Source organism: Mixophyes fleayi, chromosome 1 (genome assembly GCF_038048845.1).
Source record: "Mixophyes fleayi isolate aMixFle1 chromosome 1, aMixFle1.hap1, whole genome shotgun sequence".
NCBI classification, from domain to species: domain Eukaryota; kingdom Metazoa; phylum Chordata; class Amphibia; order Anura; family Limnodynastidae; genus Mixophyes; species Mixophyes fleayi.
In genome coordinates, this window is record NC_134402.1 from 73,664,189 (window position 1) to 73,952,546 (window position 288,358).

The following is a 288,358-nucleotide window of genomic DNA, read 5'->3' on the forward strand; positions in this document are numbered from 1 at the left end:
CAAAGGGCACTTACAACTACCTACGACTTGAAACGCGGAACAGGGCAGGGAAGGGGCGGACGAACGTAGGGAATGTTCAGTAAGGGCGCAGACGTAGATGCGGCTGGTACAAGTCCTTTCTTTCTCTTCCGTACGTGGTATTTAGCTATATCACTTGCATCAGTTACAGGCAAGTGCAAAACTACATGTATGCCTGCAACTAGATGGCAAAGAACATTTATATGGCAGTAATAGATAATATAAAAATGTATTATATGTATAGTACACATTGAGAACATCCTGATTTATGTATTTACTGTAAAAAAAAATAATAATTGAGACATGTTTTAACAAATATTTTTACTAATGCTTTATTTTAATTATTTTGCATGTGTACTGATGGGCCTTTGTATTGCACATGCGCATGTGTGTGTATCCTACGCTCTGTTCTCTCTGTCTACTTAATGCAAGTAACATCTAGGCACTTATTCCCAGACTCAAATGAAAGAATATTGAGTTCCGCTTGCATTTGAATACGGTCGGAACCAGGCTCAAGTTCTGGTCTTATGTTTTTAAACACAGATGCGTCATATCATGAATTGAGCCCATGGCGTTTGCTAGAATAATACATGAAGACTGGGAAGGATAAACAGTACATTATTACACCAAAGTGGTTCTATAGTTGAATTATTATCCTGTCTGCCTGTGAGCTACAGTTCTTTCATCGTACTGTAACTTATCACAGGAACTGACCGTACTGTAACTTATCACAGGAACTGACCGGGCAGCTGGATGTTGGTCAAAAAAAAAATGGATGCACATCTCTCATACAGTAGTTCAAATGGAGAAGATCCTGTTGACTCTTGTACTTCCCAATATACAATAGTGAATAAGGTTAAGAGACACTCTCCACACTGTTGCCATAGGCACTGTAATACTTGGTACTTAAATATGAGGTCCCTGGTACAAAAAATGAAAACTTATTCTTGAAAATAATAGTTCTAAGGTATTGGATACTGCTGAGGAATCAATTTTTAATGCCAACACTTCAACATATTGAGTGTCATAATCCACTGTAGTTAGTACCTCTGCTTATGAGATTGCTGGGAGGCCCCTTTACATTAAGAGCCATTCCCTGAAAAGGTTCCCCCATCTATTAGCATAGTATGGAGCATGTCGTCCACCCTCTGGCAATTCATATGTCCAACAATACCTAGTTAACTCTTCAGATTTTCCTGGACCATTTTGAGACAATTGGCTCCAGGTTCTGATAATTCCCTGTTGTCCAGCTAATGTTATCTTATGACCGACGTGTAATATGCGGCACTAGCGTGTTATTAAATATGGGTTGTCTGTTGGTTTCCCAGGGTATGTCAGCAATGGGTTCTACAGTTCAATGTAACAGCCCCTCTTCCATAATTACAGTCTCTCTCAGTTGCCCTTCCCATTAACTTAACTACTCTAAACTAGGGTCATATTTGCTATATAATATAAATGCACTCTGCTTGATCAAGTCAGCTTAGTTACTTAACCTGTTGTCTTTCACTTAGGATCTTACCTGACTAGCACCAGGTTACCGTGTTGGTTTATTGGTACAATATAATAGATATAAAATGTAACTTATTTCTGTATAGACTCCAAAAAATACAATAAGCACAACAATGAAGGTTGCTTAAATGTACACCTTTCATGTCTGAATTCAGTGCCTTAGCTTACTGACTAATCTTAACACACATCTTTATACCAGTTTTTGCACAGTCTTGGTTATTATTTATTTTATTATTAAGTTATTTATATATCGCCTACACATTATGCAACACTTTACAGAGAATAGTAACCATTCACATCAGTCCCTGCACCTAGTGGAACTTATCTATATTGGTAGAAGTGGCGTTATGGAAAATGGAATGGGAATGTAAGTGAATGGAATGTGATAGCTTTACAATGAAGGCGATTTTTATTGATGAAAACCAACTGAATACAATGGAACAACCATAATCAACTCATATTACAACAAATGTCCACCTATTTACTAATTGGATACCGCCTTAAAAATTTCAATAGCAATATTTAAACAAAAAAAACTGTTACTTAAGAGTTCATAACTGTTGGGGGAACCAGTGACCAGAAAGATGGTCCTATTTGCCAGTCTCTCTGAGCTTCCCTTAACTGCCCTATCGTAGATAAGCATGTAATCTGCATCCAAATATTTCAGATGGTCATAGACTTCATGCCTAGTTTGCCTGACCTTAATGCTATTCACATTACTGGAGATCACTCGTAAAGAAAAATCTGCCATTATAGCAAGAGACAAAAAGAGCAGCAAAGAAAAAATAAGTCTCATCATTATAAGTCAGAGTCAGAGCCACCTTGCCGACCTCCCGTTTCCATATCGGACTCTACTTGCCCCTTCTCAGCAACAGACCTTCTTTTAGTTAGTGGGTCATCTTCTGACTCTACATCACATTCCCGTGCTACTCTTTGCATCTCCTGCTCCAATTCTAATGCATCCAACCACCAGGCATCAGTATCCGACTCAGATAACAGCTCATATCTATTGGAAGTAACTGTTACTTCTATACCTGCTCTTCCCTGAACCTTTTTCTTTTTCCCTGGTTTTTGAACAAGACTCCATTCACCTTCAGGGTTACGAGAGGATTTATCTTTTTTCCTCCTCCTAACCCTATACCCTTACTCTCTTCACAAAGACACTGTTGTAGAAGAAGATGGTTCCACTGGCTGTGGCTCATCTTGAACCACCATTTCTGTTGGCCACTTTCTGGCTGGTGACGCTCTTGCCCTATATCAGCCATCTCAAGCTGAACTTCCTGCTGTGTTACTATTGACCCTGACAATAATGACTCCTCTTCCAAAGCCTCTGCTTCTACCACCAAACCCTCATCTGGAAAATCCTTACAAATGTTATGCCAGGCATCTGGACAATCCTTATGGGGATGGCCAATTCTTCCACATAAATTGCATCTAACATTCACACAGGTATCACTTACATGGCCAACCTCACTGCACAGATTATACTTAAGGATTGTGCAAACATTGGCCACATGACCAGACTTCACACATTCAAAACATGTCCTGGGCTGACCTGCATAAAAACATACCCCTCTTTCACGTCCAATAAAGAAAGAATTTGGCAGATAGTGGGTTACATGGTTATACTGCCGCAGTTTTACCAACACCCTCCAACCACCAGTCCAGACACCATCAGTATCTTTATTCTTTGTTAGATCTGACACTAGATCACAATGCCTCCTGAGCCAGATCACAATGTCCTGGGGAGGCACTGCTTCATTCCAAATAATTATTGTTACTCTGACTGTGTCTGGCTTGGAGATTGGAATAAAACAAAACTTATTCCAACCTTCTGCATCCCTAAACTTGCTGAAATTTGCCCAGAATCTATCCAGATCAGACATAAGTTTAAAACTCACATCATACCCCTGTCTATCTGGTAGGTTTATTACTGCCTATATGTTTGCTGGTACAAACCCCATCTGATGACACAATAACTCTCGTATGACATATCTTCTGTCTGGCAACTCCTCTCTGGTACCTTTGTTCCTGAATCTGACCACATTTCTCATCCTAAAAGCCTGACCTGTGTAGTTCGTATTAGAACTAAATAATGGTGCCCCGCGGCTCCATGCATTCCTAGGAGGAATCCGGCCAGATCCACTATTTGTATTATTTCCTTGTGTACTATTCTGTGTATGATCCAGTGCAGATTGACTACTCCCTGTTGTGGGTATATCTGCTGATACCTGAGACTGTTCCACTCCAGATAAAGGGGGGAAATCTAGTGTAGTATTCTCTACTGAGACTTCCATGTCATCTATCTCAGTATTCTGATCCCCTGATTGCTCCACTGATTGTTCTATTTTTGTGGAGGGTTCAACATCCCATATTGATTGTATTCCTTCCTCACCCTCATTTACTACCACCTCTTGTAAACTACCATCTGTATATGCTCTCTCATCGGTAGCAACACCATTATTGTCCACAATATTTTCAGCACTATCACTATGTCTGCTAGGAGTCTCTTGTATACAATGCTCAGGTATTTCTCCTATTTCCTGTGTCCCACTGGTTGCATCTCTCTGCTGGGATGTACTTTCCTGAGGTGTGCTGACATCTCTACTCAATTGTTGTTTAACAATGTCCCTCGGGACCGGAGGTGTTTGTTAGTACTTGATCTGCACTTTCTCTCTGCTGCTTTTCCACTGCCATCTGTCCCTTCTTGTACAAGTCTCCTTCCTTAAAGGAAAAACTGGCTTCCTGCAACACTGGTCTTTTCTGTAGCAGCTGCGCATCATCTGGGAGATCTTCAGACTCAGATTCACATGAAGATCTGGACTCTGGCTCCATTTTCTGTCTGTACTTTGTCACCTCTTTATTTACATCAAAACACTCCTGATTTTTATATACTTCTCCAACAGAATCAATGTCTCTTACAACAATTGCAAAGTCTTTACTTAATGAATTGAGTTTACCATCATATAAATCTTCTTTGCTTGAATTTGCAGCTTTTAGTTTATAGACATATTCAATCTGCTTTTGTATTGATAGCTTTGTTTTCTTTAAAGCCTCCATTCTTTTTACAAGTGCAGAGATGTTATCTGCTAGGTGCAGCTCAGGTGCACGCTCTGCCCCTTTAAGACTCTGAGTCTGCCTTGAGATTTCTCCTGACTGTATAAAACCACTCAGCCCCTTTGATGTTTCTGGCCTTGGAGAATGTCTTCCCTTAGTAATGTCCATTTTTCCTATATCACTGCTCTTTCCTGCCACATGTCTCTCAGTGACAGGTATACAAGTCTGCTGAGTTTTGCAAGTTGTAACTGCTATCACTGCTGCTCCTGTATGGTTAGAATCTCCAGCTTGCAGCCTGGATCCTGGGTTTGTTGTAGCTGCAGCTTTACCAGCACTTTGCTTTACTGGCAACAAGGGCTTCTCTGCTGATTGCAGCTTAGAGGGTCCACTGACACAAGCTTTGTCACTTTATTAGTGTTCCCAAGATCACCTCCACCTAACTGGGATCGAGTGCGACCTGGGCGCACCAGGCTGGTTACAAGTACTTGCTGTTGCAGGTTTTCTTAAATAGTCTGTCTTTCCAGAGATGTTCTCCTTTGTCTCTGGGGGGGAGGGGCTGTTTGCACACCAGGTGAGTTTGCTGCACTTTGTTTACCCTCCTGTGCTCTTTGCAGTTTTTGTTGTGTACTTTTCTTTGATTTATCTTGTATTTGTTGTATTTCTTCTTGAGGCTGCTTCATTTCCTTTGTTTGAAGCTGTTGCATTTGTTTGCTGCTAGTTTGACTTTCCAAACCTTTGTCTTGTTTAATAATTACATTTACTTTCTCTGTCACATTCTCTTTCTTTCCTACATCTTTTCCTTTTTCCACAATCACTGCACTTGTACTGGTAACATTCACCACATTACCTGGCTGAGAAATAACTTGAGATTTTGAAAGCACAGCTATTTGGGTTTGTGAGTTTTCTCCCAGAACAGGCCCAGAGGCCTGGGGCTTGCCTGGGGAGTTACCCCGCCCAGGGTGGCCCAGCCCTGGGCTTGCATCAGACAAGCACTAACCACACTTCCTCCCAGGAGCTAGAGGGAGGAGCTACAATGAAGGCAGTAGGTAAAGTGGCGGTATACCATACCACCATATACCACCTTCCACCACTGGTCAGAAGTCACCAGTTTGTTTTTTAAGCATTGGAGGAAATTGGAGCACCTGGAAACCACAGGTAACGCTGTGAGGCAGCAATGCTAATCTCTGTGTCACTATGCTGCCCATAACTATACAGCACAACGGCATTGGATGGCTCAAAGCACATTGTCAGGTTTCCACCAAGACCAAACTTGCTGGATACTTCTGTATTTTGTGTGGGCATACATAACATCCTCAACATTTATTTATGTAGCACAATCAAATTCCGTAGCTCTTTACAATTAGGAACAAACACAGTAATGAAACAATACTGGATAATACAGACAGAGAGGTAGGAGGGCCCTGCTCACAAGCTTACAATATACATCTGTTCATAAAGAATAATATTCTCGATGAAGATTTGCATTAGCCATTAATATTTATTTCACCAGCAATCAAAGCTGATCCGTCTGTCTCTCGTATTCCGCCATAGACCCCTCTCCAGCCCTGTGACATGAGCAGCTTACGACCTCTTCTTCTTAGGGGGGAATTCAATTGGCTGTGATACTGTTAAAAGTAATGCGGCCTGCGCATTATTACGGTAATAGTGCGCGTAATTTCCATTATTACGGTGGTTTTAACGCCGGCTTTTTGCTCGCAGCTCAGGGACCTGCAAGCAAAAAGAGAAAGCCGGGTTAATATTACCATAATAACGGTAATATCTTTAGCGCGGCGGTACTTTGACTAAAATACCACCACTATCCATGTGTGCTGCCCTGTTTACTTCCCTGCTCCCCACACCACACTGCCACTCCCCGCCCCAGACCCGTCCATACCCACACCATGAAAGTACAGCAAATAACACACATCCGATACCAGTATATACATTTTATTACAGGTGTCTATGCTAAAAATAACAAATGCTGTCCCTCCCTCCCCAAAAGGTAATATTATAAGAAAGGGAGTGTATTTAGTAAACAAACATATGTAAAGAGGAAAAACCCTTTAATAAAATATTTTTAGGGCATAAACATTTTTTTTTTGCTGCAAATAATTGTTACTTTTATTAAATGAAGTGAATGGGCCAAATATTTGGAAGACTTAAATGTCCGCTGTAAGGGTACGTACCCATCTATGCAGTGATCATACACTTCTTCGGTATTAATAATAATAATCATGGGTTAGTAGACATTATGGATTGCATTTACCACATGAAACCTATGTAAATTGTATATGTAAGAAAACCCCATAGGTGAGTATGTACCCTTATTACTCAGATTAATGGTGCCCTGATTCCCTCTTCTGTGCTGAGACTTCTTGCAATTCTGTGAATTTATTAGTAAATTGTTCCAGTATATTTTAAGTAAGAATTTCCTAATATTGTGTTATGTTGTTTCTTCTATGCTGATAACTGGCACGACATATCTTGTGTAATTGTGTGCTGACTGGGAGTTGGATATGTCTCTGTACATTAAATCAGAGTGACAGCATATATAGGGACATTACACTAATATATTATTATCTAGTCTGATTATGTCTGTGGAAAGCATACAGCATGTAATATAGTTCTAGCCTGAGCATGATGATCCCCTCTGTGATTCACATGAAAGCAAATCTATATAAGAAGGAAGTGACTGACGTTACATGGGAATGTGGGACACATATTTTAAGTGAACATCAAAAATCCTTCAGCACTCACTTATCACATTATAATCAACTGCAGCAGAAGCCTAAATGGAGATATTAGTAACCCTGTTTATATACAAGATATCTAAAGCCAGCTGCCACTTGCATCTGTGATCGGTCATTTCTCACTGTTATTAATACAATACTAATACGGATCATGGGGCTATAACTATTTATTAAGTTGACAGTTTTCCCAGGCTTTATGGCTTTAACATATTAAAGAGAGCACACAATCTGGAGATTTCTTGGCCTTCGAAAATAAACTATAATAAGGGAACTGAAGCTGTACACACACAATAATACACCATCACTCAGTCTCTTTGTTCTATGTACATTTACAGGGGTTTAGCCTGCTTGGCTAAACATTATAATGGATGCGCTTTTCATGTTCCACTTTATGTTGAACTTCTGTGGGAAAGTGCACCTCTAGGCAAACTTCAAATAGTGTAATATAAAGCTTCAAACACACAATAAACCAAATCTGAATAATCCAAGTCATAAATGAGGATTAGCCAAGCAGTATTTTAGGATATAAATGTAGACCTTTAAATGAATACAGAGGTGACCCTGAAGGGGTAGAAGATAGAAGATTATTTGATATTCTTACCTGTCATTGGTATTACTTGTGGTTTCAATGAGTGTGAGGACATTGAAATGCTAAAATTAGGTAACAAATATATTGACTCTTACACCTAAATTATTTCTAACATCCCCTTCTATAGAGGTGGCACAATGGAATGTATATGTAGAGGTGGCACAATGGAATGTATATGTAGAGGTGGCACAATGGAATGTATATATAGTAATTGCGCACCATAACACAGAATAGTCAGGAGTGTTGTCCTAGTGGTTGGTGGGCTAATAAATTTAGCCAACTAATGAGGAAACATAAAAGGACAATGTTCCAATGTATCTAAAGGTGAATGTAAGGAAATATTGTGTAGTCTTGTAATGGTCTACATGTATAGGACCATTGGGCCCAAGGGTCGTGGCCATCACACATTTACTCAAGTGACCCAACAACCCTCCTCCACCACCAACCTGTCTCCTTGGGGCAGCAGTGACCTCACATATATCACTCCAGTTCTTTCTCCATCCCTTCCGCCTAGCTGGGCTCCTCCCACTCACACCTCACTCCTCCCTCATAAACACGGCTTCTGCTGCCGGAGAGTATATAAAACCATAGCACTTTGTCAGAGGATGCAGCCACACCCCGCCTGCGGGCCTGTAGCAGCTGCCCACCTACTACAATGGTAGTTATGCCTTTTGTGTGTAGTTATGGCTACAAAATACAGTGGTAAAATGTATATGAAAATAATAAAAGCTCCCTTATAATGAAACAGAAAAATAAACCAATAAAGAAAGGTCAGTATTTCTGCCATTTTCACACAAGTCCCCAGGGGAAACATTACTAATTGTCTGGTTATGGGTTTGACCAATGGTATCTCTGTCCATAGGTGTAGTCTGTGCCACAGTTACAGATAAGTCAGTGTTGCACCCACGCATTAGCCGTTATTACACACCCTGAAACTGGGCGTATTAACACATGCAGCAAACATACACCAGCATCGTCCTTTAGGATATGTGACATCAGCTGCATCTGCCGCTTTTTACGAAGCGGCTTTGCCCTATTATAGGAATGCGAACTGTTGCTTTGCTTGGTTCCTCGCTATCAGAAACTGCAATTCTTCTAACTTTTCCAATACACCCTTCCCGTATGGAGATATATACACACAGCACATACAGGTCATGATATGTACCCATTAAAGCCACTATTCCATTTCTTAACTCTGTTTCGTCAAATAATTTCCAATGAAAGTAGTGCCTAATACTTTTAGGAGTCCATTTAACATCTAACATTGATATAACATTTTCTATCCCCATTTATTGCAGAGATAGAAAATCTTCCTCGCTGCTCCAGTGGCTATAAAAGGTATTCGCGCGCCCTCAGATATTGTTTTATGCTGTATGCTTTATGGCAGGGCCGTCTTTCCCATTGGGCACAATGGGCAGGTGCCCGGGGGCCCTGCAGCCCAGGGGGGCCCGTCGGAGGCAGTAAGAAAAAAAAAAAAAAAGCTGAAAAAAAAAAAGAAGAAAATACTTACCTTGCGGTCAGCTGGAGATCCGGCTCCCTCCCTGGTCTCCTCCTCCGTCGCACTCGCAGTGCATGTCGGGTGTGACGTCATTACGCCCGCCCGGCATCCATTGCAGAGCGTGACGGAGGAGGAGACCAGGGAGGGAGCCGGATCTCCAGCTGACCGCAAGGTAAGTATTTTCTTCTTTTTTTTTTTCAGCTTTTTTTTTTTTTTTCTTACTGCCTCCGACGGGCCCCCCTGGGCTGCAGGGCCCATATATATAATAATTTTTTCTTTTTTTTTGTATATATAGGGGCCCCGGTGCACTGCTGTGCCCGGGGGCCCAAGATGTTCTTAAGAGGGCCCTGCTTTATGGCATTGTCATGTTGGAAGATAAATCTTCTTACAAGTCCAAGCTCTTGTAGACCGCAGCAGGTTTTCCTCCAGGATTTCTCTGTATATTGCTCCATCCATTTTCCCTTTTTTTTTATGAGCTCTCCAGTCCCTGTTGTACAGAAGCATCCATGTAACATAATGCTGCCACCGCCGTGCAGGAATGTGATGTCTTAGGGTAGCACCAAGCATAGCCCTTGGCATTACAGCTGAAAAGTTACATTTTGGTCTCATCGGACCATAGAATCTTCCTCCCTATGGTCATGTCTCCCACATGTCTTTGGGTAAACTGTAGCCGGGCTTTGATGTGAGTTTGTTTCAACAAGGACTTTCATCTTGCCACCATCCCATACAGCGTGGATGCTATTGCCCCATGCATATTTACTCCCATCCATGTCAAGGCAGACTGTAGCCTCTTTAACACTGACATCGGCCTCTTGTTGGACTCCATTACTTCAGCTCTTCTCTCCCAGACGCACAGCTTTGGAGGACAACCTGCTCTAGGCAGATACACAGTTGTTCCATATCTTTTTCATTTTGTTTGATGGAATTAACTGTGCTTCGAGGTGTAGTCAATGCCTTGGAGTATACTTGCACCCATTTCCTATGTACTTCCCAATGACCCTGACCCTGTGCTTGAAATTTTCTTTGTCTTCATTTTATAATCTTCTCTTGGAAACGCACTAATTACCTGGGGGAGATCACAGAGTGTATTTATGTTGTAGTAATTGGCCACACCTTAACTGCACACAGATGTAATCCAATAAACTATCAGGAGAGTATTCAATTCCCCGCTTTTTTCTTTAGAACAACGCAGGCTGTGTATCACTACTGCTAGTACGGTCATTTTTACCACGGATTTCTGCTCGCGGCTCAGGGAGCTGCAAGCAAAAATCAGCATTGAAATTACTGCACTAATGGTAATAATGCGCATCAATTGCCATAGTATTAGTAATAATGCTCACCCCACATTGTTCTTTAGAACAACGTTACATATTTAATTTATGAAAAAATGCTTTATGGAGGGTGTATGTCACCTGTGTAACACATTTCTTATCTGCAACCCTATCATGTAACACCCACCTTCCCCTTACCTGTAACACACTTACCCTGTCCTTCCTTCTGTAACACATCCCCCTTATATATAACACACTTACCCTGTCCTTCCTTCTGTAACACAGTTCTTACCACCCCCCTTATATATAACACACTTACCCTGTCCTTCCTTCTGTAACACAGTTCTTACCATCCCCCTTCACAGGTAACACATCCCCCTTATATATAACACACTTACCCTGTCCTTCCTTCTGTAACACAGTTCTTACTGTCCCTCTTTACACAACACTTACTGAAAAACTGTTTTATTTAAATAAAGCCTTTTTTTTTTTTTTAGCTATCACCTCCTGCTATCACCACCCAGAGATGGTAATAGTGATAAGACAACAGCAGTGGCCTGTGGGATTTGTCAAATAGGGAGAAGCCCTAAATCAAGCAAAAACTCACGTTTTCATCGGATCTAGGGCTTTTCTCCAGTTGATAATTAGACATCTTAGTACCTGAACGCCCATTAACTGAAACATATTACACTTGTCGTCAGGGATAATATCTTGTGCATAAGTCTATTACAGTACTTCTGTATCTTTAAATATAGAACTTAATTCATCAGCAAACTTACTATTATGAAAGAGCAATCACATTATGTGTTAGTTTATTAGTTCACCTTATAGTATGATTCCAGCATTGTTAGTTCTGTTCTTCGTCTGCTTATTTACAGTACATTATACAATACATGTGTATACATAACGCTGTACTAAATGGATTAATTGTATGACACATTTTCATAAATTTTCAATAATTAGAGACTAATTTGATACCTGCAGTAATTTTCAAGAGAAAGAAAAGGTGAACAAAAGATATATAATATATGTCCTAGAAACAACTAGGTGTAGGCAACAGTGACATTTATGTATAAAGTTATATAAAGCAGAAATAATGCTTTTTTCATGGAAATAGTAAAACTAGACCAGTCATTATTGACAGGCTCATTATGTACCCTATTTGTATTCAAATGAATAGTTGTTTATGAAAGACAGGCATTATTATCATTACTAAAATAATTTCACAGGTCAGTTAATTGCCAACATCTGATCCCTCTAAACAGATCATTCTGGAAGTGATCATGATAAAACAGCACTTATTAGACAAACTCCAGTCTTCGGGGTTGCACTGAACAGGGGATTTTCAGTAAACTAAGGCTAGCTCTTTCATTTTCAGTGAGCACAGCTTAGAGGTAATATTAGTACAAACTACTGTGAAAAGATAAACATCACATTATGAATATTTGCATTTTAGAGAGAGCCATATAACTACTGGAAAGTGCAGTAATTGTTACTATTTTAATTTATGTATGAAATTATTTAATGTTCAACTACCACCTACTGTACAACTTTATTAAAGTGCTCCTTTCCCTAGCTGGAGCATTGTTGTTTTTCTCTGGACTTTGCCAGTTTGGTAATGCAGAACCAGCTAATTGATGCCACTTACCAATTTAACATGATCAGTTTCTTGATTGTAGCTTGTGATAGACCTGCCACTCACACTTAGGGCTAGGAGGAGGCTCACAATCATTTTGTGCAGTGGGTGAAAGTAGAGCTTTTAGAACTACATTTTTGTTGTGAAAAAACATCCTGATGTATTAAATATGTATGTGTAAGAAAACTATTAACATTATTTCAGTGAGGTTCTGCGATTGCTACATGTAAAGAGATATATCATTAATGGCGACAAAAGAAATATAGATCAATATGCAACGAGAAAAAATAGTGGTGTTAACAGAGTGCAGTGTTCACTTATTCCACGAGGTGGCGCTCAGGCTATTTTGCATTTACTACTGGTGTGCTGATTTGGCACAACGCTAGATGTCACCTGCAGCCTACAGCTTATTCAACTGCGAGGAAGGAGAGGCGCTGGGATGCTATAAAAGTATCTTCTTTGACACATGCACATGCAAACTAAAAACTTGGCAGGCGAGCAAAGGATGGATTCTTCATCAACATCGTGTGTGCACTTTTTCACATCCTTTTTTAATCGGGCAACAGGAGACCTGAGATGAGCTAAAGTTATCTGATTACCAAAAAGAACTGTCTAGAATAGTAGAAGGAACCTAGAATAGAAAAAAATAACAACAAATATAATAAGAGGAAAATGCTATTAAATGTAAGCGCACTGAATGGCTCTTTACACATCCCCAAGGAGCTGACACTGGATCGTCCTCCCTGGGTAGCCACTGCTCTCGCTGCTATCCTCATCTTCACCATCGTGATTGATATTTTGGGGAACCTCCTGGTGATCTTATCTGTGTTCAGGAACAGAAAACTGAGAAACGCAGGTAGGTACCCACTCATTGTAGAAAGTTTTTGTGTGGACATGGATGACTTGACTCACAAATATCCTATGAGGTTTCATCATCAGGCTATTCATTTATACTGTCATAATTTATTTTGAATTCCTACCTGAATCAAATATTGCAATATATTTACATGTTTATGTAATATGAGTTAAAAGTAGGTTGGATGAGCTGAGAGATGTGTTCATGGTTTAATATTTAGTGATATAATTGGAAATATTATGACCATACACAGATCAGTGGCTGAGCTGTTTTCCTGTAATTACAGTAATTTTGCTGTGGTGGCAGCTTCATGTATAGAAACCTCTGACTGTAAGTGATTATTTCATCCCTAGCAGGGAAAACTCTCCCGACAGTTCTAATAGCCTGATTTCATTACTCTGCATATAATGAGTGTGTGGATGTATATCATTTAATGAATGTCAGCTAACTTCAGTAGAGGAGCAGGTATAATGTGCTGTACTAATGATGTTTTTCATATATATATATATATATATATATATATATATATATATATATATATATTTATATTAGTAGTCCTGTTTGTTTCAGCTGAAGCTTGAATACTAATATGCATCCGTAGATCGGTGACTTTAGGACATTAAATATGGATTTATCAGAAGTTAACAAAATGTACTCTTACACAGCTGTCGTTTAAACCACTAGAATGCCTGCTGATTCTCTCTCCTTCCTCTGCTTTACATATAATGTCACTGGCAATAGCCTCAGGCTGCCAGAACAGAAAGGCAGATGGAAATTCTAATGAACAAGGAAAGAAGTGTTATTGTATTGAACAAGTAACATGACATCTTATCATTTTTTATCTGCTATTGAATATGGAAAAGCTGGAAATGCTGTTTTACGGGGACAGATTTACCATCATTGGAGATTGATTTGTCTACATTAGATATGTCCCAAATATAATTTTATTAAAAAGAAGCACTTATCTGGCTCATCTGTTATCACCGCTTGGTAGCCGTTATGCAGCGTTGCATTTGCAGTTGCAATAAAATGTTAACTTGCTTAAAAATTTAAAATGCACAGAATTATCTACAGAGAAAGAGCAATCACAGTTATGTCATACTCCTTAACAATGTGTCCCTGTGGAGATTGAGCTGTGTGTGCGGTGAACCCCTTTATGGGTGTGTGGTCATGCCACATAGTGACATGGCCCCATCATGGAGGGTGTATGTCACCTGTGTAACACATTTCGTATCCCCAACCCTATCATGTAACACCCCCTCCCTTACCTCTAACACACTTATCCCTGTCCTTCCTTCTGTGACACACTTCTTACCGTCCCCCTAAACACGTAACATCCCCCCTTACCTATAACACACTTATCCCTGTCCTTCCCTCTGTGACATAGTTCTGACTGTCCCCCTTCACACGTAACACATCCCCCCTTACCTGTAACACACTAATTCCTGTCCTTCCTTCTGTAACACATTTCTTATCGTCCCCCTTTACATGTAACACCCCCCCCCCCCTAACCAATAACACACTAATCCCTGTTCTTCCCTCTGTGGCACAGTTCATTCTCCAACACCTTACCCATACTTAACAATTTTTTACAGTAGTGGACGGGGCGCATCAAAATGACACAATTCTCAGCAAATCGCATCTTGGAGACTCAAAAGTGGGCAAGATGTGGGAGAATGACTTGCTCTGCGAGCAGTCCGGGAGACCTACCCGAAATTCGGAAGTCTCTAGGACACTCCAGGAATGTGGGCATGTATGACCTTACCTGTAGCTGGTCGACTGCCTGCATTATCATTAATCTCTCTGCTTACCTGTCCTGTGATGTGAGGACGAGGTGGCTTCCAGGCAACTGAATCTAACGAGACAACACTTTGATCACGTCTCGCTCATGATCACCTCTATAGTACAGTGATAGTCAGACATACAGTGATCAAGTGCAGCGTATTCATTCTGCTTCACTGCCAGACGTTCTGACCCCACTGTTGTAGTCCTCACCCTTAAGCAGCAGTGCTAAACAGGCCAATAATAGGGGAACTGGGATGACAGGACAGAAATAATACTGTAGTATGTCTGTCCCCGCATTCCGTCTTGCGTCCTCTGGACAGTAAAGAAAAATATCTTTGCAGACCTTATGTGGCTCTGTGCTGCGATGGCTACATGACTTCCCCAGGTTACCAGGGGCGCTGCATTGTAGTGTACTTTTCCAAAATTATAGTTACATTGCAAGAAATAGTTTATCCCAATGAGTGATTTTTTTTATTTAATAAAATTATATATAGGGCTTAAGAAATGTGTACAAATATATTTTATTACAATTGTCAATCTCCTATAATGTTTGTTTTAATTATGGCATGTTCTCCAGTATTATTGTTGTTATAGATTTAATATACATTTATCCTGTCAAGGCAAGCTCTTTGGCTTAAATGATAGCAAGCATTACATTGGTGAACTTGGAGAAAAGCAGAGATGAGAAAAAGTTTCAAAAAATGTTGAGTAATATATTCACTTTATTCCATAGATTAGATTATGAAACCTTCTATAAAGGAAAAGTGGAGATATTGCCCAGAACAATCAGATTCTAGCTGTCATGTATCTAGCACAAAATAGAAAATGAAAGGGAGAATCTGATTGGTTGCTATAGGCAACATCCTCCACTTTTCCTTTTTTCGAAGGTTTCATAAATCTACTTTTGGCCGCAAAATTTTGTATGATTCACCAGAGAAATATGGCCTTGTGTGTTCACGATACAACCCCAACCACAGCACACAGCAGAATAAATGGACCCTCATCTTTCCAGTTCTATAAGCCTGTAAACTGGGCAGAATGGAATTCCGCGAAGCAAAAGTGGAACTTGAAGATTGTATTGCTGGAACGTATTTATTTATTAATTTATAGCATATATAGCACCACCATATTATGATGTGCTTTACAGAGACCATCTAAACAGTCACATCAGCTCCTGGCCCAGTGGAGCTTACAATCTACTGTATATTCCCTATCACACGAATACACACACATATACAAAGAAGCCAATTAACTCAGCAGTATGTTGTGTTTTTTTTGGACTGTGGGAGGAAACCAGAGCCTGGATAACTAACACAATCATGAAGATATCGCACAAAGCCCACACAGATAGTCTCATGGTTGGAATAGAACCCATGGTCCAAGCACTGTGAGCTAACCACATCACGTCTCAATTTGTGTGAAATACCGCAGTGAGATTGTTCCTCTCTACAGGAAAACCAGACCTTCTACAGGAATCTGCTGTTGTTACTGATAACATTGGTAGAAGCAGTATACTTGCATTTAGTGGAGCTAGTTCGGGAACTAGAACACTGTTATATCTATAATGTTTTACTGACATAATTTGCATTAGGCTGTAATTAGTAAATTCATGAATAGAATCTGTACTTTATTACTGCTGCTTCAGCAAACTTCATTTTTCTGATTTAGAGACTGTAAACTGCCAGAACGGAGTGTTTCCTGATTATGTTAAGGCTTATTGATGCAGGGTTTTTCACAGATGGCCTTGAGATCAAATCAAATATAAATTTGTAATGTTTATATTCAATTTAACACCAGCCTGTTGACTGCTGTGAAGTTGTTCAGGTTATCCACTTATTGCTCAAAGTGATTTATTGAATTGGGAACCAAATCACATCCTAGCCATCATACTCAATGGGTAAATGAACTACAACCACCAGAATGGTTTGTCGGTCAGCTGCCTTGAGCTGTGTTTTAACGATTGTTTTAGGCCATTGGTTTATTATACTTGAACTACATGAAGTGAACTTTTTATGTATATTTTTTTTATGTGCAAGTGTTTTATTTCTATGTAGCCTGTATTGTCATTATGAGATTTGCAACAGTATATAGTATATAAGTGAACCGGTGTTGACAAACAGAATAAAATGTGGATGTTAAAGAAGACTGCGTGGATTACTGGGGAACTATCACAGAAGCAAACAAAGGATTTCCATGGTATTTCATTAATGTGGGTAGAAGATATGGAACTCAAGCCAACATTATAAGAGGGCAGAAGCACTATTGAACAAGGGAAAACCTACCTTTCCCTTTTTAAATTCTGCATCTAGATTTATCTCTAGCACCACTTCTCATCTGCTGTTATTTTCTGTAAATCCACCCATTGCCTAAATAATTAAGTTAAAAATGCTCACCCTCACCAAAGATTCCCCTCCAAAATCTCTCTGACCTCATCACACCCTAGCACAGTGTTGGCTAAGCTGTGACACTCCAGGTGTTGTGAAGTCCCAGCATTCCCTTCCAGCAATAAGCAGCTATATATTGGCAAAGCATGCTGGGACTTGTAGTTTCACAACACCTGGAGTGCCACAGGTTAGCCAACACCTCCCTAGCATATCCACTCTGCTCCGCCTCTGATCTTCCGTTCTTCATCTCTAATTACCTCCTCTCACTCCTGTCTCCAAGACTTCTCCTGTGTTGCTCCCCACCTTTGGAACTCCTTGTCTCGTCCTACCAGACGCTCCCCCAATCTTCAATACTTAAATGATTTCCCAAAACTCATCACACCATGCTTGCCTAAACGACCCCTAAACCCTCACGTCCATTCCCTCTGCCTCATCTGTTCATCACATTCACTCTTGACGAGTTTGTACCTATTTTCATTCATTACCCCCTTCCTCTAGAATGTAAGATCTCACAGGCAGGAGTCTCTCTTCCTTATGTCTCAAGTCCCTTTGACATTGTTGTTATGTCTTAAGATGTATCCACCACTACCTCATAGACACCAATGTACCCACCTCTGCTTGTTTGTACACTTATGTGCCTGACCATTTCTAGAGACAAATATTAAAGTAAGAGGATTCTGAGGTGGAGGAAAGGATGTTGTTAAATATTGTTTTGATTTTAATGTATAATTAATTGAGTTTGGCAAGCACACAACTAGCAACTCACAATGAGACTGCATGATCCAGAAATATCTATCCCATAGGGAAATGCTATTACGCCAGGTGATAATGCTTGTTACAATACTTGAGCTATGTGCTAGCACTGTAATCCTTCACATATCAACGGAAAACTTCCAAGTTTGCCAAGAAACTCCTAGGGGTAAATGTATCAAGCTGAGAGTTTTCCGGCGGGTTTGAAAAACCAATCGGATTCTAGTTATTTATTTAGTACATTCTACAAAATGATAGCTAGAATTTGATTGGTTGCTATAGGCAACATCTCCACTTTTCAAACCCGGAAAACTCTCAGTGTGATACATTTACCCCCTAGTCCTTTAAATATGGGACAAGCACATCCGCGATATTGATTTTGCGAGTTTCCGTAGCTCTGGTTTTGGAGCAAGCATAAAGCCAATTTAGAGCCCTGTAATGTATTCAACATACAGACTATTGTTGCCAGCAGGTCATGGATGCGCACAAGTAGGAGCGATTGTAATGCATGACACACGAACAATCTCGGCATATGCACATATATGCTCATGTGCTGGACATTGTAAATGATCCCCAATACTAAAATACAAATGACACATATGTTTGAACAAAAGACAAAGTGCCAGGAAAAAATATGTGTATGACGTGCGTGATATTGCATTAGGCCAAATGAGATATTGTCCCGTGCAAAGAGCCAAGATATTTTTTTTCCTAACTTATAGACATGAGTTTGGTTATTTCTGTCAGCCACTTGGAAATTGTTCCCCTCTATGATCTCTCTTCCGTTAATCTGGATATTGCTCAGGGTGTCATGTGCTTCCTAATTGTTTCTTATGTCGAGGCGGTGGTAACGATCAGGTGACCTCAACATTCCCTAAGTCCATCCACTCTTTGATAAAATCTCTAATGCAGCATGAATGCAGTGTTGCTAAGGAGGTTTTTGGAAGAAATTCTGAAAATGATTGGTAAATTTGTTAGAGGTCAAAATAAATTTGTTAGGTTGTTAGTCCTGATTTCTGGGTATAACTATTATGGAGTAAATGGATCCATAGTCAATACAAAATGCTGTCTATAAATTTAAAGATGTTAATTTTATTGAGACCATGTCACAAAGTTATCCATTGCCTTTTTATTCCTTTATTGCAAAGTGCCGTGTGCACTTAATATAAACAACTCTATGCTGATAGCTCAAACTCCACTTCCTGTGCTTTTTGAAGACCTCTGCAATTCACCCTGGCATGCTGTCAATCAACTTCTGGGCTACATACTGACTGATGGCCGCGTATTCTTGCCTCACCAATGCTTGGAGTTTGACAGAATTTGTGAGTTTTTGTTTGTCCACCCGCCTCTTGGGGATTGACCACAAGTTCTCAATGGGATTAAGGTCTGGAGAGTTACCTGGCCATGGACCAAAAATTTCAATGTTTTGTTCCCCGAGCCACTTAGTTATCATTTTTGCCTTATGGCAAGGTGATCCATCATGCTGAAAAAGGCATTGCTCATCACCAAACTGTTCTTGGATGATTGGTAGAAGTTGCTCTTGGAGGATGTTTTGATTCCTTCTTCACAACTATTGAACCTCTCTCCTTGAAGTTCTTGATGATCTCATAAATGGTTGATTTAGGTGCAATCTTACTAGCAGCAATATCCTTGCCTGTGAAGCCCTTTTTGTGCAAAGCAATGATGGCTGCGCATGTTTCCTTGCAGGTAACCATGGTAAACAGAGGGCGAACAATGATTTCAAGTACCACCCTCCTTTTAAAGCTTCCAGTCTGTTATTCTAACTCAATCAGCATGACAGAGTGATCTCCAGCCTTGTCCTCGTCAGCACTCTCGCCTGTGTTAACGAGAGAATCACTGACCTGATGTCAGGTGGTCCTTTTGTGGCAGGGCTGAAATGCAGTGGAAATGTTGTTTTTGGGATAAAGTTCATTGTTATGGCAAAGAGGGACTTTGAAATTAATTCCAATTTATCGGATCACTCTTCATGACATTCTGGAGTATATGCAAATTGCCATCATAAAAACGGAGGAAGCAGTCTTTGTGAAAAATATTTGTTTCATTCTCAAAACTGTTGTCCATGACTGTATATGTGTGTGTGTGTGTATGTGTGTGTATATGTATATATATATATATATATATATATATATATATATATATATATATATATATATATATATATATATATTATATATAGCATTACTTTGAATCTAAAATTAAAATGATGATAGTTAAACACTGGGCCACTCAACAAAATTGTGGTTTGTTTTCTCCAGTCGGGTCAACACAGTTTTGGTAATACAGTAGTTTGCAAATTATTTTTATTACCATTTCTGCTGAATTCTGATACAGAAAAGGAACATAGCAATGCAGTTTCCAACCTATCTATTTGGGAGCTGGAGATTTTAACTGACATCTATTAATTCAATTTGAGAAGATCATAGCGAGATATCTCACATCCCCTTCTCTGTTCAATAGAATAGAACTTGACGGACAGCTAGAACTACTGTTAGCGTTTTACATTGTCTCAGCTCTCTGTTAACCCTTAGCTGTACACATAGCTGGTTGTTTTAAATCTTGTAATTACCCATAATAAAGCCAGAAAAATTCAGTGTCAATCATGGACTGAATAAAAAAAAAAAATGGACATCTCATTTAAATGAAACAATAACATATATCCTATCGAGAGAGGAACACTCTTTGATAATATAACTTATTGATAATTCAGTACCTGAACAAAAATAAAATTAGAAATTGCCAAATAATTTTGCTATCCAAGACGGTGAAAGACTTTTTGCTGATAAACTCCATATTATAACCAAGACTAATGGCTAAGTATCTCTTGGTAGCACATTCTCAATGATGAATTAAAATCTTTCTCTCATTTTTATAATGGGCATATTGCTGACATGCAGCAATAATACTACAAGAGCCTTATGTCAGTCTGTACTTTGTTCCTGCACTTTGCTAATATCATCTAGTGCAAGGTGACACGTCCCTTGGTGGAGAGTGACATTTTACCCTACTGGCTGGCATATTTCATTCACAGAGTCCTCCTGAGCTGTAGTGCTGGGTAAGTAATATCTCATGTTATATATATATATATATACATTTAATTGGAATACTCATATATAGATTAATATGCTGTGAGATGCCATTTTGTGTACAGAGTTCTCTGTAAATTTCAAACACCCCCGCGCCTTGTGATGGTTCATGGTTATTTGGGTAGATCAATAGAGGCACCTTCAATATGTTGTATATGTCATGTGCGATATTTATCCAGTCATATCAACTAGTCAGAAATGTCTGTGTTAAATGTTGGGCTATTTTATTCTACTAAATAAGTCATACAGTATTTGGTAGGATGATGTGAAAGCAGTAGCTGAATAAAGCTTATAATCACCAGTATGAAAGGGATGTCTAGAGAGCAAAAATATATTCAACACTGTCCTCCTATATGATACATTTAAAGCAATTTCCGAATATATTCTCTCTATAGTAGTCGAAGTGGAAATTTGGAAGTGCTTGTATGGAAATTTGAAGTGTATAGCCAGGGGTTGCCTAAGCACTCAGGAGTTTTAGGGATATTGACCGTGTGAAATTAATTTTAGATTATTTTTAACACTATATATTATCATCTATAATATAAATGCCTAGTGGCGTGTGTTAGTTTGTCTGTGTGTGGAAAAAATAAAACCAAGCTGAAGCGCCACCTGCTGGGCGGAGTTATACACTGACCTACTAAATTCTTAGTGTGTGTGGGGAAAAAAATTCAGAAAGGGCTGAAATTTGGTATACTAAGATGTTTTTAATTTGTTAATTTAATTTGTTAATTGTTAAAAGTGTTTATAAAGATTTAAAAAATATATATATATATTTCTTGAAGGAGAAGTGACAGTTGGGAGTGGTTGGTGGTTGCCGGGGGTGACAGTGGGGAGTGGTTGGTGGTTGCCGGGGGTGACAGAGTGAGAGGAGTGTGATACTCAGGACCGCTGAGAGAGATCCATGTGTCTGGATAGACATCTGGATAGATGTGGCGTTGAAAATGAAGGATGAGGTGATGGAGAAGAATGATGAGGTGGTGACATGTGGACAAAACCACGTTAAAAAAGGGTGCTTACGTCGGGAAGTAACGCTCTTCCCCTGAGGAGGCCTGGGCTATGGCCCAAATGCATGACAAGAACCTTTTTAACACCTTAAGTAGCTTGATTTGACTAGAATGCATGAGTATCATGCACGGGTTAACTTGTTTGAAACATATTTAATGATGCACTGCTAGTTCTCCCTGTGCCCCCCACCTCTCCTGTCTCCATGGTTACACCACTGTGTCCTTCCCAGCAGCTTCATTTGTATGTTGGCACAATCCCCTTCATGCTTTAACCAGTTGAAGTTACACTTTGATGTTTCGAATGTGCCCATCATTCTCTGATATGCCTGTGTTTTCCCTCTTTCTGTTTATTGTAGATTGTAACCCATACTTACCAACTTTTAAAATTAGTTTTCCGGGAGCCTGCTGGGGAAGGTGGGCGTGATGGGGGGTGGGGCTCCAAAATTGCATCATTGTGGACCCACCCCTGTGACGTAATGACGTCACAGGGGCGTGTCCAAATTTTTTGGGATCTAATTCTGCCCACTTCCTAGTGAAGTGGGCAGATCCGGGAGATTGCCACACTCTCCCGGGAGTCCGTGAGACTCTCGCAAAATGCGGGAGTCTCCCGGACATTCCGGGAGAGTTGGCAAGTATGTTGTAACCATCTGGTTATTGGCAAGCTGCAAATGGATAAAAAAGAATAAACTTGCACAGACCACTTTGTTGTCCTTTGGAGACTAAGGGGTCTATGTATTAAAATCATGCCATGCCAATCAACATGCAACGCTGCAAATCACAGGGATGCATATTTAAGCACCGCTGAAATGCACCATGCCAGGGCTGTTCTGGGAACCGGGCGAAGTCCGTCCTCTAGTGCAAACTTTTTTTTTCTATTTACCGGCAGCCTCGCGCTGCCTGTGAATGGAGGAAATGCTATGTATATAGCACTTCCTCGGGTGAGGGAGCCAGCGAAGCCGGAGAGGCTTCACCTGGAACGCATAGAAAGTGACAGGTAACGGGGACTACCTTAAGAAACGTTAAGTGGATCATAGCAGGAGAAATGTTTGTAATTGTTGATTTTAGTAGATAGGCAACAATAGACCATCTTTGATCTCGCCAAGCATTACTCAGCTTTGGTCCCATAGTCTGATTCACAGTTCAGAAAGCATCGGATCATTGCATTTGACAAAAAGGAATGATCGCCATCATGTATGTATAGGTTCCAAAAGTATATGTTTATAATGAATCTGTGTTATTAGCCTTTTTTAAAAAAAAAAAAATTACACACATTTTTGAGACATCACAAATAATAGTCAAAATTGATGTTTTCTGACAGTTTCTGCATATAATTATCCTCTTCAGCCGGTTCCCACTAGCAATGTACTGGTAGTTCAGATGACAGGTTTAGTCCGTTGTGATTTTCTTGCAATAGGATAATTTAATTGAATGTTGGTATCTATGGAGATCACAAAATGTATTTTAAACTGCAGTTGCTTCAGTATACATCTTCCCTTGGGTTGGGTACGCGTAAACGATGGCCACAATTCCGACAGCGAGGACACCTACAAATAAAAAACGAATTTAGTAAAAACCGATGTAAATATAAGCAGACTTACCTGTGCAGATCAGTCATTGGAGCAGCATGCTGACCGCAACTTATTCCGATTCGACAGCTCTTCGGCAGTACACTCTGATGTCATCGGGACTTCTATGAATGCCGCTTTAAATTAACATTCATAGAAGTCGCTATGACATCAGAGTGTACTGCCAAAGAGCTGTCGAATTGGAATAAGTTGCGGTCAGCATGCTGCTCCCATCGCTGATCTGCACAGGTAAGTCTGCTTATATTTACATCGGTGTTTCCTAAATTTGTTTTTTATTAGTAGGTGTCCTCACCGTCGGAATTGTGGTAATCGTTTTAACGATTACCACCGCTTGTCTTCATAAATATGTTTATCCTAAGGAAAGGCTTAGCAACATCTGAGTCACAAGTAATTACGCATAGTAGTTTTTTAATTATAGTAACATATGCAGATAGTTGTCTTTTATTTCTCTTTTAGAATGTTTTTGAAGAACAGAATAATTGACTGTTTCCACAGATAAAAGGTATCACAATGACAGCCCTCTAAAATATATAGCAAGATGTTGACAGTGAACATCAAGCTTTCTTCAACAGTGTTCACCACCTGTCTTGGTTCTTTTCAAAGGCACCACCTGTAGAGTGATGGAGAATAGACTGTTCTCATTAACATACATTTATCTGAACACTAGGAAGGCTGTCAATTAACTATGCATACAATAGCCACCAAAATAACAGTTTTAATTGGCGTCAGTACTTTTGGAGAAATAAATACATATATTTATATTGTTATGTCTTTAAAGTTGTTCTACATATTATATTTGTGTATTATACTACATAGATATGCATATATAATATATAAGAATAATATTACTGATTTCTCCTGTTCTGAAAAAACTAAATTTTGACACAAAATCTCTCACAAAGTATCTGAAGAGAATTGCCTACACTCGCCTCACACACTTTCTTTCCTCACACAACCTATTGGACCCTCTTGAGTCAGAGTTTTCTTCCCAACACTCCATAGAGACTGCACTGACAAATCCTGTCAATGATTAGGTCACTGCTTAATCTACAGGCCATTACACTCTTCTAATTCTCCTGGATCTCTCTGCTGCATTTGACACTGTTGACCACTCTTTTCTCATACAAGCGCTGCAATCCCTAGGTCTTCAGGACACTGTCATATCCTGGTTCTCATCCTATCTATCTATTTGCATCTTAATTTCTCCTGATCCACCTCTTCTCCGTTTCCTTTATAAGCTGGAGCACTATAAGGCTCAGTATTCGGTCCTCTGCTCTTCTCTATCTATACGACTACTCTTGAAAAACTAATAAACTCCTTTGGATTTCAGTATCTCTATCTGGATGATACCCAGTTTACCGATCCTCTCCAGATCTCTCACCATCTATGTTAGCCCATGTTACTCTGCCATCTCATCTTGCATGACCTCTCACCAACTCAAACTTAGTCTTTTAAAAACAAAAAAGTTAATAATATTCCCACCCGCCAACAGAAGTTACATATTTGACATTTGGGGCAGTACGGTGGCTTAGTGGTTAGCACTTCTGCCTCGCAGCACTGGGGCCATGAGTTCAATTCCCGACCATGGCCTTATCTGTACTCCGATTTCCTCCCACACTCTAAAAACATACTAGTAGGTTAATTGGCTGCTATCAAAATTAACCCTAGTCTGTCTGTCTGTCTGTCTGTCTGTGTGTGTGTGTGTGTGTGTGTGTGTGTGTGTGTGTGTGTTAGGGAATTTAGACTGTAAGCTCCAATGAGGCAGGGACTGATGTGAATGATTTTCTCTGTACAGCGCTGCGGAATTAGTAGCGCTATATAAATAAATGATGATGATGATGATGATGATTTCTATGTCTGTTGACAATATGACAATAAATCCTACCCTGCAAGCTCGCTGCCTTGTTGTAATTCTTCACTCAGAACTATCCTTTGTTCCCCACATCCAATCTATATTTACATCCTGTTACATAGATCTAAAAAACATTTCCAGAATACGCACATATCTTACATAAGACACTGCAAAAACTTTTTTTTCATGCAACTGAATGTTATAAAGCCTGGAGCGCTGTACTGTCTTTGTTGGTAATTTGTAGCACTTATTGATGTTTATTTTGGTATTTGTACTTTATTTCATGCAGTCATCATCTCCCATAGTGAGTATTGCAATACCATCCTTACCCGAATAAGACTCTCACCCGTAAAATCTATTTTGTATGTAGCGGCTAAATTGATTTTCTTTGCAAATCATTTTTCCACTGCTGAGCCGCTCTGTCAATCTCTACATTGTTTGCCTGTTTATTACGAAATCCAATATAAAATACTGTAACATACAATGCTAACATACAAGGCCATCAACAAAACTGAACCAACATACATCTCTTTACTTGTCTCAAAATAACGCAACATCTCCGTTCTGCACAAGATCTGGTTCTCTCATCCACACTCATTAACTGCTCCCATTCTCGCTTACAGAACTGTTTTCAGGCTGCACCCAGTTAGTGGAATGCTCTTTCTTGCACAATAAGACTTTCCTCTAGTCTTCAAACCTTCAAGCATTCTCTGAAAACCCACCTTTTCAGGCAAGCTTATAAAATTCCTCAACTATCCTCCAGACCCCCCTAGGGTACCATATTACCACCCTTTACCCAGTTCACATAAGAAAATAACACTAAACCTCAAATATCAAACTCTCTTACTCTCTTAATGAATATAATATACAGTCTGGAGAATTTTGAATCTGACTCTTGCTCAACCTAAATGTTAATTAAGCCAATTGGAACAGCCATCGTAGCTTCTCAATTAGTTGCTATCTATATTCGCAAGATCAGTTTAAGGGTGACGCCTACTGGGGTAAATGACAGCACTTCCCAGTGTCTTGGTACAAGTAGCCACAAATAGTTTAATTTAGCAGCTCAAAAATAAACAAATTTTAAACAAAAGTCCCAGCCTGTTCGTCTGTAACTAATACAATAAGAAATACCCTCTCTAAAGTGGAAGGACCTAATGTCCCACACACACAAAATAACAGAACTTACTGGTAGCAATATTGTCTCATTAGACCTCTGACCTGTTCTCCAGGTAGTGAGAGACTGAGGGAACTGCCTCACAGTGTTTTAACTGCACCTCACAGGTGCTGCTCCTGATTACCAGGAAAGTGTCTGGTAAGTTGGAAGCTCTGGAATAATGGGCCTAATGAAATGGAGCCCGCCCTACTCTCCCCATTCATAACCCTAGGGACCCATACACCGGCTCTGTCTGCAGCCGAAAACAATCTTTGGCAAGCTCGTTCCCAAAAACTAGCATGCTCCCTGGGGTTTTAAAACCCATAAGACATAAACCTGAGACATATATATCTGTCATTAACAACTTCCCAGTGCTTCTGTCAGATTTTGGCTGAATACTCACCCGATGCAAAATTCTTCATATTTTGAGAGCAGGTAGGAAAGCTGTACAGATGTAATGTATTTAAATGTTTTCAACTATGCTGTGCATGAAGCTGTGTTTTATTCTATTTGTCATATTTGTTTCACTGTATAATCCCTAAACTAAGGTGTGCATCCAAGATCATGTCAGTCATTGCTGTCAATATTTTATTAGGGTCGTTCATGTGAAAACTAAAGTAATTTGACATTTCCTCTTTCGGAGCACAAAATCCAAACCAAATGCTAGAGATTTTATCTTCTCTCTATAATCCCCACCCGCATATTCTTAAGCCATGTTATTTCCTAAATCCATAGTTATTTCCTGTTTTGACATTTCTGCTTTTAAATCCATATAATGATATTTCAATTATTCATTCTTATCATCTTGCTCTCGAAGGGCTTTAAAATATTGTGAGGTTTTGACCATTATGGACAAAATCACACAAAGAGCAAATAATATAAATAGTTTAGCTATGGAGCTTTATCAAAATAAATGACATGATAAAATGCATACTGTCGTTTATCCAATCATCTGATGAAAGCAGGTATTTAATGCTGTATTTCTTGAAATATTGTATAACTTTATGTACAGATGCAAATAAAATAATATGCAATGTATAATATTTTAACTTATCGTCAGTGGTGTAATTTGTACAATAATATGGAATGCAGTCAACTAAAAATACAGTTGGCTATTTTTATTCACTATTAGCCTAAGGTGAAGCAAACATATGAATTATTTGTAGCAAGATTTGTTTTTCTCTAATAATCTAGAAAAGCATGTGAGCATGGGCCAAAGGAAGGAAACTTGTTATGCTTCAGCCACTATGTGACGCTCCAGCTGCTTTAAAAAGTACAGCTCTGTCGGACAGGGCATGTCCCAGCATGCCTTGCCTTGCAGAGTTGTCCTTCCATAACAGCTGAAAGCCACAGTTTGCCTATTCTGCATGGAGAAATGTATCCGTATATCATATTTCCAACAAGTTAAATCTGCAATATTACATGGTCTTATGTGGTGAAATTAGGTGCTGCAAATAAACTGCAATATCATGTAGGGTCTTCCTTTGCAATAAAAAGCTAAAGCTCTTGTGTCCAAATGGTACCAGAGGTTTTTTATGCCAGTGTGTACATCTGTTTACAGCATATCTAGCACATGAGATACTTGAACCAAAACATGCAAACTTGCAACCTATCCTTAAGGGTCCTTATTTAAAATCTGTAGATAAGTTAACTAAGAAATTAAGTTAAATCATATACACAGATTTCTACAATTAAGGAAACTAATATATATGTGACAGGAATGTTGTTTGTGCACCACTATATGGGATGCCTAAAACCATACAAAAAAGATATATGCATGGTTTAAGTGCAAATAAGTTATGTTGCTAGTTAACATTAGCTTAATGCGGAATATTTAGAGATATCTCTTGCAGTCTCCATTATTCTTAACGGGGACATCAGTCTGGACTAGAGATGCTTAGACTCGGTTTTCCAAAAAACTGAGTGCACCCGAACTTTGCAGATCTGAGTACCGAGCCAAGCCAGCTCGGTACTTTTGCTAACCCTCGGAGCTGAAAACGAGGTAAAACATCATTGTTGCATTGTCGGATCTCGCGAGTTTTGGATCCTATAAGTACCGCTCTCCATGGAGATCCCACACCTTTTTACAGACCGACACAGAAGGGGTAGCAGTGTTCTTGGCAGTCTCCAGTGTAGTTGGCCAGTGTCATAGCTAACACAGAAAGAGGAGGGGTGGCAGTCACCAGTGACATAGCTCTGTGCCATTGCGCATACAGAAACAGGAGGGGTGGTCATGTCATAGTCACTCTCCAGTCACATTGCTCTGTGCCATTGCTAATACAGAAACAGTAGAGGTCGTAGTGTTCTTATAAGTCTCCAGTGACATTGCTATGTTCAAGTGCATAGTGGTTTTAAGATAGGGAAACAAAATTGTAAAAAATAGCTTTTACCTTTTTAAAGACAAAAAAACACCTCTCTAATAAAAGTGAAAGTTTACTGTAGAAAAACATGAAATTGCCAACATGCCTTTCTACCCAAAATATTAACAAGTATACCAGTATCAGCTAGCTCCCTTCTCTCAGATCACAGCAACTGCAATCTACACTGTCATCATCTTCAGCCCCATCCTCACCCTCATCAGAGTGTACATCATCCTCACACAATACTAATTAATCCCCGCTGAAATCCACCATTACAGAAGTATCTGTATTTTGATGTAATTGCTGGTAATGGCCTTCCCCGTGGAATTTGTAGGTCATTTTGCGACAGAGCTGTCAGGATTTTTGGACAATTCTTTTAGACCAGACCAAATGTCAAAATGTGACTCATCTGCTTTACCACTGGATATCTTGGGAAAGCCAAGTTTTTTCCTAGCAACAGGTGCCACAGAAACTGAGGGAGGATGAGTCGTCATGTCATGTACCACTTGAGCTGTCAGCTTACTGACCAGGAGCTCATTGCATCTCTTGAGATCTGGGTCAGTTGTAAAGAAAGAGAAGACATAGCTCTTAAACCTAGGACCATGCACATTTCTAAAATGTAGTGATTGATTTCAAGATGTTGATAACTCTTGGATCCTGGCGAAGCATATTTTATCTACAAGTCCTACATAGTTAGCGGAATTGCTTAGTTTCATCTCCTCCTTCAATTTCTCTAGCTGCTATTCCAAAAGTCTAATTAGGGGAATCATTTGACTCAAGCTAACACTGTCTAAATATTCACCTGTGAAGTGAGTTCAGAGTGGTTTCAGCACCATGCACAGCACGGAAAGTATTCTCTACTCTGGACTAATGTACAGTCCCCCTCAAATTCTGTTCTTCTTGCAGCTGTTGCAATCTCCTACATGCTGTAGCAGAATGCTGAAAATGACCCAAATTATTTCGGGACACAGATATCATCGCCTGCATGTCACTGTCATTTTTTAAAAAGCTCGATACCACCAAGTTGATTGAGCAAAACAGGGAATGTGATGGAATTCTCCCCGCTGTTATGCTCTTACAATATTGGTGGCGTTATCAGAAATGACATATTACCAGGAGTGTCCAAGTGGGATAAGCCATGATGCAATGACATCCCTTTATTTCTTGAACAGGTTGTCAGCGATATGCCTCTTAGTGCCTCTTAGTGTAGCCGGTGATACACAAATTGAGGATACCACTTTGTATTTGCAGCAGGATGAGGGGAATATTTGTGTAGCTGATGACGGCGCTAATGAGAAAGTTGATGAGGATGATGTATGTGTAAGTCCTGCACCACTGGAAACAGTTCTTGCCAGTGATAAGAAGAAGGCCATTGTCATGCCTGGGCATAAGACCAAAAAATCCACCTCTTGTGTGTGGAATTATTTTTACTCAATTCTGACAACCGTTGTCTAGCCATTTGTAATGTTTGTAAATCCACACCGACAACACCTTCCCCATCAATATTCTCACTAGTGATCGGAGTTAGTCCTGCATCCAAGTTGCTAAGGCTAGATGACTTCTCCCCTATTCAGGATTCCTCTGAAGAATTCTTGCGCATTAGTCCCGCTGCTGCTGCTGCTGAGAGTGGATCTTCAACCCAGAAGTAGACCAAGAAGAAGACTACTAGTAGTTTATAACAATTGACTTTTAAACAATAATTTGCAATAAGAAGCAAGTATGAAAGCTCTCATCCAGTTGCAAAGTGGATCACAGACGCCATGGCAACTATACTAGTATTATATCTGCATCCACAATTATTGCAGCTGGTTTTAGACAGTTAATTGAGGTCCTGTTTCTTCATTACCAAATTTCATAACAACACCATTTTACTAGGAAAGCAATTCCTCACCTCTACCAGAAGGTTCGATAAAATGTAATTATTGGACTACAAGATGCCATTCTACCCACTGTACACTTAACCACAGATATGTGGATAATAATTTCTGGACAAACTAAAGATTTTATGACTGTGAAAGCCCACTGGGTTGGTGAATCACCTTCACCAGCAGGAACAGCAGCAGCATGTACCCGACATCGCCAGATTTTTCAGAGGCAGGCTACTCTGTGTATCATTGGCTTCACTAAGAGACATAACACTGACAACCTGTTGACAACCTGTTTTAAAAAGAGATGGAAGCTAGCTGATGCTGGAATGTTTATTCAAATTTTGGGTAAAATGGCATGCTTGCAATGTTATGTTTTTCTACTGTAAAGTTTCACCTTTATTAAAGATGTCTTTTTCTTTAAAAAGGTAATAGGTTTTTTTTGTAAATTTTTGTTTTTTACTTTTATGTTTCAGAGACTTCTGTAATGGTAGATTTCTACAGGAATTAGTTAATATTGTGTGAGGATGATGTACACACTGATGAGGGTGAGTATGAGGTTAAGGATGATGACAACAACATCTTGCCACAGTAAAGTTCATTGACAGCACTGTTAGCTTCGCTGCCTTAATCCCATTGTTAGCTTGATTTGTGGGGGGCTCAAACAAGCCAAGCACTTCAGCGGTTTTGCCTAAACAAAAACCAAAACAAGAACAGTGAACATCTCTAGTCTGGACCTATTTACCAACATCTTGAAAGCTTAAACTTTGACGATTGCATTAGCTGTTCTATTCTAAGGGGAGAGCTCCGCAGGGGAGACAGGCTTCATGCTCCTCCCCTCCCTCCTATCGCTAATTGTGTTCTGAGCATGGGCTGCCTGATTGCCGTACATGCGTAATACAAAAGCCAGGTCAGAACCTGGAAGTTAAAATGATCTTTACTATAGATTATTCGCTGGGACAAGCTCCTTTTGAAGCCGCTGTCCCAAGTAATCAATTTTAATAAATAGGCACGTTAATTAATTTCTTATCATTGCAATAAGAAATTATAAGTAATGTGAACAATATGCAATGGGCCATAAATCAACCCTATGTGGGGAGTCAAACGATGGACCTGACATGAGCGGAGAGTTTTCTTGCTTGCAATATTATTGCCTTACATACTGTATATACATATTTACGCTCGTGAGGAAAAGCACTGACACCAAATTTGGACGTAATTTACAAAGTGAAAAAGGCTTCTCCAGAGTAAAAAAAGCAACTTGATTTGCGCAAATGCTCCTAGACTTCCATCAAAGCGTCTTTACTAGGTTAGGTTTACTAAGCAAGATGGCAGCATTTTCAGAGGAGCAATATTCAGGGCTTGTCCTGTACTTATAATGGGACCTGTTTTGTGCTGCCAAGTTGATCATAGGCAGAGATGTTCATTTCTTTGTTCACTCCAAGCAATAAAATAAAGAAGTTCAGTAAACGTACTCTAATTGCCACGTGTATTAACAAAAATGTTTTTCCATCACATTTACTGGTTAGGCAGCGACAATATTAAGCAACATAGGCAAGCAATGAGGGGAAGAAATATGCAAACATTTATCCCCTACTGTATTTGTAAGGGTGCCACCTGCACGGCAATATAAATGTACCAGAATTGTTTTGACAACAAAGGAAGCTATTTTACAAAGCCCAGTGCTTCAAGGTAAAACATACTTTGCCTACTCTCCTGGAATTTCCTGGAGGTTCCCGAATTTTCAGGTAGCCCTCCAGACTCTTGGAAGAGTTTTAGCATTTCATAGTAGTGGGTGTGGCCATGGTGACACCACGCCCCCTCCTGCACTGGTCACTGTGGAGGTTTTAAAAGCGGGTAAGTATGAGATAAAATAGTGCTTGGTTTAGCTATTTGTAACGTTTTCTGAAAATTGAACCCACTCGAACTTAGGGGATCCGAGTAGGCTTGCTACTTTCGCGCATCCTCGGATCTGAATCGAGGCAAAACGTCATCGTTGCGTTGTTGAATCTCGCGGGTTTTGGATTCTATAAGTACCACCCTCCCCAGGAGATCCAACTCCATTGCTCATACAGAAACAGGAGGGGTAGCAGTGTTCTTGTCACTTGATAAAAAAATGACTGGAAATGATTTTAAATTAATGTTATTGAGGTTAATAATAATGTAGGGATATAAAAAGAGCCAAATTATGTGATTTTAGCAAAAAAGAAAAAAATCGGGATCCAAAACCAAAATAGGCAAGGGCGGTTTTGCCAAAACCAAAACACAAAGTTAATCCAGATCCAAAACCAAAACACGGGGGTCAGTGAACATCTCTAGTCATACTACACTAGTCTTTCACCCTGCAAAAGTTTTTCCATTGACTTGTGCAAATTGCTGCTCCACTGCAAATACAAGATGGCAACATTTCTGGAGGAGCAGAGGCCTGTACCAGCCGATAGGAGGAATTGGCTAAGTATGGTAGGTAAGGAGTAGGCACACAGGGGGTATAGTTCTGTAGAGCAGTGCAAACAAGATTTTGTCTTGGAAGCGAGATTATTAGAATGCGATAAAGGAGAGGAGAGAGCGCTTTCCTTGCCATGCAGATGGGCCCACAACCATACCCATCCTGCTAAGGGATTTTATTTTGCTCTGGTGAAGATTGGGTCTTGTGCAAGTCTTCAGATTATTTCACCTTTATGGAAACCGAGGTATTTACATAACATAGACAGTGCTTCATAAAGTACATTAATTGTTCATTCTCGTTAGAGATAGTGTTAAATATTATCCTATCTTTTCTATAAGATTTACTTCCTCTCTTGAAAACTCCTGATGTTCTTAGGTCAATTCTTATGTTCTTCAGTCAGATAATACAATATGCCCTCTGATATTTACATTGCAGCCTCAGGACTGTACTTGACTCGTTAACTCGGTTGTTTCAGAACTGCCATTGAGCGTATTTTAGAATAATACTCAACTGTACTGAATCTCACATGTTTTCCTCGCGTCTTTCCCGGCTCATTCATGATTCATGCATATTGACATTCTGTGCTTAATGTATACAGTACTTTTGTACAAATGAATTACACAACTACTGTTCCATCTCTGTATATCTAGCACAACCATCTGATTTCAAATCCAATACCTTTTCAGTGATAAATACTGTGGGCCTGGTGCAAAGTTGGACGAACGTGTAAAATCTGCACGTTTGTACTGGGCATCCAGCCAGGAAAAGCTGAAGTGTATGCAGGGGAGTCTTTCCCATTGGGCACAATGGGCAGGTGCCCGGGGTCCCTGCAGCCCAGGGCGGCCCGTCGGAGGCAGCAAAAAAAAATAAAAAAAACCTGGAAAAAAAAAAGACAATACTTACCTTGCGGTCAGCTGGCAATCCGGCTCCCTCCATGGTCTCCTCCGTACGGCGCTCGCAGTGCATGTCGGGCGTGATGTCATCATGCCCGCCCGACATCCATTGCGGAGCGCGACGGAGGAGGAGACCATGAAGGGAGCCGGATCGGTTTTATTGTCGCTTGTTCGAATATTAAAGGCATTTTGTGGTTGTATTTTGAAAATCTCTTTTTGATACTTTCAATCGTTTGCAAGAAGGAGTATTATATCTGTAATAAGCCTTTCTTGTGCTTATGGCCTGGTTGTCTGTCTGCGTATGTGGGTGTAAACATCTACTACAGGTTCAGTGCTGGACACAACCTTTTTGAGTGTAAATTACACCTAACATGCGTCTGAGTCAGCAATGAAAATTGAGATTGTGAGATGAGAAATTAAAAAAGATTCATATAATGGTCACAGAAATGCGGTTAAGGCAAGGCCAGGATAAAAAGATTTTTTTTAAGTTGTTTTGACACTATGAGCAGTAATTGTCTGATAAGAAAATACTAACTATGCTCATGTGTTTGTTACAAATCTTTTATGATATATGAAGACTCTTAAGTAAGCATAAGATGTCTTATGCAAATTAACCTATGTAACATCTAAATTTATTATTCCCACTAAACGCATGGTAGTTCCACAGTGCTACATACATATTTCATAAACACATCCTTGCACCAGGGGATTGTAATATTTAGTACAGTTTTTTTTAAAACAATTTTTAATCCCTTTCCCACAATGTCACTTCAACTGCCCCTCTCTCCACCCCCCCATAGCTGCAGAGCTCCATGCTCCATCTGTATAAAATAAATGAAAGAACTGGATGATCTACCACTGGCAGATAGTCACCCTATGTCACCTCTTTGATGGCTAATTCTACAGCCTCAGATGGCAGGAACTATTTAATATGTAGTGTTTCCTACAGATAGAGGCTTCTCACACGTCAGGAACACTGATTGCTAAGTGCTGTTATCTTATTATACGCCAAGTGTCAGCAGCATTGTATCTCAGATATCTCTTGCCAATGTCAGGCAGATAATTTGATGTTACAGAGGTGCCACTGGGTGAGTACTGATTGAGTATACATAAAACTTATGATTGGGAGGTTTAATATGAAAATAAAATATTCGGGTGGACAACACAAGATCTAACATAAGACCACTGACATCACATGCCCTTTGTGTGCCCCAGAATGCCTTGCAACTGGAATTCTGGGGCGCCAAGTGCAAAAGTACTCACAGGGCAACTGAAGATCCCCTGTGAACACTATTTGCTGATCAGGCTACTAAATTGTGCTTCAGAGACAAAGTGCCATTCATACCACTATAAAATAAATAAATCTGCCACTTCCATTATAGCAGATATATGTAAAATATCATTAAGTACAGTGCCTCCTTTATGTTCTGTGCAGTGCCTCCTTTATGTTCTGTGCAGTGCCTCCTTTATGTTCTGTGCAGTGCCTCCTTTATGTTTTGTTCAGTGCCTCCTTTATGTTATGTGCAGTGCCTCCTTTATGTTATGTACAGTGCCTCCTTTATGTTCTGTGCAGTGCCTCCTTTATGTTCTGTGCAGTGCCTCCTTTATGTTCTGTGCAGTGCCTCCTTTATGTTCTGTGCAGTGCCTCCTTCATGTTTTGTGCAGTGCCTCCTTTATGTTCTGTACAGTGCCTCCTGAATGATCAAAGCACTTCCTACCTCTTGTATGTTTAAATCATTTTTTTCCCTGAACACCAAAAATGATATATAATAAACAACAAATGATGTATCATTGTAGTCCAGTTTGGCATTTAACAATTAAAAATTATGCAACATTATGAAAATACCACTAATTCGGAAAGTGTGTCTGTCATTTTCTTAAATAGAATTGATTTAGTTTCTAGGAAATTTAATTAAATGGTGAACTTTATAAAGCCATGGAGACAGAATTGAGGTCCCCCCGTCATATCTTGTTTATATGTTCCGGCACAATGAAACAGCTTTCTTGAAGTAGCTGTGAGCGTGAAGCATAACTAGAAAAATCCATTTCCCATTTCCACAACAGCAACTGCTCTTTCAGCACTCCTTATAAGTAAAATTCCTTGTCTTGCTATTCTTTTACTGAAGTAAGCAAAACAGTAGGTGGTGCAAACAATTTTAGGATACGAAGTAAAGCAATTGCGATAAAAAAAAATGAGGTATTCATATCAATCAGTTATTTATTGTGTTCGCTCTATAAAAGGAGAGTTGTGGCCAGAATGACTTCTGTTCTAACAGTGGGCATGTCGCAGTACACACATATACACTTTAGCCATATCTTTGAAACAGACACAAATAAATAAACATATGTTACATTACTGTGGGCTTTGAAATTTGATCTTCACAAGTCATCTTGAAATCATCTGGGGAGGTAAAATATTCATGATTCTGAATATGTGGATCTAACATTCCTAGTTTTTAGCATAGAAAAGTAGTTAGGACAGCATTAATTGTGTATTTGGTGAGCAGAGTATCCATGTTTTTTGTTTATACAATGTGGGTAACCGCCTCTTGCTCTTGTACATTGAAAGTGGAAAGGATCAATGGTTTGTTTTTATTTATATGTAGATAGCAGAAATTCTGCACTCACATCCTCAAGAAATCATCTTCATCTTCTGGGTTGTACACCAAAAGCTCCGCTTTAGAACAGTCTAGTATATAATTAAGATAGAGCGATAGATGCCCCCTCTATCTTTATATATATATATATATATATATATATATATATATATATATATATATATATATATATTATAATATATATATATATATATATATATATAATTAAAAATCATAGTAGCTTACACACATATATAATGTAATACATTATCAGAACAGTTATGTGTCATTATAAAAACAATTTGGTCACCAGTGTTGAAAGATTTTCTACCACACAATAAAAGCTGGGAAACACTGTTATGTAAGGACAAAGAACAGTTTGATTCAGAGTTGGTTTATTCACAAAAGACATTTGTAAACAAACAAAAGCAAAATAATCAACATAATCGGCACTAAACTATTAAACGGAATAAGACACCATGTTTTGGGGAGCAGCAGAGGCACTCTTCTATTCTTCATATGACTAATTACATATTGTCTTTGCAACACTGCATAATGAATCTCTTTTTATGAAATTGCTCAGAGTGCTCCTTGAAGTGGGTGTCTCTGGCAAAGTGTATATAAAGGTGCAAAATGAGTTTAGTACAAGACCTGAAGACCGCCAGCTCAGAGCTGGTGTAAAATGCCCATGCTCCCCTCTACACACCCAGGAACGGCCCTACACCATATTTCCATAATATTGCTCAGTAAAATGAATTATTTTTGCTCTGTTCTGCAAATGTAGGCTCGCCAGGAGACCTAGTCCATACTTTATAAGTAACACACTTGTTCCACCCAGCTCCTCCTCTCGGCCTGTGCCAATGCTGCCATCTTACTCTGCCAACTTATGTCCTTGGTGGAAATCTAGGAGCACTTAGACAAATCAAAGTATGTAGCAGGCTTTGCTGGACTGTTCTGTTGTTTTGTGCTTCGAAAACCTTTTTTTTTTCTGTTTTATTCCATTGTATTACATGGTTCTGTCATGTGTTTTCGAAAATCAGCTCCACTTGACTTTTTAAAAGGGTCATGGCAATCTTTGTCTGTCATTTCATTGTCATTAAAACCAGAACAGAGGTGTGAAGAGCACCACTGAAGGTGAAGATGTGACGGTGGAGGTGCTGTCATGTCTTGCGCTTGTCACCATACTTCTCTCCCCTCCCTTTTCCTCAAGCACCTGCCCAAGGTAAACTCATTCTGCCTGAACCATTAAAAAAATAAGGCAATAAAAGGAGTAAACCATGTTAAAATGCAAGGGGTGCAAATTAGTTTATTGTTTTGCACGTAAGTTAAATACTGGCTGTTTTTTCATCTAGCACACAAATACTTGATTATTTTTACACTGAAATTTAAAGCTGATCTAGGACTAGACCAACTATAAATCTAGCCCGCATTTTAAATTTACCATTTACCTTCCCCTCCAATGCAACATGGTTACTCCAGGTGCAAAGTACTCCTTTTTATGCTTTGCTCTCCTTAATGAATCGGGCCCATTGTCTTTAGCTTTTACCATGGGAATACATCAGGATTAAAACCTTACTACATTTTTCTTTCAGGTTTTCCTTTCACTTTGAAGAACAACGATTTTCTTATATTTTAAAATTAATTTCAGTTTATACCTCTCCCTATCACAAAAATTTGGGTCCCCCAAATGCCTTTGCGCCCTGGGCTGCAGCCTACTAAGCCTATTGGATAATCAGACCCTGCTGAGGCTCAGCATGGGGTGCCCCCGCTAATGGCACAACCAGCACAAGGCTATAACACACTAGTCTGGTCACACTATAACAAGGAAACCCACAGCGGGGGTTTCCCCCTCTTATAGTGGGACAGAGCTTCAGTTGTCCAGCATAGTGCTGCATTGCCTAGGGGAAACAGGCTCGTAAAAAAAATAAAAAATGGGCCCCACCCCTAAGAAGAACAGCCCTGTGCTGATAACACAGAAACTCCTCCCAACACAATAGTCTAGTGGGTGTTGGTGTAATAAGGGTTTATGTAAAAAACTGTATTTTCATAAGTGGCACTACTGGTCCTAGCAAACCCTGGCAGCGGCTTTGATATGCTGGTGCTTGAAGATCTCCATGTATCAGCATACCCATGGCTGTTAGAACATACCGGCGCTTTTAGAACTACAAGCGCCATCATGCCCTTGCATACAGGGACCGCTCAGACCTGTGGTGCCAAATATAAAATTATTGTAAAACGCACAGGCATCTTAGAAAAGACCTTTTAAAATAAATACTACCTCACTCCTCATTCTTAACTTTATTAATCGCCCAATTCCAAAGGGATCCTATTCTTTCTTCCTTGTAATCCAAAGGAAAGAAAAAACTTATGAACGCAGCTGAATTGCTCTTTGCCTTGTATCTTTCTTACATGGCAGATTTTTTTTAAGCTAACGCTAGGGCTGGGTCCACTATGTCTTCTGTGACACCCTCATTACTTTGGAAACGGTGCTTACATTATCTTCTATTAACTCAGAAGAATTAAACAGCCCCTTGAGGCTGGCAGCGCTGTGAATGGAAGCTATAAAAGCTAAGTGTGTTATGCACTGTGTGCAGGAGATGTTATTGTTCTCCTGCTAAATTCTCCCACAAGAAATATCCACACATACTTATTGCAACTGGACCATAAAGAAAGGTTAATAAACAGTTTCTGTGTTAGAGGTCCAGCTGCACTTAATACAGAAATAAAAATGTGACCATTTAGCTAATTTGTTCTACTAATTTGTGAGATTTACATTTCTATATTATGATCACAACTTTATTGCTCAAATCCAAATAACAAAGATGACTCCTCTTTAGGAGGACTTATTTTTTTCTGAAAACTTGTACTATGATTGGAGATTTTGAATCCAGCGTATAGAACTTCTCTCTTTCTCACCATAACCACATATATAGTCTGTTTCTAGTGCTTATAGAAAGTCATCATACCCTGACAAAATCATTTCCTTTTGTTACATTACACCATGGAAATTGAAAAGAATTAAATTGAAGTTTTCCCAGCTGTATTAACACATTATAACCCTCAACATCAAAGCGAAAATAACATTTACAAAATTTTTTAACAATTAATTTAAATTAATTACTAAAATACCTGGTTTGGATAAGTGATCATATCCTTATAGTAACCATTATCAAGTGTTCAGGAGCAACTAATGACCTTCCAGATCACACATCAGGCTAGCTGGCCACCTCCTGACATCAGTTGTAGTGGTTTATGATTGCTTCAGAATAAAACTGGCTGTTCCTTGAGGATCCTTCTACTAGTAATGCATAGTAAGGCAAAGAATTCACAATGTTTGGGAAGATGCTTTCAAAAGGGCTCCAGGATAAAGTTGTGGAAAGTCACAAGTTAGGAGAGGGATACAAAAAAAATTCAAAGGCTTTTACTCTCCCTCTGAGTACTGTTCAAAGCATTATTAAGAAGTGCAAAGCATATGGCACCACCAACACCGTGCCTAGATCGGGCCATCCCTCCAAACTGGATAACATCCAGGAGGATATTGATCAGAGAAACTAACAAGAGGCTAATGTCAACTTTTAAGGACTTACAATTCTTTATGGCTGAGCTTGGTCAGTCTGTGCAGGTGACAACTATCTGTCAAGCTTTACGCAAATGGCAAGGTGGCAAGAAGGAAGCCTCTTCTGAAGAAGTGCCACACTCAGTCTTGTTTTTGCTTTGCAAAAAACTCTTCAAAGATTCTGGTGCCATGAGGCAAAATGTTGTTTGGTCACATGACCCAAGATAGAACTTTTTGAACTGAACTCCAAGCACTGTGTTTGATGTACACCAAACACAGCACACCACCCGAAGCACACTATTTCTACTGTGAACCATGGTGGTGGCAATATTATGTTGTGGGGGTGTTTCTCTTCAGTGGGAACTAAGCAATTGTTCAGGATTGAAGAGATGTTGGGAAGTACATCAAAATTATTGGGGAAAACCTACAGCCCTCTGCTAGACAGTTGAAAATGGGCAGGTGGTTCACCGTCCAGCACAACAACAACCCCAAACGTACCACCATGAAAACAATCCAGGGGTTAAGGATAAGAAGGTTAATGTTCTTGACTGGCCAAATTAGAGCCCTGACCTAAATCCAAAAATATGTGGATGGACTTAAAGAGAACAGTCCTTCGCCACTCACCATGAAATTTGACTGAACTTGAACAATTCTGCAAGGAAGAATGGGCAAATATTCCTCAATCTAGATCCACATAACTGGTAGAGACATAACCAAAAGCAAAATGTGGCTCTACAAAGTAGTAAATGATCACTTTTCCAACCCTGTTATTCTAGTTTTTATTTTTTTATTAACTTTCAGAACTGTTGCCTTTTTTCATTAGTTGAATGTTGTAAGGAAAAATATGTAAATAAAGCTGGAAAAAGTTTGATTTAATTTATTTCATTTTCCATGGTGTAATGTGACAAAAGGGTATGATCGTTTTCTATCGCTGCAATAAGCATGTCTCACTTGAATTTGCCATTACATATTCATTGGGGCACCCCATTGATACAAGTCTAGAGTCAATCTTAAGACATAAAAACTAAAAGAAATCTAAAAAAGTAGGGTAAAAAATAAAATAATTTAATATTTTATTTATATAATAAAGCATATTTTAAGGTGCTGACCCCCAAGTATTGCCATCCTGAGATGGTGATAGCTATAGGAGGCCAGCATCTGTACTTGCTTTGCATGGAGAAGCTTTCGCCACAAAGACATGGCAAAAGCTCTCACCGTATGGGAGAGTTGATTAAATAAGTAAAAGCCCTATCTCGGGTGAAAACAAATATTTTGATATGATTAATGGGTTTTCTACTAATAATAAATAGTCATATTACTGATCAGTGAAGGGCTGCTATTATTTAGATTAATAAATCAACTAAATGTGCAATAGAAAGTCTTCGGAAAAAGCTTTACTGATTAAACCTTGCACAATTGTTGCCAAATGTTCTGGCATTTCTTTGGTTTTCCAAATGTCAGATATAAGTTGGTGTTTTTGGGACACCGGGTCTTCTCCTCCATACTTTATAATTTCTGCTGTAACACTATCCTCTTTGTCTATTTTTAAGTCCCTTAACCACAATTTTTACTTCCTCTAGTGTAGGACTTGTTCTTGCTCATCATTCCTTTCTTCCAAGTTTGTTCCTTCCATATTCATTACTCCCTCATCTACATCTATTCCTTCTGTTAGATATTGCACATACACAGACACTGCATCTTCTACTGCTATTTCTTTGGATTCACCTGTCTTATTCATGTTCAATAATTCATAAAAATATTGAGACTATCAAGTATCTGCTGTTTTTCACCTACTAGGTTTTCCTCTTCATCCTTGCAGAAGGTGGTTCTTAGTTGACATCCTTTAATTCTTATCACCCCATGCCTGAGTCATTAAGTCACGCATTCGGAGTGCAGCCTGCGATTCTTTTAAACTGCACATAACTCGGCTCTGCATACTCCCAAAGTCAAAACGGGCCTACATCCTAAAAATCCATATTCAGTCACTGGATTAAAGCTTAATACAGCCGATTTATGCCCGTTTTCTACCAGAAAGCCTATGACTCCTAATCCCCGGTCACCACAACTGTAAAAAAAAAGGGTATATGCTTCAGTAGATAAAATTCCAATTCCTCTCCATTTAAGCTCTTGAATTGCTTCCACAACCACTTTTAATCTCCACAACTCATCCTTTAAACTCTGTAAAGCTCCTGACTTGCCCAGGGTTCGCACATTCCATGTTGCTACATACACATCCATTTTACGTTTGCGTTTGCCATTCCCTTGCCATTGTTATTTTTCTGTTACATCAGTCTGACTTTATTTGTTCCTTGGTTCTGTAACTTATGCTTTTACATAGGGAAATTTTAGTCCTTTGCCTAACTCCCACCCTTGGGTAACAGGCATTGATTTTGTGGGTGCCTGCCCTTGTGTGGTTGTTTTTGTCACACCCATAGACCCCACAGCTCTATACTGTGAACTACTCTAAGCTTTAATTCTCACCTTTGACCTTACAGGCAAGGGAGGTCCTTCCAGGAACTTAAGCTCCCGCCAACCTCTCTCTCAGGATCATTAATGCTACTGCACCCTGCCACCACTTCAATGTAGTAGTCCCTAGAAAGGCCACTAACTATATCTCATTTAATATTCCAATGTTAGTGTTTGGTTTTGGTGTTTAGCATTAGGTATTTACAAATGATAGAGTTGCTCTAGCTTTAGTATACTGTGTATTATGTTTGAGTCAAAGATTGCTTGCAGTGTGCGCCTACAGTGAGCAGGACTTATGTAGCAGTGGTCATGATATAGGTAAACTAAAATATGATCAAATTTTTGTTTGGACTTGAAAACAAAGACTAATCCAAGCCCAACCTGTCCCTGATCTAATTGTAGCTAATGCTTAGATTGAACTTTGATTTGCTGCATTACTTTAATATTATTTATGACTGTAGTTTTATAAATACCCAAGCAACACCACTACATCCCACTTATGTCCTTAATGATTCTAATTTCATGAAAGAGATGTATACAGTGAAGGATAATTGTTTTGTACAATTAATGAGCGTGCAGCAAAGAATAATTAATTTATTCAGGCTAAGTAAAGAGGTACACAAATTGGAAAAATGCCTGTTTAGGTGCAAGAAATATATTTACCACCACACATTTGTCAATTATTAAAGAAGAAATCATTAACATTAAAAAGAACAAAATAGAGATACAATAGTATACGGTCAAAACTTTTAAATCATTTGTTATTTACAAAAGGGCCTTAAACAGTAAGTAGCCCCTACTGTAGTAAAAAGATAAAATATAATATGGTACAAAATATCGGACAATAAGCATATTACTTTTAACATGTTTTAGCAATATTCTCACCATAAGGGGTTAAATATAGAAGCAAAGGGCTGATGCTAAGCATCCAGCATGTTGGGTGTAGTTTTTACACCAAAGAAAATCGCCTGTAAAAATAGCGTATTTACACCCATCTGCTGAGTCTAGCTCTGCTTCTGTAGCATATGGACCAGGTTTATATTGGACATACAAACACACACATACATATACACACAACCAGGTCATAAGCACGCAAAACGTTTGTTAACATTTCTCTTTTAAATGTGGAAAAAAAATAATTGTTGTTAGCTTGAATTAAACAAAAAAACAAAAAAAAAACGGAACTCCCAGCAGAGTAGGAGACCCTCCCACATCCTGCCTACTTCACGAGATTCTCAGCATTGCTTAGCGGGGGCGGGCCATAAAGATGCAAGTCACATCCCTCATCCTTCCTACTTCACGAGATTCTTAGGATTGCTTAGCGGGTGCGGGCCATAAAGATGCCAGTCACCTCCCTCATCCTTCCTACTTCACGAGATTCTCAGCATTGCTTAGCGGGGGCGGGGCCATGAAGACACCAGTCGCCTCCCGCATCCTTCCTACTTCACGAGATTCTCAGCATTGCTTAGCGGGGGCGGGGCCATAAAGACAACAGTCGTGATGCATTGTCTCCCGCACTTGCCATTTTTACCTCCCCTATGGGATCCCCAGTGAAGAGACAAAAAGAAAGGTAGTTAAATATGCACATAGGGGGTTGGGGGGAGAGCAGCCCCAATTCTACTCTGCCTAATTCCCCGCTACTGTCTAATTTGTGTAGACTTTCCTGTGTGAATTGTTTTGACTTTTGTTTCATTTTGTTGGCACTTGTTTAATAACTTTCATAACTTTTGAGTGAATTATCACATTAAGTGGTATGTTAATGGCTACATAAAAGGGATGTCTGCATTTTACAGACTTGTGACTTCAAATGTAAATCATTTTTTTATTTACTGTGTCGGAAATCAGGTCTGTTCTTTAAAATGCATGAAAGGAATAAATCACATCCTCTTTTAAGGAACAGCTTATTTTAGCATTTCAATACTAAGTGGCAGCTGGATTATAGGAACCATGTGATCGTCTGCACGGAAAATATGCCAGAATTTCTAGAAGCTGTTTGCATTGTCTCCAGATCAATTGATATTTACATAATTCTAGGTATTCACATAAGAAATAAAATGAATTAAACATCTGCAGAGAAAAAAATAGTTTGAAAGCATAATTATATCATCTGCATGTTTTGGCTGAAGTCTTGTAGGGCATTAAAATTTATCTTGCTAACCCCATGTCTGTGTATACAGATTGGTCTCAGTGTTTTTTGTTCCGAACCTAAGGCATTAAATGGTAAAATACAAAGTATAGAGCAATTTTTCTTGTTTCACTCCCTTGTAGTCTACAAAAACAAAGACCCAAAGAAATTATATGGAATATATGATCCTGAACAAATCACCATACTTCATTAACCACTTACCTGCTAAAATATTTTACTTATATTATACTTATTCTGAAGATACTCTTTTAAATGTTATTATGATATGAAAATTAATTATTTTTTCCTTAGTATAAAACATCTGCTGACATCTCCAAGCATTTTTCTAAATATTATCAGCTTAATCTCATTATTGTAAACCTACATAATACTTTTTAAAATAGTTTATAATAATATTATATTACCATGTGGTTTTACCTGACTTTACATCATGTAAAAAAAACATTTTTTTTAAGAGTATGAAGTATCTAATTGAGATACCTTTTTTGGGGGGAAGGGAGATATGTAATGGGCAGCCTAGCACTGTCCCTCTGAGGGCATGATCACACCTCCATCAAGATGTGGCCATGCTCCTTGTTCCACTGCCGGGGACTGACATGTTGGGAAGTATGTATTAACCATGACTTATTTAAATACTATATATATTGGATGATAATTCCTTTTCCATTTGTTGACAGTAGTCTGTTCCTACAGACATGGAGATTGTATGTGACAAATAATTTAGACATTAATATTATAGTCATTCACAAACGTAATAGTGATTACGCCTGTTATTATCTATCCATGCTTTAAAAAATTCCCTATAGGAAAAGAGAGAAAGTCATCAATTATATGGCTTAGCTATAATGAAGTTGGGGTTTATGAATAGTGAAAATAGCATTGGCTCAAGACGAGTGAATCTTATTCTCCTCTTGTAGATGTTTGCACACTTGTGCTCACTGTTACAATGTACACTTGGGTGCAACTACCGCACAGTGCTGCTGCAATAGGGCCTAGCAGTGATGGTGGCCCAGCGATGTGTGCTCGTCCTCTCAGGAGCACCACGTTTGGCTCTTTATTTTTAGTTGCCTGGTGATAACTCATTGACCCTAGTCTCTCTCTCTGTCTGTCTGTGTGTATGTTAGGGACTTAGACTGTAAGCCCCAATGGGGCAGGGACTGATGTGTGCTCTGTACAGCGCTTCAGAATTAGTAGCGCTATATAAATAGCTGCTGCTGATGATGATAGTGGCTCTAATGTACATTTAGTATTTTAAACTTACTTCAATTCATTATAGTCATATATTACATAAATAGCATAGAAGTCACACGTTTGAAAATCTCTACTATGCTTATCAGTTTCTTAATTAAATAGTGTTTAGTATAGTATAGTACTTTTTAATATATTTGATCCCTTTAAGATATGTTCCTAGAAAAACAATGTTTGCATTTAATTAATATAGTAAAACCTACCTGTAGTGATCATCCTTCCGAAGCCTATTGTTATTTGCATGTAGTGTGACTAAGGCTGTCAGCTAGGGATGCTCAAACCAGTTTCGCCAAATCGGTTCTAAAATTTGAAAATGTGTGTAAATTTCTCAATTTTTAGAACCAGTAAAAATTTGATCAAGTTGAACAGGTTCCAACATGTTTAAGCAGTCATGTGAGCCAGTTTGAACACACTGAATAACAAAAGTAGTTTGGCCACCTCAGCTTTTTCTCAGGAATAAAGTTACTTACTATAGATCTGTGCAAAATTTCAAAATTGTTCTGCAAAATATTTGCCACATTCCACAATGGGGTGTGAAATTTCACACATTTCTCTCAAGTATTCTTCTCAGAATTCCCCCTTCAAATTTTGTTCTGCCCATAATTCCAAGTTCTACTCCAACCACGCCACAGACCAGATTAAATTGATACCTATGTATTCCACAGAAAAATGTAATCATCATCATTATCATCACCATTTATTTATATAGCGCCACTGATTCTGCAGTGCTGTACAGAGAACTCATTCACATCAGTCCCTGCCCCATTGGAGCATACAGTCTTAGTTCCCTAACATACACACACAGACAGACAGAGACTAGGGTCAATTTTGATAGCAGCCAATTAACCTACTAGTATGTTTTTTGGAATGTGGGAGGAAACCGGAGCACCCGGAGGAAACCCACACAAACACAGGGAGAACATACAAACTCGACACAGATAAGGCCATGGTCGGGAATTGAACTCATGACACCAGCACTGTGAAGCAGAAGTGCTAACCACTTAGCCACCGTGCTTTACAAATACGATTTGGAGTGGCCAAAATAGCTTAGTCTGCCTTGATTTGCGCAAAATTCCACCTCGTATCTCTACTGCTACTATGTATAGCATATATGACATTATAATTGAATAATAGAAGAGGTCTAGTCTTATAAAGCTCATTATTTGTGCAAGGGAAAACTAGAGTAACAAAAAAAGAATAAAAGCCATCAGAAGTATGTCAAGTTTCTTTTTGCCTGCTGTTAAATTCTATTTTACTATTTGATGTTATCATAACCTTTCACTGTGTGTGGGTGTGAGGAGAGATGGAGTAAATGGTCCCATTCCTAACAGCAGCAAGTTCTTAATTTCATTTTTGGAGATGAAGATCTTTATGTCATGTACCTTAATGACTGTAATTGAAAGAAGGATATAAACAACATCAGAGAGTAACCACCCACTTACCCAGTATCCATCTTGTCAAAATACTATTATAATAACAAATAAATTAATTTCCTGATGAAGTCCTGTAAGATTAAATGTGTTGGGGCGTGACCTGGCATATGAACTTCTCTCTTATTGGTCCACAGTACTAAACCAGATGGAGTAGGAGTATTTCAATTGGTCCTAGATTCCTATTGTTATTTTCTACATATTCTTATTGGTTTTTAGCTGGTACAAAAATGGAGTGCCCACTTACTTCCTTTTCTTCATAGATCACTGTGCCTGAAAAAAGAGCGGGAAGCCACAGATCTTGGAGGATCATAGTGCATCTGGGTACACTCCATTTCTTGGAAATGTTTCTCTTAAAGGGGACACTAGTGCACAAGAAGTGTAATACTTATTAATTATACTTACACCAATAGCCAATTTATTCTCAACAATACATTGTTATATTGCTCCATTAAATTACATCCCTAATTTATTTACTGATAACTCACACAGGCACATAGGCCTATGTAATATATGTAATTGACATGGAACCTATTTGACATATTCCACTGTCTCCTTTATTATAGTGACTTTGGGTCACTACAATGAATTAAACATCTCCCTAATCTCCGAATATGCTGTTATTAATCATTTTAAATTCTTATACACTGAATGTTTCTCAAGCATCCTGTCTAACCAATGTATTGTAAGTCTGAAAAGAAGGAATTTCTTGAGGAAGAGTTATATTATTTTTAGAGACCTGGATCCATAAGGTAGAAGTAGAGTTGCTAGAAAATTTGGAACCAGTTACAAATTTCACTAGTTCAAGGGTCTTGAAGGGTCTTGAACATGTTTCTAATACAATATTCAATATACGTGGATTTCTTTTTGTGGTTCAAAAATTGAAGAGTGCGTTTGCAGTTCAAGTTTTGCAGTTTGCGTTTGAGGTTCACGTTCCTTGTTTGCATTAAAAAATGTAAATAACATTTTAAATGTCTTCATTTTATAGTGTCCTTAACATTTCTCTAATTCAAGCAATGAACATTGCTGTGTTTGAGGTTCTCTGTTCATATTAGAAGTGTTAAAATGTATCCAGTCAAACTATAACATGTTCAAGCCGGTTTGACCATGTGCAAACCGGCTTTAAGATGTGCAAACCTGTTTGAACGTGTGCAAACTAGCTTGACTATGTGCAAAGTGGGCTCGACCATGATCAAAGCGGCTGGAACATGGTCTAACCTGTTCACATTGCTCAAATTTACTCAGATTTATAAATCAATTTAAAGTTCAAGGATTTCCATAAGAAATTTTAACTTTCAATTTGATTTTACGAAGCGATTTGAGTCAGCAGACAGGGACAATGCTGTAAAATATGATCTCAGTCTTAAATGTTGAAGAAACATTGAGGTTGTAGATCTGGTTGATAATTCAAATGGGTTATCTCTGCACTATACACATTATTATTACACATGCCATATATGGCTGTGTAATGTATGGTTGACAGAAGGGTATTTCTGTGCACGTAAAAGCTGGCTATGGGGGTAATTCTGTGCAATGTATGCCTGGATGTGAGCTAGTTCTGTGCAATGTCTTGCTAGTATAGGGTGTGTCTGCGCAGTACATGACTACCTGTAGGGGTATTTTTATGCAATATATGGTTGACATTGGAAGTATTTTAGTGCAAGATTTGGCTTTAAATTGGGTTTTCATGTGTAATATATGTCTGTCATTGAAGGATATATATATGCAATGTTTGTGTGGTGGTTCTCATTAATTGGAGAATAAATCCTCATATTCCCAGTTATATAGACAACTCGTATTGGCCTTGGCTGCTTATGTTACATATTGGTTTTCCCACCCAGACTAAGGTGTACAGACAACCACTATATTTTAGGCCCAAGGTGTCATCACATCACTGGCCTGATTTATGGAGTTTCCTGGGTGACTTAATGCTATTTTACTTTCTTCTACTTTGAGGCACTTGTGATCTGTACTACAAGGTAAATTACAGTGGGTGGTATCTATACATCATATGAGCACCAATGGTGATGGGCTGACAATGGTGATATACCTGACCTGAATGACTTGAGGAGTTATTTCTGGCCAATATATGGCAGGCAAAGGAGGATTTCCCTGTTCATAATGTGACTTCTCTGTGCAATGTATTGTTGCCAGTTGATGATATCTCAGTGCAATGTTTGGTTGGCAATTTCAGTAATTTTGTAATTATATTGTTGGCAAAGGGGTAATTTTTGGCAATGTTTCGTTGGCTGTGGTGTATTTCTGTACAATGTATGTCTAGCATTGAGATATTTCTGTGTAATATTTGGCTGTCAATTGGAATATCTCTGTGCAATGTGAGCTGGCAGTAGGGATGTGTAATATATGGCTGGTGATGAGTGAGTTATAACTATACAATATATGGCTGACAATAGGGAGGTTATGACTGTGCAATATATGGATGGCAATGGGGGTATGCCCTCTGCACATATTAATTAAAGGGTGAATCCTTGTTTTTCTGCCTAGGTATATAGCTATATTCATCTCTAAAAAATATAGTGGGGAATACCAGACAAGTAACTGGAAGGAGAGAGACCCCAAATATCATTCAGAAGTGGGGAAGAGAATTGGCAAGACATAAGAGAGGAGCAGAGCACAGACAAGACACATGGCAGCAGACATGGCTTGGTAAGCCGCCCCGTCACAGACACACATGTAATCAAGATCTCATCATCATCATCATCAGCTATTTATATAGCGCTACTAATTCCGCAACGCTGTACAGAGAACTCACTCACATCAGTCCCTGCCCCATTGGAGCTTACAGTCTCAATTCCCTAACACACACACACACACATACACACACACTAGAGTCAATTTGTAAGCAGCCAATTAACCTACCAGTATGTTTTTGAAGTGTGGGAGGAAACCGGAGCACCCGGAGGAAACCCACGCAAGCACAGAGAGAGCATACAAACTCCTCACAGATAAGGCCATGGTCGGGAATTGAACTCATGACCCCAGTGCTGTGAGGCAGAAGTGCTGTCTAAGCCACCGTGCTGTCTCAGAATATTCCTATACAAAGCTGGGTACACACTAATGAAATTATCGTGCAAATTATATGATAATCAACCGTTTGGTCAGATACTGCAAGAGTGCGTACATTTCCACAATCATGTTTTATCGTACCAAAGCACATTGCATCTGTTGATTTGGTTTTATAAACTTCCTAAAAATCACGATCAATGATGGAACGATATTGTGCAAATGTGAAATTCTGTAGTTTATACACTCACAACCAGAAGTGTAGGCAGAGCTCTATGGAGTGTGCAGAGTCACAGATGGTTATGAAGGATGAAGAGCACAGATCTGAAGGTAAATCGTGTAAGTGTGTACACATGAACCTGCATGCTCCTAAAGACTTTCAGTCATTGGTAAACTAGGTACAGAATCGCATCTGAAGTAAAAAGCAATTGAGACAGGGGGATGCAAAAACATAGGATAAGCCCAGGGAGAGTAGATTGTACCAGCAATGTGAACAGAGTCCACTGGAGCATGAAACCCATTTCCTGCTACAATGCAGTAAATCTTTCTGAGTAAGGGGCAGCCAATTCCAGAGACTCCAGAGACTCTTAGCTCATACCCCAGACTTCACCTCCATGTAGTAAATTGTTTATCCTTCTAAGACAAGACTGTAAAGTGAAAATGTCCTTGTCAGCTCCTGCCACAGACAGAGAAAAATTCCATTAACCCCTTTGCCGCTGAGGCTTTTCTCACCCCCCCCCCCGTGCACATATTTATTATCTGCTGATCAGGGGTCTTCTCTCTTTTGTACCCCCATCTTTCTAAGTGCCAGGGAGAGGGAGAAAGAGCCTCTAAAAGATCCCCCACCTATGCCTTGCATTTCACATAGACTGTAATTAAGCTTAATTGAAATTGTTTAATTCCAAATCCTTTATTTACTTTTATAAAACTCATCCCAGATACCTACATTGCTCTCTGCATTTCCTCTACATCACTATAAACAAAGACCAGTGCTTGTCTGTCTACTGCATTAGAATGACAAGAAAAAAATATGTTTTTCCAAATTTAGAAACAGCTAAATCCTTACTATTTGCACATATCATTTTAAAGTAAAATACATTATAATCATATTTGTGTGACTTTCTTACTTGTATACATGTAAATTAAAACAGCAGGTGAGCTGTCGCCTAACTGATTTTCACTGGAAATTGTGTTGCGATGTACCATGAAATTGCACTTTTCCATAGTGTACACAATAAATTATGCAGTGGAAAAATCTCTGACTTTATTTCCACGACTACTGTTGAGTTTTAAATGAGCAGATCTTGAACACTTCAAGTGACAGTTAATGCACCGCTAATTATTTATTCATAGAAGTTGGAACATTATAGAAAAGCAAATCGTTGTTTAAATGTAACCATGGAATTTTAGCTTGACAAAGTGAGAATTCTGGGCCAGAGTCATTAAGGTAAGTAAGGCAAAAAAAGGAGTAAATGTTCTCCAGGACAAACCATGTTGCAATGCAAGGGGTGCAAATGAGTTTATTATTTTGCACATAAGTTAATTACTAGCTGTGTTTTCATCTAGCCCACAAATAGTTGATAGCTTTATTTTCATTCCGAAATTTAAAGTTGATTTAGTACATGCCTTATCCCAACTATAAATCTATCCCCACATTTTATATTTACCTCCCCCTCCAATGCAACATGGTTTAGCCCAGGTGCAAAGTTACTCCTTGTTTTTTGTTTTGCGCTCCTTAATGACTCAGGCCCTCTATGTTTAATTTCCATGCTATAACTAAGCACCACAACATAATTAACCCATTTACTTTTTACTCCAGATGCCAACAGCTCCAGAGCTCTTACATTTGGAAATATTTCCTGTTTGTGAAGATATCACCAGGGCTGTACTTAGAATTTAGGAAGCCGTTGATACAGAGCCATGTATGATGCTACATTGACATGCCCACTACCACCATTACACCTATCGACTTACTCCATTCCAATGTCCTAAGTCCACCCACAATATATATTGTCACTGAGATCTCTCTTCTCCCCAACTAGTAGAACCACATACCTCCCATTCACAATTGGAAAATTGGGACAATACAAACACATCTCCCCAATCTGCCCAGACTTCACCTTGATCCTCCAATGTCATAGTAATTTACTGAAAAAACATTTTATTTAGTACATGGGTATTTTTGTGAATATAAAATTGCCTGTACATCTGTAAAAAACCCAGTCCTTTTGCAGGGATAAAAAAGAAGCTTTATGGCCTCACACCAATGAGGAAATGTCTCCGTAAATGTGCCTTGATCACCCCTTGAATATCATTTAAATATTTCATCCCATTAAAGTAAATCCCATGCATGTCGGCAATATCAGAACAGGCAATCTGTTGTATGTCCTGCCATCTTGGCGCACTCATTCAGGTGCTCACTTTATAAACAACATTTGCACAGAAGCAGCTACATTATTTCACAAACTGGCATTCCTGGGCCACCCTAACCTCTGGGCCCTGTAGCAACTGCCTCTCCTGCATTGCTGGTAATCCCGTCACTCACTAGTGCTAATCCATTAAAATTACCCACAAAAATAGAACACATTTGTCACAATTATTCTAAATTCTAAATTACTGTGGTGAATAAACATAACTGATAATTATTATTAATTTAGGGTCTGTAAACGCAGGCAGGAAATTATGGAGGTTCTAAACTTCCACCAGTTGATTCCTCTTAGAGCAACAGACAATCTGGTGCAATAATTTGAATGGTGTAATTTACATCCCACTAATTATATTATAATCCACTCTTGAGCACCATGTGATACTCTGTATAGTATATATGTCACTAATATGCTCTCTGCAGTGAAAATTGGACTCTTGCAATTGGCTCAGCTTTGTTTAATTACAGGTCATGTGGGGTCAACTTATATTTGGTTTTAGCATAAGACTTTTTCATATATTTCATTGGCTGTGTAAGACTGTGTCCACATTATACAAAACAAATCCATACATTTTTGACAGCACCCATTTTTCAGCATGGGGCAGCACAGTGGCCTAGTGGTTAGCACTTCTGCCTTACATCACTGGGGTCACGAGTTCAATTCCAAACCATGGCCTTATCTGTGAGGAGTTTGTATGTTCTCCCCGTGTTTGCGTGGGATTCCTCCGGGTGCTCCGGTTTCCTCCCACACTACAAAAACATTCTGGCAGGTTAATTGGCTGCTAACAAATTGACCCTAGTCTGTGTATCTGTGTGTTAGGGAATTTAGACTGTAAGCCCCAATGGGGCAGGGACTGATGATGTGAGTGAGTTCTATGTACAGTGATGCCTCATTTTCATTACTCCAAGTTCACATCTCTGATAGCACATCAGTATGCCTACAACCTGAAGTTTCAATGTCAACTTTATACAGTGACGTAACCAACATAACGTCTCCAAACCCAAAATGCTTAGCCCAATGCCACAGTATAAAGCCCCATGTCACCAAATTGCAGGCTTATGTAACAGTATGTATCCAGGACATACTGCAGTGCCATGCACAGTATGATAAGAGGAGAGTATGAGCGTCTTATAGGCTTCTATTCTCTACCAGTGAAATAAACTATACACTTTCACAGGATTTTCCTTAAATAGAAAAGGGTAATGTTTAGTTTGTTTGTGCATAAGAGAAATAATTTACAGCAGGAATCATGTGCTTTTCTCAGTAAGGAGTAGGATTACTTGACCCAGAGCTGTGAACCATAATGTGTCTATCCATTAAAAAAAATATTTGCAATTATATGTTGTTGAAAGAAAATCTCTCAAATGCACAGTGTAGAAATCTTCCACTTTTACTGCTGAGTAAAACATTTGGCTTTTTAATTGCTCAGTTGCACCTTGTGCTGCATCGAAACTGACATTAAATGAGCCCAAGCTTAATGAATAGAAAAAACGAGCTTATCAGAGTGCAGCCTGGAGCTATATCTCCATCACTAACTATGAAACATAGAATGCTGATGGCAGATATAGACCAACTGGCCCATTTTACTCCTCACTGGTTTATTCTCAGGATAGACTTCTGTTCATTTCAGACATATTTACATTGTTTAACTGAGATTTATTAATCTACATCTTCTGGAAGTTTGAACAGAATACCTAGATTTTTGACAGTAACATTTTCAAACATGTCTGCTGCATCGCTGTGTATGTCCATTGCTTTGTGTGATGATATATGGGACAATGGACCCCTACTGTAAATTATATGTAAATTAGAAATCACTGATTAGTTCTGTGACCCTGGGTTCTGTTTATTAAGTAGAATTTTTTTTCATTTTCTCCGTAGATAGAATTTCTCCCTCTCTGTCAAAGGCTAACGCTGTGCTATTGCCGATGGTAGCCTCCTGCTGGCAAAGCGAGTTCTAATAATACTTATGTAACATGGGTCTCGGATGTGAAACCCTTCTTCTGCTAGTGCCATCTCAGAATGACAATTGCAGGAGATATTCAATGAAAAATTGCTTCATTTTTTCAATAAAGCATATTTTCGAATTGAAATACCTGAAAAATAATATATGCTATGGAAATGTGTATGTTCAACTCTGCATCAGGTTGTAAATGAGGCTCATTGCTTTCTCTACTGTTTTAGGGGTCTATTTATGAACCTCCAAATAGGTTTTTATCCCAGTAAATCCACCGAAAGCTACAGTTTTTGGAGGATGCCTTGGTATTATTAGAGGATCCTAACATCTTCGATCACAGATGCATTCCCCATAGAATTCTATGGGATTGCAAAAACACCCTATTTATCAAGCACCGAAATTCTGAAGATGGAGTTATCCGTTCTATTCTATGAAGAGAGCATTGCAAGAGCAGGATCTTCGGATCACTCTCCAGTAGACTTCGTGCTCCTCTTCTCCTCCCCTCCTTCATGTTGCATAGTGTAAAAGGGCCATAAGAACCTGCAGGTAAAGTGGCCAAAATTGCGATCACTTTACTATAGACAATTTGTCGGGACAAGCTCCTATCGGCTGAACAATTTTAATAAATAATTTAATTCATTTTTTATCATTGCTATAAGAAATAATAACCAACATGGAAAAATATGATTATTATTCATTGTTCTGACCCTAAAGTGCTATGTGATCAAATTCAAGATATGAAGAACCTGTTCATCCATAAGGGATATAAGCCATCAAAGCTCGATAAGGATAAAGAATATGTTTCCAATATAGATCGGGATGGTATTTTGGAACCAAATATAAAGAATGACAAACATGAGGGACAAACAGTGAAGTTTATTACCCAATTTAATTCACAGTATAGAGACATTGAAAACATAGTGTGCAAATATTGGGACATCTTGAAAAAAGATCCAACACTCTCAAATATTATTTCTAAAAAGCTTAAATTTATTTACATACGGGCTCCTAATCTCAGCGACCATTTAGTTAGTAGTGCTTAAAGCGAGAATAGGACTAACCTCAAAAGGATTTTTAGGCGTGGCTTATGTACAGCCTGTAAAACCACGTTTGCTAACCAGAAGAATAGGATTCTCAGTTTTGTAGTGAATGGTAAAATATATCCTATCAACATGTTCCTCAGTTGTAATAGTGCTAATGTCATCTACCTCCTAGAATGTAAATGTGGACTTTTTTATGTTGGCCGCACTTCCCGTCCTTTGAAAGTTAGACTAACTGAACACCTTTGAAATATCAAGAAGGGTTTTAAAAACCACGCGGTGTCTGCACATTTTTCATAACTGTTCAGTTACAGGTTTGAAAAACTTTTGAGCTATTGAGAAAATTGATAACATCTGGAGACGAAAAGATTCCTCTATTAGCCTAGCCAAGTGCGAGATGAAATGGATTCATCGTTTAAACACTCTATCCCCTCAAGGGTTAAATTTAGATTTCGAATTAAAATGGTTCTTAACTGATGATTAAAAGTTTTGTTTTATCTTATTTATGTAACTAACTTGCCAGAATGATATTATTTATATGTGTTTATTTATATGTGCTCAATTCATAGAAAGAGTTAGTGTCTCTGTAAGACACTTAGGTTTTAATTAATGTCTGTGTATATAAGTGTGTAGATCTATACCCACTACTATCTTGAGAAAGGCTCAGAGTGAGTCGAAACGCGTTGATGATATCAGTGGGACCTTTTACATGTTATCATTGGACTGTTTTCCTGTATTCGGTTGCTGCATGTTGATCCGTTTAGCCTGACCCGGGAAGAGCTTCATGTATTATATGCACATTGAAACTGTTCACCAGGTACGAGTCCATTTTACATTTTAATAAACGAAAATCTTTTTATCTGAAGATAAGGCACTATGTGTTCTCTTCTTTCCTAACCCTTTTACACATGATCGGAGCCGTGGACCTATGAGAGGGAGCCGATTACCATTAAAAGGAGTGGCCATTTCCCGAGACGCCTGGGTTTTGGAGGTAGAGGGAATGACATCACTGTGAGGCATTCTGGGCGCTGTTTTTGAGTTCTGGCAGTCCCTTTATACGGAGAAGCTTTTTACCTACCCAGTTATTGAAATAGCGGTGATCCATCTCACAATCCACCATTGGATTATTTGATCGTACATTTGAGGACACTTTACCAGATGATAAGTACTGTTTCACATCTATTGTCCCATATTGTGTGAGAACTTTATTGTTTATGGGTCATATGTAGTTTATACTGCTCAAGTTTTATATCTTTGTCCGCAGGCCATATATATTGTTTGAGGACTATGAGTACTATATCTATCCATTGAGGACTATATGGCCTGTGGGTTACAAGTAGTACACACATCATTTTACCTTAGACGTTTGTGTATAACACCCAGATCTCTAGGTATATAGGAGCGCTTGTCAGTTCCTCATATTAGTTTGCTGTCATACTGTATGTTTGGGGCTTGTTAGGTGTTTTTGCCCAGAGGTAGCTACAAGCAGCTCTAAAGTGGAGCGCCATATATTGATTCTTATTACCTTTTTTATAATTATTATTTATTTATTTATAAGGTAATAAATAGACCCCTTAATCACACCCCATTAGTTAAAGTTTCTGTTCAATAATTATTATAACTTCACAACACTCACATGGACAGAAGTGAACAGAAAAAAATTGCTGACAATTCTCAATCACCTAAATAACAGCATGTGCATTCTCTTGTTTGAGCACAAGTCAAATTCTAAAGTTTATTGGTGCATTTTTTTTGGAATCCTACAGTATACAGTATACATGATGAGTCACCCAATATACAGTAAGATCCAAAAATCACTAGAGTATGCTTCAAATGTCATGTCCTCTTACTGAGAATGCAGGGATGGGACAGATTCATACTGTTCAATTATTAGAATTAAAACTAGATAATCTTCACTTACAATACAGTGGATGAAAACATTTCTTTATACTTTTTAAAACAATTTGAAAGCAAATATTTTGGATTCTTTTCTGCATTTTGACGTCATCACAATTGACATTGTGAACATATTGCTCTCATGCACATTTATTTCAGTGCCTTAACCTTAATCAGCTTCTGCTTTACAGTCATTGGTCAGCGGAGCCCATTATCTTTGCACCACTCGCTTTGTCAGATTTCATTAAGTCTCTGAGAAAGAAGGCTCTCTCTACAACCTATTTGCTTGTTAATTCCGATCTTGGAAACACTCCATAATTTTCTTGAAAAGACGGTTTGGGAAAAGCACTTGATGTAAAATTCCTTTGGCACCACTTAACTGAAGTTTGAGGACACGTCATATTTTTGCAGTTCTTGGAAGCTTCAAGAGGTTTGCACCACGAGCTACAGAATAAATGTACGCAAAACTCCCAGGCAGCATTTAGCTTTAAATAATAGAGAATTAATTATTGGGTTATTGGGTTTTTTTAACAGTTCAAAATGTCTTTGCAATGTCCTTATTTTTAAGTAGTCCCACAAATTTTAAAATGCCAGTATAAAATAGTATGAAGATTATTTATTTTACTTTTGCATAGATCACATCATGAAAGATGAATCCATATACCTGTAACAACTCCTTTGGTTGGATGGACCTGAGTCATTTCCCAAGTGATGTGTCTTATGTGGAGCCATCTCTAGGACCAGACAGTTGTTGAGCAAAGTAGAGCATTCTGCTCCGCTTGAGAATGGACACTGTAGTCTTTTCAGTTTTCTTCTAAAACGTTGGAACATTGAGTGTACCTCCTACCTCACCTTAACAAGTCAACTACTACCTACTGAATAACTTTTGGCTGAGTATTAGAGCCCTTTTATCCCAAATCCAAATGACAGACATCAGGGCTAGAGATAGTGACAGTGGCAAAGTGATCAGTGTGAGCCTACAAGAGTTCTAAGCGGTGTGCTAGTCTGTTGGAGAGAAATGAGATATGAGGGAGGCTCTGGGACCCAACATTGTTCACAGAAAAAGTTTGGTGTAATTGCTAAGAGCAGCAGTGAGAGATCAGCGGCACATCCAACCCAGGTGCTGATTGGACAGTAAGGCAAGAGTGCAATAGTATGGATGTCTGCTCTAACAGGCGTCCCTAGAGGAGCATGTATGAGAGAGATGGTACATCTGTGTGTATTGATTGGGGCAGAGTGCAGAACATTAGAAGGGAAAGAGATGACTTGTAATCAGGTTAAATCAGGGTGAGTAGAGTTGCCATTATAATGCTGCAAGACGGTGCACAGTGACTATCCTGACCAATGACTGACATTGGGGACATCTGTAATATTACTGTGATTAAGCTACTAAGTATTATGCAAGAGGAAGATATGTAATTAAATTGAAACTTTATTTACTTAGAGAGATGGTCTGGTATCGTTTTATTTGTCAGCATTAATTGTACAGTGTTACCATACCTGTATGAACTTTCAACTTGTGTTACTAATCCTGCACGTGCAGGTACACCTATCCAGTTAACAGTTACTAATCCTGGGAGAAGAGGTCTCAGTTAGACCTTGGGTGGTGAGTATAAGCATCTACCGAGGTAGGTGCTTAAGTGTATGCACCTCAACTAGAGAAAACACCAATGGGGCACTGTCTCTGACAATCTCTAGTTACCCAACCCCAACAAAGGTTCTTTGTCGGTGTGATGCTTCACGAAAACATCCTGAAAGGAACTGTAGAGAGAGTCAGTTACCTGTTACTTTGTTCAGGGTGATTAATGTGAACTATTTTATGAGAAAAGCCTCCTACCAAAAAAATATTATAAACTTGGACAGGTGGTAATTGAGTGTGAACGTGGATTAATGTGCTGATTGAGCCCCAAAAAGAGATGGGAGAGGGAGGATACCACCAGTTAAAGTCAGTGGTCAAGGACTCTTCTTACTAGTGGGAGAACAAAAACTGATATAACCACTTGCAACTATGTTTAACTGTATACTGGCCTCCTCCATGGATCCTGGGGAGCAGGGAGAGACAGAGTGCATAAGCTCCCAAGATGACAGCAGAAGAGGTAGAGGAAGGGGATACTGAAGAGAAAACCCACCAAAATTTTTCATTTCAGGGACAGAAGAGAAAAGTTTAGTCTTTGAAAAATCTAACCAACATTTCAGATGGGGCAAAGCAGGAGAAACCCACTAATATCTTCCAGAAGGGTAAGTAAACCAGTCATAGCCAGGATGGGGCTAAGTAGTGGAATAAGAGCCTGACCAAAAATTTTCCAGAAAGTTTCATCCAGTGGAACCCTAAAGATAAAGGGGAGGATTTCTACAGTAACCCATGTATGCAGAGCAAAATGCTAAAATGGATGGTCACCCTGATGTAGACACTTAGTGCTCTACCATAAGGCTTGTGCAGGTGCAGTGTCAAAGGAGATAGTCATTGTAAGCTTTGTGCTAGATGCATCAGGAGTCCTCCTGTGGTAGATGTACAATGTATCTCCTGTGAAGGCAATGATGCATATGTGAAGACCGTAGGGTTTCCAAAGCCATTGAACACAACATGACATTGGAACTGAAAAAGCTGTGGAGACTGGGACATATAGCCAATGCAGAACTCACTATATGCCAGATTATGAAATCAGTCTGTCCAGAGTGTACCCCAGTAAGACAGTGACATTTGCTGAAACAGTGATCCTTAGAAAGATGACTTGTGAGGGGATAGGATGCAGTGAGAGGGTTAAAGTACCCATTCTGTTATGTTGTGACTGAAAAGCAGTTCCAAGTGTGGGTCTGCGCTGCTAAGAATGCCATGGGCATAAGGAGCACCACACTTTGCTGCCTTGCATGCCCATCTGAACATGTTAGATCAGGGCAGAGGAAGTGGTGATTTACAAGCAGTAGGATTAGAGCACCCAACTGGTGTGGGCATACAATGAGGTCAAACTCATTGCTATATGTGAGTAAGAAAGGGTAGTGATAACCCAACTGGAGAATTTCCTACAGACTAGAAGAAAGGCACTTGGAGGCATGGAAAGATCAAAGATGGGACAAGAATATAGTCCTGAGTATTCTCAAGCATGAGCTCTGCTTTATAATAGACTGTGGAAATGAAGCAGGATATTTTGAATATCCACCTGAGCCAGATGGGACTAAGATTTTCAAGTCACACTAGGCCACTGTAACCAGAGGGCCTGTTAAGAAGCTACATTTGAAGTTCTTGTTGTTCAGAAGATTTGTTTGAAAAAAGGGAGGGAACTTGAAGAGATGCTGGTTTCTTTTGACTGAGGAAAATAGGGGCAAATGAGCACAGGTGGGAATGTTCTTTTATTGTGGTTGACATGTTCCAGTCAATTTTGCATAAGACAATATGGGGGGAATGCAATTCCCCCCGAAGTACCGCTGCGTTAAACATATTACTGTTATTACGATAATATTAAACCGGATTTCTGCCTGCAGCTCAGGGAGCTGCTAGCAAAGAGTCGGCATTAAAACTGCCATAATAACGGTATATACGCGCACTAACACCGTTATTACGGTAATAGTGCATTACTTTTTCAAGTAATATGGCCAATTGAATTCCCCCCTATGTATAAAGAACTATCTGTTAAAAAGGCCAGGTATCCAGGGTCTTTAAACACTTGTAATAAAGCAGTGGTAAGAGATTGGAGGAGCAGACAGGTTAGATGCTAACACCCTGAGCTGTCAGTAAGGCGAGAGCGCAGCATTGGGATGTAGCAGTGCAGATGTTCACCAATCAGATTCTAGCTGTCATTTTGTGGAATAAATGATAACTAGAAACTGATTGGTTGCCATAGGCAACATCTCTACTTTTCAAAGCCGCTGGTAACTCGCAGCTTGAAAAATTTACCTCTAAGAGGCATCCCAAGAAGAGCATGTGTGAGAAAATGTATTCCTGCGGGGTATGAAGTGGGACAGAGTGCACAATTGTAGAAGAGTTAGATATACTGTGTAGTGAATTTATATCCGGGTGAGGGTATTGTACCCTTAAAAAGTGTCTGAAAAAGTGTCTGCATTCACTTGTCTGTGAATCTAAAAAAAATGCTACATCTAAACATGACTAAAAGCTAGCTAAGGTTTCTTAGAATCTCCTTAAGATAAGTTAACTTCAAGCATATCTCCTTCTGACATATACCTTCCGCAGTTCTGTGTGTTATCCACTGTTACTTGCAGTTGTATGTATTTAATTCTATCCTACATTCTTTCTTTAAAGTGTAAGCTCCAGGGTACCAATTCTAAAAGGATTGTATAGGTGTCACTCACCGAACCGTGAGTGCCTCTTCACTGGTGCGTGGCTCTCCAGTATTCCTGCCAGCACCTATCCTGAACCGTGGCCGCCCACCATCCTGATGGTCTGCGCATGCGCAGTTCCTAAGAACTCTTCTGACCTTTGCTTTTAGTTAATTGGTTGATCAGGCAACGCTCCCTATTTAAAGCACCTGTGTTCATTACCTCGTTGCCTGATCTTGGAGTCTCATTCCCTGTGAGTCTCTGAAGGTGTTCCTGTGTACTTGTCCGTGTCTTCAGCTTCCTGCTGATTCCTGCTCAACTCATTGCCGGTTTCCAGACCGCTTCAAGTCTCCTGTGTTCTAATATGTATTCAGTTCCCTGCTGATTCCTGCCGGTTTCCAGACCACTACAAGTCTCCCGTGTTCTACTATGTCTTCAGTTCCCTGCTGATTCCTGCTCTAATCATCTGCGGCTTCCAGTCCGCTATTACCTCCAGTGTTCTACTCGTGTTCGCTATCTCCAGTGATTCCTGCATTGCTCATCGTTGTTCTACCCGTGTCAAGTTCTCTGCCTGTGTGCTGACCCGGACCCTGATTACCGCTACCACTCACCTGTGGTTTCTTTACTCGTGCTGGCGTGCAGCCGCTCAGCTGTTCCTGTATCCTCTCGTGGACAGCCTGCTCAACTGAACCGCGGTATGCTTACTTTCTATTGACTGTATTCGTTTACTGCATATTCGCTTGGACTGTTCTCCACTTACCCACGGAATCCTCTATCTCCCTGAGACTGTGTTATTACTCCGCATATCTGCTGGGAAGTTTACCTCTTTGTTCAGTCGTGAGATACATATGCTAATTGACCATCTACTATTAGCCTGGATTCCAGTAGTGAATTCGTCTCTGTCAAGCAGCGCCTGCCACACCAACATAGACTTGTGCATATTGTTTGGGATCAAGTTCCTTGTGCTCTCAGTCTCTACATTCTATGTTTCCACTCATCAACACTTGTACACCTCCTCACCTATTAAGCAGTGGTACAACTTGCTATACGCAGACCACTGACTTCCCCGCTACCTACATGCACCTGGACAAGTCTTCTCACCATAAGCAGTGGTACAACTTGCTATACGCAGACCACTGACTTCCCCGATACCTACCTGCACCTGGACAAGTCTTCTCACCATAAGCAGTGGTACAACTGGCTGTACGCAGACCACTGACTTCCCTGTTACCTTCCTGCACTTCTTCACGTCCATCAAGATCCTCGTGTTCATATCTACCTAATCATTAACCAGATTGCTGCTAGTCATTGACTTTTCTATTTGCATCCTCTCACCATCTGCTGAGTCATATGTTCCGCTAGTCACCCTGCTACCAGAGGACCACTGTGTAACCCACACTACTCTGGTAAGATCATCATCTGGTGATATCCTGGGCAAAGACTCCTAGTGCCCGTGACAATAGGTAGTTAACAGCTGAGGACTGCAACAGTCTGCCCGAATTCTCTGCAGGTAGCCGTTCAACCTGGGCTTAGAGTTAGTATAGGAATAGCTGCTTTCTTGCTCATGCAATGTAGTGGAAATCTGGGGTTTCCAGGAACATTAGGGTAGGCCTTCTGATAGCGTAAGGAACCTGGCTGAGCCTATTCATTGGAAAATAAACCACGGTGTACTCATTTACTGCAAAATCATGCTGATTGCATTCCTCTCTTGTAAACAACTTAATAGTTCACCTCAATGGATCGTTCAGTGATGCACACTAGACGAGAGCCTGTCGTTATCCTGGAATAAGCAAATTCTTTAACAAGTATTCACCTCACGCCTTGGTGCAACTCATAATATCTTTCATCATTTGAGCCGGTGAGCGTAGTAGGAGAACAACATTGAACATTCCTTTTGTTTGTAATGTTTGATCATCCATCTACTATGACTGCGCACAGGATGCTACAGCCCTTAAATATGACAGATGGTGCATATGGTTGGAAGAGGTAGTATCTTAAAGCTTCTAGATTACTAGGCTAACCTATACAGTGAACATGCTTAAATTAGAGAGAAATACAAATGGTTCTGTCTATTAATGCTTGCAATTACATAGGACAAAGCAAATACGCTGCAAATCGCAGTGATGCATATTTAAGTACCGCTTCAATGCACCATGCCGGGGCTACTCTGGGAGCCTCAGCGAAGTGACCCATCTGCTGCGATTACTTTTTCCTATTTACTGGCAGCTTAGCATGTGCAGAGCACTAACACTGCATCGGATTCTGCGAAGACAGAGAGGCTTCAGAACCCCATAGGAAATGACAGGTAATACCATTCTAAGATGGGTTACCTGTCTGCGCAATGCAAAGCTTATCAAAGCTTGATGCATTGCAGAACATCATAGTCCCCATATTAATCTATGTGAAATCTCCTATGTTAGGCATGTAATGCATAGCAACTAAACTTAACAGATGCGGAAACAGCCATTTCGGCATCTTTGAAGTGTCAAATGAGCTCAATGCATAGACCCCCTTAATCTTACAAAGGTATTTTCATGCGAATGAAGCATTGGCTTTTCTACCAATGTTCCCTCTAATTTCTGAAGCGTATAAGTGGAAATAGTGGGTACACATTTCATTAATTGCTGTTTTTTATGGGCTGGATTTATTCAATTAACAACAATATTTGGATCCAAATTTGCATTGATGTGATTTGATATTATTAGATTTGCAATTTGAATCTTTGGGATTGGGGTTGAATCTGCCCCATAGTGTCCAGTGCACGGCTCCTTTCAATATGAACAATTGTGGCCAAAAAATGGTGCAAGCCTACACAGCTGTGCACCTTTCTATGATGTCGGTCCCTTTAGTTTTGTGTATGTGGTGCTATTGGGTATCAACACTTGTTGGTGTCCTAAACATGACCTCTTCTAGTTTCCAGGGGAAACCATTGTTCTTGAGCAGAAGTACTGTCTCCACCACTTCTTCTGTGACAGCCTGTGGTTACCGTGTTCAGCAAGATTGCAAAATAGGAGCAAATTAATACAAATAATTTCCTGCATACTGTGAGAATAAAGACACTGTTTATTTAACTTTTACTTTTCTATTTTTACAGCTGAGTGAATATTTAACTACAACCAGTTTAGTGCAGAAATACAACCCCTGATTTGTAATAGATTGGGAGGGAAGACTCTGGCTGACTATTAATTTCTTTGTCAAACTTGTAAATATCTCTGAATCAGGGACATCCTGGAGATGAAAATAGTACAGTTCAGCTCTAGGACACACTGCATAAAAAATAACATCACTAGCAATTAGGAAATGCATGTGTTCTATTATGTATTTTATCTACTTTGCTAAAATAAAGTAAGGTTGTTATTTTTAACTTTCATATCTGTAGTCAATATTAAACACAAGATTCCTTTACTTAGAAAGATGAAATTTTTTAGAAACCACTTAGTCTACTGTGTGATTGCCCTGTTTTATTTTTTTAAAACATATTTATGGATTTTTGGAACAGTATTACACAGGCTTTCATGGATGTTAATGTGGGGATAATATGCTCTCAGATGAACCATGGAAGGACTGCTTACCAAGAGCATGCTGTCACTATTTCCTCCTAAATTGATATGTTGACATGTTTTTAATTTTGCTAAACATGGTAAACATAAAAAAATATTGAGGTCTCAAGGACACCTCTGGAGGAACAAAGGATCCAATTTGAGCTTTAGAACTCTTTTATTTGTCCAGAATTACCTTCATTGGTAGCAGAAAACTGTGCCATACTTTACTGGAGATGCTTGAAGTGGTCAAGGTTCCATTCCCAAACCGGTTTGGTTCTAAAGTTGAAATTTTTTTAGAATTTCTTGAATTTTAGAGCCAGTTAAAAAAATCAAGAAAGCCAAACATGTTTGACCATGTTCAAGCCGGTTTCAACAAGTTTGCACCTGTTTGCACCAGTTTGAGTTGAACAGTGTTAAAAGCGGTTTAAACCAGAGGTTAAAAGCGGTTTAAACCAGAGGCGGACCTAGAACTTTTTTTGGAGGGGGCAATTTGTGCCCGCCCCCTTTTATCCTAATAGACGCATGGGGCTTCCAGCGGCAGCTCACTATACTGATGTTCCTGGCGGCTCAAAGGTAAGCAGATAATGCAGCTCGTCCGTGCTGATTGTGTTAAAACAATCAGAGTTGCCGAACAGGATTCTCTGCCTGTCTGTCAGCCGCCGGGAACATCAGTATAGTGAGCTGCCACTGCTGCTAAGGTTGGCGATTACCCCCCTGGATCCTGTGCTGATTTACACACATTAAAGCCAAGGAACACATGTTCAAGCTGGTATGCATACATTCGAGTAAATTTTTTAGATTTTGTGGTGGTCCAGCCTACTGTTCCGCACCATGTGCTCTCCTAAACATGCGCAGGACACATGCTCAGTTTTGCTGGGACTCATTCATCATCATCATCATCATCAGTTATTTATATAGCGCCAACATATTCCGTAGCGCTTTACAATTGGGGACAAACGTAATAAACTAATAAACAAACTGGGTAAAACAGACAAAGAGGTGAGAAGGCCCTGCTCGCAAGCTTACAATCTATGGGACAATGGGAGATTGACACATGAGGTTAAGTATACATTTTGCATCTTGGCCCAGCCAGACTGCAAAGGTAGGGTGACTCATAAGCTAAATGATCCTGTCACACAATAATGTTGGTCCGGGGGTAGTTGTCTTGTGTGAAATTGTGTAACAGGCTAAAGGTAGTGAGGTTAAGATGGTGGTTGAGGAATATTATACGCTTGTCTGAATAGGTAGGTTTTCAGAGAACGCTTGAAAGTTTGTAGAACAGAGGAGAGTCTTATTGTGCGAGGGAGAGAGTTCCATAGAGTGGGTGCAGCCCGAAAAAAGTCCTGTAACCGGGAATGGGAGGATGTAATGAGGGTGGATGAGAGACGCAGATCTTTTGCAGAACGGAGTTGCCGAGTTGGGAGATATTTTGAGACAAGAGAGGAGATGTATGTTGGTGCAGCCTTGTTGATGGCCTTGTAGGTTAGTAAAAGTATTTTATATTGGATTCGGTAGAAGACAGGCAGCCAGTGTAGAGACATACAGAGTGATTCAACAGAGGAATAGCTATTTGCAAGAAAAATCAGTCTTGCCGAAGCATGCAAAATAGATTTTAGGGGTTTGAGTCTGTTTTTGGGAAGACCAGTAAGGAGGGAATTGCAATAGTCAATGCGGGAGATGATTAGTGCATGAATTAAGGTTTTAGCAGTGTCTTGTGTGAGATATGTGCGGATTCTGGAAATGTTCTTTAGATGTATGTAACATGATTTAGATATAGAGTCAATGTGGGGAACAAAGGATAGGCGTGAATCAAGGATTACACCTAGGCAGCGAGCTTGTGGGGTGGGATTTATGGTCATGTTATCAACAGAGATAGAAATGTCAGGTATGCTCTTGTTGGCGGGTGGGAATATTATTAACTCTGTTTTAGAAAGATTAAGTTTGAGTTGACGAGAGGACATCCAAGATGAAATGGCAGAAAGACAGTCAGTTACACGGGACAACACAGATGTCGAGATATCAGGAGAGGATAGATAGATTTGGGTATCATCCGCATAGAGATGATACTGAAAGCCAAAGGAACTTATTAGATTTCCAAGAGAAGCGGTATAGATAGAGAACAGCAGAGGACCTAGCACCGAGCCTTGTGGTACTCCAACTGATAGGGGAAGCGGAGCAGATGTGGCTCCAGAGAAATTAACAGTGAAAGAGCGATTAGAGAGGTAAGATGAGAACCAGGATAGAACTGTGTCTTGAAGACCTAGGGATTGCAGCGTTTGTATGAGAAGAGTGGTCAACTGTGTCAAATGCAGCCGAGAGATCAAGGAGAATTAGGAGAGAGTAATGGCGTTCAGTCTTAGCAGTGATCAGATCATTAACAACCTTGGTCAGCGCAGTCTCTGTGGAGTGTTGAGAACGAAAGCCTGACTGAAGAGGATCCAACAGGTTGTTTGCGGAAAGAAAGCGTGTGAGGCGAGTGTAGGCAAGTCTCTCTAGAAGCTTGGAGGGGCAAGGGAGCTGAGAGATGGGACGGTAATTTGAGAGAGAGTTTGGGTCGGAGTTTTGTTTTTTTAGAATAGGAGTAATCACTGCATGCTTGTATAGTGATGGAAAGATGCCAGTAGAGAGTGAGAGATTACAGATTTGAGTTAGAGGTGAAATGAGCACAGAAGACAGGGATCTACCAATTTGCGAGGGAATAGGATCAAGAGGACAGGAGGTAGAGTAGGAAGATAAGAAGAGCGTAGAAATTTCCTCTTCATTTGTGGGGTCAAATGAAGAGAGGGTGTCAGAGGGTAGTGGGAAGGAAATGAGCTGATGGCTTGTTGAGGAAGAGGATACCATTTCTAGTCTGATCTTATCAATCTTGTCCTTGAAGTAGGTAGCAAGATCCTGAGCACTGATAGTAGATGGAGGGTTCGGGGTGGGAGGATTGAGAAGATGATTAAATGTATTGAAAACTCATTCACCTCTGGCCCCTGTAGTGGCTCCACCCTCTGTAGATGCAGTAATTCAGCCTTTACCAGCAGTGTCACATGACTTCAAGGGAGGTGCAGAAAAATCTCCATCATCATTGTTATTTATTTATTTGTATAGTGCCACTAAGTCCACAGCGCTGTACAGAGAACTCACTCATATCAGTCTCTGCCCTATTAGAGCTTACAGTCTAGATTCCCTAACACACACACACACACACACTAGGGTCAGTTTTTGATAGCAGCCAATAACCTACTAGTATCTTTTTGGAGTGTGGGAGGAAACTGGAGCACCCAGAGGAAACCCTCACAAACACGGGGAGAACATACAAACTACAGATAAGACCATGGTCGGGTATCGAGCTCATGACCCCAGTGCTGTGAGACAGAAGTGCTAGTTACTGGTCCAGTAAGCAGTATATTACTACATTTTTCAGGAGATAACAGACCAGATTGAGTATTATGACTGAGTAAATAAAAAAAGCAAATTACTATGATATATAACAATGACTATTGTAATTATCACAATAATGTTTGAGTAATCTTTCTTTATACATCATCATTATTACTGAACTGCATTTCTTTAATATTTTCTGTTTATGTGTTTAAACAAAATGCTATACACACACAGGGCTGATGCATGCCATATTTTGCATAAATTTGCACTGTGCATGCTCAAAAAAGGACTATACGCCAGTGAGCGTAAGTACATCCAATTAATTTTGGAATGCAAAGTACACTCTGTTGGTCTACGATTTCATGGGGGAGGGAAAGGGCATGTGCAATGTACACTGATGGTACAACAAGGAAAAAAAACTTTTTTCATTAATGTCTATATTATTAACAGGTGTTAATGTATTTAATCTGTGCGTTCTTATGGAACTTTGTATATACATATGCATTGTGCACTATGTGGTGTCTCTTTGCATATGGCAAGTACCGTATAGGCAGAGCATACTTAGACCCATCTACAACTAGAAACATTTACATTTTCCGTCCATTATTAAAAAACACATGTTGTGTTCACTTTGCATTCCTTAATGAATCAAGCCCACAATTATACTTGACCATTCTTCCGGGATGTCATGGAGACCCCCAAATTCTGGGAGAGCAAGTAATTTTCCTGCTTCCTATCCACTACCTAGTGAAGTGGGCAGGATGGGTGCCTCCATGACGAGATTTACAGTGAATATCATAGAGGAGAACTGTAAAAAGTTGGCAAGTATGCCCCAATGCGCATTGTGCAATGCACTGTAACACAATTGATATGAAGAAGTTGATAAGTTTCTAGCAATAAATATACTTTGTTCTTTTGTCTAATATAAAGAGATACTAGATAATTCACTTGTCAAACAAAACAATAGTTCACCTGCACTAATGTAATGCTCTGTTCCTAACTTTGCACATAATTTACAACGATATGGTCAGTCTTTTAGTGATGCACGTGGTTGAAGTGGAATTTAGTTTAAATTTAGTAACTCAGGGACATATTCATAAAAAAGTGAAAAGCCATATTGCCAATGAAAATGTGAGTTAATAGGGCTTATTGTTTACTATACTCATTTATTAAAGGGCTTATTGCCCACTACAGCATTGGTTTTCACCGATGAAGGTTTCCCAATACCTTTGCACGGGGAGACATGTTCCTCAAGTTTTATGGCCGTTGCTCGTACCACCACAAAACTTGCTCTGTTTCCAGATTCTTTGTAATACATTAATGTTTAAAAATATATAGTTTTCATTTTTCAATTAAATTATTTTTTTTAAACTACTTTTATTATTTACAATTCTTTATTAAGTGGAACTGAAGTCTGGCCTTTCAGTTCCATTGTACATGCACCATGGCAATATTTGTTTGGTAAATGCTGGTGATAAATGATTTTTTTTTATTGCAGCAATAGGGCTGCCAATGGTAACTATGCCCCTCAGTCCTTATTCGGAAGGTATCCACGTACAAGGTGATAAGGAAATCCTTGTTAATATCTCTGGTCTTGAATATTTGTTTAATATTAACTCAGTCAGTATTTATGAAGGTGAAGAAGTCATTTCTGTCTGAAGATTTGGTATTTTCATTGGAAATAGGGCTTCTTTCTGTCCGTCAAAAGTTCAATGTGACTGGGTCACTTATAAGTAACTTATGGTAAAAAAATAATATGGTATAAATTTATTTAACGGAAGTAGCGCAGGGCGCTTATTTATATAATTGCAAATGTACTTATTTTTGATAAAGTGTGTATTTTGGTACAGCAAATATCTTTATTTCTGAGACCAGGGGAGGAAATTCGTTTTTTGCTTTAACTTTGCTAGAGGAAATGCATTATTTCTGAGGTATATACCTGATGCAATAAGCCTTTGTTGAGGAAGGCTTTTGTGTATTTTGGAGTAGTGAAATGACTTGTTTGGGGTTTTGTAACTTTTCTTTGGGAATGTGTATTCTGCAACTGTCTGAAGAAAGGACTCATGTTAATCTCATTATTATTATTAATATTTATTTATAAGGCGCTACAAGGCATCCGCAGCGCCGTACAGAGACAAACAAAATCACAATACAATGGGAGACAGCACAGTACAGTAAACACAGCAACTCAGTACGCTCAATGCACAGCTAGAGAGGGCGGGGAAGGGGGAGGGAGGATCCGAAAATGACGGGGCCCAAGAAGGGGGGCGCGGAAGACAGGGAGACCCCCAGGGGGGAGGAGGGAGCGAAAGTGAACGTGGGGCGGAGGACCTTTGAGGAGGAGGGCTAAGTAGCTGGAGAGCAGAGTTAGAAGTGGTGGAAACAGGAGGAGAGATGGCCCTGCTCAGAGGAGCGTACAATCTAAGGGGAGGGGTGGACAGACAGAGAGACGCGGGGGAGAGAGGGAGAGTAGGGGGACAGAGGCAGAAGATAAGGTAGGAAGTTAAGTGGGAGACAGAAAGGCCTTAAGAAAAAGGTGGGTTTTTAGGGCCCGTTTGAAGCTGGACAGATTAGGGGAAGTTCTGATGGAGGGAGGGAGCTTGTTCCAGTGGAGGGGGGCAGCGCGGGCGAAGTCTTGGATACGCGCGTGGGAGGAGGTTATAAGGGGGGAAGAGAGGCGACGGTCAGAGGCAGAACGGAGAGGGCGGGATGGAGCATGAATAGAGAGGAGGGTGGAGATGTAGGGCGCAGTGGAGTTGGCGAGGGCCTTGTAGGTGAGTGTGAGGAGCTTAAAGAGGATTCTGAAGGGGAATGGGAGCCAGTGAAGGGCTAGGTAGAGGGGGGAGACAAAAGAGGAGCGGCGAGAGAGGAAAATAAGCCTAGCTGCAGCGTTAAGGACGGATCGAAGGGGATCGAGATGAGAGTGGGGGAGGCCAGTGAGGAGGAGGTTGCAGTAGTCCAGGCGGGAGATGATCAGAGAGTGGATAAGGCATTTGGTGGCATCTTGGGAGAGGAAGGGCCGGATGCGAGCGATGTTGCGCAGCTGGAAGCGGCAGGATTTAGCAAGAGAGAGGATGTGGGGGCCAAAGGAGAGAGAGGAGTCGAGGATGACACCAAGGCAGCGAAGTTGGGGGACAGGGGAGATAGAGGCGTTGTCGACAGTGATGGAGAGGTCAGAAGGGGATGGGGTATGAGAGGGAGGAAAAACTATGAGCTCAGTTTTGGCAAGGTTAAGTTTGAGGAATCGAGAGGACATCCAGGAGGAGATGGCAGAGAGGCAGGCGGACACCCTAGAGAGGAGGGAGGGAGAGAGATCAGGAGAGGAGAGGTATAGTTGAGTGTCGTCAGCGTAAAGGTGGTAGCTGAAGCCGAAGGAGCTGATGAGTTCACCCAGGGACGAGGTGTATAGAGAGAAGAGTAAGGGTCCCAGAACAGAGCCCTGAGGGACCCCGACTGGAAGGGTGGATGGGGGGGAGAGAGACCCAGAGGTGGTGACAGAGAAGGAACGGTGAGTAAGGTAAGAGGTGAACCAGGACAGGACTGGGCCGGAGAGGCCGAAAGACTGGAGGGTGTGAAGGAGGAGGGGGTGGTCAACGGTGTCAAAGGCTGCAGAGAGGTCAAGGAGGATGAGAAGGGAGAATTGGCCCCTGGCTTTTGCAGAGAGGAGGTCATTGGTGACTTTAGCCAGGGCAGTTTCAGTGGAGTGGAGGGGGCGGAAACCAGACTGGAGAGGATCAAGGAGGGAGTATTCAGAAAGGTAGGAGGTGAGACGGCTGCAGACGAGCCTCTCAAGAATTTTGGAGGCAAAAGGGAGAAGAGATATGGGGCGATAGTTCGAGAGAGAAGTGGGGTCGAGATTAGGTTTCTTAAGAATGGGGGATACGAGAGCATGTTTGAAGGAGGAGGGGAAGATGCCAGTTGAGAGGGAGAGATTAAAGAGGTGAGCGAGGTGGGAGCAGGTGGTGGGGGAAAGGGAGCGAAGAAGGTGGGAGGGGATGGGATCCAGGGGGCAGGTAGTGGGGGGGGAGGATAAAATGAGAGAGTGGACTTCCTCGCCGGTGGTGGGACGGAAGGAGTGGAGGGGAAGGTGGTTGGGGGGGGAGGACAGAAGAGTGGGAGGGGTGGAAGAGAGAGTGGAGGAGGAGATTTCAAGTCGGATGGCCTCGATTTTAGAGGAGAAGAAGGAGGCGAAATTAGAGGCAGTCAGGGAGGAGGGGGTGGGGGGAGGGGAGGGGGCCAGGAGAGTGCTGAAGGTGGCAAAGAGGCGGCGGGGGTTAGAGGACTGGGAAGAGATGAGGGATTTAAAGAAAGATTGTTTAGCGAGTGAAAGGGCAGAGCTGTAGGATGAAAGGATGAATTTAAAGTGGAGGAAGTCAGCCAGGGAGCGGGATTTTCTCCAGTGACGTTCGGCGGAACGGGAGCATTTTTGGAGGAAGCGGGTAAATTTGGAGTGCCAGGGTTGGGGTTTGGAGCAGCGGGGGTGGACGGAGTGGGCAGGGGCGACCGCGTCCAGAGCGGAGGTGAGGGTGTGATTGTAGAGGGAGACCGCCTGGTTGGGGCAGGCCTGGGAGGAAAGGGGAGAAAGGAGGGTATCGAGAGAGGAGGACAGAGAGGCAGGGTCAAGAGCATCGAGGTTGCGTATGGACAGAGTAGGTTTGGGCAGGGGGGGGGGAGCAGGAGAAGAGGAGAGAGAGAAGGAGAGGAGATGGTGGTCGGATAGAGGAAAGGGAGAGATGGAGAAGTCGGAGAGATTACATAGGTAGGAGAAGACAAGATCAAGGGAGTGACCAAGGCAGTGGGTAGAGGAGGAGGTCCATTGGGTGAGACCAAGGGAGGAAGAGAGGGTGAGCAGTTTGCTGGAAGCAGGGTAGGTGGGGTTGTCGATGGGGATATTAAAGTCACCGAGAATGATCGAGGGGAGATCGGAGGAGAGGTAGTGAGGAAGCCAGCTAGCAAAGTTGTCAAGGAAGAGGGAGGTGGGGCCAGGGGGGCGGTAGATGACAGTGACGCGGAGATGGATGGGGTAGAAGAGGCGGATGGAGTGAGCTTCAAAAGAGGAGAAGGAGAGGGAGGGTTCAGGGGGAATGACACGAAAAGTACAGGTGGAGGAGAGGAGGAGGCCAACTCCACCGCCAGGGCGGGCACCAGGCCTGGCGGAGTGGGTGAAGGAGAGGCCACCATAGGAGAGGGCAGCGGGGGAAGTAGTATCAGAATCGGAGAGCCAGGTTTCAGTAACGGCAAGAAGGTTAAAGGAGTTGGATAGAAAGAGGTCGTGGATAGCAGTCAGCTTGTTGCGGACGGATCTGGCATTCCAGAGGGCACAGAAGAAAGGGGGAGAGGAGAGGGGGGAAATGGGGATGAGGTTAGCAAGATGAGCAGCGCGCGGGGGATGGCGGGGAGGAACGGGAGAGGTAGGGCGGGGGGAGAGTATGGGTATGGAGTGAGAGCGGGGAGGCATAGTAGGGAGAGAGAGTAACAAAACAGTGAGATAGTGGGGACAGTGAAAAACAGGTAAGAACAAAGGCAGGAAGACAATGAAAAGGTGGAAGATAATAACGAATTAGGGCGTGGAGGGCATGGAACAACAGTACAGTGAGATAATAAGGACAATGAAGACAGGTAAGAATGATAGCAGAACAGTAAGATAATAAGGACAGTGGATAACAGGTAAGAATAAGCAGGGAGACAATAGCAAGATGGAGGACAATAACCAATTAGGGCGTGGAAGGCAAAGAATAATAGAAGGAGAGGTAATAAGGGCAATGGAAATAGGCAAGAATAATAACAGGTAAAACTAGTTGCTGGTAAATATAAAATCAGGAAAAACAAGATAAAGGCATATAAATAGTAGAATAATAACAGGTAAAAAGTAGAAACTTGTAAATGTACAATCAGGAAAAACAAAATAATGGCATATAAAATAATGTTTTATATGCAGTTGATGCAGTTAAGCCAGGGATTCAGCAGGAGAAGGGTTAACTGACAAGCCGGGTCGGTACACAGTAGATCAGTTGCTGCAGATAAGCCAGGGATTCAGCAGGAGAAGGGTTAATTGACAAGCCGGGTCGGTACACAGTAGATCAGTTGGTGCAGATAAGCCAGGGATTCAGCAGGAGAAGGGTCAATTGACAAGCCGGGTCGGTACACAGTAGATCAATTGATGCAGATAAGCCAGGGATTCAGCAGGAGAAGGGTTAATTGACAAGCCGGGTCGGTACACAGTAGATCAGTTGGTGCAGATAAGCCAGGGATTCAGCAGAAGAAGGGTAAACTGACAAGCCGGGTCGGTACACAGTAGATCAGTTGGTGCAGATAAGCCAGGGATTCAGCAGAAGAAGGGTTAACTGACAAGCCGGGTCGGTACACAGTAGATCAGTTGATGTAGATAAGCCAGGGATTCAGCAGGAGAAGGGTTAATTGACAAGCCGGGTCGGTACACAGTAGATCAGTTGATACAGATAAGCCAGGGACTCAGCAGGAGAAGGGTTAATTGACAAGCCGGGTCGGTACACAGTAGATCAGTTGATGTAGATAAGCCAGGGATTCAGCAGGAGAAGGGTTAACTGACAAGCCGGGTCGGTACACAATAGATCAGTTGGTGCAGATAAGCCAGGGATTCAGCAGGAGAAGGGTTAATTGACAAGCCGGGTCGGTACACAGTAGATCAGTTGATACAGGTAAGCCAGGGACTCAGCAGGAGAAGGGTTAATTGACAAGCCGGGTTGGTACACAGTAGATCAGTTGATGTAGATAAGCCAGGGATTCAGCAGGAGAAGGGTTAACTGAAAAGCCGGGTCGGTACACAGTAGATCAGTTGATGCAGATAAGCCAGGGATTCAGCAGGAGAAGGGTTAACTGACAAGCCGGGTCGGTATACAGTAGATCAGTTGGTGGAGATAAGCCAGGGATTCAGCAGGAGAAGGGTTAATTGACAAGCCGGGTCGGTACACAGTAGATCAGTTGATACAGATAAGCCAGGGACTCAGCAGGAGAAGGGTTAATTGATAAGCCGGGTCGGTACACAGTAGATCAGTTGATGTAGATAAGCCAGGGATTCAGCAGGAGAAGGGTTAACTGACAAGCCGGGTCGGTACACAATAGATCAGTTGGTGCAGATAAGCCAGGGATTCAGCAGGAGAAGGGTTAATTGACAAGCCGGGTCGGTACACAGTAGATCAGTTGATACAGACAAGCCAGTGACTCAGCAGGAGAAGGGCCAATCGACAAGCCGGGTCGGTACACAGTAGATCAGTTGGTGCAGATAAGCCAGGGATTCAGCAGGAGAAGGGTTAACTGAAAAGCCGGGTCGGTACACAGTAGATCAGTTGATGCAGATAAGCCAGGGATTCAGCAGGAGAAGGGTTAACTGACAAGCCGGGTCGGTACACAGTAGATCAGTTGATGCAGATAAGCCAGGGATTCAGCAGGAGAAGGGTTAATTGACAAGCCGGGTCGGTACACAGTAGATCAGTTGGTGCAGATAAGCCAGGGATTCGGCAGGAGAAGGGTTAATTGACAAGCCGGGTCGGTACACAGTAGATCAGTTGATGCAGATAAACCAGGGATTCAGCAGGAGAAAGGCCAACTGACAAGCCGGGTCGGTACACAGTAGATCAGTTGATGCAGATAAACCAGGGATTCAGCAGGAGAAGGGTTAATTGACAAGCCGGGTCGGTACACAGTAGATCAGTTGATGTAGATAAGCCAGGGATTCAGCAGGAGAAGGGTTAATTGACAAGCCGGGTCGGTACACAGTAGATCAGTTGATGCAGATAAACCAGGGATTCAGCAGGAGAAGGGTTAATTGACAAGCCGGGTCGGTACACAGTAGATCAGTTGATGTAGATAAGCCAGGGATTCAGCAGGAGAAGGGTTAATTGACAAGCCGGGTCGGTACACAGTAGATCAGTTGATGCAGATAAACCAGTGAGTAAATAAATCTCATGTTAATTAGACCATTTGATGTGTGAGGGTCCAGCACCTGAAGGCGAAGGAAGGTTTAATTAGACTTGCTGTTAGATTTCCTGTGTCTAAAACAAGATGCAGGATATCTCAGCAAGTTTTAGGATATCACAGATAAGTGTAAATATCGTTAGCTTTGCATTGCTTTTAAATCCATGTTTGGGTAAACAAATTGCATCCTGATTCTAAAAATAGCTCAGACCTCACGGGGCTGGCTTACCCTGTGAGACTGTGACAGAACTGTATAAAATAAGTACTGTTTTGTATTGGAAGTTCTTCTTGTTTCATCTGACCTGCTCACTGGTACCTTCAACCACGTTGAGCACATAAACATCACTTGCTTCAAAGACCTGCTTGGAAACTTGTCTATCCCTGTGACCTACAGATTAGACCCAACTCTAATCCGTTTCCGACTGGTCTGAGATTTGGAACCAGCTTTCCGGTACCACCACCCTGCCCACTACCCAGCAGCTCTGGCCAGGGGGGATTTATCCACAGCAACCCTGATCCATAGGAAGAGGTCTGGGGGGTACCAGCCCAGGTACACCAGTTGCGGGGTACACTAGCAGCGTCAGTTACCCAGAAGAAACCCGGTACTGGATGCCGGTAAGGAGTCCAGTGGTGGCAGCATTTGTAAGCTCTTCCTACTGCGGTTAGAGAGCGCATTTGGTATAACGAAAGGGAACGGTGGTAAAGTAAGCCCAGCCGGTTCCCAGCAACAACAGGCAGGGTGGCATAGGTGGTCCATCCTGTCACAGTCACCACCAGTGATAGCAGTACTATATTTATTTGTTCCACTAAGTGGAACTGAAAGTACAAGCAATGCATTTAAAATGCTATCAATCTACATTCAGTGCACAGTGCACTTATATACTTACCCCTGAGTTCTGATTGTGCAGAGGTTTGTGACACTTTACAAATAAAAGATGATGATTATAATAAATAATCAGTTTTTTTGTTTATTTACTTGATTAAAAAATTTGTTTATGTATTCCTGATTAATCAGTTGATCTGATAACTTCAAAACTAAATGCAAACCTAAAAACTTATCAATTAAGTTTCCCTTCTTAATTGAGATATACAAACTAAGGTGTTAGTATGACATTTGACAGAAGCCTATCATATTAAATCAATAAATCCATAGGCTTAGCTAGTGCTTTGGTGTTTGTAAAACACAGCTTATTACATACAGTTATAATCATTAGTTCCTAAAGGTCTGCAGAGATTCAAGTGCATAAAAAGTGTTGTTTTTTTTAACAACACAGCTCTTTGTTCATTTAAAGTTTTGAAATGTAATTTCTAATCTCCTTTCACTATGTACCTTCCAACTGTGCTTCTTTTAGACAAAAATCACCATTCTCTTCCCTCCTTAAAAACTGTCCCACTTTTGAGTATCATATATCCATATGAATAGATGTCTCCATTGCCTTCAAAAACTGACTATTACATCAACCTGCCAAAATTTGAAATGTTCAGATATTCGATGACTCTGGCTCTATGTTCATATTTAGGGATTAATACATTTGCATTATATTTCACGATAAGAATTAGCTGTCCTATCCTATAGCTGTTATAAGAACATTTTCTTTCATAGCTTTATCAATTTGCAAACTACATTAAACAAGGATTACATTGCAGGATTCTATACTGTATGTGTGAATCATGCAGTGTCCTAGTACTTTTATATAATGTATTCAAAAGAAATATTGTGAATGTAAAGGCACCAGGGGTTCCATTTGTCTGTGTGTTAAGGAAGCACTACAGGACATATTTCAGATAATTGTGGCATTTAAACCTTTGAAGTAAATTCAATGGTAAATCATGGTGCTGTAAAGTATATTTAAAGCGGACAGTGGGGAAACCATTAGCAATAGCCTGTCTTATGGGTTGTTTCTTTAACATGATATACATTATTATTGCATGTCTTTCATGAATAATATATATTTTTGATAGACCAGTATAGTGTCTGTTTGATGATAAAATAGCTCAGGGATATTGAGAAAAGACCATTTACATGCAAATAATGGAAGGTGCAGCTTATTAATTTCCAAGATTGAAAGATGATTTAGTATGCCAGATGTACTAAGTTGCTCTCTTTGCATCTGCTAAGTGCAAAGTTGCTTTTAAGTAATGCTTGTATTACTTTTTAAAATAATGGAGAAAGTGTTCCCGGAGAATGTAACAACTAGATCATTGCATACTGGTTCGAAATTTGATAGAATTTCACTGGAAAGGCTATAAACTAGTTTGCAGTACAATTGTCAATAGACGCTGATTGGAACATGGTCGAATAGGTTCAGACATGTTTGACTTCCTTGAATTTAGCATATTTTTAAAGATCTATCTAAAATTTGAGAAAGTTCGGCAAATTTTATTTCTTTCAATTCAATGAACCCGTTTTAGAAAAAAAATTGTGGCCGGTTAAAGCATCTCTATTAGCAACCAGACAGCATTTTTGGATAGAAATATGTTGTGAAAATGATATTATAGAACTTGCCAGATGGAGTAAGACGTTCAGGGAGTCAGGTAAAGTTGGTTGACAATTGCGATACATTGCGTATACTACACTTTTACTTCTGTGTATGCGCACAAAGTACTAGTTACTGTCTATAACATTCACCGGCGAAAGCTTCCCAATGCCTTTGCATTGGAAACGTTCATTAAGTATTGTGGCGGCACATGTACCTGTCAGAGGACGGGAAACTTGAAGGTGTTTGACAACTGGTGTAAGTTACGAACTGACAATGATGACGATCAGCTGAGATGCGTCCGGCTCAACATGCCAGGTGCAATTTACGTGTTTTAGATGGAAATTGCTGACAACTCTACATGAAACCCTTAATCAATAACTGATCTTTGCAAAAAAATTATTTAGTTACAAATGTGAATACTGAATTCTTATAGTATAAATAAAGTGAAATTAAATACATTAGTTAATGAAATAAAACATGCGCGATAAAGTGATGTACCTCTATATAATGCCTTAGGTGTTGTTCTGTAAGAAATATATTAGATGACAAATATGTAAAGAGTAAAAATTGCTCAATATTCTGCAAAAGAGTGCTGGAGTTATCATCATCATTATCATCATTTATTTATGTAGCGCCACTAATTCCGCAGCGCTGTACAGAGAACTCACTCACATCAGTCCCTGTCCCATTGGGGCTTATAGTCTAAATTCCCTAACACACACACACACACACACACAGACACACAGACTAGGTTCAATTTGTTAGCAGCCAATTAACCTACTAGTATGTTTTTGGAGTGTGGGAGAAAACCGGAGCATCCAGAGGAAACCCACGCAAACACGGGGAGAACATACAAACTCCTTACAGATAAGGCCATGGTTGTAAATTGAACTCATGACCCCAGTGCTGTAAGGCAGAAGTGCTAACCACTACACCACTGTGCTGCCCCTGTTTTTTAAGTTAGTTTCTGTTCATTTTTGTTATCACCCTTGTCTCAGGTATGCAAAATTCTCCAAAAATACAGATAAGATTATCTACACACATAACATTGCTTAAAAATATTTAGTTTTTTTTTATTACAAAAAATAAGTTACAAAAATGAATACCATGCACAGTCTGTTTGTTTTATAAGCTGTTTCATACTAACAAACATATACACAATTTCTAACTAAACTTTCAAATGTTAAAACTACTTTACTTGTAAACTAGCTTTTTTTATTTTATATTTTTAAATTCAACTTAATGCCAGTTCTTTAAAAATTACTTTGTTTTTATGGTCTATATAAGCTAGGTACATTATACCATGTCAACATATATTTCAACTTTCAGGTCATTAACATAATGATGGGATTGTGTTAATTTAAATAGAATATGACTTCCAAATAAAGTCAATTTTAGATTACTTTTACTGACTTTTAGGTCACTTTTGCTTCTAAATGATGGTGATGTGGACTCTGTGAGCACTGTCACTGCACAACCATTCTAGGGTGCAAGGCTATCAGAAATCAGACAGACCAACTACAATAGCATTGGAGGATTAGTAACTCAATCCCAGGAATATTGTTTTCTTTACAAGTGTGATCAAGGTTTACACAGACATTAAATTGCTGTTTATATTAGGGATGAGCGCACTCGGATTTATGAAATCCGAGCCCACCCGAACGTTGCGGATCCGAGTCGGATCCGAGACAGATCCGGGTATTGGCGCCAAATTCAAAAGTGAAACTGAGGCTCTGACTCATAATCCCGTTGTCGGATCTCGCGATACTCGGATCCTATAAATTCCCCGCTAGTCGCCGCCATCTTCACTCGGGCATTGATCAGGGTAGAGGGAGGGTGTGTTAGGTGGTCCTCTGTGCTGTTTAGTTCTGTGCTGTTTAGTTCTGTGCTGTTTAGTTCTGTGCTGTTTAGTTCTGTGCTGTTTAGTTCTGTGCTGTGCTGTGCTGTGCTGTGCTGTGTTCTGCAGTATCAGTCCAGTGGTGCTGTGTGCTGTGCTCTGTCCTTCTGAGGTCAGTGGTGCTGCTGGGTCCTGTGCTGTGTCCTGTTCAGTCCAGTGGTGCTGTGTCCTGTGCTCTGTGCTTCTAAGGGCATAGTTATTTCCCCATTATTCCCAAGTTTTTAAAAAATAAAAAAAAAGTAAAAAAAAATAAAAAATTAGAAATTAAAAAAAATATATATAATTATAACCAAATGTGCAAAACCAATCCAGCAGTATAAGTCCATTGGTACTGCAATATTACCAAGTTCACACATTCTGCAGTATCAGCCCAGTGGTGCTGTGTCCTGTGCTCTGTCCTGCTGAGTTCCGTAGTGCTGCTGGGTCCTGTGCCGTGTCCTGTTCAGTCCAGTGGTGCTGTGTCCTGTGCTCTGTGCTTCTAAGGGCATAGTTATTTCCCCATTATTCCCAAGTTTTTAAAAAATAAAAAAAAGTAAAAAAAAATAAAAAAGTAAAAAAAAAATAAATAAATATAATAATTATAACCAAATTTGCAAAACCAATCCAGCAGTATAAGTCCATTGGTACTGCAATATTACCAAGTTCACACATTCTGCAGTATCAGTCCAGTGGTGCTGTGTCCTGTGCTCTGTCCTGCTGAGTTCCGTAGTGCTGCTGGGTCCTGTGCCGTGTCCTGTTCAGTCCAGTGGTGCTGTGTCCTGTGCTCTGTGCTTCTAAGGGCATAGTTTTTTCCCCACTATTCCCAAGTTTTTTAAAAATTAAAAAAAAGTAAAAAAAAATAAAAAATTTAAAAAAAAAAAAAAATATATAATAATTATAACCAAATTTGCAAAAACAATACAGCAGTATAAGTCCATTGGTACTGCAATATTACCAAGTTCACACATAATGCAGTATCTTGTGCTACATATAATGGAGACCAAAAATTTGGAGGATAAAGTAGGGAAAGATCAAGACCCACTTCCTCCTAATGCTGAAGCTGCTGCCACTAGTCATGACATAGACGATGAAATGCCATCAACGTCGTCTTCCAAGCCCGATGCCCAATCTCGTAGTACCGGGCATGTAAAATCCAAAAAGCCCAAGTTAAGAAAATGTAGCAAAAAGAGAAACTTTAAATCATCTGAGGAGAAACGTAAAGTTGCCAATATGCCATTTACGACACGGAGTGGCAAGGAACGGCTTAGGCCCTGGCCCGTGTTCATGACTAGTGGTTCAGCTTCACCCACGGATCTTAGCCCTCCTCCTCCTCCCCCCCTACAAAAAATTGAAGAGAGTTATGCTGTCAGCAACAAAACAGCAAACAACTCTGCCTTCTAAAGAAAAATTATCACAAATCCCCAAGGCGAGTCCAAGGGTGTTGGTGGTTGTCAAGCCTGACCTTCCCATCACTGTACGGGAAGAGGTGGCTCGGGAGGAGGCTATTGATGATGTAGCTGGCGCTGTGGAGGAACTTGATGATGAGGATGGTGATGTGGTTATTGTAAATGAGGCACCAGGGGGGGAAACAGCTGATGTCCATGGGATGAAAAAGCCCATCGTCATGCCTGGTCAGAAGACCAAAAAATGCACCTCTTCGGTCTGGAGTTATTTTTATCCAAATCCAGACAACCAATGTATGGCCATATGTAGCTTATGTAAAGCTCAAATAAGCAGGGGTAAGGATCTTGCCCACCTAGGAACATCCTCCCTTATACGTCACCTGAATAACCTTCATAGTTCAGTGGTTAGTTCAGGAACTGGGGCTAGGACCCTCATCGGTACAGGGACACCTAAATCCCGTGGTCCAGTTGGATACACACCAGCAACACCCTCCTCGTCAACTTCCTCCACAATCTCCATCAGATTCAGTCCTGCAGCCCAAGTCAGCAGCCAGACTGAGTCCTCCTCAATACGGGATTCATCCGAGGAATCCTGCAGCGGTACGCCTACTACTGCCACTGCTGCTGTTGCTGCTGTTAGTCGGTCATCTTCCCAGAGGGGAAGTCGTAAGACCGCTAAGTCTTTCACAAAACAATTGACCGTCCAACAGTCGTTTGCCATGACCACAAAATACGATAGTAGTCACCCTATTGCAAAGCGTATAACTGCGGCTGTAACTGCAATGTTGGTGTTAGACGTGCGCCCGGTGTCCGCCATCAGTGGAGTGGGATTTAGAGGGTTGATGGAGGTATTGTGTCCCCGGTACCAAATCCCCTCGAGATTCCACTTCACTAGGCAGGCGATACCAAAAATGTACAGAGAAGTACGATCAAGTGTCCTCAGTGCTCTTAAAAATGCGGTTGTACCCACTGTCCACTTAACCACGGACATGTGGACAAGTGGTTCTGGGCAAACGAAGGACTATATGACTGTGACAGCCCACTGGGTAGATGCATCCCCTTCCGCAGCAACAGCAACAGCTGCATCAGTAGCAGCATCTACAAAATGGCTGCTCATGCAAAGGCAGGCAACATTGTGCATTACAGGCTTTAATAAGAGGCACAACGCTGACAACATATTAGAGAAAATGAGGGAAATTATCTCCCAGTGGCTTACCCCACTTAGACTCTCATGGGGATTTGTGGTGTCAGACAATGCCAGTAACATTGTGCGGGCATTAAATATGGGCAATTTCCAGCACGTCCCATGTTTTGCCCACACCATTAATTTGGTGGTGCAGCATTACCTCAAGAGTGACAGGGGTGTGCAGGAGATGCTTGCGGTGGCCCGCAAAATTGCTGGACACTTTCGGCATTCAGCCAGTGCCTACCGCAGACTAGAGGCACATCAAAAAAGCATGAACCTGCCCTGCCATCACCTCAAACAAGAGGTTGTGACGCGCTGGAACTCCACCCTCTATATGCTGCAGAGGATGGAGGAGCAGCAAAAGGCCATTCAGGCCTACACAGCCACCTACGACATAGGCAAAGGAGTGGGGATGCGCCTCAGTCAAGCGCAGTGGAGACTGATTTCCGTGTTGTGCAAGGTTCTGCAGCCATTTGAACTTGCCACACGAGAAGTCAGTTCCGACACTGCCAGCTTGAGTCAGGTCATTCCCCTGATCAGGCTGTTGCAGAAGCAGCTGGAGAAAGTGAGGGAGGAGCTGGTAAGCCATTGCGATTACACCAAGCATGTAGCTCTTGTGGATGTAGCCCTTCGTACGCTTTGCCAGGATCCGAGGGTGGTCACTCTTTTAAAGTCAGAGGAATACATTCTGGCCACCGTGCTCGATCCTCGGTTTAAAGCGTATGTTGTGTCTCTGTTTCCGGCGGACACAAGTCTACAGCGGTGCAAAGACCTGCTGGTCAGGAGATTGTCCTCTGAAGAGGACCGTGACATGCCAACAGCTCCACCCTCATTTTCTTCCACATCTATGGCTGCGAGGAAAAAGCTCAGTTTTCCCAAAAGAGGCACTGGCGGGGATGCTGATAACATCTGGTCCGGACTGAAGGACCTGCCAACCATTGCAGACATGTCTACTCTCGCTGCATTGGATGCTGTCACAATAGAAAAAATTGTGGATGATTACTTTGCTGACACCATCCAAGTAGACATGTCAGACAGTCCATATTGTTACTGGCAGGAAAAAAAGGCAGTTTGGAAGCCCCTGTACAAACTGGCTCTATTTTATCTGAGTTGTCCCCCCTCCAGTGTGTACTCGGAAAGAGTTTTTAGTGCAGCGGGGAACCTGGTCAGTGAGCGGCGAAGGAGGTTGCTTCCTCACAACGTTGAAAAAATGATGTTTATAAAAATGAATAATCAATTCCTCAATGAAGTACAGCACTGCCCTCCAGATACTACAGAGGGACCTGTGGTTGTGGAGTCCAGCGGGGACGAATTGATAATGTGTGATGAGGAGGAAGTACACACTGTAGGGGGAGAGGAATCAGAGGTTGAGGATGAGGACGACATCTTGCCTCAGTAGAGCCTGTTTAGTCTGTACAGGGAGAGATGAATAGCTTTTTTGGTGTGGGGGCCCAAACAAACCAATCATTTCAGCCAAAGTTGTTTGGTAGGCCCTGTCGCTGAAATGATTGGTTTGTTAAAGTGTGCATGTCCTATTTCAACAACATAAGGGTGGGTGTAAGGGCCCAAGGACAATTCCATCTTGGACCTTTTTTTTTGGCATTATATGACCAATCAACAGTCGTTTGCCATGTTCAAAAAGTAAAACCAAATTTAAAAAAATACAAGAAATTAAACCAAAAGTAAAATGCCGTGTCATAATTTAAAACAAGAGGTATTGACGTGCTCTAAAACTACTGTATTGTTGTTTATATTTTATAAACACTACACTTGAAAGCTTGAGTCTTTCAATAAAAAAGTAACTGTCCATTGCACGAATATTTGCAACAGGGACAATTTTAGGGTTAAGAAAGTCAACTAATAACACTTCGACGCTGTCTGTCTTTATAAACACTACACTTGGAAGTTGGAGGAGGTATTGTGGCCCCGGCACCAAATTTACTACCGGGGCCACTCCACTGTGCAGTCCATATTTAGGTGTATCAGATATTAAACAACGGTGACAGTTGATGCCCAATTTTTTAATTACATTGTGGCCTCGGTACCAAATTGTGTACCGGGGCCACCACACTACGCAGTCCAGATACTTGTTTGGTGGAATTCAGACCAGTTGAGGGTTTTATTATTATATTGTGTGGACCACTCTATCTATACCACACTACAACTCTATACCACTCTATTTCATACTTTAATTCTATTTCATACTTTAATTCTATTTCATACTTTAATTCTATTTCATACTTTAATTCTATTACTAATTACCATAAAGAGGAACAAAATAAACCAATTTTACCAAAAGTATAATATGACTTAGACTTACAAACACTACACTTGAAAGATCGGGCCTTTAAATGAAAAAGTCAGTCTTCATTGCACGACTATGTGCAACAGGGACAGTTTTTTGGGTTTACAAAGTCAAACAATAACACTTTGACCCTGTCTGTCTGGGATCTCAATGACGAATTGTCTGTACCATGTTTGGAGGAGGTATTGTGGCCCCGGTATCAAATTGGGTACCGGGGCCACCCCACTATGCAGTCCAGATACTTGTTTGGTGGAATTCAGACACGTGGAGGGTTTTATTATTATTATATTGTGTGGACCACTCTATCTATACCACACTACAACTCTATACCACTCTATTTCATACTTTAATTCTATTTCATACTTTAATTCTATTTCATACTTTAATTCTATTTCATACTTTAATTCTATTTCATACTTTAATTCTATTTCATACTTTAATTCTATTACTAATTAATTACCATAAAGAGGAACAAAATAAACCAATTTTACCAAAAGTATAATATGACTTAGACTTACAAACACTACACTTGAAAGATCGTGCCTTTAAATGAAAAAGTCAGTCTTCATTGCACGACTATGTGCAACAGGGACAGTTTTTTGGGTTTACAAAGTCAAACAATAACACTTTGACCCTGTCTGTCTGGGATCTCAATGACGAATTGTCTGTACCATGTTTGGAGGAGGTATTGTGGCCCCGGTATCAAATTGGGTACCGGGGCCACCCCACTATGCAGTCCAGATACTTGTTTGGTGGAATTCAGACACGTGGAGGGTTTTTTAATTATATTGTGGCCTCGGTACCAAATTGTGTACCGGGGCCACCACACTACGCAGTCAAGATAGATAGATGCGTATTGCGTATCATAGATAAAGTACATTCAGTGGTGTGGGGCAAATTGAAAAATATTCAAAATGCACTGACATTATCAAAAACAAGAGGTTGTCACACGCTAAAACTCCAACATGTATATGATGGAGAGGATGGAGGAGCAGCCGTATGTGTAGTGTAATGCAGATCTGTTGAAGGTTTTTTATATATTTTATTGTGGTGCCCAGTGCCCACTCCTCTACGCAGTCCAGGTACAATTATTGGTGCGAATCATAAAAGTTCAGGGTTTTTAATATATTGTGGTGACCCACTCCTCTACGCAGTCCAGGTACAATTATTGGTGCGAATCATAAAAGTTCAGGGTTTTTAAGATATTGTGGTGACTCACTCCTCTACGCAGTCCAGGTACAATTATTGGTGCGAATCATAAAAGTTCAGGGTTTTTAATATATTGTGGTGACCCACTCCTCTACGCAGTCCAGGTACAATTATTGGTGCGAATCATAAAAGTTCAGGGTTTTTAAGATATTGTGGTGACCCACTCCTCTACGCAGTCCAGGTACAATTATTGGTGCGATTCATAAAAGTTCAGGGTTTTTAATTTATATTGTGGTGACCCACTCCTCTACGCAGTCCAGGTACAATTATTGGTGCAAATCATAAAAGTTCAGGGTTTTTAATATATTGTGGTGACCCACTCCTCTACGCAGTCCAGGTACATTTATTGGTGCGATTCATAAAAGTTGGGGGTTTTTAAGATATTGTGGTGACCCACTCCTCTACGCAGTCCAGGTACATTTATTGGTGCGAATCATAAAAGTTCAGGGTTTTTAATATATATTGTGGTGACCCACTCCTCTACGCAGTCCAGGTACATTTATTGGTGCGAATCATAAAAGTTCAGGGTTTTTAATATATATTGTGGTGACCCACTCCTCTACGCAGTCCAGGTACATTTATTGGTGCGAATCATAAAAGTTCAGGGTTTTTAATATATATTGTGGTGACCCACTCCTCTACGCAGTCCAGAAAGATACCTTGTTGCAACGTTTTGGACTAATAACTATATTGTGAGGTGTTCAGAATACACTGTAAATTAGTGGAAATGCTTGTTATTGAATGTTATTGAGGTTAATAATAGCCTAGGAGTGAAAATAAGCCCAAAAACTTGATTTTTAAACTTTTTATGTTTTTTTCAAAAAAAATCCGAATCCAATACCTTAAATCCGAACCGAGACCTTTCGTCAAGTGTTTTGCGAGACAAATCCGAACCTCAAAAATAACGAAAATCCGGATCCAAAACACAAAACACGAGACCTCAAAAGTCGCCGGTGCACATCCCTAGTTTATATACCACCTTGACTTCTAAAGATAATATAAAAGAAAATTGTCCAGCAGAACATGTACAGTAATAGCTGTTTCCCCAGCAAATCCATATGATTCCTACAACAGAGATAATGAGCTCACCACATGCATGTGAAGATATTGGTGTGTACATAGTCCATCTCTTGAAGTTTGGAAGTACTGATTGAAGTCATTCTATACATATTGAGTAGAAAACTATGGAGTAAAATAGCTGCAGTTCTATGAAATGAGTCTACAAGCAATGTTTAGAGTAAGTTAGGGTTATTCTATACAGTAGCAATGTTAGATCAAATAATAAGCTGCTGTAAACTTAGTACCATAAACTAATTTCTAGCTTAAAAATATGAAAAATGTCATTAAATTAGTCCTAAATATAAAAACCAGTGTTAAAATGTCTTTAATGAATTTGTGATAGGAAGATGTAAAAATGTATATTAATGAGGAGAGATAAGCAAAAAATGCAGATACGTAACACTATATAAAAGTGCTTTGGAGCGGTAAAAGTATTGATTTGTTTGGGCAGCACGGTGGCTTAGTGGTTAGCACTTCTGCCTCACAGCATGAGTTTGATTCCCAACCATGGACTTATCTGTGTGAAGTTTGTATGTTCTCCTTGTCTTTATGTGGGTTTCCTTCAGGTGCCCCAGTTTCCTCCTATGTGGAGGTGTCGCCGGTGCCCGAGAAGTGGGCGAAGATGCCCGCGATCGCCGCATCCCTGGAGGGACAGATGTCCCCAGCTCCTGTGCCCAGCAAGAGGGTGAAGAAAGAAGAAGGAACTTACTTACCCGTCCGGCGATCCAGTGGCGGTAAGTATTCATTCTTGCTTGCAGGTTCTGGCCGCGGAGGAAGGATGAGCCAATCAGGGCTCATCTTTCCCCGCTGGCCAATCAGCGGCCGGATACGCGAGCCGCGATTGGCTCGCATCCGGCCGTTCAAAAGATTGGCGCCGTCGCGAGCCAATCAGCGTTTGCGCCGGCTAATGACGTCACGCCGGCGACTATATAAGTCGCCGGGTGGCGCCATTTTGGGAGAAGAGAGTTGGCGGCGGAGAGAGAAGGACGTCGTGGGACGTCCGGAGCGGCGGAAGAAGACAAGCAGCGGAGATCGTCGGCGGGGAGCCCTTGTAAGGGCTGAGAGCGCCCCCGCCAAGCAGCCCTCAACAGCGCCGAACAGGAGAAGAGGCGCCACCGGCTGGAGGGTCTGGAAGACCCGGAGAAAGAAGGCAGAAGACGGCGTGGCAAGTTGAGATTCCTGCGCAGAGCAGGTAAGTAGCCTCAACGTTAAGTCGGGCACTAGGCCCGTGGCCACGGTCGGGCACAAGGCCCGTGGGGACAGAAAATTAGGGGCACAAGGCCCAGGGACTTGGGCACTAGGCCCCGATAAAGTTAGTGGGCCAGTAGGCCATATTGTTAACGGGCACAAGGCCCTGTTAGTTAGAGGAGTCAGGGGAGGCTCAGAGCCCCCAGGTACAAGGGCACAAGGCCCTTAGGTAGGTAGTGGCCTAGAGGCCATAGAAAGGCCACAGGGCCTGAGTAGGAGCTGGTAGCCCATAGGCTATAAAGGGCACAATGCCCTCAGCCAGTTAGGGAGGCCACAGGCCTAAGTAGGCAGGGACTAGAGCCCCTAGGTAGCCGGGCACAAGGCCCTAGTTAGTGGGCTCAGAGCCCTGAGTTAGAGAGGGGGCTGAGGCCCATTAAACAGAGCACAAGGCTCTGTGTGTAGCTGGGCAGAGGCCAATGGTGTGTAGGGCATAAGGCCCTGGTGGTGTGTGGTAGAGGCGTGAGAGCCTTGTGAGTGTAGGCGCGGTCCTGTGTGAGGTGAGCACACGAAGTTAGGAGGTACAGTAGAGCGGAGGCTCCTGTGGGTGCAGTAGCAACCGGCTGGTTGGCTAGCAGCGGTGTGCTCTGGTGAGTAGCGTGCAAAGTACTGTATACTGTATTTATTCTGTCTGTGTGGCGAGTATTGTTTGTATTACGGTATTTTGGGGTGTGCTATATAAGTGTGTCCAGGGGCAAGACGTCAGGCCCCCATTAAAGGTAGGCTCTTGTTCCCTGTGTTTTTCTGTGCTAACCCGTGCTGTGGGGGACAAGTGTAGTTACCAGCGTACACATAGTCAGGGAAGAACACACGTAGTTTTCCCGTCCCTTAGGTCCCTGGGGTCGCACAGGTTTCCAGAGGGGGTGGCTGAGTGAGTCAGTGGCAGTGCAGCACAGCTCAACGCAGTTCCAGGGGGCGTCCCGTGGTTCAGGTTGAGAGTCCCAGTCCTCAGTTCCGTGCAGGTTCCCTGGCGGTTTCGGAGTGGGACACGTGTTCGATACCCGGGTGCAGGCAGTCGGGCGGTTCAGTTCGATCGGCTGTTCCGGGCGGCAGTCTGTACGCGGGTTAGTGTGCTGTTCCAGTGAGCCTCAGTCGGGCCTGGTGCAGCCGGTCCTTAGGATCCGTGGGTGACCCCATAGCAAGAAGGCAGCTTCTTGGTACGACCTGGGTGAGGGGGTTAGGAACCGCCCTCCGGTATAGTCCGTGAACACTGGCTGGTGTTCCCCGTAGTGTGTAGTGAGCAGTTCCGTTAGTGCACCACACCTAGTTAGTCATAGTTGTTTGACTTAGTTGCGTTGCCGACCATTACAGTGTTGTTAGGGTCGGGTCGCTGTTGCAGTCAGTTTAGCGTTTGTGGGTGCACACCTTTAGTCTCACAGAGTGCAGAGGGAGGCTGTGTGTTCCTTGTCATCCGCAGGTATCGGGGAGGTGCAGGAGAACAAGATCGTAAGTGGAAGTGTCCCGGTGAGTATCACGCTCGATTCCCCCTTTCGGTTAGGCCCTCACCGGCAGGTGTGCGAGGTATTTGAGGCGGGACTAGTCCTGGTCTCAAGTGCCTGTAGTCCCCCGTGCCTTGGCAAGAGCAAAGTGAGGAGGCGGCAAGTGAGCTTGGACTGACCGTGTCCTCGTTCTTTGCCGTATTCTCGGACAGCCCTTACCTGGTAGGCACGGCCGTAATCTTTGTCTCTTTCTTAGAGGGACGTGGTTGGAGGTGACAAGGGTTGCGGCTGCGAATCTGCTGGGATATCGAAGGCGGATTGGAGGTGACCATCGTTTACAAGGTAAGTTCTTTTAGGGTTGTGTCTGTCCTGTTTCCCCGCAGGGGGCGCTACACCCAGTGTCGGACTGGGGCATGAAGGGCCCACCGGGGAACTGCAATGCTAGGGGCCCACCAGAGGGGGTGTGGCCAGTCATCATAGAGGCGAGACTAGACGCTAGAGGGGGAGTGGTCAGCCCACGAAGGACAGCTAGCACCATAGTGTAGTATATAAAGAATGCAGTGTGTGTATAAAGAGTACACAGTCTGACCTGCCCCTTAGATTGGACAGAACAGTCACCATAAATCGGGATTGTCCCACTAGACCAGGCTTGGCTAACCTGTGGCACTCCAGGTGTTGTGAAACTACAAGCCCCAGCATGCTTTGCCAATATATAGCAGCTTATTGCTGGAAGGGTGTGCTGAGACTTGTAGTTTCACAACACCTGGAGTGCCACAGGTTAGCCAAGCCTGCACTAGACTCAGAATTTTTGACAGACTGTCCTACCTGTTGTTGTCACTTTTACCACCTGCAGCTGCTGGTTTCTTTAGTTGCTGCTTGTCTGGATCTTGGAATGTTGAGGGCCCTATTTGGAAAAAATAATGGGTACATTTAGAAGATTCCAACCAGCCCTGGCATTAAATCAATAGGACCAACAATTAATACTTAGGCCTTCCTCCAGCCCCAACATTAAAGTTATAGTATTCCCATTTAATAAACCTATTTCCCTCCCCCCAGACAGCCCCTGCAATAAATCGCATTTATGTATAATACGTATAATAAATATACCTATTTCCCGCAACCGTCACTGCCATTAAATAATTCATATTCACATTTAATTAAAAGCCCCCAAACCACCCCATCTTAAATTAAATTGCCCCACCTTCACCCTACAAAGAAAATAGCACCCATTATTTAGCTACCACCTACCACACACACTTTACATTGCCACAAGCCCGCTGTGCCATCACACACACATTACTGTGCCCCTTAATCACCATGCTGGGCCTCCTTATGATCAGACTGCGCCCTCCATGCTGTTTTTGCCCCCCCTTCATCACCCTGTGTCATGCTGCTTTTGTTTCCCCCTTCTCCTGGCCCCCCTTAACTCTGCCATCATGCTCCCCCTTCACTCTGCCTTCATGCTCCCCCTCCACTCTGCCTTCATGCTCCCCCTCCACTCTGCCTTCATGCTCCCCCTCCACACTGCCTTCATGCTCCCCCTCCACTCTGCCTTCATGCTCCCCCTCCACTCTGCCATCATGCTCCCCCTCCACTCTGCCATCATGCTCCCCCTCCACTCTGCCATCATGCTCCCCCTTCACTCTGCCATCATGCTCCCCCTTCATGCTCCCCCTTCACGCTCCCCCTCCACTCTGCCATCATGCTCCCCCTTCACTCTGCCTTCATGCTCTCCCATCATGCTCCCCCTTCATGCTCTGCCATCATGCTCCCCCTCCACTCTGCCATCATGCTCCCCCTTCACTCTGCCATCATGCTCTCCCATCATGCTCCCCCTTCATGCTCTGCCATCATGCTCCCCCTCCACTCTGCCTTCATGCTCTGCCTTCATGCTCCCCCTCCACTCTGCCATCATACTCTGCCTTCATGCTCCCCCTTCATGCTCCCCCTTCATGCTCCCCCTTCATGCTACCCCTCCACTCTGTCTTCATGCTCTGCCTTCATGCTCCCCCTTCATTCTGCCTTCATACTCTGCCATCATGCTCCCCCTCCACTCTGCCTTCATGCTCCCCCTTCATGCTCTGCCATCATGCTCCCCCTTCATGCTCCCCCTTCATGCTCCCCCTTCATGCTCCCCCTTCATGCTCCCCTTCACGCTCTGCCTTCATGCTCTGCCTTCATGCTCTGCCTTCATGCTCTGCCTTCATGCTCTCTTCTTTCTTCCATTCCCTCACTTACCTTTTCTATCTGATTCTTTATTCTCTTCTGTCTTCTGTCTTCTGTCTGCGGCGCTCCTCACTGAATGTCGGGCGTGATGACGTCACGCCCGGCATTCAGTGCGCACGGAGCCAGCGCCGCAGACACGCAAGGTTTTTTTTGTTTTTTTTGTCTTCAGTTACTCGCTCCCCCACCAACGAAGGGGGAGCGATCAGGGTCGGGGCCTACCGGGGGATAGACCGGTCCCCCGGCGGGCCAGTCCGACCCTGGCTACACCTACACCAAAAATATACTAGTAGGTTAATTGGCTGGTATCAAAAATTTACCCTAGTCTCTGTGTGTGTGTTTGTGTTTGTGTGTGTGTGTGTGTTTGTGTGTGTATGTTAGGGAATTTAGACTGTAAGCTCCAAAGTGGCAGGGACTGATGTGAGTTCTCTGTACATTGCTGCAGAATTAGTGGTCCTATATAAATAACTGATGATGATGATTTTTCTAGTAGGACATTTAGTATAACAGAACAACCAATGTATAATGATCTCACTCTTTTATAACAAAATACAGTGACTGCTGCAGCAATCATTATAATTGTAAAATAGCAGCCGGAAGAAATCCAACATTGTGAGATATTTCATTCATATAGTTAAAGATATCCAGAATAATTCTTTTTTGTAAACTGTTTTATAAAATGCAGAAACATGTTTCTTAAGACAGCTGTTATTTTGAAAATCATAAACTAGCAGCTTATTACAAACTACTTTTAATGTAATCTTTTCCATAAGAGCCCAGTACACTGAGAATTGTTTGCAAACACCTGATCAAAAGTTCATAATTTTTTTGGAACAAGTGATGTCTAAATTAGAGATGCTCACTGACCCCCGTGTTTTGGTTTTGGTTTTGGATCTGGATTACCGTTGTGTTTTGGTTTTGCCAAACCGGCATTGCTTGTTTTGGTTTTGGTTTTGGTTTTGTTTGGTTTTGCTTTGCTATTTTGTTTAAAAATCAATGTTTTTGGTCATAAAATAATGGAATTTAGTGTTCCACCTGTTTCTTGGATAAGTACGGTAATTTTAAAGCTAATAAATTAGGAAGAAAACAGTTTAATCCCTGGTAGGCCGTCCTTAATTCTGCACACAAACCTGATTGCCTTCCTCTTCATCTTAGCCCATTGGCAATGCAGCCATCGTCTTTGGGTGTATATTACACCATACACTTATAGTTAAATATATAAAGAAATGGACAAAGGCAGTTTGGTTTCAGTCTCTATAGCCCCGTCCCCCCCCCCCCGCCCTCCACTTGTAGTTGAATAGAAAAAAAGCAGCCTGCATATACTATAGAATTAGAATGTAAAAAGAAATAGAGAGAGGCAGTTTGGTATCTGTCTGCATCAGACCCCCTCTCCACTAGGAGTAAAATAGAAAACTATTCAGCCGTTATAGACTCTAGAATATAAATAGAAATTGAGAAAGGCAATTTGGTATCTGTCTGCATAATAATCATCAACATTATCATTAGTGCCCTCGTTGGCTACCCAAATCTCCCCCTCATCCTCTTCTAATTCCAAAGTGACATCCTCAATTGGTGTATCACCGGCTACACTCGGGCTGTTAAGGCACACATCAGCAGAACTGCTGAAAGGACCCTTCTTTATGGGTACACTGTCACTAACAGAATGCTCATGATTAGACATACCACTGGTGGATGGACTCTCCACAGGTATTGGTGTCATTTCTGATTCAGAGCATACATTATCCTCTAATGCCTTACTGTTTTCTTGCAGCTTGGCTTTGACGTGTAACAGTAGTTGTGCACCACTTTTAGAGTCCAAATTACTTGGTCTCGCTTGATCACGAGTGACCGTACAAGAAGAAGGCTCGGTAACATTTTTTGATCTGCCTCTAATAGAGAAAGGCGAAGGCCTCATTCTCTCTTTGCCACTGTGTGTGTAGAATGGCATGTTGGCAATTTTTTTTTTATCAGCAGTTAGATTTTCCTCAGTTACACTTCTTTTTCGCTTCAACACAGTAAAAAAATTTTTGGTGTGTGTTTTTTTGCCTGGTTTCTAAAGACTATGTAGTTTGACATCGCCTTTCCCAGCTGACGTACTGGGAACACTACCATCATGACTGGTGACAGAACCTGGTTGCTGATTCTGCTCATATGTGCACTGCTTTGAATCCATTTTAATGAGGTCAAAGCACTTGTAATGCTAAATATTGTTTTAGATACTGCTGACAAATAGGACTTTTGACAGCCAGAAAAATTTATGCAAAAGAATGGGGAACACCCCAAAAGCACTTGGAGTGCCAGAAATTGAACAACAACCCTCCTCTATCCTCCTCTTACTGCTGTAACAACTGGTATTAAGATTAGAATGGTATTGAATAGAAACAATAATGTGTCCAATTACTGCTCTGTCCCTGCGATGATATAGCCTGTGTGACCTAACCCTGCTTTCTCCCTCTGTCAAATGGCGATGGATTACTGTGGAGGCTGGTATTTATGATTTTCAAATCTCGCGAGAACCGAGCTCAGAAATACGAATATGTCACAATGACGTTTTGCCTCGATTTCGATTCCGAATGGGCGGGAGAGTACCGAGCGTGCTCGGCTTGGTACTCGGATAGGCTGAATTCGGATGAATTCGGATCTCGGGGAACCGAGCCCGTCCATCTCTAGTCTAAATATTAATGTGAGTTTTGGGTGCCTGTAGACACCATAATGACATTCTTTTAATTGTCTTCATTGTTTTCATCTAATAGCTCAAGGACATGGTATTGTGGTTAAGAAGGATTGCAGTCATATTTTGTTTCATAGGTAAATAGGGTAGGTCTCTCAGAGCACTTTCTTCTACCAGATGTTCCCTGCTTCCAGAGATTCTGTTTATAGTGACTGACCACTCAGCCATTGAAAATTCACAGCATTTTACAGTAAGAACACACTCACGAAGTCTGTAGATCTCCGACCTCTTATATTGTGAAGCTGTTCCCAGCCATTGATGAGTTGCAGTCGCCATGAGAACAGCAGCATCACCAAATTCCTTGCTCTCTGCTTTGCTGCACCCTTTTTGTATTCAGTAATATGATGGATGAGTATTAGTTCCAGCATACCTAGGTTGGCTGGTATGATGCAGTATCTTAGTCTCGCAAAGACGGTTTTGAGTTTTTAATTACATTGCTGTGCCAACAACAGTGGAGGGGGAGGTGGAGGCCATTATCCACCTACATTTGACCTGTTAAGCGCTGAGGTAACGACCATGAAAAATATTTTTTGTAAAGTTGGAGACTGGTCTTAAGCAGGTGGCAACTACAGTGACCTATCCATAAGTATTGCCAGGATACAGAGTTGAAGAAGACAGAATTCATTGCACCAGGAATTTCAATGTGTGGCTGAGCAAGCGTAGTGAAGAGAAGGATTTGGATTAATAGAACATTGCCATTCCATCTTGAAGGATATGGGTCTGCATCCATCTTTGAGGGGAACCAGGGTATTTAGGAAGCAGTTTGGATGCTTCATCGGAATTAATTAAAACAGAGCAGGGTGCAGTGAAGTAAGAAATAGCAAAATAATCTGCTCCCCACACAAGAGGTAGTGTTTGAGCAGATTCTTAAAGCAATAAACAAAACCAGTGCAACAGAAGGCAGTTCAGATAAAGACAAAATAGACAACATAAAAAGAAGAATATGGAATGAAATAGGAGAAGCACTAGCAAAAGTCTCAGAGCTATGCATATGAATGTTCATAGCTTGCTAAATATCCCAGTACCAACTGCAATACTGATAAGGAGGGATCTGGATATTGTGCATATTATGGAGTCTTGGTGCAATGAAAATCATGGCTAGGACATAGATGTACTGGATACACTTCATTTAGGAAGGAGAGAGGTGGAAGAATAGGAGGTAGTGCAGCAATTTATGTAAAAGGAAGCATAAATGATAGACTATTACACCATATTGGAGACAAAACATATGATAAGTAATCCTGGAAAGTTAGGAAAAAGTTATTCTTTGGACTGGGGTGAAATACAGACTTGCAGGGAAGAAGAGGAATTACTAAAATGACATCACTAAAATGACATTGAAAGGTGAGGTAATAATCTTGAGAGACTGAAACATACCACACAAAAACAAAGTGTTACACAATAGGAGGCCTGACTTTGAAGAGTTCTGGAAATATGCATTCTTGAAACAATTAAAAATCCCAATATTATAAGCAACAGACCTGTGTATCAATCAGGTTAGGAAAAGCAAAAAGGAAAAGAAGCCTACTTGGTTCTCAACAGAGATATCAACTATTTTAAAAGCCCCCCAAAAAATCAGACTCAGATGAGTGAAGAAAGATTGGTATATTTTGCTAGGCAGAAGGTTAGGAAAGCAATCCAATGTGCAAAGACCTAAGCTGAGGAGAAGATTGCACAGAGGGGAACTTAAGTTCATATAGATATATAAGTGAAAGAAGAAAACCAAAAGGAGGAATAGTTAAGATTGGGGGGTAAGGGTATAATAAATCATCTTAATACCTATTTTTGTTCAGTATTCATAGCAGGAGGAAAAGGTAAAGTAGCAGGACCACTCATACAAAGGATCTAGACACAAGAGTAGAGAAGATCCTAGCAGGGAAAAGTAGACAAGTCAATGGGATTAGATGGGATACATCCAAGGATATTAAAAGAGCTTTAAGGGTTGCTGGTAATACCTTCAATATAATTATTGAACTAGTGAGATGGACATCAGTAGTAGGGACATAAATTGAAACCCTATTGAAAGAAAGAATTATAGAATTTCTCAAATCCAACAACCAGTGAACTTCATTATCTTTATTGATGACATTACTAATGGTTTTAAAAGTTAAAGTATGACTTATTACAGGTGACACAGTCTAGGAAGACTAGAAAAAAATGTCAAGAGTGTGACATCTAATGTAAAAATTATGCGAAATCATGCACTTTTATCAAAAACCTGAAGAAGGCTGAATATAGCATTAACGGCACTATTCTCCACCTCTGTGGAGTAAAGACAGGGCCGTCTCTCCCATTGGGCACAATGGGCAGGTGCCCGGGGGCTCTGCAGCCCTGGGGGCCCGTCAGAGGCAGCCCAAAGAAAAAAATCCTGAAAAAAGAAGAAGAAAATACTTGCCTTGCGGTCAGCTGGCGATCCGGCTCCCTCCCTGGTCTCCTCCTCCGTGCACCACTGGCAGTGCATGTCGGGCGTGACGTCATCACGCCCGCCCGACATCCATTGCGGAGCGCAGCACGGAGGAGGAGACATGGGAGGGAGCCGGATCGCCAGCTGACCGAAAGGTAAGTATTTTCTTCTTTTTTTTTCTTCAGAATTTTTTTCTTTGCGCTGCCTCTGACGGGCCCCCTGGGCTGCAGGGCCCATATATATAATCACTTTTTTTTTTTACGTGTATATATGTATATATATATATATATATATATATATATATATAGGGGCCCCGGTGCACTGTGTTGGAGAAGGTAGAATTGTGAGTGATGAAGCTAAAATCCATTGAAAGTATAACTGTGAGGGATGACGTTGATCTGATGATCAGGCATACAAAATAAGACTCTTTGAAGAGCCAACAGAGAAACACAAATCCAGCACCTGTAGTAAGTGTTATATAAGAGTTTACATCAGGCCTGTCCAACCTGCGGCCCTCCAGGTGTTGTGAAACTACAAGTCCCAGCATGCCCTTCCAGCTATCAACTGGTTGTTTACTGGCAAAGCATGCTGGGGCTTGTAGTTTCAGAACATCTGGAGGGCCGCAGGTTGGACAGGACTGGTTTACATCATCCAGTTTGGTTTTGTTATGTGAGGCAATGATCCTACAGTTGTCAGTGTTATCAGCGCACTACCACCTGTTGTCTGTAGAGCTTTGAAATATAGTTCTTACATGGGGAAAACATGCATCACAGAAGCAGAGGACATACACTAACATTGGATGGTAGTAGAGAAGATATGAGGAAAATTACTTCACCGAAAGTGTAGGTGAGATATGAAACAGCCTTCCAACAAAAGGGCATATTCAATTGGCCGCGTTGCTGCCGAAAGTAACAGCCTGAGCACTATTAGCATTACTATGGTAATAGTATGCATAGTTACCGTTAGTACGGTAATCTTTAACGCTGGTTTCTGCTTGAGGCTTAGGGAGAAGTCAGGGTTAAAATTACCGTATTAACGGTAGTATATTTAACGCCATGTTGAACGCGGACGAATTGCAGTCCCCCCAAAGACTGTAAAGGCTAATTCAGTAAGGGAATTTAAACATGTTTGTGACAGACATATAGTTATCCTAAATCTAAAAAAGCTAAGGATCAAATTGGTTCTGACTATATCAGGGATGAAAAATCACTAGACTAGATGGGCTGAGTATTTTTTATAGGCTGTCAATATATATGTTTCTATGTATATAAATACTCTTTTTGAACACTTTTGATGGTGTTGTAAGCAGTTTTCTTTCAGAGGTAAATTGTAGGCTGGGTAACTGGGGCACTAACCCATTTACAAAAGAGAGGCCCCATAGAGAACTCTACAGAAAAGCGTTCCGCCATTTATTTCTAATGCAGAAACCGCATTAGGTGATGTCCTTCCCCACCCCGTCATCAGTCACAGCTATGGTAGTGATTAGTTCCCATTTTATATATATATATATATATATATATATATATATATATATATATTCTGATGTCACCTTGAAATCACTATGTCATGTGACTACTCAAGTTGCATAGCACAGAGGTGGCAGGTGAGGAGTAAGACGTGGGGTACAAGCAGGTGACAAGTAAGCATGTAGGACACAGGCTGGTGAATTGTGGGCCTGTGGGGCACATAAGATGAAGATAGGGGTATGTGGGGCCCAGGTTGGCAAGGAGGGGGTATATGAAACACACACTGATGAGTAGCATATGGGGTACAGGAAGATGTAGGGATTAGGCACTGTGCCTGGTGCTCTGACAATCTAAGACAGCATTAATTACAGACAGTCAGAACAGTGCTTGCGTGATCTGCGCATGAGCAAGCTTCAATTTAAAGTGACGTTTCAGTGGCAGGGGCACCAAAATATGTTGCTTGCCCAGGGGCCCTCACAAATCTTTGTCTGGACTTGTTTTCTCTATCTAATTCTGTAAGTATACCACCTCATTGTGTATCTACAGGTGTCTAACCTAGTGTACACTCACTTTAAGATGAATAGTATATTATTTAGCAAGACAAAGTTTAGTCATATGCGTGCGGCTTGTGGGTTTACATATTACACTTGGTTATCACAAACTCTAATTGCATGCAGACAGATATGTGCAGGCACACATGTCGGCAAATAGAGCATGTGGACCTCATGGAGTTGGACTTAAATTCTGTCTAAAATGCAGATGGAAATTGCATCCAAAAAAAGACACATCTTACACTAGTATGTTGAGCCAGAAGTATCTAGGCTGATGATCATCACCATATGAGTTAGTAACCAGTGATTAACCACCCACAAATTTTCCTTCTTCTGACAGTTCCATATGTGTCACAAAATGTGAATGTTCATATGGCCGTAAAGGTAACTAGTGCTATGTGAGCATGCACAGAAGTAAAAAACTGTACTATACACTAAAATCTACATGAGTCCATGTGAGTTTAATACACAGGCTCACAAATTGCCCATATCTGACTAGCCCGCCAATGGAGACACTTATTTTCATGTAACTTGAGAACAATGTTTAACTGACTGGAAACCCCTAAAGCACTTATCTGACACTACCTTTAGCCTCCTATCATAGGGCCCAATGATTGTGTATAGTAAGTATTGTAAGATATCAACACCTAATATGCATGGAGAGAATTGGATCTTCTGATATATCCAATCACAGAAATGGAAATATTACTATAAGATATTGTCTTGTACAGCGCCATTCCTACATATAACAGCTGTGACGGCACTCTGTGCCGCCAACTAGTGCAGTATTATGCGGCTCTAGTATAACTTGGGTTTCAAAATTTACAATATTTGTTTGTGCGTATATGTTTGTTTACCTCTTTTCTATTTCCTCCCTCTTGTCTTTGAAAATATATGGGTGTCATTACACCTGCTGTAGTCGTGATCAGCATTCACTCACTCTCTACAGTCTTTATAAGTGGCTCTTACTATCATGCCTGGGAGCACTAGAACTCCTTAGATTGGGTAAAAGACTCACCAATGTATTTTAAAAGATACCTTAAACTATGAGAACAATAAATTCTAAAGCAAAACATGCCATGTATGCTAATGATGTTAAATTTAGACTGTTTCTATTTCTGGCTCAACAGCTTTAGCGCAATGTCTCTTGAGTCAGATTTATTTTGGTAATACTAAAAATGAAAGTTGTTCAAGCATTATCTCATTCTATTTCCTGCTACAAATGGATTAGCCACCACCATCAGCTGTTAAATCTGATGGGATTAGAACAATTTCCTTCTGAGCCAAAGAAAAATAAATAGATTCCAGTCTAGCGCTATGTAATGTGAGGAATAAATATATATATATTTTCTGTCATCATCTGCTGTCTTTTTCTATGTGGGATATTTAATTGCTTCTCTGCTCTAGGGCCTGCAGTGTATTTCATTTTATCTGCATGCCAATTTATGAATGAGTGCGTTCTATGATCACATGTCAAGGAAGCAGAATGTAGTAACATAGTTATTTAATGCTTAAGACGTGAAATATAATTTTATTCTGGCTTGGTTATCATTCTTTAGTTATGCTCAGTGGGATTTTTCAGGGTGATCGCAGTGTACTTCAGACCTTTACAGAATGTAACAACAGGAGAAGCATCTGGTACTGTGAAACAATCTGTGCTTACTCTTCAACAATGGCCAGAGTGTCTAGATTATCTGTCGGAAATAGGAAGAATACATTTAGTTATGCATCTGTTTACATAGATACCGTCCACTTAGATTAACCTGTGTTTTGTAAAAGCATTCTTCCAACATCTCTGTCAGATAAAAGTGATCATAGGTCAAACTGGGAAAAATAAAGTACATGTTAGGAAAAAAAAACTAAATTAGCCAGTATACCCCCTTCTTCAGCAATTGTTTTATAAAATGTATTTTTCTTTCCAAATGTAATAATTAATCATTACTAAAATCCAACACATGCTTACATTATATTATATAAAATAAAGTTCACCTTTGTCTTCCTTTGTTTTCATGTACTTCATAAACTACTGTTAAATTAGAGTTTATGTATTTGGTATTTTGTATTATGTATTTAGTTTTTAAGGTGGCAATGGCTGGACTCCACGCCTCTATAAAGTTTTGTGGCTCCGGGTCCAGCCATTGCCGCCTTAAAAACGGCAATCGCACTGTTATCAGGAGGAATGACGTGCTTAACACACGCCGACTTGTCTTCCATCGCAATTCTCACATGCCGGCTACAACACTTATCGGAAATGGTGCAGGTCTACATTATGGTATGTAGTTGTATACTCTTCATCGTAATCCTCGTCATCGGTATCTTCATGTCGATGACATTGTTGTCGGTGTGGTAGTCATCATGAAAATGACTATCACCGCAAGCATATAGCCTGTGCAACATGGGCAAGTTGCTATCCATGTTTGTATCCTTAGAATGAATAGACAGAAATAACAGACACAGACCCCTACAACACAGCCATGACTGTTCATTTCCATAGTCACATTTTGATAGATGGTGTACCAATCTTTTTGGTTGCATTTTGAAATCCCTTTGTGGGGGATCAGTGGGTAGGAGATGAGGGAAGAGTTGAGTTCCCTAGATAATTTCATATATGACCTCTATACTATTTGGAATTATACTAGGAACAGTTTTATTCCTTGTTACTCATTATTCATTTATTATATTGGATAATGAAATTGATGACACACCAGTTAGATTCACTCTTGTGTGCGACCAACAGAGGGTAAAGTTTTTGGATACTATGTTTAGAACAAAGTGATCTTTTAGTCACATATGTTGAGATTTTTGAGAGCTAATGAGCTTGACTCGGTTGGAATCTTGACTTTGAAAAGTAAACATCGGAAAATTAAATTGAATTATGTACACAGGTAAACAGTTGTTACATTCGACCAATGAACCACAAAATCCCAAATTAAATATGGTTGGCAGACTAATTTAATGTAAGTAGAGCCAAATATGGTCAATAAATATTGGAATAGTGTAGTGAGGGATCCTTCCTTATTAGAAATTTTCAGCCAGAGACCTTTCATGTTTTCTAAAAGGCCACATAGGGGTATATTTACTAAACTGCGTGTTTGAAAAAGTGAAGATGTTGCCTATAGCAACCAATCAGATTCTAGCTGACATTTTGTAGAATTTACTAAATAAATGATAACTAGAATCTAATTGGTTGCTACAGACAACATCTCTACTTTTTCAAACCTGATAATAGCTCCCCACATGAATGGACTACACTCCCCTGCACTGCTTCAGTAAAGCTACGGAGGAGAAGCAGACAGTACAGACTACCAGCTGCAAGATAAGTGGGCCTTCAGTCAATTACTTTTATCAGTGCCTCTGGCTCTTCAGTAATGTAGAACTACAAAGCATAGCATGTCCAGCCAGAGGGCAAGCTGGATCTTGTTGTTTGAATAAAGCTGGAGAGTCATAGGTCACACATAGGTCATCATTAGCAAGACACTTCATTGAACCGATAAATTCTCTTTTACCACATTCTGGGCCTGATTCATCAAGGAACATAAATGGCGATTTTATGCGTATCATATGCAAATTTCATCTGTGCATGCCCAGAACCTTACCATACACAACTAAACGCAGCAATGTTCAATTAATCTTTGTTCCCAAAGGACACTTACTACAGTCTACGATTTCTGGAAGGGAAAGGGGCGGGTAATCATTCTGCGTCCTGATTACTAGTGATGACAGTATTGTATGCATGCTACCACATGTGTTTGCAATGTATTTTATATTCAGTAGACATTAAGATCATCCTAAGAAGTGTGTTTCATGGGGGGTGGGGGCGGAAAATATATAAAAACATTTTTTTCTTTTTCTTTTATAACAGTTTTGTCATTAATGCTTATATTATTAACAATTAATATTGTTTGAATAGTTTTTTCCCCCTGTGCATCCTTTGGCGAATGTGTATTCCACATAGACATTGGCTTTGAATTAATCAGCGCAGCTGTCTTCATCATCATTAGTCCTTTTGATCTATTTATTGCTGAATCCTGCATTTTAGAACAAGCGTACACTGCGCTCAGTATGCGTGCTTTGATGAACCAGGCCCTCTATATATGTGATCATTGATTGATCAACAACCTGCACATTTGAGGGATGGCAACAGAGACCAACCATTGCTGAAATGAAGTGGATTATTTGATTTACAGACTGGACACTTAAAAACTTAAAGACTTAGTCATAGTTTGAATTAGGGATCCTTTTTATAATAACATATATCCTATTTTCCATGGATTCCCTGTTAACTAGGCATACTGCAGTATGTGAGTCAAGACAGTTCCTTGGATGCGTCGCAGTAAATTCTGGCAAAAATGTCCTTCGCTCACTGGTTTGAACTGACATCGATTTTACTTGGGCCAGGAATTGTGGATTTGTTCCAGTGCTCAAGGACTGTCACATGCATCATTGACCTGCAGGGAGCTTTATTTGCTGAAGGAGATACATCCTGGATGGCTAAACACCTATGCATTGGACTGTGATATTTCTGTTAACCACCACTATGCCTGGAGTATAATAAACCAACGGCAGGGATTTGGCTTGTCTGCCTTAGGGGTGCTATTACGAAGTTAGGTATACTCGTTTTTCCACTTCATAGGTTTCCGATATCCGAACTTGGAATTATGTTGATTGGTCTTAGGAAAGGCGTGATTCTGATAGACCCTTTGATAGATACAATGTTATGCATGAACTCAAGAATGAACTTCAAGTCTTTTTATGATCTTGGGCTTTTAGCCAACAGAAAAACTGCACTTTTTTTATTTGTTTCTTATGAATAATAATAGCAGAGATATTTTATTATTTGATGTGATTTTATTCAGTGATACCACTTCTTCCTATCTACCAAAGACTAGTGATAGTGCTATCACTGGTGGTAGCCCCTGCTGGTTAAGAGATTTGCCTATTAAACAAGGAAAGGGGTGGTACATGCACTGCTGCAATCCTCCTTTGCTATCATCATCTCAGGATGGTGATAGGACGATATAGTAAATTAAAAAAATGCTTTATTTATTTATTTAAATAAGTCAGACTACTAGCAAAAGGATTATTTCAAAAAGATATTTTTTTAACATTTTATTTTTTGTATTTCATTTTTAGAAATAGAACTGAAAGCCCAAGTCAGGACTTTTGGTTCCACTGTGCACGTGAGTACCGGTTGCGCTGACCCATGTGGAAGGGAGGGGCAGCGGGGTTGAGAGGGACCAGCGTTAAACAGAAGGAGTGGGAAGGGGAGGAAAACCAGTCAAACCATTAGGAAAAAGGAGCAGATGAGCCCCCTTCTATGACTATAGTTAGTCACTCTATCTGTCAGTCTAGGCATCCTGTACCAACTAAGGGTAGGAAGCTGATCCCCGCTGTTATTAGGAGGATATTCAATGTTGTAACTGCTCCCTGGGGACTAGTGGGATCAGCCACTGGGAAGGTCCCCAATGCCAGGACTGGACTCCAATAAGCCCCCCTTGACCCATGGTCCCGTGTTCACTGCACGCCCTGCACCCATGTAGGATTTCCAACTGAGTTCACAGGTTTAATAGCAACGGTGTTAAAATCCTGAATATTATACATTTTAGGGCTGCAGATAAAAGCTAAAAACAATTTGATCAGCCGAACTTGATTTGCTGGACTCCTATACAGCGGCAGTGTATGTAGTAACTAGCAGGTCTATCGTGTACCTTTCTGCAGATCTCCATGCAAAACTCTCTCCAGTATAAATGCAGCCTAGAACTGTACTCAGCACGTTAAAAGGACAAAAATCAGACAGAATATAAATGCACAATTCTCCAAATAGGAAAAATGTCACCTGCAATTGCCCATCACACAACATATCAATAAACATTACTGACAAAACAAGTAAGTTCAATCTCTATGTTAAGACCTGATAGAGCAAAAGGGCCTGATTCATCAGGGCACGTGTCTGGCGATTTTGAGCCAAATCACTCTGCGCATGCCCAGAGGACACTTACTACAGCCTACGATTATGGGGAGTGATTGGGCCGGGAAAGGAGCATTTGGTCATAGTCAATGTACAGTAAGAGGATGCCACACTCAAACCCTCCCACACTCAAGCACTCGCAGCCATGTCCGAATCAGGCTTGAGGCATCTAAAGTTACTTGTTTTTCAGCCGTATCTCTTGTTACAACTACAGTCTAAGTCCTGATCAGTAGTGATGACGGTTTTGTATACATGCTAGAATAGGATAGAACTTGTGTTTGCAATCAGGATAAACTGTAAAAATGTATTTTATGTTCAGTAGGCATTAAGAACATCCCAGTTTATATATTTCATGGGGGGAAAAAAATTGTAAAAAAACACATTTTTTTTTAGTTTTATCACTACAGTCATGGCCAAAAGTTTTGAGAATGACACAAATATTATTTTTCACAAAGTCTGCTGTCTCAGTTTTTATGATGGCAATTTGCATATACTCTTGATTGTCATGAAGAGTGATCAGATGAATTGCAATTAAAATTCAAAGTTCCTCTTTGCCATAACAATTAACTTTATCCTAAAAGCAACATTTCCACTGCATTTCAGCCCTGCCACAAAAGGACCAGCTGACATCAGGTCAGTGATTCTCTTGATAACACAGGTGAAAGTGTTGAGGACAAGGCTGGAGATCACTCTGTCATGCTGATTGAGTTAGAATAACAGACAAAGTGGTGCCTAAAATCATTGTTCTTCCTCTGTTAACCATGGTTATCTGCAAGGAAACACATACAGTTATCATTGCTTTGCACAAAAAGTGCTTCACAGGCAAGGATATTGCTTCTAGTAAGATTGCACCTAAATCAACCACTTATCATATCCTCAAGAACTTCAAGGAGAGAGGTTTAATAGTTGTGAAGAAGGCTTTGGGGCACCCAAGAACGTCCAGCAAGCGCCACTACCAAAGGTTGATTCAACTACGGGATTGGGGCACCACCAGTGCAGAGCTGGCTCAGGAATGGCAGCAGGAAGGTGTGAGTACATCTGCAGCACAGTAAGGTGAAGACTTTTGAAGGATAGCCTGATGTCAAGAAGGCCAGCAAAGAAGCTACTTCTCTCCAGGGAAAAATTCAGGGACAGACTGATATTCTGCAAAGGTACAGGGATTGGACTGCTGAGGACTGGGGTAAAGTCATTTTCTCTGATGAATCCCCTTTCATTTTGTATGGGGCATCTGAAAAAACGCTTGTCCGGAGAAGGAAAGGTGAGCTCTACAATCAGTCCTGTGTCATGCCAACAGTAAAGCTTCCTGAGACCAGTCATGTCGGGGGTTGCTTCTCAGCCAAGGGAGTGAGCTCACTAACAATTTTGCCTAAGAACACAGCCATGAATAAAGAATGGTACCAAAATATTCTCGAAGAGCAACTTCTCCCAACCATCTAAGAACAGTTTGGTGACGAACAATGCCTTTTCCAGCATGATGGAGCACTTTGCCATAAGGCAAAAGTGATAACTAAGTGGCTCAGGGATCAAAATATTGACATTTTGTGTCCATGGCCAGGAAACTCCCCAGAACTTAATCCCATTGAGAACTTGTGGTCAATCCTCAAGAAGCGGGAGGACAAACAAAAACCCACAAATTCTGACAAACTCAAAGCATTGATTAGGCAAGAATGGGCAGCCATCAGTCAGTATGTAGCCCAGAAGCTGATTGACAGCATGCCTGGGCGAATTGCAGAGGTCTTCAAAAACAATGGTCAACAATGAAAATATTGACTCTTTGCATAAACTTAATGTAATTGTTAATAAAAACCTTTGACACTTATGAAATTGCTTGTAATTTTACTTCAGTATACCATAGCAACAGCTGACAAAAAGGTCTAAAATCACTGAAGCAGCAAATATTTTTTTTTTATGTGCATTCTTTTGAAAATTTATAATCCACACAGACATATCCTGCAGTGTCTTGTAGAGCCGTAGAGCAGAGCAGACCTACACCTGAATTCATCAGTGCACACATCTTCAGATCCGTTTCTTGTTGAATTCGGGAGTACGCAGGGCCGACTGCTCAGAATGCTTCCCTTGATGAATCAAGCCCAAAGTGCTTAAACAATGTATCAATTTAATTTTCAAATTCCTAATGAATGATCTCCAGTATGTCCTAATGTGTTCTAATCCACAATATTTAAATTTCCTTGGATCCTTACTATTAACTAATTGAAAAACTGAGAGAGAAAACGAAAGAAATAATGAGGTGCACTGAAGCTTGCAAAGATGTCACCAATTCAGAGAGTGGGTTCAGAAATAACTTAAAATATAACTTTTATTTAGTCCACTAAAACAGCGAGATATATAAAATATCAAAAGTTAAAACCAATGTATAATTAAAACTAACTGGATGCCACGACTAAGCATATCCAGCGAAACGCGCGTCGGTGTTTCACTGGATGCTTTTTGCCTATTGCTTTAATTTTGAATGGAGGTTTTTCCCCATGGATTGTGAATTTGCTCAATTAAGCCCAGAGTTAGTGGAGCAGTGTTGAGGTAGTCAGCAATACACCCCCCATAATTTGATTGAGCCGGGTGCTGTTCCTCCACTTGATTAACAACAATAGCCACACATCATTTAATTTGGTGGTTTATGATTATCCAGATAGAAAGGCTGTCTGGTTTTGTATCAGGATTTTTCTCCACTATTCTATATACAATTGAAGGAGGCTTATTATAGCGGTTATCCATCCATGGTTCTCCTTTATTATATATAGCTAGGCATGCATCCAGTTAGTTTTAATTATACATTGGTTTTAACTTTTGATATTTTATATATCTCGCTGTTTTAGTGGACTAAATAAAAGTTATATTTTAAGTTATTTCTGAACCCACTCTCTGAATTGGTGACATCTTAGCGAGCTTTAGTGCACCCTTATTATTTCTTTCGTTTTCTCTCTCAGTTTTTCAGTATATAATATAACGAGAGGTGCACCCCAATTAGTTGGATATCACAGGTTGTTTCCTATTTTTCATTTATATATTGGGTTGATGCTTGGCACTGGTGCGATCAAAATACTTTTTCTCCTCTCCTCTATCTAGCTCATCCTAATGATATTAACTAATTGAAAATGGTTTAAAAGGCGATGTGTTGTTAATCTTTTTTTAATAGTAGCAACATGCTTGTTTATTCATGCTTTTAATTATCTTCTAATCCCCCCTACATAGCATAATCCACAAGGACAATAAATTAGATACATTACATTGACTGCGCCACAGCAAATAAAATCCTTTTTATTTTATTACAGCATCATGTATTCTGAACATTCTACTGTCCTTTGTGTTTACTTGACATGCATTAAACCTCCTTGTTTCACATATGTAGCAACTAGTGGGTTTGGGCAAAAACATTGACAGAGGCAAACTCAGGATTTGTAGAGGGGGGTTTCCACACCACGCCACCAGTGGGCGTGACCAGTATGCATGGGGGCATAGCTATAAAATTAGACAATGCTTGGCTGCTCTCCAACTTTTCCTATCCCCATAATATACATGGGCAATGCTGCGTACACTACTGTTAGGTGCATGCAGACCTCCCTTTTCAAGAAGAGCTGTGTGAAGCGAGAGCCGGGTCCAGCCACCTCAATTATAGAGTGGTCCAGGCTTGGGAGGGGGGGGGGGGGTTTCCAGGTACTAGAACCCCCCCCCCCCCCTCGGTTTGCCTATGATGGACATGTTTGTCTACGTACAATACAGAGAGCATTCTAGTGCACCCACTATATAATGCAGAAAGCTTTCTAGTAAACACTATACAATGTAGCATGAATGTTATTGACCTCTATCAAACACAGATACATTACAGTGACAGATATACAAAACAGAAAACTTATAGTGACTAATATACAAAACATGTAAACATGTATCCTAGTGCCTATTTGCAAATTAATAGATAGTTTAAGATGGAATTAGGTGTATATAAATAATGTAATGGAACATTTGATCTCTTATACACAGTATTTTGTGTCATACCTGCCATATTAATGAAAGGCAAAATTGATAATTTGCTAGCAGATATAATAAAGAAAGTAAAAAGATAGGTTATTCACCTTGCTTAGCACTCAAGAGACTTTTTAACTGCAGCAAAAAGTGTCATATTAATCCAGCGTTACAGATTTTTTAAATTTAATTGTCAAAAATGTAAGTATAAAGCATATACTGTACACAGAACAAAAAACTGTTTCCTCCATTGGATGATGATAAAAGCCAGAAAACACGTAGGTCATGGTTATTTCTGATACTCACAGAGTAAACAAAACTCTAGTTTTTTTTATGCTGTACAGTAGCCCACTAATCTTATATTGTGCATACAAAGACTCTTAGCTCTGAGTAAAGAAAACAGGCAAGCAGCTCATAACCTGCTTTCCTGTAAAGTGTATTAAAAATTGGAATTTCAAAGAGCTAATACAACAAAGAGCTAAGTTGCTTTAACTCTTTGAAACTGTAATTTCAAAGAGCTAATGTAACTTCTATAGACCAGTTAAGCATAGCTGCAACTAGACATTTTAGTGCCCTGGGCAAGAGAACACTGGCACCCCCCGCCCCTTTCCACATTGGTGGGAGTAGATGCTGGTCCAAGCTGCAGCTTACCGCCAGAGGAAATGTGGGGGAAGAGCTAGACTGCCCTAAAAAACTTGTGCTGCTCTCCTACCTGTACTTGCAGCTTTGACAACTTGGTGCTGCAGCTGGTGTCTTAAGCTCAGTTGCTTTTGGACAGTACTTGATATGTAGGGAATGTTTGGTAAATTGATAGATACTATTCTCTTCTTGGAAAGCAGAGCAATGAGTACAACACTTTATGCCTCTCTCCCCATCAACCAGCCAAACATTAAATCAATAGCACCCACATTTATTAATTAAGCCTCCTTCCCCCCCAACCATCCTTACATTAAATAGCCCTCTTTTTAAGAGATATGCCTTTCTCACCCCAGCCAGTCTTGACATTAAATGAATAACATCCTCTTCTAATAAGACATATCCACCACTTTCAGCCCCAACATTAAATTTCTGGTACTCATATTTAATAAATAGACCTATTGAGCCCTGGAATTCCTTTTATTAGCCCCCACATTTAATAGAGGCCTCAAATTGAATTAATAGACCTTACATTAATAGCACCAGAATTTTCCACTTTAATACCTCTGCCAGCTCCCCCCAAAAATACTTACCTGCTCTCCTGTTGGCATGTTGGATCTATTCAGAGACAAGCCCAAATATCCAAGTAAGAACTGGTATCAGCTATTCAAAGCAGAACCATTTCTGATAGCAAGCTACAAGGCAGATCTCTTGCCACTGGCTAGTATAAAAAGCAGGTTCCCATCTGGTGTGTAATATAGAAAGTATACGTTATACAGTATAGAACCCATTTAGGTAACAGTTATTCAAGCAGAGCACTTTTTATAGTGTACTATACACAGTAAGCCCTTTATGGTCACTAGTATTATGCTCAGTTCCTCTTCTAAAACTGTTGCACTTACCCTTGCTGACAGAAATGTGTCTTATTACCTTGATCTCATTACACCACTGCAAACATGAACATACTGTATAGCATTAAGTTCCTGCCTATACTGGGCTTTCACCCATGCTCTAAAATAAAATCTATTAAAATAACTTTGAACCTGGGGTTGACAAGTACTGCATGTTTAATTCTATCTTCACAGGAATATGAAACAGATTAACTATTAAAACATATCTAAGGTAGTAGCAATATTCTTTATTAAGTTTTACAGACATCAATAACAACTGTATAAGAAATACAGACAAAGTTGGTAAAACCATCAAAGTAAATGACATCATGACTTAATGAGACAATCAAATATAGTTTATGATGTCAATATGAAGAAGAAAGAAAGAAGGAATAGAAAAGAGAAAGAAAAGATACCTCCAGGGTATCAAAGAGCAGAGCCGTAACTAGGGTGGTGCGGGCGGTGCCGTCGCCCTGGGCGCAACCCCGAGGGGGCACAGCAGCCGTCCGCTACCTTCCCCTCTGTGTTACATAGTAAAAAAAATAAATCAATTCTGACTCCTGGACCCCCGAAATACAGCTGTAACCTCTGCATCACAGGAATGCTCTCTGTATAGTATGGCGGTCACAGGAATGCTCTCTGTATGGTATGGAGGTCACAGGAATGCTCTCTGTATAGTATGGTGGTCATAGGAATGCTCTCTGTATAGTATGGTGGTCATAGGAATGCTCTCTGTATGGTATGGAGGTCACAGGAATGCTCTCTGTATGGTATGGTATGGAGGTCACAGGAATGCTCTATGTATGGTATGGAGGTCACAGGAATGATCTCTGTATGGTATGGAGGTCACAGGAATGCTCTCTGTATGGTATGGAGGTCACAGGAATGCTCTCTGTATAGTATGGTGGTCATAGGAATGCTCTCTGTATAGTATGGTGGTCATAGGAATGCTCTCTGTATAGTATGGTGGTCATAGGAATGCTCTCTGTATAGTATGGGGGTCACAGGAATGCTCTCTGTATGGTATGGCGGTCACAGGAATGCTCTCTGTATGGTATGGAGGTCACAGGAATGCTCTCTGTATAGTATGAAGGTCACAGGAATGCTCTCTGTATGGTATGGCGGTCACAGGAATGCTCTCTGTATAGTATGGAGGTCACAGGAATGCTCTCTGTATAGTATGGCGGTCACAGGAATGCTCTCTGTATAGTATGGCGGTTACAGGAATGCTCTCTGTATAGTATGGAGGTCACAGGAATGCTCTCCGTATAGTATGGCGGTCATAGGAATGCTCTCCATATAGTATGGTGGTCACAGGAATGCTCTCTGTATAGTATGGCGGTCACAGGAATGCTCTCTGTATAGTATGGAGGTCACAGGAATGCTCTCTGTATAGTATGGAGTTCACAGGAATGCTCTCTGTATGGTATGGAGGTCACAGGAATGCTCTCCGTATAGTATGGCGGTCATAGGAATGCTCTCCATATAGTATGGTGGTCACAGGAATGCTCTCTGTATAGTATGGAGGTCACAGGAATGCACTCTGTATTGTATGGTGGACACTAGGAGGCTCTTTATATTGTATGTGTGTGTGTGTATATATATATATATATATATATATATATATATATATATATATATATATATATATAATTTCGTGTGATGGTGATAAGGGGGCACAATGTGATAAAGATGGCTCCATGGCACGGTGTGATAAAGAAGAAACTGTGATGGAGGGCACAGTGGGATGAAGTAGCAGTGTGATACAGATGGTACCGTTACATTTATGTTTTAATTTGTTTCAGTGAGTTTTATTTAAAAAAACAATTAATTTTTTATACAGCTAGCATGTGACAGCTGCATTTAAAGTACTTAATTCTATGGAGGCTTATTACATAAAGATCCTTACAAAGCCAGACCGTGAAGAATGTGGAGGGAGGGGTTTCAGTGCGGTTTAGAACTTGTAAAGCGCTAGCCACGCCCCCACAGTAGGTTGACCACACCCACTCGACTATTGACACTCCCACTTAGATGCGGGGCGCCGGTGCCCTATCTCTCCCAGGGCACTAAAATGTCTAGTTACGGCACTGTCAAAGAGTATGATAAAGAGACGAGAATGGAAGGGTAAGGTGGGGGAAGGAGAAAATAGAGCAGTAATCTGTGAATTTATCTGTCATGGAGAGTGTTATTTTGTGCATGGTTCTATAAAATTCCAGTCTCCGAAACCAGTCTCGATCATTATTATTTCTTTGACTGCTGAAATAAGATGATTCAGAATGGATTTTTTTGAATTTGGATATTGGAATGTTAGTTTTGTTGAGTAGTCAGAAGGCAGGGTTATCAGATACCTCTTCACCTAACATTTTGTAAGAAATCTCAATAATCTGAATCCAAAAAGTTCAAAATATTGTACAATATTGCTAGTAGCAATTTTCACATTTCCCATAGTGAAAACATAGCTAATCATGTTGCAATTTGTAGCCAGGTAGGTCACAAAGACATTGCTACAGGTACTGGTTTAATATTTTGGCTATCTTTAGAACGTGGGGCACGCACTATTACCGTTACTACAGTAATTTTAGATTTTTGCTTGTGGCTCACAGAGGGAGCAAAAATCAGCATTGAAATGATCGTGGTAACGGTAATATTGCGCAGCAATTACCATAGTAACGGTAATTGTGTGCGGTCCACGTTGTTCTTTGGAACAACAGGGGTATTGAGTCTCCCCTATAGAATATCAGGAACTTCTTTCTAGTGTGTAAACAAATACGTTGAAAGTTTAGTTATCCTTTAAATATTATACTAGTTTTACATTATTCAGTAATTGAGTACTATCTGCTTAATTTTACTTGAGAGCTAGGGGTGGTGTGATTAACAGGCATTTTAAAGTCTGCCAACATAAGAAATGACTGAGGGTCAGTAGCCATTGCGAGTTGTACTTAAACATTTACAGGTAAAAATAATGGTTACTAAAAAGGTGTATTTTGGAGTCTAGAGACTGAGCGGATCTCCTAAATTCCTATTCATGTAACTACCGTGGTTTATTCGTGTGTCTGGTGGAGTATAGATGAAAATAAAACAGACTGGCAGATGTGCAAATATGAACAATGTACTAATGCTCAGATGCCCAGGCAAGCTTGAGGGTGTTAGGTATCAAAATAAAGGGTAAGATAAATAATGATATATACTGTACAATTGGTTAAATGAGTATAAATCAAAATCTTATTGTAAAAAGATTTCCACACGGCAGTCATGGTAAGACTTTGACACCCCAAATATTCTTCTATCGGAAGGAAGACTTCCAGCATGGAGAAGTAGAATTATTATTGAAGTAGCTTCTTAGCTGTTTTGCACCTATAACAGATATTACTGATTACTGATGCTCCCTGATGTGTGAAGACAGTTTGTGCTGCAAGGCCATACAAGTACTGATTATACAAGATAGGGTTTGTGGAGCAAATGGGGGATTTATTTGAATAAGAAATGACAACATGGTAAGTGGCTGAATTGCAGGAACAGCAAATCTGCATATTGCTGAATATCAGAGGTCCTTATATATAGGTGGAAATATGTTGGTTCCTCTTCCCAAATTCCATCCTGTCCCTTAAGTACTGTACAACAGATATGAAGCATATAGATCATGTACAGCAGGAATGAAATTTATGCTATATACACAATGTTAATGCCATCATTTGAAAGTGTAAATACCAGGGCCTTGAAAACAGTTCAGATCCTTGACCCGTTGGATAAATTCTGTTTTCTAACGGATGATCAAAGATGAGCAATGTGCTTTCCCTTTTTATTCTGCCAACACTTGGTCAGATTCTACAGCAAACCTATGGGAAATAGAAAAATATCAATAATCCATTGAAATGCACAAAGAGCCAGAACCTGATAACCGTCCATGTGTGTATTAGTGAACTGTGTCTTTCTGTATTTCATCAGCTCAATAAAAAACAAGATGTAATACCTTGCTTTGAATATATTATGTAGTATCTATTTCAACATGGTAAAATAATTACTGTTTATATTGAATAATTTATCACCGGAATCCCCAAATAATAGCTCAAGTTTTTATCATATGATAAAATATACATTGGTAAAAATAAGTGTTCTTTCAATTCTTGTTGTTACTTTTAGTTTGTGTTTTCTGTCTAAATGGAATATGGAACGTGAAGGACACTTGTATATGCCTGTAATTAGGTAAAAGTGGTAAGTTACAATCAGAGCAGGTAAAGAAAAGAGAAGTATTGTCAGACATTTCATTTTGAGAGACCTCAGTGTTAAAAGTGCACTGCAATGTTAGCATGGAAGTATTAAAAACATAGAACTGTCATCCTATTTTAGCAAAAGCAAGATAATCTGTGGAAAATATGCATTTTAATATATAGTGTACCTGGATGAATGTGGAGAAAATGTATATTTATATCATGATTTAGCAGAGAAATGGTTTGGTAAAATAAAGTAAAATGTTTTAATCTATATTAATGGCAAACATTAGACTCAGGCTTTGCAATTTTGATAGCCAGTTCAGTCAACTTAGTTCACACTGACCATAAATTGGCATTTGTGTTGGAATACAGTGACCCCTGTCCAGTAAAAATCCGGGATTATACGATTTTATAAAACTGTGTAGTATATACTGACTCCCAATGATGGCAGAAGCTTGTGTGTGTGATCATTGGGCAACATTTAGTAATCTGTTTCATAGCAATTTTAGATATTTTTATACAATTTTAGTAATCCTCTTATATAGCCCAACAAAAAACAGATCTGTCTGGTGTTCTTGCTGAGCACATAGATCAAAATGTATGGGGGTGAAATTGAAGAGTATTTAAGAATGGTGTGGGGTAGTTATGGAGTACCATTAATTCCTGTGAGTTATTGCACAAATGTGACTTTAATGGGGAGACAATGAGATGATTGCTGAGAAATTAAGCTAGATATGAGTGTCAGCCTGGTACCTAGAGATGGGGTAATTGATTTGGATCATTATGAAATACATTCATCCCCTTTCCCCTTTAATTGAAGACCACTAATGAAATTCACCAAATTTTCAAAACAAATCTGGGAAAGAGAACTGTCAGGTAATTCAAGCCAAGATAGAGGCAGGGGAGAAGTCAAACAAATATGAATTTATTTTGAATATGTGAAAATATCCAGAGTAACTGATTAATGAGCTTGCAACTGATTAATGAGCACAGAAAAAGTCAATCAGCTATAGTAATTAAAGGTCTTCAGGCACACTAGCAGTCTGTAGTACTTCAAACAGTATAATAACAGTTCTGATAGTAGGCAATAGTACTCACAGGTGCATTCTTGGAAGGGGAAGATAGCCAATATTCCTGATCACGTGAAGGTAGCAAAAGTCTAAGTGCAACTGAGACGAGCCCATAGCCCTTAAGTGCAGTATCAGCAGGCAGAGTGATGTAGAAAGATTTCTTTCCTAGCCAGCAGACATTTGTTTCATATAAGCAGTTCTATGATCAAGCTGCAGTACTCACAGAAAAATGCAAAGTAAGCTGGAAGTCAAAAAGCTTGGAGTAGTGGTGCTGATTGCCAAGGTACAGAGTCAGAGGTGAAGAAGAAACTGGTAACTGAAGAATCTAAGCGAGCATAGAACAGGAGCTGGTTTTAAAGATGTACAATGACTCACGCTCACCACAGCTGAAGAATTAATGACAATATACACAGTCAGTGATTCATGCTCACCAAAGTTAAAGACTCAGTTCCAATCTCCTAACAAAAACATTTTTCAAACGTTAATTCCAAAAAAAATCTATTGAATGCTGCAGAAGGTTTACTATAAAATGAATAAAGAGCCACTCACTTCTGTTATAGATGAAACGAAAATGGAGGAAACATACATAAATTGGACTATTATACTTTAACCCAATTGTGATATCCTCAAATACTGGCAGCATAACCTTCACCAGTGGCTGGAATAAGCTCTTTCTTTCCTGACCATGTTCTAATGTATTATCTAGAAGTGTTCAGTGCTGCAAATAGAATATTGAGAGAAAAGTGTAGTCAGTTATCACCCAAGCATGTCATATTACTACAAGCAAGTCAAGAATGGATAACCCTTAAATTCACCCCATTTTACAGGAACAGGTGTATCTGGGGTAAATAAAATCTATGGTGGGTGCTTGTAGCATTGTCATTTCTTTTTCTTTTTTTTCCTTATACAAATGTGTTCTTACATTGTGTGATGATAAGACAAACAAATCAAATTAGGAAAAGGAAATAGGATGAAAAAACATGATTGTTTCTCCCAAGTCAGAAGACTGTGAACAAACAATATCTATATATCTATCAAAACGTGTATATATATATATATATATGTGTGTGTATTGTAACAAAAGGAGGCATTTAGCTGGCAATATGCAGAGAAAGCAGGGAAGTAGAGTAAAACATTTGTGCAGTAATGCACCTAGATTGAATGTAAAGTCCTATGTATGAAAAGCAATAGTTTAAATTTGGTTTAACTTACATGACTTGAAATCCTTCCTCTCAGCAAACAGACAGGGTGTGTCTGTTTGAATTACAGAGCCAGTGATGGGCGTTTCCTTTTAAAGAGAAGGTGGGTGTGTCACCTGTCCATCAAGCTAAGGCTGGGGGAGGAGTATCAGGTATAAAAGCTTGTTTGTATCATTTGTGCACAGAGACCAACGCAGGGTGAGCTGGCTGGTCCTGAGAGAGAGCTGGACTATGAATAGCTAGTGTTTAGGGTCTCCATGATTGCTGTGCAAGTATACGGTGTCAAAACATTTACCATCCTGACAATAAAGCACCATAAAAAGGAAGACGTTGTTCGCGTGTGCTTCTGCAGTAGCGGGCTTTTGCCACAAGTGGTGTCAGGAGTGGGATACTCCGGGAAGCAAGTTTCCGCTACCCAAACCGCGCAGACTTCAACATGGAGGAAGTACTGAGAACCCTCGTGAATGTGGCCGCTGCGCAGCAACAGCAGCAAGCTCAGATGCTACGAGTTGCCGAGGCACAGGTGGAAAACACAAGTCTCTTAAGAGAAGAGTTAAGCCAGGTGAGACATGACAGAAATGAACCACTTGGTCCTGTTCTCCAGAAAATGTTGCCAGGTGATGACATAGAAGCATATCTGGTATCCTTTGAGAGACTTGCCAAAAGGGCAAAATGGCCTCCTAAAGATTGGGCTGAGAGGCTGGCGCCATATCTGACTGGTGAAGCTCAGCGAGCGTATATGGATCTAGATGAGAAACGGGCCTCTGATTATCTGTGTCTAAAGTCTGACATATATTGGCTCGCATTGGAGTTTCCGGGCCAGGCCGAACCCAGCGCTATCACCAATGGTGCTATGTTAAAGAAAAACTGGTCAGAGCGCAAGTGGCTGAGCTTTCTAAAATTTTAAAGAAATGGCTGCAGCCTGAGGAGAATTCGCCTTCTCGGATTATTGAAGTTCTGGCGATAGATCACTGCATCCGGGAGCTGAACCGCGATTTGCAAAGGTGGGTTCTGCAATCAGATCCACAAACTTATGAAGACCTTGCCACCGTGGTGGAAAGGTTTTGTGCGCTACAGCAAATGACTAAAGAACCTGCATTTGTGCCAAAGCCGCTGCCACGCCAAAAGCCAGGTTTGACAATCCTTGCTACAGGGCCCAATGGCAAAACTGCTACGGACAGAGAGCCAGGTGCAAAGCTATCTAATCTGAAGTGTTTTGAATGTGGTGAGCTAGGCCACTTTAAGGCAGAGTGTCCTAAACTACCGGAACCCATGGACTGTTCCGTGGCACATATTGGGCCTGCTTTTCCAAGCTGTTTTACCATGGGTCCCACATCAGGAAGTCCTTGTTTGTTCCGGGTGACTGTGCTAATCAACCAGAACCTTGTTCTGGCCCTTGTTGACTCGGGGAGTGAACTCTCATTGGTTTCCTGCTCTGCCTTACCCGAAACCATAACTTCTCGGTTTCCCAAGGTGAAGGTTCTTTGCGTACATGGCACGACATAGGAGTATGAAAGAACAATACTACCAGTCACACTCAAAGACAAAACTGTTATGGTGGTAGCTGCCATAGCACCTAAACTCCCATATCCACTCATTTTGGGGCCACTCATCCCACTATTTAATTATTTAATGATGTCCTCGGTGAGCGGAGACGGCCAGACATGCCGGCAACTGATGCAACAGTCGAAAGCCCGGTCTTAAAGGAACCGCCTAAAGATCCACAACATCTGGACATCGATCTTTGGGAACCGCCAAACCGGAATGCCATCCTGGGAGTCACAGCAGGAGTTCCACAAAAGCATCCACCTGCGGGGAAACATGGACAGTCCAAACTAGCATTGGTCGGTGATGTCGCAGATGAGCACACCCCGCCTGTCAGTGAGGATACGGACTGGTCAGCAATACCAATTTTGTTTCCTCTGCAGGACTTTGCTCGAGACCAACTTAATGATGCCACTTTGGAACATGCCTTTAAAAGTGTGACTGAGGTAAATGGGTTGGGCGAAAGCTGCCCAGCCTGCAGAAGGTATACCATATTTTATTGTTAAAAATAATTTCCTGTATAGAGTTGCTAATGTGCAGGGGGAAAAAGTAGAACAATTAATGGTTCCTCAGGTCCATGTAACCCTAGTGTTAAAAGCAGCACACACACATGCCTGTGGGGGACACCTAGGGGAGGATAAAACACGGGAACGAGTTGGTTTTACTGGCCCGGGGTACACATGGCAGTGATAAAGTATTGCCGGTCCTGTCCCATTTGTCAGAGAACCTGTCCTAAACCCTTGTACAGGGCACCTCTCATTCCAATACAAATAGTACAAGTTCCCTTTCAACGGATAGCTATGGACCTTGTGGGGCCACTGGAAAAATCCGCACGTGGGCACCAATATATACTAGTGGTGCTTGACTATGCAACCAGGTATCCAGAGGCAATTCCCCTACGAAACATAAAGTCCAGCACCATAGCTAGAGAACTTGTATTGATGTTTACACGCTTCGGAATACCCAAAGAAATTCTCGCAGATCAGAGTACTCCATTCATGTCTAAACTGATGAAGGACACATGCCAGTTGCTAGGGGTTAAGGCGCTTCACACCTCTGTATACCATCCACAAACAGATGGCTTGGTGGAACGCTTTAACCGCACTTTAAAGCACATGCTCAGGAAAGCAGTGGCTCAAGAGAAAAAAGATTGGGACACTCTTATTCCCTATTTGATGTTTGCCATCCGTGAGGTACCTCAAGCTTCAACAGGGTTTAGTCACTTTGAGTTATTGTTTGGGAGACAGCCCAGTGGTATCTTGGATATGTTAAAAGAAGGGTTTGAGCAGCAAGGTCCCAGGGAGCCAAATCTGGTACAATTTGTGTCACAAATGTATGAGAGGCTAGGAAAGATAGGGCCCATTGTGCAGCAACATGTAAAAGAGGCTCAGGAACGACAGAGAAAAAGTTATGATAAAAGTGCGGTTGTTCGATCTTTCAAGCCTGAGGACAAGGTCCTAGTCCTGGTTCCCACCCAGGAAAGCAAACTTTTCGCCCATTGGCAGGGTCCATATGAAGTTCTAGAGGCTGTCGGTCCTGTCAATTACAGAGTCCGCCAGTTAGGTAGGAGAAGGGAGGAGCAAATATACCATGTTAACCTCCTTAAACCTTGGCATGATGAGGAAACCTCTCCTCAGGTAGTGAGTACTGCCGTTGAAAAGTCTGAAGTGTCCATAGAGCCAGCTTTGTCCATTCAGCAGAGACAACAGACTGAAGAAATGATTCGCCGGAACAGGGATGTCTTCTCTTCCATTCCTGGGCGCACTACCTTAATCGAACACGACATTGTCACTGCGCCAGGAGTCATTGTAAGGCAAAAGCCGTATCGTATTCCCGAAGCCAGACGGGTGGACGTGAGAAAGGAGGTTGAGAAGATGCTCCAGTTAGATGTGATTGAAGAGTCCACTAGTAAGTGGAATAGTCCCATTGTGCTTGTCCCGAAACCCAATGGGACAATTAGGTTGTGCAATGACTTTAGGCGCCTAAACAGTATGTCGCAGTTTGATGCCTATCCAATGCCACGTGTGGATGAACTAGTGGAAAATCTTGCTGGTAGCAATTATTTGACAACCCTTGATCTAACAAAGGGTTATTGGCAAGTTCCCCTGACTTCCACGGCCAAGCCAAAGACTGCATGTTCCACCCCTGATGGTCTCTATCAATATAAAGTCCTACCCTTTGGATTGCATGGGGCACCTGCCACCTTCCACAGGGCCATGAATAAATTGCTACGACCTCACACAGCCGCTTACCTGGACGATATAGTGATTTATACCCCAGACTGGGGATTACATTTAGCCAAAGTTGAGGCGGTCTTAGCTTCATTAAGGTCAGCAGGATTAACAGCTAACCCAGGGAAATATGCCATAGCCATGAGAGAAGCCAAATATTTGGAGTACCATGTTGGTCGAGGGCATGTCAAACCACAGCTAGGCAAAATGAAGGCAATCAAAAATTGAGCAAGACCAGAGAAAAAGTCACAGTTAAGAACCTTTTTAGGCTTAGTAGGTTACTACAGGCGGTTTGTAAGCCACTTCGCCACTAGAGCTGCTCCACTAACGGACATGTTAAAAAAAAAAGTTGTCCAGATAGATTAACCTGGTCTGACTCTGCAGAAACCGCCTGGTCTGATCTTTGGTTAGCTCTTTGTTCCTCCCCAGTTCTACAAGCACCGGATTTTACCCGGAGGTTCTTCCTCCAAACTGATGCTTCTGGTGTTGGCTTAGGTGCAGTCCTGTCACAGGAGAAGAATGGAGTAGAAAATCCTGTCCTGTACCTAAGCCGTAAGTTGCTTCCAAGGGAACAAAAATATGCCACTGTGGAGAAAGAATGTCTCGCCATAAAATGGGCTACAGAAGCTATTATCTCCTAGGCAGAGAGTTCACCTTAATAACAGACCATGCACCATTGAGATGGATGCAGAACAATCGGGAGGTAAATGCCAAAGTAACCCGCTGGATCTTGGCACTGCAACCTTTCAAGTTCTCAGTAGAACATAGACCCGGGATTCTACACAAAAATGCAGATGCATTGTCACGAAAATATGCGCTCCTCGCGAAGTCCACGTCCCCCTACTTGGAGACGCTAGGGGGAGGGATATGTAACAAAAGGAGGCATTTAGCTGGCAATATGCAGAGAAAGCAGGGAAGTAGAGTAAAACATTTGTGCAGTAATGCACCTAGATTGAATGTAAAGACCTATGTATGAAAAGCAATAGTTTAAATTTGGTTTAACTTACATGACTTGAAATCCTTCCTCTCAGCAAACAGACAGGGTGTGTCTGTTTGAATTACAGAGCCAGTGATGGGCGTTTCCTTTTAAAGAGAAGGTGGGTGTGTCACCTGTCCATCAAGCTAAGGCTGGGGGAGGAGTATCAGGTATAAAAGCTTGTTTGTATCATTTGTGCACAGAGACCAACGCTGCTTGAGCTGGCTGGTCCTGAGAGAGAGCTGGACTATGTATAGCTAGTGTTTAGGGTCTCCATGATTGCTGTGCAAGTATACGGTGTCAAAACGTTTACCATCCTGACAATAAAGCACCATAAAAAGGAAGAAGTTGTTCGCGTGTGCTTCTGCAGTAGCGGGCTTTTGCCACAGTATGTATATGTGTGTATATATATATATATATATATATAATGTGAACTCACCAATAATCCTAGAATGCAAGTTGCCTTATATAAATAGATGCAAAAAAGATCCCCACTTATAAATATGCTGTTCATTCACTATATTTGAGCCAAGTTCCTCCAGTGGTCTTGATCATTGTCTCTGACCGTGATTAAGCAAGTTTTTTGAGAGAGCCACAGGGACATAAAGTTTACATTTGTAGCCCTCTGGAAGCAGACAGACACAGATGTAACCTTTATATCTGTGTCTCTCGACATTTTAATTAGGTTTTTATATCTGCTATTGCTGTCAGAAACTTGCCTTCTAGATCTGTCTCAGAGTGAGCAGTATTTTATTCAATAAGAGCCTGAAATCCTCAGATACCAGAACTTTAGCTGTGACCACAGTCCCATACATTGAGCCTGATTCACCAAGGCACGTATCTGCCGATTTTGAGCATATTGTACGCAAAATGACTCTGCATGCCAGAACTGGGACATAGGGCAGTAACCGCAGCCCTTTCTGCTGCATCTTCAAACGCAAAGGACACTTACTACATCCTACAATTTCGGGGAGTCAATGGCCGGGGAAGGGGTGTTCGACCATAGTCATTCTACAGTAAGGGCGTGCCAAATTCAAATGCAAGCAGCCATGTCAGATTCAAGCTCTGGCCATCTCAGAATGCTGTAACTGTGTTATCATTAGTGCCTATATTATTAACAGGTGACATTAATTCAATAAATTTTGTGCGTTTTTGAACAAACGCAGGTTGCGCTCAGAAAACGTGCCTTGATGACTCGGGCCCATTGATTCTAAATTTTATTCATCCAAGTCAGTGACTCAGGATGAATGATGAACTTTGGACAGACATAATACAGCAAGAATCAGAGTTTTTCTGACTTCCCGAGAAAGGTAAAACTACACAAGTCACCCTCTATATCATCTATCCATTTTATTTAGGTTTAAACACAGAGAAATTAAAAACTTTTTCACATTTCCTGAAAAAGATTGACTGCCGGGAGATTGTGCCTTTGCTGCTGAAGTCCAATGAGTTACTGCTGCTGTCACTATTAACAGCATATGGTGGATGCTGTGAGTGCATTTAATTGGAGAATCTCTTTAAGGTGGACACATATTAAGCTGCATAAAAAAAACTTTTTTTACCTATTTAACAGTTTTGAAATTGAACTTTACATATATTTGGGACTTGAACTGTCTTTTGTATATTTATGGAGATGATTATTTCTAATTGAACAACACAGATTGATTCAAGATATCCTATTAATCTCACTGCAGCTACAAACAATAAATTTTGGAGACTTGCACTTTTGAGAGTGAGTTTATCTCCCAGTTACACTTTTGTGCAGACCTTCTGCCATATAAGTGTCTCTCCTAACAAAACATGCTATTATTATGTATTGATGTTTTAAATAACATTTGTTTTTAATTTAATTAAGTTAGTTTCTAAACAAGATATATTTTTTTGTGTGTTTTGTACTCTGTCGCTGATCATTTTTCTATTGTTCTCGTAAGAGAAAATGCATCTAGTGATGCAGTTATATCCTCTTTAGAAGTACATACCTGCAGACAGGGTTGGTGATATCATTAGGTGAATTAAGGCGGTTGCCTAAAATTGAGACATACACACAAAAAAGCCCCAGCACACAGCTGTGAACCAGTAAAAGAGCTGCAATTCTATTGGTAAATAAAATGCAGGAGTCTCAGCTACATACATTTGCAAATGTATGATAAGCCACCTGCCACGTTAAGGGGCTCCAGATAATAGGGTGGTCCTAACTCTAAACAATAGTCCCTATATTGGGTCACATATTCATGTGTTTTTAAATTGAGAGCTAACTTTCCTGGCGGTACCACAGGAGCCTCCAATATGGCAATAGAAGGGCCAGTACTCTCAGACAGCTCTCATTTCTGTATTCTTGGTTGCCTAGAATGCCAACATGTTAGGAGCACCTAAAACACTCAGTAATTTAAAATGTCACTCATTTAGTGTTTTAATTTTTACCTGTGGCTCTACTGCACTAAGCACAGGCAAACCTAGGAATGGAGAAAAGGGCTATGTTTAATAATTTAAATCAACCTGTGCTTGCACTGCACCAGTGGCAGAACTACCGTGGGTGCATGAGGTGCGGCCAGCTATGGGGCTTGCTGGTGAGGGGACCCAGCAATGCTGCTTCACCCTCCTGGTGTGATGCCCTACACTTATTCTGATGCACCTGCACCCTGCCTCTTCTCACCAGTGCATGTGCTGAGTGGCGCATGCACAGTAGAGCCCCCTCGCTTTGCACCTTTGAAAGGAGAGCGGGTCCTTGGAGGCTAGCGCAGCACTGCCTGTTTGTAAAAATGATCCAGTCAAAACAATCCCAGTTACCATATGGATGATATAGTTGTTCTTCACTTTTTGACCTTATGCAGACTACTTATTTCACTCGTATTCATCCCTCAATAGTAGCTACTTCATCTGGCCAGCTATATACTTCAATAGTCTTGACAGCAAGGCATCTGGTCTTTGGCTGGTGCCACAGCAGCAAATTTGGTGTGTGTATATATATATATATATATATATATATAATATATAATCGACCTTCAAGATTTTTAATAGAATTAAGGTGGTCGGAACAGGTACAGATTGTTCCACTGTTTGGACAAATTGCATTATTTTTAAATCTTTCTGGACACTTAGTTTTTGTGTATGGAAGAAATGTTAATGCAAATTAACTATTTGGTGCAGCATTGCATTCTGCCCTTATAATTGATTCCAGCAGCTTCTTCCGTCAGTGCCCAAGCTTTCTCTTTCTGACTGGTTTAGTGGATGCCTCTTGTAGAAGTATTGTAATATCAATCAAAATGATCTCTGGACTGTTCTGTTTTTTCACTACTTAGATTTACGCACTTCCACCAACTCCTCTTGTGTTGTGCACCAATTGTTTCTGTAATTAGTGATAGGATGTAATTACCAACATATACCTGTAAGTATAGCTGAATTATAGAGGTGAAGTTGGTCATTTTTGTAACTACCACCTTGTCATTTCGTCTGCTGGTGGAGGCACCACAGGGTAACTTGTGCATCAAAATTACCAGCCGAGTGACTGAACCTTGCTCCTGTATAGCTGATTTAGCTACAGATAAGATGGATTACTGTTTGCTCTTACTCTCAAATGTCAAACAATTTTCCAACATTTCTTTTAACATCTGTTTAACTGCTTGATTTGAGGAAGGTGGAATGTGCAAATACCATTCTTGGACTGGGAGTGCACCTCCTGTTGGTTGGGTTCCCTCATATTGCCTCCTAAGACTTGATGTTGTGAAGATTATTGGTTGTTCAGATTGTGCTGTGGGGTCTACATGCAGGTAGTCATTATGTAATATCACTGCCTGTCTTCCTAGTAATTCCATGATGCATTTGTGTGTGTTACTTGTGACTGAGCTTCATGTGACATATATGTGGGCTGCAGCAAATGTACTCTGCCACTGGGTCAGTCCATCCCTCTGCTCTCTCTGGCTCCTGCGCAAACACAGATTGGCCACCACCCCATAGCGCATCTGGGGTGTGTCCAGGTGCTGCTGTGCAACTGCGCACGTGCCAGGATAGGAAAAACTACATCACCCAGCAAGCTCCACTGCTCTTCCTGGGAGATGCTAGAGGAGGAGTTAAGCCAGCCTGGTGTATATGCCTGCTCAAAGGGAGAGAAAAAGGTGCCCAAATAAGGGGGTCGAGTCAAAGTGTGTGAGGAGAAAACTGAGATTTAAGTGGATGAAGAAGGAGCTGAGGAAGGAAGATACTGAGTTTGTGAAAGGAGAGAGAACAGAACTAAAGCAGAGAGAGACAGCAACAAAACAGTGAAGAGAGAAAGAACCGAAGTCTGGAGCTGCCATTTGGAACAGAATGGAAAACAGCAGCCATTAAAGGAGAGTTCAAACAAGGAGCTTTGAAGTGGAGGAATTCCAGATAAGTATAGCTGGTTATTGTACTTGGTTAGGCATAGTTTGGGGGAGTCCTGAAGATGTGGATTTGTGTTATGCCATTTTGCTAGTACAGGACTGAGCTATTTTTTGCAAGGAAATAGAGATTAGGGAGTGAGGGTGGTTATGTTTGAGAGACTGAGTTTGGCTTGTTTCAAGTGATATAAATGTTTGCTGAGCTAACAGATTGCTTAGTGCTTGTGGTCCTGGAAGAGAAGCTATGTGTCAAGAGTTGGGTGGAAGCACTGTTCTGAATAAGAGGTGAGAGGAAATCTTACACTCTTGCCACCCTCCTAGAAAGACCTGGATAGGGGTGTTCATCAATCACACCCAGAGGTTTTACCACACATGAGATATGGCGTGATTGGTTAGCTAGTTTAGCTAGTCTCGGCAGCAATTTTACCCTTACCAATATTTGAGCCACAGTGACTTTGGCATTCATCAGATTCAAATACTCTGCTCTATTACAACTGTGGCATTCAGTATCCAATCTGAAAAGGCACAATCACTTGTTGCCAAGCAGAAATTTGAAAAGTTAGATTGGAAGTTGGCCTTACCAGTCTAAAGGCCCCTCTGCAATTTTATCATAATTTTTGATGTTGGTTAAGCCTATTAAGAAGGCTCCCTGTGCTTTGAACCCACTGGCTTTTGCTAATTGTGTAAAGAGACTGTAAATATACATATATCTATTTTTTTATATAAAATAACGGAACATTGTTTTCAGTTTTGCATAAGTTATTCTGAAATCGTGGAGGCACAGAGTACCCTCAGCTGCCTCAGGCAGACCAGCTAGGCTGAGTGGGCAAAAACAGTTACAGATATGCCTGGTATCCTCACAGATGCACATTATAAAGACTTAATACAAAATGATCCTAGAGCAATTTATCCTCCATCATTGCACACATCTCTTGACCATCCTTCTTTTGAAGGTGACATAGCACTTCTTGAAGGATATTTGCAAATTGAGATATTATTTCACTAACTTTAGAATGAGAAACTGCTGCAGATGATGTGTCACAAAAGATATTTTATATAATCCCAGTGTTCCTTTCTGGCTTTAATAGAATTGAGTTTTGGCATAGTTTTCTAAAGATTTTAAGGACAGTTCAACCTGGACATCTTTAGAGATCTGGTGCAGCCGTGTCACAATGTTATGAATAAGGGAGCGGAACTTTGAGAAGTATTAAAAACTTTTTTTTTTTGAATGACTTTAAACTAGGCTCCATTATTTACTGGCGTTGACACAAAGGGAAAATATGATTACCAATTACTCCTCCTCACAGTTGATCAACATTGTCTTAAATAAAGTTTCTACCATTTTCTTTATGTCGACAATTGTGAATATGTCCAAAGAGTGATTATTATTAATATTATTGTAATTATTCATCTTTCCTTAGTTGTTTTGTTATTTTCTTAACAATCCAGGTACAAATCTCAGTCAATAATATAACACCGTTAATCTCGGTATTTCAGGTTGAATAATTTTATTGTCTTTTTGACACTCTTTTATTAAATAGTAACATGCTGGTTAAATTCCATTTTAAGTTGTCTTAGTTAAGAAACAAATAATTTGGCTAACAGAAAGTATACACTTCAAGGAGCTTCAGGGAAAGATTGTACTGGGTGATGGACCCGGACATAACGGGCCATCTGTGACAGGATTCATTGAGGTTAACTCAGACAAACGTTTCATGAGAGATACCATTCATTGATGCTGACTTGCAGCTGCGCACTGTCACATCAGCTGAGAGACATCTGATGTAATGACACTGTACACACAGCAGGCTCAATGAGAACTATGGTGGACATAGTTGCCACTACAATAGGATGCTGGAAGTGTCAGGTGAAAGGCAAGGACCAATAGAGTATACTATTATTGACCACACCTGTTAACTGTTGAACTGAGGTGTTTCAATCAGACCCGTTGTCAGAGATGTATAAAACCAAGCACCTAGCCATGCAGTCTTCATTTGCAAACATTTATAATACAAAATGGGTCATTCTGAAGAGCTCAGTGACTTCAAGCGTGGTACTGTGATAGGATGCTACCTATGCAATAAGACGGTTCGTTAAATTTCATCCCTGCTGGATAAACTGCAAGTGATATTATTAGAAAGTAGAATCATTTAGAAAGGAGTCAACGACTGCTAAGATGCATGGTGCGGAAAAATCGCCAACGCTCTGCTGATTCCATAGATGAAGAGTTCCGAACTTACACTGGCGGTAATTTAAGAACAAAAACTGTGCGGCGGGAGCTTAATGAAATGGGTTTCCATGGCCAAGCAGCTGCATGCAAGCCTCACATCACCAAAACCAATGCCAAGCGTCGGATGGAGTGGTGTAAAGCACACAGACACTGGAATGTGGAGCAGTGGAAACATGTTCTGTGGAGTGACAAATCACACTATTCTGGCAGTCAGATGGGTGTGTCTGGGTTAGATGGATGCCGAGAGAACGTCACATTCCAGACTGTATTATGTCAACTGTGAACTGGGAAGTTTGATGGAGGAGGGATAATGGTATGGGACTGTTTTTCATGGTTTTGGGCTAGGTCCCTTATCTCTAGTGAAGGATAATCTTATTGCTTCAGCATACCAAGTCATTTTGGACAATGCTATGCTTCCAACTTTGTGGCAACAGTTTTGGGAAGGTCCTTTTCTCTTCCAACATGACTGTGCCCCAGTGCACAAAGCAAGGACTACAAAGACATGGCTTGATGAGTTTCGTGTGGAAGAACTCGACTGGCCTGCACAGAGCCCTCACCTCAACCCCATCGAACACCTTTGGGTTGAAATGTAACGGAGATTGCGAGCCAGGGCTTCTCGTCCAACATCAGTGTTATAGTGTGCGCACATACATATGTCAACATATTTTATGTAACTACAGAATTTCAGAATATTACTTCACTTATGTTATGCACTTTTGCTTCATTTGGCAACAGCTATTTTTTTTCAACATCTGCAAAAAAAAACCTCTTATGTTAGCCAAATACAAAGCGTATCAAATTAAATCCTTTTAAGCTGCCATGGTAGTAAACTCTTTTCTGCATGCATTAGAGAATTTCAAATACTACTGTAATTCAGGGTTAAAAGAAAATCCAATAAAAATTTGAAAAATACTTCAGATTTTCCTTAGCTTTTACTTTTCAGACTGTCAAATTATGAATCACATCATAAAAATTAATCCAGCATTTTGAAATTGATTTGCTCTGGGCAGATTTTCAGAATTTACTCTGTCTAGTGACAGCACGACATACAGAGAAGCTTATGCTGTCTAGTACAAGTTTGTTTACGTCCCCTAAACCAGAGTTGCTTTAAGCAATGTTTAACCCTTGCACAACTTTCCTAATGAATGTACCCAGAATATATTGCATTCAGCTTTTCCATATCAGATTATATTTATTCTGTAAACTTACCGTATATACTCGAGTATAAGTCGACCCGAATATAAGCCGAGGCACCTAATTTTACTACATAAAACTGGGAAAACTTATTGACTCGAGTATAAGCCTAGGTTGGAAAAGAGCGCTAATTTAAAAACCTAAATAAAAATGATAGGTTCAATCTATGAAATCATTTTTAGCTAAACCATAAATAACAGTAGATGACAAGGAACATTCATAAATGATTATAAAATCATTGGCATTGGGTACAACCTAACCTAAATAAAGGGGTATATAAGGGGTAGGGATATAAATGTATGAACATGGTGGCTGTATTGTTTGTTCATTATGTAATTGCACTGTAAATTAAAAAAAAAAAGGAGAGAGAGAGAGAGAGATATTTTTTTTTTTTCACTTACCCGGCAGTGGAACGCATATGCGTTCCAACAACAGGAAGTTCGGCATTTGGAACGCAAGTTTGCGTTCCAAATGCCGAACTTCCTGTGTTGGAACGCATATGCAGAAGTTGAAGCCGAGGGACCGGACACCAGGTAAGTTCACCCGTGTATAAGCCGAGTGGCCTTTTTCAGCATACAAAAGTATGCTGAAAAACTCGGCTTATACACGAGTATATACGGTAAGTAACATTAGTACTGTTTGATACTTCTGTGTATATAGACAACCCTCCATAAAGGAAACTAATAGAGTACAGCCATACCACAATACAACATTAAACTCTATTGAGCTACAAAACAAATTATTATAAATAATAAAAATGTGTGAGTTAAAAACTGTCCACAGTACCTTATAGTGTATGTGTGGGCTGTTATAATGAAATAAAGGAGTGCAATAAATCATACAACTACCATATCATCGTGATCTTAATTAGGTAATTAAATCAATACACCAAAAGAGATAGGCATAAAGCCAGCTGAAGATGCAATTTTGCACTTGGTGATGTGGGGATTTCAAATGTGCAGATAAATTTAGATTTGGAAGGAGGCGTGTCCTAGCCCAACTCTAAATCACAATGTAAAAATAAAGCTGCCCAGTATTTGTGTACTACCTGCTAAAGCAGGCAGCAATTCTCATGTATGCAAAATAACAAAAACAGTATTTGCAGCGCTTGAATCGCAATATGGTTTGCCCAATGTAAGAAAACCAAACTTTATCAAACAGTAACTCTTAATACTGTAGAGTGAAGGGTGAATCATTCATTATACATATGTCATACACATATGAGGAGGTATAGGCACCTGGTATAGGCACCTAACAAAAACAGCCTGCACAGATAGATTTAATTAAGAAATTAATTTAAAGTAATGAAAATAATAGCCTAAGTGCAAAATTCAGTAAAGAAAAGGTGTACCCAGTGTGTAGTAGAACAGACTATACTAACTATACCACATACCTGCCTACTTTTGGCAAGTTGTATCCGGGAGAGGGGCGTGTCCGGAGGGCGGGAGGGGGCGGGGTGCGGCCAATCGCATCATTTTGGCCTCTCTCCCCTGCAACAAGTGTTCCGTTTTGTCGCGCGCGGGGGGGGGGGGCAATTGCGGGATGCGGGAGACTTGCCAGCTCTCCAGGAGTCCGTGAGACCGACCCGAATTTCGAGATTCTCCCGGACATTCCGGGAGAGTTGGCAAGTATGCTATACCACAGGAGGAGTACAGTACATTATGCTGCATATTGTTTAGTCCTTTACTGTGGTGAAGTGGTTCTGGCAGCATGTTATACATAAAGGTTTATTTATCAACCACAAAAAAGTGCAGACTTACAAAGCTTTCTTACTCACACAAGTGCGCCTAACTGTCCACTAGCACATTATACATTAAGTGAAACTTTTCATGCTCTTTTTGGAATAAACCACAAAAATCCACCTGGCCTACATTTGCAGGTTGGCGTATACCCTAGGTTCCCAAACTGTGCGCCGCGGCTCCCAGGGGTGCCACGGCGCTGTCACAGGGGTGCCGTGGCCAGGAAGAAGAAGAAAAAAAAAAAAAAAACTTGCCAATCAGGCGGCGCCTGGTACCCAGCAACCTCCTCCCTCCTCGCTTCAGTGAGAGGCGGCAGGAAAGAGGATGCTGGGTCCCGGGCGCTGCCGGATTGGTAAGTTTTTCTTTTTTTTTTTTGCTTGTTTTTTTTTTGTTTTTCTTCCTGTCCACGGCGGGATACAGAGGAGGCAGAGCGAGGGGGCACAGCACGGATGCAGAGGGGGCAAAGCGAGGGGGCACATCGCGGATGCAGAGGGGACAGAAAGGATGCAGAGGGGGAAGAGCGAGGGGACACAGCGCGGATGCAGAGGGGGCAGAAAGGATGCAGAGGGGGAAGAGCGAGGGGGCACAGCGCGGATGCAGAGGGGGCAGAGCGAGGGGGGCACAGCGCGGATGCAGGGGGGGCACAAAGGATGCAGAGGGGGCAGAGCGTGGATGCAGATAGGGCTGAAAGGATGCAGAGTGTGGATGCAGAGGGGCACAGAGTGTGTGGATGCAGAGGGGCATAGTGTGTGTGAATGCAGGGGGCACAGTGTGTGTTAGCTGTAAATCAGGGTTATCCAACCCGCGGCCCGCGGGCCGCATGCGGCCCAGCACGCCTGTAAATGTGGCCCAGAAAGAGTTTTGGTTGTGGCAAGGGGGCAGCACTGTTAGGGGAAAAAAAATCCTGCAAAAAAAAGAAAAGAAAATACTTACCTTGCGGTCACGTCAGCTGGTACTCCGGCTCCCTCCCTTGTCTCCTCCTCCGTGCGGTGCTCGCAGTGAATGTCGGGCGTGATGTCATCACGCCCAACATCCATTGCGGAGCGCAGCATAGAGGAGTCACCCGCGCGAGAAGAACAATCAGCAGCACAGAATTGGAGAAAAGAAGAGAAGAGGACAGGAGAACAAGCCGATTAAAAGGTAAGTTAAGGGGAATTTTTTTTATTATTTCAAGGGACGCTGACCAGTGAATAAAAGTCACCTGGTCCTGGAGCATCATGGACCTTATCTCCCTGCTACATACTTCTACTTGTAATACTAATGGGGCATTATATATTATTCTCTTTGGCCCATTATAAGTTGTTATCCCTTAACTAACATAGTGGTGTAATTAGCAAAACAGGTCACAATTTGGGGTGACAGTGATGTATATGTCAGGTACCGCAGACCTGGGCACCCTGATATACAATGCCTGGCTTAAATGCACTTTATTGATATTGCATCGAAACAATACAAAAAGTGATTATAGTATAATAACTAGAGAGGATTTTTTGAACAAGGCGATTGAAAGGTAAGTATAGGTGATTAGAAAAAAAAGTGTTTTATATATAATATATATATATATATATATATATATATATATCTATATCACTTTTTTTCTCATATATATATGTTAACTATGTTTTCTATGGTTTTTTGGATGATCAGCTATCGTTATTGTTAGTGTATCTTATGTGCGGCCCAAACCAACTTGTCGTCTTCCAATGTGGCCCAGGGAAGCTAAAAGGTTGGACACCCCTGCTGTAAATAATTCTTTGACAGAAATATAATTGAAAAAAATATACATAAATAAATTCTTTTCCCTTGGATTTATGTGTATTATTATTTATTTCCATACAACTAAATAAGTATCTCTGTCTTGACCTAAATACTTATTACGTTTTTTTGACTGCTTATAAAACGGGACTGCTCGATAAATATTTTGGAGGAGTGCCTTGAAAAAATTATGGAGACTCTAAGGGTGCCGCAAACTGCAAAAGTTTGGGAACCACTGACGTATACTATTATTATGTGCTTAGTGAGAGCATTAAGATCATCAAGTCCACGCTGCTACTACTTTGGTAACACTAATTGAAACTATTACATTTTTGTCTTAAAATAATGCTATTTATACTTGTTTATGCCTTATATTGCTTCTTCATCTAACTGCAACATGCAGGTGCAAAATGGATTAATCCTCAATTATGGCCTAAATTATTTATAATAGTAAATTGGCATCAGCACTTTATTAGATGTGTTACTTTTGAGTGTTTGAAGAATTTTATTATATTGGTTGAAGTGCACCTAGATGGTGGAATTTACATCCTATTGAACGTATAGGGATGATTTGTGGCATTTTACAAATAACTAATGATGATAGAGATGATATCCTGCTGCAAATGTTGATGTAGCTGCTAGGCTACACATTGTAATGTTCTGACCTCTCCTGACATGCTTTTGCAGGCAAGCTGTCTGATGTAGCTTAAAGTGATATGCTTGACAAGGCAGCTACGTTTGATTGGATTACTTCTCACCTTCTAGTAGATGGGTTAGAAGTTTTCATGCACTGGTCACTTCTAGTGCTCCCAGGGCGGGAGATGGGATCCCAGTTTAAACAAAATATTGTTCCATTATTAAGTTTATATGAACCAAAAAAATGTTACACCAGCTTGAGAACCACATATCGTTCCAAAGGGAAAATACTCCTATAGTGTGATTTTTTTTTTAAATGGACATTATTAGTAGAGATTAAAGGTCTCATGTAGAATTGGACGCAAACTGTCTTTTGAGGAAATAATACGCTTTTATGTGCAAGCCCACAAAGCACTATTTATGTTTGTGGCCATATGTAGACTTAGTTGTATCTTGCACTTACGACTGCTTGCAGCCCCTTACGATTAAAAGAGATGGAATGAGGAAGCAGGGTGGGTGTATTGGAACGTTGAAGCAAAAACGACTAAGGTAGACTGAGACTGGGAAACTTTCGGGTGCTCGATCACTGGTGTAAATTCTGAAATGCTAGTGATGAAAATCAGCTTAGGTGCGTCTGGCTCAATATTCTCACGTAAGGAAAAATAGGTTAAAAAAGAGGAAAATCCAAGGTCACTGAGCGATCATTGGTGCTCAAACAGAAGAGCTGTTATAGAGTCTTTAATCCATTGCACTCTTTATAATTCACACTGCTCCATCAGGTGTATGAGAAAAGACAATATAGCAACAGGGCACTGTATGTGATAAATTAATATTAAAGTTGGAAAGTGAACAAAATGTTCACATTGATCAAGGTGATCTTGAATGTAACATGTCTTATTTTCAATCTTCATGAAATGTTCCTCTACCATGTCCTGCTTGTCCTATGCGAGGATAAAAATTCTTCTAGCACTTACCCATTTTTATGAGGCCAAGAAATATAACAAAAAAAATGTTCATCCAAGTCCCCAGTTGATTTAAAAGAACCTTAGAATTGAGCTCATGCAGTGTTATTGCCCTGTGATGGATACAGAGAAGCTAATATAACTAGCAATGAAAATGGTAGAACACTTCCTAGGACTTCTTACGCCTTAATAATATAATAAGGTTTAGGTTCCTATATATTAAACTGCAGCGGTATCAATGATTAGATGATTGATGATGATTGCCAGTGTTAACCCCTTCATTGATAAACTCCTATTTTTGCTGTAGATAGTGCATTTCTCCCTTTATCAATAGGTCCTGTGATGAGAGCGGGAGAAGTGTCAGGATAGATTAATAAAGGTCATCCCGGCTGGCACCCCTACTCCCCAGGAATAATTGACATGTATCTCTGTCTTGTAATCTATACTCATGTTGTGTGGGGTGTAATACACTGCTGTACTTAAATGTTGCCAGGGGTGTCAATGTGGAAAATGTAATCTAATCAACAATGTCCTTAGAGAACTATAACATAGGACAGTCATTCAAGGTCACCAGCCCACCAGTGTCACCAACACAAATGGGCTCTAAGTGCTATCTCAAACCATGCAGGACTGTGTACTAGTGGTCAGTTAGGATATCAGAGAAGTGCCGGTTGGTATGCAGACATGTAACCACCAAAAACAAATAGTTCAACACAGGTGGGACTGGAGCAAACCAGGCTCCCCCGCAGCTGCCCGAGCTGCCAGACTTGGGAAGGATAATTGATTGTGAACCTAATTCTCCTTTTTACAGAAGGTTTCCAGCTGGTCAACATCAGTTTGTAATTGATACTGTAGCCAATTATTAGCATATTGAAAAAACAACACATCTTTTAGATGGCTAAATTATCATATTTTACTATTAAACAGGAATTTTTGTTGCAAATCTTTGCATTAATTATTATGATCCTTTTTGCTTCCAACTTGTTATTTGCTGTAGGATTTTTTTTTAAAAATCTTTTAATGGTTTAGTTTAACTGATTTTAGTTTAAAAGTGGCTAAGCAACATTTAGTTTGGTCTAGAATTTACAGACAATACAAAATAGAATTTACAGACAATACAAAAATACAAACACAGTTTATACGTGGGGGATTTATGAAACTACCCAAACTCGCATTTCTGTGGAAGTACAAACAGCATATTTTGACATATCTCTTCTTTTTCTAGTCTGCAGTTTGACTTTAGTACACCAAGTGCATGGAATACAAAGCTGATTTTATACTAAAATTAGGAGTGTTATGCTTGTTTATTTACTCCACAAATGCAGTGTATAAGACATGTATTTCTAAATATGATGTCTCCATTTTTTATTACAAGTGATGGCTTGACACAAACAGTCATTGTAACTGTCATGATTTCAATGACATTGACAATCCAGCAGTATAAACACAGTAAAGGACTAAAATATAAAGTAATGTATGTAACATCCCCTTTCCCATGCCCTGGCAATGGTGTGTATGTAAATGTATAGTAGATCCTTCCTTTAGCTTGCAGTGTCCCCACCTGAGTCTTGACACATGGGTGTTTAGGGAGTGTACATGGCCACATACACCAGGAGGAGACTGAGGGGTACCCTCTGCCTAATGCTACCCCAGCACATTTAATGAAGACAGCAAACTTGAGTGGCTATTCCTTTTTTATAAGAAAATATATAGCCTATATTAATAAATAGCAGTGCATACGCAAGGAGTGGATCAACTTAACCGAAAAATGCACCAGAATAAAATTTGCCTAAGCAGGATATACATCTTATACACACAGACTAAAACATTGCAGAATTGTAATTAAATGCAAATAAACAGTTACTGTGATATCTTTAACTTATCACATGAAACAGTGTTGAATATATGCATGTCACCTACAGCTTACAACACACCCAACCAGCATGCAACATAACACAATTAAGTTTCTAGTGTTGGAGCTCTGTGTGCTTTTGTATCTTGTCCTTTCCAAATGGATGTCCAAAAGGCTGAAATATTGACTTTCTTCAACATGCAAATTGGCTTATTAGACGGTATGCATTTATCTGTTCCCCACTGCCTCTACCAAGATGGCTGCTTGCAATATTTCCACTGTTGCCACAAGCAAGATGTACTAAAACTCCAAATTTGAAGCAACAAATGCAATCCTCTTCAGAGCTATTCCCCTCTATCCCTAACTCTTCACCTATTGGCAATATCTTAGTTCATAAAATTATATCGACACATAACAGCACAAGTTCTTTTGAGCTAATCTCTTTATCCCTATAATTTCACCGTACTGGCAATATCTTAGTCCAGGAACTCATGAAAGTGGTGAAGTAACCAGTGATACTCATATGAAGTCTCTCCATCTTTTGTGCCTCTCTGTCCTAAATGGTAAACTCTGGCTCCAACTTTTGGATCCAATACAATCTCTCTCACCCTCTCACCTCTCTCTCTCTCCTTTCCCTCTCTCTCTCCTTTCCCTCTCTCCTTTCCCTCTCTCCTTTCCCTCTCTCCTTTCCCTCTCTCCTTTCCCTCTCTCTCTCTCTCTCCTTTCCCTCACTCTCTCTCTCTCTCTCTCTCCTTTCCCCCTCTCTCTCTCCTTTCCCCCCCCCCTCTCTCTCTCTCTCTCTCTCTCTCCTTTCCCCCTCAGCTCTGTTTACTTATTTACTCCCTTTCTCATGCAATCTCTATCTCTCTGTATCTCAGCTCCACAGCTCCTCTCACATCCTCCTCTCTCTCTTCTCAGATCTGACTGTGCTTCTCCCTTTTGGCGCATCTTTCTCTCCTCTCTGCAGGGCTCCACTCCTCACTTCTCCCCTCTGTAGCAGCAGCAATGCTCACTAGGAGATGCAGTTTATCACTGTCATTGGCGCATGAGTCTTTGCACAGCAACACCGTCACATGTATTGTAAGAGCAATTAGGCAGCTTTATGTTTGGAAGTTGGCGTTGTTAAAGTTGGCGTTATGTTATTGAAAGGGATTTCAACGACCAAAATTCATTTTTGATGGTTCGGCTTGTCTAATCTGTAGTTGGATGTCTTGTGTGGTCTATAGCCGGGGCAGAGATGACAGGACTACCAGGTCCTGTTTATATCGGCTTCTTGTTTTGGGGGGTTGACACAGCGCAGTAATGGTGCGGGTCAGAAATTCAGGGAGAGGGTCTTTAATGAGAAATTAAGAAATAATGAAAAAATGTGCATGTGGCTAATTTAGGAATAAAATAATATAGCATATACTGTATATGTCCCAAAAAAGAACAAGTGCTAGGTAAAACTATAAAAGGTAAAAAAAAAAAAGATACCTACATGTTTGCATAGTGTCAAAATTGCGTACATTTGAGTAAAATACTCTTAAAGCGTATGAACATTTTTAGCGTACTCAAAAAAAGTATTATAAAATATTTTTTTTCAAAAAAATGTTTCTAGGATGATTTCATTAGAATTGGTTCGAGAAAAAGCCAGGGTTCCCCAAAAATGGCAGTACCAACGCTGGGCAGTGCCAGCCAGAGCTAGTAGCATTATAGTAGGGAAACACACAAAAAGACTGTGTGGGGTCTCCCAGCCCTTCAACCCTAAGCTGGTCAGCACAGGGCTGCATTCCCTAGGGGAATTGGGCCTGCATAAAAAAGCTATTCCCACACCACTGGCTGGTGGGTGTGGGTTAATAAGTAGAATTATAGTGTAAGTAAATCATTTTTCCATGCACTACTGATCCCAGCATGCCCTGTATATAAATTGTAGAAATACAAGTGCCAGCATGCCCTGGCATCTACCACCTGCTGGTTCCTGTAGCGCGCCTTGAAAAAACAAAAAACGAACGGACATTGCAGAAAAAATATCTTTATTCTAAATAAATCTGTCTAACACTGCATGAGGAAAATTCCTATTTTGCTAAATTTACATAGATTGGAATAGTGCCGGCTAATTTATTCAGCTCTGAAAGTTGCTGGTGGTCAGAATTTGTGTCCCAGACAAATTGTGGAAGAATCGACAGCAACATTTGGTCAAAAAGCAAGACATTAATTTACTAGTGTTACCAGTGTAGCTAAACTGCACCCTGAATAAAAGGAGTAACAGCAGTAATAGCCAAAGGTGCACAATAGCCAAATTCTGAAGAACTAAGGTTCAGATTGTGAAGATAATTATGATGATGTTGAGAAGAAAGCAGAGCAAGATTGGATATGCATACTTTACTTATATATGCAGTGACAGAAGGGGACATTTAGAAGTGGCGGTATGGAAGTTTGCAAATGGGTATGAAAAAATTTAATGGGAAAGTAGGCAAATGGAATTTGATAGTATTAGAATGAAGGCAGTAGGAGAAGTTGATGTGTGGTATACACCCCCTCTTCCACCACTGTATATATGGATAAATATTAAAATAAATTGAATATAGGGGTGCGAATGATATTGTATTTTTCTGCCCAGTCATTATCCATAAAGGCTGACAACCTCCCAATTCTCCAGCAGGAAGTGCTCCTACATCCCCAAATACATTTTTGACTGGTATGATGATAATGTTATTATTACTGCTACTATGTCACCTGCCAGTTGCACCAATAATGATTCATTTTTATCTGGTTCATCATTGTTATCATCACATTTCTGGTGGTGATGATAAGTCAGACTTAGACATTTCAAGAGATTGGTGATATCTTGATTTTAAAAAAACTGTGTTCTAGTTGCAAGGAATAATATAGAAACAAGTTATATTTTTGCAATCTTTCAAAAAAAGTTACCAAAAATATAAAAATTTGAGGATGGACTCAGAAGTGTCAATTGAATTGTTTTTCTTAATTTTTGGCACTATAATCAGTACAAATTTACAATATATGCCTTGTGAACTTATTTTTATGGCTTTTTTATAATAAGGATATATTTTCACTTTATTTTTTTATATACAGAACAATATGGATATAATATGTATATAAAGTTTTCACCGTTTGATTTGCTACATGGAATAAATGGATTTATTAGTGAACTCTTACCACTTAACAAGACAAAACAAATATAATGTCAATAGAAAATTCTAAAAAAAAATTGTAAATATTAAAAATGTAAATATTTATCTGCAAGACATACTGGTAGGTTGATTAGCTTCTAAAGAAACTAATCCTAGTTTGTGTGTGTCGGTGTGATAGGGAATATAGATTGTAAGCTCCACTGGGGCAGGGACTCTCTGTAAAGCGCTGTGTAATATGTAGGCACTATATAAATAACTGTAAATAAATAGATTAGTTATAACAGGTCGATGGTAATGATGATAATAGATTAGGTATATATTATGGATCAGGTATAGTTTTCATTTTTCTTCCTGTCATTATCCCCTAGGCTGACAGACATTCCCCTTATTCACCCAGCAAGCAGTGCTTCTGCTTTGTGAAGAATTTTGTTGGTGATACGCAAAATCTGCTAACACTATACTCAATCTTATCCAGCCAACCCCAGAACATGTTACATACATAATAGGTTAGAATGAATTTGCCATTGCACAAGATGAAGATGGAATAGCACTTTTAAATGCTTGTGTGGCTTCAAGAGCAACCAAAAGCCACCAAGACCTGTGTCGTTGATGCATTCCAGGTTGGTGGATGGGATAAGAGAATTGAGCAATCTGCCCAGATCAAATAAACCCACAGGTTGTCATCAAATCTAAGGCATTCATTGAAACCTGATTTCTTTTTTGACACGTAAAATAAATACCGTTGTCGTCTAAATTTGTTTATGATGGCTAAGTGGCATTTTTCTAAATTGTTGTCTTTTTATTTTTTTTAAATAAATGTTTATTATCTTTTAATTTTTTTCTCACATCACATAAGTGTCCATTTTGTTGTTGGAATGTGAAATTTGTTGCCACTTTAACTGATCCTACACAGGCCTGAACAGGTTACATATGCTTCAGAATAGGAAGATATTGCAATGTACAAGTTGAAAATATGGATTCCCACCAGATGGAATAGCTTTTCATTATGCTGGTGCAACTTCATGAGCAACAAAAAGCCATTAACAAATGTCGTGGTCATGGAACACTACAGACTGCTGGATCTCTCCAACTGGCATTCTGACAAATGATGGCGAGTTATGTTGGATAACAAGGTGGTTAAGTGGTTAGCACTTCTGCCTCACAGCGCTGGGGTCATAAGTTCAATCCCCAACCATGACCTTATCTGTGAGGAGTTTGTATGTTCTCCCCGTGTTTGTGTGGGTTTCCTCCGGGTGCTCCGGTTTCCTCCCAGACTCTAAAAAAACATACTAGTAGGTTAATTGGCTGTTATCAAAATTGACCCTAGTCTCTCGTTCTCTGTCTGTGTGTGTATGTTAGGGAATTTAGACTGTAAGCTCCAATGGGGCAGGGACTGATGTGAATGAGTTCTCTGTACAGCGCTGTAGAATCAGTGGTGCTATATAAATAAATGGTGATGATGATATCTGAGCCATTCCAGGAGATGCTGATCTCAGCCTTGTGGGCAGTGAATGAAGAATACATTGTAGCCATCAAAGCCATCCCTAGGTTCGAGCAAACTCTGCTCAGGTCAAATTAATCTATATATCCTAAATTTGGTTCTCACATGTCCCTAAAGGTAAGGCTTTTACAAAAGCCTAATTTACTTTTGACTTGTGTTTACATTTGGAAACAAATAAGGCTGAATTTTTAACTGACAGTTTTGAAAGTCACAGGCAATTTAATTTCTTGAATGAATGCTCAGTTTCTTATTGTCTATGATGCATAGTTTAAGAGATTTTTTAAATGCCAAGGAAATGGCAATTGTTAATCTAGTAGTGGATTTAGATTGAGAAAGGATTTTGTCTTCCTGCCAGATGGCAAAACTGAAGCAGAAGAGTTAAGCAAATCAGGTGGTAGGGTATTGATCACTTTTGAGGGGAGTTTGTACTGTCCCTACCCCATCTCCAGAGAATGGGACACTCCTGGGACACATGTGCACATTCATATTTACATTCATGAAAACTCTTGGTCACAGATGGCCTCCTAAAGCCACAACATGCAAAAATGAACCCTTTATAGCAGAAAAGAGGTTCTGGAAATTATTTTTTCCCATGGAAACTTCAATTCATATAAACTCAAGTCCCAATTTATTTTCACCTACTAAAGCTGAGTGTACACTACAGAAAATTACTACAGATGCAATTTCTATAACAATTTTACCAACAACTGAAAGTCCCGATGAGCTTGCAGATGTATGTGTACACATCTACACAATTTACCTTCAGATCTGTGTTATTCATCTCTCATAACCATCTGCTGATTATTTAAATTCACTGCCGGTCATGAGTGCATACACACTTCCACATTTGCCCGACATTGTTCCACCATTGATCGTAAATTTTAGGAAGTTTTTAAAATCAAATCAACGATACAATGTGTTTTGGTACAATAAAACATAATCGTGGGATTTATTAGCCTCCAATAAAATTTTACCAACCTAATCTCCCCAGACTTTAATCATTTTATTAAGACTTAAATCAAAAGGGCCATTCATAAAGTGTGTATAGAAAACTAATTGAAATTGTTTTCCTAAAAAAGGGGCATGTATTGTATTATATTGTATAATATGTATATTATTTTATATATGCATAAGTAGTTGTAAAGATGGAATCTCTCCAGACGTCACTGTTTTCACATCCAACAGTCATGTTAACATAAGCCTATATGTCCAGCTTCTTCTACCATCATGAGTTTGTTCTGGCAGAGAGATTTCTATTGATGACAGTAGTTATTGTTATTATTATTTATATATTAATAGCATAAATACGACTATTCTGAGTGACTTATTTCTATGATGCCGTTATCTGAGAAGGGCACATAATATACCAAATTAGTATACAAAAGTACTTGGTCAGTAGATTTGCAGAAAATAATTGGTGTTGTAATCAATTAAATAATTTCGGAGTTATTTCACAAAACGTTCGCCCGCCATTTACAACAATGCATTACCATTGTCCTCTGGAAAATGTGACAATTGGCAATACACCTGTACACTTGCTGGTTGCTCTGGAAACTGTGACATTTAGTGAACTCTCCTTGTGCAGCTGCTGGGTGACCTGGAACATGTGACCTGCTGGGTGGTCTGGAAACTGTGACAGTTGTTTGCAGCCACATAGTTCAGCGCAACTTGTGGTTCCCCAATAAAAGGCTGCTTGTTAATTCATTATTCATTTTTCCTCGCTTTGCTTACAACAAACATGCCAGGAGGCTGCCTTTGAGGACGTCAACGTGGTGGAACCCTTACAGGTCGCCCAGAGCGGGCAGTTCAAAGAGCTTACATTCAAAAATATTATCGTCACAATCAACGTATAACAAAAACAACTGATGTGCCATTTGCATTAGACATGATGTATTTTCCACAATACTACTCTTTGGGTCCTATGGACGTGCAATGTGTGAACTGTGATGCCCTACACTTTTTGGTAGAGGAGATTAATGGCCTTTTTTCAGACTGCTGTCCCAATAAAAAGGTTTCATTGCCTGATGTGGTTGTTCCGCCATATTTAGCAGATCTGTTTATGACAAATACCCTCATATTACGTACTAATTATCTCCATATTCTCAGTAACAACTCTGCATTTGCCTTTGCATCTTTCAAAGCTAATATTGCTGAGTTATCTGGCCACGGACCATACACCTTCAGGGGCAAACGCAGGATTTGTAGAGGGGGGTTTCCACACCATGCCATCAGTGGGCGTGACCAGCATGCATGGGGGCATAGCTATAATTTTAGACAGTGCTTGAATGCTCTCTAACTCTTCCTATCCCCATAATATACATGGGCAATGTTGCGTGCACTACTGTTAAGTGCACGCAGCTCTCCCTTTTCAAGCAGAGCTGTGTGAAGCAGGGGCAGGGTCCAGCCACCTCAATTCTACAGTGCCCCAGGCTTGGAGGGGGACTTTCCGGCACTTGAAAACCCCCTCGGTTTGCCTATGACCTTTAAAATACATGGTGCTGTACATCACTTAATAGGAAGCTGTAATATAATACTATATTATACAAGGCCTAATGATAATGTCCGAAGTCAAAAAACACAAGAATGAAGATGCCCAAACATTAGGTCGAGACAAGTTTGAGGTACGTATGGTGATATTTTGTGACAAGGTAAGCAACAATACAACACACCTAATGTCAATGAAGTGGCTACTGTTTTTATGACTGTTGATGGGGAACCTCATTCATCACGTGAACTGATCATTTCTTCTAAAGCTTTGCAAAGAAACAGACTGCAAAATATTTCAACTCTTCACCCAATGTGAGACCCCCTAATATACCCATTATTATTTCCTCATGGTGAAGAAGGTTGGAATAAAACTATGACATATTCTAAAAACAGTTGGACAGCTACCCAGAATCATGTTACTCACTTACAACACATCGCATATAACTTAGCTGTATGCCCCTCTTTCAGCTTATTGCACGATATGTAGTGGATCAATACTGTCATGTAGATGGAGAACGCCTAAAGGAAGGAAAAAGTTATTCAATTCTGTTAATAAAGTAATTTAGTCATTACATTTCAGTTTAATTTAAGACGGTTACCTCCGGGTCTCCATAGTTAATAATAATAATAATAATAATAATATATAATAATAATAATAATAATAATAATTATTATTATTATTATTATTATTATTATTATTATATAAGAGTTATATTATTTGTGCTGAATTTGTATTTTCCCAGTCAAAGTGTGAAAAAACATAATTCTAAAGTGGCCAGATATATGAGTAATGACACTCAAAACTGAATAGGAAATGCTTTTCATTATAATATTGTTACTTTTTAATAGAGACACCTTGACATTGTATTCAATACTTGCTAAAATACAAGTGCGTTCTATGGGAACTCACAATAAGTACATACAGGGCTGCCATCAGAAACTGTGGGGCCCAGTACTAATTAATCTGGCGCCCCCGCCCCCTTGGTCCAGTACTAATTAATGTGGCGGGGCCCCCCTCCCCATACATATGCACCCCTCCATCTTCGCCATACATGCACCCCCTATCCCTCCTCACAGTACACCCCCCACTCCCTCATCACAGTAAATGTTCCCCTCCCTGCAAAGTAAATGTCCCCCTCTCCCCGCAATCACAGTAAATGTCCCCCTCTCCCCTCTGCAGTTAATGTCCCCCTCCCCCCCCCACAGTTAATGTCCCCTTCTCTCCCCCCCACAGTTAATGTCTCCCTCTCTCCCTCCCCCACAGTTAATGTCTCCCACCACCCCCCCCCCCCCACCCCACAGTTAGTGTCCCCCTCTTCCCCCAATCACAGTTAAGGTCCCCCTCTCCCCCCCCAATTACAGTTAAGGTCCCCCTCTCCCCCCTACAGGTAAAGTCCCCCTCTGCCCCCCAATCACAGTTAAGGCCCCCCTCTCCCCCCCACAGTTAAGGTCCCCCTCTGCCCCCCAATCACAGTTAAGGTCCCCCTCTCCCCCCCACAGTTAAGGTCCCCTCTCCCCCCCCCACAGTTAATGTCCCCCTCTCTCCCCCACCCCACAGTTAATGTCCCCTTCCCTCCCCCCCACAGTTAATGTCCCCCTCTCTCCCCCCCACAGTTAAGGTCCCCCTCTTTCCCCCAATCACAGTTAAGGTCCCCTTCTCCCTCTCCCCCCCTCCACAATTAAGGTCCCCCTCTCCCCTCCTTCCACAGTTAAAGTCCCCCTCTCCCTTCCCCCTCCACAATTAATGTCCCCCTCAACCCCCCTTCCATAATTAAGGTTCCCCTCTCCCTCCCCCTTCCACAATTAAGGTCCCCCTCGCCCCCCCCTTCCACAGTTAAGGTCCCCCTCTTCCCCCCTCTCTCTCCACAGATCAGGTCCCCCAGGCTCTCCCTCTCCCCCCTCCCTCCACAGTTATGGTCCCCCAGGCTCTCCCTCTCCCCCCTCCCTCCACAGTTATGGTCCCCCGGGCTCTCCCTCTCCCCCTCCCCTCAAAAAAAATAAGAACTTATTTACTTACCTTCTCCTCCGCGATGCTGCAGTTCTGCCTCCCAGTCACTGATACACAGAGAGTGCAGCGCTCGGTGATGATGTCACTGCGCCGCGCTCCCAGCCTATCAGAGTCTGGGAGGCAGAGCTGCAGCATCGCGGAGAAGGTAAGTAAAAAAAATGGGAGGCACGGTCAGTGACTGCGAGGCCTGGATAGTCCAGGGAGTCTGGACAGACGGAGAGGTCTGTCCAGGCCCCCTAGTCTGTCCGGGCCCCTTACAGCAGTACTGGCCGTACCCCCCTGATGGCGGCCCTGAGTACATAGACTATTCTGCAGAGAAGAGAACACACGTCTAAGGTTCCGTTAAACGTGTGGATAGAGTACAAGGTTTTATTTATAGTTTTACCCTTGTTTTCAACACCATTGTGTGTGAGCTATTACTGCTTGATCTAAATTTAGATTTAGGATAAATACTGATTGAGGCCTAATAGTTTCAGGGTAGTATTGTGCAGACTAGATTTGTAGGATAGCAAAATTGGAAAAAAGGTTTAAACACAAAAAGCAGTTACTAATAGTGTATTATCTGTTAAGGCTCATACCACTTGAATCCTAAAGAAAGGCTTTGTTATGGAGACATATGTTCATAAACAAAATAAGAAAATTATTGCCATTATGTGCATCATTATCTGGAAATTCATGAGGTTTATAATTATTGGGTATCATATTATTTCTGGTAGCAGGGATGGAATAAGCAGCTCCCCACTTATGCAATTCTTTACCAAGCTCAAACAGACTTTCCCACAGCCTTCAAATCTTTAGACGTTCTCTAAAAACCCATCCCTTTTTTAGAGGTGACCTTATCCCCGATAATACTGTTCACACTAATGCACCCTCACAACTGTCCCAATCTCCACTCTGAGACACATTTACTCCTCTTGTTTCAGCTGAGCCCTCCTCCACTTAGAATGTAAGCTCTCTAATGAGAAGGGTCCTTCATACCCTTTGTTTTCATGTCTGCATTTATGTTATCTACCTTGTATGTCCCTGTTTTATTTATGTACTGTTTTCCCTACTGTATGGCACTGCAGAGCACTATGGAGTCTTACAAATCAACGATAATAATAATAATAATAATATATAATTTGAACAAAATGAAATGTACTTGACTGGTACCTATTTGTTAGTTAAACTTGAAATGTTTATTTTATTTTGGGCTCATGTTTGGCATTTGGCTAAAACTATAAGTAGCCACTTTTTTATTTTTTTTTGACCAGTTACATATTAGGATCTTAGTGGTGTGACACTGCAGGTATTAATATACATGTAATAGTTTTACATAGAATGTGTCAATTTCATACATTGCCTAGAAAACAATCCTGTTATTGTATGAAATGCTTAGGCAGTGTATTTAATCACTGAATTCTCCAATTTGCCTGTAACATATATATCATATCCTTAGCATGGAGATATAATATATGCTGAGCATGGAGCTTTAATTTACTCTAGACATTTTTGGACTGCTTGATGTGCAAATTACTAAGGGCTGCATAAAATGAAGCTTCTTAACATGGGCTATATCAAATGTTTTAATGTTTTTATTTTGGATATGACCGAAAGGAAAGGGGAAAAGTAAACAGCAATATATATGTCAACTTTTTGGTAAACCATTTATTTGCTTCCTGGGTTCCTTTAGGGTTCAAGAGGGAGAGTAGATGGAATTTACTCACTAGACATTTATTTTACTAGTGAGCTTGATTTTTAATATTTAGAGGTATATTTAAACTGCGTTTTGAAAAAGTGGAGATGTTGCCTATAGCAATCAATTAGATTCTAGTTATAACTTATTTAGTACATTCTACAAAATGACAGCTAGAATGTGATTGGTTACTATAGGCAACGTCTCCACTTTTTCAAACCCGCAGTTTAGTAAATATACCTCTTAGTGTTGACTCTTCGATAAACATATTGACATCTTCCCATGCCATCAGGAAATATTGTTGAAGAGTTATGAAATCAATTTAGTTGTTTATGTTTTTGCCGGCAGGGCAATGAACAAAATTACATTTGTCATGACATATATAATGATTAATACAAGCATAGCTAAAGTTAGCCAAAAAAAAAGTAGCAAAGGCTAAAAGATAGGAACCATTATTTTTTGTCTGGAAAAGATTGGTAGTTATACACAACAATGGGGACAAGGAGAGTATATGCTTATTGGTGGGAGTGGCTATACAAAATATAGTGTGACTATGAGTACGTGCTTTCCATCATCATAATCACCATTTATTTATATAGCACCACTAATTCTGCAGCGCTGTACAGAGAACTCACTCACATCAGTCCCTGCCCCATTGGGGCTTACAGTCTAAATTCCCTAACACACACACACACAGACAGACAGACATACAGACATACAGACTAGGGTCAATATTGTTAGCAGCCAATTAACTTACCAGTATGTTTATGAAGTGTGGGAGGAAACTGGAGCACCCCACACAAACATGGGGAGAACATACAAACTCCTCACAGATAAGGCCATGGTTTGGAATTGAACTCATGACCCCAGTGCTGTAAGGCAGAAGTGTTAACCACTTAGCCATCATGCTTTTCTATTAGAGAGTGTATATTACCAACAATACATAACATGTACGATTTTCTGTTATAGGAATGATCCTTACAATGTAATCTTCAAAAAATGATGTAAAAAGTAGATTTAGCTTACAATATATACCTTTAACTCTCCATTTATATGTTTAGCTTTGTTGATTTTCAGCAAAAAGGAAGAAATATGTTAGAAATTCTGGTTTGTAATTCAGCATATCGGCATCGCACTTTCTAAGAATTCTGCAGAGGATAGATAATGTGACCAGGATTACACAGTGACCTGTATTAGACTGCAATATTAATGCATAGGTTATTTAATATTTGTTTTCTAATTGAAAACACATACATTAAAGAAGAATAATCTTTGGTCAAGATCTGTCAAATGGCGCTTTCTAACAGATAAGGAGGATATTTGTACTAAGGCAGAGACAGGGGATTAGGATCAGAAAACATAATGGAGATTTAACCCCTTGCTGGCAGGAACAGATGAAGACACAACACCATGTAGGGAGGAGATGCTGAACTGAAGCCGGGGACAAATCGTGAGAGTCTCGGTTATGCAAAAACAACGTGACTTAAAATAGTGTAAAATGTGCAACTTGTATTATTCCCCAGCAATTAAAAGTATATCAATTAGCAATAGCTGGTATTGATTTGCCTTACTATTAACATTCTTTTTCAGTTAAAATTGACCCATGTAACAATCAACGTAGTCTAGAGATTACTAATATATTATATATATTTTACTGACATTTTATGATATGGTTTTTAATGGACATTGTATATTCTCATATGTCTTTATTTTTTACCTGTTCTGTTTTCTCTGTGTTCTAAACATGTCAAGTGGAGTTTTTTATGAAACTTTCAGTTGATCAAACAGATAAATATACCGCATACACAATATGGATGTAATACGTATTGTGGAAACTGGTTTTGTTGAAGCAAAGAGAATTGCATCCAGCACTTAGGACAACAGACATTGGAAACTTTAACTACCTCTAAATGTGGCTTAATAATGACTAACATGGTTTTATTTTGAAGCAGTGCAGTATTCATAAAAGTAAGGAAACATTAGTGGATTGACATTGGCTCAATAAAGGGCTGCATAACAAATAAAAATATCTATTATATATTTTATTTAAAAAAACAATGTAGGAAAAAAAATAACGTATACATACATGAAAGAGGTGAAATGAATGGCATGAAACATTTTTATACATCACTTGGTGCATGTCATTGCTCGATTGTATGATAACATAAGCAGTAATCTACCAAAGGTTGCCTTAAGGGATTGTTCTTTATCATACGTCATACAGAACAGGAACTGTGCAATAAGGTGCACATACCGATAAAAATAGATCTGTAAACTGATGGCTTGTCTTTGAGGATTTGCCTCCTAGCTGAAATAAATCATTGGAACCAGAATATTTTTCTTCTTATGTGTTGAAATGATATGATATGAGGACAGAAATGTATACAAGAAATATATACAAAAAAGTAATAATTTAAGCTTATCTCAAAAACTGCTTGTTGTTGTTTGGATATCTCTTTCTGCCTGTGTCCAAAAGGAATATGAATAGAACAGCAACATATTCACTGAACATCATGTTGTGTCCGAACGTCAGAAGCAGTTAGGACTTTTGATAACCGTTCTGAACAGAGGTGGAACTAGCGAACTGAATGTCCTGGTGCAGGGAGGAGAGAACCGGGTCCCCCAACCTTTTGTATCTGCCATGCAGCAGGCCCTATTATCTCCATGGGCCCCTGTGCACTGCATCTGTGTTATAATTCTTAGTGAACTCAGGACGCGGAAATAGCAGTAGTAAAACCAAGTGTCTTTATTTAAGCAAAATATGTGAACAAGGATTCAGTTCAAGGAATGTGCTGATTTCAGGTAGCAGAATTAACAGGTATGAGCAGCTGTGATGAATGACAAGAATAATCCACAGAAGTAACAGGTTCCAAGAAATGATTCAAATGGCAAATACAGTTCAAAATGCAGGAACAAGTAGATTAAGTTACCCAATTTCCAGGAGTCACGAGGCACCAGATTAGGGAGGCGGGGATCAGGATTCCAGTTGGCCAGAGGCACAATGCAGTCCAGGGAAGCAGACAGACTAGCTGAGTCCAGTGACCAGGAAGAGGTCAGGGCAACAAGCATACAAACAGAACCCAGTAGCCAGGCAGAGGTCAGGTTCACAAGCGAACAAGCATAATCTGGTAAACAGGCAGAGGTCAGGGCAACAGGCAAACAAGCAGACTCTGGTAATCAGGCAGAGGGTCACAACGAGAGATCAGACAGCAATGAAGCAAACTCTAACAGGAAACAGGTGCTGGCACTAATTCGGTAAGGAGATTAACTTCTACAGGAGAGGGCCAAAGTTCAGGGGCAAACGGCAGCAACTCTGGTGGAATTGAGGTACTGCAGCCACATACAAAATACAAGCAGAGTCCTAACAACCTACCTCACCAGTGATAGTTCCGCCACTGGTTCTGCAAAATAATTGTCTCGTCCCATATTTGATTGCTCGCAGAATATGTTTTTAAGAGTTCCCAGTGCAGACATTATGATGAATTGACTATCATCGCCCAGCTCTTTTCATAGACTATAAATTCTGTGAAATGCAAATTTACAAATACAGGTCAGACTGATGAGGCAAAGGTGGAACTTAAAAATTGTACTGCCAGAAATATTTTCTTCTGCAAAATGCCCTGTTCCACTGTGAAACTTGCACAAAATTGTGCCACAATTTTATATTTAATAATGGGTATTTTGAGCTGGAATTTCCAATTTAGTGGTATATAGAACCACAAGGATTTCATGGGATTGTATTAATATTCACCCAGATGATTTCAATGTGCTATTAAACCTTAAAGACCTTGAGAAACTTTTTTAAAAACAGGTATAATATAACTACGCAAAAAGTTGCTGAGACCCATAGCAACCAATCACAGGTTTGCTTTTACTTTTTAAGACATTTCAATCAATCAATGCGAAACTTAATTGTTGGTGCTTTATAATTGCATGGTAGAGACAACATATAGTGAAAAGTAAGAAATACATGTATATGGTATTAAAGTAATTTTATCGTTTTCAAATAAGCATTGCCCAATCAATTGTATGTGTTTCCAAAGCACAAAGTGATTTATTTTAGCAGATGTAAATAGTCAACAATTCAATACATTATTATACTATGATACAGTATAGTACAGCACAGCCAATAACAAAAAGATACATACATACCGCGCTCTTATTGCATGCATTCGCTGCTGCGCACCCACGGGACCCAATGGACAGTATATCTGCTTAGAATACTGTGTCAGAGTTGACTGAGGCTGGGTGTGCAGCTATGATCATATATACACATTCAGTGTTACAGAGAACAATAGAGATGACGTAGTTTGTTTCTATAGGTCCAGACGTTGGGTGGGTCCAGGGTAAACAGGTCATAGGCTGATTCAATCTAAGGAATCCAAAGGTGGGGGTCGTCTCTCCAGGGGGTCTGCTCCTTTCATAGCCAGCATCATACAAAGGTTTATTCCCTAATATCAATAACTAAAGTATGCAATGTGCGATCTCTTCGCCGACTGCACCGGACAGCTGCTGATGAATAGGGCTTTAATATGACACTAGGCATGATACCTTTCCTATAACCTGAACCTTGAATATCACTGAAGTGTACATATAATCATTATATATATATATATATATATATATATATATATATATATATATATATATTACTAATAAACCAAATACTATCTGCTCATAAATTACAGTGTAACGGAACCAATGTGAATATGAATTATATAAATTACTAAATGTTGTAATGTGAGTGTGTGCGTGCGTATTTCACCGTGCGATCGCACCACGCCACGTGTTACGTGGCGTACGGATCGCAATCTCACGGCAAAACAATATTAAACCAATATACTTTCGTTCATCCAATTATACGACTTCGACAAAGGATAGCAATCAAAAATTTATGAATTATAGATATCCAATAGTATACAGTGGTAACTTAGACATAAACGTGCATACATTGGACATCACAATTGTTTTACCCACTCATAACTGGTAAATGTCACAGTGGACAAAGCATATTTAAAGTAAAACATAAGCACACAAAGACACACAAAGACATTAAGAAGCTTTCATGTTGCATAGAAATAGGCAAATATTGGGATCATAGTATAATAATTAAGGTACATGAATACTAAATAGCAAATCCTAACGTCATTAGAGCAGGACTACCATGAGAAACTTTGGTGCTCTCTGCAACCAGCCAAACAGGGCAACTGCCTTCACTGCACATAAATTTCTTCTGTGCCCCAAATTGTTTCAAGTATTAGTTCCCTAAGAAGCCATCTGAACACAAATTTATCAGTGAAAGCCGACAACACTTTGAAATGGCTACAGCAAGAATGTTGTGATAAAAGCGACAAAGCTGACACTCTTCTGGCAAGTAAGCTAATAAATAAACAAACAAGGAATGCTATTAACTTAGTGATAACAAAACAAGGGAACCCCGCATACGGCCCTAACAGATAACTAACACACTTTGGAGCCTATTTATTAAGCCATACACCATGCAGAAACCGCATTGTTTAGGCATTTGTAAGTAACATAACTATGTAAGAAAAGCCTAATGCTGGAGATTTCATAGCTATCTCCTACATTAGGCTGTTTCGCATTAAACCACAGTCCCGAAAATTTTCAATGGGGACTGCGATCTGGGGCTATTTAACAAGCTCCAAAAAGTCTAGCTTTCCGGAGCTTGAGCCCATTGGCTAATGCTATCTGAAGATACCGTTAGTCATTCTACCCTACGGGGAACGCATTGCGGAAGAGGAAGAGGAAGATCTTTGGATCCCTCACAGCCTTCCTGCTCTCCCCTCCAGTTACAAACACAAAGTGGCTTTGCAAATGCATGACTTTAGGTTGCACATACGCAAAGCCTCCGATTGGATGCGCTTTCCCTGGGATGATTTTTTAAATCGAAAAGTCATCTGTCATCGTTGTGATTGTAAGATTATATATATAACTCCATTGGAGTAGGGAAATAATTGGTGGCGCTGCATAAGCATATAAATAAAATAAATGTCATATATTAGCTGGGAGAGCAGTGTCCTACTACTGGGCAAAGCCTAGACTTTTTATCACCATTTTTAAACAGGGTTTGTAATGTACATACATTGGTACCTTTGAAATGTGATGTTGATACGGATTTGATTACTAGTATTGTGTTTATGAAAGTTTCCTTTTTCTTGGAGGTTCAGCGTTATCTTAATTGACAGCTGCAGGAAATTGGGTAGGGGGGCTCTCTTTTAGTTATCTAGTTCAAAGTGCTGAGTTCTTTTTTTCTGCTCATTTGTGGTACAGAACATCCTGCCAAAAAAGATAGTGTGCTTCAAAGGGGTTTGTATAATCCAACAAGATCAGTTGTAAATGCAATCTAATGCTATACCCCCCGGCTGGACTTCAGCCCCTCCCCATGCTCGTACAAGAAAGAAAGGTTTTTAATCTAGATAAAACTTTTTTTTTAATGATATTTCAATGTGGAAGTCAGCAAAACAACATATCTTATTGTGAGATACCAGATCCATTATCTAAACTTCCAGGAGGTCTATTCATATATTTCCTTGTATTTTTCTGTTCAATTCTATTTTGTTTCATTTCTGTAAACATTTACTTTCTGTTTGCCATTTTATAATACTTTTTGTATGAGCACTGTGACTATATTATCTCATAAAATATAACAATTAATAAAATCTGTCTCTGATCTTGGATTTAGAATCTATGCTAAGGTAAAGCCTTGCATGCAAACTACAGTACACCCCAAGTAATGAGTGTGGTTACTGGATTTTATTAGAGCCAAGCAGTCAATTATTGGGCTTTGTACATATATATTTGAATATACAATACTTGACCTGGGAAATAATGGAGACAGCAATATGTATATGTTAACTGTGCAAAGGGTCACAAGGACTTCAATATTGCTGCTAGCTGCTATTCCTGCTTTCTATATACAAGACCGTCTGCATTATAAATCAATATGGGTCTGTCAAGTGGAAATTGGAACAGAGTAATAATCTGTAAAAAATCAAATAAATATTGTTTCTCAACAATCACGGACTGAAGGCAGTAGTGGCAATTATGGCAGAAACAAGGCAACTGCAAGTGTTATAATTGCCATAATACCAATGTATTACAATACCAAACTATAAATCCCTAAAAAGGTTTTAATATATAGTGTATATTCTTGGTGCTCTAGGTGTTGTTCTTTTACAGAAGAGGGAGATTAAAGACATAACATTTGCTTTGTCTTACTTTAATATAGCTGGTGAGAGGTTAGGTTTCATGCCCGTAATCTACTGATTATTATTAAATGAAATTCATTGTGTTGAGCAGAGAGTTGTGTAAAGTGAATTATGAACGACTTTAAATTCTTCTTTTATCACTGGAAGTCCAGGGATTAAAGCATAAGAACCACTTACTTAACACAACTGTACTTTCCCTCAGTAAAGAATTGTATTGTACCTATAATTATTGCTATTGAAAACAGAAAACAACAGTACAAAAAGTTAACTTTCCATTTCTCGTAATTATGTTTGTTTTCTTTTATTCCAGCACTTGCTAATTTAGTATTACATTCATAGTTACATAAGCAGTTTGTATGTTTGAAAAAAGTTCCAGGTACATCAGATTTAACCTTTTCAGAAGTAGTAATATTGTTAATCCAGAAAGAGGAATTATGAGGATTCCCATAGATAACTACCATTGCAATAAAGAGCCAAATGTTAAAAACTTCTCTAAAGATCGGCTTTCTGTTTATGTTCTATAATTATGGTCCTACTTTATCATTTAGTGGTTTAATAATGCAATGCAGATGTAACCTCCATATCTGTATTTGTACATAGTATGAATGCCGTTATATTGGCTTAAAACTACATAAGAAAACCAGCAGCTATTCATTTATGCATATCTCAACTTATCAGCAAAACTCACATTGAGTGATTGAATTACTAGTATCATTGTATAATAGTAAATCCATTATATTGGTCAAACTCTGCAGGGCAAAAATAGTTCCATTCATTCACCAAGCTCATTTGGTTTGCAAAATGATTAGCTCCATTTGGTAAGGTAGCATCCGCATCAATCATACTTTAGTGATTCATTCATACTTTCAGTTGTGAAAACTATGAATGAAATACTAATACAAATGCATAATACCACTGCTGTCATATAAACTCATGTTGTACAAGGTAACCGCTGACTCATATTTAGTTCTACTTACAAACCTGATTAATATTATTTGGAATACTATTAACATAATATAAAACATGCCTTATAAAATAAAATCGACAACCACAAACTCCTGGTACTAAACAAACAATCCCATCAGCCTTGATATTGCATACAATATACATTGCAAGTATAAAATGCATCTCTTTTAAGAAGTGAATCCCAATTATTATGTAAAGCACAGATGTATAATGCACATGTTTAGATACATTTGTATTTTTGTTATCATATTATTTACTGCATAAAGCAAACAAACATCAATTTCCATTATGAAATAAATAGGTATTAACATTTATAAATTTAATTCATACACATATAAAACATATACATTTCAACTCATTCCTATTCTTAAAAAAAATGCATTCATATTTAAAAGGTGGAAGAGTAAGAAAATGGGACATACATAAAATATTATAATATAAGTTAGAAAGAATCTAAATCCATAGTCATTCATCATGGTCGAAGAGGTTTTAGAGTTACAATCCAAAAGATTTTCCTTTTGTGGATTTAGCTGATTGCTAACTCTCAACTGATAAATTTCTATCCCCAAAATTTTGTTGAGGTGTATGCACCCCATGCAATAATGAACCTTAATAGAATAGGGCAATTGGAGAATCAGGTACCACCAGGATAAGGAAGAACTGGCATCATGCATGTATTTATTGCAGAGGGGCATCATTGGGTTCGACCACAAAATGAACCTAAAGTAGTAACGGAGAGACCCACCCACCTGCTTTACTGTTAGGCACTCCTCCACTGCAGACAACCAAGCCTTGCTCTGCAATTGATGTTCCATACCCTCAATGTATTTACACTGCCTCATGCCTGCTGGGGACTTTTCTAAGTGGGGCAGAACATTACAAGAAGGTTTATGCATGTCTGGTGGCGTAATCTACAACCGCTAAAATAATGACTGCATAGTTAAAGGCTCTGCCAGACCAATCAAGTCTACATCTATTTTCTGTGATACTTTTTTGTAAGGCAGTATGCTCTCCAAAACCAAGGTATTTCCCAAACCAGAATCCACCACCCCTCTGAACACTGAGCCTTAAATTATAACCTGTACTTGTAATAAGGGTGGTCACATGACAACAGGTGCAGTAGTAAAGCTATCCAAAAGAAACAGTCCATCTGCAGGCAGCTGGCTTCAGAATAATTTTTTTCTATACTAAGAACTGTGGAAGTGCAAGTTCTCTTAAATGTTGTTAGAAAGGCATCACAATTATCTCAATTCTTCATTTTATGGATCAGGGATTATGGATCAGGGACTGGCATCGGGGAAGACTGACATGTTGTACTGTTTCAGTTTTATTTTCCATGTTCCACTCACTTTTTGAAGCCATTTCTCATTGGACAGTGCAAGGAGGTTCAAAATCTGTTTGATCACCTTCTCTAGTTGTGAGTGCTGGAAATCGTTGAGCTGTTGGGTTGCCCTCTTGTGTCCTTCTGATCAGGCAGTGACTCAATCCCACTTCTAACAGTAACTTGTGAAGGGTAGGGTTCACATAAGATTTGGAGACAGGAATGTTCAAAATGTTACTTCTATTAGGTTGACCACTGGCACAGGAACATCAGTGTCACAACAAATTAATATTGCAACACATCAGTGTCACAACAATGCAGGTGTCAGAATGGTGAGGTTCAGTTAACAAGACTGCCTTACAGAGGATTAACAGAGAGTAGGTTTGCGGAGCACACTCCTTTCTTGAGGATTGAAAACTTTACACTGAACCTGCTAGGTCTTATAAAGGATGGAAGATGTTAACATTTTTTTCACAAATGGCAAATCTCCACCTTGCCACAAACAAAACCTGAAATATATTTTGGGATTAGACTATAGCTATATTTTGCAACCAGTTTTTCAGCTTCAGTCTATTCCAAACAAACTTCCTCTCTTACATAGTTTGCTGAAGTCTTTGTATTTTCATAATTAATTTACATTTTTTTCTATTTTTAATAATTAAAATGCTCTTGTTTTCCCCTTCCTCCAACATTTTCTTATTTAACCACATTAGTTGTCCTTTATTCCTATTAATGTTGCCATACAGTAAGTACTTGCAAAAGTATTTATTTAAAATATATATAAAATTTCTCAATTGGCCTTTGCATTTATTTAACAGTATACTTTCTCAAGCTACAGCTTCAATGCTTCTCTGAGCTTATTAAACTTTGAGCTTCTAAACTTCATACTTGTGTAGCTCCCTTATTGAAACTGAAATGTTTCAATTCTAGGATCATTATTTCCTAAACATCTGTACATTAGATATAATATATATTCTATTAGATAGTAAGAGGTTCAGATGCGATCCCTCTGTAGTTGATACTTGTATCACTTGCAAAATCAACTTTCTTTGCCAGTACCACTAGTTTAATTAACCCAATATCTATCTATCTATCTATCAGGCAAAATGAGTAAGGGAAGGGGTGGGCATGCGTCGGTCAAGTACAGTAAAGCATGTTCATGTACTTACTAGCACGTGGTGTCTCACCACTACTAACCCATACAGTGCGGCGTTCCTACAATCTGACCAACCAGGGTGCAGCTGCTTTGTATTGAGTAGAGTGACAGACTGTCGGTCACTATACAGTACTGCAACAAGCATTTCTTCATTATATATGTGTTGTTTTTTTAACCACAAAGGATTTAAAGCTGGAAACAGAAGAGGACATCCCAATGCAATTAGGTGAGGCATAAATCAGAAAAAGAGGGTATGTGTCGCAGAGTCTTTTTTTTTTTTTTAATAAGTACATTTTTCACAGTGTGTATTTATTTTTAGTATAACCCTATTTTTAGTGTATATTTTTACAGCTTCACTACAGGTCCCTATTGACCTTGGATGCTTGTAGTTCTACAAGTGCCAGCATGCTCTGGCAGACATGGGAATGCTAGGACTTGTAGTTCTCTACAAGCATCAGCTTAACCAAGCAGTTTAGGCTGCCAGGGTTTGCTGGGACCAGTAATGCACCAACAAAAAGTAGTTCTCTCAATCAATCCTTTATTACCTCACACTCACTGCACAATGGGTGTTAGAAGAGCCCCAGTGCTTCTAGCACTGTCTTGTCTAGGGTCAGATGACATTATGACAGGGGGATCTGTGTCACTAACCTAGCCTGTCATAGCCAAGTCCTGGAAGCAACGTTTTACCCCATTCATTTCAAGGTTTATTGGATGGGTTCTACATCTGCGCTTCTTGCGTAAAATGCATCCAGCTCTCCATGAGGCAGTTTATGTTTATAGACAAATTACAATAATATGAAGACCTACAGGCGCTTATAAATATTCTTTCTAAATAAATAATAAAGATAATACTTAAATTCGGTGATGACCACCCTCCGATTCTTATTTCTCACAAGTATTCATGTGATCATGGAACAGAGAAAAAAAGGACAATATAGTGTAATACAGTCCAATTAATATATATAACAAAAAATCAAAAAAATTTTTGATTTTTTGTTATATATATTAATTGGACTGTATTACACTATATTGTCCTTTTTTTCTCTGTTCCATGATCACATGAATACTTGTGAGAAATAAGAATCGGAGGGTGGTCATCACCAAATTTAAGTATTATCTTTATTATTTATTTAGAAAGAATATTTATAAGCGCCTGTAGGTCTTCATATTATTGTAATTTGTCTATGAATTGTTGGGAAGTTGTGTATATTCCCTTTGAATTCCAGCGGGCGGCTGTTAAAAGTGAAGCGCTATTTGGATTTCACATTCCGTTTTTATATTGTACAGTTTATGTTTATGTTGCTCATTTAATTGACAATAATAATTAAATTATAGTACATCATTTATGCTTGATAGCTTGAAACAAATCCTAATCAAACTGTACTGGTGTCTTTTTCTCAATGTATATCTGTCCATAATTTTTTTCTAGATACTTTATAAATGTTTTACCATATACACAAGCCCCTCCCCCTTTCCTATGCTTCCAAAACATGCTATATTCTTTCAAATTCACTGCTAATCATGACATTCATCCAGCCAAGTCTTAATTACACCCTCTGCACTAACACGATTATTTATGTTTCTTTTTTGGAAGGGGTGAAAAAAAGCATTTGATTTTGCAAACTCAGCAACAAGATTACAGTTACTCCTGCCACTAACTAAGGTCCAATGTCCTTCAGTAGAGTTTTGTAGATTTTATTACCAAATAAATATGAAACACATATGGTTAGTTGATCAAACCACAGTCCAACACAGGAGAACACAATTTTATATTTGTAAATATATGCTACATGCCTCAGGCTTCTCCAGATGGTAGAAAGATATAATGCTTTGGAGAATTCGAAAATCGTAACATTTGTTATAAATTAATTGGGTTTTGTTATTTATTTTATTATCATATGAAACTAGTTATTTTTATGTGCTGAGAAATGATGAAGACTTTTCATGTCGGAAAATGTAAATGTAATTTATATCCTGTTGTGCAGAAATACTGTGAGATACTTTTCACTAAACTTTAAACTTTCTGCTATTTAATCAAAATAAAAATGCACAATGGTGAAAATAATCAGTTCCAAAGGTTTTTCCCTGAGCAGCATCTAGCATATGTTGATTAGTAATTGTCAGAAAAACAATTTGAGATGTGTTGGACTGCAAGATTTTATCACTTCACTTGTAGTCTGACTCTCTTTTTACCAAGGCTATAGAAAATTAATTTAATCACATTGAAACTGAGAATTCATTATAAATGTACCCTCTGGATAATCACAAAATTACAGACATGTACAATCTCGCACTATGTGATACTGTACACAGACGGTTAAGACATTCCTACCAGAAAGCAAATGATTAAAATGAATGGCCAAGTCTATTTAAATAATACATTGCGTAAGGCTTTTAAGAGCATTGTGAGCATAGAAAGGCTATACAAATGTCATACTGTTAAAGCATGCAAACATGTAATAAAATAATAAAACAGCCTGTATATCACTATTAGTTCCATATAGTTATTTCTTCCCAAGGGCCAGGAGTACATGGCTGTTTATCATGAACAAATATGTTTCATAATCTCCTGCTTTATTGTCTATACTGTGCTTGAATAAGTTGCCTAAGATGTCCTATTTGATTAATGCAAGGAAGGGATAGCTAGTGACTAGAGCTAGCCACAGTCCATAAACCAAGTTCTGTAGGCAGATATTAAATACAAGGTAACTTCCTCCACAAATACCATGCTTTGATTATAATATTTAAGATTTATATTTCCTATCGCATCACTGTCAAATTGTCCTCAAACTCCCCATCTACAACTATAATATGTTACCGTTTTTCTTTGTGACTCAATTGTGATCTTTTGGAAGAGCTTAATGTACTCATTTTAAATATATGCATTTATGGTAGGGAAGTATTTATCTTCAATATCTTTGGTGTCATGCTCCAATGTATGTTGACTTTTTTTTTAATCTTTAGCAGTCTAGTCATACAACCTAGTAAGGTTATTCAGACTTTTACCTTAACCTTAACCTGACACATACATCACCTTGCTAACACTACACCGTACCTCTTATATGTCTTTGTAAATTATTTTGTGCTACTCTACACAATGACTCTATAAGATTATTCAGACTAGTTGATTGAATAGGCTTTTTTCTGGATTTGCGCAGTGACAGTAATTGGTTACTTGTTAACCTTAATAGTTACTAATAAACTTATAAAAGTAATGCACTACTTCCTTTAAATTGTGCAAGTAAATATGGCCACTGCCATATCATGTAACACAACACATGGGGGCGTATTTGTCAAACATTAGTTTGACTTAAATCCCTAAGAAACAACTATTTCCACAGGATTAATGCAAATTTTAGTATTGTTCTGTTTGTCAAAAATGTAAAGCCAGAGATATCATAGACATCTCTGGCCTTCATTAAATTATATTTCAGTACCACCATTCCCATATCCTCTTATCGAAAAGGCGGTCTTGTCCAATTTAACGAGCTCCGAAAAGCATATTCTTCAGAGTTTGTCTCCAAATGATAGCGTTATCAGCACTCCCTCTATAGTAAAAGTCTAGCTAGAAAGGGATTGCGCATGCGGAGACAATAGACCAGACAGAACAGAACAGGGAAATTCACTCTTTCACCACTGCAATAAGAAGCTAAAGAATAGTTTTGCCAGGACAGCTGCTTATTGGAGCAGCTGTCCTGGTTCCAGTTAGTTGTTATTGCTCTGTTACTACATCTCTTATTGCTGCGAATAGCGGCAATAAGAGATATTAGTTACTGGGCAGAATTTGAGAAGGGTCTTAAATAGACCCTATGGTCTAATACAACTTCAGAATTATTTGGCACCCTTCATGAAAATGAGCTTAAATCAATATATAAAATTATTCACACATGCAATGAGTGTTATGTCAAGTGTAAATATAGTGGTAAGCTGCATAGTTTTTATTTTCTTTAGTAACACAATTTTTAAAAAATTAGTAGGGTCCAAAATTATCAGCCATCCCATTATTAATAATTGGTGAGGCCTCCCCTGGCGCAAATAACAGCACTGAGCCACTTTCTGTAATGCTTATCAAGGCTGGAGATCACTGCAGACCATCTCCAGTTCCTTGACATTCCTGGGTCATTGTTTGTGGACTGTTCTCCAAAATACACACCACAGGTTTTCAATTGGGTTCTCTGAAGACTGAGAGGGCCATTATTTTGATTTTGTGTTCCTGTCTGTGTGGATTTTAATATGTGTTTGGGAACATTATCTTGCTGAAAAGTTATGACACCACCAAGATTTTTTTTACGCTCTTAGGAAGCCATCGGTTCTCCCTTTAAGCTAATCTAAAACCATTTACTTTAGTCAGAGTCAGAGTTATAGTACCAACCTTAGTCTTACATGTAAATTCGTAAGAACACAGAGACATGAACTTATTAAGTGTAATTTAATATGGAAAATAAATCCACAATGCTTAAGCTGAAAAACAACTAACAAAAATTACATACAATGTTATTTCACAATAATTTCTTATAAAATTGAAGGGGGAAAACAAAAGAAAATTAGTAAACTCACGAATGATCAAATTTCTGTCTGCTGAGAGAGCATAAATACTGGAATACTGGAACACTTCTCAATATGAAATTGACCCCCAAAGTGAACAAAAACTTTTAGGTTTACAGGACATTTAAAGCTGCTTCAGGTGCCCTCAGCACCCCTCCAATGTGATGTCAGAGCCAGAAAGTCTGTGTGCATGCAAATGAGTTTTACAACTGTCTATTCACAACACCTTCCAAGTCAGGGTTGTTTACACTGGGCTAACTTATCACCAGAATGTAGTACAAAGATGATATTACCTACATACAACATGTCATAATTTTTCCTTCATTTATATACCAGACTTGACTCCTGTAAGTATGATATTTTAGAACAGGAGTTGGCAATCTTTTTCTATCAGTGTGCTGGCTAGTCAACACCAGGTGTGCCAGTTATGTATATACAATAATATTAATAGTAATGGGACCAACAAATAAACATTCATTTTATGCCATACAATAGTGGCCCCAGTTCAAATTATGCCACATAATAGTACCCGCAATTCATATTATGCCACAGAATTGAGATATCACAGAGCCATGAAGAATGGGAGGGGGTCTGTTTTTATATATTATTGGTGATATTGATGTAACCTTAAAGAGAGATTCCAAGAGGTTTTATTCTTTACGACCCATGCCATAAATTGAAATTGGCCACTCATCTGGAGCTACACCTCTGGATATTCTATCCATAAATACCTCATTGATAAAGAAGAAGACAGCGAGATAACAATGTAATTAGTCTCTCCCTCTCAGGTTTTAACCCATAATTGGAAACAGAGTTCCTGTAAGACACACTAAGCTAATAAGATGAATTAAATCACAAACACCTATATATGGCTTGTAAGTAACTTGCATATGACAGTAACAATGGTGTGCATGGGCAAAAAGTTAAATTTTTGTCTCATCTGATCACATCAAACCATTCTATTTGTAGTTTAGGTGTTGCATTTTGTGTCTTGCTCTTAGGAAATGTTTCTTTAGTGAAACTTTTCCATAAACCTTCTGGTCATGGAGTTGGTGTCCAGCAGAGGGTTTTGATTTTTTAAAACCTAAAGATTCAACTAAACTGTTCTGAAACTGATATTTTGGTACATCTATGCCTCTCTTATCATCGCTTCACTGTATGTCAGAGGCAGAATGCTCATTTGTCCTCTTCCTCACAAATCTTTACCTGTTCTATGCATCTCTTATTTTTTTTAATTATTGCCTTGATTGTGCTTAATGATAATTTCAACTGACTACTAATTTTTATAACCTTGTCCTAATCTGTGCAGATCCACAACTTTCTGTTTCCTTTGAGTTGCCAGCTCTTTGGTTTTAGCCATGTTTATGGATGACAAAGGGATTTTACATGTGTGCAACCTGCTATTTATACTGAAGGATACCGCGTAATTATAGAACAGGAAATGCTATTAGCCAACAATGGAGATCCTGGAGACTAGAAGCAATAAAACAACAGATTTTTTTTTGCACTAAGTTGTTGGTTTTATTTAAAATATTCTTTCTAATAATTTTGCCCCATATATTTTTGAAAGAATACACTATTCTTAAAATAAAACACATTGATGCCATTTATATAAATCGCAAGGATTTCTACTAAAATATTTGATGAACATTTGAATCATTATATGTATTGTTTAAGTTTTATGATAGTTTTTACCCATTTTCTGGAGGGCTACCAATAATTCTGGAGTAGACTGCAGTGGTAATCGTGTTTACAATTACCACTATTATTCGGCACTGCAGGCTGACGTCATCGCAACGTCTGTCAATAGAAATATAAAGCGGCAATATGGGGACTCCTAAGGTTAAATTTTTAAACACTTAACCCGACATTGCCGCTTTAAATTTCTATTGACACACATCGCGATGACATTAGCGTGCAGTGCCGAACACTTCTCCAATTGGAATCATTTGCTGTCAGCAGGGTGCTCCCATCTGAGATCTCCAGCGTCGGGTTGAAGGTAAGTCTGTTTCTCTTCCAATGGTTGTTCATAATTTCGGATTTTCTTTGTAGGCCTTCTCCATGTCGGAGTAGTGGACATCGGTACAGCGTACCCAACCCAGTTGACTGTACCTACATTTTCTTCAATTCTTTATCAGGGATGGTAAGAATTGAAGGAAGTTAGTTTATGAAGACTAACAAAGACTTTGGGTAGAAAAGGGAATGTGTATGAAAGCAGCATTGGATACTTGTTGCCACTGAAAGTGTTATGAACATATTTATACATCATTTCATATTTAATTAGGCAATAAACAAAACTAGAGTTAGGCAGGCTTACAGTGTTTTTATTAACAAAGGGTGTTGCTGGGCAAGAATATTTGAGTTTCATTGAAGAGGAAGGTACAAAATGTTTGTTTTGTTAGTAAATGTCTTTGTTTGAGAACTGGAGATGGATAATTTTTCTGTTCCTAGGTTTGGTAGACTTAGATATTTTTTAAACAGAACAGTATTGATTTTGATATGGAATTTGAGTGGTAAATGTTGTAGAGACTTTTTATATATTATGCTGTGTACCTAACTCAAATGCCACAGTCTGTCAAAATGTCTAAACAAGAGCCTATAATTGTTTCTTAATAGAAAAGTTATTTAGCTAATTGGACCAGTAAGAGGAGAATTGTCAAATGAACGCTGCAGTAAAGTCTGCTCTACTTGTTTAAATGTGCAGGAGACAGTGATTATTTGCTACAAGTGCCAACATCAGTTGCCAGTTGGCATCATCAGAGATTTACTATCAGTGATATTCTCAATGGAAAAAGAGAATTGGTTTAGCTTCTTTGGTTGGAAATAGAAAGTAATCCCTTGATTGGGATTCAGAGCTCAATTCATCTCTTTATAGAGAAATCACGATCATGAAGAATTTGAGAAGGCAACTGAACTAAAACACTGGGGTTCCCTATCCAAAAGCCATAGACGTGGCAGTAAAACTGTACATAAAGGCTTCAGACACATAAGCATTTTTTATATTATTTATTGTGTTTTTTTTTAAAGATATCTATGAATACTTTGAATCAGTTAATAAAAGTAAATTAATGGAAGAAAATGCAAGGAAAAAGTGTTTTCACGATTTTGTTGGGACTTTTTTGGGCCTCCATAGGAAAGGAGAAAACAAACCATAGTGTTGTCTGAGGAAAAAATGCAGGATTTAGTAGAGAAAATACTACACAACATATGGATAAAAGTGGTTACAAAAAATAAAAATGCATCGTTGATTTTAATACAGCTAATATTTAAATGTAGCAAAATAAATGAAATGGCAACATTTAGATCTCTGTTCAGGAAATAAGCTTTTTAAATTGCAATCTTTTACCATCATATAAAGTAAAATATAGTAAAAATGAACCTTCATTCAAAGAACATTGTCACCTGCCATAAATAAAAAATATCAAAATATTTATTGGGTTTACTCATATAAGTAACAACATGTGTAGGGGGATTAATTCATATCTATTGGTAAATATTCCCTTCAATAGGGAATTCTCTCATGAATAATACATCAAATAGCCGAAATATTATTAAATGTGCCCAATTTGCACTTGACTAGTCCGCATTGATTGACCCGGTATGACCAGTTGTCTGTACCATCGGTTGAGAAGTAGGTACGGTATCTCAAACTGTGTACGCATTTTGTCCATACCAGATAGTGAAATCCTGTCAGTATAATATGGGGTGTTTGAGACCTGAGAAATGTACTCAGAAGTGAGCTGGGTTATTAGCTCAATCGATGTCCCATACACAGGTCAGGAAGCCTGCATAGATTTAATAGGAACTCACAGTCCCATTGAAAATGTATTCGTACAATTCACACAATAGTACAGGATATGTCAAATGTATTATCCACTGACATATGTGTAAATGTTACCAATCAACAGCTAACCAATGCATTTCACTGCATGTCTTGCAGTTTCTTTTGAAGTGACTATCCGTATAAAAGACTATAGCTCAAGAAAGGAATATAAAAATAAGTATCCCCTTGTGAACTAGTTGACTGATGAAATAATTTTTTTAAAACCATTTTAGTCTTTATGGAAGCATTTCATGTTTAAGTTTCAAGATAGTTGTGTTAAGTTACATTACTCTCAATACAAGTTTATTACAGCAATCTAAAGGATGATGTCTATAACACACCCACTTGTGTAACAAACTGAATAATTACATTTTATCCAATTTCTATTGCAACTGGTTCCATTGCAACCAGTGAATAGAGAAAGCTGGGTTGTGGATGTTACATGCCTGACAAAAGTAATTGTTTCAGTGAAAGACAGTAACCTACTTGAAGTGGAGACCAACATTTTGAAAATGGACAGTCATAGATTGTTATAAAGTCTTGTGATTAGACAACCGTGCTTCATATTGCTTTGGACAAAATCAGAGGATTAGAGCATCATTCCAGCATCTGAGAATAACTGAAGCCTCTCGTATTGACAATCTGACATGGTGTACATTCTTACAGCACAGGTTGGAACAACTGATATCAGTGGAAAGTTAAGTGAGAGGAATGTATAGCAATTTTCTTGGGCGTAATACAGGTAACACTGACTGTGATTAACGTTAGACATTTATCCAGAGTTCCACGACTATGTTTATATATTAATGCAATATATTAATGCAACTAACCATTGTTCCAGACTTTTGCCTGAATGACTTCACAGACATTTCTTTTAGTCCCTACAGTTTCTCAATTTATTCAATAAAGAATGTGAGGGACATGTAGAAAGCTATTACAGAGATATAAGAACATTTGCCAAGATAATTATACTATTATTGTGTGTCTTTTCACTGCACATAACCCTGGCTTCTTATTCTTTAGTACCTAACATGTGGTTATGAACAAGCAGTATTTGTGTTTCTATGTCTTCTCTCCTTTATATGTTAGAACCTAGCAAATATAATCACAAGATAAAGCACAAATGTAATTTCATTAAAAATGTACAAAATTATATAACATAAACAGGATCTTTTCAAGTGTAGGTTAATTGTGGTTGTTGTAGTTGCCATGTTGTACAATTTTTACATGGTATTTTTTATTTTCTCTTGACTTGTCATGCCTCAGATAAAACCATTGTAATAAGTTTATATTAATTAGTCTGGTCACTGTTGATAAATCCAGATGAGTGAGCAAGTAGCACAATGTTGCATTATTTGCATGATGGGAAGTTTACAAAACAACACTAAAATTACATACACACTTCATGTGAATGAGCTCAGGATATATGACATGATTGTTAGGATAAGGTAATAAAAGCTTATCAAAGTAACAGCAGTGCAGGGTGGAGGTAACCGGAATATGGAGGCAAGTACAGGGAATAGGCCAGAGGTTGTGGGTCAGTAGCAAGCAGAGAAGGTCGAGGAACAGGCCAAAAGTCGTGGCAGGTTGCAGGTAAGGATAATCCAGGAAACGGGCAGAGTTCAGGGGCAATCAGCATTCAAGCAAGGTCAGGGCCAAAGACAAAAGTCACAATGGAAATCAGATCAAGCAGATTATTCACAGAACAGGAACAGGATAGAGCTGGTCAACAAATATGTAGTACACGGACGCTATAACCGGCAAGGAGACTGTGCACTCCCTTACATACAAACATTGCCCAATCAGAAAGCAGGCAGCCAAGGGGTCTGATCAGCCACAGGAGGCTGTAATGTACACAGGGGCTGCCTAATAAATCTAAGGAGAGAGACCTGCCTCACACTAAGAGCCTAAACGCACACGTGCCCGACTGCCACACTTGCCGGGACAGGGCGCTAATTATCAAGGTGTCCCGGCTGTTGCCATGGTGATGGCCGGGATGAAGAGTACGGAAATGACGTCTCGGCTGTTGCCATGGCATGACACAGTGTCGAGGCACAGGAGTGACCCCGTGTGGCTCGTGACAGAGCCACTGGGACTCGTAGCAATGATGTAATGATGTTTCTATAAAACTTGCTCCATCTTTATGTCTAATTACACCATTTGTTTCCAGAAATGTAAATGTACTAAGTTCCAATAAAGATATTATCATGAATAATATGCTAAAATAGTTAATAGTATTTAATAATGTACATACCACACTTCATATATTACCACAACTTTTACTATTATCTACTTGTATTGACAGTAATCAGCAAATGAAAGTCCTCTCTCTCCCTCTCCATCAAAATGTCCACATTGCTCTTGTTCTACATTGGTCTATAAGGTTTCACCTCTATTCAAACACAAAATCGGTATATCAATCTCTTTTCCCCCATATTTTACACTAGACCTCTTTATCTCCTAGTACTTGGTTTTCAATAATTCAGAATCCGGGTGCACCCAAATTAATAATATAGATGAAAGATTTTGGTGCACAAATGAGGAGAGAAAGGTGCGCATGACATGGTAATGATTCATCCCATTCCCGTGTGCATGTGCCCTAAATCTGCCCAACTCCTCCTCTGGGTGTGCGCCTAACAAATGGCTGCAAAAATGTAACTTAATTTATAACAAATGCAATATCAATTTAAAGTTATTAACATTTATATATAATCTACATAATTATAACACTGTACTGTTGATTTAAAGCTTTCAACATTTACAGGATTATTGGAAAGGAAATGTTAATGTTCCTTTGGGAGCTGTGTGTGTGTGTGTGTGTGCGCGCACGCGTGTGTTTGTGTGTATACTTGCAACTTGCATTCATATGCATGTGGGGACATTGACCTGTTTACACACCAACACTGTGGGGACCTGAGTCGTAGTAGGGACAAAAATTGAGGCCCCCACAAAGTCTCTCAAGGCTAATCGATGCAGGGGACCTTACTGATATGCTCAGCATAAAAATCTAGTATGTCCCCGCAAGTCACATTTGTCGCAACAAAAGTGTGCTTTTGTCCAATGTGGAGGGGAGAAAGTGTGTGTGCATCCCACTGCTGGAGGCCAGTATTTTGTCCAAATATATAGCAGGAGCAGGAAAAGGAAATGACTGCATCCTGCCGGTGCTTTGTACACCAAGCGGGTAAAGACACAGTCGAATCTGTCTGTTGCTGAAGGTAAAGCTGGGACAGTGAAGCATGACAGAGCCCACCAGTAACTCCGACTATAGCCCAGAGAGCAGTGGAGATGAGTATGCCCCTGACACTTCGGGGGAGAGCGGTTCAGACACCAGCGGTGATGCCCCGTTGCCCACCAGCATATCAGAGTGCAGGTACCCATAGATGAGTTCTATGTATGTCTCGACCTTCTGCTAGCCGTGTTTTAAACACAGAGGGTCGGAGAGACGACGCAGTGTCTGACCAAACGCTATCCAGAAACTGTGATGGCTCCAGCGCATATAACAAAAAGCAATACTGCCTGTACTGTGAGAAGCCCCCTCTTAAAAATTGTCCGGCACATAGAGCATGGTCACTGCAAAGAGACTAAAGTAGCCTGGGCCCTGAAATTCCCCAAGCGCTCGAAAGCAAGGTGCATGCAGATGGCACATCTTTGCAATAGGGGCAACTTAGCACACAATGCTGAGGCAATGAGGGCAGTCCATAGCGTTCTGGTCCCGTGCAAACTTCCAGACAAAGAGATGGATGCTGAAGGCTTCATGCACTGTGTGGCCTGCCAGGGCTTGTTTCCAAGGAAATACTTGTGGACGACACATGAAGAGATGTAAGCTAAACCGAAAGGGCAACAAGCTCACACCTGGCAAGAACAGACACCAGTCACTGTGCGCCTTTGCTTAACCTGTTCCACCTGACATCAGTGATGGCTTTTGGAAGCTCTTGAGTAACATCGCCAAGGATGAAGTCTTACTCGCAGTCAAAAATGATTGATGCATCATGCAGATGGGACTGTATCTGTTCAACCGGGTCGGATCAGATGTTGGCAGGCACGAGTACATCCGTCAGAAGCTTAGAGAAATGGGCAGGCTTCTGCTACAGGCCAGAAGAGCTACCCCTTTGGAGAGGATGGAAGACTTTACCGTCCCATCGAACTTTCAGCACGTAGTAGACACTGTGAAGCTGGTAGCTGGCTATGACGAGGAGACAGGTACATTTAAGACGCCCTCGGTGGCACTCAAGATTGGGCACGGCCTGCAAAAGATAGCGAACAATGTGGAGTGCTGAGCTATGATGGAGGGCTGCACTGCTGTGGTTGAAAACACACGAAATTTCAGGAAGCTATATGAGGCGAGATGGAATGAGTTTATCTCATCGACTGCCTTGAAAACTCTTAAGGAGTCCAAGTGGAACATGCCTCATCTCTTACCTTTCACGGAAGATGTGAAAAAGATGCACTTGTACCTCGATGAGAAGCAGCAAGCCTACCGAAGTGGGCTATCCAAAGCCTACGGTTAACCACTGGGCACTGCTTGCAAAAGTCACCCTGGCACAGGTGATCTTGTTCAATCGAAGAAGGGAAGGGCAAGTTTAAAAAATGTTGCTGACTACCTTCTCCTCAAGAGATACCTCGGATCTTCATGAAGATGTGTCCCTATCGCTTTCCATGGATGAGAGGAAGTTTTGCTGGCTCTTCACTCACATTGAAATCCGAGAAAAACGAGGAAGAAAAGTCCCCATCCTGCTGATACCAGCCATGCAAGCTGCAATGGAACTTGTCGCAGAAAAGCGTGACAAATTTGGAGTGGATAGCCAAAATGTCTACATATTCGCCAGACCAGCTGCCTTGTTGCACTTCAGAGTCTCTGATAGCATATGACTGTTTGCCCGAGAGTGTGGGGCCCAGCATCCCCACATGCTGTCTTCCACGAAACTTCGAAAGCACATTGCCACTCACTCGAAGGTCCTCAACCTAAACGACACAGAACTGAATCAGTTGGCAAACTTCCTTGGGCACGACATCAGGGTGCATCGGCAGTATTACTGCCTCCCAGAAGGGGAATGCGCCAAGATCAGCAAACTGTTAATGGCTCTCGAGAGTGGCATAGTGGCCGAATTCAAAGGCAAGAATTTGGACAAGATGCACATTGATCCGGACGGTAAGTGGAAAATCTGGTGTCTGATGTATGCTTTTGACTTTTACCTCGGTCATTTACATATGTTTCTTTTCAGAACCGGTCCAGCTACAGAGCGACATGTCGGATGATGAGCAATACTCTGTGACAGAGGGAAAAGTGGCCAAGTGTTTAGTCGACATTTCCATGTCAGAAGAGAGGCGGTGCATGGACCTGGCAACAAGGGACCAGTGCCCAGCCATGGCTTCCACAGGTAGGTGTAGCATACAGTTTTACTAGGCAGAAGAACTTTGCCTTCTCTATATTTTGCGGATCCATAATGGACCACTCTACTTCCTTTCAGGTTGCAAAGAAGTGCGGATGAAATCCTGGGACAGAGAGAAGGTCCAGGCTGTGGAGAAACACCTGATGAGGTTTATACAGACATGCTGGGTGCCCGGAAAGCGAGACTGTGTTGTGTGCCTCATGGCTGAACCATCCCTACTGAAAGATCGGAACTGGTTGGGAGTGAAATTCTACACAAAGAACCGCATAACTGCTTTAAAGAAGGATCAAACTTGTTGAAATGATGCAAAGTGGTTGAACAGGGCTGTAGCCTCCATGGCTAGGTGTCGGTGTAAGCGGGCATGTGGATGTCCTCAGACAGTCAAAATACATGACACTTTCCCCATCTTGCAGTCCGTATCAGTACTTTATGCAAAGTCAAAGTGTAAATCTCATGTAGTAACTCTGGTGACAAACAGCTCCTACACATACCCACCCCTATGATTGTTCTGTCGACAGGGCATTAGGAAAGGGGTGTCCCTATAGAGCCATGTTCCAGGCATGAGTCCTCACGATGCAATAAAAACAAGTGTGTGCGTGTGTGTGTGAGTGTGCGTAACTCCAATGACATTTTGTAGGTGCTTCACATGTTGGACAATGACCTGTAGCAGCAGATGTTAGCTCTTAATAGTCACACTTAAAGCTAGCATCTAATTGGCTCCTTTGGGTTACATAACTTGCACATTTTATAAAAAATAAAGAGCTGTATGATGGCACAATCGTGTCAATGTGAATTGGGGTAGGCGTGATGACACTAATCGCACCCCCACAATTGCTCATTGGACCTCCTCTCAAAAAGTCAAGTATTCATTATTTATGTAAACATATTATTTTCATTGTAAAGTGGTCTGTTGATGACATTATAGAAAAAGAACACACTTATCTTCTTTTCTGGGTCAATCCACTCCCAAGAGCTACATAGAAAATATATTTATGCTGCCAGCACATGAATAGAAACATGTTTAAACATTTATATTGATGTGCAAGTCATTGTTTTTTCTTACTATGAAGGCTAATGAATACTAACATTTAAGTCAATGCAATTTGTAAGAGTTGATATACTTTAACTGTATGTCTAATGATATATGCTTAGTTTAAAAATGTCTGATGGTAAATATATACACCGTATTATGCTTTAAAAATGAGTTTGATTAAAACAATATATGTTGAATGTTATATTTTCTGATGGTTTTAAATGAAAATATTTTTAATACTTATGTAGCCCCAGGATCCTGGAACCCTGTCAGAATAGCTGCAGATAACCCCTCGAACCAATAATCAACCTATCAATTCACTAGGAACCTATGACATCTGGGAGGCATGACTGAATGAGGTCACTAATTCCTAATGAATTGAAAATCAACATTTTCATAAATATTGATTTAACCTAGAAAATGTTTCCACTGTAAGTAACTAATTGGTACACATTAATAGCATTATTTCTGGTCTATCACTTGCACTTACAGACCCCCAACAGCACAAGACATCAATAATAGGAATGTTCTTTTCTAGTGGGGTAGGGTAAAGGCAGGTACACTCACGAGCAATCAATCTGTATAAAAGTATATATACTATATATCAACTTTATATATATATATATATGTGTGTATATGTATATATATATATATATATATATATATATATATATATATATATATATATGTACTCTTATATAAATACCCTTAAAATTGCTAATAAATAACTTTGTTTTCACGGGTTAACATTAATAAAAGTTAGATTTTACTTGGGGTGCTCTGCAGTCCTAGTAAGTAAATTGTCAGTCTCTAGTTGCAGTTATGTTCTCTGTTCTCAGTTAAATCCCCTAGTTAATTCTATCTCTCTTATGTGTCATATCACATTCTCCTCTTTTTTTCTTCTTCCTTGGTTCTCCTCCTATCTATGCAACTGGACTCTTTCTATTTTTTTTCCTTTGTAACTGGCTACAAATCCTGCACTACTTGCAATTTCTCTCACCTTTCTCTCTACCTGATTTTCACTGATATCTCTGATTCTCCACTACTTTACTCTCTTATGTTTCACTATTCCATTGTACTGTTCCTTCCATTCCCTCCTGCTTCTTCACTCATCTTCCCCTGTCACCGATCTCTCTGATTCTCCACTACTTTACTCTCTTTTGTTTCACTTTTCCAGTATGCTCTTCCTTCCATTCACTCCTGCTTCTTCACTCATCTTCCCCTGTCATTGATATCTCTGATTCTCCACTACTTTACTCTCTTATGTTTCACTATTCCATTGTACTGTTCCTTCCATTCACTCCTGCTTCTTCACTCATCTTCCCCTGTCACCGATCTCTCTGATTCTCCACTACTTTACTCTCTTATGTTTCACTTTTCCAGTATGCTCTTCCTTCAATTCACTCCTGCTTCCTCGCTCATCTTCCCCTGTCACTGATATCTCTGATTCTCCACTACTTTGCTCTCTTATGTTTCACTTTTCCATTATGCTCCTCCTTCCATTCACTCCTGCTTCCTCACTTATCTTCCCCTGTCACTGATATCTCTGACTCTCCACTACTTTACTCTCTTATGTTTCACTTTTCCATTATGCTCCTCCTTCCTTTTGCTCCTGCTTCCTCGCTCATCTTCCCCTGTCACTAATATCTCTGATTCTCCACTACTTTGCTCTCTTATGTTTCACTTTTCCATTATGCTCCTCCTTCCATTTGCTCCTGCTTCCTCGCTTATCTTCCCCTGTCACTGATAGCTCTAATCTTCTCTCTTGCTCTGCTCCAACGTCGGCTGCTACCTCCTTATATGAATTCTCACTAGCTCTGTGTTCTAGATGGCTCCTCTCACCAGAAGGAGAACATTCCTATTACTCCTTCTTATTGGCTCTTAAAAAGCAGGTTGGAGGCTCGGTCCCAGTCATATGGAGGTGTGTGGGAGGGGGGTAGAGTTCCTTTTTCTATATCTATACAACAGTTTCCACCAGTGGGGGCAATCTTATCACTGACATCACTAATTTTATTTCTGTACATTATTTACAGCATCTTTATTTTTTTTTTTTATTTTACCTCAAGGTGGGGTATTGGATATTGCCTATAGATATCATATCTACAAAGCACACAAAGGTTAGAGGTACAATATATTGCCTCTGGCTAAATGTAAAATTCTCCTGTGATTCTAGTTACTTTGAGAAAGTCACAACTGTATTTTTGAGATTTTGTATATTCACTTTTTTTAAGAGCTGACTTGCAGCTTGATTTTTAAGGACACCTTACATATCTTTTTATTACTTTGGTTGGTGTTAATAATTTATGCCAAAGTGACTAGGTATATATTTATTTTCTATTTCCACTAGATATAGTCATTTGTATTTACATTGAATCACTTGAATAACACTTTGTTTCAAAGACCACCTTTTCTTTGCTAATTTACAACATTATTTTGGGTTGGCACCAGGGCAGCTTTTTGTATTCAGTGTGACTGCTGGATCTCAGATGTGTGTGTGTATTTCATTATCTGTTTAATTAGTATATACATATACAGCTTTAAGTATGCTGTGTAAAATTGTATTATTCACCAAAAAAATCATACCTAATAGATTGCCATGGCAACTATTCTTATCTGTCAGTCACAAACACTCAAAAGGACAACTTTAAAAAAATAGGGCAGATAATCACATATGAGACAGACAAGGAGAGATATATTGTGTGGTGAACATTTCCATGTCTACGTTTTCACTGCCTCTCTTTTTCCTTGTTCCCACCAATTTATTGTCAGTCTATTTATATGCAGTATATCGTGATGGTGTACAGTTTCACTGACAGATGTCTCAGCCCGTTTCTTTAATTAGATCTATAATAATAATGTAAGTCTGAGACAGAGATTGTCTATCGTTCATTAACTATGGGGCTTTAGGGCAGTTTACTTAATGTTAAAAAAACTTAGGTAAACAGTATATGCTCAATGCTCAATGCAAATTAGCTACCTTACTTAAAACTTGATCACTTAAGGTGTAATATATATTGCTATTACTTAACAACCTTTACACATGAACAGAACTGATAATTTAACTAGCACTCAGAAGGAGCTGTGATATCCGGTGCAGCAGAGAGCTGGTACTGCTGATATCACATGTCTTTTTCCTGCCCCAGAATTCCTTGTGTTGTGATTGGCACATTTATATTTCTACACCACTTGCATCCTGTTTTCCTTAAGGCGTTATTAAAGTAATTCTATTGTTTTCAAATAAGCATTGCCCAATCAATTGTATGTGTTTCCAAAGCACAAAGTGATTTATTTTTTAGCAGATGTAAATAGTCAACAATTCAATACATTATTATATTATGATACAGTACAGCCAATACCAAAATATAAATACATACCGATGCTATTGCATGCGCTCGCTGCGCAAACCACGGGACCCAGTGGACAGTATATCTGTTTAGAATACTGTGTCAGTTGACTGAGAGCCAGGGGGAGTGCAGCTATGATTATATACAGTACAGTGTTACACAGTGAACAATAGAGATGACGTAGATTGTTTCTATAGGTCCAGACGTTGGGTGGGTCCAGGGTAAACAGGTCATAGGCTGATTCAATCTAAGGAATCCAAAGGTGGGGGTCGTCTCTCCAGGGGGTCTGCTCCTTTCATAGCCAGCATCATACAAAAGGTTTATTCCCTAATATCAATAACTAAAGTATGCAATGTGCGATCTCTTCGCCGACTGCACCGGACAGCTGCTGATGAATAGGGTTTCAGTATGATACCAGACATGCCACCTTTCCCACAACCTGAACCATATATATCACTGAAGTGTACATATAATCATTATATATATATATATATATATATATATATATATATATATATATATATATATACTACTAATAAACCAAATATTATCTGCTCATAAATTACAGTGTAACGAAACCAATATGAATATGAATTATATAAATAACTAAATGTTGTAATGCGAGTGTGTGCGTGCGTATTTTACCGTGCGATCGCACCACGCCACGTGTTACGTGGCGAACGGATCGCAATCGCACGGCCAAACAATATTAAACCAATATACTTTCGTTCATCCAATTATACGACTCTGACAGTCCACCCTTTGATAGTATAATAAACTATCACCTTAAAGATAATATATGCAGGATCTCAGTACCACGTTTCATTGTTATGTAATACAAGTCCCCCTTGGTGTATGACCATGCTGTTTGTAGATCTAAACAAGTTATCATAAGAGAGAGTCTTAATTCTCTAAACGACTTCTTCTTTTACTATAAACCGTACACTTCTGGAGCTTGGAGATAACCTTTTGTATGCCCTTCAAGGGTGCAATAAAACACTTAATACATTATTTGGAAAGGTACAAGGTACAATAGAACATGTATCAGCTATACAGAATACACTACTACAGTTATTCAAGTTTAACAGATTCATCTGTCCAACGCATGTCTTTAAGCTCAGAATACATTTAAACACTTCATGTTCATCAATAGCATCATCCTATGTCTATCAATAATGTCATATACAATCTCCTTTAGCTTGCGTTAATATACACACTTCTAATAATGTCATCAGTTCCTTTCATCAACACTTGTGGGCGGGCTATTGTCTGTTCGTTCTATCCAGTCTCCCAATACTCAGATTTAACAGTGATCGGCTTGCAAAGCATTGGGAGACTTCAGACTAAGGGACCTAGGTGTCGTACTTTTTCCCCTAGTGACCTCCCACCTATAATTCGGGTACCTCAAGAATATTTAGTGGAAAGAGAACTAATCCTACTTGATATAATCACTGAGGCACGTGTGAGCACGCCCAGCACTTTGTTTGGTCTAAAACCTTACCCTCCCAAGAATGATAATCATTCTCAAGGATGCCTGCTCAAGTCCGAATATTACTGGACTGGTATCGCTGGGTGTACCTCTTTTTAACTATGTGGTCAACATACTTACGGACATAATGCTACTCAGACAATAGCCCCTCGCACTTTCTCCAAGCTCCGAGGTTTCCTAATTTTCCTTTACCCCTGAATTGAATAGAGTAATTGGCTGGACTGATTATGCTACTAACTTCTTCTTCATCCCCAATTCCTCAAGATCATTACTTGAACCAGTCTCTGTCACCTGCTAATAATTAAAAGAATTAACCGTCCTGAGAAGAGAATGAAATGAGAGAACACAACACAGGAAAACTACAACTTCCTGCTGGACAACAGTCTTAGGTTGCTACTAACTGCATTCGAGGCCTTCCAGAACAGACTCATGAGTGCCCTTGGACCCTTCTCTGAGTGTTGGCCCCTCTGCAGTGGGTGGAATGGGCACCAGTGTTTCTCTGCTACCCTTGAAGCCGTGATGCTGGTAGCCTACACCTGGTACCTGTCTGTCAAATAACCTGAGCCTAAGAAATTACTGCTCCACAACTTACTCTCCCGATCCAACATCCTGACAGTTAGTGTGACTTTTCAGGAAACAGTGTTTTGGACGTTCTCGGTTGCTGTCTCACTATTTACCTTCTCTGAAGGTCTAACCTAGCCCCCCAGTTACAATCTCATCTCACGAGGGGTCAAGAACATTTCAAAATCGTCAGGTTAAGAGTCTACCCAGGAGTGATCTTTTGGTGGCTGGGAAGGACTAATGGCCGAAGCTATCAGTCACTTCAATCAAGTTCCAACTCTTATTCTATTCAATTCGTTCTACCTAGTACCACTACTTTATGTTCACACTGGTTTATGGCTAATTGAAAGTATGTAATTTGTTGCCACTACTCATACATTATACCTCTATTATCAATAACATGAATACCCCTATCATCTATTTCTAGGACTATCACATTGAATAACAAAAGCTTTGAGTATGATACAGTAATGCATTAGACACATTTCAATACACCTTTACCCAGACATATTTCATTAGTACACCACTGTATACTTGAGGATTCTGCATGGTGGTAATTGGATGACGTGTATTTGTTTTACCTGGAGGAAAACCCATCAGCAGGAGGGATATGGGATGGCTTTATTGATCTACCTTGTCCATCTTTCCAGAGTCCACCAGACTCCTCACCACATCTCTTCACCTTCCAGACAGTTTATTCCTCAGGTAACACAAATCTTCATATATTAACCAATATGTGTATGTGTGCATGTTTGTGTGTGTGTGTTCACATTTTAAAACTAAAACAATACAACGAAAAACAAAACAAAACATAGATTTGTTAGCTGTCACGTAAAACCCTGCTGTCTATTTGACAGCTATGTTCGCCCTGGTGTGACAGCCATGTATGGTTGTGTGTGTAAGTGTGGACTTTACTAGCAGTTACTTCAGTTGGTAACTGTGTCACTGTATAAAGTCCTCAATGTAGTGTCCTACTCATGTGCTGGTATTGCTAGAAAATGATTTCTCAGTCACCTCAACATCGCCCCCTAGACTAGAAAAATGCTGAAGACCAATGTATATCAATCGATTTTCCCTCTGCCAACTCACATGTCATTCTCAGTACCTCACATTCAGCTACTTGACTAAGTGAGAAGGACACAGGGGTCTATTTCTATAACACTTTCTTCAAATATAACAGTATCCAGTACATGTCTGTCTAACAGTGAAAAAATATGAAACATGAAAGTTCTACATTTTCTAGGGTTTCACATTATGTCGTATCTTGTGGTAAAAATCCTACTCCAATGTTCTATACAGAGATGCATATCTGTATGCCTAACCTCCAGCAATCTCCTATCCACCCTTTGTGCATCCATATAAAGGCACATTTTTGTACAGGAGGCACGAATCATAAAACAAAAAAAAACAAAACAGATATGCAATCTATAAAACATGAATCGTATTTCCACAACAGAACCTTTCTGCTTAAAATCAGCAGTTTCTATACGCATGAAAACAAAACCCCTGACTGTTTCTGTAACTCATGTCAATCTAGTGTGTGTATCCCTGAATTTGTCTTATGTGAAAAAAAAAAAAATATGTCTTAGCCCCATTGATGAGACTGTGTCTGATTTTATCTCTACCAGAGCAGAGAGAGAGAGAGAGAGAGAGAGAGAGAGAGAGAGAGAGAGAAAGAAAGATAGAGGGGTACTAGCATTTGTGTAAAGAATGAGAAATAAGAAAGCAATGAATAATGGGGAAACAAAGATTTGAATACAAACATACATGTAGAAAGGGAGAGTTTACAGCAAAAATGAAAGCTGGATTGGACTCTATGGGGAAATGGCTGAATTCATTCCACTGCTCCCCTTAGCTATTTGCTAACTATGACCCCTCCCCATACTTGACTAGGTGGTCTTAACCGTGCAATCCAGTGTCGTCCGTTATTTGTTCATTAAGAACTCGGTATCACATTGACTACATACCTTTTCAACGGACTTTCCTAACTTATGATAGAGAAATGTAAAAATTAACTGTTGATGACTCATCTGAGATACATAAAACGATATTTTGGAGCAAAGTGTGTACATACTTCATTGTTGGATAATGATTCTCAGCCAAACAAATTATCATGAGACACTGCAGCCTAAAACAAAGAGTGTTCCATTTGTCTATTGTTAATTAGTCTTTCAAGAGTAATTCTTCTATTTCTCTATCTCACCCCTTTTAAACACTAAGTCTATATATCTTCTGTCTACCCTTATCTGTGGAGAAAGGACAAGATAGTTATCTCAAAACGGCAAACAAACTAAACATTCTCATTCTTTACCATCGGCCAGCGATTTAGGAAAGCAAACATGTGACAACATAAAACAAACAAACAAAATCAACAAAGATTACCTTTTAAATAAGTTTCTTTCTACACTTTGCACATTAATACTTACCACAGATTAACTCTAGAGTCGGCTATATTTCTCCCCCAAAATATTAGTTGCTATGGGGTGTGCAGGAAACTGTTGAGAAGTCTCTGAGACTTGTGTGTGCCGTCTCTGTGGGTGTCTGTGTGTTTCCCCCTTAGATGGGCCCAGTCTCTTTGCTTCCGCTCTTGTCATTGTACAGTCCTTTGCTTGGTGTCCCGTTTTAGTGCATCTAAAACACTTCCTCAACTCATGTTGTTTCTTTTCCTTAAACCAGGTGTTATTATGATGTGGTTGTGTGTGTAGTCCCTCTAATGCTGGGATACTCACCATCATTAACCTATCACTCTGTGTTTTTTCCTTTTTACATTCTCTTTTGCGAAATGGTCTTCCTTGTTACACTTGAAACACCTGATTATTCTATGTTTCTTATTATGTGGGTTGTATGCTGGTGGTCGGGTGTGCAGACCCTCTAGTGCTAGGATACTTACCATCATTACCCTATCACTTAGTGTCTCTTTTTGTTTATTCATACTTCTATCATGTCCTATAGCTGACTCCCTGAGAGCACTTACAGTGATTCCTCTCCAGTATGGTAATGAAGTTTGCACCCTTCTTTGTAAGTTTTCCCTGAGGCCATCCATTAGAACTGAAATAGCAACCTCCCTGTAATATACATTATCTTTTATGTCTGATACCCCAGTATATTTGGCCATCTCTATCAGAGCCCTGCAAAAATAGTCTGTTGCATTTTCACTATCCTCTTGCTTGATAGTAAAAATTTTACTCCAGTCCACTATTACTGGAAAATATATGGACAACTTTGTGATTATACGTCCAATATTATCCTGATTGTCATCCTCAGTTAAGGATTCATCCTCCTCCAACATACAGTCCTTAATGAACTTTTGTATATCAGTATAGAGGGGAAGACAGGTCTTTAATAATACTCGCCAATCGTTATTAGTTGGCTCGTACACATTACCATAATATCTAATAAACTTCTGACATTTGGTCAAATCTTTCCTAGGATCAGGGAAATCAGACAAAATTGAAAGTGTTTCAGACATAGTACATGAATCATGCTTTGCTACATGTTTTAAGGGAACATCGCCATCTCTGTCCACTTTCCCATTGGGAACTGCTGTTGTGCAGACAGGATGTAAGTCTACCAAATCACTATAACTAGTTGCTGAGATTGCTGCTGCAGTACAATGGATGTCTCCCCCTGTGTTAACCTTTACCTTATTCTCACCACTTTCAGCCGCTGCCCCTGCTGGTGGGATCGTTCCTTTTCTTTGTCCTGAAACATTACTTTTAACATCACTTAAAACAACATACACGTTACTAGTTACAGTTTTTACATTTTTGGTATTGGCTGTACTTTCCGCCCCGACCAAATTTGTCTGGGGCGTGTTTGCGCTCAGTTCACCACGCTTTGCAACGCACACTTCCGGAACGCTCATTTCCGGTACGCTTATTTCCGCTGTGCGCACACTTCTCGGCCACGTGTTACCTTCCATTTGCCACAATTTTAAACAGTCATCATGTTCAATTCTCGTGTTTGTTGGTTTAATCAACCGTACTTTATCTCTAACATTATTTAACACCTCTGAGTCAAGACTACCTATGTTTGGGAAAGGTTTCACACACTCCCGGGTCATCTTGACCCATTTATCACAGTATGCCGTTGCATACGCACCATACTTATTATACATAACATACTTCGCCGAACCAACCGGCCATTCATTAGGCAGCACAACATGGACTATCTCTAGCGTTTGCTTCGTATCCATTGTAAAAACAACCTATTTCTCAACGCTACACAAAAAAGACTTTTTACCTGTTCTCCTTTCAAACAGAACCTACTAGAGATTTTTATTCGTGGACGTTTTCAACAGGTACGTCCCCTTAAAGATATCAATGCTCTTCCTAGTTTGAGTACTTTACCACTGTTAGCAACCGATATCAATCAAGAATATCAGTGGTTGCAGCGTATTTCCTTCCACATCTCCCAAGTCGCAATCACAGCTGTACTAAATCAACCATGCGGTCCGATCGCACCGATAATGGATACTAACTATCAGTAAGCTTTGCGATTAATATTTGGGAATGCCGCGAAAACCTGTTATTTTCACTTCGAGTATGCCATGCATACTCTGTGGTGTCTCTTTATCACCTGCTCTTATTAGAACAGAACACCACTCACACAAAGGTTTCTTTATATCCTGCTCAGCCCTAGAACAGAACCTTTGTTGTCAGGTCATCTTTTTTACCATGCCCCGTCAGACACACCTGAACCAAAGCGCTATCAATTTTGAACAATTAGCCGCTGCCCTCCCAATACTCAATCACTGCCTTGCCATGCGGTCGATTCGCACCGCTCAATGATTCATTATGCGGACCACAGATAACACCGCAGTGCTCTGTCCCTTCCAGCAAACAATACCCTTTATCAGTAAATGTCGTGATTAGTATTGGGTGCGCGTACAAAAACCTATAGTTGCCCTATAGTTACCAGTATACTTTTGCCTTTATGTATAAATAACATTCACATACACACACATAACCTTTGTTTTCTGTACAGAAAATAAATTTCCCAAACAATGGCACTATCCTTTCAGAGATTTTACCAAGTGATTACGCTATGCATAGATAACAAACTATGATCATGACTGTTTACACACGTGGCAACAATACTGGAAGTACACATACTTTATGCAGGAAGTACATATACCTTATGCAATGCTATACCCTTTAAAACGCAAAACGACAATAAAAAGAAACATTTTTCTTTCTTGTCCCTAGATTCAAATTAGCGTTCCTTTAGTCTATGCAACAACGGACATTCGGTTTCGCAACACAAAGTGAACCACAGGTCTTAAACACATTGCGTTCTTTCCTGTTATGCGATGCGTCCGTCAATCCACCCTTTGTTGAGGAACCGAATACCGTTAGCGTTGCATACCTGCCGATAACGTAACTCACCTTCGAGCCCCCAAATTATTAAAGTAATTCTATCGTTTTCAAATAAGCATTGCCCAATCAATTGTATGTGTTCCCAAAGCACAAAGTGATTTATTTTTTAGCAGATGTAAATAGTCAACAATTCAATACATTATTATATTATGATACAGTACAGTACAGCCAATACCAAAAGATAAATACATACCGATGCTATCGCATGCGCTCGCTGCGCGAACCACGGGACCCAGTGGACAGTATATCTGTTTAGAATACTGTGTCAGTTGACTGAGAGCCAGGGGGAGTGCAGCTATGATTATATACAGTACAGTGTTACACAGTGAACAATAGAGATGACGTAGATTGTTTCTATAGGTCCAGACGTTGGGTGGGTCCAGGGTAAACAGGTCATAGGCTGATTCAATCTAAGGAATCCAAAGGTGGGGGTTGTCTCTCCAGGGGGTCTGCTCCTTTCATAGCCAGCATCATACAAAAGGTTTATTCCCTAATATCAATAACTAAAATATGCAATGTGCGATCTCTTCGCCGACTGCACCGGACAGCTGCTGATGAATAGGGTTTCAGTATGATACCAGACATGCCACCTTTCCCACAACCTGAACCATATATATCACTGAAGTGTACGTATAATCATTATATATATATATATATATATATATACTACTAATAAACCAAATATTATCTGCTCATAAATTACAGTGTAACGAAACCAATATGAATATGAATTATATAAATAACTAAATGTTGTAATGCGAGTGTGTGCGTGTTACGTGGCGTACGGATCGCAATCGCACGGCCAAACAATATTAAACCAATATACTTTCGTTCATCCAATTATACGACTTCGACAGCGTCTTAAGTTTTTTCATTAAAGATAATTTATTGAAGCCCTGCTCAATTAAAAAACAACAATAATATTTAAGGCTAATGTGTTATTCTTACAAGCATAGTTGTCCTGAACAGAACATGCTTTCAAGTGCAGGAATAACAAAAAGTTATATCCAGGTATTGAGTGTGTAACACTGCAGCACAGTGTCCAAAAACAACATCAAAATATCATATTCAATAAATAATAACATATATTAATATAACAAATTTTTAATAGTTGTCAGCTATAATAATGTTTACAGAAATCTACATAAGAGGGGTGGTGAGAGAGTCCACTTAGTAAACCTCTAATCTTGACTTGAAATAGAATGCCTCTCAGAGTTGGATTGGGGGATCACCAGCAACATTGTATAGTTTATACCAAGATATGTGCTGTAAACATTTCCGAATCTGACTTTTGGTAGAAAGGGGTAGAATATTGATAAAGCTTTCCCATGGGAAGCTATATCTTAGTTTATAATCAGTAACTGCGATAATTCTGTTAAGTAAAGCAAGGAAGGAGACTATTTTTTATCAGGGTAGAACTCCCAGTATACGATAGAAGGAGACAACTCCAGCTCCCCTACTCCTCCAGGCTCCTGATCATTTAGGATGCATTTAATTGACAGAGATGTGTAGAGTTGTATTCCTAGGATAGTAATTTGTTTTTTGGCCCAGTGTAAGAAATTTGACCTGTCCTAGGATGAATGTGTAACATTTGCCCCTAAGTACCTGTCCATGGATTTATCCATGTTAACTGAGAATACTGAAATTGACCCAAAAGAGGTAGCTGAAGAGCAATGAAATGCAAGACATCATTATCAAAAGCTGATGTTTTGATGTTTTCTCAAAATCTGACCAGTTTTGCATAATGCGGACAAGTGGCTCTATTGCGAAGTTAAACAGAAGAGGTGACGGGGGCACCCCTGCCACATTCCCCTCCTCATCTCTAGTCCATCTCCTTTGATTCTGTTTAGCAGAAGAGATGTAGTAAGATTACTGTAAAAATATCTGATTAAATAAATGAAATCTGTCTCGAACACCATGCAGTCCAAGACCACGAATAAATAACATGTTGTACGAGTAAGGTTGTTGGCAAGATGCCACCACCACCTCAATAGCTGTGCAGGTTCCCTTCACAGAATGATGGACCACCCCACAAAGCTGAGCCAGTGATCAGAGAGTAGGTTTGGCAAAATTTATTGAAGTCTTGTCGCCATAATCTTTGTCAGAATTTTGAAATCTGTATTAAGTAAAGTATGAAGCAACTGATTGAGGATCCTTATTTGGTTTAGGAGTAATGGGGTTTATGTCTGAGAATGGTTTGGTACAGTTCTAGAAGGGAAGGAAGAATATAGTGATGGAGAAGCATCAGAGAGCCAATCAGGGTCTGTTGTTTTATAGAGGTGTTGGCCCGAGATGATTTAATTAATTTCAGTTAGGGTTATGTCCCCATGTAAGATTTCTCTTAGGGCTTGTGATAATTTTGGTAGGTTAGCCTTTCTCAAAATAATTTTGTATGGTGGTAACTAGAGGTCGATATTAGAGTAAAAGGAATGGAAGTGGGCTGATGATATCTTTTGATATTTTATATGAGTGTTTTGATACGTCCATTTATCTCCTACAATAAAATAATTTCCAATGTGATTACTGTACTTTCAATGCACAAGAATTTTATTCGCAATCTAGATTGCAAGACAAAGTATCGTATGTATACGCCTGCGCAGTTGACATCGACAACAAGCTTCAATAAGAACAGACTTTTTGGGAAATCAATTCACATTGATAAGCTGTCCATCTTCCAAGCCAAATTTCCCTTGGCTAGAATGCAATTCATGTAAGTGCTAATCTGAATGTAACCCCTTTTTATTTTAAACTGCTTTGCTTGTTATGTCAATCTATTAATTGTTATTCATTATTGTTTTATCTGTATGCCCTGTATTTTTGTATATTAAATCTATAATTTAATATGTTGCGTCCTTGATACTCTAACAAATCCATAAGCCTGTTAGAAGAGAGCTCGACAAAGTTAACCCTTGGAATGCCAGTGTGTGATTTGTTAATACATTTGATTAACAAGCTGTGTGTGCTTGCATTTACATCTGTGTAACAGTCTGGAGGTGTGAAGAGGTAACCCTTTGTGTGCTGGTGTGGGTCTTGCTAGTCTGTGAATAGCTAGAAGCCTGTGTGCCAGTTTGGGACAGTGGATTGGGGTCCTATTGCCCGTATTCAATAGGTGGTGGCAAACCTGAAGTGTCTGGGGGTGTGAGAGCGCTGTGTTTGGGGGCGATTCCGTAGGTCTATAACCTGTGTGATAGGTAGAGAGAGACTGCGGGCTGAAATTGTGTGTGACCTCATACAGCAAACACCCCAAAGTCACAGCAGCTGGGGGCGTGTTTGTGACAAATTGGGCAGCACGGTGGCCTAGTGGTTAGCACTTCTGCCTCACAACGCTGGGGTCATGAACTCAATTCCTGACTATGGCCTTATCTGTGTGAAGTTTGTATGTTTTCACTGTGTTTGCGTGGGTTTCCTCTGGGTGCTCCAGTTTCCTCCCACACTCCAAAAACATACTGGTAGGTTAATTGGCTTCTATCAAAATTGACCCTAGTCTCTCTCTCTGTCTGTGTGTGCGTTTGTGTGTGTATGTTAGGGAAGTTAGACTGTAAGCTCCAAAGGGGCAGGGACTGACGTGAGTAAGTTCTCTGTACAGCGCTGCGGAATCAGTGGCGCTATATAAATAAATGGTGATGATGATGATAAGAACGCTCTGGTTTCCAATGCCAGAGGTGAACAATTTATACAGTTTACAGTAATATATAGTGACATCACACAGATACACAGATACAATAATAAGGTCCACATGTATAGGTCGATGGGTCATGACCTCTTAAGAACTTGACGCTCCATAGGCTGATTCCTCTGGCTATTGTCCCTTGAGGTGAGGGTCATCTTTCCATGTGTGGTCAGGTGTACATCCTCAGGCTCTTACCCATGGACCTGTGTACACTGGTTTCTTTATGGCATTTATCGAGTTACAGTTTAATGTATGAAAACTAAACTTGTTATGCCAAGCAATGTGTGAATGCTACATAAATACAACTGGATGGATTAAACTCGATATGATTAACATGTTGGAAACATTAAATACCTTCTTTACCACTTTGTAGTTTTTTATATAAACTAGAAGAAAAGGAATAATCTTTTTTTTATGCTGTTGTTTTAATCGCATCGCAACTGATATTAGTGTACAGACATTGCTAATAACTACTTTTATCCAATTATTAAGCTTTCACAGTTTGGATCCCTAATTGCTATAATATAATGTTTCTTCTTCCAAGTTTTAGACATGGTGCCCAAGAGCCTCTCTGTTTTCCTTTCCCATCTGTAGTATTTATGTGTTCTAGGATATGAGTGTTTTTAAGTAATTCACAGGCCTGATTATAGTATTTCATGGAGCCCTCACTCAGTGAGTCTATGTACAATTGAAATGCATTACTCAATGAGTTCTGCAGCAGCTGGTAGCAGGCACTAGCTTCCCTTTTATTTTTGACATTTAGCTAATTATGTGATCACTCATTATTGCTTTTGAGGTCACCCAGAAAAAGACTGGGTTGTCCCAATGATCAATGTTATCAACACCCTGTTAGAAATTACTTGAAATCATAAGAAGCTATAATGTATCCCAGGAAACACCAAAGGCGGCACACGTCTAATGACCAAGGATAATCTATAGTTACGGACACCAGTGCATTATCTGAAATGATAATGTTATGGGTTAGCAAGTTTATTTAATTTTAATCAATGATAATGTAGCTGCATTTAAGATCACAATTGTGTATTGCATATACTGATTAAAAAAGATAGCCACCCCATGGGATTTAGTGAAAAATTGTTAATCCTATTTTCTCTAAGAGCAGAATCATCTCCCTCCACCCAGTTAGTCACCTGAAGGAAAATTTAATCAGGATGGAGTTTTTTAAGATGTTTAAGAACCCTTGATCTTTAATGAGAGAGTTCAGACTACTAACATTCCAGGAAATCACTTTGAAGAGTGCAAAGAGGTGAATGGGAGAGTTTTTAGGTGTGTGATTACATGGTCAATCTAACCCACTTTTGGGAAGTTGGCAGGTGCAGAAGAAAAAGGGAACAACCACGCTGAAAAGAGCAGCAGAAGGGTCAGTCAAACAAGCTCCCGAACGGTTCCAACTCACCCCACTCAAGTATGAAAGGGAAAAATATAATATGAAACATTGAGAATAATAGTAATATAGAGTTTATATCACCCAGTGCTTCAAACTCGATTTTCTATTTTTAACCAACCCAACAAAAACATGAGTGGACCCCTTTTAACATCAAATATTGTGTGTTGAAAATAAGGACTATAAAATATGAAATGGAAGCAGGAAAAATGAGATGCAAGTTTAATGGCAAAGGCTTTCACAAGACAAAGCCAACACTTGGGTAGTGTGTGTTCAACCCTGCATAAAGAGACAAATTAAGGGTGACTATAGGATCTATAAGGTGAAGGAGCATTTAAGAAATGGTTATTGGCCTTAAATGGGCCAATGTAAATTAGCCTTTGACTGTTGACTCTTTTTTTCGCCATCAAGGCAAAACAATTGTTTTGGCTGTATAAAAAGCGACATACCTCTAAGAATAATTTCCTCTTTTATTAATCAATTGTCTATAAACCATGTAATATCAGATTCCTGAGGTCATCAATTGACAGTTGAGGTGACTTACAGTATGCAGCCAGTAATTGCTCTTTAGCTCTAAAATTTAAAAATTTTGCAATAACCAGACATGGTTTACTAATAACTCCTACTCATTCTGGGCTCAGGTTAAGAACTATTTCCTCCTGAATCCCCAGGGCTGTGGGTATAGTAATACTATGGTAATCAATTTGTTTTAACCCCTTGAATTACCCTGGAAGTCCTATAAAATGCAGGTTATTCCTGCAATGATGATTTTTAAAGGTTGTCTACCTTATCTACTAATGATTGATTTGTTCTGGCCTGAGAATCAACTGTGTTTTGCATTGAGTTAACTTGATCCTGTGTTCTCATTTGTTTTCCTGGAGGTTTTAGCCAAAAGCAAGTCAAAGGTAGTTTGCAAATCTTCACAATTTTTATCAGTTAAGGGCATTATTATTTTAGGGAGTTGAAATTATAGGTAAGTCAGTGTGTATTTCTGATTCATTAGATTTGTCATGGCCAAGCAAAGGAAAAGAGGGGGTTATTTTTGGCAGAACCTTGTTTTTGATTACCCATTTTAGAGCTTGATGTGGTATGAGGTGATGTACAATTCAAGGACTTGTTTTCGTTTCTGTCCATACCCTATATCTCTGCAGGTCAATAATTGAAAATAGTCACCCAATTACAATTTCACAATAGACAATAGAGTGTCAACAAAAATCACATTAAAAAGGGCAAGTGGCATGTACCCATAGATTTACCGTCCTTCCTAAGCTATATGGTCTACACGGTTATTGTTGAACAGGTTAACTAAAATTTAGTCTTTTAACAACTCAGATAATACTGAGTTAACTTAAATATAGAAAATACCAAAGAGTACAGAGTGGTTTTGTGCTAGACTTTAAATGGTGAATCTGAAATAATATAGTAATATTAAATCACACACATATTACAAAGGTATATTAAATTTAGAAATCACCAGCAGATACAGAACAGTTAACCTGAGTAATCCTTACTAAACTTTCATTATTTACACTTAATGAGGGGCATAGTTTAAAAGAATGGGGTTGGTGTGGTGGATGTAGTGGCAGGGAAAATGAAGGGGTGGAAATAAGAGAAGGTGGGCATGGGACCAGCAAAATATCCTCAGGGTGTAGGATGGTTGTTGATTTCTCCTTCACACTCAGGAGCCCTAGTAAAAAGTGGCCATACTAGAAGCCACTGGAAAGGCATTTCTCCTCTTAATTTTTAAATAACACCAGTGCGCTACCTGAACAGGAGTTAGAGGGACCTTACTGATCTTAGACCCTAGCCTCTTATTATTAAGGAGACCTAAGCGGCATTAAGATCTCCTTAGATTCAATAATGTTAGAGTTTCTGGGCCTTTAAGCTGTAGCCTGTCAGGAATATAACTGTGGGATGCTATACTTAGTTATACATAGTGATGATATTGTACGAAAATGTCTACAGAGGAGTTCTTAGTCACTTCTTTGCAAGATACAGTATGTGCTCATAAATAAATAGTCAGCAAAAAAAAGAGCAAAAAAGGAACAATCATAACCCACAACATTCTCCTCTGTCGGTGGATCTACAGCCTTCAAGATTGTGAGGGTTTGAAACAGAGTACACAGGTTTTGGAACACAAATCAGGCTAGAAGTTACACTGTATTTATTGCTGCTGGTAATGGGGAAGATCCATCAGGAGTCTTGATTATGATTAAAGATTTAAACAATTAGAACCATTGTTTGAATTCTATCGATTAGATGGCTATGAACATGTCATGAACAATCGCAGATGATCCCAATTCAAGTTCCTGCTCTTTATTTGCAGTTCGCTTATTCCGATCGCGTTCAAGGTTTGACATTGGTATTTGACGTATGCAATTAATGTTTGAGAGCTGGCGATCATGCTAAATTTAGTGTTCTTAAATATTTTTATTTTAAAACACTTTTCAAACACTAATGTGTTAAAAAAAGTATCATATATATTTAGGGGCATACATCATATTTTTTTAAAAAAAAAATAATATAAATACTGATTGATGCATTATATAAATCTTTCCACTCCCCAAACAATTGAGGGCCTACCATACTCCTTTCTCCAATCACTATCACTCTAGTAGTTTGTGCTTTATACCCATATGCATTCACAGTATAGCAATAAAATTCAAAATAATCTAAAACTGACATCTCTGCATAATCAGGAGAAACAGCTTTTTTTTAAAAAAGAATTAAATAATCTTAGGTTGTACTATTTAATAAACAGGGTAGAAAACTAGCACAATACAAATCAAGGATACAGACCACAAAATAAAAAAAATGTACTTGCACCAAATTCCTCTAAAACAAATTATTATGCATAGCAACTAAAATAAGACACAAAGAGTGAGTTGTTCACATGTCAAAAATGTCACTTGTCCTTTTTCTCAAGAATTTATTTCCAAAGTTCTGTGCACTAAATATATGGTATAACCATATTAACATATATTGAAAAACACTTATCAGTCCATTCTTTTGATAATGTAGGAGTTAGCAGAATGCTGCATGTGATCTATGTTATTTTAATCAACTTTGATGGAATCCACTGACACATAACAAGACATGCCTATTGGGCAACATTGCATTATAGTGAGCTTTGCTGTTTTCTATGCTTTTGATGCTGACGTGAAATCCTCTTTAATCCTGAATGGTTTTTTTGCAGTAGAATATTTTTTAAAATGAATACTGAAGTTTTAAAGTATATTCTCATCTACAATGTAGCTTTCATTTTCTAGGAACTAGATACATAGCTGTTACTGTTACCTAATGTATTTGCAATTTGATCCATTGAGATTGAGATCTATAGAGAATGTAAAAAAGTAGGATGAGTGATTTAATGGAAGATAATTTGTACATGCTCAGTAATAATGTCTGCCCTTCTAGATATCGAGGGTGTTTTATATAGTAAAGGGTAGCAGTTACAGTATGTCTGAATTAATGGATTCAAAAATAACAATTGCTGAAATCTCTTTGAATTGTGTTTTCAAGGTTTATCTTGAAAATCAGAGAAAGTTGTGCAAATGCCCTGTAGCAAACTGAAGTGTCTCAGTGCTTTAGTAAGGAGGCTTGTAATCCGTGAGTTACCCAAACCTCCATCATCATCATCATTTTTTTTTAAAAAAATTTTTTTTATATAGCGCCAACATATACTGTTGCGCTTTACAATTGGGGACAAACACAGTAATAAACAAACTGGGTGAAACAGACAAATATGTTAGAGGGCCCTGCTTGCAAGCTTACAGTCTGTGGGACAATAGGACTTGGATACATGAGGTTAAGTCTACATATTGCATTTCGGTCTAGCCAAATTGCAATAGGTAAAAACAAACAAACAGGGATTAATATGCTATGTGATCCAGTCACACAGCAATGTTTGTCAGAGAGTTGTTGTTTTGTGTGGATTGTGTAACAGGTGGTATTAGGGTAATCTAGGGAGGTTAAGAGGGTGTTTCAGGAATATTATAAGCATGTCTGAATGCCCTTAGGTTGTGTCTATGTGATTTTTTTGCAAAAATATAATATACTACCAACTGATACCCTAATTAATAATTATTAATGCTTTTGTGTATGTATAGTATTTAATTTCCTAAAAGATATCTGTAATAATAAAATAAAATCAGATTTGCTATTTTTATGAAAGCAAATACTATGGTATTTCAATCAGGATAAAGTTCCAGGTCAGAAACTGAAAGTGAATCAGAGAGAGAATTGCTATTTCTCCATTATGAAGATTTTCTTTCACTGCTTATCACTGTCATAGAGAATTTTATTAAACACATGTCATCAGGTCAGCTGAATGATGCAGAGAGGAACCTTTCCGCTTGCCAGGCCAGTGCAGAGTCCCTCTGCACGTGTGTGAGCCAGTTTGTCTGGAACTGGAATCCAGGCCTGGGCTTCTAGTTCCAGATTCCACACAAAAAAAAATAAAAAAAAGTAAAATAATTTAAAAGGAAAAACCTACTGGAGTCTCATTTTATTTTATTTGGTTCAAGTAAAAGAAACAAACCAGTAACTGAACCCAATGGTGTCTCCAGGAGCTGAAATATATATGAAGAGTCCTAATTGCCTCCTGCAGTTGTGTAGGAGACTGTGTGCTCCCAATTATCTACACAATAACAAAACCTAACATACAGTGCTGTAGATGCAATTAGTGGTGTGCAATGAAAGCCGAGGCCGTGGAAAACTACATCCTGTAAAACACTTCTAATAAAAACAAATGAAGATATGAAGACATGAACCCACACCAAGTTGCTGTATAAATCAGATTACCAACACATAAGTTATCACACTCTTTCATATCTTAAAATGAACACTGTTGGAAAATCATCTTGATTGTTCTTCGTGTTTGAAGGAATATAATAAACCATCATTGTTTATCTTGGTGGTATTGGGACTGATGCTAAAAAGAATATAATGATCATTTGGATAAAGGGGGATCTTAAGAACTAATAAGCTGTCTGACTTGTACAGAAACAGTAGCACAGTCACAATTTGAAGTATCGTGCCAACACGTACTTATAAGATGAATACGGTCCCACAGTCACAAAATTGATATATTGGCTGATTGGCTGGCTGTACTGGAATAGAAACACATTAGCAACAGGTGTACAAATTACACCTATCTTCCGTGTCTCCTAGTCGATGCAAGTAGGCCAACCTTTGGATGTGGTGACGACCCTTGTATCTCTTCAGTTGTTCTCAGCAGTCTTCTCCAACCTTTCTTTAGGTGCAGGTGTAATCCTTAATCCCAATAGATCAATCCTGTTTACTGGAATATTTTGGTTGAAAAAAGGTTTGTCAGCGATGAGCGCTACGGAATCAGTGGCGCTAAATAAATAAATAAATATATAGATGATGATGATGATGAGCACAATAATAAACAACCTTCTGTGTATTGATTCCAGCCCTATTTAGAGTTTCCGTTTGTGTTTCATGGAATACATATTGTCACACATTGCACCAGATAACCTGCATTTTGGTCACTGTTCTTACCTGTTTCCCTTGGTTCTCACTCCCTGCATTCACTTGCTGGTCTGAACTGAGCATGCGCACACCAGGTCTTTTCAAAACTTCCTGCATTCTCTTGATTGGCTACCAACTTGCAAGATCTTCAGGTCTCCTTACCTGTTAGGACGCTGTTCTCTCTGGCTCCTGTCTGCACATAGGTATCCTGTGTTACCTGTTCCAAGATCAAGATCGGTGGTATTATTGCAAGAACCTCGTGCCTCATCATCGGCCCCTTCCTCAAGCTATTTGCTTTCCAGGGATCTCAGTGCATCAGTTCTCTGCAGTTCACTACCACTCAGTTAGTATCCTGTGTTACCTGTTCCACGATCAAGACATGCGGTATTGTTGCAGGAACCTTGTGCCTCATAATCTGTCCTGTTCTCAGCTATTCGCTTTCTAAAGACCTTAATGCTTCGGTTCACTGCCGTTCACCTGAACCTCTGCATTTATCATCCAGCAGCCCTACTCCACTCCATGGTTCCAACTCACCCTGCTCTATTCCCCCTTAGAGGACTGCGACCTGCGGCTAGAGAGCAGCTAAGTCCATATTCCCTTGGCGGGATCCTTGGAAGATACCTCTCTACCGTTAGACTCTGCACCTCTCTGGGGGTAAGTCTATCTAGAGCGAGGCTTCGAGGTCTATTCCAAACTCAGGCTCCGTGACACATATGCTTGTATCAGAGTATGTTACTCCATATCTGTAAGCCCTTTATTATGAGACAACAATGGCATTAATTAGCCCACAGCAGTGTCGAATCAAAAGTAACAAATTCTTACAGATACAGTTATAAAAACAGACTCTATTCAAGTGTAGTTATCGTATATGATACACTCACAGATAGGCTTTTAAGGACTCCGCCCATAACATCTCGCAACCTCTACATCTGGCAAAGAGAGGGTGACACCAAACATATACCTCTGACGTATACTCTTTAAAGTGACATAATATAAGAGCGGAAGACTATGCAATTTATCTTGATATTACATTCTCTTAACAATTGTATTTGCACTGTTGCTGTAGATAAAGAACACATTTTTCTTAAAGTGAAAGTTGTATTCCTAAAAAGCTCTATAGCATCACTCTCTTGTTTAACCTTTTGTTAAAGTTGGCCTACGTCTTGGAGAAGTGACCACCTAGAGATGTTCCAGCCATGATTTGATGTGATGATCATATTTCATACAGGAGAAATGTAGGAGTAAGAGAAGACTTAATTTTATTGCTTTGTTTTAGTTAGAAAAGAGAAACAGAATGATCAATATTACTGAGCATAATAAGTATGTGACATGTATGCAGTTTACATGATTCCCTACACAATTACCTACCAGTGAATGAGAACATGCTGGCTGCAGGAAAAGGTATTGTGTAGAAAAGAGTGCCGCAAACGTGAAATACCAAACATAACACACTATCTATATATCATAATAGCTGTTTCTTCAAAAGGAAATGTTAGTGCATGAAAAGGCATCAAGTGAGATCTAGAAAAATACATAGAGAAGAACTTGACAGGGAAAAGCAGAAATTAAATTAATTTCAGAATCAGAAGGCATTGAACTCTAGTTGGTGTTTTACTCATCAAGACAGTGTAATTATTATTATTCATGCATAGCTTGTCATCCTCTTTTAGCTTTCTGCTCTGTGAATGTGTCCAATAATGTTAATAGAGTAATGATATTTCTAATGAATATAACATGCAGAACAGCACAATATCATAAAAGAAAATCAGAACTACAATCTGCTACAGTGCACATTCTGGTCCCCAAAGCAGCTTTAAGTGCTTTGCATATTTTTGCATTTTGTAATGTCATTTTCAAATGTGTTCTCTCTTTAATATATATGTATCAACTTTAAAATGTGTTTTAAATGGACCCAACATGAATAATCTGAAAATATTTCCAAAAGCTGAAAATAACAAAAGTACATAATAAAAAGAAACCTTAGAATGTTACCAGCAATTCTTTTGAGTACTAATTATGACTCGGATATTTAACTATGTCAGGAAAGAACATCCTGAATATTTCACTTGAAACTATCAGGAGACATAAACACAGATATAACTTGTAGCGTAGAAATGATTTGAAGGCCCCTCAAAACATGTGCCTTTTAAATTATTAATTTGTTTTTTTTTCTACAAATCATAACATGCTATGCATTCATTCATTTATTTCCTTCAGTCACTAAGTACTTTAATAAGAATAAGTAAAACTCTTATTAAAACATATTGAATCCTCAGTTTAAACTAACTATACATGTGCAGGTAAGAAATTGTTAAATTGTTGTTATTTATATGAACATTAAAACAGGGTTATTTTAATGAGTAACACGAGGCGTACAGTACAGCAAAACATAACCATTTGTACTATGAATTTCCCTTTAAGTGTAGAACACTATGGGCCTGATTCATTAAGGTACTTAAATTACGAAGTTTCTTATTTAAGTCTCCTGGACAAAACCATGTTACAATGTAAGGGGTGAAAATCAGTTTTCTATTTTGCACATAAGTTAAATACTGACTGTTTTTTCATATAGCACAAAAATATCAACTTTAAAATTCAGTGTACAAATAAGCTATCAAGTATTTGTGTGCTATATGAAAAAACTGCCAGTATTTAACTTATGTGCAAAACAGAAAACTAATTTTCACCCCTTGCATTGTAACATGGTTTTGTCCAGGAGACTTAAATAAGAAACTTCTTAATTTAAGTACCTTAATGAATCAGGCCCTATATGCTTACATTTTTAAAATGAGATAAGGAGAGGCACAATCACAGGGGATTCTATGCATTGTAGGAGGTTGAACTTTTCCTCCCCAAAAAAGCACTTTATTTGTAAACCGTCCCTGACATTGGGTCTCATCCAATATCTTGTAATGGAACACATTTTGCATTTCTTTGGGAAAAATATGTTTTAAGGTGAACTTCGACCAATGTACTAAAAACATTCAAACAAAAGTGGCAGATGTCTCCTGACTCTAATGATTAATTTAAGACATCAAACTAAAATGAGCAGTATTTTGTTATATTATATATTTTTTCGGAGAGAAATGTTGAATTATTAATAGGTTGGACTTTGACTCTTTCCAAAAAGCACATAATTATGTGAATCCTTAAAGCTAGGAACAGATAAATTTTCTAGGGCACAATGAGAGTTGCATGTAGCCCCAGAAATTTTGTTTGCTGTGATATGTCCAAAATTTTGGCGAAAAAGTTATAAATCACAGGAAACTTCAGATTATAAAACAAAACAAATCAAAGGACCTTAGTGCTGACCTTGATTCACAGGGCCAGGGCTGTTTAAAGAAACATATAAATATAATTGACAGGTCTATATGTTTAATGAGAGGAGAGCATTAGAAGGCACATTTTCCACAAGTAGATAAACAGTCCCCATGTACAGTGCACTGTGTACAATAAATATATATTTAAGCACAGTGGCTTAGTGGTTAGCACTACTGCCTCACAGCACTGGGTCATGAGTTCATTTCCCGACCATGGTCTTATCTGTGTGGAGTTTGTATGTTCTCCCCGTGTTTGTGTGGGTTTCATCCAAGTTCTCCGGTTTCCTCCGACACTCCAAAAAACATAGTAGTGGCTTAATTGGCTGCTTTTAAATTGACCCTAGTCTGTGTATGTGTATGTTAGGGAATTTAGACTGTAAGCTCCAATGGGGCAGGGACTGATGAGTGAGTTCTCTGTACAGCACTGCGGAATTAGTGGTGCTATATAAATAAATAAATGATAGTGATGGTGATGAAAAAATGTGTAGAGTGTGTCCACCCCAAATTCTCAACCAGACCCAGAGTTTCCATTATAACATGATGACAAAGGATGTGGGGTCCCAAAAATCAGAATTACCCACTTTCCCAGAGATACAAGTATGCGCTGAAAAGCACCGGGCTCTTTCCAGCTGTAAGGGCTATGCTATTGGACTCTGCCATCTCTCATCCTAAGCTGTAAGGGCGCTGCCATTGCATTTATCATCATCATCATCATCATCAATATGTATTTATATAGCATTAGCAAACTTCATAACACTTTATAAAAGCCACCTAAACCCTAAGGGGTCTAGGATAACTGGTAGCATCTGGGAGGTGGGGGCTGATTTTTGTACTGCTTCATAGAGGCACTAGTCCTTCACTAACAAGCCAAGGACTGGTTTTCACTTTAACAATGAGCCCCACAATTTGTTAAATTTCAGATTCTCCCAGTATTGTTACAAGGACAGGAAATGAGTGTGCACTTGAAGAACAAATAAGAAAGCTGTGTGTGTCTGCATTTTTGTAGTTCATTACTAAGCCTAAAGGCCTTTTACTAAATTCAAATATTTATAATATTTCAAAATGGAAGCAAGAGAGGACATTAAATAAATAATACAGTATTAATAAAACAGCAACATAGAGGGCCTGATTCATTAAGGTATACAAAACCAATGTAAATTTCAATTTTGTTAAAACGCACATAATATGGTCATACGCACATCCATTTCCAACTAGGAGTGGATCTGAAGATACTTCTCTTGTTGTATACATGTCTAGGTGCACTCTGCTTTGACAGACCCAATACATTGCAGTCCAATACATATGTGGAATATAAAGTCCCAGCAGAACACACTAAAAAAAATAATGCATTAAATTGTTGTCATCTGTTAATAAAATGGTCATTAAGAAAAACCTTTATCATGATGTTATTACATTCAAATGTACATAAAATGCATTTTTACAGTTGCTCCTGATTGCAAACACATGTTATAGCATGCATACACATCCGTCATTGCTATCAACCAGCATTTACACCTGCCCTGTAGCTGAAGTAAGTGATATGACAGAAAAACACGTACCTTAGAAATGCCCAAAGTGAGATATGGGCATGGTCTGACCAGGTTATAGGATAAATACAAGTACCTGAAATTTTTAATGGGAGATACTGGCTGAGTAGGATCACGTCAATTCCAGAGTAGGCTTTATGGATGGAGGAGAAACAAATATAGTCCTTGGCTGGAGCATCATCAATTCTCCATGAGTCATACAGGTTATGAAGTTTTAGGAATTCCTGAAATGCCTTACAACTTAGGGTGGTTCCCTAATCAGACTGGGCACTGGGGTGAGTCGTTCTATCCAGACTGGATGCAAGGACACTATTAAAATCCTCTCCTACAATTAAGTCGCCTTGTCTAACCTGAGCTATCAAGGTCCTAGTTTTTAAAGAATCTATGTTGGTCAATGTAGATGTGCTAAGGAGATTATTTAAATAGCTTATTAGAATCAGGTATCTAGTATTAGCTATATTTTAAGTATATTCCACCAGGCAGGGTAGCTGATGCCAACATTCTAGATTTTCTCATTTCTGAATCAAGTTTCAGTCATTTGGTTTTGTGTTACAAATTGTACTGTAATTTAAGTTTACAGCAATACTGCTTCCGGGCTACTAGCAAAAATCTGACTTAAATTATTGCTATATATGGTATAATTTTTATATGGTATCAATATCTGAAGTAAGTAAAATAAGTAAAGCACACAATTGTTCAGCTTTACATATTCCATTTAGGAAAATATCAATTCTAATTACACAGTGACAGTATTACAACATGTTTATGTTTGATATGTATCAAGAATTATGTTTCCATGATTATCTCCTTTTTTTACCATGCCAAAGAAATCACTGCACAGTAGTTTACAATAATATAATAATGATATGTAACTGTGATTGATAATGAACATTCTAAATAGGTTACAGCATGAGTTCTGCAGGAGTTATGTAATGGATGTCTATATATGTAATAATACACTCCTTACAGGTTGAGTGCTTTTATGTAGGTCATGAGACTCCCAAATCACGTTTATATTACAGCAAGGTGTGCATTATTCCATATATCTATCTATATTGCACAGTGGTCATTATATAGATCTTCAGGAAATGTATGGTACTCTATGTTACACAGTAATTAAAAGTTTCATCGAAAAAACTCTAATATATATATTTTTTATTTTGCAGGAAATATATTTGTCGTAAGTCTAGCTGTGGCAGATTTGGTGGTGGCCATTTACCCATATCCCTTGGTGCTCACATCAATATTTCGAAAAGGATGGAATCTTGGATATCTCCACTGCCAAATTAGTGGATTCTTGATGGGAATAAGCGTTATAGGATCTATATTCAATATTGCAGGTGTTGCAATCAACCGCTATTGTTATATTTGTCATAGCCTCAAATATGACAAGTTGTACAGTGACAAAAATTCATTGTTTTATGTGATTCTAATTTGGGTGCTAACATTCATTGCCATTGTGCCAAATTTATTTGTTGGATCATTACAATATGATGCTCGGATCTACTCATGTACATTTACACAATCTGTTAGCTCAGCGTACACAATAGCAGTGGTTTTTTTCCATTTTATACTCCCAATTACCATAGTAACTTTTTGCTACTTACGTATTTGGATCTTGGTTATTCAAGTGAGGCGTAGGGTAAAGCCAGATAACAAACCTAAACTGAAACCTCATGATTTCAGGAACTTTTTGACAATGTTTGTGGTTTTTGTGTTGTTTGCTGTCTGCTGGGCTCCGTTGAACCTCATAGGTCTGGCTGTCGCAGTAAATCCTAACACAATTCTACCAAGAATCCCAGAATGGTTGTTTGTTGGCAGTTACTACATGGCATATTTCAACAGTTGCCTTAATGCTATCATTTATGGTCTCCTAAACCAAAATTTCAGGAGGGAATACAAAAGGATTATCATTTCTATTTGTACTGCAAAGCTATTCTTTCAAGAAAGTTCTAATGATGGAGCAGAGAAGATCAAAAGCAAACCATCACCTATGTTGACAAACAATAATCAAGTCAAAGTTGACACAGTATGAAATTGGATCATGTTTGCCTATATTTATTTTATTAAATGTGAATTCCACACAAACATTATTTTTAAACCTTGTGCCCTACCCCTCTTTTCTATCTGAACTACGTATCTTTCATTTTACTGAGGCTTGCTGGTGTACATATGGCACCTAACAGTTCCTCAGTTAAATGCTCACTGCCTCTGAATTAACATTGTCTTTGCCAGTGCACTTATATTGATTGGTGCTCCCATGAGGTGTCTTGCTGAACAGACAATCTCAAGGGACAGGGACAAGGCAGGATGGGATTGTTCTATTAGTGAGAGCAGCCTGCAGAGCTAATTGATGAATAGAAATGGAAATAAAGGCCTCCCAGCCTCAAATGTCACAAAGTAACAAGTGACACAAATCTGTTGTATGGAATGCAGATCCCTGGAAAACTTATTTTGCAGGGACAGATTTAATTGAAAAACAAAACACACCAATAGACAGGAGGGAAATGATTTTTATTAAAATTCTTTTTGAGTGGAATTCTCTTTTAATATATATATATTTTTATTATGCTAAAGTTACAGTCATACATGTTATTGGCATTAATTGGCCGGAAACTCATGTCATAATATGTATATTGCAATAAAATACCTCTAATGAAGAGATTCAGGGCACATTAGTAGATGTCTGTACATTTAATATCCACATTATATTTAGCCTAACGTTCTTCTATAAATAGTAAAACAAGGGCCTGCACTACTATTAGGTTAACGTATGTGGTTGCCTATGGTAAGGGTTAGGGCACACCTAAAATACTGAATAAGTGGCATAATATCATTTATCGAGTGCTTTTAATGCCCCCATGCCACCCCCACATGGAGTGTCAGCTGCTTACATGTGAAGCTGCTGGCTGCTGCTCCTCCGTGTCGGTGTTACCTTCTGGAACTAGCGCTTCACTCGGATATGACAGCCAAACTCCACATCCCCAGCCGAGGATTCCGCCCACAACACCCGCCTGCCAAGGTAAGATGCAGCGGAAGTGAAGGTGCAATGCTTGTGAGGAGGTGGAGGGCAGGCACTGACTGGGGATTGGAAGTTTACTGGATCGGCCTTGAAGAAAACATACCGGAAAATTAGCTTCATTTGCATCTATGTCCTGATTTACATATGTTCAGCTATCATTATGCATGCATGCACACAGACACAGATGTACAGTACCTTTGTATCAATTTATAAACAGAAATGCTTCAGAGTTATCACATCTGATTAATCATTCACTCTTCCATTAGCACTGTTGTACTTTGAGTAGCATTGGAAAATGCACTTAAATAGCCATTCATGTGTGTGTGTGTGTGTGTGTGTGTGTGTGTGTGTGTGTGTGTATCATTTGCGTGAACTACCCTTCTATATCAAACCAGTAGAATGTACTGAGTAAAATGCTGGTCATGCTAAGCCATGAGTATTCACAATAAATGTAATTTAGCCAAAGTTAAACAGATCTAATTATCTTATCTATTCTGCACTTGACTCACAACACGTATCTGGGAAATTTTTACCAAGGACTGAGTGAACATTTTTTTTTATTTGTGAAACTGTATACATTTCATATTGATCTATAATAATTATGTTAAAAAAAAACAATAAAATAATGGAAAACTACAACATTTTGCAAACTAAAGGATATCTGAATGTTGAAATGTATTGACTGTATATATTACCTATTTTCCACTGAGGCCTAACCACTGCTTATAAAATTTACAGACTTTGCACTTTATCTGCTTGGGTATGTTTTACATAAATACTTGAACACAGGAATACGATTTTGGCAGCTGTGGTATGCAGTGAGACCACCTTCAATATGCTATAGGTGCCTGAGGAAGTGTTAGCTTTTCATAGCGATTTTAAGTATTTTAGAATGCATGCCAATACCTTGCCAAGGATCGTAATAATATTTGTTTACAAATACCTATAAAACTCAGACTTATATACTGTGTAAATGCGCTTGTATCATTTTGAACAAGAAGAACAATTTTCTTCTGTCTCTTTTCTTCATGTGGTGTCCTTATGTATGATGTGATAAATGTGCTCTTGTTTGTAAATGAAAGATGGAATTCCCACTGTCTAGAGAAGAGAGAAATTTTCCAAACAGTTCCACTAAATTTCCACCTAATTTGTCCATGAAATTTTACTTATTTCCTGTCCTCCCCCAACCACAGCACACAGTAGCATTTATGGACTTTTGTTGCAGCTGTATCCATAGACTATATATTAAGCAAAATGAAAAAAGTTCCAGGCACAGTATTGAATTCCATTCCAAGGAATGGTGAAACAATAGCATAAGTCGATGATTAATTCTCCAGACCTTTGCACTATTGCAAAACGGCCTGTTCCACCACCAAATCCAATTTCTGTGAAATTTTGTCAAAATTTCGCTCCTCTCTAGCATTAAGGTTGTTGATGGTTTATTTTGTTGATGGTTTATTTTGGGCCTATTTGCCTTATGTGATAAGAATAAAAATAAATAATTTTGTTTTAATGTTTCTTTGACTAAGTGTATCAAGATGTTGGCAGGTTTATAGCCTTACAAATCTATTTACTTGCCTTGATGGACTTAAACATTCATAGTTTCTGTAGAATCACATGTACAAGCCTTGACAACAGTGATGGAAGCTGTCTTTCAATCAGTGTGGACAAATTTAACTTGTTTTTGACCATTTTAATTTTTTTTATCAAGTCTTAAGTGCTATCATGTATTCCAGAATGCTTTTATGCAATAAAATGCTAAATCATGCCAGCGTGTCATTTTTTATTAATGAATATTAACAGTAAAAGCCAAGAAAGAAATATGAAGGACTTTATTTATTTATTGACTTTTTAACTTATTTTTATTGATTTCACCAAAGTGTGTAGAAACAAAAAGTTACATACATTCAAAGATACATTATGATGTTTTCTAAGATATATTTAGTCATTGTAAGAATACAAAGGGATATGTTAGGATAGTGAAGAATGAGTTCTCTGTACAGCGCTGCGGAATCAGTGGCGCTATATAAATAAATGGTGATGATGATGATGAAATCAAATTAAGCTGATCTTACACATAGATACAGTAAAAGTAAAAAAAAATACAAATATTTAAAAAGTAAAGTTGAGAGTAAATCCAGCTAGCAACTTTGCACCTTTACAAAACTTGGGGTGAGGTGGGAAACGCGTGACAGGGGGTAGAATGAAAATTTTAAATTTGTAGACAGACTTGAGTGTCCTAGATCAGCTCTAAATTGTACTTTAAAAATAAAGCTGTCCAGTATTTGGGAAGTACATGTAAAATACATTATTTTCCCTTTATGCAAAAAATTACATTTGTACCCCTTGCATCAAAACAGCACCCTTTAGCTGGGTTTGCTCCTTAACAAAATTAGGCACACTACTGTATGTGTTGAAATGAGTTCTGCAAGTGTTGTTATGTAAATGAAAAATATTTGTAGTGATTTGAACAAAGGCTGCACAATCTATCACAGAACCATTTCTGATTTTCAGTTTACTTATGAACTATTTATATATATATATATATATATATATATATATATATATATATATATATATAATATATATATATATATATATATATATATATATCAAACATACTATGGCATGCTATTTGGTAGCTATCTTTTTTGTAATACAAAGGAATGCTAATATATGTATAAACACCTGTAAATAATATACACTGATCAGCCACAGCATTAAAACCGCTGACAAGTGAAGTGAATAACATTGATTATATTGTACAGTGGCACCTGAAGGAGCGGGATATCTTAGGCAGCAAAAGTGAGAAGTCAGTTCCTGAAATTGATGTGTTGAAAGCAGGAAAAATGGTCAAGCGCGAGGATCTAAGCGACTTTGACAAGGACCAAATTGTGATAGCTAGATGACTGGGTAGGAAAATCTCCAAAACTACAGGTCTTGTGGGGCTGTTCCCGGTATGCAATGGTTAGTACCTACCAAAAGTGGTCCAAGGGAGAACAGCCAGTGAACTGGTGACAGGAATATGGGTGCCCAAGGCTTCATTGATACGTGTGAGAAGCTAGCCCAACTGGCCCAATTCCACAGAAGAGCTACTGTAGCAGACATTGCGGAAAAAGTTAATGCTGGCTATGATAGAACATACAGTGCACGGCAGCGTGCTGCATAGCTGCAGACTGATCAGAGGGCCCATGCTGATCACTGTCCAGCATCAGAAGCGTCTACTATGGGCATGTGAGCGCCAGAACTGGACCATGGAGCAATGGAAGAAAGTGTCCTGGTCTGATGAATCACGTTTTCTTTTACATCATGTGGATGGCCAGATGCATGTGCGTCATTTACCTGGGGAAGAGATAGCACCAGGATGCACTATGGGAAGAAGACAAGCCGGCGGAAAGCAGTGTGATGCTCTTTGCAATGCCCTGCTGGGAAACCTTGGGACCTTGCATTCATGTTGGAGACCAAGTACACCCCTTCATAGCAATGGCATTCCCTGATGGCAGTGTCCTCTTTCAGCAGGACAATACAATAGATGATATATTATCCCATATATAACTCTTAGCTTGTCACTCTTCATTATTAAACATTTCAAATTAATTATATGTTAAGCTTCAGAGAATCATATATAAGACAAAGTGATTGCCTTAACTTCTCCCTCTCTCTCTCACTCACAAACACACACACTTTAATTGCATTGTGAGGACCCAAATCTGGAACATGCCACATAAGGAAATAGAAAAGGAATTTTTCGGTCAACAAAACAATGAACTGGGTATGTTTAGGAGATATTTGTCACCGTGAGATTTTCAATTTGACCTACACCAAATATTGACATTTCATTGCCTTGTGGGGACAGTTTCATGTATTTCGGCTGACTGGGGACATCCATATACAGGCATACACCTAGCTATGGCTAGTCACACAGGTCATGGTCAATCATATATCAATTCAACTATTTTTGTTCTCTTTATGGGCCTATTTACCATGATTCGCAATTTTACCCCGCTAGTTACATCTGTAATCGCAGCAATTTACTATTAAAGTCATGTCGGGACAGTGCATTCGATAGGAGACTGTCCAGGTGATGAACCTGTAATAATGTAGACTCTGGGATCTGACTCTGTCTTAACTGCGCATGCAAATGTCAATTCAGATAGTTAATGCAGGGGAAGCAGGAAGGCTGATGAAGAGGGATTGGAAAATATTCTTCACATAGGATTGAATAACTAATGGATGGATTTAGCCATCGGGGTCAAGCTCTGATAAAATCACCTTTTCGGAACTTGATAAATTTCTCGGATCAAAGATTCCATTGAGCATTATGGGGACTGTGGTACGTGTGGTACTTTGCCTAATGCAGGAGATATATCTGAAATTAGGTGGTTTTATACCACTGATATTTCCTGCATTAGGCTTTTGTTAAATTGCTGACATACTTAAAATGTATAAACCATGTGGAAAAAGCTGTTCTGCGTGGCGCAAGGCTTGATAACTAGGTCCCATAGCTGTTATCTAGTTCCCGATTGTGAAGCACTACGGAATATGTTGGCACTATATAAATAAATGATGATGATGATATGTAGAATTTCACAGCTAACCAGTTTTGATCTCTCAGTGTGGATGGCTCAGCCATGATTCATACCCTGCAATCCTATTTTCACTGTAACCTGTGTGGCCTCCACAGCCTTGGCCTCCTCTTTGTCCTAAGTTTTGTTTGACAAATTTTTTTACCGGAAAGAAAGCAGAATTGTCCATTACAGATGAATCTTCAAAACACAGAGACACAAAACCACATGCTTTGAGTAGCAAAACCGTGTGCTATACCAACATTTGGAAGTCCTGGCTGTGTTGTGTTCCATTGTTGCTGGATCATTACATTGTCTCCCTTCTGAAAGGAAGATGTTGACCGAATGCATGCACCCTTGTCTCCCTGGTTCAGGGATTGCTCATCACTCCGTAGCTGGACTGGTTCTAAAAAAGAACGAATATGTAATTGACCGATTTAGAAGGTAAAAATTGAATCTATATATTGGATATGAAATTTCTAGCTTACCATCTAGATCTATGCTCATCTCTTCCAAATTGTGGCCTTTGCATTCAGCTAGTCTTCACCTCTAGAGAGCCATTAAAAGCTTGCTGAACTTGCTGATTTGAGGTACCTTCTAGGTGGCAATAAAGTTCCATTGCACGTTGCATTTGTCATGTCAGCAGAATTGGAACATTCCTTCCACATTTACCTCTGATTTTAATCCTATTGTCTGGCAGAGTTTCTTCTTAAGCTCTGAAAGCAATAGGGCAGCATCATTTTGCAGATCCAAAGGTGCTTAACAGCATTTTAGAAACCTCCCCTTCACTTAAATTGAATAAGATTGCCTGTACCAGGGTGAACTTTGCAAGCAATTGCCAGTTTTTAAGTGACGGTCCGGTCGATAAATTGCTGTAGTACACCTGCTGTTTCCCATAGAGAAAGAAGTCCACCTTTTTTACATCTTCAGTAATATGAGAGCTGCGGCATGTTCCATTTTGACTCAAGAAGTTTTAAGGCAGCTGATGAAATCAGTTCACCCCATCTTGCCTTATAGATCTTCCAAAACATGCGTGCAGTTTGCACTATAGCAGTGCAACCCACCATCATTGCTCAGCATTCAACAGTGCTCAAAATCTTTTGCAAGACCTGGCCTTCTTTGCCAGTGAGGGAGTCTTGAGTGTACTGGTTTCGTTGTATATTACATGCAGAAATTCCATCTGCTCCAAAGAGTTAGCTCTTCTGGCATGTACCAGCAGCCTTTACATTTCTCAAAATTTCTGACTGATGTACTGATTGTCACGGGCACTAGGAGTTTTACCCATAATTCACCAGGTGTAGCTACACTTACCAGAAGTGCGGACCTCTGGGTAGTGTGGTGAATCATTGGAACCATACAGTAGAATAGAGGAAAGGAATGTCAATAGTATAAATGCTGAGTCTTGGCACCGTGGAACTGTGATGGTACAGCAGTTTAGTAAACAGGATAAAATGAGGAAAGAGTCCAAGTGCCTTAGCACGCAGGTAGCATATAGCAGGCCAGTACTTGATAACTGGATAACATTAGGCAAAGACCAATCAACAATATAGTAGAAGAGTCAGCGACTTGCAGCTACAATACAGAGGCACTTGTTGACTTTAGTCCAGCTAATAGGTACCATACAGAGTAGTAGCTATATCACAAGGAAACATGAATGGTCTACAGCTGGTAAGTTTCACAACGGATATGTAGAGAAGACTTGTCCAGCGCAGGTGTGTAACAGAATAACGTGAGTGGTCTGCAATTGGCAAGTTGTACCACTAATGTGAAGGGAAGACTTGTCCAGGCGCAGACATGGAACGGAGTAACGTAAGTGGTCTGCAATGGGCAAGTTTTACCACTGATGTGTAGAGAAGACTTGTCCAGGTGCAGGCGTGGAACGGAGTAACGTGAGTGGTCTGCAATAGGCAAGTTGTACCACTGATGTAAAGGGAAGACTTGTCCAGGTGCAGGCATGGAACGGAGTAATGTGAGTGGTCTGCAATAGGCAAGTTTTACCACTGATGTGTAGAGAAGACTTGTCCAGGTGCAGGCGTGGAACGGAGTAACGTGAGTGGTCTGCAATAGTCAAGTTGTACCACTGATAATAATTTGTACCACTGATAATAATCAAATACATCAGCAAAGGAGTTGTACTGTGGAGGAAGACCAGGTGGACAAGGTTTTATAGATGATTTATTTATTTTCACTGGAACCACTTGAGTCAAACATCTGTGATGACAATCCGAACCCCAGGAAATAACTTGCGGAACATTCCAGTCAATCTGTGGAGAATGGAGTTGAAGCCACGGAAAGCCAAGTACAATAGGACTAGTAGTAACCGGAAGAACTAAAAAATGAAATTTGCTCTTGATGTAAAGCCCCGATTTGAAGGTTTACAGGAATGGTACGTTGAGTAATAGTTCCATTAATAATTCGTGAACCATCTATGACCGTAACAGCAATAGCTGTTTTTAAAGGAGTCACAGGTAAAGACCACTGACACACTAAGGAACTTGAAATAAAACTCCCAGCAGCTCCAGAGTCCAGAAGTGCTTGCAATGTAAAAGACTTAGTAGAAGTGGAAACAGTAACAGCAAACGAGCAAACTTTAGAATTCAAAAGGTGTGGAGAGGATTCCAGGGACCCCAAACTTACCTCTCCAGAACAGGTTAGGGCCTTGCATTTCCCGCCTTTCTAGGGCATGAGTTCAGCAAGTGATTAGGATCAGCACAATAAATACAAAGCTTATTCTTCAACCGTCGTTCCCTCTATTCTGAAGTCAATCTAGAACGTCCTACCTCCATGGGTTCCACTGAAGGTGAGGGATAACGAAATCGAGAAGGCAGGCGACCCAGTACTTTAGGTGAAGACTTCTTTTCGGAATTTCTTTCTCGGAATCTCATGTCCACTCTGTTGCACAAAGATATCAAAGCATCCAAAGAAGATGGTAACTCTTGGGAAGCCAGCACGTCTTTAATCTTGTCAGCAAGACCTTGCCAGAAGGCAGCTATCAATGCCTCACTATTCCATTGGAGTTCAGAGGCAAGTGTGCAAAATTGAATTATGTACTGTGCTACTGAACGGGATCCTTGGCGTAATCGAAGAATACTAGAGGCATCAGAAATAACACGACCAGGTTCATCAAAAATTCTTCGGAAAGTTGAAATAAACATGGCACTATCCTCCAGCAGGGGATCATTTCTTTCACACAAAGGAGAGGCCCATGCCAGAGCCTGTCCAGAAAACAGAGAGATTAAATAGGCCACTTTAGAGCGATGAGTAGGGAAAATTTTGAGGTTGGAGCTCAAAATGAATAGAGCACTGATTGAGAAAGCCCCATACAAACTTTTGGATCTCCATCAAATTTTGAGGGAGTAGGCAGGTGTAGATTAGAAGCAACAGACACCTGGTATGGCACTGGGAGAGAAGAAGACTCTGGGGGATTATTAGTAGAAGATTCATTTTGCACAGGATCTCCCCGAGAGACTAGAGACTGCAAACATGGAAATAATTGTTGCTGACGAGCATCTTGTTGTTCAACCCGAGTAACCAGGTACTGCAGCATATCCTTAGCTGTTGGTTCCGATCCTGGGTCTGTCATTGCCTGTTCTTACTGTCACGGGCACTAGGAGTTTTACCCAGAATTCACCAGGTGTAGCTACACTTACCAGAAGTTCAGACCTCTGAGTAGTGTGGTGAATCAGTGGAACCATACAGTAGAATAGAGGAAAGGAATGTCAATAGTATAAATGCTGAGTCTTGGCACCGTGGAACTGTGATGGTACAGCAGTTTAGTAAACAGGATAAAATGAGGAAAGAGTCCAAGTGCCTTAGCACGCAGGTAGCATAAAGCAGGCCAGTACTTGATAACTGGATAACGTTAGGCAAAGACCAATCAACAATATAGTAGAAGAGTCAGCGACTTGCAGCTACAATACAGAGGCACTTGTTGACTTTAGTCCAGCTAATAGGTACCATACAGAGTAGTAGCTATATCACAAGGAAACATGAATGGTCTACAGCTGGTAAGTTTCACCACAGATATGTAGAGAAGATTTGTCCAGCGCAGGTGTGTAACAGAATAACATGAGTGGTCTGCAATTGGCAAGTTGTACCACTGATGTGAAGGGAAGACTTGTCCAGGCGCAGTCATGGAACGGAGTAACGTGAGTGGTCTGCAATAAGCAAGTTTTACCACTGATGTGTAGAGAGGACTTGTCCAGGTGCAGGCGTGGAACGGAGTAACATGAGTGGTCTGCAATAGGCAAGTTGTACCACTGATGTGAAGGGAAGACTTGTCCAGGTGCAGGCGTGGAACGGAGTAACGTGAGTGGTCTGCAATAGGCAAGTTGTACCACTGATGTGTAGAGAAGACTTGTCCAGGAGCAGGCAGATAACGGAGGTAGCGATCGTAGTCTGCAGCAGGTAAGTTCTACTACCGATGTGGAGAGGAGACTTGTCCAGAAGCAGGCAGGTAACGGAGGTAGCGAGAGTAGTCTGCAGGGGGTAAGTTCTACTACTGATGTGGAGAGGAGACTTGTCCAGAAGCAGGCAGGTAATGTAGGTAGTGAGAGTAGTCTGCAGCGGGTAAGTTCTACTACCGATGTGGAGAGGAGACTTGTCCAGGAGCAGGCAGGTAACGGAGGTAGCGAGAGTAGTCTGCAGCGGGTTAGTTCTACTACCGATGTGGAGAGGAGACTTGTCCAGAAGCAGGCAGGTAATGGAGGTAGCGAGAGTAGTCTGCAGCGGGTAAGTTCTACTACCGATGTGGAGAGGAGACTTGTCCAGAAGCAGGCAGGTAACGGAGGTAGCGAGAGTAGTCTGCAGCGGGTAAGTTCTACTACCGATGTGGAGAGGAGATTTGTCCAGGAGCAGGCAGGTAACGGAGGTAGCGAGAGTAGTCTGCAGCGGGTAAGTTCTACTACCGATGTGGAGAGGAGACTTGTCCAGAGCAAACGGATAACACGAGCAGAAACAGGAAACACCTCAGAGTCTCAAGGAATGAGAACCAAGAACAGGCAAAGGTAATAGGGCAACAGGTGCCTTAAGTACTGAGAGGTGATTAATTAACCAATGAGACTAGAGGCGAGGTATTAACAGTTCAGGGTTTCTGCACATGCGCAATCTTAGTCAAGATGGCGGGCGGCCGCGGCTCAGGAGAGGCGCCGGCAGGAGCGAGAGAGACCCATGTCCCAACCTAGAGGCACTAACAGTCCGGTGAGTGACACTGATGCACTTTGCCGACAACTGATCTCACCTGGTTGTAGAGATACTGCCCCATCTGCATGATGTGTCTGTCATTTTGTATTGTGAATATTCAAAATCTTCCAAAAGGCACCTTTAATGTCAAGTAGAACAAGCTGAGCGGGGGCATATGGAGGATGAACTCTCACCTTTGGTTTAGCTTACATTTATTCATGTGTCATCACAGGAATTTTCTCACAAACAAGCCTTGGCAAGCAGCACAGTGCTTGAAACCTTCGGGAATCAAGGCTATTTCTAGTTGTTTGGATGGAGTCAGAACATCACGTTCTGTCCTTATTACCTCAGAGTAGCAAAGTTGCCTCTATTCCGTATATGTGTCACGAGCCGCGGCGGTACTCACAGCCGCCGCAGCTCGCTTCTCATGCGCCCCAGCGTCCCGGCCGTCACCTTGATGACCGGGACGTCATTTCCTCTTCCTGTCCGGCCGTCACCAGGGCAACGGCCAGACGCTAGTACACTAGCGCTGCGTCCCGACGGTGCTGGTAGCCGGGCGCATGCGCATAGCAGGCAGCCTGTGGGCTGATTCTATTAGGCTTATTAACAGGCATTAGCCTGCAACTGTGTAGGTCAGGGGCAAGCCCTGATTGGCCCTGCTGGATACTAGTAAATTAGCCTGCAGGAGTGTGTTCAACTGCTGATTGGTCTGTGTCTGTATTTAAGGCAATGAGGTCTGCTGCCTCATTGCCAGTTATAGCTTCTGTGCTCCAGTCTGCTGACCTGCTTGTTCCAGTTCCTGTATCCTGTTATCTTCGTTTTGACTACCCGTGTTTGACCCTTGGCTTTGTATTGGACTTCGCTTGTGTTTCCTGTGACCCTGATCCTTGGCACGTTTACCCGTTCCGCTTCTCTGCCTGTGACCTCTGACCTCAGCTTGTTCATCGATACTGATACCTGCTGCCGGCCTTTGACCTCTGCGTGGACCTGACTCTTCTTGCCTGGGTTCTCCCCAGCGGTACACACTTCACGACCCTCTGTCAGTCTGCAGCCCAGTCTGTCCCCACCATCAGGGGCTCCAGTGAACACCTGACTGGCAGAGTAGACTCCAGGTTGTGTTGTGCCGGCTGGAAGAGTTCCTAACAATATGTTCAAATTGTATTTGCCTTTTTCTTCCAGTGTTTGTGAAATTTAAATGCCCATGCAACTTCACTCAATTTGATAAACATGCTCGATATGCCGGCCTACTATACTCTCGAGATCTATCTCTTTTATCCATTTAAGATTTGTCATCGGGTAGAGAATCGTTGTGTGTAGAACAAGTGTCTGTGTTTTATATTTTGTACCTCTTTCCAGCAATGTTGTCTTATCACAGCTGTTGCCAGTGTCCTCTGAAGGGTAAGGTACATACTTTTCTCCCCTGCTATCCAGGCTATGATCAAAGCCGCCACCAATGTCACTTAGGATATTCATATGAAGACATCAGGACTATGTCATACCCTACTGTTCTTGCCTTCCTTTTAGCAGGAGAAGGCTGAAAGTCTCTCTCTTTGATCCCTATTATGTGTAATCCGGAGGGTAAGCTGCAATCCCCTTTTCTCCTGGTGAACTGAGGACCCTAGCATCTCTATGACACGACTGAGGACTTCACATGATTGAACGTGTGTATGTGTCTGCAGTTCCACTAATGGACAGCATCAGTACGCACACTCTTTGTCAGACAAAGTGACTCATTGGGATATGCCATCTTATTGATGCTGGGTCTATTAGGAAGGTCACCTGCATTGAGTAGCATTCTCAGTTTGGTGGGGACATCATTTTGTGTCCCCACTATGACTGTAGTCCCCACAGTGTTGGTGTGTTAACAAGTTTAGAAATATACAAATATACACACAAACATTCACAGAAACCAGGGCCGGCGGAACGCGGTAAGCAGGGTAAACAAGGCGGGAGGGTGCCATGCCGGAATGGCACTTCCTCGTCTGCCTTCCCCGCTGTCCACCAGCACTGCTACAAAACAAAATGTAAAAAAAATGACTTGCTGCGGTGCCCTCCTCTGTGCTCCCTGCTCACTGACAGTGTAGGGAGTGAAGTCATCACACCCCAACATTGTCAGAGGAGGGTGCCAAAGTTAAGAAGACAGAAGAGGAAGAGAAGAAGAGGAAAAGACCATAGAAAAGTAAGTAAAAACAGAGGGGTCAGTGTGAAAATGCAGAGGGGGAAGAGTGTGAAAATGCAGGGCGGGGGAGGGGTGAAAATGTAAGGGGGCAGTGTGAAAATCAAAGGGTGGAGGGACAGTGTGAAAATGAAGGGGGAGAGTGTGAAAATGCAGTAGGGGTTGGGGAACAGTGTAAAACTGCAGGGTGGGGAACAGTGTAAAAATGCAGGGGAAATAGTGTGAAAATGCAGGGGGGCAGTGTGAAACTGCAGGGGGGGGGAATAGTGTGAAAATGCAGGAGAGGGAAACAGTGTAAAAATGCCTGGGGGGGGGCAGTGTTGAAATGCAGGAGGGGGACAGTGTGATAATGCAAGGGGGGGGCAGTGTGATAATGCAGGGGGGCACAGCTGGATAATGAAGGAGGGGGAGCAGTGTGATGAAGGAGGCATTTTTTCTCTTCTACACTACTCACCAAATTAATTTGCTAAAAATGTAAAATTTTATTGCAAAGAATACATATTCTTCAATTAGATTATTCATATAACAATAAATGTACACTGTTTAATGTACTTATTTGTATTACACTCTTTATGAAAGTTTATAATATGATTTGTAGTACAAGAAGAAAAGCATTAGGGAATGAACAAATAATTTGTAAAAGGGCGGAAATTTATTTTATGCAGAGGGGCTCCAGACATGCTAGCACCGGCCCTGACACAAACATACACACCTTTGGGTTTATTAGATGAGTTTTTGAAACACAATGTTGCCATAGTGCATAATCCTTTAAAAAGGATTAAAGTTTTTACCAGAATGGGTGCAGCATCCAACAAGATAGGTTTTTCATTTGGAATCATATTTTATTTAGTATCAAAAATAAAAATTGGTCTGTTCCCAAAGTTTATGTATTTATAGAATGCTTCACAGATTTAATTCTGGGGGGTATATTTACTAAACTGCGGGTTTGAAAAAGTGGAGATGTTGCCTATAGCAACCAATCAGATTCTAGTTATAATTTATTTAGTACATTCTGTAAAATGACAGCTAGAATCTGATTGGTTGCTATAGGCAACATCGTTACTATTTCAAAACCGCAGTTTTGTAAATATACCCCTGGATCTCTTTCTAAAAACTTCAACCTGAACATGTCCATAGGAAAGACACTAAGGGGTATATTTAGTAAACTGCGAGTTTGAAAAAGTTGAGATGTTGGCTATAGTAACCAGATTCTAGCTGTCATCTTGTAGAAGGGGCTAAATAAATGATAACTAGAATCTGATTAGTTGCTATAGGAAACATCTCCACTTTTTCAAACCCGCAGTTTAGTAAATATACCCCTAAATTGGTTGTGAGTTCTTGGCTTTTTTGGCATATTTTCTCTTTTGGATACACTTTTAAAAATGATATTAGAAGTATAACTAGCCTGATACAATCTTAAACATTTATTGTGTTTTTAACAAATCCACTGTTAAATCCTCCAGATTATTTAACAGTATTTACCATCTATTTGTAGCATTTTTCAGCAGTTGCTATATTTCCTTTAGGATAACATTTTCTAGAGAGTTATGTAACATTGTTGACTTTTGGTTATAAAAAATAATTAAAGGAATTATAACTTCCTCTGTAACTCAAGCTGAGTCCATAATGAGTTTTAAATTAAATGAAAGATAACCATCGGGAGTGATCTTTTAAGACAAAGCACTTCCAGTTTTTATAAAGAAATAAAACCAACCCATTGTCTTACTATAATTGACAAGTCTACCTCATTTCCTACAAAAATATTATTCTCCCCTTTCAAAGTATTTTGTTTTGTTTAGTATATTTAGTATGGTTAATTTCACTGGTAAGAAAGTTACCTCCTTATTTTATTTAATTCAACCCAATTGTCATTTTCCACAAAAAGTCTAACTTAAATAGAATGTTCAACTCTAATCCAAGCTAATTGTTTGCAAATAATTGTTCTGAATATGTATATGTTACAAGCAAAGTATAGAATACAGTTATACAATGGCTAGGCAATCTATACAAAGACTAGACTGTTTTAGGCAAAGTAAGAAACAAAAATAGTCTTTGAAAAAAACAAAGCTGTTACATGTAAAATTGGTGTCCACTGTATCAACACACTATGCACAGGAGGACCATGCACTGCATATTTGGGAGAGAAGTGTAGTTGGCTGTCGTTTTAAAATAAAATCACATTTTTCAATATAAAATCATTAGGGTTGCATTCAGGAGCATTCTGTCTGTCACTTGAGTTTGCCTATTACTTGGGTGAAGTACTGGGAAGCCACTGGATAACTTGCTCTGGTTGAGCAAATTTTTTGATTTGATCATCCACTGCATAACACCCCACCCCCTTCCCCCTTATTGGCGGACAGAGATGAAGTGGGTGTGTAACAATCTAAAATGAGATATAGAGTTGCACAGTGATAGGAATTTCATCAAATCTTTGAAACAGTCTCATTTTAGTAGCAACACCATGGACAGAGTATTCACTTTTTCACATACACACTGTAAATGTGAAATTATGTCCTTTGCATATTGCTTCATCGAAGAATTTCCCAATGCAATTTAATCCAGGAATCCCAAGACAGCTTGTATCTTGGGGCTTAAAACTGATTATAAGTAGTCTATTCAGATATTAGTCACAATTGTCCCAGAGGCAATTTTAATATCCACAACTGTACCACAGAGATGTAGCTTAGCCATCCATGCTGGTTAATTGGCTTTGTATTGAATAGAAAATAGGAAGAATGTACTATGTTTCTCTCTGATCAGTCCTGCACCATATTGATATGTACATGGCTGACAAAATGTCCCACTTTCTCCTTCTACCTTGTGGCATGACTCCTCTCACATCTAGACATGTGTGCTGAAAATGGCTATCTTTTACTTTCTGATAATTGTTAGGATGGGGAATATTCTGTATCTGGAATCTTTAGTTGTGCTTTGTTGAAGAAAAATGCTGTATTTACTTTTGAGAAGTAGCTATAGTTTTTAGTATATTTTGGATATCTGTATATTTTTTCAATCATTAATATTTATTCAGAAATATTTGCAGGTAAAATGGGGGAGTACAGAAAATAAGCAAGAGTCAAACTAGGGGGGGTACACAGGGGAGGGGTTGCTCAGTGAGTGTTAAAACATATAAACATTTGTAGCATACAAGAATGAAGAAGACAAGAGAATGAAAAAAACAAAAACATTTCAGTGCTGATTACAATAATGTAGACCTTCAGAGAGATATCCATAGGAGGACCACAAGTCATCATGGGGGGATTCAAGCAAGGCTAAGGGCAAAGGAGTAGGGGAGGGAGAAGAGGCCCCTCTAGTTGCACTCGCACCATCCGTGACATATTCATGTAACTTCAGATGGCAGCGGAAGCAGAGTTGGCATATCTATTGTCTCTACTTCAAAGTAGTGCTGGATTTTTGAGATGATTCTGGATAGGGTAGGATGGGTAGGGGGTCATCCAATTTTGAGCTATCATGGCCCTAGTCACTGTCAGGATATGTCCCAGAAAATAGCGGTCATGTTTAGGGCCAGAGGCGGGATAGAAGAGGAGCAGCGTCACAACCAGGTCTTTGTCAAAGGCCCCCCCAGAATTATAGATATGAGATCAAACACCTCCTGCCAAAGTGGTTGTATGTGAATGGGCATGTCCAAAAGACAGGAAATATATCAACTACTTGAGCACATTGATGCCAGCAAAATTTTGTTTGGGAGGGCCAGATGAAGTGAAGCCTGGCCAGGGTAAGGAAAATCCTGTTAACAAGTTTGACATACATCTCAGTATGATTGATACATTAAGACAAAAGATGTGAGGCAGTATAAATAATCTCCCACTGCTGGGGGGAGATGGTAATATTAAGATGCCACTTCCGTGTCTGAGAAGGGACTTTTAATGGTAAGATAAGAGATGGGAGATACTGGCACCACAAAGTTATCCCTCCCATATTGGAACCCTTCATCAGCCTATCCAGCACTTGGGCCAGAGGTAAAAACAGAGAGTGAGGGGACTTGGAGACCCTACCCAGTGGAAAATTTGGGTGTATTTAAACATATCTTTGGGAGGGATATCAAAATGATCCGGGAGGAGGGCAAAAAGAAGAAGGTCCTGAGCATATAAGTCCTTAATTGAGGTCCGTCTCTATGTGCGCCAAGTAGTAAGGTTAAGGTCTGAATTGAGTTTGGAGAGGGCTAGGAGGGAGATATTATGAGTAGGGAGTGCCAACTCCTTATGTCGACCCATTAATCTATCCCAGATCTGAAGAGAATCTGTAGTGGAGAGGAGCCGTTAAGTGGGTGATGGACGAGCGTTACTAGAGGTTCACAGCAAGTCTACTAGGGAATAGGTCGGGCACAAGGCTCATTTCACGTCCACCCATGGTTTGGCATTATGGGGGAGAGACCAGTCCCTGAGGTGTGTCAATATGCAGGCCTCTTGGTATAGAACTATATTTTGAAGTGTTATACCACCCTGTCGACTTAGAGAGGGTCATATGTTGATATGCCATAAGGGGGGATTTCTGTTTCCAGATATAGGTTATCATTATTTTATAGAAGAGGAGCTCTACGTACCTCTTGGAGACAATGTAGTGTATGGTGCAGAAAAGATACATTCATTTCAGGAGAAGCATCACTTAAAAGTAGCTATATGACCCAACCAGGAGACCTCGTAGTTGATTTAGCTCTTGCCTTATGAAATAAGGTGTTGAAGTAGTAGAGCAAAGTTGGCTTCTAATATATCAGCAACGGTAGTAGTAAAATGGATTCGCACATAGGGCAGGGATTGCTGTACCCATATGAAGAGAAACTTCAGCTGTAAAAGTACAAGAGAGGGTGATGTGATATTCGCAGTCAGTGCTTCAGATATGGTAATATTCAATTTATAAAAGGAGGCAGCATTGTATCGGTCAAAGATTAGCTATAGGGCCCCTAGCGAGGTCTCCGGACTGGTTACCAACAGGAACACATCATCTACAAACAAACATAATTTATGAGAAGATGAATTAAAAGTGATCCATAGGAAGTCGGGTGCAGACCTAATTGTTTGGGCCAAAGGCTCGATAACCAGGGCGTACATGAGAGGTGATAGAGGGCAGCCCTGCCTAGTGCTGTTGGAGATGAAGAAGGGGAAAGAGAGGAAACCATTACTAAAGATCTTGGCTGTTGGTCCTTAGTATATGGCTAGAATAGAATTAAAGATATCACCTTGGAAGTCAAATTTAACTAGCACCTCCCACATATATTGCCAGTGAAGCATATTGAAGGCTTTTTCCGCATCTATATAAAAGCAGGACTAACTCTTCCAGGGTGCCAGGGCCGGATTGGGAGTAAAAATCAGCCCTGGCATTTCAAGCATACAGGCCCATCTCTGTTTATGAGCAGGACAAAACCGTGTGCCGCTGTGCAGCAGTGGCGCCGTCAGGGGTGTGGCCACATTATGTTGGGGGCGTGGTCAACATGGGGCATTGATACATACATTATAAAACATTACATTTATCAGGCCCTCCCCATCATGCCACCCCCCCACCCCAGAAACACATTACAACACCCCCAGCCCACTGTACTTATCTATGCTTCTGATGCTGCTGACATCCATCAGAGTGGGAACTTCCTGTAGAGTGAGCAGGGAAGCTCTTAGTCTCATAAGATTAATAAATCTCATGAGACTTAGAGCTCCTCGGCTTCCTCTGCAGGCTGTGTCCTATCCAGGGACTGGGAGTAGCTATCCGCTCCCTCCTGCTAACCAGAGCTGGATTAAGGCTCGGGGGCCCTAGGCACTTAAGACAGGGGAGCTCCTATGATGTAATATGATTATTAGACACATTTTCAACAAATACACAGGCAATACTGTGAGCACTACTGTTAGGTGCACACAGTTCTGCCTTCACAAGCAGTACAATGTGAAGTAGGACATACCTCCCAACTGTCCTTACAGTCAGACCAAATCTTGACTAAGCGGGATAGTCACCCACCAAATTCAGGACAGTTGGCAGACTGTCCTGGTCTCTCCTACCTGTCTTGTCATTGTCACCACTTGTGGCTGCTGGTGTCTTTAGATCAGTTGCTGCTTGTCTGGATCCTGGTATGTTGGAGGCCCTATTAGGGAAAAAAATGGGTACATGAAATTTTGAAAACTCCAACCAGCACCGGTGTTAAATCAATATAACACCCACGTTTTAAATTTAGGCCTTACTCTAGCCCCAACAGTAAAATAATAGAATTCACATTTGATAAATACATCTATTTCCCTCCAACTAGCCCTGACATTAAATAGTATATACATTTAATAAATATACCTATTTCCCTACAACCAGCCCCAAACATTAAATTAATAGTATTCCCATTTAATAAGTTAACCTATTTCCCTCCCTCCAAACAACCCCAGCAAGAAATTAAATAGCATTTATGTTTAATAAAAATAAACATTTCCCACAACCATCTCAGGCATTAAATAATTCATAATCACATTCAATAAATATACCTCATTTTCCCCAAGCAGCCCCACATTCACTTAATAGGCCACATTATAGTCATATACTGTCCCCCACACACATTATAGTCATATACTGTCCCCCACACACATTACTGTCATATACTGTCCCCCACACACATTACAGTCATATACTGTCCCCCCACCAGAGCTGGATTAAGGCTCTGGGGGGCCCGGGGCACTTAAGACAGGGGGGCCCCCTTGATGTAATATGGTTAGCATTTTAGACAAATTTTTAGACAATTACACAGGCAAAACTGTGTGGACTACTGTTAGGTGCACATAGCTCTGCCTTCACAAGCAGTAAAGTGTAAAGCAGGACTTACCTCCATAATGTCCTTGCAGTCGGACCAAATCCTGACTAAGCGAGACAGTCACCCAAATTTGGGACTGTTCCACCAAATACAGGACAGTTGGCAGACTGTCCTGCTTTCTCCTACCTGTTCTTGTCACTTTCACCACCTGTGGCTGCTGGTGTCCTTAGGTGCTGCTTGTCTGGATCCTGGAATGTTGGGGCTCCTATTTTGAAAAAAATTGGAAAACTCCAATCATCCCCAGCGTTAAATCAATAGCACCCACATTTAATAATGAGGCCCTAACATTAAAATAATAGTATTCACATTTGATAAATAGATTTTTTTTAAATAGATCTATTTCACTCTACCCAGCCTTGACAATAAAGTAATAGTACTCCCATTTAATAAATAAACTTATTTCCCTCCCTCCAAACAGCCACAGCAATAAATGAATAACATTTACTTTTAATAAATATTACCATTTCCCACAACCATCCCCGTCATTAAAAAAATCATATTAACATTTAATAAATAGTCCTCCTCCCCAAGCTCAGCCCCATATTCAATTAATTCCCCAAAACACCCCGGTATTAAATTAAAGGTCCCGTCCCCTCACCTTAAATTAATAGGCCCTATTATTAAATTAAATTGCCCCACCATCACCCCATAAGTAAATTAATAACACCCATCATTAAATAATTAGCTTCAACCCACAGTCCACAATTAAATTAATAATAATAATTAACCCCCTGATCAGTCAATCCTCTCATCCTCAGTCATTAACCTCCTCATAATCATTTAACATCTCAGCCTCATCATAACCTCTTCATCAACATAAAGCTCCCCATTACAAATTAACCCCAACAGTATGATTAACCCCTTATATTGATTAACCATCTCATCATCCCCGTCTTCATTAGTTAACATCTTCTCTCTTTCGGTCTCTCCTTGTGCCCTCTTCTCTGTCCCTATCTGTTCCCTCTCTCTCGCTGCCTCTTTGTCACTCCCTCCTGCCTCAACTCCAGGCTGTCACACACACACACCATCTCACTCTCTCTATGTATACCCTCTCAGTATGTCTCTCTCTCTGTCTCTCCCTGTGCCCTCTCTCTCTGTCACTCCCCCCTGCCTCCACTCAGGCTGTGACCAACACAAACTCTCTCCACGTCCTGGTTGCTGTCACTTCCATTCCACTTACTACTATAGCCTACACTGATTCTACCAGCCGACCACTTTATCTTGCGCTGCCACACTGCCGATTCTGACTTACTACCCCAGTGTACAGCTTATCTTTCTCTGCCTCTCCCTCAATAATAACATACAGGGCATTGGGGATGTAAATGATATTGGAGACTGCACTTAATTGATAACTATTAATGCACTCACCTCACGTCCGTTCCTCAGTGGTGCCCGGCAGTTCAGTGTTGGCGATGTCCTGCAGTGACAGCCGGCCTGGCGTGCTGGACTAGTGGGTACTGCGTGCCATGTCTGACACGCATGCCGGGGGTTGCCGACCCCTGGCTTAGAATGTGTTAGGCCATTTTTCAACCAAGGCCCCTTCAAAAACAATGGCAACGCTGCGCACATCACTACTAGATGTACATTTCTCTAGGGACTTGCCCTAAAGTCAGCACGGTCCTGATAGAATCGGGACAGTTGAGAGGTAAAGATAAGGTTTTTTTATTTTTTTATTGACCATTGAAGACAAAAATGATTTAACAGAAACAAATATGAAATGTTCATTTTTAGGTTTTCAACAGTGAACAAAGTACAGGATGCATAACATGAAAACTTAAGAAAAGGAAATAAATGAAAATTGAATATATGCATAAATATATATAAATACACTGTCTATTGTATGTATCTACAGTGATTAATATATATAAATATATATATATATATATATATATATATATATATATATCCCAACAAATTATAAGCTAAACAGGTGCTTCAAAGTGCAAAAATGTGCAAAAGTGACAATAATTTCTTATACTCAATATACAAGATGGCAGCTCCCAAAACATTCGACACCTATCAGCAAGTGCAGCCTAGTAAACAAAAACACAAAAGAGAAGGGGCGCCAAACATAGTGCATTAAATGTAAAACACAATAAGTATATTACACATGTGTGCAATTCCCGTACCAGAGATTCGGATGATAGTAGCTTGATAAATATGCTAGTAGATCTTCTCTAGGTACCGTCTGTGATGGACCACTGGAACATGGAATACTGACTCAGGTAGATATTCCTCCCAAAATGTTATCAGAAATGCAACTCCGGAGTGGCTAGAACTCAAAAATGGCCACAATAGTATAATACAATCAGACACATGACGCCGTTGCAAATGTAAATATGAAAAACTTTTAATAAAAATATAGCCTCACACTGCGACTTAGATACGATATGCTCGTACATAAAATGAAGTATAAAACAGCTTATCTGTCCTGTCTTCGTGCGATGATGGTACAGCAAGCAGGGCAAATCTGGCCAGTAAGCCCACACTGACACACGAATCCAGAGCAGCGGCAAAGCAAATCCCCGATGAGTTTCGTCCTTAAATGAAAGACTTTCTCAAGGGTGACCCCCCTGAGTCAGTATTCCATGTTCCAGTGGTCCATCACAGACGGTACCTAGAGAAGATCTACTAGCACATTTATCAAGCTACTATCATTCGAATCTCTGGTACGGGAATTGTACTTATTGTGTTTTACATTTAATGCACTATGTTTGGCGCCCCTTCTCTTTTGTGTATATATATATATATATATATATATATATATATACACACACACACACTTTATTAAGTATACCTGAACACTGCTGGTTAATGCAAATATCTAATCTCAGCCGATCATGTGGCAGCAACTCAATGCATAGAGGCATGCAGACATGGTCAAAAATTACAATTGTAGTTCAGACCAAACACCACAATAGGAGAAGAAATGTGATCTAAGGGACATTTACTGTGGAATGATTGTTGAGGCCATACGGGTTGGTTTGAGTATCTCAGAAGCTGCTGATCTGTTTTTTCAAATCCCCTGTTGCCATGTATACATAGCGCCCCTGTTGCCACATATACATAGCGCTCCTGTTGCCACGTATACATAGCACTCATGTTGCCACGTATACATAGCGCTCCTGTTGCCATGTATACATAGCGCCCTGTTCCCACGTATACATAGCGCTCCTGTTGCCACGTATACATAGCGCTCCTGTTGCCACGTATACATACTGCCCTTGAAGTCACACATAGAAATTGCCCCTGAAGTCACACATAGAAATTGCCCCTGAAGTCACACAAGCAAATTGCCCCTGATGTCACACATGCAAACTGCCCCTGAAGTCACACATAGAAATTGCCCCTGAAGTCACAAATTGCCCCTGAAGTCACACTTAGAAATTGCCCCTGAAGTGACACATAGAAATTGCCCCTGAAGTGACACATAGAAATTGCCCCTGATGTCACACATGCAAATTGCCCCTGATGTCACACATGCAAATTGCCCCTGATGTCACACATGCAAATTGCCCCTGAAGTCACATGTCATCTTCCCATATTCCATGTAAATTGTTTCTACCTGTAGTGGAACTGTTGTTCCTGTAGCACATGCCCGCGGCCGCCGCTGACCTCCGTGTCTGACAGGAACAGTATTGTCATGAGTCAGCAGCCCCCACCCCACTAAGCAACAGGCAGCCTTACGATTGGTTGCCTGTTGCTCCCCAACGATCATAGACCAGCCCCTAGAAAATACAGAAGTCCACAGCGGGCGTCTCTCCACTACTGAAGCCCAACAACCCCTCCCTTCCCCCGGCGCCTGTAATTAGAAGGCTGGTCTGTGAGGAGGTGCCAGCCTCCAACCAGCTCCGGCCAAGCACTTTTTTATTTTATTTTAAGTGCAAAAAATTGAAGCTGCTCTTGGTCGGGGGGCCCCCTGGAGAGGGGGGCCCGGGGCACGTGCCCCCTGTGCCCCCCCCTTAATCCGGCTATGCCCCCCACACACATTACAGTCATATACTGTCCCCCCACACACATTACAGTCATATATTGTCCCCCCACACACATTACAGTCATACACTGTCCCCCACACAGATTACAATCATATACTGTCCCCCCACACACATTACAGTCATATACTGTCCCCCCACACACATTACAGTCATATACTGTCCCCCACACACATTGGCTATTTTTATTGTTCCCCTCCTACAGTCATTGCCCCCTGCAGACATTTTCACCCCCCCTTCCCCCTGCAGACATTTTCACTCACTCCCCTTCCCCCTGCAGACATTGTCATTCACCCCCTTCCCCATGCATACATTGTCACTCACCCCCCCTTTCCCATGCATACATTGTCACTCACCCCCCCTTTCCCCTGCATACATTGTCACTCACCCCCCCTTTCCCATGCATACATTGTCACTCACCCCCCCCTTTCCCCTGCATACATTGTCACTCACCCCCCCTTTCCCATGCATACATTGTCACTCACCCCCCCCTTCCCCTGAAATACATTGTCACTCACCCCCCCCTTTCCCATGCATACATTGTCACTCACCCCCCCTTTCCCCTGCATACATTGTCACTCACTGCCACCCCCCCCCCTTTCCCCATGCAGACATTTTCTTCCCCCTGCAGACATCACTTCTCCCGTGCAGTAATTTTTAGTTATTGCCCACCTCAGCCCCCCTCCGCAGTACCTGTCACTGTCCCCTGGACGGATTACAAAGAGAAACAGCGCACCGAAGACTCCTGGGTGGCTGCGTCGGCGCGATGTGACATCATCGCGCGGCCGCGCGGAAGTTTTTAAAAGAAAAAATAAAAAATTGCGGTGCTGCAAGCAGTCCGGCCCTGCAGGGTGCCCTGTACAAAATCTATCACGTTGATGATACATCTAGTATTATCTGTCGCCTGGCGGCTGGGTTTAAATTCCACTTGGTCCGGATGGATGAGAGGAGGGAGAAATTAATTTAAATGAGTAGCAATTAGTTTAGCAAATATTTTCAAATCAGGGTTAAGTAAAGCTATGGGTCTGTAATTCTTGCAGTCTGAGTGATCTTTGCCTGGCTTCGGAATTGTGATGCACTGTGCTTCAAGCATTTCAGCTGGGAAGCTACCTCCACTCATCAAGGTGTAGTATAAAATGGTAAGGAGTGGAGCAAGATTGTCCAGGAAGATGGTATAGAAAGTATTAATGTATTCATCCGGTCCAGGGGCTTTGTCCTTTGGTAAGCTTTTAAGGAATGCTTCTACTTCCTGTTGGGAGCAGGGGAGGTTAAGAGAGGCCAGGTTGTCGCTATCAAGGGAGGGAAGGCATAGATGACGCAGGAAGGCAAAGATTGAGTCTGGAGTTAGTTGGGGTATGCTGCTATCATCTCGTAGATTGTAGAGATCAGTGTAATATTTGGCGAAAAGGTTTGCAGTATCTGTGGGGTTGTGAGACTTATTCCCGCGAGAGTCATGGAGCATTTTTATTCAGTTATGAGCTTGCTTACCACTAAGCTTGTTCACTAATAACTTACTATCCCTGTTACCTAAAGCATAGAATTTTTGGCGTAGTTTGGTTAGGACTGATTACATACAAGAGATAAGTATGGTGTTAAGTAGTTTCCTTATGCAATTCCGTTCCTTCTGAAGGGGCTTTGAAGGACGTATCTGATTTTAAAGTTCTAGTTTTGCTAACTGTGATTCAAGGTCTTTTTGGTACTGCAGATATTGCTTTTTCAGATGGGCACCTATTTGTAAAGCCTTGCCCCAGAGGACAGCCTATGGGGTAAATGTATTAATCTCCGGATTCTTGAACTCCCGCGAGTTCGGCGTCTTCAGCGCTTAAATTTAAAGCAGCGCTGCCTTGTAAAGGGGAGTTTCAAGAATCCGGAGATTAATACATTTACCCCTATGTGTGGAGATAGATGTATTACCTGGGTTATTGGTTTGAGCGCAAAATACAACGTCTTCCAAGAGAGCGGCTCTAGGTTCCAAGGAGGAGAGGAGAGGAGATGGCATTCTCCAGGACTTAGGGGGAACCCTGGTTTAAAGGAGGTTCAAGGGCCATTCAAAAGAGGCATGATCAGACGATGTAATGGGCAAGGTTATCACAGAGCTGGTATGTTGTAAGATCCATTTATCAGTCAGAATCAGGTTTATTCTCAAATGTGAGTTGTGGACCGCTAAATAATAGGTATATTATCTAGCACCTGGAAAACTGACCCACCATAGATCATAGAGATCATATTCCGCTAGTAGTCTACAAAATGCGATGGAAGAGCTCACTTGTCCCCGTTCCTCTTGAATGCACCAACAGCGGAATAGACAACAAGTATTCTCCAGTCTCGGAACAGGGGGCACTGGGAAGATAAGTGGGTCTCCTGAAGTGCTACTACATCTGCTCTACGTTTATGGAAAGTAGTTAGTGCTAGTCTGTGCTTTTTGGGAGAAATTAAACCCTAACATTCAGAGAGAAAAATGTAACCATTGACTATGCAGTCGGGGAGAGAAGTCTACGGAGGCAAGCGGTCATAAATGTATAACCCACGAACAACCAGTGATGAAGGGAGTGAAGATGGGGGGCGGTAAAAAAACAAAGAGGGAAAAAACAGAACCACCCCGAGGAATGGGTCTAGAGTATTTGCCACAGAGGAGAGGTAGTGGCAAAATAGGTAACATTTGGGTGTTGTTGGAGAAGTAAGACACATCCTAAAATGTAAGCAGTACAAAACAAAGTCAGGTATACCTATCTAGCCAGATGTGGGGGCGGAGACAGTTTTGTATGAATTTACAGAATGGCCATGTCCTTTTGCACTTGGGTCCATTCCGTGTGGAGCGAAGACCTCCATAGATCTGGACCTGCTAAAGAAGACATTTGCCAATCCATCAAGAGCTTAGATCCAGCTTAAAATGATGATATGGCATAGTTGGAGCCCTCACGTTGAACCAACAGTTTAACCTGGAAGCCCAGCGATAAGGGACATCATGTTCTTACAATGTTGCATTGATTGGTTGCAGGGTGCGCCTTTTATTAATAGTTATCTAAGAGAGATGCTGGAAGAATTGAATGCATCCAAGTATGACCATATTGTCAATGTTATGTACAGAGCAAAGAATAGCTTCTTGGATAGGAAAGAAGTGGACTCAGAGGAGAGTGTCCCTCAGGTGATTGCCTGACATGAAGCTTTGGCATGGCAGTCAGTAAATATAGTCAGTAAAGAGATCTTTCTTTTCCTAAACAATGACATAGTATAGTTCTGAAAATCCTAACCAGAGACCGATTTCGACATGCCCCGTATTGTAATATTGTTCTACGTGAGCAGTCTTTGAGGTCTGCCACCTTATCCCTCAGGAATGAGACTTCACCTTGGAGTTGGTCATGAGAGGAAAGCTGATCATTATGGGAGGCAACCAGTTCTTCCATCATAGACTCTAGTGGGTCTGTACAGTATCTCAGGTCTGCAATATCAGTTTTCAGACCTCCAAGCGTTGCCCGTAGTTCAGTAGACAGATCTGACCTCAGAGTGGTCAACATGTGGTGCAGAGTACAGGCAGTAAGTGCAGCATCCAACTCTGCCTCAGAACCCAAGGAGGGAGAGGTGAGCATGTTGGAAGAACTACAGCCTCTGAAACCGAAGCAGGTTGGGTTCAGTCCTTGACAGAGGGGAGGAACCCGTTTTAGAGGTGGCTTTTGGTAGTAAATGGATAGGAGGGGCCAGAGTGTTTGGTTTTTGCTTCTCGGGACACATGGGGGTAAATGTATCAAGCTGAGAGTTTTTCGGCTGGTTTGAAAAGTGGAGATGTTGCCTATAGCAACCAATCAGATTCTAGCTATCATTTTGTAGAATGTACTAAATGATAGCTAGAATCTGATTGCCTTTTCAAACCTGCCGAAAAACTCTAAGCTTGATACATTTACCCCATGGTTTTCTACAGGACTGCATTAACAAACGAGGAAATCAAGTACAATGACTATAAATATAAAGAGGAGCACAGGGGATGTCACATGGGTGGCAAAACAGCATTACAAATCAGGCATACTCCATGAATTGAGGTGTAAACCGGATGCATGCAAGAATGGTCAGCAGGCAGAATGCGGCGAATGTGGAGACTCTCTAGCCAGGTGGTGATGGCTGCAATATTACATGCCAGTTACGTTAAGAAGGATTTGTTGTATTCTTTTGTTGCTAGGCGGTGGGTTTTTTAGGTTGTTTTTCTTCTTCTGCCCCCGCCCCCCCTGTTTTGTTGGGTTAAAACTTTATTTGCAGAAGTTTACACAGGTTGTGGTAATACTAGATGCCACTAGATGGCAGCAGATTCACAATTGGGAACTGTAAAAGTGGAACAGGCCAGCACAGTTAAAGTATATAGACAGCAAAAGAGCCTAACCCTGTCAATGACCAATCCTGTTTATAGGGCTCTTACACAAAATGTTAGTACACCAAAGGTATATATCATCTACAAGGTTACATCCATCCCATGCAATACAATCTTGCACAGGGTATGAGCTATGTGCAGTTCTCGGCGTATGGCAGCTGACAGCACCTGCACTCCTCATGTAGATCTAAATTGACTGTGGGAGTGAGAGAAAGGGGGGGCAGTCCAGGTGTACAGGCCATGAGCATGATGATAGCTGTACAGACAGCTAAAGCGATAACATTACCACTGAGGCAAGGCTGCATGTGTGAAGATGGCTCAGGTGCACGTCAGTGCATGGGCATGATGGCAGCTGAAGGGCCTCTGTAAGAGAGTCAGTCCTGTGTAATTGGTGGGGCGCTCCTGGTCCTTGGGTGGGTGCTGGTCCGGCTGATGCAGTGCCGCTTGGTATAGCCACCTAGCCACACCCCAGGAAGTAGGTTGTCCATGGCACAACTGGAGCCGGAGGACTGGATAGCACTAGTGGAAGTAGGCCTCCAACCAGGACAACTCCACGATGCGTGGAACCGGTGGGTAGCAGCGGAAATGGGAGATCACACAGGGACGAATTCCCAAGTTAGCAAGGGGAGTACGGAGGTGGGTTTTACATAGTTACGGCCGGGTCACAGATGGATTGATCAGCCGATGCTAGAGAGGGGCCAGCCACCGACAGGTGAGTTCCGTGCAGGTGCCCAAGAGAAGCAGTGAGTGACTTGAGGCGGGGATAGTATAGTGATGCTTTTCCCGGCAGGCTGCGGTCCCCTCACATGCAGGAATAGTATGGCCAGAGGTCCCCCCTGGTGCCCTTCGTGTCACCATAGCCTCCTGTGATGTATAAGGCAGGCTAAATCGTGGAGACAGGTGTGTATCCCTGAAAAGAGGATAAATATCGGTCCCGGTGCTCAGGGCTCCTGTGAAAAGCAGTAAGCCAGTATTGCATCCAAACCGCACCCCTGTATCTTTTGGATTTTTGAGCTACCTCTTCCGCTATATTTTCCTCTGATTACTGATATAAGTGTTAATCAGCTCAGAATGTTGTGCCATATTCATTGCCTTGTATAGGTTAATATCTTCCTCAGTAGCATTCTTTCTAGGACTCAGAGGATCAACCTGTTGCTCAAATTTTCATCCTTTTTCTCAGCAAACCTGCAGTGTTCGGCTAAATCCTATATATTATTCTTATACATGCATTGTGCTTTCTTCCCAGGCCAGTTTCTGAGACCTTTGATAGAAACTTGATCTCCTCTAAAGCACCTTTCAGTTTGCATCAAACTTATGAAAGACCCGTTCATAATCATTTGTGTGGCTTTTTTTTTTTATCAAATGTGAAGTATTTATACATACGTTTTTTGTCCTATTTTCCCATAGCACAAATAAGGTAATTCACTTGCACCAGTGCTTTCTCATTATCTAAAATATCATTCAATCATGACCATACAACAGGATTCAGGTGCTAAAAACTGCCATTGTTTGCTGGGTTCTGTGTCTATAGGGTTGTGACTTCTAAAGCCATGTCGCATGGATAGCTCTCACCATGCCTCAGACAGATGCTTATTAGCACACTGGTGTAACAAGTGTTTCCACTTTTAAATCCCAGATGTCCTTGAAAATTGATAAAGCCACAGGAAAAAAACTAAGTGGAAACACTGGATGTAATAAACATACAATTTCACAGGATAGGGGAAACAGACACTTATGTGAGCATATATATAACAGTGCCATCTAGTGTCTAACAGCCATTTACAATACAATTGTTTATCATCACAGTTTAAGGTACTTAAACAGTGCAATAAAAAAATAGATGTTTTGTGTTTTGAAAATATTTTAAGAATAACTCAAATGCAAAAACACACAGAAATGTTGCATTGTTTATTGTTACAAGAAGAGTTTCTGATATGTTTAAAAGCAACACTCCTGTTAGAAGTGGCACATAAAGGGAAGAAAATGAAGGACAGCAATTAAAAGATAATTCTTTTGTCAGTTTATTCAATATACAGTTTTACCATCAATGTTGTTCTTAATTTTTTTCCTTCTGATCAAAGACGATGTTGACCTTTAAATGTTAAACCATAGAAGTGTATGATGTGAAAATATTTCTCATAGTAGCTGAATTGTGTGGATGGTATGAAGGAAAATAAGATTGCAATATTATAGTATATGAGATTTCTTGTAAATCTTTTGAGTCACACAAATAAGAAAAAAAAAATTATATTGCTAGAATCAGTCAGGTCAAAGTACCTGCATAGTAGAGTCAGTTTGTTATTATTGCAGATGACTGGACTAGAGGCAATCGCTCAGGTCACTGATACTAATTTAAATGACGTGTTTGTGGATAGTGCTTTGGCGCCTTCTGAATGTCTGCTGCTATGATGCTTCTGTCTAAATAGATGCTATTTTTTACTTTTACTTTTCCTGTAAGTCTGCCTCACTGTTTTGTAACTAGGGTACAACATTTTATATAATGTTCTGCAAATGAATGTTCTCTGTCAAAAATAATAAAGTACATTTTAAAATAGAAATGATCATCCCACTTTGTGATTCATTTAACTAGACAAAGCTTCAATTACATTAGTATTTAGTACAAGTTTGGTGGAATCAATTAAAAACATTTTACAACATAATTATCACAATTTCTGTCACAAAATCAGAGTCAGGATGGGCCTCGAAGTCTGCTCAGGTGGATTTTACCCCCAGAGGGCTGCGGAGTCTAATGGAAAGAGAGGTTTTCACCAGGGATCCTGCATGGGAATATGGGCTTAGCAGCTCTCTAACCGCAGGTCACGGCCCTCTAGGGGGCGATGAACGAGACTAGGGGGTAAATGTATGAAAGTCCGATTTCTGTAAGTCGCCAGAAATCGGCGACTTTGCAGTGAAAATTAAAAGGGGAGATGGCTTGTAAAGGCAAGTTTGCCTTTACAAGCCATCGCCGCTTTAAATTTTAGCTGCAAAGTCCTACCCTCTGTAAGCTTAGAAGGGGCTGCGACCTGCAGTTTCTCAGCAGCCAAGCCCATCCTGCCTTGCGGGGGTTCTTGGTGGAGACCTGAGAGGCTGTTAGACTCCGTGGCCTACTGAGCTGGTGCTAATACTGACTGAGGGACTCCCCTGAGCATAAGAGTTCCTTATCCGGCTCTGTGATAGATGGTGACTGTGCTTCCTTTGTATACAGCTCCATGGACAGGCAGTTGTCAGGATCTGTCTCGCTTCCTCTGCAGCATCATGTCAGGATGCTGCTTCATCTCGGTAACTACTGCCTCTGGGATTGGATTGGACTTTATTATTGTGCTTCACTGAATATATTATCCGGCAGTACCTCTGATCCACCAGAGGTGCTGCTATTGTGCTTTGATTATCTGTCTTTTAGGAGTCAACTTGTTGCACCTATTATCTCCTGTACCTGGGTGTTCCCTATTTATACCTGCCTCTCTCTCTTTCCTGGGCTGGTCATTGTTGTTATATGTTGCTGTGCTGTTCCTTGTTGTGCTCCTGATTCACCTGTTCCCTGGGATTTCTACAAACTACCTGTTCACCTGCATCAGCCGAGTTCCTGTTATTTGCCTTCTGCATCTCCCTGCAATCCCTGTTCTATATCTACACCATCCGGTTTGTACCATACTGCATTTTCTGGAAACATATCTGCAATAAATATTGTGTATTTTACCATATTCCAGCTCCTTATCTATGATTTTCTGCATTGAATCGTGACAGCAGTATTACTAGCTCTCAGCACCATGTTTACAAGTCTGCTGATCCTGTACAACAATAGAAAGAGTCCACAGCAATCAGAAACCATCATCAATGAGAGCAAGACCAGCTCAAGGCAGTACATCCCTAGCCCTATCCTGAAGGGGTACATTAGGGGCTCCGACCACAAGTTAAGGAGTAATCTTTATCCTGGGCTATGAGATACCACCTATGTGCCACTCTCATGGTGATTAATAGCCCTCACTGGCACTTTTGAGGAGGGGGAAGCTTAGCCTGAACAGAGATGTATAGAAAGTTTGATTTAATTTTTGACATGCTGAGAAATTTGTGCTGTGAGATCAACTCCAGGTTCTAGCTGCTAAATATCATATCCATCACAAGTTGGTGGTCATAACATAGCTGAAGGCTGATTGGCTCGCCAATCAACATCTGTGCCTGTGACTATTTAAACTCACACAAAATTGGACACCACTTATCCCTGGTAAAAGGGTTCCAACAAGGTTTTCTATCCGCTGAACTACGCTGTTGAAAGGGTCACTACTATATCAAAGACGTTATTACCCCACAGAAACTGTAAGTCTTTTATTTACATTGGAGCCAACGAGTTCTCTTTATTGTCTTCATTTACCAAACCAGAGAAAAAGTGTTTGATAGCCACTGTTCACCTCCGAACTGTTTCCTAAAGTTTCCATTTGGGTATACTTTGGATTATAGTCGTCTAGTGGTTAGCAGCACAGTGGCCTAGTGGTTAGCACTTCTGCCTCACAGCACTGGGGTCATGAGTCCAATTCCCGACCATGGCCTTATCTGTGTGGAGTTTGTATGTTCTCCCTGTGTTTGTGTGGGTTTCCTCCGGGTGCTCCGGTTTCCTCCCACACTCCCAAAAACATACTGGTAGGTTAATTGGCTGCTATCAAAAATTGACCCTAGTCTGTCTGTCTGTGTGTGTGTGTGTGTTAGGGAATTTAGACTGTAAGCTCCAATGGGGCAGGGACTGATGTGAATGAGTTCTCTGTACAGCGCTGCGGAATTAGTGGCGCTATATAAATAAATGATGATGATGAATTCATAAACCTACTCATACAAGACTTAGCTTCTTTTATATCGTTATCTTCACATTATCTATCTATAGCTGTCGGTTTGAACACTGGTATAAACAGAGGAGCAAATGACTCAGATTACTTCAGAACTCAAAGGTTTAAATTATACCTATATGTGCACAGTATTTTTAGTTTGTGCATTCTACGTTAAAACCTGTTGATGCGCTACTATGTTTCTGGCCAGAAGCAATCATATTGGGGCACTGCATATTGCATCATTTTAGGTCTGTCCCCCCGCAATGCAATGACACATTGGTGTCCGAGAGACCTACCCTGGAATTTGGGAGTCTCGTGGACATTATTCCAGGAGAGTTGACACTTATGCTCATCTCTATCATAAATATTGCTTTTTGAAACACGAATTGACAGTTGTTAATACTATAATACTTTAATAGGTTTGCTGTTGTAGCACTAAACATAAAAGGCGATGTATTAAAAAAATATTGGGACATGAAGCAGAAATGCCATTTAAACATCTTTTGTGATAGCATGATTCTATTTTTGTGTCATGTGTCATGTGATTTTTGAATCACATATTTTTTGACAAGGTTTAAAACCAAGGAAAGTAAATGTAATACGGCTCTTTTGCATTCGGTATGTACTTGTATAAAGTTCGTTATAATATATTTTTATGCTAATAATGTTATTCCTGGAAGAAAAGAAGAAGCAGAAGATTTCTTTCAACTGACAATATGTATTTCTTCATTCATTGTGTTACAAAATAACTGAATGAAAGCAAACACAGGAATTTAATTCCCCATTCTATTTATATAGTTTGAGTGCAACATTTGAAATGATTCAGAAACATTAATACAACTCACATCATTGAGTTTCTTCATCAATAACCTACTATAGTGGTTCATCATCCGGTTTGTGCTTTGACCTTATAAAAGACTACAATGCAAGACAAGCGCACATACCCTGAGGTTGTGCCACTTTTGGATTATAGCTCAGTGTCACTGTGCATTTCGTCTTCCATGGACAAGTGCTTTAATCTTTGCAAGTAGCAGGAAATCTACAGCATGGATGACACAATTTATTTATCTCTTGTCAAAAAGGCAGAATAATCTTAAAAAGTGGAAGCATTCATTAGTTCATTAGGATTAAGTGTGGCAGATTAGAGCATATGTTTCCTTTTCAAGTGTGCCGAGTGTTTATTTTACCATGATGAAAGTCAAAGGGTAATTAAAGAAATTAAAACTGACTCTTTGAGCTCATATAGATTTTTATATAAAACAATAGAAAGTTCATTTAATTCATTATCACAATTTAACATATAGTTCTGAATTTATGTTCCCATAATTAAAATGATCATTGAAATTATTTTTTTCTATATTCCAATTATATTTCATTAAATTTCTATGTAACTATTTGACTGAAACTACATATGAATTTATCTTTACATAAAGTGTGTGGTAGTCAGTTGTACTTACTGATATTAAACCTGTAATTACCATTATAGCATACCTAAAATATAGTAAATACCAAATAGGTTCCCAACAATAGTCATGATGCTTCAAGCTTAATGCAAAGACTAACTTATGTATCTATGGCTGGGACTTGTAAATGGCATAAGCCTGCACAGAGTGAGGAAGAAGTAAAGCTATTGCATCCTTCTCTACGAAGTTAACCCCTTTCTTACCTGTGACAGACCTTCACCCTACCACATTCCTCCTCTGTTACAGGATGGTTCTACATAATTAGAAGTGGAAGCCCACAGATTTTTTTTTATCTCACCTGCCACAAAGAATTACAATGTTCAGATTCAGTAGTACATAACATAGTTACCTATCTGCTCCAAAATATTGTTTTCAATGATTGTACCTGTCTCCTCCCTTTAAATATGGTATGTTCCTGACTAATGACAGCAATTCCAACATATTTCTGAGACAATGGTGCTTTAAACAGAAAATAGTCAAAAATCTTGAACACCTTCAAATATATTCCTGAACAGTAAATGAGTGTACATATACCAAACCTTACAGGATTCAAGCAAAAAAACAAAAAACCGACACGACCAGGTGCTTGTAAAGCTTTCACCACTTTCCTTCTGATCTCTCCATTCCTACTTAAAGCAGCAATCGCACATATGAAATCTTCCTGTGTGGTGATTTACACACTCCAAACCGGAGTGTTTCAGGTTTCGGTAAAGCTGCCTTTTTCTTGGTGGTTTCCAGTTACAGAAACAATCAATTTCTAAACTGACATGTTTAGCATATTAACATCAAATACTATTACATTTTTCGCATTTCTATTTCATTTCTTATAATTTTATTTGCTATTGTAACATCTTTATACATGAGAACATATTTGTAGGGCAGTTCAGTTTTTTTTCTTAAAGAAATTGTAATCTAATATTGTAGTGGTTTTTTTCCTTTACTGCTCAGGGCAGTAAATCCTCAGTAAACCATATGAGCTTCTGTACAGAGAACCAGGTGAATTTGGATGTTATCATTTTGTAGATAAACGTGAGCAGTGAGTTAATGTAAGTTACAGTGCAATTAAGTAGAGGAATTATCATGATCATACACAATAAATTATTCTGTAGTCGTCTGACAATACCAGATTGCCTTTTATAGTCATCATATTCTACAATAAACAAATGGCCTGCGATTTGAGCAATCACTCCTCTCAAAACCATCTCTTTTTTTCCAGCGTTATTTCTGATATATTTTATGACCATTTATCCAGGGTGGTGATATCTAATGTGACATTTTTTTAAAAAAAAGCAATTATGAGCAATTGGCCATTAGTAAATCTGACGGTTTGCAAACTGTTTAGACAATTGCTGAAAAGTCTGCAGTCTAAAAAATACACACTTTAGTATATTTGCCCCTGGTCTGTCTGTAAATGAGTAAAAACCTAAAAATCTTTCTCACAGTCATTATTAAAACTAAAACACTGCCTCTGGTTCCAATGTTGTACAATTTAATCTTTAACTGGACTTGTGTTCCCTACCGGGTGATTTGTCTCACTTTCTCACCTTCACTTTTTTCCATACAAAGTCATTGCCCTTTTTCCCATTCCCCTGGAACCCAGATCCTCCATGACTCTTAAGATCATATCTTTAAATGTTAATGACCCCAACTCTCCCACTAAATGCACAATGGCCTTCAACATTTTAAACGACAATCTGCAGATATAGTTCTCCTCCAGGAGATGAATTTGAAAGTCCCTCATCCACAACTGAACTATAAAACTTACTCCCAATCATACTATGCCTCTACTGACAGTAAACAGAAAGGCAAGTAAGTCCTTGGATAATACCAGACGCGCCGTAGACTTGATCCATGTATTTGATACATGTAAACTACCTATCTAATGGTGACTCTAAATGTAGAAAAAGCATTTGACAAGGTTGGTTGGCCCTATATGTGCCAGACGCAAGCAGCAATGGGCATGAGGGTTCCCTTTCTTAGAATAATAGCATCCCTTTACTTCAATCCTATGGCCTCAATATTAGCCAACAGCTTCAAATCTTGCTCTCCCCTTTGATCTTTGAAACTGCAACAAAATCTGACATCTCTGGCATACAAGTCGGCCCCTCAGAACACAGAATATCATTATAAGCTGATGGTATCTTATGTCTATCACCAATCCACTTGTCTCTCTTCCAATCCTCCTTTAAAGATTTATCCTACTTCAGTGACCTGTCTAATTATAAAATTAATGTCACGAAATCTGAAATCTTGGATCTTAATAATCCCCCTGCACACTTATAACATCTTAAGGTTTCCTTTGATTTTAAATGGCAACTGTAAATGCTCAAATACCTGGGAATCTACCTTACCAGAATTTATAAACAACTTTACGCAGCTAATTTTTCCTTCGCTGTTAGAAACTATTAAATCAGACCTTGCTACGTGGGACAAACTCATGATATCCTGGACAGGCAGATTTGCATTGCTTAAAATGAATATTTTACCTTGCCTTTTATATCTCTTTCAGACCCTCCCCTTTAAAATACCTGTGAACATTTTTTAAAATGCTCCAACAACTGGCCACCAAATATATTTGGTCAGCAAGGAAACCAAGAATGCGAATTAGCATACTTCACAAACCCGTCCAAGAGGATGGCCTAGGTGTCCCAAACTTTTTTAAGTATTAGGGGGGTATTCAATTGTTAGCGAGACGCGATAAAATTTCGCGCTCGAAAAAGAAAAAAAATTCCGCGCTCGTTTATTGCCGTTTGAGCGCTCGTTTTAAAAACAAACTCGCTCAATGCAAATGTTTTTTTGCATCCTCCGCCTCGCGCTCTACTATTGGTCCTAGCAAGTTTGAAATCTAAAGGGGAGTGTTTTACGCTGGCAGCTCAGTATGAAAAAATAATGCAGCCAACAGCAAACTGTCATTTGCTGATAGCTGTTGGCTGACTTGGTTGGTGACTGCTGTGGCTTGTGACTCCTGAGGCTTGTGACTCCTGACTGCTCTCCATTGCTCTAATCTTCGAAATTGGATTAGTGAGTTGACTCTACACTGCACTATACACACTATTTTTTATAAAAAATAACATTTTTTTTTTTTACAATACAGGCAAATACACACAAGAATATACTACAGACATACCACACTTATTTAATTGCACCCACCACACACACATATATCTCCTTATATATATATATATATATATATATATATATATATATATATATATACATTTACATACACACACATTTTTTAAAAATTTGTATTTAAGCAATTGCAGTTTTGTCTTGTTTTAGGATAAAAATTGATTTAGTTTGCATTTACTTCTTTGCAGTCTACATAGATTGTATTGCACGTAGTTTTGTCCCTTAAAAATTATAATATAATTTAGTTAAAATACAACTGCATATATTTTTATCTAGTGTTACATTATTTTTTTGCTGTATTTCTACAGTTGTATTATTGTCCTTTTTCCCTTAGTTATCATTTAGTTTTCTGTAGTTTATAGTCACACATCTCACTCAATGTGTCCTCTTGCATTCACTCCCCACCACAAGAGTATGGGTTGATATAGAAGCCGGTATTGCCAACTCCCACTCAACCTCAACCCTACTGTGGCTTCTACCAAAACATAGACCTGCCCAATCTAATTTACCTCCCTCCCTGACATTTTCCTTAGCAATTTGAACCACACTATCAAGTCAAATAGCCTCGCCCCTGACTCATGGCATATGACTCCCTTGTGGAACAACCTAGAATTTCCTCCAGGATTTACTCCAACTCAGTTCCCAAATTGGACATGATGTGACAGATTCTCAATGATTTAGCCCCCACCCAATTTTTCCCCACATTTTCTGATCATTAAACGTGATTCTGTATCCCCTCTCCCTGTTTCTAACAATATCTACAAATCCAACATCTTTATAACTCTATTCGTCAGGGGGCCTCAATTCCCTTAATCCGGCCCTGCCTGTGTAGCACTACTTACAAAGTAACACCTGCATGTGCAGGGACCCCCTGGTCATTTACATCCATGCCCATGAGCTAGCCAGGGCTTGAGAAGGAGGTGCATGGCCTAACCTGTGTATCTCACACTATACACAGTGACAGGGAGTTACATATAGAACTATGCTTTTGACCACTGCTAGTTCTCATCATCCATATAGTTTGAAATTTGTTAAAATTTTTGATTCTTTCTAGCTGAATGAATTTTAACCAGTCTTTCAACACTCTGTGAATCTGTGAACTCTTAACTGGTTAATGAAAGAAGAGTTGATTGCCAGTCATTTAGACTTAATTTTCCTATTGGTGAACTACCCATGTGACCTATATTAGACTCTTGAGGATCTCACACAAATTGTTCAACATCCCTGAGGAAGCCTGCCGTTTGCGCAGACGAAACACGTTGGATTTTACCTAAACACACCATATCTAACTGCTATTTATCCTGAAAAGCAGATGATCATTAGAGCGGCACACATTCACTAAACTGATGGGTCATTGTGCATGCGCATAAAAACAGCCGTCCATGCTATTCACGCTGCAGGGATATATCTTGAGAGACCAATAGAGGATAGGTACTGTATACAGGACCGGATCTCCGGGCTAATTTGACCTAAGGTACTATTTATCTTATCTTTTCTGGCTCAGACTTTCCACAAATTACTGCTGCATTACCTATTTATGAGGAATTGTGAGTGGAACCGCCTATATATATTTACATGCATATGACTGTTATCCAGGGAAGGGCTGGTAAATTTAAGCCCGGGGGGCAAGACTTGACTCAGCAGCCTATTAGGAACATTTTAAAGGAAAAAAAAATGCAGGTGGCCCAGTGACCCAGCCCAAGATAACCCACTATGGGATTGGCCCGGGGGGCAGATGTCCCCCTGCCCCCCTGCCTAGCCTTTCCCTGCTGTTATCAACCTTCATTTGGAACCTCTATGGAAAACTGAGTTATATCTGTTTTCCTTTCTGGACTATTATGTGCATCTATATTGGACTTTTTCTATGACCTACAGAGATTTCATTCACTTTTTGGAGAACTATGGACATTTTTATATCTCTGGTGATTTTTGTTTATGAACATTAGGAAATTATGTTGTTTTAATTTACTTAAATAACTATGATCTACAGGTCCCGCTATTTAAAAAAAAACAATTTTTGGGGCTTAGGAAGTTTTCCATTTTGATCAATGCACTGATTCACTTTGCTGTGTATTGTTTATCTTGTTTGATTAAAATATGTATTATATTTGGTTCTCGATCTGTAATATTTAGACAGGATACACATTTAGAGCCGGGGAGATTTTCATGTGTTTGTTATTACTTTTTCTATACAAGGATTGGGGATCTTCTCTTTCTCTCCCCTTTTGGCAGCTTCACATTCCTTACAGAGAGCACTGGTATAATTTTCTTTTTGTCTAACATAGCACAATACTTTGAGACAAAATCAGAAAAGAAATAAGCCCGCGCTCGGTTAATCCCATATTCTATATGGTACCAGCTGCATGGCAATATAAATGCCCTATATATCTACAATGCAAAAAGACAATTGTTGTCAGTGCTTCTCCTTGCTACATGTAAACCCCTATACCTGGGAGGTGAGTGCAACTGATTTTAACTGCATTTTGATGGCTTTTGAAGCATATAGGTCAGTGTAGGACCTGCATATGATGAGGTTCTCTTGACACTGGGATGCAGGCTTAAATGTTTTGATCAAAATATGAACTAGTAGCTCATGTTTTCCTTTTGCTAGATACACACAGATATGCAGTGTTAAGGATAAGCGCTGACAACAATTGTCTTTTTGACAGCCTCCCACATGCAAGTAATGGGGCTACTTTTTTAACCAGGATTGCGGCAGGATATGTACTGCCGCAATCCTTCTTCTCTTCAATGAAAAAATGCTGTATTATTGAAATAAAGCATTTTTTCATCTGGTATTAATATTATTATTATTATTATTATTATACATTATATATTTTTAATAAAGGGCTTTGAGTTCCATGTGTGAATTGACTAGCCTGGTCACACATGTGCATCTCTCTGGACACTTGTCCTGGAGAAGAGAGTTACGTCCATTCTTACCGCACCAGACAACTGCCACGGTGATATTTTATTAGTAGTGGTGATCAGAGGTTTTATATCACTGCAATAAGCATCAACAAAACAAATCATCCCTATTATCACTTTGTAATAAATAGGCCCCTAAGAGTATGTGGAGTTGTATCTGGATACGCTACACATGTTGGTCACTACAAAAAGGCTGCAAGCATGTCGGACTGCAGGTGGAGGCACTCATGGCTCAATCATTTCCATCTGCTATGACGTTAACAGTTGCTTGTTTTTCATTGCTGCACCATTTACTGATATAAGAATGATCAGATATCATTTTACAGAGTGTAGGGAATACCTATAATATCAGTCTCTGTGTTCTGTACCTAAAACTAAGTTTTGAAGATGGGCCGTAGTATACCGTATATACTCGTGTATAAGCCGAGTTTTTCAGCACATTTTTTGTGCTGAAAAAGCCCTCCTCGGCTTATACACGAGTGAACTTCTGTTCTCCCGTCCCTCAGCTTTTAACTTCCACATGTGCGTTCCACTGACAGGAAGTTCGGCATTTGGAATGCAAACTTGCGTTCCAAATGCCGAACTTCCTGTCAGTGGAACGCACATACATTTCACTGCGGAGGTAAGTAAAAGGCTGAACACCGCTAATTTCATTTGTTTAAAAGGTTATTTCCAGGGGGGTTAATTGTCCTCTTGTAAATATAATAGTTAAATATCTCAACTGATAATCCAAGGTATCTATCTGCACGAGGAGGAATAGAGATTCCCAGATTATTAACTGCTGTGCTTCTAAACCTGCTGCCTCTAATGCATGCAATACAATATGCGGGGGTTAAATAATCCACTACCTCCTATTTGTGACAGACTGTCTTGGAATTGAAGGAGCTGCACATACTAATATACCGGTAGGTATATTATCTGTAGCTGTTATGCTATAAGTATCTATTTAGTCTTGAAAAAGGCCTTGAAAAAGCATAGCGAAACACTTAACAGATTTTAATAAATGTAACTGTTATGAAGATTGACTCTGCTAGTTTTCAATTCCTCTTAATATCGTCTGTGTTTTCTCTCCCCCACCTCTTCTCTCTCCCTCCTTTTTCTCTCCTTCTCCCTTCCTCTCCCTGCATTTCCCACCCTAGGCTTATATTCGAGTCAATAAGTTTTCCCAGTTTTTTGTGGTAAAATTAGGTGCCTCGGCTTATATTCGGATCGACTTATACTCGAGTATATACGGTATATAATATATTGTATATATATTATATATACTATAATTGCTTCACATCAAACAAAATACAAGAGTAAATTGTATAACATGATATAATATGGTAGAATCACATTTACAGACATGTAAATAATTATATGTCTGAATTGCTTTTCATTCTTGCTGTTACCTTACTCAGTGGTGCATACTATGTGGGAAGCCTCTGCAGTGGTGATGGCAGAGGAGGGAGAAGGAGACACCTAAATGTCTCAGCTGATTACTGCTTTAAAAATATAATTCACGTACGGGTACACTGCTGCCATGAACTGCTGCACCCAATTGTCAACGATGTTCAGAAGTACCGTCATGTTCCAACATTGTTCTATTTGTATCAAGGGCGCTCAGTCTGTACATAGCACTGACTGAGCTGCCAATTAAATTTCACAGTGAATCACGTATTATGGCCTCATCCCCCTAGGGAAAGGGATGGGGGTAGTGTGGGGCAGTGCTGCGATGACGTGAATTGGAGGGTAGGTCAAAAACTTGGCAAGTATGATTATAAATAACTACTCTGCATCCTAACATTTTTGACAAATAGATTCTGATTGAATCTTTCTAGAATTACATTTTTACTTATAGCAAACCTTGTTTTAATTCTTGTGTCAGTCACATCCAGCATTGTGTTGTTATTATTATTATTATTATTATTATTATTATTATTATTTATTGACTATCAATATAGTAATAAATAAATAAAGTGTGAACTGAAGCCAGAATAATATTTCACCTTCATATGTGTGGTGTAAAGAACATTTTACCTTTTGATATATAAAATAATTAAAGGAAAGTGGTGTTGGTGAAGTGTGCTCCCGGTGTCCCCTTCAAGGATATGTGCTACTATACAATTAGTACAGACAATCAAACAAAAAGGCGACAGCAACAGGGTTCACCTTAAAATGTTCCTATTTAAGTTGCAAAGTTTTGAAAGGCATTGTATTATAGGACAAATGTTCCAAATAGGACATAGAACTATATAAGATGTAATGCTCTAGCAGAAAAGTTCAATATGTCATTTGATGTTCAGAATTCCTCTAAAGAAATGCGTTATTTGCTCTAGTTGTAACACATAAAATATTGGCAAGGTGTTCAGTAAAAATGAACATTGTTTTATACAAGCTAAATAAATCACCCAAAGGATAACAGAGGACCAGAATTGGCCCGAGGTTACATAAATGCCTAGGTTGTAAAGTATGAAGAAAAACAATTGAGCTTGGCAAGAGTTAACTTTACATAAATTTGCTATAAATTATTATCCAATGAGTAGGGGTCTAGGGAGATGCTGATCTGTGTGAAGGTGAGGCACCTCTCCTTACCGACTTGTCCTCATTGCTTTTGGGGTGAGTGTAATTATTTACTATATTTGGAATTTTGTCCCTGGTTTCCCCTGCCCCCCCATCCTCCGCTTGTTTTTTATTATATTTTATGTACTTGTGTTGCTGTGATTTTCTTATGCTTGCCATTGTTATCTGCAGTTTTTTATATGATGTCTGTTTTTCCTTTGGTTGTTTTTTGTTTTGTCTACCCCGGCCCTCCCCTGTCTAAGCCCTCCCCAAGTCGCAAACCATCAGTGCACGTATCCATGCCTCTCCCCCATCACAGCTCCTATGTTCTGTGCACCTATGACTCCCCCATGCCACCTATGCCCCCCTCCTATGCTTCACCAGTTTTTCTTATATGCCTGTAGTGCTCCCCACCCTGCATCCCCTTGTCCCCTCCGTAGTCCCATCCCCTTTTTGTTTTCTGGTCTTGCTGCCTTTTCCTATTCTGTCACCATGTGCCTTTGCCCCGGTGCCCCCGCCCCTCCCATTCTCAGTCTCAGTTGTCTTTCCTCCCACCCTTAGGTCACCTCTGCACACCCATACCCTCCTGCAGTTGCCTGGTCCTGACCACACCTGTGCCTGTCTTGATTTCTGCCCATCCTGGCGGTTCCACCTACTCCATCCTTAAATCTGCTGCTAAGCAGGTTTCTTCTACCAACCCATTTTTCACAGCCCTTCCCAGGTTGCCCCTGCCCCCTCCGCCCTGCTCTGGTCTCTATTGGGCGTCAACCTTGGGTTTAGTTTCCACTCAGTTGGCTCCGCTCTATCCCTTACAAACTGTCTTTGATCCCAGGTGGCCCACAACCTGGGCTGGGTTTTGCATCTATCCATGTTGACCTCGCTTTGCCCCCTCCCCCTTGCCTTTGGTTCCCAGTGGGCACAAACAGGGATAGGTTTTGCACCAACCGCGTTGGCCCCGCTCTGTTCATTTTGGTTCTGCTGCCTCTGTCTTAATGGGCATGGCTTGCCGTCTAGATATGGAGTGTTGCCGGCTGCGGATTTGTTCCCAGTGAACTCTGAAGGGTGTGAGGTTTGACAGAGAGGTTGGTAGGTCTCCTGGAGCAAAAGTTCAGTGGTTCCTGCCTTGGTGCAGTGAGCAAGTGGCTGGGCCCGTGAGTGAATGCAGTGAATTTGTGGTGTGCTGTGCTAACACAGAGGTCCTGAGGGACGTTTAAGAAAAAAAAAAGGAGAATAAAATCCCTGCTGTGGTTTGGCTTGCATTTGGAATGCGGATGAAGATTTTTCTGTGCTGTACTATTAAGGAGTGAATGTTGAGGTCTGAAATTAATTCCGAGTGAAGATGTGTGTGCTAATATAGCTGTCTTGAATTAAATCTCAGCTGTGGTGTCGGAACTGAGTTTTGCACACCCAAAAGCGAATTCCATGTGAAGATTTTTTGTGTGCCAATACTACGTTCCTGAATTAAATGCCCACTGTGCTGCCATGAGAGAATGGTTGGGCCCACAAATTAATGCTGGTGAAAAGGTGATGCACTGTGATGTTACAGTGGTCCTGACAGCTTTTCCAATTTCAAAATATATATATAATAAACTAATAGGACTATGCAAAAAGAATCCCTGTTGTTGTGTCATGTGTGAGTTTTGAGGCCCACAGTTTAATCCTGGTCTGGATGTGGTGCGCTAAAGAGTTTGTGCACTGTACTAATGCAGCAGTCCTGCGGGACATATGGAAGGAAGTGAGGGTCAGGACCCACGATAGGTTTTATGTGAACATGTTTTCTATCAATGGTAAAGCATACGCTGCACTGTTGGCTGTGAAGGTGTGGAATGGCTTTGGAGACAGAGCTGGTGAGGTTTGACAATGTATCAGCTTTCCGCCCCCCCCCCTTCCTGCACACCCCTACTCCTTTTCAATATATGGGTCATGAGTTAGATGACAGTTTTCTAAAAGTCTGGGCCAGGCTCACTTCATTGGTAGCTGATAGGAGATGACCTATTGATAAGCATCTTTTGGTTAGAATAATTGGGTGTGTTGTCAATCTCGTGATTGCAACGTTCGAGATATGCTTGTTTAGATTGGCTTTCTCTATGGCCTTTTTCTGTGCTTTCCGGGGTAAGCGATTTGGCGAGTTCTTCAAGGTTTTCATGTTATACAGATTTGCTTCACAGAAATGTTATTGTCCAGTTAGTTTGAAGGAGGTTTCTTTGGTCAGTGATCCGACCTCTGGTTGTAATTGGTTGGGATCGTGTTGGGGCTTTGTTAACTAAGCTTCAGTTCAGGGCAGTTTTTTGGAAATATTTAAGTAAACTGGGTTTGGATTTGGCCAGCTTTGGTGCTCATTCATTTAGGTTCAGTGCCGCTATGGTTGTGGCCAATTTTGCGAGAGAGAGAAAGAGAGAGAGAGAGAGAGAGAGAGAGAGAGAGAGAGAGATGTGTCCTGACTCTTGTGTTTCCATTTAGAAACTGGTGGTGGTTTTAATCCAACTTCGTGTTTCATTTTTGGATCTGGATTTCATTGAAAATTTTGAAAAATAGGTAAAATAATGTGATTTTGAGCTGTTTTTGCTCCTATATTACTATTCGTAGCATTAATATTCTTTTCCAGTCATTTCCAGTCTATTTTTTAATGATCCCTTCACAATAGTTCCAATTTTCACCAATTTTGGCCAAAGTCAGCAGTGAGCAGTCTTAATGAAGGATTTTTTAACATTGCTATCATTGCATTTGCTTTCTCTGATTCAATTAAAATACTTAAAAATTAAATAGAGTTGATATCTCCTTTTCATTACACGCAAACCTCCTTTGGATGTTGAGACTTCCTATTACTGTAATTGAATAAATAAATCACCACAGGAGCACCAATGTAAATTTGGCAACGGGTCACAGTTTTTATTTAAACAAAAATGGTGGTAGAGAGAGCAGGGCGAGTCAGCTAACAACTAATAGCAAAACCAAACAGTGTAAGGTCAAATTGCTATTACACCACTGGTCCTAGGATATAATCCTTTTATGATGTTACGGATTCCTAGTAACTGTCAAAAGCTTTTAGAACAGGCGAGGTTTTCACCTATAGCAGCCGTCTTTCCCGTAGAGTTGGACGCATTCACAGGTACTCGGAAGCCCCCAGGACTTAACTCAATATAGTAAAAGCTAATGAGCAGAAATCAGTAGCACGAGTTAGTAGAAATGGGACCAAGAGGAGGCCTATATGTCTACTCAAGAGGCAACAATAATGTAATTATAGCCACACTCCCTGGCTGCCTGCCACTAGCCGGGATGCAGCGACAGTGTGAGGTGTTCCAGGTACCCTGGCGTCAGATTGAATGCACCCCTTCTTGGGAACCACCTCTGCTGCAAGTCTCCGGCAGTCCCCATTACCCTGGGGTTGGACAAAGCTTACCCCGGGCACTGTTTTCATCCTCTCTCCCACATAAATGTTTTCAAGTCCCCTAGTTTAATTCAAAAGGGCAGCATTACGGCACAGAGCATATAAGGCAGCTATTAAATTGACCTTGGTCTCTCTCGGTTTGTGTGTGTCTATGTTAGGGAATTTAGACCATAAGCTCCAATGGGGCAGGGACTGATGTAAGTGAATTCTCTGTACAACACTGCGGAATTAGGGACTCTAAAGAGCTGCTGATGCTGATAAGGAAACAAGGTAGGAAAGCCCTGCTCTTGGATACCGATGAATGCTCTGGCAATGTATTATGTGTCTAATCTTTGATTTTTTTTTTTATTATGGGTGCAGGCCACCTTCATCTATTTACTTTCCAAAATGTCTTACTCTATTCATTCATACCACTGTCTATTCAATGACCTCTGCCTGTTAATTACAGCGGCAGTGTGAGGTATCCCGGTTGCCCTGCTGTCAGTGTGAGTACACCCCTTCTTGGGGAAGTCCTCTGCTGCAAGTCTCGGCTGATTTTTCAACCCTCCCTCCCACATAAATGAGTCTCCTAGTTTAGTTCAGAAGGGTAGCATTATGGTACAGTTGTACCTCACACCAAGTAGAATGCCATCTTTATCTGCACCATTTAACATTGTGCCCTCTCATCATCATTTAAATGTCTATTAATGCAGCTCTCTGTAGTTTTCCACTGATGTCTCAATGAAGGATTTGTAAATCTGCCACTAGTGCATTTGCTTTCTCCAATTCAATTCTAAAAATAATTAACTCCATCACAGAGCATAAATCATCATTCATCATATGTCCTTCTATACATGTATGATTTGCCAGGTCCAAAATCTGTCTTAATAATTTCTCAGAATGTGAGCTTTCATTTGCATTGTCAGGTTTTAGGCAACCAAATCTGCATTAATGTCAGAACTGTACATACTTGCATGTGTGGGAAGGGCGACATATCTGAACTGCCTTTTTTACATATTTCTTACACGTCACTAATAATACATATAAATAAAATGTATACACATTCCATATTTATATACATGGGTCTTGGGGATCACCTCCGCTGCAAGTCTCGGGCAGTCCTCTGTACCTCAGGATTGTACTAAACTTACCCCAGGGGTTTGATCTTTCCTCCCTCCCACCCCATAAATAGATATGAGTCTCCTGGTTTGATTCAGAAGGGCAGCATTATGGCACAGAACATATAAGTAAAACATGGTATTGAAAGCCATGCTCTTGGCAACAGATGAATACCCTGGCAATGTATTCTGTGAGTAATTTTTTAATTTTTGCTGTAGGGGCGCAGGCCACATTCATCTTTCGGCATACTCATTTATTTACTTAGTAGCAAGGTAATGAAAGCCATGCTTTTGTCAACCGATGAATACTCTGGCAATGTATTGTGTGAATTTTTTTTTGTAGTAGGGGTACAGACAACATTCTTCTCTGAGTATCCTCATTTATTTATATAGCTATAGCAAATTAGATAGAGTTGAATAGATTGAAAATTTTTGGGCTGTCCAGTTGCGTGCCCCCCCTCACAAAGAGTCTTCATTAAATATAGAGTTCACTGAATTACCCTCCCAAAATATAAATGTATTGAAAAATAGAAAAGATTTGATGTGCAACTGCTGCTGAATCTCACATGCAAACATCCAGTTTTTTCTAAATTATTTCAGTGGTCACTGCACCACACAAGATTACTTTCACTAGAAAAACTTTCCAGTTTAAAAGAAAGAAATCTGTTTGTGTTTTTTGGATTCTGCTGCTAATTGTCTGACAGCAAAAGCACTCTGTTTTTCTCAAAGAATACACTAAGGGGTATATTTAGTAAGCTGCGGATTTGAAAAAGTGGGGATGTTGCCTATAGCAACCAATCAGATTCTAACTGTCATTTATTTAGTACTTTCTACAAAATGACAGCTAGAATCTGATTGGTTGCTATAGGCAACATCCCCATTTTTTCAAACCCGCACCTTAGTAAATCTAGCCCTAATAGTTAGTTCAGAATGATATCGATCTAACTCAGTCTATGTATACTGTCTAGTGCTATTAGATATTTGCAATACAATGCATTAACAACAACCAGTAGCCACTAGTCTGTGTAAAGTGTATTTAAGATTGAAATTAAAAACAATTGATCAGCAAACTATTGTAGCTATTCTCTACAGAACTGCTTTACAATAATGACAGGATTCTATTTCCTATGTCCCTGGTTCAGCCTTAACACTATTTTATCAGCAAAGCACCGTAGATAACCTGCTCCCTACTCTCTGTCTCTTCTAAAATGGCACTAAAGAAAACGAGGGAGGACTAGATATATATAGCGCACATTTTGAAAAAAAATTGCCAAAAATGGTGTTTCGCCTTGTTTTGAGTTCTGAGCTTGGCAGGAGAAACTGAGTCACGACTCGGTTTCACTCGGATCCCCAACATCGGATTTAGTTGGATTTCACATAATCCGCTCATCTTTAATAAATATATCATACTTGCCAACTCTCCCGGAATGTCCGAGAGACTCCCGCATTTTGCGAGAGTCTCCCGGGCTCCCGGGTGAGTGTGGTAATCTCCTGCATCTGGATAATTCTGCCCACTTCCTAGTGAAGTGGGCAGAATTAAGTCCCAAACGCCGCGATTGTTTGGCCCCGCCCCCGCTGTCAAATGACGCGTTTTGCGTCATCACGTCATGGGGGCGGGTCCAAAATGACGCCATTTTTGGAGCCCCGCCTCCCGTTACGCCCACCTCCTCCGCAGGCTCCCGGATTTGACCAACAGAAAGTTGGTAAGTATGAAATATATACTTTATCTAAGTACCTGGAGACCACCACTCCACCATATAAAGCTCCATTTAGGCTTTCATAGCAACAGATCAGATGTAATAAATTAGCAGCATTAAAACAGCATTCTCATCTCAAGATGAAAACATGGAGCATAGCTCATAGTAGCGAATGTCAGAAGAAATTTGCGCAACGGCTATTTCATTGCTGCTATAGCACCTTTCCCAAGGGCTGCCGAACAAATAATGATAGTAACAAACCAATATATAAAGGCAAAAAGGTTGCCTAGACAGACGCAAACACACCCCCTTATACACACCTGTGTGAGAAGTTGTTGACTTTTTTCATGACCTGAAATGAGTGAATTTTGTGTGTAAAAATGATCACAATTGACATCCAGAGATGCACACCTCCTCTCCACAATCGGAAGCAACTATATTTCATACTCTAATTCCATTAGTTAAACATTTCTTTCTTAACCTTTTATGTCAAGGAAACATGGCCTACAGGGTTTATGTCTCATTATTTTCCCTATTTTGATTCTCTTTTTGGCTCAGCATTATCCTACATTCCAATACTTATGTTGGATCTAATCAGTCAGTTCACCTGAAAGCGTCAGTTAACCAGTTTATGAGCTCATCAGCCGGAGAGAATAAAAGACACTGCAAGTTCTGTGTGTGCAATTAGCTCTACATTATTGTTTACAAATTCACATACTTATAGCACTCTGGTTACACAAAATCACGTACTTCAGCAAACTACGCCCCTAACCGTCTTATCTTCGTCTTAACCACTCATTGTGCATGATTTTGTTACACAGACCTTGCTATGTTCTCAAAGGAATTCTCCCAAGGCGGCTGGTGGTTTATCTCCTGTCTGGCATATCCAAGGTCATGGGCACAGCTTCTTGCAAACAACATTATTATAATGAATGACTTCAACAAACTAGCTGCATTTCAGCTGTCTTTAAGCTGTACAAGGACAAAATGGCTGTAAGGCAACAAGATGGCTTCAGCTTAATAAAATCCCATTTCCAATTTCCCATCTTTTTATTCATTATTTACCCTATACTACCTACCAGAGATCACATTCTTGCTGTCGCTTACAATGGGTACTTATACACATACACCCTTCTAACAGAACATATGCATTGGTATGCCTATAACTTGATACATAGAACAACGCATCCCCCAACAATAGCAAGTCCATGAGTCCTCTTCTAGCTAATATTAATAGATGGTCAATGAGTCTACAACCTTCTTGCACCCACTGCATGTCCTGATGTCAGATCTTCACATATATCAGTGAACATGAGAGGCTCTGGGGCCTATTGTGCTTCCTTTTTGTCTTCTAACTATGGATTTATTAGGGAAGAAAAAAGGAAAGGAAGGGAGAAAATACACAGTGCGCTCCGCAAGTGTTATATGTCACTTATTTCACAATAGAAGGGATTGTGCATTGTGCTGTATATCTTCATAAGGATAGTCTTCAGTAATGAGCATGTGGATTCCAAGGTAAAGGTTCTTGGTTTCTGCATTGATCACAGATGGCAGTAGTACCGAGAGTTCCACAAGGTTCACACTCATTAGATGGGGTGACAGGTGTGGTAACTTTACTTTTTCTGGAAGAGAAACACTTAGCTTTAATACACTTGCTAATTGTCACGAGCCGCGGCGGTGCGCCGCATCCTGGCGTGATCTAGCAGCCGGGCACGCGCTTTAGTTTCTATGCTCTGTTATTATTCTTTGGGATTATCCTTGTGGCATAGATGTAGGAGGGTGTAGGGACATCCTCCCACTCCAGGGGAAGCTCTCATATGATTTAAACTGGTTAATTTATATTTTTATACATGCTTCCTGGTTTATGTTATTACCTATGCTAGTTCTAGCTAGTAATTAATTAGCAGCCTCCTGTGGCTGATTGTCAGCCCTGTCCTCCTCTGTCCTGATTGGCTCTTAGTACTATTTAAGGCAGTGAGGTCTGAGCCTCACTGCCGGTTATAGCGTTCTGTTCCAGGACTGCTGCCTGTTCTTGTTCTTGTTTAAGTGTTTGGTGTTGAAACCTTGGATTGATTATCTGTGTATGACCTTTGCCTGTATCCGGACTCTGAACCACTGCCTGTGACCCTGACCTTTTGCTTGTACCCAGATTCTGAACCACTGCCTGTGACCTTGACCTTTTGCCTGTACCTGACATCCTCTCTGGTGCTCTGTCCAGTCTGCTGATCTCTGGCCCGCCGCTACACCGTGTGCTACCTCCTGTACCTGTACGCTGCCGTGTTAGCATAAACTCATACTACTCTGAGCATAAGACCTGGGTGCATCCGAGTAACTGTGAGCATAACCAGTCTCTACGGGAAAGGCTGCTGCTAAAGGTGAAGACCTCTTCTATCTGTTCTATGAGTTTATGCCGCACTGGTGGCCATAACATTAATAAGCCATGTCATCAGTTTCATTAATATATATATAATAAGGGTCAGTAACAGTCCTTGAAGTAAAACATGTATAAGACCTGATACCCATCCTCCTATACCCTTGAACCAATCGACCAGGTACAGCTATGAAAACTATCCTTCTAGATAAGCATCTCCAGCATGCTCCTTTAAAAATGTATATGTCATGTCTTATTTGTTTGTAAGTGTTCATCAATTATTTTCTCTGGATCATCTGTGTCATTAATGAAAAGGAGCAACCCTGGGCTCTAAATTGAGTATTTAGGGTCAGACAGTACCCTCCAGAGTAAGCTGTCAGGTAGTCCATTATTAACCTATTGCCCTGTGTAAATATAATAATGTGTTGGGCCACAATACTCACAAATACATTTCTGTATTAGGTGTAAACCCCTACAGTTATGGGTTGCTATTTTCTTTATTTGGTTGGGTTAAACATTCTTATTGGAATTTTTCTCATTATGTATAATGATCTCTACATTACTATTGGCGTGAGTCTGGTTCTTCCAGACCTGGCTTTCCTTTCTAGACTTGTACACATCTACAGCCTACAGCAAAAGAAAATAACGTTCAATCAATATTCCTCCTGCTAATATAATTGAACACTACTCTCTGGTGTCCCTTGGACCTTTAAGTAACGTATAAAATACATTTTACTCAGACTCCCCTTGTCTGAAGATCTTGCAGCAGGATGCATGTATCCAGGTCAATTCCCTGTACTTCCACTGCAATGGGAGTCGTCAATAGGACCTGGAAATGACTCTCGTATCTGAGTTCAAGACTCTTCCTGGCGTGCATTCTCATGACACCCAGTCCTCTGGTTGCAGTTTGTGGATACCTGTATCAAAATTAGGGTCTGGAATGGAAGAGAACACTTCACCATGTATCTCAGTTAGTTGTTTCTATAATAAAGAAACATAGTTCAACAAATCACTAAGTACATGCTGTAATTGCTGTGGAAAATAACAGCCTGTTCTGTGTGCTGTGCCAAACAGAATCTCATTTGGTGATAAAGCTCTGTCGTTCCTATGCATAGGCAAACAAAGGGGGGATTTCCTAGTGCCTGGAAACCCCCTCTAAGCCTGGGGCACTGTATAATTGAGTTGACTGGACCTTGCCCCCGCTTCACATGGCTCTGTTTGAAAAGAGAGAGCTGAATGCACCTAACAGTAGTGCATGCAGCATTGCCCATGTATATTATGGGGGCAGGAAGAGTTGGAGAGCATCCAAGCACTGTCTAAAATTATAGCCACGCCCCCATGTATGCTGGTCCCGCCCACTGACACCAGCGTGTGGAAACCCCCCTCTACAAATCCTGCGTTTGCCTCTGCTAGGAGTGTTTCTTACTGATGCAGGGCCATAGGTAAACATGAGATCCATGACAGGCCTGTTTCAGCCATTATTTTCTGCATTTTCAATTTCAGAGTACCATTAAGGTGCTCCACACATTCCGATTTTTGGAGTCTGTAGGGGGTGTGAAGGGAAACCCCCTACATATTATTCCCATGTCTTTTAACAGTTCCTGGAATCCTTGCCCCGTAAAGTGTGTCACTCTGTCATTTTCAATGATCTCTGGTACCCCATATCTGCAAATTACCTCACTCATAATTTTCTTGGCTACTGTTTTAGTATTTGCTGTCCTATACGGCCATGCCTTCATCCAGTGACTAAAGAAGTTGACACAGGCGAGCACATTCTCAAAGCCCAAGCACTTTGGGAAGTATAAGGTCTATCTGTATCCATTTATAGGGATACTGTGCTGGGGTGTGCTTTTCTGTGGAGTTGGGACAAACTTACCCGAGTTATTCTGTGCACAGTTTAGGCATCCTGACACTAACACCTGTGCTACTTGGGTGAACCCTGGTGTTATCCATAACCTGCTAGTGAGTGCAACCATAGCATCTTTCCCCAGATGCACTTTCCCATGTGCTATATTGGCCATAATGGGATAAAGTGCTTTTGGCAGACACACACGCTGACCTTTACACCACTCTCCTTGCACTTCTAGTGCTTCATGTTTTGCCTAAGGCTTTTTCACATTCTCTGTTGCTTGTCTCTGCATAAGTTGGAGTTTGGTACGGTCAAACTTGTGGTCAGAAGTCACCATGTATATAGACTTCCCTTGGGGTACTGGGGCTATGCAGCTTCTTGTGCCTGGTCTACCAGTCTATTTCACTTAGCTTCGGGGGGTAGTGTCTCTGTGTGTGCCTTCACCTACAATCAATGACAGTTTGGAGGACAGCTGCAATGTGGTGAACAGTGCCCTGGTATATTCAGCATGTTGACTGGTTTGCTTGCTGAACCCATAAAGTCCCTTCTTTTCTATATAGGGCCATAATCATGCGCAATTCCAAACGCATATCTTGAGTCAGTGTAAATGTTTACTCTTTGTCCTTCTGCAAATGTACATGCAAGTGACAGGGTCTTCAGTTCAGCTTCTTGTGCTGACATGTGACTCGGTAGAGTCTGTTGTATCACTATTTCTCTGTGTGTGGTTACAGCACAACCTGTATGTGGAAGACCATCTATGTAATAGTGTGAACCATCTACAAAAAGAGTGATGTGTATCTTTAATGTCAGATAAAACTAGAGATTCTTGTTTCATTAGTTCTACACAATCATATTCAGAAACATTTTGTGTGTATATTATTTTCTTTCTTTTTCAAATTGGGATTCCCCCACTAGGGGAACCCTGACATGTCCTCCCATCTTTTGAAACATGCAAAAATAATACTAATTCATATTTAGTAAATGTTTTGTTTGTGCTAGGTTTAAAATTTCTGTCACAGCATGCGATACCATTAAGGTAACTGGGTGTCCTAGCACAATATCTATACTCTTTTCAAGCACTACAGCAGCTGCAGCTACTGCTTTTTAACACAAGTAGGTGCAGCTCAGGGGAGGGCTGGCAGATTTCAGCCCGGGGGGCAAGCACACAGCAGCTGCCCATCCTTAAAGGGTGGTTTCTGGTACAATATGTTTATCTATATAAAAAAAGGCTATTGTAGTGCTTAATCCATATATATATTTTTATGCCCAGGCCCAGAGCTGGATTAAGGCTTTGGGGGGCCTGGGCACTTTAGACAGGGTAACCCCCTATGATGTAACATGGTTATCATTTTAGACAAATACACAGGCAATACTGTGTGCACTACTGTTAGGTGCACACAGTTCTGCCTTCACGAGCAGTACATGGTGAAGCGGGACATACCTCCCAACTGTCTTAAGCGAAACAGTCAGCCAAATTCAGAACTGTCCCACCAGATTCAGGACAGTTGGCAGACTGTCCTGCTCTCTCCTACCTGTCTTGTCACTGTCACCACTTGTGGCTACAGGTTACTTTAGCTCATTTGCTGGTTGTCTGGATCCTGGAATGTTGGAGATCCTATTTGGGGAAAAAAATGGGTACATGAAATTTAGAAAACTCTAACCAGTTCCGATGGTAAATCAATAGCACTCACGTTTTATAATTAGACCTCTCTCCAGCCACAATATTAAAATAATATTCACATTTGCTAAATATATCTCTTTCTCTCCAACCAACTTGACATTAGAATAAACCTATTTCCCTCCCTCCAAAGAGCCCCAACAATAATTTAACTAGCATTTACATTTAACAAATATTACCATTTCCCACAACAATCACATGCATTAAATAATTCATAATCACATTTAATAAATAGACCTCATTTTCCACAACCAGCCCACAATTAATAAATAGCTCTCAAACCACCCCAGCATTAAATTAAAGGTCTAATTACCCCATTATAAATTCATAGGCCCCACTATTAAATGAAATTGCCCCACCATCACCCCACAAATAAAATAGCACCCAATAATTAGCTCCTACCTGCACTCCACAATTAAATTAATATCCTACCTCCAACACTATATTAAGACCCCCTCCCTTCCACACTACATTCATTTATTGCCCCCCCACACACACACAGCATTCATTTACTGCCCCCCCACACACACAGCATTCATTTACTGGCCCCCACACACTTTGCATTAATTTACTGGCCCTTCACTCACACACAAACACTATACTGGCCCCATACTCATATATATATATATATATATACAATATGCTGCCACACACATACACACACACACACACACACACACACACAATATGCTGCCACACACACACAATATGCTGCCACACACACATCTGCCCCCCTGCCCCCCGCCCCAGCCCGCCCCTGGTGCTGCTTGTATGATTGAGTCTAATTGTGCAGAGTAGTATGCAAGTGTCCTTTGTTTGTGACCATGTATCTGTGTCAGTACCCCTTGTGCATGTGCACTGATTTCATGACAAAATAATGTGAAAGGCTTGGCATAATTTGACCAAGCCAGTGCTGTCGCTAAAGTTACTTCAGCTCAAAATTGGTTAAACATTTGGTTCTGCTCAGAGGAGAGTGTAAATGGCTTACTATCACCCAGAAGTGCTAATGCAGGAGCACAGATAATAGCTCATAAAGTCTTAAGTCTTTTTCATTTATGTACAAACATTGAATTCCCATCAATGCATTACCATACACACGATACAAAGAAGTATTTACAGTATGTGATCATTATAGTACAGTAAATAAGGGCAGTGAATGTATTTACAACACTGATTGATCAAAACTATTATGAGGATAAAAATGAAAACCTTTTGTTATCTACCATAATTTGACATGACATTGCATTACTTTCTTTCAAACCATCTAATATAAAATTTGGTTAAAAACAACAAAACAAAAATAAACCCAAACACTATTTCATATGCAACTATGTTAGTCCATTTTTCCTTCTCTTCTAATATCTCTTTCCAAAACACAGTAATCATTACTCAGTAGAGTCTACGTTATTTAAATCCTTCATTAGTTTCTACTTACATTCATTGGGAGTTGGGTAAATTAAATCTGGATTGCCTAATGGGTCTTTCTGTGTAGCTAAAGACCTTCTGTGAAGAGAAAAAACTTTTGCATAGAGATTAACATTTATTCTTTTTTGGATTACAGTAACTGTCATTAATTCACAGTTTCCAATCAGTGTGTGTTATTGCATGTAACACGCTTGTCAGTATTTGTACACCATTATCAGGTAATTTTTGTGTAGTGAACAGCTGCTAATAAGACACTTGTTTATGTGTTTCTCTGTGTAGCTTAACTGTGACTGCGTTCCATGCCAAGAAAATATGATTTCCTCAAAGGTGCAGTCCCTAATCTCACAAACAGGGTGTCACGGGCACTAGGAGTCTTTACCCAGGGATCACCAGGTGATGGACTTACCAGAGCAATATAGGTGGTAATATGGTACTCTGGTAGCGGGGTGATCACGGAACAGGAGACAGCAGATGGTAGAGAATGCTCGTGGAAAGTCTATGACTAGCAGCACTGGTAATATATAGGTAATAGTACACGAGGAACTGAATGGACAAAGGAAACGTGAGGGTAGTCAGTGGTCTGCGGATAGCAAGTTATACCACTGCTATAGTGAGGAGGAATGTCCAGAAATAACGAGGAGGTGATGAGAGTCAGCGGTCTGCGTTAGCAAGTTGTACCGCTGTCTAGGTGAAGGAATGGAATCCAGGTGGAGGTATCCGGAATGTCAGTGGTCTGCGTTAGCAAGTTGTACCACTGCTATGTGGAAGGATACTGAAAACAGGTGACACAGGGAACAGGAATCAGTGGTCTGCCACTAGCGAGTTGTACCACTGAAATATATATGTGAGGAGGAGCACGGGGAGATAAATGTAATGCAGAGTATACACGGGCACACTGAACTTGATCCCACGATGATATGCACAAAGTATTAATAACTGAGCAGCACTGCACAAATATACAAAGTCACAGGAACTATCCAGACTACAAGGTAACACCGTCAAATGATGGCAATAGTCTCAGTGGATAGGTAACTCCAGAGAAGAACAACTCAGTCCAGCAAGGTATGCAATACACGAGCACAGTCAATGATAAGTATGCATACCGTGGTTCAGAAGAGCAGGCTGTCAGAAAGGAGTGCAGGGATACCTGAGCGGCAGGAGGCCGGCAGGATGCGAAGTCCCAGGGAAATGGAAGCGGAATCCAAGTAGGTGCAGCGCACAGGTAGGTAGACCAGCAACGATGGAAACAATACTCAGGAAGCAGTAGTATATAGGACTGGTCGCCTGGAGATCACTGAAGAGTAGAAGTGGTATGGCAGAGAAGACAGCAGCGGAGCGTTGTTCCAATGCAGACAGGCGAGTTGACACAAGCAGGAACACTGTAGAAGCACGGAGAGCGGATCAGCTGGCTGCAGACACGAGGAGTACTGGAGAGTAGCGATAAGCAGGACACTGCAGATACACGGAGGTAGCGGATAGGAATCAGCAGGTGCAGTCACGATGAAACACGAGAAAGTTGAGGTAAGCTGGAACTGTTGACACGGAGACAGCGAATAGGAATCAGCTGGTGCAGTCTCGATGAAACACGGGAGAGTTGAAGTGAACAGGTAACTGTAGTGCACGGAGGCAGCGGATAGGAATCAGCTGGTGCAGTCTCGATGAAACACGGGAGAGTTGAAGTGAGCTGATAACTGTAGTGCATGGAGGCAGCGGATAGGAATCAGCTGGTGCAGTCTCGATGAAACACAGGAGAGTTGAAGTGAGCTGGTAACTGTAGTGCACGGAGGCAGTGGATAGGAATCAGCTAGAGCAGTCACGATGAAACACGGGAGAGTTGAAGTGAGCTGATAACTGTAGTGCACGGAGGCAGCGGATAGGAATCAGCTGGTGTAGTCACGATGAAACACAGGAGAGTTGAAGTGAGCTGATAACTGTAGTTCACGGAGGCAGCGGATAGGAATCAGCTAGAGCAGTCACGATGAAACACGGGAGAGTTGAAGTGAGCTGATAACTGTAGTGCACGGAGGCAGCGGATAGGAATCAGCTGGTGTAGTCACGATGAAACACAGGAGAGTTGAAGTGAGCTGATAACTGTAGTGCACGGAGGCAGTGGATAGGAATCAGCTGGTGCAGTCTCGATGAAACACGGGAGAGTTGAAGTGAGCTGAACTGTAGTGCACGGAGGCAGTGGAAAGGAATCAGCTGGAGTAGTCACGATGAAACACAGGAGAGTTGAAGTGGTCTGGAAACCACAGGAGAGTTGAAGTGGTCTGGAAGCCACAGGAGAGTTGAAGTGGTCTGGAAACCACAGGGGAGTAGAAGTGGTCTGGGAACCACAGGAATCAGCTGGGCTGAATACACGAGGAAACACAGGAACACCTTCAGAGGCTCATAGGGAATGAGACTCCAAGATCAGGCCACGAGGTATAGACAGCAGGTGCTTTAAATATGGAGTGTTGACTGATCAGCCAATTAACTAAAAGGAACAGATACTGAAGGTTTGAAAGGGCTGCACATGCGCAGACCCTCAGGATGGTGGACGGCCACGGTTCCTAAACATACGGGAAGAAGCACTCACAGTCTGGTGAGTGACACAGGGAATGTCAAAGTGATGTGACCTGGGTGAGTGTTCAAAGTCACTCCTTTCTCATCATCACCTAGTAAAGCCCCTTTGAATGACTCTGATGTGTTTTCCTGGTTTACAATCATTCAATCAACCAGTTCTCAAAAGGTTCCAGGCATTCAGCCATTTTGAAAGCAACACTGCTCTTGTCATAAATCAGAGTACTCTAATTAGACACCTCACATTGTGTCTACAAATCATTCAGCATTTTCTCAACAGAATCTCCCATCGCCAAATATTCACACATATTTTCAGATTCTGTGATTTTCATATCAAAAGTACAAATATATTCACTTGAACAAGTCTTGCTCACAGACCTCATTTTATCTCGTAACATTTCTTTATGGGCATAACAAACCCCGCTGATTTCTGAAAACATTCATCAGCGCCATTTTCACACAGATTAAAACTGCTTGTAATATCTGCATGTAAAAGCTCACTGCCACCTTTCTCTTTTCACTTACAGTGAAAGCTATTTTTCCTCAAATTTACAGACAAAATTATTTTGTTCAACTACAGAAACTGCTCGTTGGACCCCAGCCAGCTGGAGGTCAGTGTTTTCTCCTGACACTGTCTGTACATTATTTACAGTTTTGTCCGTCCACTGATTTGTGCAGTGATGGACCAAAGATTTTAAAACTTCTTTTGCATCTCTTCAAAAGCTTACAATTAAGCAATGCAGGCATTACATTTACAAATATACAACTTTTCCGACCTTGAAACATGTCTCTTGTAAAACAGTCAAGACAGACAAACACAGATCTCCCTCACACGCAGTAAGACGGAGACAAAACTCACATACAGAGGAAAAAAATTAACTGATATCTTCCAATCTACTGCTGTGGAACTACAAGTCCCAGCATTAGACTAAATACAAGTCAGCTTCAATATGTTATTACCACTCACCACTCTGGACACATTTTAGTCACTCTTGAATTATTAAAGCATACTCGAAGAACCTTTTTATCAATGTTACATACATTGTCAGATATGATAATAAACAGAGCATCAAAGATACATTTATCGTACGCAACCTACTTGATTCATTCAGCTTCTGATGCATTTAGCATATCCACTCAACACATATCAATTCATTCTTTGGCTATCCCGCTTTCTTGAAAAATTACTTGCAGACCTTTTACTCCCCCCATATCCTAGAAATCTGAGCATCAATTCTATGGGAGAATTGCTGTCATCTATCTGTTTACTGTCTATATTCCCCATATTGACAGTACAGTTGAGTCCAGACAGGGACTCTGATCTAGTTTTTGTGGGTTGTCCAAACAGTGAACGTCCCGTTCTCTGGACTCCTTGGGGTGGGTATCCGATTCTGTTGGGCTCCTTACAGTGGATGCCCAGTCTGTTGTCCTCCTTACAGTGGATGGCCAGTTCTGACGGGCTCCTTCACAGTGGATGCCCGGTTTTGTGGACTACTTACACTGGATGTCTGGTTCTGTCGGCTCCTTAGACTGGATGTCCCTGTGGACTCCTTACACTGGATGTCCGGTTCTGTGGACTCCTTACACTGGATGCCCGTGTGGGCTCCTTACCCTGGATGCCCGTGCTGAATAGCCTTTTTTACAGCATCTGGGAGGAAGGTCTGCGAAATTCATCTAAGATAAATTTCTGGGGATGGTGTTGGTGTGTCATACATGCACTCAAAATTCACTCATCTATCAGAAATCTAACTACCAATAGAATTGCAGTAAAAAAATTAAGTTAGTAATTACTGTATAAATCTGAGACTTACAGATCTGTGTGCCTTACACCTTAGATGGACATGAGGAAGCTTTAAACAGAGGAGCCTGATGAGTAGAAAACTCTACTCATCCTGTTTATAGTCAGAGTCCTGTGTTCAGGGCGATCTCCATAGTTGTCTGTCTTTGGCTTAGGTCAGCAATCTCGGTGGACCTCCAATTCTGCTGGATCTAATCAGTCAGTTCACCTGTAAGCGTCAGTTTACCGGTTTATTTTACTTTATTGTTTACAAATTCACTACTTATAGCACTCTGGTTACACAAAATCACGTACTTCAGCAAACTACGCCCTTAACTGTCTTATCTTCATCTTAACCACTCATTGCGCATGCTTTTGTTACACAGACCTTGCTACATCCTCATAGGAATTCTCCCAAGGGGACTGGTGGTTTATCTCCTGCCTGCCATATCCAAGGGCATGGGCACAGCTTCTTGCAAACAACAAAATAATAATGAATAACTTCTACAAACTAGCTGTCTTTAAGCTGTACAAGGACAAAATGGCTGTAAAGTAACAAGATAGCGTCAGCTTAATAAAATCACATTTCTCACTTATATGGTGTTTCACTTCCCTGATTCCTTTCCAAAATATTAGACTACATAGTAATAAAAGTTATTAACTCTCACTGTTGAACTAAATTACGAAGCAACTTAGTTAAGGTTTTACCTGTATAAAAGATACAACATCTAACAGAAAATATATATATTATCAGCTACCTTGGAAGAATAAGAGTTTCATATCTAAGGGGTACAAGGGTCAAACAACACAAATTTAATACATTTTTGTTTTTTCCATTGATTTTTCAAGTGTTTAGCATAAATACAAAGTAATTTTATTCTTAAACGGTTTTCTTTCTGCTTACACAGGTTTCATATCAAATATTTTAATTTATATATAAAAGGGGACAATCTGAGAATTATAAAACGCATGCAAATTTGGTATACATACACCCAAATTCAACAAGGAGAGGATTTGGTGATGAATACGGGTGTAGGTCTGCTTTGCTCTACTAGACAAGATACTGCAGGATACATCCAATACATCCAATATATATATATGTGGAATATAAAAACACAAGAACGCACACCAAAAAAACACTTTTCACTAATGTCACCTGTTAGTAATATAGGCATTAATGACAAAACATTAAAAAATAATTAGTAGGAAACATGTATTAGTATATTAGTATTTTATGAATGTCTACTGTACATAAAATACATTTTTGCAGTTGCTCTTGATTGCAAGCACATGTGATACCATGCATACACAGCCATCATCACTAGCACCAGCAATAGAGATGCTCAGAGCTTGAATGGGATGCTGCTGCGTGCGCTTCGGATTGGCATGCCTTTACTGTACATTGACTACTAACTGTTTTCTGTGGCGTATGGTCCAGTTCTGGGCATGCGCAGAGTGACTATGAAAGTGATACTATGTTTTGCCAATATTTCTATTACCGTAATACTACTATGGAACTGGTATATTGCCCATCCCTCCCTCACAAAAAGTCCCGACTGAAATCCCGAAATCGCTACTGTCCCGATAGAATCAGGACAATTGGTAGACAGTGATGCTCTCCAATATCTTGCATCTTTCTCTACATGCTGCTGGTGCCTTAAACTCTGTTGCCGTTTGGCTGGAATCCTGGAATGGATCCTGGAATGTTGAGGCCTATCCCATAGAATGTAAGCTTGCGAGCAGGGTTCTCTTACCTCTCTGTCTGTATGTATTACCCAGTAATGTTTTATTAATGTTTGTTCCCAATTGTAAAGTGCTACGGAATTTGCTGGCGCTATATAAATAAATGATGATGATGATGTTGAGGCCCTATTTAGAAAAGGCATAGGTACATGAAATATTGAAAGCCAAGCAACGAGTGAACCATCCCTGACATTAAATCAATAGCAACTACATTTTAGCCAGTTCAGCATTAAATTAATAGCATTCACATATAATAAATAGACCCATTTCCCTCATCCAGCCCTGACATTAAATTAATAGCATTCACACTTAATATATAGCCCTATGTTTCCCACAGATTGGCCCCACATTCAATTAATAATGGCCAGCATTATGTTAATAGGTTCAACAATTAAATAATATTTCCCTGACCCCAACTTAAATTAATATATCCCCCAATCCTTTACCCTTAGACTTTATTTTCTCTAGCTGGCAGTAATTTTATTACGTTTTTTTTTTTTTTTTTACAACCACGGACAATGGGATTGATTTTACTAGGTGTTTTTTTGGACTGCCATAGACCCTTGGAATAATTTTACTAGGTATTTATTTGGACAACAACAGATCATTCAAATTATTACAGATGAATAACCTGATGTTTGGTGAGTATTACTGTTGTTATTGATTTACAATAAAATTATTTTTACAATGAGTTGTGTCTTTTATTTAAAATTTGCCTTGGTGCTCTACAGGTACAGCAGGCCTGGGTGACAGGGCATACTGGCAGTCATGGGTAGGCTGGTGCTTGTAATACTACAAACACCAGCATGCCCAAACTGTTAATGGCAGCATGGGCTTACTGGGAGCTATGGTGTACCAAGGCAAAAGGATGTCTTTATTATAAAATCATTTTAAGTAGCCCACACCTACCAGGCCAGGGGTGTGAGAAGAGCCCTAGTGCTTTCAGCACTTGGGAAGGGGGGGGCTGATTTTTGTTTTGCAGACCCCATCTCCTTAGGGAATCCAGCCCTGTGCTGACCAGCCTGGGGGGTGTCGTTATTATGGCAGGGAGACCCCACACTGGGGGTTTTCCTTTTATTGTGCCACCAACCCCGGCTGGCAAAGGCTAGTGCTGATTCTAGTAAAATCAGGTGGACCCCATGATCTTGTCCCCCTGATTTTGCTAGCACCAGCATAGGCTGGCAGCACTAGGGTTAATCTGTTTGGGGGGTGGGGCACGCTGTTTTTAAAATTCATTTCTTTATTTACTGTATTGTGCTGGTGGGTGCGCTGGTAGCCCTAGAGTTAATGGTTTTTTTGGGGTGGGGGGAGGTTTGGGCATTTAAAACTAGACATTTTAAACTAGAGATGTTCACTGACCTCCATGTTTTGTTTTTCTTTTTGGATCTGGATTAACTTCGTGTTTTGGTTTTGGCAAAACCGCCCTTGCATGTTTTGGTTTTGCTTTAGGTTTTGAATCCTGATTTTTTTTCTAAAATCCCTATTTTTTTCTAAAATTACATAATTTGGTTCTTTTTTAACCCTACATTATTATTAACCTCAATAACATTAATTTCTAATCATTTCCAGTCAATTTGTGTCAAGTACCAAGAACACTGCTACCCCCCTCTTTCTGTATGAGCAATGACGCTGGATCTCCTGGGGAGGGAGATACTTATGGAATCCAAAACCCGCGAGATCCGACAATGCAACAATTACAGGTTTCCTCGATTCAGCTCCGAGGATGCGTGAAAGTAACGAGCCAGCTCGCAAGCGTACTTGGATCCCCTAAGTTCGGGTGGGCTCGGGTTTCAAAAAACCGAGCCTGAACATCTCTATTTTAAACATGGTGACAAAATGAATATGTCTATGTTTTGGTGTCAACAGTATAAGTGTCGGCATATTCACCATCGCTAAAATGACTACATCCCTGTTAGGTTTAAGGATGAAAATGTATGCATTGCAGAGTATTGAAGTGACCACTATAAATGACATAAAGCATACCAGTAACCCCTGTTGATTACAGAGAGTAGTCTAGTGATTACTGTACAATACAAAGGTATAGTACTTTATACTAACACATTGTACTTACCCTGTGTGAATATGGCACTGGGGATATTAATGCTTACTGCATAATTCATTGCACTCAGACAAGGTAATTTATGAACTTGAATAAATCCATTTCATAGGGCTATGACTATCGGCTACTGACGTAAACTTGTAGAACAGATGGTAAGAGGTCTTCACCTATAGCAGCGCCTTTCCGGTAGAGCTATTCTCACTTGCAGGTACTCTGATGCCCCCAGGTCTTAATTCTAGCATAGTTAAAGTTTATGTACAGATTCCATAGCACAGAGGTGCTAAGGAGGCACTAACTGGAATACAGAAGGCGAATACCAGGAACAGTTCAAGGTTAGGAATCTGTAGCAAGTTGGATAATCAAGGGCAGGTCAAAGGTCAGGGCAGTTTGCAAGCAGGGAAAATCCAAAAGACCAGCTTAAGGTCCGGGCAATCAGACAGCAAGCTGGGTCCAGAAACAAGCTAGGGGTCCCAACAGGAGTCAATCAAAATTCGGGTAGAGTGTTCACAAGAACAAGGAGCAGGTCAGCTAATGTGAGGCACAGACGCAATAACCGGCATGGCAAGCCCTTTTTGCCTTTTAGACAGATGAGGGCCAATGAATTGTGGGCATCCAGGCACATACCACACCTCCCTACAAACACCCTCAGGAGACAATAAGAAATTTTTTAAAAAAACACTGCGTGCCCCAGCTGTTGCTAATGACTGGGAGCGGCAGTGTTGATTAAGGAGTGTCCCCAGTTAATCTGGCAGTGGCCGGGACTTGTGGGCGGAAGTTAGGCATAAACAAATGAGTCGCAGCAGCAGCGGCTCATAAATCACAGTTCACAAATAAGGCTCTAATACAAATTTGAGTTTTAACTAATTAAGGAGGTAGTTGAAAAGTGATATCAGGATGAACTTATGGTTTTGCTTTTGGCAACATTCACATTCCTAGAAATGCTCAGAAATTTCCCACTGGGTTGAAAGTCGCTTGAATTATGCCAGTTTGATGGCCATGAACATATTCATGGCATAATCATCAATAAAACTTGATTTGAATTTGTGGTTTCAAATTTGAACTGCTGTGTTCATCTGTTGCAGTTCACATTGCCAGTTCACAGTTCTCATCCACATTCTTGGTTCTCTGTTTGCAGTTTGCTGTTCACATTCAAGATTGTTGTACGTAGATTGTTGTTCGCGTTGAAATGAGTGATTTTAATTTTTTAAATAACGCTATTTAAATAATTTTTTAATTGCTAAAAAAGTATTTTAAAATTTGAATTTCAAACACTTGTCAAAGTTTATTGTTCAAGGTTCAATATTCACAGTTCATTCAAACAAAATTATTAATAATTGTTCAATTGCAGCTTTAACGTGTTCGAGCTGGTTTTAATGTGTAAGAGCATTTGCAAAATGGCTTAACAGTGTTAGATCCTTCTCAAACATGGTCAAACAGCTCGACATGGTCGAACCCAGTGGCGCACGCAGGGGGGTTTCTGAGTCTCCAGAAACCCCCCCCTGCGCTAACTAAGTGGCCGCTATAGCTGCTCTGTCCTATACAGCAAACGCGGCGCTGTCAAAGAAGCGTCCGCGGCGGTGCTGTAGTGTATACAGCACCGCCGCGGCTGCTGTATAGGACAGCGCTGAAGAAACGGAGCTGCTGCGCATGTGTGAGAGATATACATTTTATGAACTTCTTAAAGTAATGCATTTTGTATAATTACTGCTGAAAGAAGAATAGTCTGCAGCTTCTTGCAGAATATTCTCTATGAACTTTGCCTCACATTCTTTTCTCTTCGCCAACATGTCTCTTCTCAAGAATGTGCACATCCAGCAGCTTCGGTACCAGGAGCCCACGACCCCCACTTGAGGCCTACGTGACTGAGATAAGACATCTGCTTTACATCATGCCCACAAACTGCTGACATGGACAAGATGCCTTCAGAAACCTTGTATTCCTTATCTCCCTTTTTCTGTGAAACTATGTATAAATAAAGCTACTCTGACTTAGGGCTGGTCAGAACCAGATACATTTTCAGCCTAACATCTGAAGTTGTCTGTCTCTCTATCGATCGATACCCACAAGGTATAGCAGCCGGAGTTCAGAAAGGACCCGTTTAGGTCATCTCTGACACATGCGCAGCAGCTCTCGCGGGGGGTGGTTTTTTTTTGGGGTCGGGGGGGGGAAAACTTCCCCCCCCCCGACAATCCTCCGTTCGCCCCTGGAACCTGTTCGACTTTGTAGATTTTTGTTCGATTTTTTTATCAATCTAAAATTCGAGAAATCTCGTAGAGTCTTTGAATTTTAAAAGCAATTTTTGGAACCAGATTGAGAATCGATATGTGACCAATTCAAATATCTCTGCACATTCCCACCACAGCTCACAAAGCAGAATAGCAGCATGCATCTGTGGGCAGTCAAACAGGTGCTTTTGTGCAAAAACATGCTATGTACATCTGCATTATGTATTGTTGTCAATAAAGGATTTTTTATTATGAGATTACATCTAAAATTAAAAGAAAATGTAACTATAATGGCACATGTATGCATTGGCTACAATAATATAATCAGGTGGTAATAATATTGCTCATTTTATTAGATGTTAAAGTGCTAATTAAATTTTTCATAAAATAAAGTATTGGAATAATTTAATAAATGAGTTAAATTAAATAGCTTCTTTCACTTATCAGTTCAAGCCTGATTATGTCAGACATATCACGTGGTGGTGAATGGTCAATGTTACATAAATCAGAGTTGATCTAGGAGATAATTAAGCCTCAATCTGAGTAATATTCTAGAGCAGGTAAAACTCATTTCAGGTTATTTTTATTTCCCATGAATTAGACCACATTCATAAGTAAAACAGATAAATGAGTCCATCTGATTTCACTCAAAGAAAGACGCTTACACTCGCTTAGAGAAAGAGTCAGTGAATTCTTTATGACAGCAATTTTTAATGGCTCTGTTCTATGTCATTTAACTACAGCGATTATTGCATAAGGCCATAATACTAAAAAAGGGAGCTTATTGTTTCCTGTTTTAAGAAAGCATACTGTTTGATTGCTGTGAACACTTCTGATTCTAATTACAGGGTATGGTAATCATGTCATACTAGTTTAGCTAATAGTTGCTAATGACAAAATTAGATCCAATTTTACAATTACATGTAAAGAATGAACTTCTCTAATAAGTCCTTTTAAAATGGAAAAAGGTCACAGTTGGATTTGCCATATCTGTGCACACGATTTAATGCCTTTCACTGGTTTTAACATGTGCATCTGAGTAATATTAGGATTAATTAATTTAATCACTGTCTAATGCAACATTCATCACAAATCCAATTTGACATTCCCTGTTGTTATGCAGGCCACCACAACTTTAAATAGATTTATTGCACCTCTATAAGCAGGAAAAAGTTTTAGGGCCTATTTTAGAGTTATATTTAAGTCTTGTTGTGGGCCCACAAGTAGAATTTAGCGATACAAAGCGGCATTTATTTCACCTTTTTGCACACTGTTCCGCTTGTACTTATTGCTCTTTTCTGACACTAAGAGGTATATTTACTAAGCTGCGGGTTTGAAAGAGTGGGGATCAGATTCTAGCATTCATTTATTTAGTACCTTCTACAAAATGACAGCTAGAATCTGATTGGTTGCTATAGGCAACATCCCCACTTTTTCAAACCCTCAGCTTAGTAAATCTAGCCCTAAAAATTAACAGCAGCAGCAGATATTTATATAGTGCCATTCATTCCACAGTGCTGTACAGAGGACTCACACATATCAGTCCCTGCCCCATTGGAGCTTACATTCTAAATTCCCTAACACATACACATACAGACACACAGTGACTAAGGTCAATTTTTTTTATCAGCCAAATAACTTACTATTATTTTTTTGGATAGTGGGAGGAATCTGGAGCACACGGAGGAAACCCAAGCAAACATAGAGAACACATAAACTCCACACAGATAAGACCATTACTTTATAAACTGTGAATGTGCTATGTGGGTAAAGAAGAAGTCCAACCCCACTTCCTTGTCTGCCTACAGGTCTGGAGGTATGGGTGAAATGGAGGCCACCATGTGAAAGGCCTAAGGGGAAAGGTGTGTGGGGAAGTAACATATTTGGGGTTTCCTACGTGATGGGCATGTATGCATGTAGCATAGTAATTTAGTGTAAACTAGTGTTTAGCTAGGGCATGCTCCCTCCCAAATATAAACCTGTCTGTCCATTTTAAATTTGCAACATAGTTTTGCCAAAGTGCAAATGTGCTCCTTTTTGTTTTTGCCTTTCTCTTAATGCTAAATGTAACCCAATATAATCAATGCACTAAGCCAGGCTGACTTGAAAACTGCTTTGAACCCAGAGCACTTCACAGTACACCCTTTGAATAAACTGTGGAGCTATTTAGTTTGTCACTGGAGTGCATATTTATAGGCACATGTTATGTAAATGGTAGAATTGATTTCATACTTTAGCCGAAAACACATTAATAGACAACATAGTAGTAGTGTACACAGAAGTTTCAGCCTTTTACAATCATTTTTCGCACACCATCTACAGAGATGCTACTGTAGCAAATTGTATCTAAAACTTGATACCATAACCGAAATTGGCTGTTATGGTATCACAAATTGGCTGTTTTCGTGCAGCAATATTGTGATTTACAGGCTGTTCTTTAAAGCTCTTTCAGAAAAATGGGAAATCTCTGTTAATAAAGAAGTAATTTTAAAATGTATTTAATAAATTAATACATACTGTACACATGTAATTTTATACTTGCATTGTAAACCTTCCTAGTGCATCAACATATAGCATTATTAATGTCTAATGTATATACATATTTGAAGAAACACATTTTCTAATTTGTCAATAATCTCTCTTTCTAGTTGGTACTCAGAAGTTTGGTCTCAAGCCATTCATGTTGTTTCTCTGTGCTCCACACTCACAGACAATCTGGGAAAGTGGTCTTAAAATGTAATAGCATAAGACTAAGACTAATTGACTTTGTCTTTGTCCATAGTTCTGTTTTCTGTGTCATTCCTGACACTTATTTTATGGTGCTATTCAGTGCTGGGAAGCCAAGTGTCTCCTTTAAGTGAAGCTGGGTACACACTACAGAAATTTCGACCAACTTTTTATGCCGAGCAATTTTACATGCGATCAATGGTCTGATCGCTCGGTCCATGGACTGCATACACACTAGCCTTGTTTAGGACGAGAAAGGGAAGAGCGGACGTCCCGTTAGCGATTTTTTACAGCCATGTCGTTGTGAACAATGATTTCAATTCCGTACACACTGCAGCGACATTTGCGGGGAAATGTACGAGATACCGAAGACATTAGCATACAGGGGCAGAGCTTTAGCTATAGTTAACTCCCTTCATTTCTATAAAATAGAAGTTTAGTAAGATACATTACATTTAGAAAAACATTTAACTGCTAAAGTGGAATGCAATGAATATTCCCTAATAATAAAACCCCTTCGTATGTAATGGAATGCTCCATTCTCAGCGTGCATCATCGCTGATTGGTCCACAGCAGAAACAAACGCCCATGTCTGAGTGTATAAAATGACAGAGGAACCTGTTTGGCGCCGAGGAGCGTCAGAAGACGGTGAGTGAGAAAGGAGCGGGGGAGGAGAAGATGTCAGTGGGGGTTGCGGGTAAGGAGAAGGCGTCAGTGGTGTTGCAACTATGGAGACGGAGACGGACCCGACTTTTGAACGAGCGGTCGTATGTCCGTAGTTTGAGCCGATTATTGGACGAAAACAGTGTAGTGTGTACCCAGCTTTAGTCAAAGAAGTTTGCATTTACATTACAAGACTTGCTACACGTACTGTCATATTGTGGCATGTAACAATATGCTAGCTCCTAATTAGTTCCTTGAACTACAATTAAAAACCCTCCAATATCTGAAACAGTCTGATATTTCATCCTACAGAGATAAAACTCGTGAGAACAGCTCATACTAATTTCACATCACTGAATTTCCTTATATATTATGAGTGTTTTATCAATAAGTAATATTTACTACACTATAGAAAATATTAAAAAAGTTTAGACGAATATTCATATAACAGAAACAGATAATCTCTGCAAATATACAGTAAACATTACGTTCACAAATCATAATTGTCCCTAGAATAGCTCATTAGACATCACCCCATATGCTTTCATGGGATACTCTGACCTCTGTTTCATAGGCATATATTTCCTTTTCCTAAATAATGGCAGTGATAAATGCTCTAAAGCCACAGATGTTTAGATTGTCACTTATGTTGCTCAACAAAACAAGTCATCCACTGAGGGACAGTATGAATTTACTGCCAGGTAATGGGAATATGCAAGAGGACTTGCATTTCATTGGGGTACCTGTTGCCCCAATTTCACAACTTTTCCCATTGCTCTACCATCATGTTGCTTTGATACATGCAGATGTCAGGGCTTCAGAGAGCCTTAAAACATTGGAAAGGGATCTTATAGACATGAAGTACTTGTTATCCACCTTGATCAGAAGAAACTTACATTTGATGGAAGGCGCTGTCAGAAAAGAACTTTACTATAAATAATCAAGTTGTGCATACAAGTGCTTTGCTGGTTAAATTTCACAGCACACACATCGACAAACCACACAGAACAAGAACCCCATGGTAGTACCACAGCAATGACCTAGGACCCAGCACCACCAATTCTGACAACAGACTGGAAAGCACTGGCAAGCCAAGACCAACAGCCGAAACAAACCACCTTATTATTATAACCCCATTGGGTAACATAGCACTTTGTATCCTTGACTCTTCAAAACTTAATTTTCTCTAACAAGCTGCCTATAATGAACCATGCCATTTTGACCAATTACTGTTCCAAGAATTTGTACCATTTGATTTGTACATGACTTAGATTCGCCAAGTGAACTATGATGGTTCTAGAGTTAGACATCTTATGGGAATCAATGGAGAAGGAAATGCAGTTGTTTCTTTGTAATAACTACACTGATCATATAAAAACACACATGCTTGGTTTTTTATAATAGGATGATGTGTTTTTAATATATTTTTTTGCATATTCTGGTTCAGCCTACAGTCTTTTGCAAAACATTACCAGACTTCTATTTACTGTTGAGAGTGTAGTTGTGGTAAGCCCAAGGGGTAATTTTTCAATCCGGCTTGACTCATAAATGGTGTTCTATACACAAATTGTGTTACTAGTGTTATTATTGTCATGTTGTGGAGCAAGATATTTGGTAAAAGGAAATATATCAGAGAAGGTAAAAACGCCAATATATAATGAGCACAGCTGTGTTTAATGTGTGACTTACACTAAATAATGTACCCCAGTACTCTAAAATCTAATTGTTACTAAAAAATATTTTGTCAGTAATGCAGCTGACCATAGTCACAACAAAAATATAGTAATATACTAATTATTGTTATTTACTTTTTAGATAATTGGCAACTGGAGAATCGTACCAACTACAATGAGCAAGACTGTTATGTCTACCTGGCTGGTAACCTAGAGTGAGATGCATAATCTCACCTTGCCACAAACCCAACCAAGCTATGTTAGAAGAAATTGCAGAAAAGTTCTTGACATGTTGTCAATTTCAAAACTGTTTAGGTGCTCTTGATGGAAAGCACATATGCATTTTGATACACAAAAAAATTAATTATTTCATCCTAAGCAGTTATTTCATACAGATTGATTTCTTACCTGATTATTTCTTTCTTGATTCAAGTCTACAGATTGAAATTTGATTTAGTGTGCTGTAAAATGGGACATTTTATTATAATTTTTATATTCATTACTTTCATATTTTATGTCTTTATTCAATCATAGGTGTGATAGGAATTTTGCTATTTAGATTGGTCACAAAATTAAATGTGAAAATGTATCAATATGATATGAGAGGTTAATAAATAGGATTAGGATTTATACTGAATAATTTGTTGACTTCGACTATAAAATGTATGATGGCTTATTATATGTATCTAGTATTCGGCTTACAAAGAAGATAAAAGAATCTGTTAATTTTGAGTATGAACTAGAAGAATAAAAATACTCTTGATTAATAGAATGATAGAGAACATAAAACAATAATGGATTTTAAAGGTCTCAAAACTGAACAAAAGGTTCCAGCAGATGTCTATAAAAGGTCTGTAGTTTGTGATTATGTTTTAGTTTAAAATAACCTCTGGGCTTATAAATGTTTAATCGATGCCACCTTAGACTCCGCACCTCTGATGTGGGTAGTGTCAAACCGGACTGACTACAACAGATTCAATGTGTTCCTGACAATTATATTTTGAATTTTAAACTTAAGAATGAATAGAACTATAAAATAATGATTTAATTGAATTGGATTTTTTTTATGACTAATTTTATTAATTAAAATTTCTGATGTCTCCACATAATTGACATTACTCTTCATATATTTTGTTTCTATAGTCAATAGTTTAAATACTAAAAAAATATATAATGGGATAAATAAAGCGGTGATTTAGGCTCATCTCACAAAGCGTTTCAATTTTATAATAGTAATTATATATAATGTGTATACTTAAAGCCTAAGCTATACTTATGATGAAATCACCCGTGTGGAGGAAAAACACATTTAATGCTTCAGAATTTTAGCCTGAACCACTATCATACTCTGGAATACATACATTTTTACTACTCCAAATCCATGAGTCAATTTCTCATATCTAGAGTATGAAAGTATATTCCATAGATTGGAATACATTGTGAATTATTGTTAGAAAGTAATTGTTTCATCCATTCTTTCTATGAAGGGAACAACCTGCCATGGAAGACATATATATCTTTGGACTCTGCCTACATATTTTCTCTACATTTCTCAAGAAATCTATGGGACACTAGTTCCTGATGTGAATAGCTGGAAACAAGTGGCCTATATATTCCTTGGTTGATTCAAATACTGTGTTTTATTAGTGAAGTTATGCTCAGTTTTTAGGATAAAACTGATAAACCGCTACATTCACTTTGACAAAAATATTTGTGAACGATTGGAATATATTATATTGTATAATTATAAGTACACAAGAGTTTTCCTACCATTATTTATTATATAGGTCAGACATTGGCTTTCATATATGTATTTTATTTACAGCACTAAGCTTGTTAACCACTTATTACCCCAGACCCACCGCCCAGGGGTGTGGGAAGAACCCTAGTGCTGTTAGCACGGGGCTGGGTACTCCTAGGGAGGTGCTGGTTAGCATCATGGCAGGGGGACCCCCTGCAGCAGGTTTCCTTGCTATAGTACCACCAGCCCTGGCTGGCTAAGCCTAAGGCTGGTTGAAAGAGAATCGGGGGGACCCCACACTGTTTGTCCCTCCGATTCTCCTTTGGCCAGCACTGGGGAGGAGGGGGGGGCATGCTTTTTTAAAAATGTATTTGTATATTTTTAAGACTGTTTACTGCCAGCGTCTCCGATGGACCCACTGGCATTGCTGATTTAATGTCGGATTGTGACTGTCGACATTCACAATGTCGGTATTTTATCAGTCTCGGCCAAATATGAATAATAATTTAACCTATCAGCATTTTCATGTTAGCAGGGTAAGTGTCGGTATTTCTTCTGTCGGAAATATGGCTACCACTGCTTGGTGCCGACCTATTTTTGTCTTCCCCTTCCTTTTAGGGTTTAAGCTCTCAAGAGCAAGGCCCGCTTTCCCCTTGTTCTCCATCCACTATTCCATCACCTTTGTTATCTCTAGGCCTGCTTCCCTAGCCCTGTTTTCTTGAGTCCAGGCCTACTTCATGTTGGAAAGTACCATAACTCTTACTCACTGTGCTGTTCATGCAAAATTAATATAATCTGTTTGTCTAGTTTATTGTTCCTTAAGTCAAATATTTCTGGGTAATTTATTACTGTTGCTTTATTATGTCTCTGAGATTTTAGTGCAAACACTCTTTTCCCATGTAATCTAATATCTCTGGAGCCATATAATGTATTGCTAACACGCTTCTCTTAGCTTCCAGTATCTATCCTTTAGGTATAATTTTTAACCATATGTCATGGATTAAACGATGTATAGTGCAAATGATTATCTTTAGTCATGGATAAATTTTACTACTAATCTTATTATCTTCTTTAATAACTAGTATATCTAGATAAAATTATTGTATGGTATCACTGTGAAAGTTTGTGAAAGCTAAACCTCTTAAATTCTTATTAAATAAAATCAACAAAAAGTGTTGAAGAGGTGATGTCTCCATTTCCCACAAGAAAGTCGTCATCTACAAATCTCAAACCGGAGATGATGTTATTAAAAACTGATTGCTAACATTATTATTTAATATTTATTTAGTATTTGTCAATCATGTGCTGTGACATACAAATGTGCTACTGATGGGGATATAGGGGAACCTATTCTTAGTACTTTAATATTGGAAAATCTGGTTTTAATCTGAAAAAGCATTATTCATGATCAGATCTATTAGTGACACTGGTACTTCTTTATATATAGCTGCAGAAGCTAGATTTATTTTCCTCTCACGCAGGTCTCCCCTCTCTGACAAGCCTTACACTGGATCCCCTACCCCTACTGAACCCTCTTGAAACTCTGCACCCTCATGTACAAGGTCCTCTCCAACTCCACTGCTTCATACATCTCTAACCACATGTCCATACATACCCCCCCCCCTCCAGTCGGCAAATGACTGTCGCTTTTCCTCTTCTTTGATAATCGTTCCCATATGCAAAATCTCTCCCGAGCTGCTCCCCATCACTCAAAACATCTTTCTCATTCTATCAGACGATCCCTTATCCTGTATATATTCAAACATTCATTGAAATCCCACCTGTTCATAGCTAAACATTCAGATTTACTTATATTATGTTCCTTAGAACTATGTGCTCTAATATTTTATTGATCTTGTTGAAAAGGACATGTTAGAAACCAGAAATAATGGGACTTACATTCAAATAGATTTTTAAGAAATTTATCTTTATTGGTTATTGGTTTCTAGCATATCAGTAGATATCTGTTCAGCTGTAGTACTTGTAATACCTTCCTTATTTTCTTATACATATAAATATTTTAATTATAAACTACAACAATGTTTGTATGCATCTAGCTTCATAGATCACGTCATTGCTATGTGAAAGGTCAAAATTTAGTCCTTTTATTTAAAACTTTTATTAGTGTCCTATTACACAGATTTACCATATTATTAATTATTATTATTTTCTACAGTATATACTGGAGAGATGAAATGCCTGTCAAGCTTTGATAAATGTTGCATGACGACACACTTCAGAGACCATCATAATAGAATCCATTAAGATGATCCATGGGGTTTAGATGGGATTAAACATCTCCATCAACAAGGAGCTTATTGAATTTTGGAATTTAAATCTTTGGGACACTTGGATTTAAATAGAGTACTTGATTTAAGTATATTTCTGTGAAACGTAGCTTTTTGTTTAGTGGTGTATCCTATCTGGTTTATTAGGTGATATGCAGGGGCAGGCTGGGCTGGGGGCAGGGGGGCACCTGCCCACCGGGCCGGCCCCATAGGGGGCTACCTTGAGCTTGGTCACTGGGCCACCTGTATTTCTTCCTTAAAATGTTCCTAATAGGCTGCTGAGTCAAGTCTTGTCCCCTGGGCTAAAATTTGCCAGCCCTCCTCTGGTCCTATGTTCTCTCAACTGTTTAATTATTGCCACACCCTGAGGATAATGTTTGTAACATAGAAACTGGTTGGTTTTGATATGGATAATGAAAGTTGTTTAAAAAAGAAAGAAAAAAAAAAAGCACAGTAAGGAGTTTGTTTCCAATCTCCTGCATTATTGCTGATTGCAGCCTTGGAAGAAGCAAGTTTTGCTTTTCTTTTCAGTCATGTGGAGCAGATAAACACATGCTTTTGACACCAGAATTGCGTTTTCCAGGACACTGGACATTTTTTACTGCACAATCTCAGCTCCAACAGAGAGGACTCTTCACATAACTCATGACTCAGTGTGAAATTCAAGGTATTATTTCTGACAATATTTTTCCCCTGTGTTAAACCCTCACACATCTGATCTCTGCAATAATGTGAGAACTATTTTACTTTTATTTACAGTGGTCGGCATTTGCATGTATTCATTCTCATGTACTCTTCACTTTTATAAAAATTTGTTGTCCAAATTGTAATGCTTTGTTAAATGTTGGTTCTAAAAGTTTCTCTGAGTCTTCATTGTTTATTAATGCATACTTGCCAACTTGCTGAAGACTTGCTCCGGGAGCCTGCCGGGAAAGGTGGGCTTGATGGGGGCGGGGCTCCAAAATTTGCGTCATTTTGGAGCCAAACGCCACGATTCCCGGTGAATCGCAGCGTTTTGGACCTAATTCTGCCCACTTCACTAGGAAGTGGGCAGAATTCTGCCAGATGCGGGAGATTGCCACACTCTCCCGGGAGTCCGTGAGACTCTCGCAAAATGCGGGAGTCTCCCGGACATGCCGGGAGAGTTGGCAAGTATGTATTAATGTAAACATAAAAAATATTGGATCAGAAGAGAGGACCAAAAAACCTTTTGAATGGTGCCCAAAATTGTACATATAATAGATATAATAAATATAGTAAATTAAAGCAGCTGCATAAAGGAGACCGCTCCCTCCTCACATGAAGGGCCAATACAAAATAAAATGCAGCGCTAAAAAAAAATATATATAAAAACTTTAGCCTTGGAGAAACTAACAAGGGATGGTCTAACACAGTAACCATAGATATATAAATATGCTATTTATTAGAATGATGAATGCATAGATAAAATAAGAGTCAGTACAAATATTATGAACCCTACAGAAGAGTCAATACAAAACAATCTGAACAATCGTATAGCAGGATATGATGATGCTGATAGACCGCTACCAGATTGCTACTAAATACCTATGTTGATGTATTACTGTAGGTCCACAGATATAGCAAAAAAGGCATTCTGTTTGAAAATTGTAGCATTGAAAGATCATTATCTCAAATATAAACTTGTATTGATTTATGATTCAATCCAGATATAAAATGGTGGATAAGTCATCATCATCATCATCACAATTTATTTATATAGCGCCACTGATTCCGCAGCGCTGTACAGAGAACTCATTCACATCAGTCCCTGCCCCATTGGAGCTTACAGTCTAAATTCCCTAACATAAACACACAGACAGACTAGAATCAATTTTTGATAGCAGCCAATTAACCTACTAGGGAGAACATACAAACTCCACACAGATAAATCCAATGGTCGGGAATTGAACTCATGACCCCAGTGCTGTGAGGCAGAAGTGCTAACCACTTAGCCACCGTGCTGCCCATATACAAGAGTGGATTTCACTAGTAATAAGATGAACCTGATTTGTTAGTGAGTATAAACACTACAAAGTAATATTGGTATTGTAAATATAATTTCCAAGCCTCACCGAAAATTGATTAAAAATTGACAGCCTGATGGTAAATTAAACAGGAGCAAATGCCCAAGGGTGTATATGGACGGTAATAAGCAGCTTAACATATGAGATAGCTGGGACCACTCAGAAATAACTGACCAGCAGCTCTTACCTGTTGAGCTGGTAAATTCACTTGGATCCCTAGTGTGCCGACAACAGATGCAGATTAAACTTTGAGTTACTTGTAGACCCCTAGTGCAAACTCCGTCATAGCTCCAAAATTGCTCCAAGTGCTAGGTAGAGTCTATGAAATCGATGAGACTGCTGTCACCGGTTATGACAAAATGTGTCCTCTGATTGTATATCTGATGGGGTGTAAGACTCACAATGCTGCGGTTTTAATGCAATCCACTCGTATCTGAGAAATGAGTTGATTTCAAAAATGTTTGTAATGAATATTCATGTTACCTCCTGAGATCACTCATAAATGACAATCCAAATAGGGTTGACTGAAAAAATAAAAATGCCCTGACGTGTTTCATTACAGAAAAGTAATTTCATCACAGGGAAATCTTGTTGTCCCACATGCTCCCTTGGACTTTTTATATACCAAAGACTCATTAGTAATTACTCTGTCTGCTGTGGACAAACCAATTCATTTCTTGTACAAGGTAAAGTGTGTGAGACAGGTTAAAGTAAAGGGATAACCCATTCTTATGAAACCAGGTAAATACCTCTAGTTAATCTAAATCTATCTAAATTGAAAGCGCAACATATGAAAAAAGCTGCAAATTATTCATGGATAACTCACAGACAGATATGTGTGGAAATGACAATAATATCCATTGTAGTCAAATATATTACCACATACAAAAATGCCAAACACTAAAAATATATATATATGTGTGTGTGTGTGTGTCTATATATATTCCTAATCATTTCTCATTTTTTAAAATACTAATATAGTTCTATAAAACAAAATCAATTGTGCTAACGCTACCTAGATAGAATGCATAATTTCACGTTATAAACAGATCCCTTTACTATATAATCATGGGATGCCACTCAAAGCTGTTAGTTATCTGTGATTGCCTTCTAGCTTAGGAGGCAGCCACAAGCAGTGGAGGATAATTTTTCCAAAATGCTGTAGACATTCCTGTAGCCCACCCGGATGAATGGTATTAAATTGATGAATCCAATACACTTCCTGTTTGCATAATTTCTTGTATATGTCACCCCCTTCTCAGTTATCTTAAGACGTTCCAGCCCGCAACAGACAAGCATGTAGGATCTGCATTATGAACCCCATAAAAGTGTCTAGAGACACTATGAAATTGGTATATATTGAGGATATTCCTTCTATGTTCTGTGATCCTCCTTTTCAATGATCTGGTAGTTCTGCCAGTGTATTGTAGAGAACAACTGCATTGTAATAAATAGATGACAAAATTCGTATTACAATTGATGAAACCTCTTATAGTGAATTTCTTGTTATTGGTAGTATTGTTCTATGATTAATATGTCTGCAAGTGATACCATTTGATCTAGCACACTTGAAAGTGCCATATATTGGTGTATACAACCAATTAGGCACTAACTTCCGTTTTAAGATTAAATAGTAACTTTTTGTACCTGTTTCCTTATGAAACTGGGGGGCCAATATGTTTTTTACTTGATTATTATTTCTAAAGATGATTCTGGGTATTTCCAGAAGCAAAGATTGTAAAACTGAATCTTGTCTTAGAATTGGATAGTTTTTATAAACTATCTTTTTAATTTGGTGAGAAACACCATTAAACTTGGAGATGAAGACTGAATCTGTAGGTTGTGAGTTTAAGCCATATTATTCATTTGGTCTTATATGTCTATCTTTAATAGTGTGAAGAAGTATATTACGGTCCATAAGTATCACTTCACTATAAGCTTTTTGTAGAATTTTCTCTGGATAACCTATTTCTTTAAATCAATCCATCATGTCTTTGGCTTGATCACCAAATCTACCAGGTATAGAACAATTTCATTTTAATCGCATAACTTGGCCCTTTGGTATATTTTTCTTCCAGGAACTATAATGCTGATTCATTTTTAATCTTCTTTATGGGCAAAGAGAGGAAATGGAGGGAACATATACCCTAGATGAAAGCGCTATGGCTCTGACAGTTCATCTATTCTCATTTCTCTGATGTCTCATTGTTGCCATCAGCCCCATCTGAGGCATGCTGAACTTCTGGATAAAAAAATGTAAAGACTTCTTGGTACAGACACCATTCTACAGGATGGATTTGATATCTGCTGGTGTAAACCACTATAGTATTTGCTGCTACCTTAAGTGCAGAAAGAGACTTTAAATTATTCTCTGTCCACAATATGAGCATTGTTACTTCTAACATTATGGCATTGCTTCTGGTGCCTCTTTGTCCATTTAGAGAAGCAACTACTGTCCTATTCTTGGAAAAGTTTTTGAGATGCTTGTGTTGCAGGAAAGACTGAAAGCATTGAATTGATTGCCAGATTGCTCTCATTTCTAGCATCTTTGTATGCAGATATGTTTCAGTCTGCAGCCATGTGTTTTATACCATCCTTGTTAGCAGGTTATCTCTCCAACCTATAGAGCTGGAATCTGTCGTGAGAAAAATCTATTCTGGTTCTGAAAGAGACATGCCCTGGTTTTTTAACTTTGGATCCTGCAAACAAGCAATGTGTTCTCACTTTCTTATGACCAGAATGTTCAGATATGGTTAATGAGCTACTCCATAATTTCTGAAAGCAGTCATAAGGAACACTAACACCATGGTGAAGTTCCTTGTAAATGTAGAGAGGCCAAATAGAATTCAAGTTAATTGGAAGTGACAACCTTTGACAAAGAACCTGAGAAATTTATGATGATGTACCACAAGTATCCTTTCCCTGTTGATTGATTCTTTGTAAATTGAAAATAGTTCTGAAACTGCCAGATGATTATTTTACTAGGAAAATCTTTGAATAGCTGGTACCTCTGGAATCATAGAGTCAAGCTTTTGGCTAAAAAGAGCCTTCAAAAGTATGCATTGCTAGGTGACTTTTGATTGTAGGTCTGCTGCCCACTGACACAGCCAAAGAGCATTTTTGGCTAACACTGCTGAAGCCATACTTCCGGAAGAAAAATAAATAGTATCTAACGATATTTCACACAAGAGATCAGTTTCTTCTTGCAGAATTTCAATACATTTAAGCAGATACTGTCTGCTAATCTTCTCCTAAACCACACCAGACTTAAGTATAATCCTGGAGGAAACATCTTATTTCTTGAAACAACTTTCCATCTTCCTATCCATGGAATAATTTAATTGCTGGCTATGGCAGAATCTATTTTAGGCTCTAAACTCAATTTTGTGCCATCCTTATCATGGATAGGATATATATGGTACAGTCTTTTAATATTAGGTTGACCTTTAACCAATAGTTGGCACTCTTTATTACCTAGATGTTTAAGAACTTACTGATAATCTTGAAAAAGGGCATTCTAAAGGTAATCAGGAGCTGGTGAATCATCAAGTCACATAGACTTCTTAATATGCTTCAACATATTTACAATATCAAGGTTAAACAGCCTTGTTAATCACCCCAGACTCATTGCTGGACAATGAATCAGTATTAGTCATATAAAATGACCCACAGATTAAAGGAATGGGCCTTATATTATCCATATTTTCAATAATATGTGACTTATCTCTTCTTGTGCCCTGTTTTTTTCTTTTCTTTAGTGACAAAAGTATCTTTCATTGAATTAATAATTTCCTTAATATGTCCGGGGGTTGAATATTATCAATCTCAGGTTGAGGATTACATGCTATACAGAAAACTCCATCAGGTAAAGAATTATCACATGCTCCACAGACTTAATTGTAAGACTTCTTCCTTTGTACAGGCTCCAGAAGGGCACTAGGAAAAAAGAAATAAAGCAGCTAACTAACTGAACAAACAAACAAACAAACCCATAATAACACAGAAAACACCTAGGACTAGCAACTTACCTAGTTTGAGTGTCTATTAATTTTTTGGGGTCAGCCACTGGTTCAATAGTTGCAGGGTTTTCAGCTTCCAATAGTGTCCACTACACAATAAACAGTGCAGACCCAAGCGTCTGCATATAGCAAAGAGTAATAGCTGCTGTTAGACTGCTTCCAGACTGGCATGAGCCAGAAATGGTCGTTGCCTTCGTGTGCATGCATCTGAAATGTATGCACGCTGAATGCTTCCCCAGGAACAAGGTTGTACAAAAAATAGTCAGTCCCATGGTAATGTCCTCTATAGAAGATCACATAGCACTAAGGACTAATGCATCCAGCACACAGTAGATTCTGAAGAAGAAACAGACTGCTGTTTCTGACATTCCAAGAAGAACATCCCATGTTGCTACCAAAGGTATACAGAATCGTCCCAGGGAAGCCCAACCCTTATCTCTGCTTGCATTAACAGGGACCCTCTGGAACTCCAGGACTAGGTAAGCCCACATTAGAAAATAAAATACTAGCTATAGTAAAAACCTTATTTAACTGACAGACAGGAAATTGACACCAGGAGGAGGAGCAACTTTATGTACCCTCCTGGAGTGTTTCTTCTTCCGGTCTCTTTTCAGCTGAAAGTGGGGGTTAACCTATTGTAAGTGCTGTCAGGGAGTATGAAAAGGAAATGTTACGTATTACAAAATCATTAATATTTAAGCAATAACCTTACTGCAATGTAAAATGTTAGTATTACAACAAGTGTCACATACAAGTAAAAAAATACAAAACAGCTTTCTATGCAAAACAAAGTGTTTCGCTAATAGTACAAGCACACATAAACAAATATTTTTACATATCTATATAAATAGGTGCAGATCTATTGTTTTCCCTGCAATTGGCTGTTCCTTCATATCACGCTTTCCCTGGGTAATGTGACATCTGATCTCAAGTTATGATTGGGAGTTACTTTGGGATGTATATTTTGATACCTAACATCCACATTAACAACGCTGAACACCTTTATTAACATCAAAAGCTATAACCAACAGGTTATGGGCCCAGGCACTGTTAGTTAAGATAAACGCTTAAACATAAAGAAAGATAACAAAAGTACAAGAGAATAAAAGGAAGCTGATATATTACAGATTAGTCCTTTATTCAGTACAAAAAAAAATGCACAGCACAGGCACCAGTATGAACTTTGCTAAATTAAAAAGTTCTGAGAATTATGCAACGTGGAAATTTGCAATGCAAATGCAGTTAAAAAGTTGTGGAAAGTCACAGTACATCCAGACAATGCTGAAGAGGTGAACAGAGCCATGGGCACCATTGGCGTAGCTGTAGAGCAGCACATGTATTCTATCATTAATGATAAAGATTCAGCAAGTGAGATGTGGACTGCTCTGAAAAATGCATATGAGGACAAAGGTCTGATGAGAAGGATAAACTTGAGGTGTACACTGTACCGGACTAAATAGAGTACTTGTAAGAGCATGGATGAGTACATAGACAAAATTCTGTCGATATCCCAGTATTGGCATCTAAGCGAGCACAGGTGGAATACGAGGAAGCTGCAGTGGCGATGCTCCAGAATCTCACACCAGAGTATGATTTCCTAGTAATAGCTTTGGAGTCTGACGATACCAAGTTAACAACAGAAATCATGAGAGCAAAGCTGCTGCAATTCAAACAGAGAATTTCTGTTGAGGCAAATGCTGAGAGTACCACTCTACTCACAAAAAGTACAAAGTCCAAGAAACCTAAGTTTAAATGCTTCATATGTCATAAAATGAGGCACAAGGCATGAATGCAGACTCAAATTTAGAAGTGGTGCGCAACATAAAAAGCATGAAAAACCTAATCAGCATTGAATATAGCAGATAGTCATAAAAAAAGACTACTGATATATGGACTCGGACGCCACAAAACATTTTAGTTGCAATCAGGAATGGTTCAGTTCGTTGAAACCATGTGAATCAGTTACAGTTAAAGGAATTGTTGGAAAAGTTCTTATTGCAACAAAAGTCGTGACTATCACAATCCGCCTGAATATAAAAGGTGAAACCATCGTCACAAATATTCAAGACGTATTGTATGTACCAGAGTTGGGAACCAATCTTATCGCTATAAGCATCTTTGAGAAAACAGGTTACGAGGTCAAATTCGCAGAGGGCAAATGTGTGGTTAAAAACCAGAAAGGTACTCTATATGCAACAGAAACCAGGTGTAACCAGCTTTACGTCCTAGACACCGAAAAATGTCATGGAATGGTGGCTACAGATAACAGTCAATCAATGGAGCTGTGGCATAGGAGATTGGGTCATCTGAGATATGACAACGTCTAGAAGCTCGCTGATGGGATGGTGACAGGTATCACTGTGAACGGTTCGGAGAGACCTACATGCGAGTGCTGCATAAAGGGTAAGCAAACCCATTGCCCTTTACCCAAGTCAGCAACTAGAGCTGAAACACCGCTAGCTCTAGTGCATACTGATGTGTGTAGTCTGATGGAGGTGAAATCAGCCAGTGGTTACAGATACTTTCTGACACTCATTGATGATGCAACTAGGATGACACATGTCTATTTCATAAAAGCTAAAAGTGAAGTCGTAGAAAAAATTACAGAATACAAATGGAATACAAATGGATCTGAAACTAAAAGCCTTGAGGTTCGACAATGGCGAGGAATATGACAACGGGACTTTAGCAAAATTCTTAAGAAAATATGGCATATAGCACCGACTAAGAATTGTGAGTGTGAGTGAATGAGTGAACGAGCTAACAGAACAATTGTTGAACAAGCACAGACTATGCTGAATGACGCAGGTCTGGAGAAAAGTTTTTTTGCGGAATCTGTGTCCACCGCAGTCTACCTTAAAAACCGAGTGCCCACAGTAGCTGTGAAAGGTAAAATTCCACTGGAGGCGTGGTTCGGTAAAAAGCCAAGTGTCAACCTTCTCCGTGTATTTGGCTGTAAGTCGTATGCACATATTCCTAAAGAAAAGTGACGTAAGTTAGATACCAAGTCAGTGGAGTGTATCGTGCTCGGGTACTGCTGACAGAGTAAAAGATACAGACTTTGGGACATTAACAACAACCGTCTTATCAAATCCAGAGATGTGGTGTTTCACAAACACACGCCACCTAGTGGAGCGGTGGGCAGCCACAAAAAAAGTTAGTGACACTGGATGTTCAGGCAGCAGAAAGAATGTCTTAGAAAGAAAATGTATGTGCGGATATCCAACCAGATAAAAGAAGTTCTATGAGAAGTAACAAAGGCATTCCCCCTAAGAGTTATAGTGAGGAGTTCACTAATCTAGCCTTTTGTGAAACGCAAATCATTGAAGAGGCAAAATCAAGCAACGAATGGGAAAAGTGGAAAGCGGCTATTAATACAGAGTTAAAAGTTCTGGATGACAATCATACATGGACTGTTGTTGACAGGCCGAGTAACCGCAAAATGATCAGGAACAAGTAAGAAAGTGAATGCAGATGCAGAGCCGGATTAACAATAGGGCTAAAGGGGCTACAGTCCAGAGGCCTCAGGCAGCTGGGGGGCCCACCGGCATTCATCGGGTCGGGGGCAGGCTCTGACTGTCATCTGTT

General features: G+C 40.0%; 1 protein-coding gene across 1 annotated transcript; it reads left to right on the plus strand.

The window, feature by feature from the left end:
* The first annotated feature begins 12,739 nt into the window (after positions 1-12,739).
* MTNR1A (melatonin receptor 1A) lies at positions 12,740-204,120 on the plus strand. Its single transcript, XM_075196690.1, has 2 exons — positions 12,740-13,184; positions 201,940-204,120. The coding sequence occupies exons 1-2, from the start codon at positions 13,001-13,003 to the stop codon at positions 202,806-202,808; spliced, it is 1,053 nt and encodes a 350-aa protein (XP_075052791.1). The 5' UTR covers positions 12,740-13,000; the 3' UTR covers positions 202,809-204,120.
* Positions 204,121-288,358: the final 84,238 nt, after the last annotated feature.

Coding starts and splice junctions, on each gene's coding strand:
- MTNR1A (XM_075196690.1), top strand. CDS start 13,001: ATGCTATTAAATGTAAGCGCACTGAATGGCTCTTTACACATCCCCAAG. Junction 13,185..201,939: donor CAGAAAACTGAGAAACGCAG/GTAGGTACCCAC, acceptor TTTATTTTGCAG/GAAATATATTTGTCGTAAGT.